At 40.7% G+C, this 243,876-nt stretch overlaps 2 protein-coding genes and 2 long non-coding RNA genes across 5 annotated transcripts; 2 read left to right on the top strand and 2 right to left on the bottom strand.

Annotated features, from left to right (window-relative positions):
• Nucleotides 1–47,453: 47,453 nt before the first annotated feature.
• On the bottom strand, nt 47,454–224,588 carry ZCCHC7 (zinc finger CCHC-type containing 7). Of its 2 annotated transcripts, none has more exons than XM_084778200.1 (9): nt 224,442–224,588; nt 219,297–219,918; nt 87,497–87,540; nt 86,006–86,131; nt 85,138–85,308; nt 71,518–71,553; nt 54,012–54,107; nt 50,575–50,692; nt 47,454–48,645 (listed from the first exon to the last, which is right to left on the bottom strand). In XM_084778200.1, exons 2-9 carry the CDS (start codon nt 219,892–219,894, stop codon nt 48,215–48,217), a joined length of 1,620 nt encoding a protein of 539 aa, XP_084634326.1. In that variant the 5' UTR covers nt 219,895–219,918; nt 224,442–224,588; the 3' UTR covers nt 47,454–48,214. The 2 variants fall into 2 exon arrangements, with proteins under 2 accessions (XP_084634326.1, XP_084634325.1); XM_084778199.1 differs by having other exon boundaries at nt 224,446–224,588.
• Nucleotides 55,839–61,433, top strand: LOC311595602. Its single transcript, XR_014778509.1, has 2 exons — nt 55,839–57,918; nt 58,832–61,433. It is a non-coding gene; the product is annotated as an uncharacterized lncRNA (long non-coding RNA).
• Nucleotides 187,759–202,466, top strand: LOC311595598. The gene is made up of 2 exons (XR_014778508.1): nt 187,759–188,161; nt 190,574–202,466. It is a non-coding gene; the product is annotated as an uncharacterized lncRNA (long non-coding RNA).
• Nucleotides 224,589–232,845: 8,257 nt separating the features above from the next.
• On the bottom strand, nt 232,846–233,464 carry LOC311593789 (activated RNA polymerase II transcriptional coactivator p15-like). Its single transcript, XM_084775210.1, has one exon. It carries the CDS (start codon nt 233,453–233,455, stop codon nt 233,072–233,074), a length of 384 nt encoding a protein of 127 aa, XP_084631336.1. The 5' UTR covers nt 233,456–233,464; the 3' UTR covers nt 232,846–233,071.
• Nucleotides 233,465–243,876: the final 10,412 nt, after the last annotated feature.

Below are 243,876 nucleotides of genomic sequence, written 5' to 3'. Positions count from 1 at the left end.
CAATTATTAAGCTTTGTGTGCCTCGGTTTCCTCATCTGTAAAATGGGGATTGTAGTGGTATTTGCCTCTTGGCTTGTTGAGAGATAAAGTGTGTACTGTGCTTGTAATAGAGACGCCGAAGTTGGCATGCTGATCATGTTTATAACCCAGCATTCAGGAGCTAGAGGCAGGATTGCAAGTTCAAGGCCAGCCCAGACTTCACAGCAAGCGATGCATTTTAGGATTAGCTCAGAGCCCCAGGCCTGCCCTTCAGCTTTGAAGGCCTCACTTTAGTCTGGGCGCTAATCAATGACTTCCTCTCAGGTCTGGGAGGGCCCCAAGGACAACACTGTAGACTCATCACCGATTTTATGGGGGCCCTTGAGGACTCCAGTAGATAATGCGTTGACAGGTAACAGCTGGACCATTTGGAGAATAATTAATTAATTAATTTGGAGCATGTAGCCTTAGCTGGCCTCCAACTCACTCTAGAGCAGAAGATGGCCTTGAACTTGCTGGAGTTACCAGCACCCAGAAGCACTTCCTGCTCCCATCTGGGTCCGGGCCAGAGCTTTACACTACCCCGCCTGTGCTAAGTAATACATTAATAAGTGTCTCCTCCACTGACCCTTATATGTGTTGCTACGCCACTTCAGGGAAAGGAAAGGTCCTGGAATTTGGCAAACACTGACATGAGGTGTTTTTGTGTCCCCAGGCCAGGCCTACCAGGGAGCCTGTGGCTATGCTCAGCTCTCTCCACACAACGAGGGCAGGCCAGGGCACAGGGCACACTGGGCAAGCATGTCACCAGGGGTCATGGGTCCCTCTCTCAAGGCAAAGCATCAGCTGACATTCAGAAGGTGCTATAGGTCAATAGGAGTGAGAACAGAACACAAAGCCAGCCAAGAGGCCTGGAGCTTGCCTGCTGCTTTGGAGGCCAAAGCCGATGAGCATCGGACATTGCTTATGGAGGCCTTAGCAAGCTCAGAGACCACGCCACACCCTTTCCATGGGGACTCCCTAGTGACACTGCTTCCCCAACCTACAGCCCGGAAGCGGAGGACAAGAGTGGGGAAAGCTGCTTAAAGTCACAACCAATGAGGCGGAGCTTGGATTCAAGCCCTCACCTTGGCTCTCAACCCCAGCTCTTCACCGCCCAGAAAGTGATGTAGGAGGAGGAAAGCAACTTTTGGCACTGGCCTGGGAGGACTTTTAGAGGGGCAGCACTGTGATTAGAATCCAGAGGTGGGCACCAGGAGAAGATGGGGAGACAGGCGCCTCGGGGTGAGGGTAGAGGAGGCTTCTGACCCTGAGGCTGAATGTGTGGAGGGAGGAAGCTTCACATTCCAAGGTCCAGGGTTCAGAAGCCTGGGGACACCTGGCCTCAGAGAAGGAAGGCACCCACCACTAAAGCACAGTGTGCAAAATTCAAAATTTTAAAAATTAAAAAAAATAAAATTCAAAATGCAAAAATTCAGAATGACAGTAAGAAAAGCTTAACGGCTGCCGCTTGTCAGCAGCAGGAGCAGGCTATCAGGCACCAGCAAATGTCTCAGCTGGCATCAGGAACATCGGACACATGGCCTTCTCAACCATGTTAGGTAGAACCTCTCACCTGAGACTGAGGAGGACCCCGCGAGCCTGAAGTGTGACCGGCATTCTAGCTAGTCACCATGAGCCTCATCCAGGAAGTTGTCACCGTGGAAGACCGTGTCTCTGTACTTGGACACCAGTTTGAACCCAATTTCTCCTGTCCATGACACCCAAGCTGCCTCAAATCGACATTCGAAATGGCCTGCCACCAAGACCTGCATCTTATATCCCTGTGCCTCGATTAGCTATGTACCTGAAGTTCCTAAGATTTCCCGTCTGGCCTTCTGTAGACTTTTCCTGGCATCTGCATCCGCTGTCTGCCTCCAGCTTCAGGCCAGCCAGTATGACTTCTGAAACCACTCCAACCCTTTCCTAGGCACCTGTAGCCTGCATATATAATATTGTGTGGCATGTAATGTGTTAATATTAGAAACGGGGCCACCTGGTGTGGTGCCCAATGTTTGGAATCTCAACTCAGGAGGCTGAGGTAGGATTGTCATGAGTTCGAGGCCAGCCTGGGCTACAGAGTGAGCTCCTGGCCAGCACAGACACACTGTGGGACCCTGCCTCTAAAAGGATAGGAGGGGAGGGGAAAAAAGTGAAAGATTAGAATTAAAGAATTTATAATCACCAATGGCTAGCTATCCAGCCAAGTGGGGGTTAATTGGCAACAGGAAGCCGATGGAATCAGCAAACCCTGACCCCCATGGGAAGACCACCATGTGCTCTAAGATACTAGAAATGCTCTGTTTCTATGTTCTATGTTGTGTCTATGGCTCAACACGGGACCTTTCCCAAAAGGCTAACAAGTTACTCAACAGCAGCAAAGGTTGTGTAAACACAAATGTATAAGATACAAGAAATGTATAAGATCCATGGTTCAAGGGCATGGAGTAAAAACGTCTCTCCCCTACTCTGTCCACCAATCTCTCCCTACCCGTGGCCGCTTCTCAGAGGCTGACACTATTCCTGATTTCTTCTACAACTTCTTTTTTCTTTCTTTCTTTCTTTTTAATTTAATTTAATTTTTTGAGACAAGGTTTCTCTGTGTAGCCTTGGCTGTCCTGGAACTCACTCTGTAGACCAGGCTGGTCTCGAACTCACAGTGATCCGCCTGCCTCTGCCTCTGCCTCTGGAATGCTGGGACACCACGCCTGGCTACAATTTCTTTTTTAAGTGTTTATGCTAGGTGGTGATAGACACACCTTTAATCCTAGCACTTTGTGAGTTCGAAGCCAGCCTGGTCTACAGAGTGAGTTCCATGACAGCCAGGGCTACACAGAGAAACCCTGTGTTGAAGAAACAAAATAAAGCAAAAGTGTCTAATGTGTGTATAAGAATATGCACATATTCAGGGCTAGTGAGCTGGGTCAGCAAGGTCTGAGAATCTGAGTTCAATTCCTGAGACAAGGTAAAGAGAGCTCGCTCCTGAACCTTGTCCTCTGACTTCTACATACATGTTAACAATGCACACGCACGTGCAGATACACACACACACACACACACACACACACACGGATATACATTTACTCATTCACCCGAATGACAAGTGCTTCTCCCTAAGCAGAAATGTCTTTGGAATTATTCCGTGGGGAGCATGGTGCTGCCTCCCCTCCCTTCCCCTTCCCTCCCTTCCCTTCCCTCCCTTCCCCTTCCCTCCCTTCCCTTCCCTCCCTTCCCTTCCCTCCCTTCCCTTCCCTCCCTTCCCTCCCCTCCCTTCCCCTTCCCTCCCTTCCCTTCCCTCCCTTCCCTTCCCTCCCTTCCCCTTCCCTCCCTTCCCTCCCCTCCCTTCCCCTTCCCTCCCTTCCCTTCCCTCCCTTCCCTTCCCTCCCTTCCCCTTCCCTCCCTTCCCTTCCCTCCCTTCCCCTTCCCTCCCTTCCCTTCCCTCCCTTCCCTCCCCTCCCTTCCCCTTCCCTCCCTTCCCTTCCCTCCCTTCCCTCCCCTCCCTTCCCCTTCCCTCCCTTCCCTTCCCTCCCTTCCCTTCCCTCCCTTCCCCTTCCCTCCCTTCCCTTCCCTCCCTTCCCTTCCCTCCCTTCCCTTCCCTCCCTTCCCCTCCCCTTCACTCCCCTCCCCCCAGGTTGGAGATTGAACCCAGAGTCATGCATGCTAGGCAAGTGCTCTGCCACTGAGTGATAACCCCAGCAACCTTTTAGCATTTTATTTTGAGACAGAGTCTTTTTTTTTTAATATTTTATTTATCTTATGTATATGAGTACCCTATCTACATGTATACCTGAATGCCAGAAGAGGACATTAGAGTGTTACTAATGTTAGTACATTAGACATTAGTTAGTACATTAGGACATTAGAGTGTTACTAATGTTAGTAATGTCAGTAATGACATTACTGGGATCTGATGCCCTCTTCTGGCCTGCAAATGTACATGCAGATAGAGCCCTCATGGAAAAAATAAATAACTCTTAGAAAAAGAAAAAGAAATAGAAAAAGGAAAAAAAAAAGGGTTGGGTGTGGTGGCACACTCTGTTAATCCCAGTACTTGGGAGGAATAGGTGGGTGGATCTTTGGGTTCGAACCAGCCTGGTCTACAGAGCAAGTTTCAGGGCAGCCAGGACTACACAGGGAAACCCAGTCTAGTAAAAACTAAACAAACAAAAACAAAACAAAAGAAAGAAAGAGAAAAGAAAAAACCCTCCATTTTATGTTAGGCATCCATCTTGGTACCCACTAGCCTCTGACTTTCGGTAACCATGACTCAGTGACCTGTAGGCTTTGACCTTTTCCCAACCTACTTTATTTGGGGTTCTTTAAATGCTTATACTTCCCTTCCAACCCACCTACCCTAGATAGGAGAGAAAGGAGGTTTATGGGAACAGGGGAAGTAGACCTTTTTGGACTCAGTTCTTGAGAGCAATTCCCCTGGCGTAGTTGTCAGGATTTCAGCAGACCAGCAATTCCACCAAAGTTGCTGCTGGAACCTGGAACAGCAGCCAGAACCCAGAGCCCAGAAGCGTTCTCTGGAACAGCCTCTATAGGAGTGTCTCGAAGTGGAGCCGTGAACAGCCAAACAATACCAAGACCCCAAAAGTCCCACTTCCTGTTTTGGGTATGTGTGTGTATGTATGTATGTATGTATGTATGTATGTATGTATACAGACACACACAAACACACACACACACACACACCTCAGAATTTCTACTAAGATGTGTTTTAGCTGGCAAAAACCAAGCCCCTCCTGCCCCCCCCTGCCCCCCCCCCCCCCGCATGATATGGTTCATCTTTTGGTGGATAAACATCACCTGTTCTCTCACAAATCTGTTCCCCATCCCACACTTGGGTTCTAAACAAAAACATGTTTATATCAACTACAGTGACCCCATCCAGAAATGTACAGCTGTGACCATCTACTTGTTATGATTTGAAGCATTTTGGCTTCTGAAACCTACATGTGCAGACATTCAAGTACTGTTTTGAGGCTGCATTGATTACCTAGTGGCGGTGGCAGCAGAACTGAGCAGCTCCTGCCTTGCTGGTGCTGATGCCCAAGCTCTTGTGGTTTTTTGCCTTTAAAAATCCTTCCCTCGCCCCGTTTCTCACAACAATCTCAGGTTTGTCTCAGACACTGTTATTCTGCTAGCAGTAATCAATGAATCACTTAATTATAATTTGATCCAGTCTATGGACTTTCCCCAGGGATCAAGAGTGCCATAACACTTTGAACTTATGTAACTGTGTCCGCATGATAAGTTCCTAGAAGCAGAATTGCTGGGTCAAACATGTACACTACACAAAAGAAAGAAAATACGAATACTATAAATTTTGATAGGTCCTGCCAAAATGCTTTTCATGAAAACTGTTCAATTTAATTTCCTAACAGCAATGTATAAAAGCACCCATTTGCTAGGGTACGATTTTTTTTAAATTGGAAAATAATTATTTGTTCTGAGGAACAGGCCAGCATGTCCTCAGAACTTCTGAAACTGCTTCCCAGCTGCCTTGGTGACCTTGAGCACATTGAACCCACCAGTCTTGCTCAGGGACCCGCACTCTCCCTCGGTGAGTGGGCAGTGCTTGGCTAGCATGCACAAGACTCAGATACACTTGTCAGCATCTCATAAGCCAGGCATGGTGGTGCTCACCTGTAATATCAACACTGTGGAGGGTCAGAACTTTAATGTCTTCAGTGACATAGCGAATTAAAGGCCAGCCTGGGCTACCTGATACCCTGTCTCTGAATAAATACACAATGGAAATTTACCACGATTAGAACGGACTTGTCTCCTGGGATCTGTGTCTAAATGTTTTGTTCTCTTTTTCAAAGCTCTCAGTTTGTCATAGGTGTTGGTACCACACCAGGAAAATGATTGTACATTTGTAATATATTGAAATTGTTCCAAGATTATTTATTGAGTCGTCTGTCCTCTGTAGACTAAATTCCAAAGTCTGATTGCATTCCCTCCAGATGTTTCCCCCGACTCTGTTCATCTGTCTGCTTACCCCACTAGCGTTTTTAGCCATAATACATTTTATTGTAAAAAAAAGTTTTGCTATGTAGCTCAGGCTGACTCAACTGCCTTAGCCTCTGATGTGTTAGAATTACAGGCAGGCACCATCATATCTAGCTTAAAATTTCATTTTATCATGAAATACAACAAGTTCCTATAGAGGAAATGTGAAAAGATGTAACTCCGCCCCCCCCCCCCCATACACACACCCTTCACAGTAAATCCCTGGATTTTCAGGAAGCAGCCACAGCCATGCCTCCTGTGGAAAACCCCATCTCAGGGCCCACAGACCTTGTAGATGCCTGAAGTTGGGGGCTCCTGTTCCCTTCACAGGGGCATGAGATTCTTGAGTGCAGGAGCCTTATCTTAGTCACCCCCGTTGGCAGGCAACATAGTATCAAGCTTGCAGAAAGGACCCCACAGATATTTGTTGGTAATCAGTGGGCAAAAAATCAGAGCAAAGGAACACGGCCCCCCGGCCACTGCCCAGCCAACGTTGAAGCTGGCCAAGGAATCAGTCTTCCAAGGCCTTGTGTGGCTGCTCACAGAGTTCTGAACACAGGCACAGAACAGGTGGCTGTTAGCTTTGGTAAGCGAAGCCACTTGCAGCCACGGGCTAGGCAATGGGGGGCAATAGCTCCATGGTCTTAACCAATGGGGTATGGGTGGGAAAGTCGGATTCCAAGGCGGCCTCAGGAATGGAAGCCCACCCCAACCCCACTTGTGCCTGTGATGGGCATCTAGAGGTCATGGGAGGTTATCTCCAGCAGGCCTACTCCGTCATATCACCTTTAAATGATGCAGCATCCAGAAGCCTCCTGTCCACTGTGAGGAAGTGCCCCTCCCTGTGGTGGGAGGGTCTATGGAAGGGTGCTGCTGGGGACTGCGACTGCTGGGATCCTTAGTCCTGCAGTCACAGAGAATGAATTGTGTTGACACTGAGCTCATTCTGGGAGAACAAGCCTGGCCAGCACTAGGCTCAGGAGACCCGAGTCTCGGGTCCAAGCCCGCTGGAAAAATTGAATCAGGGTTCACCTGAAAGAGGAAGTGGGGATTGAAAGTAGGGTACAGAGACGTGAGAAATAACGAATCAAGTCAGGAAATTTCTGATCAAGATTCCCTTTAAATGCAGACCAGTAAGACTTTATATAGTAAGGTCAATAGGATCTATTCTGATCCCTCTCTCACTAGCTCCCAAGGCAAGAAGAACACAATAGCCTGAATAGCTCCCTGTAAGAACTTCCTATTACTGAGTAGCTCTCTGAAAGGATTTCCTTAACCCTCCAGGTGTTTCTCAGTAGGGACTTCCCTACTTCTTTCAAAGGTAAATAGTCCAAGGGTGGCCTGGAACACAAAGACCGCCTCTGGATCAGCCACTGGAAGGTCACAGCATGCAGCCTAAGCACAGGATTTCTGACGTGGCAGAATATGGCATGGCTTCCCACATCCGAGTAACCCCTGGCTCCTGACTGTGGAGGTGAAAGGTCTATGGTCCTAGGAATGCCACAACAGGACTTACCACACAGCAGGCGGAAAGGTTGGGGGTGAGGGAGTGTTGCTCTGTGGACTTTGCGACTTGTGTCATTGCTAAGGCATCGTAAGAAGCCAGCTGCTCAAAGGATTGGGGCCACAGACTGGCTGGGTGACATCAGGCAAAGTCTGTTTAATTGGGGGAAATCACTGGAATGTCTTCGAGGGCAGTAGGCGCCAAGCTCCGGACCAGGTCTTCAGGTTGTGCGGGCAGCCTGTGGCACAGTGGGATTGGTTTACACTGCACCCTGCTGGCCAGGGGAGGAAATGCTTCCACTGCTTGTCCCTACCTTTGTTGGCCTCTGCCACCGCCTGGTGTTCAACCTCACTGTGCAACCCCTATCCTCGGTCTCTGTGACCTTGGTGCCGAGGGATTTGAACCTAGGTCAGCCTGGCTAAGGGTCTTGCTTGGTTCCTTGGCAACTTTTTCTGATCACCCAGTTTTGTCCCTAAACTCACCGCCACCTGCCGCTTTTGGAATCTGGAGGCCCACAGGCTTGAATTCACCTGATAACCCTCTTAGCCCCCCAACAGCTGTCCTGGAGTCCTGTGTCACCCCTTCCCCACTGTCCTCAGCTCTGTCTAGCTTTGTCCTACTGTAGAACCCCAAAGCTGTCCCTGCCACCAGGCTTCCTCCCTACACCTGCCCAGGACATACAAAGGCATAGACTGGTCAAGCTGGGGCCTCTTGCTTAAGGACATCTGGAGACCTAGCACCCAAGGGCTCAGCTCAGAGAGTATGGTCTGCTTTCCCAGCCCCAGGAGCAGCTGCAGAAAGAGACAAATTAAAGATGCCTCTCAATACTAGGCATGGATCTATAAATGCATGAAGAGATCGAATCTCAGGTTTAACATTGTGTACTACCCAATTGTTTATTCAACAGATGATTAACAAAACTAACATTACCCTAATGTGCCAACTGTTAACATTTACATAGATGCCAGTTATGCATACTGTGTGGGTTTGAACGAGAATGACCCCATAGCCTCATATATTTGGTGCCCAGTTAGTGGCCTTGTTTGGGAAGGACCAGGAGGTGTGGCCCAGTTGGGGGAGGCGTGTCATTGGGTGTGGGCTTTGAGGTTTCAAAAGCCCATGCCAGCCCCAGGCTTTCTTTCTTTCTTTCCTTCTCTCTGCCTGCAACTTGCAGATCAGATGTGAGTTCTCAGCTTCTTCTCCAGTATCGCGTCTCCCCGTTGCCATGTTCCCTACCATGATGGAAGTGGCCCCTGATTGAATGCTTCCTCTGACATATTGCCTTGGTCATGGAGTCTCCTCTTAGCAACACAGCAGTGGCCGACACAGGCAGGTGCTCGTTTATTCAGCAGATGGCTGACAAAGCTAATGCTGCCCCAGCATGCCACTGGAGCTAATACTCACTATCCGTACCGCTTTATCAGAAAGAGTCTATTTCTCCCAGGACCCACCTAAATTCATTCTGGCATCAAAACTTGAAGTAGAACTCAAAACGAGTTTTTGTTGTTGTGGTAGTGATGTTTTTTTGTTTTGTTTTTTTTTTAGACAGGTCTCATGTAGCCTAGACTGGTTTCAAACAGCCAACGATGGCCTGAACTCCTGATCCCCTAGCCTCTACCCATCAAGTACTTGGATTACAAGCCCGTACAACCAGATCTGGCTTACTTTTGGTTTTGCTTGTTTTATTTTTGAGACAGGTTTTATTTACCTGGCCCAGGCTGGCCTCAAAATCTTTTCTTAGAAAAAGATTTATTAATTTTGTGTACCTGCATGTATACCTGCACCCCAAAAAAGGGCATTAGATCACATTATAGATGGTTTTGAGCCATCATGTGGTTGCTGGGAATTGAACTCAGGACCTCTGGAAGAGCAGTCAGTGTTCTTAACCACTGAGCCATCTCTCCAACCCCTGGCCTCAAAATCTTGATCCTCCTACATCATCCTCATGAGCGCTAAGATCATTGGTAGGGACCATCATGCACAGCGAGAGTTAAGATTGTACCATACATTCGTTTTCGATTCCGACTCCTCCCCCTCCCCTCCCCTCCCCTCCCCTCCCCCTCCCCTCCCCCTTCCCCTCCCCTCTCCTCCCCCTTCCCCTTCTCATTCATATCATTTTGAGTCAGGGTTTTACTATGCTGCCGTGGCTTAGATGGGAACTCATTGTACATATCAAACTGGCCGTGCACTTGTGTTAATCTTCCTGCCTTTATCTCTGGAGACCTGGGATGACAGGCTTTGGCCATCTCCACACTTGGAGACACTAACCTTTCAACAATGCTCTCTCTAGACATAGACAAGATGGAGAGCGGCTTGAACTGGAGGCTGCTGACACACAGAACTCCGGGTTCCTTGGGGGGCTTAGGCCCCTGCTTCTTCATGGTGACGTGTGAAGGAGATGCCTTGTAGCACGGTCAGCCCACCTCCTCTTCAAGGAGCTGGACAGCAAATGCTCTCAGCTTTCAGGCCACACAGCCCTCAGTGCTGTGGCTACAGCATAAAGGCTGCCTCAGAGAAAGTAGATGAGGGTGTCTGTTTCCCAATAAAGCTTTATTTATAGCTGCTGAAATGTGAACATCATCTCTTTCTCATGTATCACAAACTGTTAGATTTTTTTTTTTCTGAGCACGATCCATTTTTAATATGGGAACCAGAGTTAGCCCACAGGTGTCATTTGTCCCCTAAAGCTTTGAGGTAGCTCTCCCCACTTAGGCATGCACAGTCATTAGGCCAGTGTCTTGTTAAAGGGCAGATTCTGGTTTTTTTTGTTTTTTGTTTTTTTTTTAAATGGTTTTTTGAGACAGGGTTTCTCTGTGTAGAAAGGGCAGATTCTGATTCAGGGCATTTGAGGAACGGGAATCTGCTTTCCCTATGGGTTCCGAGCAGTTGTGGCTCCAGATACCTTCTGAGTGACAAGGAGAGCAAGACTCATCAGCTCAGCCAGTCTCCGGAGGTGATCGGTCCCGACCTGCTGTGAAGTTCCAGTCAAGTGACATGGACACGCTGGGCATCTGCTTCATCTAATTTCTTACTCTCTTTGTGTCTCCCTCGGTTTGCCTCCGCCAACTAGAACATCAGCTCGTTGAGAGCAGGGGCTTACCTGCCCTGTTAGTTGGTCCTACCCTCAGCCTAGTACCAGGCTTCTGCCCAGCAAGTATTTGCTAAGACAACTGGTGTAGTTAGGGAACGCCATCGTTCTATCGCCACCTAGTGGACAGTTTTCCAAACTGCGGGATTGGGGAGGAAGATGCTCGTTGATTGGCCGGGCGGCAGGTGGCGGTGGCTGCGATGTGCCTTGATACCTGTTTTCTGCTCTCCTGGTACAAAGTTGCTTAGAGCAGAGACTTCCTGGAGGAAGTGAGCAGCAGGAGTAGGGGCGTGTGCTGAGAAGAAAGAGGATCAGGGACAGCTGAGGGGGTCTGGAAGAGGAGGTAGAAAATGACAAATAAGAGGGGGAGAGGCCCCAGGAAAGGCATCTTCCAGGCCAGTCACTTCGAAATCATGATGAGGTCATCTCACCCCACTAAGACCAGTGGAGCATATGATGCAATTCCTGTTTTACACATGAGGAAACTGAGGCACAGATGAATGAAGTGACGTGTTCTGGGTCTCAGAGCCTCTGAGAAGTGGATCTGCATGAAGCCCATCTTTGCAGATGACCCAGGGTGTGCCCTCTAGGTGTGTTTGGGGACCGTGGTTTGTTGGTGGGTACTGGGAAAGTGCAAGGCACCCTTAATGTTGACATGAGCACAGAAGCCCAGGGTTGGGAGCAGGGGACAGAGTGTCTGCCATGATGATGTCGAGCAAACAAACTGGGTCAGAGTGGCTTTCATCCTGCTAGAGCGAAAAGCCTGATCCCTGACCACAGAGGGTAGCAGAGAGCTTTGTTGGGACTCAGCAGTGTGCCAGGCCCCTGAGAATTGTGTTTGGGTTTCGGTTCCCAATGAGGCATGTCCCTGGGGGGCAGCATGACTGTATGGAGTGCAGGTGGGGTTGGGGGTCGGGCCTCCCCAAGAGGGAAGGGAGCCAACAGGCCCTGCCTCCAGGCTGTCCAGATGTTCCTCTTATCGGAGCAAGAGGAGAGGCTCCCCAGTCCAGCAGTAAAGCTGGGCAGCCCCCAACTGCAAACTTGTACAGCCTCGTATCCCACAGTGGAAGTCAAAGGCCTCCTTTTCCTTCTGGGGAGCAGAGGGCTCCGGCCTGAGTGACTGGAGGGAGGAGGGAGCCACACTCTCTCAGACAGTGCCAGAGCCTTGGCTGTGATATTCGTCCCCTGAGAGCATGAGGGTGAGCCTGGCTGGGGGGCGGGTATCATTTCTTGTTTGTTAGTAGTGCTGAGGGTCAAACCAGGAGCCTCTCACAAGCTACGGAAGCACTAACCACTGAACTCATTCCTAGCATTCACTTTTTGTCTTGAGATAGCCTGAGTCATTTGCCCAAGCTGGCCCTTGAACTTGCAACTCTCCCGCCTCTGCCTCCTGAGTGTCTGGGAGTGCATGCCTGTGCCACCAGGCATGGCTGGAGCCCCACTTTTGAGCTGAGAGACTGAGGCTCAAAGGGCCACAAGTCCTTCTGCCAGAAAGACACCAGCCCCCAAGTTTAAGCTGGATCTGAAATCCAAGTTAAAAAAAAAAACCCTAAAGCATTTGACCACAGCTCCACTATTGCTCCCCAGGCCATATGTGCAGCTGCCCATCCCTCTGCAGCCCCTGGGCATCATTGGAGCATCCACTTCTGCCCAGCGTCTCTGCTGGCCTCTGGTTTCCCCTAACAAAGTCTACACCATACACATCTGACCTCTCTCTCTGACCCCAAGAGTTCCTCCATGTCTCCACTGTGGAGTGTGCAAGCAATGGGTGGGCAAGCATAGGAGCAGAGTGGGGTGAGAGCTCTTTCTGAGAACATCATGTTCTGCCCAAGTGGGGTGGGCACTTGGAAATGCATGTTTTATTATAAGGGAATCCTTATAGTGGCGGTGGGCCATATGTTTGTGTGTGTCACAGGGTTTCGCTGTGTAGTCCCAGTTGTCCTGGAACTTGTTCTAGACCAGGCTGGCCTTGAACTTGTTGGAAGGACCCTGCTGTTTGAGGTTGCAGGACCTTCTGGTCCAGGTGGACACTCCCTCTCCCCAACAGGGCCTCTGCCTGACTCCATCTGGAGAGTGTCTTTTGACATAGATGCCCTAACTACATTTGATATATGGTCCTTGACACAGCTCCCCACCAGCTCTCCCCTCCCTGTGCCTGTAGGATAGTGAGCACTGTGTTCTTGCTCATATGACAGGAGCATGTTGCCAAAGCCAAACAAGCATCCTTAAAGTGCCTGGTTCCAACCAATTATGTGCACCTATCCTGGAAACCCTCCACCCACCCCCCAAGTGGTTCCTGGAGTGTCTGGTTTCCACTGCGCTCTTGGCCTTCCAAGCTTTGCACCTTGCCTTCTGTTCCTCCTGCCTTGGTGAATGGGAGGCCAATGCTTCCCACACACACACACAAGGAGGAGGAGAACCACAGAACTCACAGATGTTCCAGACAGAATAGCAGCCTGTATAGCCTCAGCTTCCTTTCATGGGGCCATGCAGTCTGACCCAGCTCCCCAGCAACTGCCAAGGTCCCACATGTGCATCAGAGAGCAGAGAGCACCATCAGTGTGCATCAGGGAGACCTCAAGAGGAGACTGGAGTGGCTGGATTCTTGGAGCTTCCTATGGGAGCAATGCTCATTCTGCTTGGTCTTCCTTGATCCAGTTCAGGGCATGGCTGGGCTGAGGGAATGCAGGAAGAGTTGGTTCTGAGAGCCAGGACCCAGCACATCATTTTCACACAGATGCTGCCTCTCTTTTCTCCGTGATCCAGTGGGACCAAGGCGGGGGGGGGGGGGGGGACTGGGGGAGAGCCAAGACCCAGAGCCAGGAGAGCCATTGCTTGCACAGGGCCAAAGCTCAGCTCCCATTCCTACAGCACATCCCAGGGAGTAAGGGTGGCAGAAAGTGCCCAGCAGTCATGGGCCAGGCCAGCACGAGGCGCTGTCTCCTAGATCCAGGCTTAGCATCAGTCAGGCCAAGAGCAGAGGCTCCCTTAGCCACCAGAGTCTCAGGATTGCTTTCCCTTAGCAAAGGGTCCCCATAGGAGAGCCTTCAGGTCAGAGAGGCACTTTTCCCTTCTGATGCCACACAGAAGTCCCATGCCACCTTTGCACTCCACAGTGCTGTAGAAGTGGCTTCTGCCAGCGTAGAAACCACAGCAGGAAGGCCACACATCTGCCCTCAGCTTTGCCTCTATACTTAATTTAGGCCAAGTGTCTAAACGTGGAGTCACCAGAATTGTGCAGGTCTTGTCTGACGCTGCCTCTACCCTAGATATGCCGTGCTTGGGACTCAGCTTTTCTCCCTGCTCCAGCGCAGGCCCAGGCTCCTCCATGGCTGTCTTGTGTTTAATTTTCTTTTAGGAGAACTCGAAGTAAAACCTCAAAGATCTCATTTCCACAGTCATCTGGGAAATCCAAAAGCTCTGGGGGAGGCTATTGAATCTGAGGCACCAGCCTGGAAGTAGAGCTTGTTCACCCAAAAATCCTCTTGGTTCTACATCTGTGCATACCCCAAGCCCTCTCTTCCGTGACCCACCTTCTCTCCCCTCCCCCACCCTCCAGAAGCCCTCTCTGCATTTCCCCCCTCCCCCACTGACGCCACTGTCACCTGCTACCTCTGTAGCAGCCTGCGGCCTGTTTCCCTGCTTCTGCTGTGGTCCATCCCTGCTCAGGATCTTCCCCACAGTTCCCTCAGAGCCTCACACTTGTTCCGGGAGGAAGTTCGTGTCCTTCAGGTGAAGGCCAGCATCACCACAGGGCCTCAGAAAGGCATGCCTCCAACTGCTCCCTCCAGCATCTGGACCCGGCCACACATCCCTGACATGTTCATCCACACGGGCTTCATAGATCCAGATCAGGAGGGAGTCCTTAGCATCCCTGCCTGGTTGCAGCCTTCCCACACCATCCAAGCCTGGTTTCTCTCACTCTGTCATTCCCTATTGCTCTCACCGCAACCTGACTGCACCCGTGTCTTCCTCTTCCCCTCCACCACTGACGAGGATGGAAATGAGGAGGGCCAGAGCTTGTCTCTGGTCTCCGTGGCAGGTCCCTAACATAGCCTGGTGCCCCATGGCAAGTGCTTGGTGAGTACTCATCAAAGGAGCCAATAAAAGGATCTCATCTGTCCTAGGTCAGGGTCCCAGTACACCCAGAGGGTGTACCGTGGGTGAGTACAGTGGCAGCTCTAGATTTTAAATGGAAATTCTGGCTATAGTCTGCTGTAGGCAGCAACTGACCTTGGATGGACCTAGTTTTCATTTGGGGCAAACACCTCCTCCAGGAAGCCCTGGAGGCTTCAAGCCTCCGGGGAAAGTGATCCCACCTCTCTTTAGCCTGAGACTTTCTTTCTTGTGCCAGTGACATCCCAGTGGGCCCCTGAGTCACAGCCAGAGAACACCTGGGGACTGTTAAGGTCAGCTTCATGAGGCTCATGGCCACCCCAAAATAAGTAGCGTCATCCCCATTTTACAGATGAGCAACTGTGGTTAAAGGCCTCCCCCAAACTCCACAGCTGGCACCACTGGTTGCTTCTCCTGAGCCTGAGGGCTAGCCAGGGCTCAGCGGCTGCTTGGAAGCTGAGTGAAAGAGAAAACCTGAGCTGCTGGGCTGAGCAGCCAGAAGATGCAGCTGCAGCTTATGCGTGCCCATCTGCAGCACTTGCAGCCCGCCCGCAGCGTGTGAAAGCCAGCCTGCAAGCACATGCCTCCATGTAGAACATGCCTACCTGCGGCCCCAGCCTTGGCTCCGCTGAGACCATGGGTGCTGCCTTGAAGCTGTGCAGGGACTTTAGTCATGTCCCCTCCCTGCAGCCTTGAGGGCACCTGCCCCTCCCTCTCCTGGAGTATGATGCTGAGCTGGAGGCTAAGGTGGTACCAGGTGGCTCTCCACTCTTGGTCCTCTCCATCCTCTTCTTTATCAGTTATAGGCCAGAAATGGCTGCATTAAGGTGTGTGCCTCAGTTTCTGGTCTCTTATGAGGGGTAATTAATTGTACCTGCCTGAAAGATTGAAGGAAAATGTCTGGCATAGCCTGACAAAAAGTAAATTCTCTCTCTCTCTCTCTCTCTCTCTCTCTCTCTCTCTCTCTCTCTCTCTCTCTCTCTCTCTCTCTCTCTGTGTGTGTGTGTGTGTGTGTGTGTGTGTGTGTACAACCTTCAGTCAGAGAACTCAGGGGGCTGGCAGAGGAGGATTATGAGGTGGAGGCCAGCCTGGGTTATACTGTGAGGTGGAGGCCAGCCTGGGTTATACTGTGAGGTGGAGGCCAGCCTAGGCTACGTAATGAGTTCTCACCTCAAACCAAAACAACAATAAAATCCCAGCAACAGATCTCGGAAAACACAAACACTGTCGATGGCAGTGTGCTTTATAGTCGAGGAGTCCACAGACACAGCCTGTCAATGGGAAGATGGTTAGTAATAATTACACTTGAATATGCGACAACCTTCAACTAATAAAGACCGCAACCCTGGTTCTTTGTCATGACTGGTGACGGTTTCGTTAGGTTTCACAGCAAAAGGAAACATCGGGACGGCACGACATGCCTCTGCAGCCAGAGAGAAGACTTTTGCCCACTTTCTGAGTCTCCAGCAGTCATTTGATATAGGGGGAAAGGGTCAATATTTATTTATTTATTTTTGTCTTTTGGTTTTTCAAGACAGGGTCTCTCTGTGTAGCCTTGGCTGTCCTGGACTTGCTTTTGTAGACCAGGCTGGCCTCAAACTCACAGCGATCCGCCTGCCTCTGCCTCCTGGAGTGCTGGGATTAAAGGTGTGCGCCACTATGTCCTGGCTAAGGGTCAATATTTATTCTCCCCTGTTCACGGTGGGGGGTCAAGGCAAAAGATTAAGCGAGGAGAAACCTCAGCAGAGGATCCCTCAGGGCTCCCGCTCTGGGCTGGCTAGCATGCCTGTCTTCTAACGTGGAACCCAGGACTGCCACTGAGGAGCAAGCCTTGGGCAGGGAGAACCCCAGCAAGGCCCCTGTTGTCCCTGCTCTCGACACCTCACCCAGGGCCTCTGGGTTGTCCCTTCTCAGTCCCCCTAGGGAGACGAGGAAGAACCCAGGCCCCAGCTGTGCTGACTCTGGGAAAAGCCCTGTGCATCCTTGACCACGAGGCTCTTTGGGAAAGCCCTGTGAACAAGCTAACACCTGGTGCACGTGTGAGCTGGCACTCTTTTAAACAAATATTCTCTTTTTTAGTTGTAATATAGAAATTTCCTACTACGCAAACTTAGCTAGAAATAATAAAACAAGCAATCCTGCTGCTATGACCAACGTTGGGAAATAACACTTTATAGGGCAGGGTCACCAGGTATGCCTGGGTCCTCTGCAGGAGCAAGAGATGCTCTTAGCCACCTAGCCACCTCTCTGGTCCCCTCAACTGCCTTTCTTACACAGTCCAGGCCCACCTGCCCAAAGGTGCAATCCCCATCCCGTTCTGGGCTGAGCCTTAGCAGGTTAACTAGCAGTCAAGAAAACACCCCATAGACATGTCTGTAGGCCAGTATGACAGAGACAACTCCTCAGGTGACCTCCTTCTTCTCAGATGTGCCAAATTGCCATCCAAATTAGCGTCACATGTTGCAAGTACCTTTACTGCTATAATTCTAGGTAGAATGTTGTCACCTTTTCATACCTTGATTATTTACTTACTGAGCACTCTAATTCTCTTTGGATGAGGGTACCCGCTTTAGCAGTTATACTTAGGGTTTTGTTTTCTTTTTAATCTCCCTTCTTCTTTTCCATCCCAACAGCATTACCCTAAGCGAATGCCTTCTTGTGTACATGGCAGCAAATTCCCAAGGCTGAATGCAGAACATGGCCAAATAGACTTAGCCAGAAGCTACCAACAGATTCTCTATGTCGTTCTGAGGATCTAGGCGTTCCAGTCCCCTCCCCCACCCTCTTGTTGCTGTCAGAGTTTTAAAAATATTCACTCATCCAACCTATAGGATGTTAGACAATTATTTAAGTCTGAATCTGCCAGGTTGGCTTTTGCCTATTGGCTTAGCCAAATAATTGGCTTGTAGATTTCTTTGTGTTTCCTAAACAGTGATGCCACCTGCAGATAACAGCGCGGGGGGGGGGGGGGGGGCCGGGGGCGGCAGGGGGATGATGGGTGGTGGTGGTGGTGGTGGTACAGTGATGCCACCTGCAGATAACAGCGCGCGGGGGGGGGGGGGGGGGGAGGGGGGGAGGGGGGTGATGGGTGGTGGTGGTGGTGGTACAGTGATGCCTCCTGCAGATAAACAGCGTGGTGGGGGGCGTGGGGGGCAGCCACGTGTGTGTTGGACGTAGCAGGTGACAATAGCCAATCTTCTCCTGCCACCCTTCATTTCCAGACGTTTCGGCTAGTCCTCTCCCAAACCCTCCACTCCTGGTGAAGAGACTCCCAAGGACACCAGGGAGAGGCTGACCTGCTGGAGTGATATGCCTCCTCTGGAAGAGGAAGCTGAAGATACCCCGAGAATGAGGAGCTACAGCAGAACTTCGAAGGAAGAGAAAATACAGACAAAGCGTGGCAGGCTGACCCGGGTGCTCTGACCTCCGAGTAACAGAAATTCCAGGAAGGCAGAAGGAAGAAAGAAATTAAAATTTTTTCATGTTTCTTAGAATTGAAACAATTAATACTGAGGCCATGGAAAGAAATAGAGTCACACAAAGATTTCAGGGCACTGGGGGCATAGACCATATGCTCCAAGTTTGCAGAGAAAATGGTCATTCAGACCCAGAATAAAGGATGAGAATGGATGATTTAATTGCACCAGAGCACAACGGAGAGATGTGTTCAAGGCTCTAAGAGAAAGTTTTGGTTAAATTCGTGATACAGATTAGGCCAATGATAGACGCAAGTCTGTTAAATCCTGGGAGAACAAAACGTTATTCCTTCCCAAGAGGAAAACCGTGGTCTCCTGAGAACTCATTTGACCAAAGATTTAGTGGAGGTCAGTTTCAAACTCAGAAACTATAAAAGCAAGAGCCCTTTGTTGGGGGCAGGGGCGGGTCTAGGAGTGGCACTTAGGAGACCACAGGGTTAGACAGTGCTGAATGAGTGTGGAAGCAGCTCAGATAAGCAGCAGCGGACCCAGGAAGTCCCATTAGTCACCGGGGAAGGAAGGCCATGGGTGCAAAGCTTATCCCAAGCTGGGCCTGTGCTGTGGGCTGGAACAGCGCTTTAGGGTGGTAGCCCACAGCGGCACCCACGCTGCCCTGGCCGGAGTGCAACAGCCTTCGTTGTCCAGCCTTCGCAAAGCCCATCATCAACTCCAGTATCACTACCAATCTGAGGGTTTGAAAGGTATCTTAGGGCTTTTTTTTTTTTTGGTACTTCTTTTTTGTTGTTTGTTTGTTTTTTGAGACAGGGTTTTTCTGTGTAGCATTGGCTGTCCTGGACTCACTTTGTAGACTAGGCTGGCCTCGAACTCACAGAGATTCGCCTGCCGCTGCTTCCCAGAGTGCTGGGATTAGAGGTGTGTGCCACCACACCTGGCTTAGGGCTTTTTTGGTCCATTGTTTGGTTTTGTTTTTCCAAGACAAGGCCTCATTATGCACCAGGTTAGCCTTGAACTCACTCTCCTGCGCCACAGCTTCCCTGGCTTCCTCGTTTCTTTGTCAACTGCTTAGCTTTGCAAAGTTAATGTACTTCGCGGTCCCTACCTTCTTGTTGCAGTCTTTGCCCACTTTTGTCCTGGTGAGTTCCTCTCTTTCACTCTTGAATGATAAAGGAGCCTTTAAATAGCAAGCCTACTCATTCTTCATCTGTCATACACCTCACGGACACTTTCTGTGGGGGCCCCTTTTCCTTTCAATGCTCTTTTTTAGTATAGGGGAGTTTTCTTCCTTTTTTTTTTTTTTTTTTTTTTTTTTTTAAATTATTTTTGGTTTTTCGAGGCTGTGTAGCCTTGGCTGTCCTCGACTTGCTTTTGTAGACCAGGCTGGTCTCGAACTCACAGCGATCTGCCTGCCTCTGCCTCCCGAGTGCTGGGATTAAAGGCATGCGCCACCACGCCTGGCACGCTTTCATTCTTCTGTAGTTCAGTCTCTCTGTATGCTTTGCTTTGAGTTCTTTTTTTTTTTTTCTCACCCCCCCCCCCCCCGCCCCCTAGAGAGGGTTTCTGTGTAGCTTTGGCTGTCCTGGACTCCTTTTGTAGACCAGGCTGGCTTCGAACTCATATTGATCCTCCTGCCTCTGCCTCCCGAGTGCTGTGATTAGAGGCGTGCGCCACTACACCCGGCTGATTTGAGTTCTTATCTGTGAGTCTTCACAGGCACCTCCCTGTGGCATTACCCAACAACACTTGGCATTTCCCGTCGCTGAGATTCCATGGCTCTTGGGCCACAGCTGTTGCCCTCCCACCCCTTATGATGGGCAGAAGGTATCAGAGACTCAAAAAAAAAAAAAAAAATCCTGAGGTCATCATAGGGTATACTTAAGAAGCACTGTGCTCTCACTTGTTTCTTTTTCTTCCTGGGTGAAAGGTCAGATGTCATTTCACAGCTTACATTGTTAGATGGGGCCGTGTGATTCACTCGACCATGGGTGTATGTGTGAAAGCACACAGGTCCTTCCTGGCCCCTCAGTTTTCCAGTGAGATCGCTCTCCTCCTGTCCAATGTGGAGGGGCTGCTTGGTATATGCTAGGTGTTGGCAGGAACAGAAGACAGAAGGTGCTTCCTCCTGGAGTGGCCAGATGGGAGGCAGCAACCACCTGAAGTCCTCACTGCTCTGTGCGTGTGAATAAGTAGCACACTTTTATCATGGCAACCCTTTGGGAGACTTCGCAGGATGTCTGCTCTTGACATGGCAGCTAGCGTCCTGGAAACCCAACAGAAGCCTTTGCAGTCCCTGGGACAGCTGCTCTGCATTCTGCAGACTGGAGCTTAAGTATTGCTTTGTTAGTACGATGTCAGTCCTCAGTTTCACAGATGCACTTTTCTCTTGTGCTTGTTCTAAAGTCAGATCTTGTATTGGAGTTATTTGAAGTAGGTAAAATTAATTGGGAAAACCTGAGCTTTCCGCTAAGCTCTGGGAAAGGTTAATGGTGCTGGGTGAGCTGACGAAGTCTGTCCTCAGACTGGCTGCCTGTGCCTCTTCATAGCAGGTGATTTAATGAGCTGCATTTTCTTTTTCAAATTGAGTTTTGTTATAGACTGAAGTGCATCTTCCCGGGTTCCTAGATGAAGCACTAACAGCTCAGGTGGATTGTGTGTGGGCATAGAGTCTTCAGGTAAACTGAGTCATAAGGGTGAGGCTGATCTTAAGTGGTCCTTAGGAAGAGAGCTACACCGGGGGCTTGGGATGTGGTTCAGTGGTAGAGCACTTGCCTAGCATGTGCAAAGCCCTGTGTTCTGTTAAGTGGGGGAGGAAGAGAGAGAGAAGAGGCGGGTTTGAGGGGGGCTGCCATGTGGGTGCTGGGAATTAAACCTGGATCCTCTGGAAGAGCAGCCAATGCTCTTAACCACTGAGCCATCTCTCCAGACATGGTGACATACAACTTTAATCCTAGCACTCAGAAGGCAGAGGCAGGGGGACCTCTGTGAGTTCCAGGCCAACTAGAGCTACACAGTGAGACCCTGTCTCAGGGAAAAAAAATAAATCAAAAAACCATGAAAAAGTTTTCCTGCAGATATCTCCAAGTATGGGGCCATTCTCTGTGTAAACAATCTGAAAGCTGCTTAACGTTATTTTTTTCCATGTGTCTATTTGCGGTAAATGTTTACCGTTCAATTTTAAATATCACGACGTAGAAAGCAAACGCTTTTAATTTCTTCCAAGATATCTGGAATTTTTCTACTTTTTTTTTTAGTCAGTCTATTAAATTTTTTGTTGTTGTTTTAGCCTTGGCTGTTCTGGACTCACTCTATAGATCAGGCTAGCCTCAAACTCACATAGATCCACCTGCCTCTGCCTCCTTGAGTGCTGGGATTGCAGGTGTGCGCCACCACTGCCTAGCTGTTGATTGTTTTTTGAAGCAGGATCTTTCTACCATGTAGCTCTGGCTGTCCTGGAACTCCCTATGTAGACCAGGCTGGCCTCGAACTCTCAGAGATCCACCTGCTTCAGCCTCCTGAGTGCTGGGATTAAATGCCTGCAACACTACACCTGGCTTCTATTAAGAGTTTCATTTGTTATCGCGGTGTGTGGGGACACGTGCACACTTGTGGCGGTAGAGCTCAGGGGCTCAGGCTTGTGCAGTGAGTACCTTTACCTGTAACACCATCTCCATGGCTACAGTCTATCTTGTAAATACTCTTATAGGGGATTTAATATTATTTTACTTATTTTGGTTTTTTGAGACAGAATTTGTCTGTGTAAACCTGGCTGTCCTGGAGCTTGCTCTGTAGACCAGGCTGGCCTCTAACTCAGATCTGTCTGCCTCTGCCTCTGCCTCCCGAGTGCTGGGATTAAAGGCGTACGCTGCCACTACCACCCAGTTGGGATTTATATATGTATGTATTTTCAGAAACAAGTTCTCACTATGTTGCCTTGAGCTCCTCACACCTTATCCTCTGTTGCAGCTGGGACTTCAGTTACCCAATCATTGTTAATTTAGGTCTTTAATAAAAAGTCTCAGCCGGGGGGTGGTTGCGCACGCCTGTAATCCCAGCACTTGGGAGGCAGAGGCAGGCGGATCGCTGTAAATTCAAGGCCAGCCTGGTCTACAAAGTTAGCCCAGGACAGCCAAGGTAACACAGAGAAACCTTGTCTCGAGAAAAAAAAGAAAAAAAAAAGTCCCCAGTCCGCGCCACCTTTCTTTGCATGCATAGCAATCCATTAAGGGCTCATCGCACATTTCTCTCCGCCTCCTGTAGCACGCACCTGTCCTTCAATACGCTGACAAAAAGGCTTCTGGGGTCCTTAGGCACAATCGGGCTCTTCCTGCGTCGATGCTCCCCATTTGCTTCCTGCAGCCACCGTACCAGTGGGAAGGGCTCGAAGTGGGGAGGAAGGAGGTCAGGGCCTGGCTTGTCTGAGGGCTGCCATTTTTCTTTTGGTGGAAGGCGCAGTATTTAACCCGGCTAAGCACAGATACTCTTATCTGTAAAATGGGATCTCGAGTGTACCTACCTCCAGGGTTGAGGTGAGAATTAAACGCAAGATTCTTGTCACTCATTTTACGTGACCTAAGTCCTAGCTGCCTCAGCTCCACGCGGTTCGGACTAGTAATTCTCAGACCGACTAGACCCCGTAAACACCCGAGACGGGCTGGTTGGCTGGCACTTCACGCCCAGTTGGTTTTCCAGCCTCTGAGAAGTCTGCCCGAGGCCCACTTGGCCCAGGGATCCCCTATGGAAGGCTGGTCTCTCTCACACTCTCATCTGATGCCTGGCTTGGCCTCTAGACCAAGGACTGGAAGGCCTAGAGGCAGCTGATTTTCAGGCATGCCTGCTCTGGAGCCGAAGCCCCTGGTTTGATCTCCAGCAAGACCTAAACCAGGCACGATGGGCCATGTCTTTATCCCAGCCCTTGGGAGATAGAGGTAGGTGAGATCAGTGGTTCAAACTCATCCTTGGCTACGTTGTGGATTTGAGGGCTGTTGCAGGATATTTGATCCCGAGGTTGTGAACTGTAAAAACCTGTTTCTCACTGTGCTATGGCTCAGTCTGTAATCTTAGAGTTTTCTGTTTACTGTAAACAAGCACTGGTAGTTTCGGCTCAGCCCTAGCACACATCTTTAATCCAAGAGCTTTGTTTAGTTTGTTGCAAGCAGGTGGTTGTGGTGTGGCGTGACCCGAGCACACACCTTTAATTCAAGAGCTTTCTGTAAAGAAGAAGAAATAAAATTAACCCTAGGTCAAAAGGCCAAGCAAGCAACCAGCTGACAGGGATTATACAGAAAGAAGGGACACTGAGTTGAGGGTGTTTAAGACATCATGGGCTGAATGGACAGGGCTTTTTCCTTCTGGGACATGAGCTGAGTAGGAAGGGCAGCTGGGTGCATTCTTTGCCTCTCTGAGCTCGCAGGTTTTCACCCCAGCATCTGGCTCCTGAGTATTTATTGGTAAAATTGAACGATTGGAATTTTGTTTAAAAAACAACAGAGGGGCTGGGTGTGGTGGCACACGCCTTTAATCTCAGCACTGGGGAGGCAGAGGCAGAAGGATTGCTGTGAGTTCGAGGCCAGCCTGGTCTACAAAGTGAGTCTAGGACAGCCAAGACTACACAGAGAAACCCGGTCTCAAAAATACAAAACCCAAAAACAAACAAACAAAACAAAACACAAAACAAAACAAACACAACAACAGAGAGCCAGAGAGATGGCTCAGTATGTCAGAGCACTTGCTGCTTTGGCAAAGGACTCAGGTTTAGTTCCCAGCACTCACATGGCTTCTCACAAACACCTGTAACTTCATTTCCAGGGGATCTGATGCCGTCTTCTGGCCTTCTTGGACACGAGGCATGTACGTGATACACAGACATACAGACATACATACAGACACACAACTAAAATGAAAATAAATAAGACTTAGCCAGAGCATGATGGTTCACACTTTTAATTCCAGCACTTGGGAGGTGAGTTCTAGGTCCCTCTGGGGTACATGGGGGAGTACCAGGCAAGCCAGGACTACAGGGTGAGATCCTGTGTCCCCCATCCCTCAAAACCTTTAAAATTATTAACCATAGAATTATGATTCATAACTTCTGAGAGTGCACTCACATAGTAGGAGGCAGTCTCCAGGAGATGTTTCCATTTAAAGCACTGTGCCCGCAATAGAAAGGAGAAACTGTGAGAGTTCATCAGCATAGGCATGGATAAATAAAATGTCGCATTTGCACGCAAGGGGTGCACAATTTGGTCTTAAAAGGGAGGGAAATTCTGGAAGGTTCTGCAACATGGACTGACTCTGAGGTCACTATGCTAATGAGATAAACCAGCCGTGAAGAGACAAATACAAACTCCAGTTATGTGAGGCCCCAGGGGGAGTAAAGTTCAGAAGCGTGGAAGATGGGACAGCAGTTCCTGGAGGAAGATGGTGTTAACCCCGAGAGGCGGAAGGGAGGAGCGGGTGGCCATACCAACCCAACAGAGGAAACGTAATCAATGCTGAAGCCAGTGCACTCGGGAACAGTTACATGGTCAGGGTTTGTTAAGTCTTTCCCCCACAACAACTAAGAAAAAAAAATGCTTCTTGGGTCTTCTTGTTGCCCAGGCTGGGGCATAAGCCACCACACCTTGGCCCATGGACACAGATGGCACAGAGGGCATAGAGGGACACCCTCTGAGCTTTTGGCTGCTCTTGCCACCCTGCCAGCACCCTGCCCACTGCCTTCGTTCCAGACCCCAGGTATTTCCAAGGACATAAAACTGACCACCCAGGTCTCCTCCCAGCTCCGAGGAGCTCAGCTGAGGATGAGAGTGGAAACAGGTACTTTTTTCAAAAGTAGAGAATTTAAAAATTCAATCGAAAAATCACACTCAGTATTCCAAGATTAAAAACACTCTTTAGAAACTGGCTTATTACAGGACAATGCTTCCTGCACCGTGCAGGAGGGAGGGGGGCCAGGTCAGCGGGGCTCTCGGATGGGGGCAAGCAGGTTGAAATGATTATAAAATATGTCAAATAAATGGTCCTTTTTCTCTTGCCAGGAGATAAGGAAAGGTAATTTGGTCTGTCAGTTGCGCACACAGAAGACGTCATGGTCAGCTGCATTAATACTGAATACTTTGTCCTGAGTCATAGAGCTAAAAGAAATTACAGCATCTCGCTGCTGTGAATTCTGGCATGAATCTCCGCAGGCCTTCCCCACCTGAATTCACAAAAGAGAGGAAGGGGGAAAGGCAGGGCCTGGAGTGGCTTCCCTTTGGGACTTCGCTGCCCTGTCACATCCAGTCTTCTCTCTGCTCCATCCTTCAGGGTCTGATTTTGGCTGGACACAATCCCAGCTGTCTCTCAGGAGTCCCTGGGACTGTCTGTGCCTCTGTCCTGGACTTCGCTGGGGCCTTTTCCTGCCTGTGATAGTTCTTCCTTTATATACACCTGTCAAACTCAACCTCTCCCAAGCTGCTTCTGCGGGTCACTGTGCTGCTTCCCTCCAGCCCCTACTGCACCACACACAGATTTCCAGCAGGTGCAGTGGGTGTGTCCTATCCCTGTGTTCCTCCCCTAAGACAGAGGTTTTGCCTGGATGAGAGCTTCCCCCAGGGCTCAGCACAGGGCCTGGCAGTGCAAGGGTTGTGTTGAAAAGGCCTCTGGAAATTGTTTTAAAAAAACAAAACAAAACAAACAAACAAAAAAACAGTCTACCACAGAGAACATGTGACGGTTTTCTGGAGGTGTGCTTTTTTAAAAAAATCTATTTTATTGGGTTTTTATACCTCCACCCGCCCTTCCAAACCCTTATTCCACCCCAACCCCTTCCAACCCCAAATGTAAACTATCCTCAGCTGGCACAATCATGCCCCTGCTGCTGTGGGCGATCTGAAACAGCTCCATATCCCACACCTGGGATTAAAACACAAACACACTCACATAAAGTAACTGGGTTTTTAAAGAAACCAAATTTCTTACTACAGTTTTCCGATTCAGTTTCTTTATAAATTTCAATTAAAAATTTATTTTGAGACAGAGTCTTTCTGTGGAACCTTGTCTTGCCCAGAACTCAGAGATTTATCTGCCTCTGCTCCCAAACGCTGGGGTTAAAGGTAGGGAACACCCCCCCTCCCCCTCCCCCCCATACACAGTTTTTGTTTTTGTTTTTTTCCCTGAGAGGGTTTCTCTGTGTAGCTTTGGCTGTCCTGGACTCAATTTGTAGACCAGGCTGGCATTGAACTCACAGAGATTGCCTGCCTCTGCTTCCCGAGTGCTGGGATTAAAGCTGTGGCCTCCACTGCCTGGTGGTCTATGGTAAATTTTAACAAAACACCAGGAGACTTAGAAAGCATAAGGAAGGAATGGTTGGCTCTGCCCTGAGACTCTGGGAAGGCTTCTGAGAGGAAGTGATGCCTGAGTGTGGCAGTCAACCGGAAAGGCTGTGGACCATGTAAGAGGGGCACCCCCATGTTACATGGTGCAGATCTGCACCAGTTCACGGGAGCCCCATTGAGTTGCAAGGGAGAGGTCAAAGTCAAAACTCCATGGAGCTTAAGCAATCAAGAAATCCCTTGGCTCCTGGAAGGCAGAAGTCTGGCAACCGGGCCTGGCTGGTGACAGGAGCACAGGCAGCCTGATAGAACTTCAGCGTCCATCTGAAGAGAACCAGGGCTGGAGGGCAGAGCCACGTGGAGGGAAGGAGTGCTCCCAGGAGAACATGGAAACAGCCTACACATCCACTCCAAAGACTAAAAAGAACCCTTCTAGGCAGAGCAAGCGGAAGTCTGTGACCTGGACTTTGCCCAAAACTCTAGTCTCAGACTCTTGGCAGAGCAGTACGCCGCTGTGAGCAGGACTGAGCTGGGCTGTCCGCTGTTCATTACCAGTCAGCGGAACGGTTGACCTCTGAACCCAGGAGAGGAAGAGAACTGTGGGAGTCCCGCCCACCTCTCCTTCCGGTGCTAGCACTCTGAAGGCTTTCAGAGTCCCAGTCTTGAGCTCTATACAAATAAGAGGTTGTGAGTAACTTGCTGCTCAGGCTTCTCCTGCTCCACCTCCAAACACAGGAATTAAATTTGTGTAGTGCATTTAAGAGACAACGAACATTGACCAAGGTCACAGGTACATGTTAGGATTACAAGACAAGACACAGAGACCAGCAGTCATCCACAGCCCTGTGATGGCTGCCTGTGCCTACATGCATAGAGCTGACATGGCCCCATTTATTTGTTTGTTTTTTTTAAGTATAATCAATTCTTTAAAAATTTCATACAATGGATTTTGAGTACATTTATTATATTTACCTCATTTCTCCCTCTCAATTCCCCCCAGATCCGTCCTCCATGCCCCTCCTAGCTTCACATACTTAAAAAAAAAACCCTCACAGATTCTGTTTGTGCTGTTCACACAGTCATGGGTGTGCAGCCATCCACTGGAGCTTGTTCCACTAACCAGGAGCCACACCATCAAAGAAAACTGAACCTCCCTCCCACACTAGCCACTAACAGTCAATAGTGGGAGGTGGAAGTCTGCATTAATTAGTTACTGTTCTATTGCTGTGATAAAACACCGCAACGCGACGAAGGCAACTTATAAAGAAAAAGGTTAAATTGGACTTACAGTCCCAGAGGGTCAGAGTCTGCCCACCATGATGACAGAGCAGCTGACAGCTCACATCTCAGGCCACAAGCAGGAGGCAGGGAGCACAGTGAGGATGACTCAGATTCTGCGCTGTGACACATCTCCTCCAACAGAGCCACCTACAGGGGGCCAAATATTCAAACAGGTGAACCTGTGGGGGCCATTCTCGGTCCAACCACAGCAGGCCTCCGGAGTCTTCCCCTCTGCATGCTGTAGTCTCGCCTGGCCTGCCAGCTCTGGGCAGGTCTTGTGGGTGGCTATTGGGAGCTGTTGCATGCAATGGTCCAGTCAGGCCTAGAAGGTACTGTCAGCTCTGGTGCTCCTCCACCCCCGGCCCTTACAGTCTTTCTTCTCACTCTTCTGAAATGGTCCCTGAGCCGTGGGGAGGCCCCATCCACAATGATGCAGTGCACTGGCACTCTTGGGTCAGCTGTCAGTTTCTGTGTTAACTATCATTCACTGCACAAAGAGACTCCCCTGCTGAGGTCAGAGAACCACACTGACTTATGAGTAGAGAATCAGGAACTTCGAGGCAGTTTGACACCATGGAACAGAACTTCTTCGAGGTGGGCCCCTGGATAGGCACACCCATTTTCTTATGTTTTAAAAACATATGTAAGAAGGCCGCCTGGCACCTCTGGCTTTTAGAGCTGAGCAACACAATCTGAGAAAGACAGAAAACAATGCCATTCAATCCTTTGGTTTCATAGATGGGGAAGCTGGGGCCCAGAGAAGACTCCGGATAATGACTGCAACTTCCAGGGCTACAAGGTGGCCTGAGAATCCAGCTCTTAGGGGCTCTGTAGGGGGGTCCTGCTTCTTTTTTTTTTTTCTTTTTCTTTTTTGTTTTTTTTTTGTTTTTCGAGACAGGGTTTCTCTGTGTAGCCTTGGCCATCCTGGACTCACTTTGTAGACCAGGCTGGCCTCGAACTCACAGCGATCTGCCTGCCTCAGCCTCCCGAGTGCTGGGATTAAAGGCGTGCGCCACCACACCTGGCCTGGGGGCGCTGCTTCTAAGGGGCTTTAGGGACACTTGGGCTCCTTCTCATTTGACCCCACCCCACCCCTTTTCTTGACCTCAAAGGTCAGGGCTACCCAAGATGTCCACTTCAATACTGTGAGAGACCAATTTTAAGCAAATTAAATGTGGTAATGTACATTTAGAAGTGATTTATGAATGTGGTACCTTTATGACAAACTCAATAGCCATGTGAGATCCAGGCTCCAACCAGCCATCCACAAGGTGGGAACTAGGTTGTGTTGAATCAGCCAGTTGGCCACAGGTGCACTGGTAACCCAGTCAGGACCGGCCGAATCTGGCCAGCCCAGTGGATCACACCTGCCTTACAGACTCCTGAGCAGTGATGCACCAAACTTCAAGTCAGAGTTTTCTTCACAGGAGCTGATGGATATGGAGGGGTTCTCTGAGGGAGGAGAGGGGAGCATTTTTAAAATGCAGACTAAAAAATTCCACTACAGAATATAGAGGCCGTCTCTCTGTGATAGACCACAGCTGCTCACTCTGAGGGGCCATGAGAAGTGGGAATGCCCCAACCAGCACAGGGGTGGGTAAGGGTTGAAGGGGATAATTTTACTTTTCAATTTCTCTCTTCTTCTCCTTCCCTCCACCTCTTTGCCCTCTCCATCCCCACCTCCCACCCCTCCTCTCCTCTTCTGTCTTTTCCTTGACCTCTCTTTGACTCTGTGGTGCAGACATTTGAACCAGGGCCTCACAAATAGTGGGCAAGCATTCTACCACTGAGTTACACCCACAACTTTCTCTCCCCCCCTTTCTAAATTTCCTGGGATACCATCACACGACTTTTATAAAAATGCCCTTTTATAACATAATGTGCCAGGAGCCCTGCTGGGTGTGACAACAGCCCATCATTTATTCATACTGCCTCCAGAACATGTCCCCATCTGTCTGAAGACTAAGCTATTGATAGAGGCAGGAAAGATCCACCATCACACATCGAAGGGCAAGCCTCCCTCTCACTCCCGCCACAGCACCGGGCATCAGTAAACACACTGGGTCTTCTCCTTCCCTGACTAAGGGGTGCAGGCCCCCCGCCCCTCTCCCACCTGCCCCATAGCATTCCATGCCTCCATCTCAGCTCGTTACCATCCCCCCAACTCTTCCTCTTCTGTGGGAAGAGGGTGAAGAGGACCTTCTTCTCAGAGCTTCTAGACCCACACGAGTCTCCTTCCGCGATAAAGTGCTACCTTCCCCCGTACTCATCTCTTTGTTGAGACTTTGAAGTCAGAGTCTGTCTTCACACAGAATGCATGTGGCTTTCCCTAGTCCTGCCTCAGGGATGGTAACAGAGCTAGGGATAATGCAAAGTTACATGGAGAGAAGATGGAAACTCGCTTCCAACCTCTTTGATAACGAGTGAGGATGGAGAGTGTGCTATGGGGTCTTAGTCCACTGTCTGTTGATGTAACAATGACCTGATAACTTGAGTAATGCGAAAAGTTTGTTTTGTTTTGTTTTGTTTTGCGTGAGGGTCTCATATAGTCCAGGATGGCCTCAGTGTTGAAATGTAGCCATGGCTGACCTTGGAAACCCAATCTTTTCTGCCTTTACTTCCTGAGTCCAGGCATTACAGGCGTGGGACACCACACGTTTGAAGAGAGCTTTGATTGGCTCGTGATTCTGGCTGGCAAGTCTGACAACATAATGCTGGTCCAGGTGAGGGACCACTAGGGCTGTACAGAAATGTGGCAAAGAAATGGGGTGGGAGATGGTAAAAGGGACCAAAAGTACGGGGTGGTCTTTCTTGTTTTATAGTAACCTGCTCTTCTCCAGTCATTCGAATCCTAATCCATTCTGAGGGCATTAATCCACTCACGGATTTGCAGTTTGCTCCTGCTAGGTTCCTTCTTAAAGATTCCAGCCCCTTGACATTGCCACACTGGGCTCTGAGCATCCGGCACATGAGTCCTTGGGGGATAGCTCACTTCTGTCCTGTAGCACGGTACAGAGTTGAAGGGGACACTCGCTCTGGCTGAGCCCCCTCTTGCAAGGCCAGGACAGGGAGTGCTTCTCTGGCCTGTGGCAGGTGGAGCCACAGTTGTGTGACAGTCCATAGCTCTGGGTCTAGATGGCTAATGCAGGCTCCTGATCCTACTCAACCTTGGTTGGTTCTCCAACACAGAGCACACAGCCCAGCAGCACCCTTGCGTAGGGCGTGCCCAGCGGCAGGTGCTGAAGGACCAACCTGCAGGACCATCTATCCCTGCATCCTGCCAGTGCTGCTGATGGGTGCCACCTGGTGTGGGAGGCTCTGGAAAAGTCCCTGGGGAAACCATGAGGAGAGGTGGTCAGAGGACTAGGGAAGCTGCAAGGAACTGTCACCATCCAATGTCACACTTGAAAGGCCACTTGACTGTGTTATTTTATTGGAGGTGTTGGTAATGAGCCCCTGTCTCCTCATGTGCCATCCGGCTGGAGTGGATTTAGTAGCAGAAGATGGCTCAGGACAATGAAGTTTGGAAATTGCAAAATGGCGAGGAGAGGAAGCAGTCCTGTTCCTTCTGGAACTTATTTTAAGCTGGATGTGGTGTTGCAAGGTAATTCAGATCACCTTTACAGGTTGTGCAGCATCCAGGTACCCCCACGGGCTTAGTCACAGCTGCCATTGCTCTGTGTGTCACCTAGCCTGTCCCCAAATTGCCCCCCCCCCACACAAAGTACCCACCGTGTCAGAAGCACAGAACCTTTACAACCATTCCTCAAGGTCAGTCTTCTAACTATCGGGGGAGGAGGCAGGGAAGAGCCCTCCAAAGGCCTGGTTAGCATTCTGGGAGGCTCTGCTCCCCAGCAGCCAGCTAGACTGGGGACCTAGACACTCTGTTTCTATTCTCACCCTTCTCTCCTGAGCCGAGGGACAACAGAGATGACCAGCAAACACTCAGCCCTAAATGCCAGCCACCCTTCGTGGCCTCTCAGACATTTAAACTGGGCGCAATCCTTTGGGAACTATAATTTTATTCATCTAATTTGAATACAGAAAACCATACTGGTGAGATATGGTAGCACCAATGGCGTCTTCTTTCTTTCTGCTATGTGCCCAGTCTGCCTGAGGGCACAGTGAGCCAGAGAGAAAGGGACGCTCCACCATCGGGTAAGAAAAAACACAGGTGGGTACAAGAGGCATGTGACGCCAATGGGTCAGAATATGGCCTCAATCTTACGTCATGTGACAGAGCTGAACTTACGTAGCCTCTCCTAGTGTCAGTTTTCTCATCCATAAGTGGCAAGAACTCTATGCACCCAGGCCTGTAGGACAGCCACACATCATGGACACCTGGAGCGGATACGCTCCTGTATCAAGCCTTTGAAGTATTGGACACAGACATTTAAAATAGCACTGGTTTAGATCACCTCATCCCCGATTCTTTTTCCTCCTCTTCCTCCTCCTCTCCTCTTTCCCTTTGCCTTTTTGAATTGTGGAATCAAGCACAGGGCCTGATGCATGCTAAGCAAGAGTTCTACCACGGAGCCATGCCCCAGACCCCAGACCTGTATTGTAAATTTTTTTTTTTTTAGATAGGGTTTAGTGTAGCTCAGGCTGGCCTTGGATTGTCTATGTACCTGAGGATGGCTTAGCATTTTTGAGCCCCCTTCCCATCTCCTGAGTGCTGGGATTACAGACAGGTGCCAACCATGCATGCTGGATGAACTCTACCCACCCAGGTCTGTGCTACAGTTTTACTTCCCACTTAGTAACATGGACAGTGAACATATTTCCACACAAGTAAACATTTATATATTAAAATCACATCACCTAACATGTGATTTATTGTGTAACTATTAAGCACTCTGCAACCCCTGTCCCTATCACACAGACAACGTAGGCTATAACAACACAGCCCACACATTATCAAGAGAACACTCTGCTCTCCTACTGTCTGCTGGGCCTCCTGAAGTTCCCTGGGGGAAGATGCCGGTGACTCAGGAGCCTGGTGGGATCTAAGGGGACCCATTGCTACCCATAGAGAGCTTTGAGCTCTGCGGTGGTCACCTGCCGCTAGACACGCTCTAGGCAAGGGCGCTTCTGGGCTGTGTGCTCTGTGTTGGAGAATCAATCAAGGCTAATGCAGGAGCCTGCATTCGGAGACTCTTCACAGTGTTTTCTGAGCAGGAAGCATGGATGTGCCAGCCTTCCAACTCAGGGGAAATGGAGCACTAGCAAGGACAGGCCGTGAGGTAGGGGCTGCAGGAGGTCAAAGGGCAAGTCAGAGGTCCCACCTAGCTTACTGGATCAAAGCCCACTCCGACCGCGGGCTCTGTCAGGGCATCCCTCCCATCTGCTGGCCTCGTCTTTTCATAGCCTCATTGTTTCTTGGATAGGATAAACTGATCTTTGGCCAAGATTTTTTTCTCTCCCCACAAAACAAGGCTGCTATCATTTAACTGAAAACAATTGTCCGGTGCAAGTAGAGAGTTCAATAAAGGAGTGAGCATTCGGGCAGTTTCCCTGCTGTAAGTCACAGTATTGTCAGTCAGTGAAAGCAGGGAGACTCAGAACTCCCTCTGCACAAGCCTGGGTAATTTGCAGACCTTTCTTCAGTTGCTCCACCCATGCCTGGGAGGGCTGGGTCACCTCATGGTCCAAAAGAAAGGGTATCCTAATGGGTCTGGCCTGGTTGGAGGCTCCTGGGGCCTCTGAGTGGCAGGGATGCCAATCAGCCCGTGGGCTGCATACACAGGCCCGGCGGCATTCTTAGGAGGGGAGGGGCCAGCTGCTGGCAGCAGTCTGATACGGAAGTTGCTTGTTCTCCCGCTGTGTTCTTTGTCCCAGGCGCTGGCACCTCCCGTCTTCCAGACCCTAACCAAATGTCTAGCTCTCTGATGCTCCACTGACAGACAGTTCCAGTTGCTCTCTGAGTGTCTCTCGGTGTGGCTGACTTCCATCCTTCCACCCTCACCGTGTCACCTAAGTCTTTGCAGAGCCAGCACAGCAGAGGCCAGCAGCAGAGAGTTCCAGCCCTGCAGCCTGGCTTCTGCTGCCTGTCAGGAGTGCTTGCCAGCCAGCCAGCGGGGCAGCTCTGACCCACGGGTCCCATCCCGCCAGGTCCCGAGGGCTCCTGAGCAGACGAAGCTCATGGTGATGGCAGGTGTGGGAATTAGAACGGGTTCTTAAGGTCAAGTCTCCCACTGGTCTCCATTGATCCTGTCACACACCATTGACCAAATTAAGTCACGAGTCTAACGGCAAAGCCTAGGGGTAAGAGGGACATCCCACCCAGGAAGGCCTGCAACTAGAGTGGGGATGTAAGGAAGGGGGTGACCTAGGCCTGGTATTGCCACCCACCACCCCCAGCTCTACTCTAGTCCTGACTCTCCCATCAGAGTCCCCACCACAATGCAGTTTCCCCTCTAAGGGATAAACCATGTCGTTAGACAGCTTAGGGCTCCCCACCTTCCTCACCTCAGTGGCTCTTTATGGGAGCACGGTCACTGTTGCTCACAGGAGATGCCGTCTGAAAAGTGAGTTGCTAGGTGATTTCATCATCAGAAACCTCAGGTTATTGTGGCATTGGGCTGTATTGTCTTAGGACACCACTGTCTTTACAAGGGGTGGGAGTGGGGGGCAGTGGGGGGCCAGTGGGAGGGGGATCTCACAAGGCAAGGCCACAGCAGGGTGCCTGGCCTGTAGGGGGGCAGGAAGGGGGGGCTGTTGTTTTCTTTCAGGTGCAGGTCCACCCGATGTAAACTTTCCTCTGCAAGGAACCAAATGTGCTTGACCAGCGGGAGGTGTGGGTGGGTCCACCGCTGCCTCTCAGCTCTCCTTGACTTCTGTTCCTGAGGCATTCTCCTGGAAGGCGTAGTCTCTGGGCCAGCTTCAGCATCTTGTCAGCTTAGGCCAAGTGTGTGATCCAGCTGCTCTGGAGCAGCTCATCCCGGCTCTCTTCTGAGGACATGAACTCAAGACAGCCAAGTATCTCTAAGAGATACCCCAGGGAAAAATGACAAAGACAGTGGGAAAAGGTAGTCACTAAAAATTAATAATAAATGCTATAGTAATTAAGGAGAGAGAGAGAGAGAAAGAGACAGACAGACAGACAGACAGAGACAGAGACACTCTTTCCATACAAGAGATAACTGGTTAAGCTAGTGACACATTTCAGCGTAATTGCAGTCATGAAATAAGAGGTTAGGAAAAGCTGGGTGTGGTATATCAGGAGGCTGAGACAGTAAGATAGCCATGAGTTGGAGGCTAGCCTGGGCTACACAGTAAGATCCTGCCTATCCTAATGTAGAGACTAACAACAGGAGAGAAAAGGCTTAGGATACAATGAGAAGTTTTAAAAAGACAGGAATTGAGCTGGAGAGAGAGAGAGAGAGAGAGAGAGAGAGAGAGAGAGAGAGAGAAGAGAGAGAGAGAGAGGGCGCTCAGCAGTTAAGAGCATGTACTGTTCTCACAGAGAGCAGAGTTCGATTCCCAGCACTCACATTGGGCAGCTCAAATCTGCTTTCAACTCCAGCTCCAAGAATATGTTATGCCTCTGTGGGCATTTGTACTCGTGTGCACAGATGCATATGAACACACACACACATGTACAGCTAAGGAAAAAATAAAAATACATCTTAAAAGTGGCAGAGTATAAAACTGCAAGTAGGTCTCCTGGAAGATGTAGGCAAGGATGCTGCGCATGTAGCCAAGCCCCAGGAGAAAGGGCGTGAAGACAGCCTCTGCGCTAGTGTCCCACCATAGACTCACAGCTACAGCACACCACTTCAGAACCTGTGCGCACTCATACTGGGCTTTCCCACCTTAGCAAACTCAGACCAAGCCAGGCGGGAACTACTGCTGTGACTGCTACTGCCTGTGTCTCGGCTTCTTTGCATGCCTGGCTCCCCCCTGCCCATTTCTAACAAATGCTCCCTTGCTTCCCTCTGTGCTCTGGCTGTGGCCCGTGCTGGGCACAGAAACCCAGAAAACTTCAGAAAATCCTACCAAAAAGCTTCCGTGTCATTCATGGCTGTAATCAAGCCAAACCATACTTCATATGAGAGCAACAACACACTTCTCAGAGACAGGCAAGAGGAAGGGGCTGGGGAAAAAGGGGGCCCAAGCAAGCGGACATTTGGCATCCACTTTCTAGCTTTCTTCTAGGACCCCACAAAGGCACGTGGCACAGACATCTGTTTCTTGTTCTTCTCTTTTCCTTTGTTCCCCACCCCAATGCTCCCCTCTCTCCCCTCCTCCTCCTTTTTTCCTGTTGGGGACTGACCCCAGTGCCTGTCCTTGTCATGGTCCGGCTCCGAGCTACTGACAAACCCCCAGCTCTGGGGTTTATATTTCCTTATGCACCTTTATACGCCTTCCTACAGTCTCTCTGCTACCCCCAGCCCCAAATCTATATAGTGACTGCAAACCACATTGTTTTATTTCCATTTTTACAAAAGTGGATCCTAATTTCGTTTTGCAACCCTGGCCCTCGCTGGTTTGGAACAGCGAGCAGCTGGGCCTGGCGATGGGATGCAAAGGCTCCCAGGGCTGTGGCTGTGAAATACCCGCTGGGCCCCTGCATCCAATCCATGCTTTAGAGTTCCACTATAGGACTGATGGTAGGGCAGGGCCCTGCATCTTGAGAGAGGGTCTATCTCTTTCCCATCTTCCTTCTGGATGCTTCTACAGGGCAGCCCAACACTTGTCTCCCTAACCCCTCAGCGTCTGGCCCTGATTTGCCTTGGAGAAATGGTTAAGGGGCTCTCTGTTCATATGGAAGCAAACAGTGGAGAGTGGCACTCACAGAGTCAATCCCTGAGCAGGTGACAGTGGGATTAGAACCTGACTGGTGTCGTTGTCCCCTCCTGTTCAGCCCAGAATGCAAAGGCAGGTCATTTGCACACTCACTTCCACTTTGACAGCTGCTCGTATAAAAATGAGAAGCTCCTATACATGGGAATTTACCTAATGCTAATCTGGATTATTGAAAATCCCACCCCAAAATACCCACTGAAACGCAGAAGGAAGTCCCGCCAACTCACAGGCTCATCTCTGTGATGTACTCTGTTGACACCCAGGCAGTGACTAGTCTAGGGCCTTCTGGTGAGGGCTGGGAGGTGGCAGAGCAGGGTTCCTTCTGAGGTCCTGATCCTGGCAGCTCCAGTGAGCCTGGCCTCCAGCGTCAGCCAAACCTGGGGAAACCTGCCCTTGTCTCTTAGGTCATGTGAATTTGGCTCCCCACCTTTGCTAGAGACTCTCTCCTCTTCTCTGGGCCTATGTGTTGTCCTCTCTGTAAACTGCAGGTGTGTGTGTGCTGGGGGGAGGCAAAGGAAAGATTTAAAACGGAGTGAGGATGTCATCTCTAAGAATCCTGCCCAGCCGGATCTCATTAAGAAATAAGGCAAACAGACAGGCAGTGGTGGTGCACACCTTTAATCCCAGCACTCAGGAGGCAGAGATGGGCAGATCTCTGAGTTAGAGACCAGACTGGTCTACAGAGATAGTTACAGGACAGCCAGGGCTACACAGAGGAGGGGGAGAGAGAAAGAGAGAGAGAGAGAGAGACAGAGACAGAGACAGAGAAGAGAGAGAGAGAAGAGAGAGAGAGAGAGACAGAGAGAGAGAGACAGAGAGACAGAGAGACAGAGAGACAGAGAGAGACAGAGAGAGAGAGAGACAGAGAAAGACAGAGACAGAGAGACAGAGAGACAGAGAGAGAGAGACAGAGAGAGACAGAGAGAGAGAGAGAGAGACAGAGAGAGACAGAGAGAGAGAGAGAGAGAGACAGACAGACAGACAGACAGACAGACAGAAAGACAGACAGACAGACAGGGGCAAACATAGATCTTTTTTCTCCTTACTTCATCCCAAATCTACCTTCTTAAGTCCCCAAGGCTGAAGGTCCCTGGGGCTCACCTTCTCCACCCCCTCACCTATACATGAGGCTCATAGTCTTGGAGCCCGTTTTGTGCCCCCACTTACCCATCTTTGTCCTCAAGTATAGTGACTTGGGACCTCAGCTTTGTCACTCGGACCTGTGCATATGATGTTTTATTGTTTTCTGTCACACAACAGGAAGCCTGCCCCAGGCCACCCGTGGTCAGCATGCTGGGATGGCTTCTGCAGCCATACAAGTTCCATCTGGAGTCGGGTAGCCCCCATCTCTGATCTGTTGCTTCTTCTCCCAGCATACCTCACACTGATTTCCATTAGGGCTGTCCACTCAGCGAGGCTCTGCTGGCCTGCTCCTGGGCACTGGGACAAGTACAGGTGAGATGCTTTCTCCTCGTTCACTCTGCCTTCATTTGTGAGCTGTCTCCCCAGGGAAAGCCTGCCCCATTCCATTCCCCCTGCTGGTGCCTCCTCACAACCTGTGCTAATTGCGGCCACGTACAGGTTGCAGTGACTGCCATCTGTGTGCATTTTATATCAACTTCCATCCCTTCTGCATTGCCTTTTTAAAAAATTATTAAAATTAACATATGATGAACAGAGTAATTTCCATATTTGCATATCCAATGTTCATGTTTAGGATACAGATAGGTGGGTTCAAGGCACACTGGAAAGCTAATGTGGTCTTCTCGTATATGTTGGGGAGTTACCTTCATGTAGGCAACGGAGAGGTTGGAGCCCAGGGGTTTTAGACAAATGGCCAGCATCTTGAGATGCAGCTACGAGATCTCTGGGTGCAGTCTTTGATCCCCAGATCCAGATGTAGAACATTTTCAGCACTCTAAAGTTCCCCACCACCTAGTTCCAGTCACGCTCTCTCCAAGGAAATTGCTGACATCATAGATTGGTTTTGGCTATTTTAGATCTGGCAGAAGGGTGCTCTGGTATGTCTGGTTCCCTTTTCTTGGCACATTGCACGTGGGCTCTCTCCATGAAGTTCCATTCTTCTGTGAGTGGTCCATTTGCCCATCATCTGGTTGAAGGGCATTCTCATTTCTGCATAGAGGGCAGATCATGTACAGCTTAGCTGATCTTGGTAACTTAATGGCTTCTTCTTGCTCTACTGAGTCAGTTAGTCTCATTTATTCCTCCATTCTCACAGGCAAGCACTCTCATACTTTCCATTACGAGAATATTCTATGAACAGAGCAGGTGATTCTTTAAGGGCTCCTAGCTAACCTTTAGAATAGAGTCCTAGAGGTGAAGATGCTAGGCCAGAGAGTCACCCTGGTACGACTTTCCACATACGGCAAATGGAACCTGCACTGCCATAGAAACATACCACAGGCTGGGTGGTTTCAACCACAGACGCCTGAAGTCATGGTGCCTGCTGGGGTGATCTAGCTAATACTTGCAGATGGTAAGCTCTTGGTTCCTCTTCATATGGAAATCCCTTTGCGTTCCCAGGGATCCTGTGTCCCTGGCCCCTGGTCTCATAAGGACACTACTCAGAATTGATTGAGGTCCTTCATAACTCTCTCCCCCCATTACAGCTTAATCTCCACTTTAAAGGCACAATCTTCAAGTACACCCCCCATTCAGGTACCAGGGCCTAGAACATCAACACAGCATCTCCAGGAACACAGTTCAACCCACGACAAGGCAATCCCTGAGAGCCCTAGCGTGTCACCTGCTGTCACCCTGTTTCGGCTTCTTCTAAGTCTAGACCATACTTTGTCAGAAAGACCTTTGTCTCTTACACTCACCCAAGCTCCTTTTCTGTGTTTCCATCCCATTGACATCCCAGGACTAACACAAGTCCTGACATTGTGGTACCTGAGACCCGGACTGATGATCGATCCTGATGACTTTGGTCCAGTGTTCTGGAGGCTCACAGTGGATCAGGCACCTCCGGCTGCGGATGTCTCTGGGCCTCACTTTTTGTAAGGAGTGAAGCAGGGGGTACAGGGGCCATGTAATTATCACCTTCCAAAGTCAATTACAGCTGCATATTCAAAAGCCTGTTTTTGACTTTCCTAAACAAGTGTATTTTAAGCATGGTGGTAATTTGGCTCTTTTGTTAAAATTAAGTCCTTAAAGTAAAAATTAAAAGACAAAATGGAAAAACCACTGGGCATAGAAAATCCACCCTGGGTTTAATAGGGCCTCTTAAGCTGAGGACTGAGTTAGGTGTGGGGAGCTTGCTGTACATTGTGGTCCCTGCCGCTTATCCTTGCTGCTTATGTGCTGTGTAAGCTTTCTCAAGAAGAGGATAAAGGCTCATTTTCATGAGAAGCCTGCCTCTGTGGTGGGGTGATTAGGAAACTATTGTTAAGTTCCGGCTTCTCCAAGTTTAACACCTCAACTCTCAGTGTTTGCAACAAAGCGTTAAAACCCCTCTATCCACGGGTGAGTTTCAGATGGTGCAGAATCTGGAGACAAAAGAGCAAGCCGTGGCTGGCTCTGCGCTGTGACAGAGTCCAAGAACAGGGACAAGTCTGTGGCGCTGGTGGCCTGGGAATGGCTTCTGATGTGCTCATGTCTGTGCAGGAGGGACAGATCTGGAATAAAGATTTCTGTGAGACCTCGAGGAAAGAGAGATGTTCATGTCTCATCCGGTCCTGAGGAAGCTTTTGGGAAGTGAACCTGCTTCCCAATTGTGCCACCATCCCCAGCAAGATGAAGTCCTGGTCCCCTGCCCAGGCCTCACTCAGTCTGGCCTCTTCCTGTCCGCTGAGCTCTCACTCGCTGCTCTACCCTGAAGCCTGCCTACACATGCTAAAGCTATCTGCATCTCTGTACACATTGGTTCATCTGCCCTGGGTGGCTGCGTCCGGCTCACTAGGAACCCTGATGGTCTTTCCTGTCTTAACAGAGGCACTGTTACCTGTTTCCAGGATGGCATGAGCACACCCTTGATGCATTACAGTTTGCATTCCTGTCTGCTGTTGGCATTTCTCTGTCATGGGTAGTGTGTCTGTCCTGGCAATGCCTGGTAGAGTGCTGGCTCTGAGGTAGGGACTTGACAAAAAAGCAGTATCTTATTGAGTTGAGGGTAGGAAATGGAGCATTGTGAAGAGACATTCTGTTATAGTCACTTGTTTATTCCCAAGGACATCGGAGACAAGAAGGGCAGAAGCGGGGTGATTTTGGTGACTCTTTTTAAAATTAATTTATTCATATTACATCTCGATTGTTAGCCCTTCCCTTGTTTCCTCCTATTCCTCCCTTCCTCCCACTTCTCCCCTCCCCTATGTCTGTGATTGAGGGAGACCTCCTCCCCCTATATATGCTCTTAGAGTATCGAGACTCTTCTTGGTAACTTGCTATCCTTCCTCTGAGTGCCGCCAGGCCTCCCCATCCAGGGGACATGGTCAGAAAAAAGAGATAAACGGTATATACTCACTTATATCAAGACACTAGTCCAAGGGATACGTCCCATGAAAAACTTTACTTACCAGGAAAGTGGGTCAGAGGAGAGGACATCCTATTGAGACTTTAGGCGAGAGTAGCATGGAAGAATGGGGGAATAGTAGGACCCACAGGGTCCTGGAAACCTACAAGAAGCACTTTATGACAGGCAGATCTGGGTCGGGGTCCTCCTCAAACTAAGGCACCAGCCAAGGAGAGTATAGGCAGTAAACTTCAAACCCCTACCAAGACCTAGCAGAAAAACAGGATTTTGGTGACTCTTTGGCTGTGTGCGATGTGTAAGTACAGTCCCTAGCTCCTGGGATGGCATCAGGGTGAGTTCCATGAAATAGAGGCCAGGATGTTGAGGCTGGGCTGGGTAAAAGAGGCAGTGCTGAATCAATGCAAGCCAACAGTTATAAAATAGCCCAAGGCCCAGGGTATGGAAGAGCACAGAGGCAGGAGGCCTAGCTGAGAGACAAGGATGGGGTCGGGAGTGGAAGTTTCCCATTTTCAGTTTCCTCCTCTCACAAATGGCCAACTTCACATCATGGTAGTTCTTTCTCCTTACTGCTACCCACGCTGGATTTCGCTTGGTGTCTTGTGGCCTGGTGTCACAGAGGTGTGTGACCTCTGGGCCCTGTGGTGTTGTTGCCTCTCCAGCCTCTAGGCCAGGCTTCCCAAGCTCAGCAAGGAGTCAGGGTGGGGGTGGGGGAAGCCACGGGGACAGGTGAACTCCAACAGAAGAGTAGGTTTGTGGAGGTGGAAACCAAGGCAGAGATGGCGTGGGAGGGGGCGGAGCCTGGAATGTTTTCTTTAACGGGATTGTTCCTAATAAGGGTTGCCTTGGCCAGTCTGCAGAAGGGGCTGCTGCGAATGTAACAGACTTCGGGATGGTAGAACTCTTGCAAGTACTGCTTGAGTATGTGAGGATTGCCGACCATGGAGGGAGAGCACTTTCCCTCCCACCTGCTGCGTAGCCCCAGTGCAGGCTGTGTGGGAACCTAAGCCTGGGTGGTTCTGTGTGCTGTGAGCATTCGCAGGTGCAGACAAAGGGCCGCCTATGATTTGCATGGGTTGGAGAACACATTTTCAGTTTCCTCCTCTCACAAATGGCACATTTCACTTTCACAGCCTTTCTTTCACCTTACTGTCAACACTGGATTCCTCTTGGTGCCTCCGCAGTATAATCCCTGTGTGATGTTTTTTGCTTCACTGGCTTCAAGGCCTGGCTTCAAAAGCTCAACATCCAACCATGGATGGTCCTGGCCCCCACAGCCCATTTCCCAGTCACATGAAAAAGCCCCACACTGAGAATCAAGGGCCTGGACACCAGGCCTGGACCTGCCTCTGACTCAGTGTGGGATAGGAGGCTGCATCTGAGTATTGGGTGGGATTCCCGTGTGTACTAACTGGTAATTGCGGCAAAGTCCTCTAAGCTATGGGATGTTGTGTTGTGGCAACTTCTTTGGCCTGGAGACCCCAAGAATTTGAGGTCTCGGAGGTATCCCATTTCCTTGGCCTGTGTTCCCTCTGGCTTGCCTCCCACCCCAGGTCTGGAATCTGATCCTATGCTCATTTGGTCCTTGGTTTTGTATGGTGACTCTGGGAGTTGTCACTCCAGGGGTGCTTGTGTTCCTCACTGAGAGAAAGAATGTAGCCCTGCTCAGGCCTGGGAACTGAGCCTTCTTTCCCTGTGCTTCCACACTACTGCCCAGTTTATGCTGTGTGGTGTTGTGTTGTGGTTACTACAAATGAGTGCCACCTTCCTGTCTGGAGGGATTGAGCTTCTGTGGCCCAATACTGAATCTTTTCCATACTCCCGACCTGTGGAAAATTTCAAAAACCACCTTCTGTTGGTGAGGTTCAGCTGACAGAGGCAGAAGGGAAGGGCTCCGAGCCTGATTTGAACACTCCAGACTCGACATGCCAACACAGAGAAGGGCACAGAGCAGCTTTATAATTGACCAGAATGTCACAATCCTGGTGTGGCTGAGAGTTCTCTCATCCTTGTTACGATGGTGGCGTTTACAGCCTGGCTTGCTGATGGGAAAGAGAGGACCAAGGAAAGACGGGACCCGGGTAGCACAGGCAGGCGAGATTTCAAGTCTGGATCTGCTGTGGGGATCCAGCGTGACCCAAGAAGTCAGGGTTAATTGAGGCGAGAAACCAGAAAACTCCCTGAGCAGTCAAGTGCAGGAGGGCTGTCATGCAAATCCCCAGGGGAGATGGTTAACTGGTTATAGACACAGAGGAGAAGTGGCTGTGACCTGTCCAGGATGCCTGTAGGTCCCCAAGTCTCTGAGGCTCCATTGGGTGGATGTGGAGAAAGAGACTGGGGTATGAAAGGAGGTTGAGGTAGAGGCAAGTTCTGGCATCTTCCTAGAAAGGTGAATCCAGAAAGGTGATGGCTCCTGGGAAGAGTGAGACGCCATGTGGACAGTTTCAGTTTTAGGAGGACCTGCTCCATGTGTCTCCCCGACCCTCTCTGGAGAGCATTGTGGTAATGGCAGAGGACTTTTGTAGAGGGTTTGGCTAAGCATGGGCAACACTTCTGGCACCCAGGGTTATGGGTATCCACAGAAGACCACAGGGAGGCTCCTGGGAAGCTGGATCTCTTCCACTGCTCCCGGACACCAAGAGGATGATGACTGCCATCTCCTGAGTGTTCATGTCATTGTGGCTAAGCTATGGCTGTTTAGCCAACGTACCGATCCTGAGGCTGCTGGACAGGTGTGTGATCTCAGATAAGCTGGGCTTCCCCTGAGGGTAGGAAACCAGCATAGCAGGTTATGACAGATCCACTAAAACAAGGGGCTTCTCTCACAAGCAGTGGGTTTGACTGGGAAGCAGTCTCCTGCATCCTCTCCTTCCCTCCCTCCCTCTCTTCCCATCCAAGGCCAGACTTCCACCACAGAGCTATAGGCTTGGCACTTAAAAAGGAGTTATAAGGTGTTCTGTGACGTTTTCCCTCTGGCGTTTTATTGGTACCTTCTGATTTCCTTACACAGCTTTCCTCCAGCCTTCTTCCTGAAAGGCTCATAGCAAACCATTTAGAAATACACCCCCCTCCTCGTTTTAGTCATTTCAGTAATGTCATACACAAAACAGGGTGTTGGTTGGCTTTATCGCTTCAGTCTAGGAACAGATGTTGCACCCTCTTTCTTACACGGAGAACCCTGTTCTTTGAAACACTGATGGACAAGCTGCCGGCCCTGATGGCATGCCTCCTACAATGTAACACCACTGTATCAAGTTCAGGGTAGTGCCTGGCCCTCAGCAGGGATTCTATGCAGATTTACAGAAATTAATCAGATTTGCAACTGTTGCAATCCAGAAGGAGCAAGCTAGAGTTCTTCAGTGATACACGTGTTACAGGGAGCCCACCACTAGAGAGGGTCGCTCAGAGTTTATAGGTACCTGAAGTCTTTATTCCAGCCAGCTGGACCTACACACAGGTATTAGGGATCCTAGTGTAGCCCAGGGTGAGGGGGTTTGTAAAGACAAAATCTCACATCCGTATCTCCACGGGCAGCTGCAAGGGGAGGTTTGCACAAGCAAGCAGTTTAACAGAAGCCAAGATAAGTTAGCTGGGTCATCTTGACCTTGGTTTTTTAGAACAGAGTTGGGTAATTTCCCACGGTATTCTCCATCAAGGAGATTAAATTCTAGCTAACCCTGAAATGGCCTCAGCAAGAAGATAAGATGGTACTGGATAGTGGCGTCTCATGCCTTTAATTCCAGCACTTGGGAGGCAGAAGCAGGCAGATCTCCGAATTCAAAGCCAGCCAAGGAGTGATTTCCAGGCCAGCCAAGGGAAACCCTGTCTTGAAAAACCAAACTCAAATAAAAACAACACCCGCCCCAAACAAAACAAAACAAAAAACAGATGGAGGAACCTCTGCACTATCACAGATGCTCAGGTGTTGGCTGAATGGTCCTTGGTTCCAGAGAAGTCAATATGGGTCATTCTATTTGGTGCCCAGGTTGTGGTGTAAATTTTAAGGTTTTTGTTTTTGTTTTTGGTGGGTTTTCTGATGCCTTGGCAGTTTTGAATTGCTGGTCTTCGCTTATTTGATTGCTTTTATCCATTTGTATGTGTAAGCAAGGGTCCAGTGAAACCACCAAAATAGACTGCTCCATGGGTAAAGGGAAAAAGTTTATTCAAACACCCAGGGCTATCTCTTGGGGTTCAGAGAAGATAGCAAAAATGGCTGGGAGAATCCTGCTAGTCTTAGGGGTTATGTTCAGGCTGGAGAAGGTGCAAAGCATTGGGCTTTGATCTGTTGGAGGCTTGAGTTAACAGGGAACTAGAGGTCTTTTCTGGAGGCTGGGAGTTGTAGGGACAGATAAGAAAATAATACCGGGTGTGGTGGCACATGCCTTTAATCCCAGCACTCAGGAGGGAGAGGCAGGTGGATTGCTGTGAGTTAGAGGCTAGCTTGGTCTACAAAGTGAGTCCAGGACAGCCAAGATGACTACACAGAGAAACCCGTCTTAAAAAAAAAAAAAAAAAAAGATGGGAGGGGGGCTGGAAAGATGGCTCAGAGGTTAAAAGCATTGTCTATTCTTCCAAAGGTCCTGAGTTCAATTCCCAGCAACCACATGGTGGCTCAAAACCATCTACAATGAGATCTGGTGCCCTCTTCTGGCCTGCAGGCACACATGTGGACAGAAAACAATAAAATAATAAATCTTAAAGGAAAAAAAAAAAGCAATGGCTTTTCCTGGTTAACAAAACCCACTTCACAAGGTTTCTGAAGAATGCTGAGTATTTATTGGGTGGGTCAGGGTTCACTGGCGATGGGCCCAGACTGTCATTTTATGGGATTGGGACCTAAACTGTACATGAATGACAGGCTGAAAACAAGATCTGTGGTAAGAGCCTGCTGCTGAGGCCTGGGGCCAGTGAGTGGTTCTCCAGTCCCTGGTGGATATCAGATTTGTGATCCCAGTTTCCTTATTGGTACCTTATTGGTAGCTGGAACTGGTAACTGGTTGTGCTGGCTAGTCTTATGTTAACTTGACACAAATTAGTTTTATCTGAAAGAAGGGAACCTCAGTAGAGAAAATGTCATCAATCCTGTAAGGCATTTCTTAATTAGCGATTGACGTGGAAGCCCACTGTGGATGATGCCATCCCTGGGCTGGAGGGTTGTATAAGGATGAAGGCCGAACGAGCCATGATGAGCAAAGCCAGTAAGGAGCACCCCTCTGTGGTCTCTGCATCAGCCCCTGCCTTCTGGTTCCCGCCCTGACTTCCTACAGTGATGAACAGTGCTGTGGAAGTGTAAGGCAACTAAACCCTTCTCTCTCCATCTTGCTTTTTCGTATTTCATCACAGCAATAGAAAGCTAAATAAGGCACTGGTATGGGTAACTGCAAAGATCTGACTTGCTTTATTACTACAGGGCTCATCAGAGCAGCCGTCTTCCACTCCCTTTTTGGAGCTGGGTCCTGGCTGGCTTAGAGCTCGGCGTCCTCCTGTCTTCTAAATGCTAGGATTATAGCTGTGCAGCACTGTGCCTGGCTTATGCCCGCGTTGGGGATTGAACCCAGGGCCTTGTGCATGCTAGGCAAGTACACTATCAACTGAATTACATCCCCATTCCTCCCCGCTTTTGCTTTTAAACAAGAACCACGGTGGTGTACGCCTGCGCTACTTTACCCTTGCAACTGAGGCAAAGCTCTCCTGAGCGCTGCAGCCACTGCCTATTGATCTCACCCTGGTGGGAAAAGGAGATCCTTCTGGCAGTGAGAACACCAGAGTTTCCTCACACACAGGTGTGGACCACCGCTTCTTCTGAGGATGGCTCTGCAGCCTTTTCCCCTGGTAAGCGACCTGCAGCTACTTGGCTTGGCTGGACTACTTTACTAGGTTTTCTTGAAAATGCCTGCTTGATCACTTTTAAGAGCCTTTTACTTTGGGTTGGAGGGATGGCTCAGTAGTTAAACTCTTAACTGCTATTTTTCCAGGAGACTGGAGTTTAATTCCCAGCACCCACATGGTGGCTCAAAACTGTAACTCCAGTTACAGAGCATCCAACACCCTCACACCAGTTTAATTCTGGCAGAGATGCTGTGTTTGGGCAACAAAGACATTGGAAAAGGTTTATAATTATTCAATTATATGCATGGGTGTGGATATGTGTGGGTACTGTCTGTGCACGAGAGTGTGGAAGCTGAAGTGTTGGATTCCCTGGAGCTGCCTCCTGGGCTGGGAACAAACCCTGGACTTCTGGAAGAGCAGTACTTGGAACTGCTGAACTCTCTCCACAGCTTTAGGCATTTTTGACTCCAGATTATGGTGGATTTTATGACTGAGGTGACCTGTCCAACCTAACCAAGTTCTCATTGTCTTTTATAACAAGAAACACATTTATTCATGGTTTCAGACATTTTATTTTTCTTATTCTAACATTAGGCTTTCACAAATATAAAAAAGGCTCACAAGTACAAAAGATTCTGAATAGCTTTGCAGCATTTAAAAGGATCCATGAAAACAAATTGAGTTGGTAATATTTATCTCTGTCTCTTGAACTATGGCTGTAAACCGGTACGAGCAGTGTTACTGTGATGGAGCCCCTCCCGTGTCTCAGGCACTCTGTCTTGCCTGCCCACACTGCATAGATTCTGTCTGAGTAGTCTGCCTCGGCCTCCTCCAGGCTGCAATGGTGACATCCTCATGTTCAGTCAGCCTCTGATGTTCAGTCCAGAGAAAGATTCTAATAGCCTTGGAAGCTAGCAAAGCTGGGTTTGGATTTTCATTGATTTTCCCAGTGTTTAAAAAAAATGCTAAAAAAGTGGTGGATTTTTTTTATTAGTAATAATTTCTCTTCCAAAAAGTCTTCAAACACAGTAGACAAGTCGTATCTGATGAGCTTGTAATTGTTTTCAAAGCATTTAAAAAGGCTTTCTCCAAAAGACAGTTTTCTACCTCAAGCAAAACTGCTATTGAAACCGAAGGCCAAGTTTACCTTTGTACCTAACGATAGCCTGCAACAAAGAACTGAGCTTTCTGTGGCCTCTGTACAGTAACCACAGGTATGGCTGGAATTCAGCAATTAAAAACAAACGCCCCTTTCGTTTAACAGATAGTAAAGCCCTGACAGAACGTTGTAATGAGAAGGCCAGGTCAGAAACCATCTCACAGCTTAGGTTTTTTCTTCCTTTGCTTGATAAGAAATAAGTTATCATTGCTGTCATCTTCCGTGCATTTCCTTTTCTTCGGCTTACTCCGCCCACTCTCTCTGAGACGCTTCTCTTCTCTCCGCCTGTGGTAATGGGATGAACGGTGAAGGGACTTGGAAGGCTTCTGGTTCTTGGCACTGCCAGAGGAGTGGGGTTGTGAGCCCCTTGGGAAGTCTTTATCCACGTCCCGGTGCTGGTGAGCCCACCTGCGCTTCCCACCTTCTCTACCCCCGGCCCCTTCTTTGTGTGTTTCTTTGTCTTCTCGAGGCCACCCACGGCTTTTCCTCAAGGCACGGCTGTTTCCCATGTCCTGGTGGTGCCTCTTATCTGCCTCTGCTACATGTGGTCTTTTGAACTGCCTTGGAAAATCTCCACGTTTCTGGATTTCTGGAAGACATAAAGGTATTTTGCCTATTTAGCCCAGGTAGGATCTTTCTTCTTAGAAGTAACTCAGTAGACAGAGGATAGACATTTAGACGTGTGCCCAGCACAGCATTCTAAGGAAGCCTTACAATTCCCACTGCTAAAAGTGGGGACACATCCTCAAACCCACTAGTATAAGGTTATTGATTATATGCAACACACGTCTCCAGTGTTACCCTGTGAGGACTAGAACAACAGGTATGGTCTCTAGCTCAGCCAGAGAAAAAGCCATGTCTGACCCATTCCCATTTCCAGGGAAGAGTCAGCCCGAGAGGACGAGGTGAAACAAAATGCAGGGATGGCCTCCAGACAGTCTCACGTGACACTTCAGTCTCCCTCTGAGGAGAATCCTGGCCTGCTTCCAGGAAGTGGGTGCCACATGGCCCAGGATGCTCTTCTGCAGAGAAGTGGCTGCTGGGCAGTGTTATCTGTGTGCGTGTGTGCTCCTGTGCGCACATTGCAGAAGTTTTAGTGCCAGACAATGCATCTTGTTAGGACTTGACATATTTATTAGGAACATCTGACAGAAGTGACTGTGACACAGTGAGTGGTAGTTGAGGCTAAAGTGAGGTGTGAAAATGAACACAACCATGGAATATTACAGAAGTGGCCATTAAAAGCTTAGCTTAGGGTGCTGGAGAGATGGCTCAGAGGTTAAGAGCACTGGCTGTTCATCTAAAGGTCCTGAGTTCAATTCCCAGCAACCACATGGTGGCTCACAACCACCTATTTGTTCTGCTGGGCAGGCATACATGCAGGCAGAACACTGTATACATAATAAATAAAAAAGTCTTTAAAAAAAAAGCTTAGCTTAATTATTTAAGCATAAAATAAGAATTTTATCTAAGGATCAGTGTGAGTTTCAAAGCAGATATGTGCTGGAGCTGTCAAAACCAGATAAAAAGAGAAACAAAACAAAACAAAACAAAACAAAACCCCTGATTTTCTCAGATTTTAATTTATAAATCCTCAGTGTAGAAAACTTATAAACAATGTAAATTAGAACTGGCATGGTGGCACACACCTTTAATCCCAGCACTCGGGAGGCAGAGGCAGGCGGATCTCTGTGAGGAAACCCTGTCATGAAAAACAAGAAAGCAAACCAAGGAAACCATGAAGAAGTCAGTCAGAGTGCAGTCACCCCTAATCTAGACTGGCATTCTCCTGCTTTCTTGGTGATCTCTCTAATGTAGTCACTATTTTCCTCCACTGTACTTCCTCTGTAACTGAGATCAATTTTATACTAAGCACATAAGCTATGCAGATGAGTAGTATCATCATTCTGAAAAGGACCTGAACTCAGGAGAGTCTTAAGCCAAAACTGGAAAAAACTAAAAAATGCTAAGAGTCAGAAATGAATTAGAAGAACAGCTTAAAAACACACAATTTTATCATGTAGCAGGGAAGGTAACTCGGGAATACTTCTTGATTATACCAAGGAAGAAAAGAGGCAGAGACAAGAGAGTTAAGCAAGACTTTGAAATTTTATGTACCTTTAAGATTTTTATTATTTTTAATTATGTGTAGGTGTGCATGTCTGCATGGAGGTATATGCACCTGTGGAGGTCACAGGTGTCAGATCCTATGGAGCTGGCGTTCCAGGCAGTCATGAGCAGCCGCGTGATGCTGCAACTTCAGCTCAGGTCTTCTGGAAGAGCAGCCAGTGCTCTTAACCACTGAGCTGAAGGGAAGCTCAGAGGTGGCAGTGGACCTGGAGCCCTGCCCACAGCGGTGAGCTGTAACAATAGCTGGTGAACTGTGGGGGAAGCCCTAGGAGTCGCCAGAAACCCAAGATCCATGAAAATTATTAGACATACAAAGGGGAAATAATTATTTTTCAAGTAGAAAAATATCAAAGCATAGACAGATATACCCAGAAGTTTAATGACAAACCTTTCACTTTTCGCTTTATTCTCTTATCTCTCTGCTGGATCTCGTATTTGTCATCATAGTAGTAGATGAATGGAGATGTTGGAAACGTCTGGTTAAACATCCGTCTTTCTGTACATTCCTGTAATTGTATTTGAAAGAATGACATCACGAGGTGGCACTGCTCATGGGCTACACGGGTCAGAGGAGAGCCCACAGCACGCAGACTGGCTGCTGGAGCAGCCCTTGCTAACCCTACAGCCCCCCTATGTGTCCCCGCTATCCTTCAGGCCTGGGTCTCCTCCCTTTTTGACTAAGGAACATCGTTCTCCCTGCCGAGCTCCTTCCGCAGTTTGAGTTAACAGCAGCATGGAGGGATGGGTGTCAACTCTATCTTGTCCTCTGCTGGAGTTTATTGGCATCATGTGAATTACTTGACCATGTCTATTTCTTCTAATAGCTTTCCCCTCAAATGTTCCTTCCAAACTTCAAACTGTTCTTTTCTCTGCACATATATGCTAGCTTACTTTAACTCATCATTCATTAGTTACAGGGGCAGCATTTTTTTTTTCCCCAAAGGCAGGGGTTCTCTGTATAGACCTGGCTGTCCTGGCACTCACTCTGTGGACCAGGGTGGCTGAGAACCCTGAGACCCACCTGTCTCTGCCTCTGAGTGCTGGGATTAAAGGTGTGCATTGTCACTGCTTGGCGCTCTCGCGCGCTCTCTCTTTCTCAACTAAAATGTTCTTATTTCTTCTGGCATATATTGTATATTGAGCATATTCTTTGCTCCTTCCTGTGCCATTTCCTTTACCTCCTGCTCTTCCAGTCTCTTGCCTCCTACAGTCCCCTTAGATTCTGGGCTGAAGATTCTTATGGTGAGGCAAGTGGTGGGCTGTATCTACTTGGAAAATGTTCCTGGGACACTCTGAGACGCCTCAGGGGAAACCACCTCTTTTCTTTGCTCCCTCAACCAAGCTGAGGTCAGTCCTTTCGCTCGTGTCTGCCATGACTCTTTCCCTGCTCTCTGTCCTTGGCTTTACCTATCCCATATACACTAGGCGATGACACCACCTGACGCAGCGTGAGAGGCTGACCTCTCTTTCCTCAGGACCATCTGAACTTCCTCCTATCATACTGCCTGAGAGTCATTCACCAAGGGTCAGAAGTTCTTAACTAAGTGAGCATTCATGAAAAATCAGAGTGCTTTTAAGAAGCAAGTGAAATTACCACATAGAATGTACCTGACTCATCATATAAATCAATAAAAATATCAAGTTATGGTTACACCAGAGTCCTAGAACTCTTGATACACTCAGTTAGTACCTATGCCCACAGACCCTTCTAATTCTTCCACACCTCTCACCTTTTCACATCCTCCTTGAACACTGTCTTTTTCACAGTGCCTACTGCTGCCCTTGCCTTTCAAGCTAGAATGAGTAGGGTTAGGGAAGGCAACATGAAGTGATTTAATAACAACATTTGAGGGCTGAATCTCTGAAACTGACAGGGTCTGGAGCTTGGACATCTTTCACCACTGGGGTAGCCTCCTATTTGGATACTGTTCTATCTAGACGGATGTAACTTCACAGAGCTATATTGTATCACAATGTTTTCCAAAGCTACATGTAAATTATATTTTGATTATCCACATCACTGGTCTCCTCCATTAACACAGATAATTGATAGCTGGCTATATAATTTATCTTCTGTTCTGGATTAGCCACACCAATGATCTTCTTCATTAGTGTTGGATAATCTAGAGTTCCTTCAACTATGGCTGCCAAATTTGTTTTACTGTAAATTGAAATTTGTCTAAGTCTAGATTTCAGGGATAAATTCCAAATGCTCTTGATATTCCCATCCACATTAACAGCAGTTCCTAGTAAGCAGGGAGCATCCAACTGTAACTGTTTTTCTTTAATTGAACAAACACAAATGCTAAAAGTATAGTCCTTTGCTTTAAAGAGATAAGCAAGCATATAAATTAAACACCTGTGTAATGTGTGTGGCAGCGGATTGCTAATATGAGTGTTTCCTAAAAGGTGTTGGTAACAAGAGGCACACACAGGGCAACAGAAGGCTTAGAGATGGTAATTTCCTAAAAGAACCTTCTCTAGTTAGGTTTTCAGGGTGAATTCTACAGAGGTGACCTCAGGTACCCTGCTGGGTCTTGCTACCTATACAGTAGAGACAGCATCTGAATGTCAAGTGTTGTATACTTCTTTGCTTTGGAGATAAAGCTGGGGGGGGGGGTGGAAGCTGGGGGAGGGCAGGGGAAGGGGGGATGACAAGATTTGTTAAATCATCTGGTTGTCAAGAACAGAGTAAAAATTACACTGAGAATCTGACCTTCATCCTAGCATTCTCTTCTACCCATTATCTCTCTGGTTCCTGCTGCCTGAACACGGAAGATAAACTCAGTGTTTCATAGGCTCTGTCTAGCACTCTTTCTTCTCCCAGCCTCCTTGTCTCTTTGCATTTGTAGACCTCCCAAGGCCTGCAGTAGAAAGGCACCCTAGCTGGAGTTAAGAGGTGGTATGCCCATTCTGCCACTTGCCCTCCTCTCTCTCTGCTTGGAGGGGTTCTGAGCCTTTATAGGTTTTTCTCCTTCTACCAAAGGATCTGGTTGATGTTTACCTTGGTTTCTAGGCTGTCAGAAGACTGTGTGGGGAGCCAGATGTGGTGGCGCACATCTTTAATCCCAGTACTTGGGATGCAGAGGCAGGTGGATCTTTTGAGTTCAAGTCCAGCCTGGTCTACAAAATGAGTCTAGGACAGCCAGGGCTCCACAGAGAAACCCCTGCACAAGGATTTCTACTCCCTGTGCCACTGTTTCTCCTCTTTGACTTTAAGGTTCCCACAATGTACGGGCTAGAGGCCTGTTTCTACTGGGTCTTAGCTCTGGGATGAGCTGCTATTGTTTTATGCTTACTGTGGCAACTGGCTAGAGTGTCTTCTGTTCACATAGCTGTCACACAGGCTGGTCCTTTCAGTTTGGACTGGCACAGTCTGGGCAGAAGGGGATGTAGGCAGGCACCTGAGAAGCAGGTGTGTGAGCCAACGCTGTGCAACATCTGTCTTTCCACCGAGTGCCATGCACGTTAATGATAATGATGTAAGTGACTGTGGTACCGGGAAGCTCAAGAACTAAGCAGAAAACCCGGGGAACAGTAACAGCCCATAAAAGGTAAGAGAACTCTTTCTGAGCTGCTGCTAACTCTGCCTGACTAACACTCCGAGCTACATTTAAGAATTATAGGGGAAAAAAACTATAGGAATACGCTTTGACAATTTTTCTTGGTAGGAATCAGAGGTAAATAAGTTGAAAATACATCAAGTCTTACCACTGAAGGTTATAAACAACTAAGTGTTTGGAGTTACATTCATTTTGGGCTCACCTTTCAGCAAGCACTCCCTGACAGCAAAACACATTGCCTCCCACTGCCACCCACACTTACATGTCCATAATGGCCTTTCTGCGCACAGTTGTAGCAGTACACTAACGCTGACTGTCCGGAAGGGGTCTTTGGCTTTTTAGGTGGTCCAGGTTTGGTCTGCAACATAAATATTGTGAGCGTTCAATACATGTTAGAGGAAAAGCGAAGATCCCATCCATTCTAAAAGCTCTTGGGCAAGACAACCCTGAGAAACACCACTTCTTGAGTTTAGTGCGGAGTGGGAGTGGGCTCCTCATGGAGGCCGGGACACAACAACACGTAAGGTGCAGACAAAGGCTCAGGAAAGCTACAGAGAAGGGGCGGGGGTGGGGGTCAAGGCTGAGGAGACACAGGCTGAAAGAACAGTTTCAACGAAGGGCTGACCTACACTGCCAAGCACAGCAGACACCAAGCAACACGAGGACAGAGGCACAGCCGTCACACATACGGCCATTCGTAGGGGCCTCACTATGAGAGTCTGGGAGGGCAGAGAGCAGGGTGAGGAGTGAGGGAATGCAGAGAGAACTACACAGCTAATTTATTAAATTCTACTTACTATATTTTATGGTTTTAAAGTATATACACTGTATACACAAAAAGAAATGCTAAGCAATTGAATATACACTGAAGCAAGGGAGCAAGTGTATATTATTATTCTGAGAAGCAGCAACAGGAAAGGGCGGGATAAAACAGGGCAGCGTGCAGAAGAAAGGGTTAGCTGGTGGGCCATGTAGGCTAGGTGAGGTGGGGAGTTCAGAGAAGGGACGAGCAAGCCCCTAGAAGGTGGTGGACTTAGTCAAGCAGAGAAAAAATGTTATCTTTTATTTTCTCCCTTTTCTACAGGTGCAAAGGAACAGATGGGCATGTACTCTGGTACATTTATTTCTCATGCTTACTGGGTTTTATAACAGAGTGGAAGTCTGCCTACTAACATTTTTACCTAATGTTGCAATCAGGTGGTTTGAGGTTGTAGGCATAGGAAAAGAGAGGAGTTCTTGATATAGAAAAAGTGTATAGATAATAAAAAAAATCTTTAAAAACCTTACTTTAGCTCTTATGTCTTAAAACAGAGAACTGGATTGAGAGCTACTCTTTTCAGCACTGACAGAGAGCTTGAGGGGAAAAAGCTGTATTTTGCTTAGTCTCAGAGACTTAAAGTGGGGAGGGTGTATAGAGCAGCTCACAGCACAGCAGGCAGGAAGCAGAGCAGTGATGGAAGAAGCCAGGGCAGGACAGAACTTCCAAGGACACATGTACCGTTTCTAGCTTTACTTGACTTTCTGCAGACATGCTCTACCTTCTGCAGTCCCACCACCTCCCAGCAGTCTATCCAAACTTTGGCTCTGTTAATGGATCACACCGCTTTAGGTCAGAGCCCCAAGGATCTACCCTCGGATGCACCCAGCTGTGCCTTCCTAAGTTCCTAGTTGCTATTAATCCAGTCAAGTTAGCAAGAGTCATCATCACATTTGAGGAAATTAAAACCCCAACAGTCTTCTGATGAAAATGATCATGGCACACAAAACAGCACTTACAACCTCAGCTACTACCAACTAGGATATAAGAAAACCACAGCTATGCTAAAAACTATTAAATAGATTTTAACAGGGATGCATGTACACAGGTAAGGGCCACTGCAGTGGTTTAAATGTTTCTTTAGGTGATATCAGGAAGTTATCAAATTACATGGAAATATTTTTCCTTATCTGAAAAAATGGCTGTTGTCTTGGTATGAAATAAACTATAGCTGTGAGTATACAGAAAGAAAACAGAATCAAAGAAATATGGTAACTTTCTGAGGAAGAAAATTTAAAAGTCATTCATGGTCTGGGCGTGGTGGCAACACACCTGTGATCCCAGTACTCAGGAGGGAGAGGCGGGAAGATCAGGAGTTCAAGGCCAGCTTCAGTTACACAGCAAGCTCCAAGCTACAGGAGGACCATCTCAAAACACCAGGAGGAGGAGAAGGAGGAAGAAGAAGAAAGTTAATGATTTATTATTATCTAAGATGAAGCTTATGAAACACATTGAACTTAGAAGTCAGGAAATTGTAGTAGGTAACTGGTAACTGTTAGAAGCAATTTTACTTGAGTGGCTGGGGCAGAAGTGAGATTGCTATGGGCTTATCCTAAGTATGAAGCCAGCGAAGGAACTTGGCTGTGAATGGAAGCGGACAGCAGAACAGAACAACAGTGCAAGGGTGGCTCCACCAGGGATGGCTGTCAGAGTCCTGGGCACATGGCGTGAGTGTATGCATACATTTTTAAGTAATGCATTAAAAATAACTGGAGAATCAGTGTCAGACACCGTCCTAAGGACTGGTATTTAAAAAGGCAGCAACACAAAAGTCCCTGCTTACATTTCCAGTGTAGGGGAGACAGATACACAACCCACTTCTCCACTCCTTCATCCTTCCCATACCTAGCTGTAACTGTATAAACAAAATATTGGAATAAGGCAGTGAATGAGTCACTGCTGGTGCCTCAGACAGGCTTGCCGACAGGGACCCTAATGCATGGGATTGTGCTGACTGACCAGCACTATTCTCTGCAAAGTGCTAAGGCAGGCAAGAACCTCCCATCTTAGAGGATTTAAAAAGAAATACCTGGCTGGGTGGTGGCAGCCCACATCTTTAATCCTAGCACTCGGGAGGCAGAGGCAGGAGAGGCAGGCGGATCGCTGTGAGTTTGAGGCCAGCCTGGTCTACAAAGCGAGTCCAGCACAGCCAAGGCTACGCAGAGAAACTCTTGTCTTGAAAAAGCAAACTAAACCAGACCAAAGAAAACCAAACCTGTACCCTGAAGTAGAGCAGGCAAAAGAGTGGAAGAGGAGGTTCTGGAAGGTGAGGAGGGGTGAGGTCACAGTGCAAATGCTCTGTATTTTCAGTGACATGGGAAGTCAGCAAAGAACTGGAAGCTACTGGTAGGCAGGTACTCAGCAGCCAGCTGGCAACCTGGCAGGGTGTGCAGCTGACGGTAAATGGAACAGCCAACCTTTATAGTAAGTGCCCTCTTTAGAAGGTACCCATCCATGCCCGCAAGTGTCTCTCTTGTGTATGCAGGTATGTATCACATTCTGTCAATGACTAGAGCAGATTGGCTCTATAGGGTTAAACTCCCTTCTCACCCCATCCGCACAATCTTAGTCTGGGTATTCACCTATCATATGGATGATTAGTAGAGCCTGATAATTGATCACAATGCCTCTTTCTTTGTAGCCTATTTTCAATACAAGGTGACCATTCTGGTTTGTGGCTCCAAACATACCACCTCCCAGTCTAAGCCCCTCCAACAGCTTCTCTTCTCATTCAGTAAGGACCAAGACGCTCACAGTGGGTCACGTTTTTCCTCCTGTGACCTTGCTGCCTGCCTTGGTGTGTCTCATCGCCTCACTGGCTTCTTCAGTGTTCTCTGAACACTCTACACAAGCTTGCTTTCATTGAGAGTTTAGCACCATACATTTTACATTGGGATAGCTGTTCTCCAAATACAAGGTGGTTACTATCCTAGGAAGGCCCCAGGTGGTGTTCCCTATACCCGTTCCCTTTGAGAAACAAAACAAAATCAACCCCCCAAAATATGCCCCATGAGACATACTGAAGAGCTTATCTTACCTATCCAACCAAAGCCTACCCACTAGGGAAGGGGGAAGCTGCTCACTGTTGCCCCCAGCTCCTGGACAGGGCCAGGCATATGATGAGAATTCAGTAAACATGATGACTGAGTGATGAAGTTATAGGTATACAGAAAGCACGACTCACAGAAAAATCTGGTAAATTTTAGGTATTGTTAATAACAATTCAGATACTTTGGGAAAATATTAATTTTTATAACCCCAAGGGCAAACCTATAAAATCATGCCATGAAATATAAAAAAACAGCCAGGCGTGATGACGCATGCCTTTAATCCCAGCACTGGGGAGGCAGAGGCAGGCGGATTACTGTGAGTTCGAGGCCAGCCTGGTCTACAGAGGAAGTCCAGGACAGCCAAGGCTACACAGAGAAACCCTGTCTTGAAATAAAACAAAAGACTCCTTTAAAAAATGTTAAAAAGCTTGCATAATTACTAATACAGTTTCCTTGGTGTTTTTCCTATTTCATGCTGAGCACCTGGCACATACTTGGAAACCCAGTATCCCAGGACCAGAGATGAAGAGATGCTTCTTAATCAAGACTTGAAAGTGTGTTTCACAGTGACAGTTGGGATTTTTACTTAGAGAATAATCTTGAATACAGCCTTAGTGCTCATTTATGCCTCTGGATGGAGCACAAACATTTGATGTTCATTCAACTGAATAATGTCACTATTTAAAAACTTCCATTATTACTAACAAAAATAGCAGCAGTATTTATATTATTATGAAAGTCTACACTGTTTCACAATAATTAATTAGTAAATGACTTGACAAACGCTATCTACATGCTCTCATTTTAATAAACTAGCATGTACTAGGACTTAATAGAAATGAAATCAGCTAGATCTTACTTAATTAGAGAGCTCCGTATTAGAATACAGTAGCAGAAACTCAATAACGATGTACACTGGACAAGTTTTTATACTAAGATTAAATAAAAATCTTTACACTATTTCAAGTGTTGGAAATACAAAACTTTGACCTAATACCTATGCCCTAGAACATGTCTTTTTTTTTTTTTTCCCTCCCACTTAGACAGGGTTTTACTTGGAAGCCACGGCCCTGGATCTCATTATACAGACCAGGCTAGCCTCAGCCTCACAGAGATCTGCCTGCCTCTGCCTTCTGAGAGCTGGGATAAAGGAGTGCACCACCACTCCTGGTGCATTATTTTTAATTAACAGCAAGAGTCTAATTTAAAGCAGAGTATGTCAGCTGGCAAGCTCTAGGTTTACGGTTCTGTCATTTGGGCCAGGATTGCTTACAAAGAGTTAGATGGTAGAGAGTGAAGTAAAAAATGTATCTAAAGACTTTGACCCACTGCATACCAAATGAACTATTTACGAAAGCAGGATTTTTTTTGTTACAGACATTTAAATAATCTATATTTGTAGAATGATATCTTGGAGATTACTTTACTATCAATATATAGAAGTAATAACCTGGTAGATAGCATTACCTATGAAAGGTCCATCTCATCTGCTATTCTTGCTGAAAGCTTTTCATGCACCAGTAAACTCAGTAAATATCAGAAGATAAAGCATAAGCCTACCACGCCATGGATTTACTCCTAATGTCTCCTCAAAGTGCAGCCTGATACAACCATTACAAATGATTTTCTTCTAATGTCACTTTACATAACCCTTTTTTCTGCATGAATAGTTAGTGTGGAATGAATGAATGAATGCCATTAAAACACTTAATCATTATCTGGGACACTGGCCTTACTCCCTTCACTAAGAATCTCCATGACAAAGGCCAAGAGATCAAAATGCTAGAGCTGCCTCAGTGTCCTATTTCTAACAGTAATTTTTTATGCAAATGAACCTGCTGGGCATCTCCCTCTGTGACCTTGGGCTGCCCTTATCTAAACTGACTTTGATCCAATGAGGGCTAACATCTTGTTGAAGCTCATTACTATATAGGATATGCAATCAATGTTACTAATTAGAGGGAATTTTCTACTCTTGTGACTGAAAAATAGACTTATTTTTACAATCATACATATGCTCAAAGACAAGACCATATGTTTTTATTTACCAAGCCAGTTTTCATATGAACATGTTTTAAAAAGCAGATTAAATGGCTAGGGTAAATATATTTATAACCAAATATAACAATGAGAAAAGTAGAGATTAGTTCAAATCTTTCTAAATATGTTGCAATTTCATGTACACTTCATAAATTGAGTTAATTTTTGCATTTGAGGACAACCTTCATTCCAAGTATTTACAAATAATTTTATTCTTTCAACAAACTAGTATTACAGCCCCTACCTTAATAGTGATGTATTTTAAAAACCTAACCTACAAAATTAAGTAGGCTTTCTCAAGAGAATGTTACGCCAGACTAAAGGGGCACTCGTTCTTATTCGGATTCCACTAGTTGAACGGATCCTTTGGCAACTATTTGACATTTGAGCAGAAGTTTGAATGTAAAACATGCCCATTTCCTGGTACTGAGGCTGAGTTTTAGTAGCTACCAATGAAGAGCAGAGACATCTTCTCCATGCTCTACCTAGCTTACAGTGAGCAGGCTTCCTCTTTCCTCAGACGCTCTTTAGAACATACACCCCAACAGCTGGATCATCAGTACCCAGATAAGGAAGAACATCATTGCTGCCATCATCATCTGAACAGAGAGGAATGGGAGTTGTAGAAACCAAGGTTGAATTTGTGATGAAGCAACAGCTGGGACCCCAAGTACCGGCGTGTGCAGGCTAACACTTCCTGCAGTTGGTGTCTCTGGAGGGTGGATTTGGGACCTCAATTCTAGGCTTGTGTCCATCATGGTTTTGAACAAGGCCTTCTCTTGGTCCATATTTTGATAAATATTTACAGTATTACTTTTCTTTGAGGAATACTGGGAGAAACTTTTGCCCCAAGCCAAGACAATGTTTCTTTTATGACGGTTTTAAGCTTTAACTTTTTTTTTTCTTACTGAGAAAAATAACTATTGTATTCTAGGGGACATTACTATTAATTTATCTATGTCCTAAAAAAGTACTGAAAGCACCATATATAATGATATACATTTTTATGTATCAAGACTGTCATATACCCAACAGACTCCCAATTCATTGGGTAATTCCTTAATTAGGCAGATTTTTGAAACATGTATTATGTACACAACAGACCGGAACGTCTCCTTTGGAGCATTTTCTAGTCTATCTGGTGATTACATCATTAAGCCACACTTGCTACGTAGAAAAACCCTTATGAAAATTCATGAAAAAAATGTACAGCATATCATTAGCATGCAGCAGGCATGTATGATTTTGATAGTTTTCTGCTTAAAAAAAAAACCTACATGAAGTAATTAGTTGAGGTCAGGAAAACATGAGAACGGTCCTAGACACTGGCAGAACGAAATTTACAAAAATTGCAGCTCTTATAGTTTAGCTGAGAGTAATTTGCTTTATTGGAAAAAGGATTCTGGAACAATGTTCATTCAAATTACAGCAGAGTAAGTGCTGCTTTACTGATCTGATATTTCCAGTACACATCTAACTTCCTCCCTACTTCTCCCTTGGACATACGTGAGATTTACAAAACCATGGGCTGAAAGGTTGCAAGTGTCCAGTGGTGAAGCCAGTAATTATTTAAGGCCTTGCACTACCAAACGCTTATGTATTTATGCCTTCACTTAATATAATGTTTAATTTCTCAGTAAGCAAAAAACTGTTGTGTATGTTGCTGGCATAAAATTTAATAGTGGAATTATATATTGATTACATTAAGAAAGCAATAGGCTGTACCTAAAAGACATATATTTAAAGACAAAAAAAAAAAGCAGACATTTCATAAGAAGGAAGTATTAAACTGACTGTGTTCCAATCTTTCTGTAAACAACACACTTCCCACTGAAAACCATAACAAAAACAAACCCAAAAGCTCAGAAGGGAACAATGAGCACGTGTGAGGCAGTAAGCAGCCCCGCGGTGCCCTCTCGGAACGCTCCCAGCCTTCCTGGCTTAAAAAGCACCCCAATTTTCTCTAAAGGCAGTAGCAGTTATTCACTGGGCCATGGCTAATTTTACATGGAATGCAAAAAATGTTAGTTTAAGTTTAATTTACCACCCTATTTAAATATTTCCAATGTAGCTCTCCTACTGCAGAGCTATTCCTCTGTCTATTTTAATTTTAAAGTAAGTTAGCATAGGGCTTCCTTCGTAATCCCCAGAGACTACCTACATAGTGACACAGACACACACATTTATGACGGCAACATAAATGCTCTTCTGAAGTAATGTGCAACATTAAGTGAAAATCGTTTCCTGGAAAGATATTATAGGTATCTATATTTTATTTGCCATCTTAAACATATCTGGGTCTTTATGGCCTTATTTTAAAAATGTATTTCCTTTTTATATTTCCTGGTGCAAATGGACTGCATAAATAAGCAATGTGCTATGAGGCTTCAGACCAGCCGATAAAACCTTTCAATTTTCATGCCAGCTTCTTCTTTTGTAATTCAAATCTGCCTGGAAACTGGCAGCTCTGAAAACTGAAACAAGCACTGCCACAAATACCTTGTAATGCTATCGACCTTGTCTGCCCATGCAGTGAGAAAGGGGGATGCGTATGTGTCTGCAGCCATCCAGATAACACAACTCATTTTTTTGGGGGGGAGGGCATGAGGTGGGGATAACAGAAGCCAGCCCCAGACTGCACCAAAAGCAGTCATTACCAGGCAAGCTGGAGAATAAGTCTCTTCAAAATACACAGTGCATTTAAAAACCATATATGAGGCTGAGCCACTGCTGTCATTACCAATTTTAATTTAGCTCCTTCAGTTTGCCAGCCAGATAAACTCTTTAGTGCAGTTTTTTAATCTATTTGCCACATTTATGTTTAAGATTATAGTAATATGGATAGGAGAAGGAATCACTTTTGGGGGAAATAAAGAAATAGATCCGCTTATCGGCACCCATCAGAAAGTTCATTAATCAGCTAGGCTTTGTGCCCTCTAAATTGAAAGGTTAAATAATCCTCTCAGGAATATTTCTCAGCCCCTCCGCCAATTGTCCAGAGAGGAGCTGCCATTCATAGCACATGGGATCAGTGACAGGGTATCTTACCACTGTTTGGACCCCAAACAATGACGGACAAATGGCCTGGTTTACAAAGAAACCTTTTAGTACACAGATGGAAGAGGACCACAAGCTCTGAGGTAGGGAAGGGCTGAGGAGGGCGTAGAGACAGGCTAAGAGGGACAGAAAAGAATACACACATGTGTGAATTCACAGATATTTTATCTGCAGGTTTACTGGGGTAGAGTGTAAGGTATGGACATGTTAAATATAGATCTCCGAACAATATGAAATGCTTACATAAACCTCCACTGATAACTGTAGATTAGAACCATGTATCTATTGCATTTAGTAGTTAATAGAATAACTGAAATAAATCCCAAGCTTTTAATTTTGACTATAACCCCACATGACTTCCCCTCCCACGCCGGCTTATTCTACTAGAACACGGTTACCCATCAGTCACAAAGACTGACTGGCTTCGAGGTATGAAGTAAATGGTCTTTGTTTTCTAAGAAGTTACATTTAAAATTATACTTTATGTGGGTGGGTGTTCTGCCCACACTTATGTCTGCGTACTATATGCTCGATGTCCACAGATGCCAAATGAGGGTGACGGATCTTCTGGAACTAGAGTTGCAGATAGCTCTGAGCCACCACATGGGTTCTGGGAATCACACCCAGGTCCTCTAGACCAGCCCGTGGTCTTAACTACTGACTCATCTCCTCAGCTTTGGACTTTTGATTTTATAATACATTCTGTCTTAGCTCTTGCTTGTCTTAAAATAAGGAACATGGACTAGGAATACTCTTCCGAGGGCCGATACCACACACATCAAGGCAGTGCCCAAGTCAATGTAGCCTTTTTTTCTGAACTCATACAGGAACACAGCGGAGCTCAACCAACTCTCACACTACTGTATTTTGTACTGTTCGCTGGGTCATTTCTAGCACTGGTCATATGCAGGCACAGAAAGTTAGTTTTACCTGAAGTGCAAAGCTCTGGTATATTATTTGGTTTCCTTTTCTGTATTAAAAAACCTCCTCTCTTCCTTGTATAAGCTACTATAATTGCTGTGAGCTGTTTGATTTCATATTATTTTCATTATAAAGATTTATAGAATTGTCCATAGGACACTGAAGTTACCAGATAAAATTTTATATATACTAGCTTAATGCATGTATCTTAAAGCGATGTCATTACTTATCCCCACCCACTTCTTGCTTCTTTGCTTCCTTTAATGCTGCAGATTAAGCCCAGTGCTAAACACGCATTGCATTTTTATATATTATATGTACTTTACCTTGTTGCTTTTACAGAAAAGGAAGTAACTTAAATCTTTTGTGATCTAACTTAAATGCTTTTGTGCTGATGTTAAGGTAAATCAAATTAAGAAAGTAATTTGTTTGCAGTACTTAGTTAAGAGTTACTCACCTAACCCGGGCGTGGTGGCGCACGCCTGTAATCTCAGCACTCATAAGGCTGAGGCAGGAGGATCTCGAGTTCCAGGCCAGCTTGGGCTATATAGCGATTCCAGGCCAGCCTGGGCTACATAGCAAGACCCTGTCTTGGGAAAAAAGAAAAGAAAGGAAGTTACTCACCTACATTTTTTTGAAACAAGTAAGACAAGTATAAATAATAAGAAAAGAAAAAGGGCTTTTAAGTATGTAATTTCAGAAACTGTAAGAGGGAAACATTGTTAGGGGGCTAAAGAGGATATTACATCTCCTCCCCTCGCAGAGACAGCGCAACAGTCTGAGTCTAGGCTGTAGACCCAGTGCTTTCCTACAGGCAGGCGCCCATGGCTTGCTCTGGCAGTGCTTACCTGGTTTAAGGTGTACTAAGGAGCTGTGAGGTATAGCACAGTTGCCATTTCACTGCACACTTACAAGGCCTGGGAGGCACCACCACCCATTTTCAGAGAGAGCTGTCTTAAACATTTTAACCATAACCACGTACAAATTACATGAAAGAATCAAACTCGAAACCAGAGCACAACCCTAAGTTGGCATTCTTTTCCTTATATTGTGATACAGAATGTTAACTCATTGATATGCCTGCTCTTCTGTCCAAATTTCATAGCATGTTTTTTAAATGAGTAGTACAACTGTAAAACAAAGGAAATGTTATAGATCCAACACATACAAAAACAGAGACTTTTATTTTATAAACAAAATTAACACACACCCCCAAACTTAGTTTTCCTGACTGCAAGTATCTGCACACAAGCATATTCATAAGAATTAGGTATTTAGCTGGGAATGATAGTTCATGCCTATAATCCTAGCTCTTTGGAGGCTGAAGTGAGAGATCAGTTCATAAAAGAAAGCAAACCAACGAAACCTCAAGTGGGTATTTATAAGCATAGGCAGGCTACAAAATTATAAAGATGGTTTTGTATTATATCTAGTAGATTCAGTTAAGTGATGTGTATATACACATATGTTTAAAAAATAAAGCTGGGCACAGTAGTTTATGTCTGTAATCCCAGCAGCAGGAGGCTGAGGCTGAGGCAGGAGGAGTCGCCTAAAGTCAGATTAATCTGAGCAATAAATCATAGATTCTTAGCCACTTACAAGGTAGTACTTTTGGAATCTTAAAGTCAACTTAACTTGTTTATTGCAGACACATGTGTGGTGACAGTCTGGCTCAGAGACATTGCTCATGGAGAGGCCTTTACGAGTCGTCATTCAAAGGACTGAGCTGACTCAAAGACTATGCTGACACTAACTAGTTAGTTAGTGCAACAACACTGGCTTTGTATGCCTTCTTTACATTTACTGCTGCACCGAAATATCCAGAAGAAGTCAGTTACTTGGAATGTACTTTAAGGAATGGCATAAATCGCCCACTTATCTAGCATATGAAAATAGCCACCCAAATATGCTAAAATTATACTAATTTTATATCTATGCTCTGATGTGTAGGTAACCTTACAAAATAGGAATTGCTTAACATTTCAAATGTGAAACTATAATTTAGAAAGTATACAGTGGTCAACTATAAACTTGAGAAAGTTTAGCTTAATTATCTCGCTTATTTACATCCACGCTCACTGTAAAGAGGCATTCTTTCAGAGTGTAGAGTTGCCAGTAAAAAGGAATACAATTTTCTCTGGGATGACATGACTCACATGTGTTTTACTAAGGAGACAAAAGAAAAAAAAAATCCAAAGTGTACCATATATTAAAATGTAAGTACCTATAAATGGAATTTAATTGCTAAATATTTAATTATTACAACTCTTCTCTACAATGACTAAATATAATTCATTTGTAAGTAAAAGTGAACATAATGTGGGGGAGAAAAGGATAATAAAATGTCTAAATGTAATTTTCTACCTTTCTGTTATTCTCAGAAAAAAGATTAGAAAATGAATGACCACAAGAATTTCTTTCAAATTCTAAGCAGAAATCAAACTAGAAGTTCATCTGGTGAATTCATAAATCCTGAGAATGCTGGGCATTCTCTCAGCCATTATTGGACAGGAGAAAAAGCACAGAGACCTTTCTTTCTTTCTTTTTCTTTTTTTAATCAAATGAAGAAAGACGTTACTAACTCTAGTAGATCTTCAGATTAAACTAATTTATTATTGAGCAGTATTACTATCTAAAAAATGAGCAAAAGCATGGAAGCTGCTGCTGAGGTGATTACAGACATTCAGAAAGTAGCACAGCACAGGTATTCTGAAGTCACACTTGTAACTGCTTCACCACATCAAATGCGTCTATCTACACCAGGATTATCACTGCCATGAAGTCTTGATAGTACTCAAATATATTTATGCAAGAACAAGCCTGTACAAAATGCCATATTGATTTCCTGTCCAAGCCAAATTACTTTTGAATTAAAATATTAAATATCTAGGATGTTGGGAAATGAAGGGATATTCCTTCAAAAGAAGAAAACGCTAATATTATATGCTTCAATAAATTAAGTAAGTTATATCCAAATTTAAATTATTTTATTATACCTTTCACTAAGAAAAATTAAGCATGTGTACATGACTTGAAGAAACAAAAGGAAAATAACATGCATTAATAATGTACAGTCCACACTTTTCCACTTTTCTTTATAGGAAGAGCTTTAGGAAATTGCTTTTTGGTGGTTTGGGAAATTGTATTTATTTTAAAATGAATCTCATTTATTAGGATTGGTAATTCCAGGTTTCACCCTCTTTGAAAGTACATTTCTTAATTGCTTTCAGTGATTATTAGTTCTTGTATGTCAGTGAAACACTATTTTTAAAAAAATCAGTTAATTTAACTCTTTAAATATAATTACTTTTAATATACTAAGTTAAAAATGGTAAGACTGAAGTAAAAAAAATCTTCATAATTTTGACATTAAGGGCAGGACTAATATTCAAAATATTAAACACTAAACTATTTTAGACAAAATTTCCATGTGAAAAATCATTCCAAATATATTTCCTATTATTACAGAAGTCATCAATGCTTATTTAAAACCATCTTATTGGTGCTAGGGGTGTACTTTAGTGGCAGAGCACATACTTAGCATATATAATGTCCGGGGTTTAGACCGAGTCCCCAAACCAGCCGAACAAATCCTGTTTTCCAGATGTCAAACATCTGGAAAATATCAAGAAATAAAGCAGCCCAATATACTTTAGAGTCCTCGAAGAAAAATATAGTCCTCAAGTACTACAAAGGAGACACCTTCTTAGTCACCAGTCCAGGGGCACATCAAATTTAGCAGTTTCAGTATTTAATGGGATTTTAAATAAGATTGGACCTTTGAAATTTATCAGATACAGTGTCAGAGTAGCAACATATCAACTAAAATCTCCGCCCAGCAGCACTAGAGAAAGATCCCCACAATTTACATGTGGATTCTTGGTTCTGTTGTTGGCAAAGTGGATTGCACTACCAAATGAATTTATAAGAGTTGGGTTTTTTTTGCTTTTTAATAGTGTGAACTATGCCTCATTCTAAAGATAATGCCAACCACACACACCTGGGACTGTTTCACTCACTAATAGGTGCAAACAAACACAGGGAAGATTAAGACTTCTCAGTTAAACAGTGTGTGGGCAGTGCTCTCATGGTTGGCAGGTCTGCTTGAGATTCTAAGAAGTTCTCAGAAAGTCACCCAAGACCCATACCACATACATAATTAATAGGAAGTTTCTTTTTAAAATAATGAATAGAAAATATTCTCTGATGAGGCTTTTAAAAACTTTTTGCTTTTTAAGTTTTTTTTTCCTTTTTCTTTCTTTTGTGAAGAAAAGCATGGTTTCTAGCATTAGCCAGCTAGACAATTGTATTCACCCCACCTTTATGCCTCAATCCCAAGATGAGGGTATTTGACTGGCTGCAGCTTCAGTACCTACATTCACTTCCTTAGTCTCTCCTCCTGGACCATGAAACACTAAGTTTAAAGTTAGCTTTCAGTCTGCTGATGTTTGGGGCACCATTCTATAGCATCCACCATAGAACTTTTTTAGATGGTAAAATTCTGATTTGATGTAAAATCCATACTGTGAGAACTCAAAAAATACACCTGTAGTTTGCTGTTTCCAGGCAAGAAGAGGATGTGCAATGGGGAAGCGAAATGGAGCAGTGCTGGCTGCAGTCTGTAAGGCACACTCTGCCACGCAGCACGCGCAGGGCCCTACTCTGGACTGCTAGTGAACTCTGACCAGAAGTCTTTTCTGGGTCAGAAAGGAAGGAAAGGAAACTTATTTCTCTTCTCTCCTCCATTGTCCAGTTAATAAATAGTTTCATTTTTGAAAGTGTAATCTAAGTGTTCCAAACATTAACATAACCCTTGTATAAATATTATAATTACTTCTTTATTCTGAAATTTTTAGTTAAAATAAGACGTAGAAAGGTTGTAGTGCATTTTAAATACATACAAAGAAATTCAAGCACAAAATTAGACATAAAAGATGCATTAGCCTTTTTGGTTCTTAATACATACAGTTCTCAAATTGCAATTTTCGGATTGCTTTTTAAGTAAGCAGGTTAAGAATGTCAATACATGTTAAACTATAGCTTCTACTAGGTAAATACTCTATTGGTTATAAAACTCTGTTGGTGCCATATTAGCCTACAGTTTTTACTATGACATAAGAAATGAAGCGATGGGAGAAGGGACTTTCTTGATAGGGAAAATAATTTACAAGAAGCTGTTTGAATGAAGAAAAAGAATATTTAAAGACAAGCTTTGCTGAAAATCTGAAAGCAGAAGTTCCAATGCAAAGAACAGGGTTATATGATTAAAATACTTTAAAACTTTAACTTTTTCTGAGGAAGTAAAAGTATTAGCTATTGGAGGAAATCATATCATTGTTAAACATTTTTTCCTCACCTTTGTCTCCAGATCAACAAAGGTATAAAAAGGTATGCTTTTTTTGAAGAAGTAAAAGTATTAAATATTATAGGAGGAAATTATGTATGTAATTGTTGAATAAATTTTTCCTTATGTATGTCTCTAGATCAACAAAGATGTCAAAAGGTCTGATTTTTTTTATTGGTCACTGAAATGCCTAAAGAGAAGCAGTAGCGCCCCATGCTGTGCTGGGTACGGGCCTTGCAATGATGGATTTTGCCTTTTATTAATGTACTGAAATAGAATTCGTTAAAAAGCTCTTGTATTTAGACATAATCTGTTAAAGACTTAATTTTACCTTTGATAAAATTACTGAAAAATAACTAACACTTCTCTTTTGAAATATTATTTAACAATATTTTAAGGAAGTTTCAAAATTCTACAAGTCTACTTTTAACTTCATCATCTTTCTTACATGCTCATAAAAGAGAGGCATCCTATACTGATTTTGTAGCTGCTAAAACATACTTGTTCTGGAAATGATCCTCCAGATCTTATCAGCTGGGAATCAGACAACAGCAAGTAAAAAGCACTCAAATGTCAACAGTTCCAAACCGGAGTTTTAAAATAAATTTAACCACTGAAGTAGTGGGGTTAGAAATAAGATGCCTTTTGGCTAGAAAAGAAAGGAATCCACCACAATGAACTGTAGACTGCTCTACAGCCTTAAGCAGGCTGGTTGAAATGAACACATAGCTGCAATTCAAACCTAGTTCCTTCTGTGGCCGTGGCTGTGACTGATGCCACATTCACATGTGAAGGCTACTCTGAGTCAATAGATGGCAGTCCATCGCCTAGTAAAAGGGTTGAAGATGGCTAAAATCAGCATGCAGTTTGCTTTCACTCAATATTTAATACTGCTTAATTACAGGCATTCAAATATTGTCCATATACTGATAAGGCAATTTAAATAATTGGAAAATGATTATATTTTAGACGGACTGATAAACTATTTACACATTTGTAAGTGTACTAGTGTTATAGTTATTCTTGCATAGAGATCTCCTGTTAATTAAGACTGGTAGTCGTGAATTACAATGGTCACTTCAACATTTTCTGAAAGAATCAACCAGGTTTCCAGATATGAGAATTTTCAAATTGAATTTGTTATTCTTACAGACTGGATATATTATATTCTAATAAAGGTGAATTTATTTTGTTTTTATTTTAAAAGATCTTTATTCTTTCTATAATTTGTTTCTGAAAAGCTAAAAAAAAATACTCAACAAGGCTTGAGTACTTCTGTTACATTTGAAGCTAATTTTTATTCTTCAATAATCATCATATAAAATTCTTCATATTAGTGGAAAAGCTAAAAGAACAAAGTCAAATCTACTATAATATTACTTAATAAAAAAGTTAGTAGTGCCGCACCATCACACAGAGATGCTGTGATCTTGAAAGACACAAGAACAATTCTATTCTCATCAGGGCTAGGCTCTAAGGGATTTACCATTATTACGTTACCAAAGAGTTGCTACAATACCACAGATAGAATCCATGGGTTGCATTCGTTACATGTATGTATAGGCTATATAGACATGAATATGACTTTCATTTACTATTAAGACTGAAACATTAAGTAACCCTCACTGTGGCCTGGACAGACAATGGGAGATGACTCTACTGGTTGGCTCACTTTATCTTTCTATAAGAGAAAAGCAGTGCAAAGACATGTTTTTTAAAAACTGCCTTTTCTATCTTCTGACCTGTCTTAGTATACACAAAATATTTTATATATGAAACTTCAACAACTATTAATTATATTATGCTATATAACTGTATAAGTAAAAGAAATGGTCTCTCAGTACAACTTAATACATTAAAATGACTAGTAAGACAATAGTGAATTACTGACATTATTTAAGTTGGGGAGTCAAAGACTTCATAACGTTGAGCATTAGTCAACTGGATTATATATCAATAGTTATTTTCTGCTTTTACTAAGACTAAAATCACAATAAATCAGAATTGAATAATATGAGTATTAGGCATGTACTTATGAAATTCAAACCCTTCAAAAGAGTTTAAGGATAGGAGAGTTGAACTGTCCTATATGAAAGGCACACTAACTTTTTTCTAGTTTCCTTTAACAATGTATAATATTTCAGTAAAAGCACAAAAATAATAATGGATGATATTGTGGGCTGTATGCTGCTGGACTGTGCTAACACAACATTCTAAAGACAGTGGGTATTCCACTGCTGTATAGTTTCCAGCCTACTTGCCCCCTTTAATTTAATGAATACAGTCTAAGCCTGAGGGTATCATGATATAATCACTCAGTGACGTGAGTAATATAAATTAGTTGAAATCTTTTAAAAACAGGAAAATAAAGGACAGGCGGCGGGTAGAAGAGGGTGGGCGTATTATGCTTTCTCAGTCCAGACTCTCCAGATGTTATTATCTTGCTGCAGAAGATGCTTGTCTATATTTTATGGTCAGCAGTTCAGAGAAGGGTAAATAGGCTGGGTCTTGGGGAAAATAAAAAGGTGTTTTTACTCACCGTTAGGTGATACTGCCTCCAGATTTCTGGGCAAGCCTGGAAAATAAAAATATTGATCAGCTGGGAGCATGAAACAAGGTGCTTTACAGCCTGTTGGTTTTGGCATAACCCAGCATCCACCGGTGTCGGTCACAGGAAAATAAGAAGCTTAACAGAAAGGGTCTGCATTTCAGCTTCAAAAACCTGGCTAGACAGTTTAATTGAATTTTACACTGCTTTAACACACTCCCTGCCATTGTCAGGAAGCCAGTAACAAAGTTTTCGTCTCCTTTTCCTCAGGTTAGAAGTTTGGGGAGTAAAGCATGATACAGAGCCATAACTCAGTTAAACTGGCAAGTCAAGAACAGTGGTCAAAATCTGTAAGACTAACCTATCTTTTAAAAGAGCATCCCGAACTTTAGTAGTGCAACAGAAGACAATTTAAGCGCACCAATTTTAAGAAACCTTGACTGTATTATGTACTTATTTATAATAGCTGCTGCTAACCTTTATCTAACCATTTGGTACTAACTTAAAAAAAAGAGAATAAAAAAAAAATAAAAAGAAGAAGAAAGAAAGAAAAAAGAAAAACAGAACAAAACAAAAATAAACCCCTAAGATCTATGGCCTTTCTCTTAAGCATGAAAAATTGGCATGTTCATATTCATAGAGAAATAATCTAAAACAATGAAACCTCAAAATTTCTCAAATCAGAATAGATAATAACAAAATACATGGCAACAGCAACAAACCCCAGTAAGAGACCCTTTTCCCGAGTCACACACCAATCTCTTTATGGCGAATTAGGACCTTGTTGAGGAAACAGTCTCTAACAGCACTGTTTAGCTCATCAGTGTGACCACCTTTGTAGAAAAGATGACAGCAACTGTGAACAGCAAAGTCTCATTGAAAATACCACACAAGTGATTAGACAAAAGACATATAACTCAGCTGAAAGAACTACATATTGCACACCTTAAGCCTATCTAACTCATGCAATTTTTCTATAGGAAAGTATGTAAATTAGAATGCCAGCGGTCAGCTTCCCAGTTTTAATGGCACAATCATAAAATACATAGTGCCAGTGACTTCTGGATGAATAACACTAACTGAAAGGAAACAAATTTTAGAAAATTAAAGGTAGAAGCAAAGACAACGTTAGTACCAAATAAATAATAGCTACAAAGTTGTTAGCTCCTAAGTTCTTAAGGCTGATAAATAAAAACATACTTATATACAAAACCTAATGTACGATACGTCTTTAAGTACTCATTTCCTACCTCCTGGCATAGCTTTTTGTTGTATACATATAATTTGAGTTGGATTATTATACATATAAGCAAGCAGTTATTTATACATTAGTTATGGATAGTTCTTGATTACCACAGTATCCTCAGAATAATACGGTTGAAAAATCACAATCACTGAGTTGTCACAGACTGGCAGACCGCCACTCTACCATGTGACCTTTTCTGGTGTAGTAGCAATTTAGTAATAAAAGAAAGAATTACTTGGTTTTTGAACAATCACCTGATTTCTCTGTACACGAAGATGATGACCGATACAGGAATTTAGTAGTAGTGAAAGACATGGAGCTTTTCTTTTATTAGATAGTGGGACTACAATTTAAAATATTATTTTTGGCTACTTTGTAAGTACTTTTATTTAACATTCCTTTGCACAGCTTCAGCTGACTATTTTATACGTAATACTATGTAAGGTTAGAAAAAGACTTCAACGTGGGGGTCAGCAGAGAACATGCCTGTTCATTTTAAATATAGAATATAACTGCAGTCATTAACCAATGTTTAAAATTCTACTTTAAAAAATCTGCTAAAGCTCTGGTGGCTCTTTTTATTTTAGTATTATTCTCACACAGTTATCTTAAGATTTCTTACCAAGCAGAATGGCAAATTATTCAGGTTTATATATTTATTGCATGGAAAATTTAGATGGAAATAATTTCTAAAGGAAGAAGCTAACTATTGTAACTGAAAACTTGGTCTAATTTATTTTAAAATATTTAAACTGAATGAGTAGTCAGCTGTGCAGCTCATCAGAATACAATTGCACTATTATTGCCCTGGTGCTCTCACCTTACTGGCACTGAGGTAGACAGACCCAAAGGGCATCTTCGAGTCACACAACTGAACACACAAAGCACACTTGTACATCTGTTTCTGCAATGTGGGACACTGTTTGCCAACTTTTGCTAAACTAGTTTTCCTATCTATTGTATTTTAGATAATAAACATACATGAATAACTGAGTGTTATTATTCATAAAATTCAAAGAAGAATCAACACAGTTTGCTGTGCCAGATGAATTGAGAGTTTATAGTGAGCATTTCGACCCATATTGAATTTTATCAGGTGCTAATTATTGTTTTATGAGAACAACGGCTTAGTGCATCTGTTGTTTAATTCCCACTTCCCTATTCTCAAATGCGTACATCAAAGAAAATAAAACACTCAATCTTAAACAGCCCCTGACAGCAGACCAAGACTCAAGTGCTCAACAGACAAGGCCCTTGCCACCAGCTCTCATATTTCCACAACAATGAACAAACACAAAAACAGCGCTAAGCGGCCTTTCCTCCTCCTCGGCTCCCCTTGGCCAGTTGTCTGCCTTGTACTAGAGAGAGCCCTTGAACGCAGCCCTGCTGGGAACACAGCACAGGAGAAAGGATTAGCCTTACTAACATGCTAGCATTTGCAAAAGGGAAGAAAAAACCCCCAGAACTGTATTTGGTGTATGAATAACCAAAATGTATGAGCTGACAAGAGACCAGGACAGGCCTGGGGCTCCCCGGGAGAAAATGTAGCTGTGATGAGTGACAGGGCTTTCAGGAAATATGTTCACAATCACAGACAGTGAAGGCCATGACCTAGATCGTTTAAGAGCTTGTCTTGTCAAATTATCAAAAGCTTCTTCCTCTCTGAATAAAGAGTGACATAAGTGAGTGTCAGAAAGCTGCAGGCTGACAAGCCAAGCATACAATAACAGAATGCACGTCACATACATGCTGAACACCGCCACTGCTAGCGGCAAATCTTAATGAGAGCGCGGCCAGCCCAGGAGACTTGGGTCCCTGCTGGCACAGCTACTCATCTCACAAAAATCCTTCAGCTCCAAGTCAGTTAGGCTCTGACACGACAACTACAATTACGAAACACAACTTTTTAACAGAATCCTCTGGTGCTTTGTCAAAGCCTCCGCTGTTACAAGCTGGCCCTTAAGTCACTGCAGCAAAACAAAAGATTTAATAAAACAAGCAATGTTCATCAATGGTGAATAACTTGAATAGAAAAATAAAGAAAACAATTTTGTTTAAAATTTGTTGACTAAGAAGTGATGGGAAGAAAAATTGGATTCAACTCTCTGTGTCCCTCCCATACACACTGATATTGTTTTAGGCACCTTCATTTCAAAGGATGACCCTGTGCCAAAGCCTGGTCAGCAGACTTCATATAAAAGACTCAAGTCATCCAACTGTCCAAATACTCAGCTAACCACTTTGTATGTATGTGACTCCTCGGACACAAAATGTATTTATGTGAGCTGGAATTTATCTTAGGAAAACAATTAAGAGACTACCCTAATATTTACCTTCAACTAAAATTCTACATAAAGACAGCTCTAAGGACTAACATTACAGAAATCTACAATGAACATTCAGGATGCTCTAAGATTGTTTACTTTATTTCTATTCTTCATAAAACCTGGCTATTCTTGGTAAAAAGAAGCTATAAAACACATAAACATAAGTATGTCTATAAATGGTAATGTATACAAAAATCTACATTTTTTTTCCAGCAATCAGTATGAAAATCCATTTGCTGATTGCTATTTCAAAGCTGCTTCCAAAATGAACCAGATTCCAGAAAACCATCTTTTTATCCAAGGTCAAATTTTAATCAGTCCCTATACTCAAAATCCTCCATAATTAGGAAAACTGACAAGTCATTTTTTTTTGCAGAAAATATTCATTTTCTTTTTTTATTCTCTTAAGTTAAGTACAGTTATAAGGGCATAAAGTTTGTTACATTATAGTTCAGTTTTTTTGGAAAATATAATTGTCCTTATTTTATAGAAAAATAATTAAAATCAACCACCAAAAAACCTCAATACACTCACACATATTCAGTTCTCCTAAGTGACATTTAAAACAAACAAACAAAAAAAGATTTTTGTATAAGGAATCATAGCTGTTTCTGGAGCTGCTCTGTGGTTCCAGATGACTGATGTAAGTTCATTTTACAAGTAGCGTCTACTCTTCTAGCACCTGCTACTTGTAGCTAAGGATAATGCAAAGTAAAACAATAGGAGAAAATGAAGACAATGAACAACAGGTAAGAATTAGACATGCGAGAACCACACAGACAGCTGGGTTCAAATCCTGGCCCTGCTACTTACTGTCCCGGGCAAATTATACATTGCTGTGTCTTAGCTTTCCTATTAATAAGACAGGCCTCCCAGGGCTCTCTCAGTGGCTGCTGTGATGCTTAAAGTTGGTCAAATTAATTCTTTAAACAATGCCTGCTAAATGGCAAGTGCTCCGCGGTTATTACTTATTACTACAGCCACACTATAGAAAGGAACTCTCTCTCCTTCTGTTGAAGCCCTATGGCTATGGACAAATGGACGTAAACAAGGCAGTGGAGACTATGGGACGGTGGTTAGCTCCCTGTGGTCAAGCTTACAGGAAAGCAAAGACTCACAGAAACAAATCCAAAAGGAAAGGATAAACTAGAAAATTTTCTTTAGATGTAGCTACTTATGGCTCTCTTCTTCAAAGTGGGAAAAAAAAATCAAACTGGTTAGCACTTAAGAGCAGTCCACTTAGCTTTACATTCCTATGAGGCCGACTTAATGATTTTAGTTGTGTAAAATCATAGAAAAGGATATTGGATCAAATAGCATCTTACCTTGTATCTTAGTGCTAACTTCTGACTACAAAACTTTTAAAATATTTTGGCCACTGATGAAAACCAAAAGTATTCCACCCTATTCTCAAAGTGACATGTACTTGCTTAGTTTACACAAACTTAGTTGATTTCTTTTCCCTACAATGTCAAAATAATGGTCACAGCAGATTTTTGTTTTGTTTTGTTTTGTTTTTGTTTTTTAAACCAGCATTTCCCTTTTAACAGTAAGCAGAGGTTTCCTTCTGCCCGTCACCCTGCAGCCTATCTTGCTGGTGTGCTGGTAAACAGACAATGCTGCGCACAGGTGGAGAGGCTCTCTTATTCTCTAGTATCGTCACTCTCTTTAACTTACTTGGAACGTCCATCTCTTCACTGACATTTTGAGAGGGTCTCACTATGTGTCCAGGCTGGCCTTGAAGTAGAAATCCTGCTCTTAGCTTCCTGAATGCTGTGATTACATGTGTATGCCACCACGGCCAGCCCTCCATTTCTTTTCTTTTACATTTATTTATTTTATGTGCATGAATGTTTGAGGGCATGCGTGTATATGCATTATGTTCATAGCAGGTGCCTGATGACCCCCTGGACCTGCAATTATAGGTGGTTGTGAGCCACCAATGTGAGTGCTGGGAATTGAATGCAGGTCTTCTGAAACAGTAAATACTCTCTCTCTTATTTTCATTATTTTATTTTTTTGAGCCAGTGTTTCTCTGTGTAGCCTTGGCTGACTTGGACTCGCTTTGTAGACCAGGCTGTCCTGGAACTCACAGCGATCTGCCTGCCTCTGCCTCCCGAGTGCTGGGATTACAGGCGTGCACCACTGCTCCCAGCTGAGGAAGTATCCTTAACCACGGCACTATCTCTCCATTCCCTCCATTTCTTTTTAAAACCTTTCACATTTATCTATCTTGTGTGTGTGTACATCCGTGTGTATGTGCATGTGGAGGTCAAAGGACAACTTGCTGGAGATGGTTTTCTCCTTCTATCACGCAGATTCTGGGAATCAAACTCAAGTCACAAAGCTTAGTGGCAAGGGTGTCCACCTGTTAAGCCATCGCTCTAGCCTATGGCCTCCATTTCTTAAATACTAACCTTCCTATACTTGAACAAGGACAAATTTAGGTTGATGGAATCCCTTAATTCTGTCATGAGCACTTTGATAGTTTCCAATGAACAGCAAGTTTCTAAGTGCTGACACTGACAGACATATTTTCATATATAAAATATAAAAACAGTGTCTCAAATGACAAATACCTACTGAAGCAAATTATTTCCTTCCTTAACTACATTAAGCTACTTCTATTCATTGTCATGCTTTATCAGTTCCAGTGATAGAAGCATCACGGAATTCTTGTTCGGAAATTTCCTTTTCTCTCAAGATTCTCATAGCATCCAGGGTATGTCAGATATACTTTGGGTCCTGAGTGGTGCTATCCAACGCTGTCACAAATATCAGTTGGTAAAGTGCTTGTTGGGTAAACATGAGGCCCTGAGTTTGGATCCTTAGCGCTCCTGTAAAAAGCAGGGTGTGGTGACATGCTCCTGTAATTCTAGTGTTGGGGAAGCAGAGGCAGGAGCATCTTTGGAACTTGCTGGCCAGCCAATCTGGCCAAACCATGGAGCTCTAGCTTCAGTCAGAGAGCCTGTCTCAAAAAATAAGGGGAAGAAGTAGTTGAAGAAGACACTTGACATTGACCTGTGGCCTACACACACCCACATACCATTATTATGAAAGTATTGAACATTCACTGTAAATATGGAAAATAGGCAACCAAAAGTAACTTTACTATAGTTGTAACACTGGAGAACTACTGCAAATATATAATAATATTTTTCTATACAGAAGCAATAAATGACTGAAAAGTAATTTGGTAAAAGAAAATCTGGTACAGTTCCAATACTATCTGTAAATCTAAATTTGAAGAATATGCACATATTGAAATATTCAAATTCTTATAATAGAGAGCAAAGAAGCCCAGAATAAGTGGTAAGGAAAACACTTTATGTATGGGTTAGAACACTCAATATAGTAGATTTAACTGTCCCCATGATCATCAATAGATTAAACACAATAATCGAAATCCAGTCAGTATTTATCACAGGTAAACAAGCTAACCTTGTAATTATTTGGAAAGAGAAAAGAAATAACAAAGTTTTAAGAAACCATACTCATGGCTAGGCGTGGTGGCACATAACTTTAATCCCAGCACTCGGAAGGCAGAGGCAGGCAGAGCGCTGTGAGTTCGAGGCCAGCCTGGTCTACAAAATGAGTCTAGGATAGCCAAGGCTACACAGGGAAACCCTGTCTCAAACAAACAAAAACCCCAAACAAACAAACAAACAAACAAAAAACCATACTTACTATCTGGACTTAAGGCTGATTGTGGGGCCACAGAAATCAAGAGTTGGATGTCAGTATTAGGGCAAATGTATAGATAAGTACCATGGAATGAAGTCCAGGAATTAATCCACATAAGTGTAGTTATAATGACAAAGCAAAGGATGGACTTCAGTGACAACAACGCACTCACAGTTATGTAAATGGACCAGCAGCCAGTATATAAGCATAAAACTGTAAGATGTTTGGGAGAATACACAGGATGAAATTTTTATGTCCTACAGGTGGGAAAGGAGTTCTTAGAAATGGTACTAAAAACAGAAGCCATAAAAGACTAGCAAGTTATATTTCAAATTTACAAACAAGCTGTTGAATGGAAAAGATACTTCAGAATCATACAGGCAATAAGAGTTATATCTGAAACAATAATGAGAAAATAAGTCCCACAATTAAAAATAGGAAGGGATCTAGACACCTCATCAAAGACAACACAAGTATAAAAATGAGCACACAATATTCCACAGCATTCATCACTACACAGATACAAACTAAAACCATGATATTACGCATCATTAGAATGGCTAAAAAACAGTACTAAAACCTGGTTACTGGCTATAATATTCCCAAATTATTTATGACATATACTGTTTGTAAATAATAGGATAGTGCACATTATACCTTGACTATATAAGTAATTAAAAAGTTAATATAAGTCATTATAAGATAGGAAATAAAGAACAACAGAAATAAAAAGGCATCTCTGCTCCCTGATATGTAAGTAGAGTAACACTACCACCACCACCACAGTCTGGGTAAGTGGCTCACCACTGAGCGATATCAGCAATCCTAACTGGCGTTTTGCCCTAGGAGATGGGATCTCACTAAGTTGCCTAGGCTGGCCTTGAACTTGGTGAGCTTTCTGCTGCAGCCAGTCTCCTGAGTAGAAGGAATTACAAACTGTGACATCAGGTCCGGCTTAAACTGAAGTCTTCCAGAAATAATTATCCTTTTCTTTTTTAAGCAAATGAAAGAATATGATAAAACGTAGAGGGGAAACTAATTACATCTTTCAGCCTGTCTCTATTCCCAGTGTGCAGAAGAAAATTAAGATTAATAACCTGGTATGTACTCTTTCATCCTATTTAATAGGAACAAATACATATAAACAAAGCATATACAGAAATTACACAGAACTGAGTCCGTTTTTAAATTCAAACAAAAGTATTCTACAAATATTTTAAGTTTTCAAGAGAAATCATGTACATATTCAAGTGTGTCCAGCCTGTGGTCTACATGCCCCATGTGGCCAAATACAGCTATGAATGTGGCTTAATACAGACCGTAAACTTCCTAAAAATTGAGGTTGTTTGTTTTTGTTTTCTTGTAGTTCTGGATTGTGGCTCTGTAGGTGACAATGGTTCTGGAGCATGAGCTCTACAGATGATAATGCTATTGGAGAATGGGGTGTGGATCTAGGTGACAACGGTGTGTTGCAATGACATAAGGTTGGACACAACTGCATGCTTAAATGAATTAATTAGTAGCTAACTATATGGTTTGAAGCAGATTTTCAGAACCCAGCCCAAATCTCTCTGGAATCAATGACGTTTAGGAGAGTTGACCTTAATTTGAAGTATTTAGTTATATTTGTAGCCTTACAGGGCATTAATGAGGATTTGACATCATTAATTTCACAACTGACTCGTATCAGAATTTGTCCTTATTAGAGATCTAAGAATTAAATTCAAGTGTATGTAAACGTTTACAACTGAATTTTAAAAGGGGGTGAGGTGTACAATATGTCTGACAGTGAGATTTCAGGTATCAATCTTTGTCACAGCTATAGTAAGAGTAAGTCCATTTCTAAGAATCACATAATTATCAATGAGACTGAAGACGCTTAGGAGGGCAATCTCCCTTCTGGAGAAAGAACCGTCTCTGTCTTCTACTAGCATATTCTCAGTTTCAGCAGAGAAACCCTACAGTTAAGCTGCTAGGCTCACTACCAAGGCCAAGTGCTAGCAGCGAGGCAAAGACTGTAAGACAGCTTTAGAGGTCAGGGAATTCTTCAGGTCAGAGATGTTGAGACAGGAAATTGTTTAACACAATTTCAAAACAAGGCTGAATTCTCCTTCAACCTTCAAAGGTGTTAAGGTACATAGCTTCAATTTAAAATGTACAACATGTATGTGCAATCACAAAAGGTTCAAGTACTCATTTGTTAATTAACTGGCTTGGGAACAGTTCCAATGAATGATTAATTCTTAGCTTGGGGTTTATTCTCTTAGCAATGAACACATAAGCAATTTTCACTAAAATGATCATGAGGACAGAAATACGGTGAGGAGATGGCTTAGTGGGTAGAAATGCCAGCTGCGCAAGCCTAAAGACCCAAGTTCAGTTCCTGAGCCTATAAAAAAAGTTAGATGCAACGAGGTGCGTCCGCAATCTGAGCACTGCTGTGCTAGTCAGTTTTTTGTCAACTTGACATATGTTCAGGTCATCTGGGAAAAGGGGATCTCAACTGAGAAACAGGGTTTCTTTTCTCTGTGTAGCCTCAGCTGTCCTGGATTCACTTTGTAGGCCACACTGGCCTTGAATTCACAGAGATCCACCTGCCTCTTTTGGGATCGTGGGCGTGTGCCACAGTGCCTGGCCAAGGTAAATGTTTTTTAAAAATAACACAAACCTAGAGTTGGTTACTGAAAATCCTGGGAAAGACAGCAGGGGACTGCCTTTGCCTTAGAAATGTCACTTTAGTTTGGGTATGCTGTCGGTATATTGGCTTCTGAAAGTCTATCGAAATGATTTTAAATAATATTAGGAAAATTACTAGGTTTACCTCATTAGCGTTAACGCTGAGAATGTGCCAGCAAGTATGCTTATGTGCAAGGTTTGACAACTCTCTGACTCATTTAACTGGAAGTTAGGTGCATAGGATCTGTCATATACAACTCATTTATTAATTCAATATTCAAAATCCTATTGAGCTCCAATGATACAGCACTGTTCTAGAAACTACAGTTACTATGACAAATGCTCTGAAAATAGACATGCAGCTTACGTTCAAAGTAGAGGACAAAAGAGTGAATTCAATGTGTGATGTGCTATGGAGAAAAACAGAAGGTGTCGAGATGTGCTGTTTTAACCAGGGTGGACAAAAGAAGGTATTTGAGGAGATGTATCAAGATGAGGAAGTAAGTTCTTGTGGGTAACAGTGGAAAGGTAACAGAGGATGAGAGAAAGTTTATTTGGTTTTTCAAGGAAATCATCTAAATTAAGTAAGCTTACAGGGATTACTACAGGAAACCGACAGTCAAGAAGTCAGAGCAGACATAGCCCATGTGTAGACTGTGTAACCCTGAGCTTTGACTCTGAGAGAGATACAAAGTCATACAATTTTGGATTGATGTAACTTAGGACAGGTTTAAAAAGGACTACTCCAAGATAGGCTTGGTGGCACATGTGTAGAATCCCAGCACTTAGCAGGCAGAACCCTATACTGGTGTACACAGCCAGCTGCCAATCTTGTGAGACCCTATCACAAAAATACAAACAAAAACCAAGCAAACAAAGTGGTTACTCTAGCTGCCTACTGAAAACAGAGAGAAGGGCAAGGTGAGAACCATTTACAATAGCCCCGAGTTGATATTCATAGACTGTGCCAACAAGGATGATGAGAGTGGTTAAGACACTAGATTATGTTGTGAACTGTTCTTTCACATCGGCGCTGAAACAATTGAGATCGTGACCTAACACTGTAGCCTTTCAAGCTTGGAACAGACAGAGCAAGGGAAATAAAGTTCAGAATGGCTAAAGTTTCTCAAATACAATTTTATATCTCTTTGAGTCTATAGTGAGATTCTATCTAAAAGCAAAAGGCCAAAAAAAAAAAAAAAAAAAAGCTGTTAAAACCAGGTATAGAATGGACATTAGTTATCTCAGCATTCAAGAGGCTGTGGAAGGAGGATTGGGAGTTCAAGGCCAGCTGAAATATGCAGCAGGACTCTGACTTACAAGTTATGGGGAAGGACATAGTCTTTGCCAGTTTCAGGATGGGAAATCTCTTCACACTCCGTATTCTTGTCATTTGGAGGGCAATAGCCAACGCTGCAGGCTAACTTAAGTCCTGGACCGTATCTCTATCCTTCACATTGTAAACTGGAATTTCAGTCAAATGGTTTTTGCACTGTTGGTAACTAATGAGGTATTGTGAATATAGCAAGAGTTTGAACATGACTCAGTTTTTTAATTATGAATTTTCTTTGCACATATGTATCTGGTTCTGGCAAAACAGACATCCAAGGATGGGCATGAGAAGACAAATTTAAACTTTGTTGCTCTATTTAAAAATTAAAAACTCTTTTCTCAGTGTGCATGTGTGAGTACATGTGGTGGTACGGAGTCAGAGGACAACCTGTGAGAGTCTGCTCTCTTTCTCTACCACCTGGGTTCTGCGGATCTGACTTATATATTAGATTTAGTGTGCAAATGCTTTTATCCACCGACCCATCTTGTTGGCCCCCACTTGATTTTTTAACTTATAAAATGTTAAAAGTATCAATAGTTGACAAGGTTCTAGAAATTTTCTGTGAAAGGATAGAAATGTATAGTAGTGGGTGAGAAGATGGTACTGGTGGGGCTGGAGAGATGGCTCAGTGGTTAAAAGCGCTGCCTGCCCTTCCAAAGGTCCTGAGTTCAATTCCCAGCAACCACATGGTGGCTCGTAACCATCTGTAATGTGATATGGCGCCCTCTTCTGGCTTGCAGGAGTACATGCAAGCAGAGCACTGTATACATAATAATAAATAAATCTTAAAAAAAAAAAGATGGTACTGGCAAGGTAGGTGGAAGACAGCATCACTAAAGGCATGAGTGTGAATGGAAGGCTTCTACAGAGAGGGGAGGGGAAGGCTCGCAAAGAGTCCCAGCAAATGAGGAAGATATGGATACTGTCAGCTCAGAAGTACATGTGGGGTAGGGATAAGGTACAGTGGTTAAGAGTAGCTTGACAAACATCCATGAGTTGGCCTGGCCTTCTGACACAAGCCTGGAACCTCAGTACTGAAAAGACAATGAGGCCTGACCCAAAACAATGGTCAGCACCCAGGTAAGAGTGTGAACAATGTCTTAGCAGTGGTTAACTATTACATACAAATAAGCACCTGCTTCTCTGTGGAAATGTGTGCAACTAAGAGCTAGAACGACAGACCCTAGCGATATATTCATTGGAGTAAGGAGTAAACTGACTAATGAGGCTACACACTTTCTATCAAAGCCGAGCCATCAGCCTTTCTGGGCTCTGAAATTGTGACTAGACCAGTCCTTTCACCCCACATATATTTACAACAGGAGGTGAGTAAGATCTAATGCATCATTTTGACTATGTCGTAAATAACAGAAATGTTTTTTAAATTATATATACTTTCTTAATATTAAAATGTGTGAGGGAGCAGGGCATAAAAAAAAAGTTGTAGCTGGGCAGTGGTGGCGCATGCCTTTAATCCCAGCACTTGGGAGGCAGAGGCAGGTGAATTGCTGTGAGTTCGAGGACAGCCTGGTCTATAAAGCGAGTCTAGGACAGCCAGGACTACACAGAGAAATCCTGTCTCGAAAAACAAAAACAAAAACAACAAACAAACAAAAAGTTGGTTTTTTTTTAAGACAAAGTTTTGCTGGTCTTGAGAACGTCCTGCCTAGGACTCCTAGGTGCTGGAATAAGAGGCCACACTATAATGCCTGAGCTACTTTTTAAATATGTAAGAAGACCTGATAAAACAAGCATTTTTAAAGTCCTGGGAGGCATGTATTTCTTGTCTCAGACTATTTACTTTACCACTAGTAAATATCAGCAACAAGAATATAAGAGCAGATTTCACATGTGCATCTGTATAAAACATGTAAGTGTATATCCATTTTCATCTAATGGATTCGTACATGAATTCATATGTAAGTGTTACATATTATTATATATCTCTTTAAAACCGTCAGTAAGCATGGGCTTAAAGCATTTGCTGATGTTTCCTCCTGATACTCTCTTCAGTACGATTACACCTGAGATTCCGAACACTGCTTTGCTTGCCAAGTGCTAGTGGAATAGGACAGTTGTAGTTAGGGAAGAACAAAGGCTCTTTCAGAGCTAGCGGTGTGGCGCACACCTTCAGCCTCGGCACGTGGGTGGCAGAGACAGGTGTATCCCTGAGTTCAAGGCCAGCCTGGTTTACAGAGTGAGTTACAGGCCAGCCAAGGCTACACAGAAAAAAAAAAAGTGTCTCAATACCCCAGCCCCACCACAAACAAACACTCTTTCAAGTAGGTTGGCTGATGGTAATAAACTGGTACACTTGATGAATTAGTCACATTAAAAATACTCACGTCAGCATAGTGGCCTGTCATATCACATCGGTCACATCGCTTTCTCCAGGAAGATCTTTCAAGACATCTGTGGGTAGAAGACCTGGGCAAGGAGCAGTCTAAGCAGAAGCGGGCTGGACAGCCGTACTGGAGGTGTCCTCTCTCCGAGCAGAGGCAGCAGGGCCGGACTTTCTACGTGGCAGACAAACACAATCTCTCTTTAACAAAATGGACCAGGCTCAAATGGTAGAACCTTGGTATTTCTTTCCTATATAAAAAGTTGTTTCTAATTTGAAACTCAGTGAAGGTCCAACCCTGAGCAGAATTTCAAACCCAGATAAGTGTCTGGACTTGGAGCCTGAACACAACTACCAGCATGTTGCCGCCATGAAGCCTTAAGTCTGGGACTGTGGCCAGCGGGCTGTACGCAGCACAGCACACCCACAGAGGCACCGCCAGGGAGTACAACTGTCTAGGAAAACAGCACGAGGATATCTAGAAACCAAGTCACAGAAGGAAGACAGCCACATACCACAATGTCTAAGAACTCCAGCTCTGTTTGTTCCAAACAGATGTGCTTGCTTTGCCACTATTACACACATAAAAACAATTATAAATCTCTACCAGTGAGAATTATCCCACAATGAAATACGCTGTCTAAAGAGGAGAAAGTTTCAGAAGGAAAGGAAATCATTTCACTCAGTCTTTTCAACTTATGCACAGGAAATTCCAAGGACAGAATATGAAGTGATTTGCACAGCTACACGCCTCATAATGGAACCCCGGGTTTCTAGACACTACACCCATGGCTCTCTACCCTGTGCCAGGGTCGCTGAGCTTCCTGCACTCCAACAGACTTTAACAAGAAAAGAAGCATAATGTGTCTTACCTGTGGTAAGGGGCAGTTTTTTGACAAGTGACCGCGTTTATCACAATTTCTACATGTGACATTTTTGTTGACTGAATAGTACCGGTTGGTCCATCTTCCAAAAGATCTGTTATTGTCTATCTTGGCCTGAGGGTAGGGGAAAAAAATCAAGAATTAAAATGATTTCAGTCAGTTTAAGGAAACCTACCTATTCTCCCTCTTAAAACTATTTAGTAAGAAGGGATTAAATTTTAAGTCAGTCCCGTTACTTTGGTATGACAAAAGAATGAACAGACACCTATCTACTTTCAGCCTAACCCTGGAAGCAGACCCCATCCCCACGCCGAAGGGCACACACGGCTCCACTTCCTCTGCACCTGCCTACGCGACTCCCTCTCACTTGTTGCTCCCCACTAAGGGTTCAGGTCTGCATTTAGAGGTTGCTAACTTCTACATCTAAATATATTCCATTTATTTATGGATGAGAGGCTTGCTTCAAGTTTTAGCTAGGGAATGGTATTTTTAGGATTTTGTGCTTTAAAACATTATAAAGCCATATAACTACCAAATAAATCCTTCTTTTGAAAGCACAGAGCTGCCTCTATTGCTATAAACCTAATTAGAATTTCTAAGAGTGTGAGATACTCCTCCTCCACCACAGTGCTTGTACTTTCTGTTTCCTAGTGACCCAATTCTAGCTGTCTCTTATTCTAGTCAAATTCTACTATCTACGGTAGAACATGAGCAAAGCACAACATAAGAAATACCTAAAGAGGAATATGCAAATCCCAACCATGCGCTTATCTTGTTTGGCAGAATTCCATCTTTAAAGCCAGACATGGTAGCTCATGCCTATATGCCCAACACTTGGGAGGCCGGGGCAGGAGGATCGCGAGTTCGAGGCCAGCCTAGGCTATGTAGGAGACCCTGTCTCAAAAAAAGAAGAACATATACAGACATAAATAAATAAAATAAATTCCATTTTTGAACAAGCTTCATTTTTACCTGTTATTTTCTTGAACTGATGGCAAGTTAACTTCAATCTAGTGATATCTTAAAACTTGACTGTCAAGTTGAAAACAACTTATTTATTTATTTATTATTTTTAAGTATTTGCCACAATAAGGCTAATAATTGACACAAGCACCTGCCACATTCTAAATATAGACTGACCATTTCCTTACACTGAAGAAGCAGTTATTTCCGGTGCTGACCTTAGTAGTGCTAGGCCAGGGGGCCTACAGGAATCGTCAAAGGAGAGAAGAAACAGAAACGGGAGGGCATTAAGTGAGTACAGCTGCCCATCAGCTGACAACAATCAAAGCTGATTACATTTCTGAAAAGTTAAATCATATACATATTAAAACCAAACTCTCTCTCTTCTAAGCTATGGCACCGTGTCTTAAAAACACTTTTACCTTTCCAAAAATTACTGCAGTAAAAATAAATAGAAATACATTAATCAAAGGACAATATTAATTACTATTCAGAATTTGTAAAAATTGATTTTACCTCGATGTCTTTGTCACTGATGAACCAGTTTATATCATCTTCTCCTAGAAAACAAAACAAATGTTACTCACTTTTAGTGCCTTAAGCCACACACAGATAGACAGTGTTCTTTAACTTGTTAGTACTCAAACTGGACCTGAAAAGTATAATTGAGAAATGCTAAATATCTTAAGTTCTTATGCAAGTTAAAAATGTTAAACTTCAGACTTTCTATTTATTTAAAATTATGTGTCTGTGCATATGTGTATGTGCCCATGGAGGCCAGAGAGGCTGTCAGATCCCCGCGGACCTGGAGGTACAGGCGGCTGTCAGTCTCTCCATGTGGGTCCTGGGACATGAACTCTGGCCCTCTGCAAGGGCAGCAAGGGCTCTTAAGTGCTGAGCTTTCTCTCCAGCCCTAAAATTTTTATTATTTTTGTGGTAATAGGGACTGAACTGAAGGCTTTGTGCACACCACACAAAGCACTAATACAACTGGAGATAGGTGTGAACCTTTAAATCAAGTTTTTTTGTGTGTGCGGCCTGCACGCACCTGCATATCTGTGGGGATATCTCCATCTTATTCCTTAGAGACATTGAACCTGGAGCCTGCATTTTTTAACCAGGCTGGCATCAAACACTACCTCTGCTTACCACAATCCTGAGAGTACAGGTACGTGTGCTCCCATGCCCCACTTTATATATGGGTGCTTTGGATTTGAACTCAGGTCTTAAAGCCAGTGCACCAAGTGCTCTCACTCACCTGAGCCATTTATTCAACAATTTACTTAAAAGCACTCATATTGTGTGGCTGTCAACAAATAGTTAACCACTCACTCGGCGCCTCATATTTTGCCTGTGAAATGTGTATAAAAGCATTTATAGTATTTGTCCTGCCTACCTAAAATCTTCTGGAAGAATCAAAACAAGGTTTGTGAAAAGTGCTTTGTATATCAAGCTCTATACAAATACAAAATATAAGCAAAAGGGCCCAAACACCCAACAGCAGATGTAGAAAGAAATGTATCTCACTTTCCATACCTGACAAAGCAGAGCTTTACTTGGAGGTGTTGCAATGATCCCATCCCCCCTTTTTTTCCTAGACCCCAGTCACTGGGACATTCCAAAATCTGTTTGTAACAAGCCTCAGAATCTTGTCTTTTGACTCTCTAGACTTTTTTTTAATGTGTGAAGTTGGAATATAAATTCTGCCCACTATGTCTACTCTTCAACAAGTTACTCAGTAGTGAGTCCTCATGAACAGATTTCACCTTGTCTTCACTTACTCTGTCCAGTGGTGGGAAACTCATTTACTCTAAGTTGACAGAAGGAAAAGTCTTCATCTCAACATCAGCATTAACAATGTCTACTAGTTTTTCTAGGTGACTTTCACTATAACATCGGACTCATTTAAAAACATTATACTTATTTGTACGAATGTCTATGTGCATGAGGTCAGAGGCCAATCTGAGGGAACTGGTTCTCTCTACCATCACATGGATTCCAGGGACCACACCTGAGTCAATTTGCAGGCGAGCGCCGCCCCTGCTGTTACTCCATCTTGCTGGCCTCCACTATAACATTTAAAAACACTGGACCTTGAAAATGGGCTCACTTTGTAGGTTAGGAACTTTGCACTACACTTACAAAATCAAAAATAGTGACGTGAGTAAAACAAGAGGCCAAATATCCAGAAACTTCTGGGTGGGTGATGCATGCAGGAGGCAGAGGAAGTAGGAGTGCTGGAAGCTCAAGGCTGCTGGGCCTACACAGTGATTACACAGCCCACGGGTGCACTTACGCTAGCCACAGACACATAGCAAAACCCTGCCTCAAAACAAAAACAAACCCCCAAACCCCAAATATCCATAAACCACAAAGTATTAATCTAAAAATACAACTGTAAGACTGGAGGACTAACAATATTTTTCTGTGTCAGCTATTTTCTTTTCTTTGCATTGCTCTTTTACAAACCTGCAAACACCTCCTGTTCCTTTGGTCCCTCGCTGGACAAGAAGGAAGGGACCTATGACTAATGCAGAAGCTAAGGTGGTGTCAACAAAGGACTAAAGCAACTTATGATTTCCTCCTCTGTCCAACCTTACTACTTTCACCTATCTCAAAAACACAAATCAAGCCTGACTCGCTTCTCTGAAAAGAATTTTGAAGAGACATGAAGTAATCTACATTTTTTCAGGCCAACCAGGGGTAAGTGTCTAGAAACATATTTTAAAATAAAATACCGGCACTAAGAAAATCATGAGGCTGCTTTACAAAAAGGCCAAGCCACAGGAAAGCAGAGGTGCTGTGCTGCTGCTGATTTTCTTTGTGGAGCCTGAAGGCTGCACACATGTACTGAGTGAGGATATTTTAAATAGCAGTGGCTGTATTCCTTCATCTCACCATATTATTATTATTCTTTCATGTAAAAGATGCAGGTAAGTAACATGTGGGCTGTGATTTTAAGAGCTTCCCTGTATATCTCAGTGACGGTAATCATTAAAATTTGAGGATCCCTTATAATCACTTTAGTTACAAAACTCATTTAATTTTTTTCCCTTTTTTCAGATGTGTCTGCATGCAAGCTTATGCAGAGGCTAGCGGCTGACATCTTGTGTTTTTTTTTCAATAGCTCTCTATGTTACTTTTTTGAGACTGTTTCTCAGTGAACTGAGGGTTCACCAATTTGGCTACAGTAATTCACCATGACTCTGGGATCTGCCTGTCTTCCCCTTCTCGTGCAGGGGTTACAGGTGTGCACTGCACCCAGGTTCTTTGCATGGATGCTAAGTCCTAATGTTTGTGCAGCAAGCACTTTGCCGACTAAACCATTCAACTCCACCAACTCATTTAATTTTGTTCGTAAGTGGTGCAATGCAGGCTGGGCACAGCGGGGTACGCCATTTATCCCAACACCTGGGAAGCAGAAGCAGGAAGATGTTTGTGAGTTTCAGGCCAAGGCTACACTGTCAGCCTGTCTCAACCAAACAAAAACTAACAAAAAATATAATGCAGGAGTACATGCACACACCCTTGACTTTCTCTTCAAGACTGTTTTGGCTAGTCTAGGCCCTTTGATTGTGGGTATAAATTTTAGAGTAAACATGTCACTTTCTGTAAAATGTCTTCTGGGATTTTGATTAGTATTGTGTCAAATCCACAGAGCAGATTATTATAATAACAAATCTCCATATAAATGAATATACCTCTCAATTTACTTTGGCTTCAGTTTTCATGGAATGGCTTTTCAAGTTTTGATTATACATTTATAATATGTGACTGACTTTTATACACTCATACTATATTACATTGTGTAAATCTGTTGCAGTTACTTAGTTTTTGAAGCTTGTGTTGTATGCTTCTGCCAATTTTCCATATACATGTTCAATATACCTGTAAGTAAAGATAGTTTTACTTCCTCCTTTCTTAACATCTTCTTCATTTGCACACACACATGCATACACCTTATGGGGAGGTCAGAGGGCAGCTGGTAACAGTGGATCCTCTCCCTCCATTATGTGGCCCCGGGATGTGACTCAGCTTGTGGGCTGGGCTTGGCAGCGAGTGCCTCACCCTCTGGAACGCCCTGTTTGTCCTTGCTCTCTCACTGTTGATTTACATGTTTTTATTTCTCTCTCTTATGTCACTGCTTCTTAGAGGATCTCCTACACAATAATGTTAAATGTAGGTGGTGACAACAAATCTTTGCCCAGTTCCCAATCTTAGGAAATAAAATACTTTTTCTTTTACAATTGAGAGTACTGTTTCAAATGTCAAGCTGCTCCTTTATTTAGGAATTAACTGAGCTAATATATATGTAGTACCTCTAAAAATAAATACTATATATAAGTAAGAATTTTATAATTGCATTCATGAAGAAATGTAGCTTGGCTGTGGACTGATCCTCAGAGGCTCATGTTTTAAGCACAGTAAAACCCAGCTAATGGCACTATTCTGGGGGGCTATATGACCTTAGGGGGACAGGGCACAAGTGGGTCACTGTGGGTGGGCCTCTGAAGGTCACAGTTGGATCTCAGTTCAGTTAGGTCACATGAAGAGCCTGCTCTGCCACCACTGCATTGAGAGGGACTGAAACACAAAACCATGAGCCAAAATAAATATTTATTTGTCTCAGTTGTTTCTATTAGATACTTAGTGATACAAAAGTACCTAATACAGGGATATTGGTTTAGTTTCCTTACAACATCTTTGTATGGTTTTGATAGTGGTATACGACTGGACTCATAAGAATTGAGGAAAAATGTATCCTTCCTTAAATGTGTGATAGGTTTCACCAGGTATCTGGGTTAGGCTTTCTTTGTAGGTCAGGAATTTTACTTGTAGGAAAGTCTTTAAAAATGAATTCTATAGTAGATATGGATCCTTCCATATTTCTTTTTCTTCTTGGGCCAATTTTAGTAATTTGTGACTTTTAAATAATTTTCACTTATTTTTTTCTTGGATTTATCTAAGTTGTACTTTAGTCCATCCAACAAAAACTTTCATCTACATATTGTTTAACAGTCTCATTTGCTTCTTTTTATGGTAATGTTTACTAAATTTGTTCTTCGACAGTTTTGTACATGTATGTAGTACCTTCGGATCACTGCCCTCCACTCCCTTCATCCCCTGTCCTTCCTGACAAGTCTCCTGTCATGAGTCCATTGCCCACATTTGTATCTTTTTTATTTGTGACTGAGTTTAAGAAGGACCACGTGTGTGTGACCAGGGACCCACTGGAGCCTGGCAGCCTAGATGCACTAGGCCACCAGGTGGCCCTAGATCTCATCAGGCTGACAACCGAGATTAATTACCACAGTTGGCTTCCAACTTGTGATTCTCCTGTCTCAGCCTCCCAGTGATGGGGTCACAGGCATGTACCATGATACTGAGGAACTAATTTTTTTAAAAAGAAAAAAAGCCTGTCAGGCAGTGGTGGTGCATGACTACTTTAATCCCAGCACTTGGGCGGCGGATCTCTGTGAGGGCAGCCAGGGCTACCCAGAGAAACACTGTCTCATGCCCCACACAACAACAACAACAACAACAACAACAAAGAGACAAAATAGGCCATTTAGAAAAAAGTACTGACTTCTACCAACAAGTAATTAATTTATGACAACATCTCTCAGTCTTTCCCATGTGAACTAGCTTGTAAAACTAAGTTTGTAAATCCCTCCATAACTATAAATTCATATACTATACAGAGTGAGCTAACAAGGAATGGGGAAAAGAATGCCAATGATCAGCAGAAACCTGCAATCCTCAAGGAATAAAAATCTGAAACTTTCCCAATATTTATTTTCATTTGCATTATAAGGCCAAATTTGACTGACCCGAAACAGTATTTTTTATTTCCATCACTGAGAACATAATGAAATTGTTAAGGAAACAAAAAGAAACCAGGGGATAAAGGTCAAGTGCATGCCTATTAGATAACATGCGGTTAGATTCTTGCCGTTATAAAAGTAGCAGCTTACGGGTGGCCACCCACTCTCCCTTTCAGTGCTCCCGTACGTCTCATCTTCCCCACCCCTGTGCCTGCTCACTAGCCACCCTGACTTCCAGCACTGCTCCCCTCTCACTTCTATACCACAGTTCTGAATATCTTTATGTCTAAAGCCCTCAAAGTCAATGTGAACAGAGCAATATTCAATCCATTTCTTGCTCTTCTTTGGTAACTCACTTTTCTGGCTCTTGTCTTCCTTTGTGGTTTCTTCCCCTCATCAGTATCTGTCTGCTCTTGTGTTTGCTTTCTTTCTCCAGCGTATGCCAGCGTACCCATAATGGAAATGAGCAAACCTGTCCTTCCAAGCAAGGTCATTTCTTTAGTTCCTTACTCTGTCCAAATCTCTATGGGAGATCTGAAATGGAAATGGCACTTCACAGGTAACTCATATTCACAACACTGCAAGTTCTTCCCTCCTCACTTTAGAGCTCAATGGCAGAGTGCTCGCCAAACACAGGCCTGGGATTAATCCTCTGCAACCAAGGAACAACCAGACACACAAAACAAAAGGCTCCCTAGTTGTCCTTTCCCCCTGATATCATCCACCTTGACAACTCGTGCCAGTGTGTTTTCCAAGCCAGAAACCCTCAAATCAGAAACCCTCAAATCTTCATTGTTACTTAGTTTGAGTACTCACCAGATCCTATAAATTGTTTATCCCATATAGCCTTAATGCTGTTACTTTAGCTCTGGGCCACTTAATTTCTGACATAGATTATAGAATAACCAACTCATTCATTATCACAAATTCCATGCCATTCTACTGTTATTGGAATAAAACAGAAACAACACATTCTATCTAGAGGGTCCCTTGCTGCCAATAGGACAAATACTGAAAGACAGTATGACACAACACTGGCCATGATTTAGTCTTTATTTTTTGGCCTCACTGTTTTAGCTACACTCAGTAATTTCTCTAATGTCCTACTATGCCCTGCAGGTAAGCCTTCAGGTGTATTCTCCAGAGCCTCTGAGGACACACCCTGCCCCTTCTCATTTACCTCTTCAAACCTAGAGAGGCTCAACCACAGCTCTGCACCACTCAGGACTTGAACTGCGGCATTTCTCTTTGTAGCTTCCTAACACCAAAGCTTCCTAACACCAAACCTGTCTGGTTGTCAGGGGGTCTGACACCTCCTTAATAAAGCAATTAAAGGGGCTGGTGAGACACCTCGGGGTTGAGTACCTACCGCTCTCGCACCCACACCAGGTAGTTCACAACGCCTGTAACTCTAGCTCCTGGGGATCTGATAGCCTCCTGGACTCCTGTGGCCCCTCCATTCACAATGGGCACACACCCATACATGTAACTAAAGTAAAAATAAATCTTGAAAATCAACCAATAAGTAAACTAAGTAACATTTCTATCTCCATTGTTTTCCCTTTAGTAAAGTCTTTTTTCCCCTCAATGATAGTGCAAAATCACATTACCTGCATCTTTTAGGCTACTAGGCACTTAAAGCCCTGAGTTAAGGGTTATAATAATAATTTATTCCTTCCTATGTCAAATCTTTCCATGGACTGAGACTATAATTTATTTTATCCATGTATACAGTGATCACAGTATCTTGCATAGTTAAAATTAGAAAAAGAAATCACATTTAGAGCCAAGCGTGGTAGTGCACGCCTTTAATCCCAGCACCCGGGAAGTAGAGGCAGGTGGACCGCTGTGAGTTGGAGGCCAGCCTAGTCTACAAAGTGAGTTCAGTGAGTTCAGGACAATCAAGGCTACACAGAAAAACCGTCTTGAAAAATCAAGGGGGGAGTGGGGGAAGAAGAAGAAAAGAAAAAAGAATAGAATTTTTAGAGTAAAAACCTTAAGAACTAAAAAGAACCTTAAAAAAAAATCACCATTACTGAATAACAACACTGATAGGCCCAGAATACACATAAAATGTAAGATAATCACACGTTTATAGATAGTTGTGCCTGTACTTAAAAAGTAGATTAAAGACCACAAAGACAAAGCTGTCATGTACTTGTCATATCCTTTCCTGAAGCTAGCTCTACCAAACCAAATCCCCTCTGGGAATCTTCTCATTTTTAATACATGGCGGAAACAACCGCAAGTGAACTTGTGATTCCCAACTTTCAGCAGCAGCATCTGTTACTTCAACGGAAACTTCTGAGAAACACTCAATGCCACATTAAAACCCCTGAGGGTTCAGCCATTTTATTGACTTGCATTCTCAAACTGTGCACTTGTGTGTGTTTTCTCTTGCCTTTTTCCTCATCTTTATAGTTTTTCATTTTAATATCAGGCAGAAAATCAATTTAATCATAATTTTGTGCTTAAATAAAACAAATTATAACACAAGAATTTTTTTTCCCAAGACAGGGTTTCTCTGTATAGCCCTGGCTATCCTGGACTCACTTTGTAGACCAGGCTGGCCTTTAACTCACATCAATCCACCTGCCTCTGCCTCCCAAATGCTGGGATTAAAGGTGTGCGCCACCATGCCCGGCTTAACACAAGATTTTAAAAAAGAAAATGTTCATCTTATTTTCAATCATATTAAATTTACCAGAAACAGCTCATATTTAAAATTATATGTAAAAGATAAATGAGGATTTGACTTTTCTTTTTTTAGATATAGAGGAAGAAGAAGAAAGAGGAAATAAGTGCAGGTGCTTTGCTCGGGGCTACAAAGAGCTCTTACATTTTTCAGTCATATAAAAGTCCATTGCCAGAGGGAAAGGACACAGGACAGTTATCAAATATCCTCTAATCCCTAAGCCTCAAGATTTCATTAGTGAGCTATCAGGTTAAGAGATTCTTACTTAGAAATTCAAGCTGGGCATGGTGACTCAGGCCTGTAATCTTAGCACTTGGGAGGTAGAGGCAGGAAGATCATGAGTTCAAAGTCATCCTCAACTATGTAGAAGTTTGAAACCAACAGGGGTTATCTGAGACCCTGTCTAAACAAACAAACAAACAAAATTAATTGTAAGTAAAAAAAATAGAGTGAACAAAATGACAAACAGATAACAATACACTGGGATACTGAAGTCCTTTTCTTCTTTTAAAGATATCATAAAATATTTCTCCTACTAGCAAAAGGTTAGATAAACACCTGATTTCTATTTTCATACCCCTGCTGGCCCCCTCAAAGTTATCAGTAAAAACACAAGCACAAATAACCCAGAGGCTACTTTTTAAAAAGCTTTGAAGCTGTACAAAATGTGTTAGCCCTCTTCTGGAATGGGGGCTAGCAACCTGAAAGCTATATTTTGAGTTGTTTTATTTTTTAAAATAGAAAACTGTCTCCTTCTCATTCCTTTTTTCTTCAGTGTCTGGTTCTGTGCTCACCCTCTCCTTGGCAGAACAAGTCACCACCCTGATAATTTGTTTCTATTATCATTGTCGGGGTCAGATTTGCTTTGAATCTCTCTCTAGATGTTAGAGCAAATATGCATAGGTTGACATTTATGATTTCTCTTTTTTCTTTTTGTGGTGTTGGGGAAATAGAATCCAGTGTGTTAAGCATGTTGATACAAGTCATTATAAGCATAACAAATCCAAAGTGAAGCATCTTTACAACTTTACTTTAAAAGGGTTCAAGTACCTTGGGTCTTAAGTATATTTCTTTCCTTGTGTGTCTGTAGGGCAGTTACATGTTTTGTCTTCCTTATATTCTTCAGAAGTTACTCATTCCCTAAGATTGAAGGCTGTTCTATTGGCATTCCTTCAATCTCACTTACATACAAATAGATTTTTCTCTAAATGATTTCAATTTTTTAAATCAAAGTAATGCATGCATTTTATAAAAAAAAAAAATCCTAACAATAAATACTAAAACAAAACAACAGCAATGAACTTGATACTATACTGACTCTTCAACTAAAGAATTATCTAAAAAATTTTTTTTCGAGACAGGGTTTCTCTGTGTAGCCTTAGCTGTCCTTGAACTTGCTCTGTAGACCAGGCTGGCCTTGACATCAGAACTCAGAGACCCGCCTGCCTCTGCCTCCCGAGTGCTGGGGTTACAGGTGTGCGCCACCGCCTGGCCATCTCAGTTCTTAGCATTCATTTACTGTGATCTCAATGAGAGGCGAGTGGAATGATGAAACAAAAACTTGACTCAACTGGAAAAAGAACTGAAGGAGAGAATTCATGAACAGAAAGACAGGCAGCTGTGTGAGGAGGATGATCACCGGTTCTAAATATTGGTACCTTGTCAAGCTTAAAGCTTGCATCTTCTACTGTGGCACCAAGTCTGTGGGGGAATTTAGATACTACTGGAACAACCAGCTACAATCAGTGGCTCACATTTCAATTTAAATCCAGGAGGAATATGTCTGATTAAGTTGTTCTTAAACTTCAAACACAAATATTTGTTAATGTGCCTATAATAACTATTAATTACAGAAGCTGAAATTGCCAGAAAACAAAAGGCATGAGGCTAAAATTATTTAAAACTGTGTTCAAAGGAGAACTTAAATTTTTTATAGTAACATACAACACCTCAAAGAAACTATGCACTAGACCTAAAGAGCACATCTTTCCAATCCCCACTAACAGACTCTCCCCAGGTATAAAGTCAAGATTGAGACAGGACACAGTACATAAAACCCCAAGATGCTGACATTCACCTCTACAAGGTCATCTCATTTTCAAGCACTAGTCAAGTATTAATGTGGATACAGCTCTACTTTTAATAAGGATTACATTTGATACAGATAGGAACTGTATGTGAGGAGCAATGCCAGTTTTCTACCGAGACAACCCTGACTGAGGCAGTATGAGAACAGCGCCTCACATGTGCAGCTGTGGTCCTCAGGCTGAGTCTGCATGGGCAGAGGCAGGCTCCATCTTACTCTCTTACAGCTCTGATCATTTGCTTAGCGTCCAGTATAAAGCAGGGGTTCTACAAATACTACTTAATAAATTCTGAAGAACCAAGTGATTCTTAAAAAGTCATTTTTATTAAAGTTTTTCTTTTTACATATTTTATTTATTAATTCTGTATGTGTTCGGGCACACACATGCGGGTGCAGGTCAGAGGACAACTTATAGGCGCTGGGTCTGCCCTTCTCTGGGGTCTGGGGACACGCCAGCAGATGCTTTTACTTACAAGAGCTGGGTCTGCCCTTCTCTGGGGTCTGGGGACATGCCAGCAGATGCTTTTACTTGCTGAGCCATGTAGCTGGCTCTATGTTGATCTTTACAGATTATTATTAGTATCAGGGTATGGGTTACTCTTGTACTTATACGAATACCACTGACAACAGTGTGGTCACTTTATAACTTGCTAAAATATCAGAGTAAATACAATTTTGATTTTGAATAGCACTCAAAAAGAATACGGTGGCCCTTTACGGAGTACATAGAATAGTTAGAGAAATCTATTACCCACCAGCCTTTCCTTATTGTGTTGCAGCCTACTGGCAGGAAGACCAAGATGTAAAAGACCAAGTACAAAAAGAGAAAAGAAAAAGTAGGAAAACAAAGTAAGAGAAACTATTTTAAATATCTCAGAATCAAAGATGGGCAAGAATACCATGCAAGGAAGCACTAGGAATGAATTGAGACTCAGGCTCTTTAGAACACATTAAATGACTGCATGCTAAATATTTTTTCTCTCAAGATTTCAACTTCCAATTTGTGAGCATAAAATCTAGCTACAAATCTAAGACGAATCCCTTCAAACCGACGTCCTCAAAGTCCCCAGACAAAAGCCAATCACCCCAGAGCCAGATCATTTTCTCTACTAATTTCCTCATCTTTCAAAATCTCTATAGGTTCCCATTCACACTACAGAGAGTATATAGAAGAAAATTTTGATAACGGAACTTTCATATTACAAAGGAAAAAATTTAAATTCTATTTTAATTTTGTACATAGATATACATGTGAAATATTTGTCATATATTCAGTTCATGCCCCCCAGGGAATACACACTAACGTCCACTTCAGAAAAGACAATGTCTATTTATAATCCATGTGCTATGCACTATTGAGGCCTACTAGGCAGGTTTAAAGCTGTTTTTTTCAACAATGCTCACAAGTCCTGAGGTTAAATACACATGAATTAAGGATGTTTAATCCAACTTAAGATACCATCTTTTCATATTTAAAGCAGTTTCCATTAAACAGGAAACATACAAAATACATGAGCTATCCCTGAAAATAAAGCTTCTGTAGGCTAATATAAACACTAACAAAATCACTTAAGACTCATAGGGTGTTTACTCTCATTTCTTATATGTACACTTATATATTGTTTAAAACAGGCTATTTAATGGAGCAGAAAGCTGTACAAATGAAAAATCTCCCTACCTGTCATACATTTAGAAATATTTAACAAAAAACCCATGCTAAGCTATAACTAGGGCTAAGTACATGAAATATAACAGTACAGTTTTTGGTGTGTATAAATACAACACTAGTATGCATACACACAGAGAAACAAACAGTTAAACAGCTTCTACCTGTTTTGTGTACTCCCTTTCAGATATTGTCCCCTAGAGCTTTGGCCTCTGTTGCTGTCTAACTTGAATTCACAAAACTCAATGGCTCATGGTTTTCAAAGCTTAGGGCAACGTTAGCAGAACAAAGTCGCTTTCTCTCTCTCTCTCTCCTCTTCTTTTTGGTGGGTACAAGTATGGGGACCACAGGAACAGTTAAATTCATGGCATGGCTGGTCTACCACACAGTCGGGGGAATTCTTTAAATAGAGCCTGTCACTCTCTTGGCCCATCAATGGGATTTCCTCCCCGAACTGCTGATTCGTTCAGGTACACAAGAGAGGAAATTTCAGTTAACCTTTGTTTCACCCCAGGGAAAAATCTGTCTGAAAGTATAAAATGAATAGATTAAAAAAAAAAAAAATAAGCTGCTCAGCCCCACGGCTGCTCTCTTAGTGCTCACTGCAGCTTAAGTTAAACAGCAAAAAGGGATGGAGGAGTGTTGCATTCCCAGTGGAAATGCATAATACAGGGCATCCAGTAGGTCAGATTTTATTTTGATGACTAAACCAAACCAACTGTCCTTTCTGTTAAATAAACCTGAAATCCTCCTTCTGACAATCTTATGAGTCAGATTTTTCTTGTGTCACCGAATCACTAAACTGCTGTAACCTAAGTGTCTCTAACCAAACTGCATTTTCAATCTTCTCTTTAAAAAAATTAGACTCTTAGGAATATTTGCAAACAAAACTTGTTTAATTTAAGCAGTAACAGGGTGCCAGATGAGAGAAAGAATGAACTCAATGAGAATCCCGCTGCACTGTCCTCCATTATGCTTTTCAGGAGGAGGGACACACTGTGAACCATTAACGCAGGAGGAGCTTTTGGAGAGGCTGGAGGTGGCTCTGCAGATGTGGGAAATCACGGGGTGAAGGGTGAACACAGAGAACATGTAAGTTAAACTCTTTTCCCACGAGACTAAGATAATTTAGATTACATACCATTAAAAACATGAATATATATTTTGAGACATGATGGGTGAATACACATTGGATACCTATTTCTACCAAATTATTCCTGAGCCCAGTGAGGCAGAAAAGTTATTGTGTTGCCAATACCTTTTTATACATTTAACTTATTATAATTATAATATATTGACTGTAAACTATTGGAGCAGCTCTCTAAATAAAAAACAAGACCAATTTAACCTCAACGACCAATGCCATGTTTCATAAAAATAAAAACAAAAAAGATTCAAGGCATTTTAGCTTATTTTTCTTACCAGTATATGAACATTTTCTATTTTTAATCAACACACTATACATCGATAGAATAACATGAAACTTTTATGTCCAACCACACTGTAAATGGTTGAATCAGAGTAATCAGTTTCTTTACATTAAGAATCTCACCTCCTTCCCAGTTATTTGATATTGTACTTATGAGAGAAAACCCCACAAAATTTTCCATTCTGTGCTATGTTTATTTCACTTAACACAATGTCCTGAAATTCTACCCATGTTGCTGCAAATGACCAGATTTCAATCTTGGTGGCCAAATAATATTGTATAGTGCATGTAGGACATGTTTTCTTTATCCACCCATCTGTCGATGCACATCTTGGCTGGCTACTTCTGTCACTCTGAATAAACACTGCTAGAATAAACATTGGAGTACAGGTACCAGTCTGACACACAAATTTTTTTGGATATATATGTTTATGTGCATACATATAGCCTATATTACACCCAAGTAGTAAAACTGTCAGATTTCATGTTAGTCTTAAAAAATATGAATAAAAGAATTACAAAATTAACTACTATAATTATCTGTGATTTACAGCTCATTTCCCTTCCCATCTGAGATTGTGCATCAACACAGACTTTTCTATTACCTCTCTTCCATGCCCAACTATGTAACCAAGAAAGACAGAGTAGAGTGTGGCTCTATGGAAGCTATATAAATTACAATTGGAGAAACTACATCATTACACAACACAGACTAATGTGCAGCCAGGACACACGAAAGCACACAGCACAGCAAGGCAGCATTATTATATGGGTGAGACTGCACAGAAGGGAAAACATGGTGTCAGAGTTCACAATGGCACACACATAGTTATCTAAGGCAAAGTGTTACATTTCCTTGGTTAAAATACCACCATATTTTAAAAGCATTCTTTTTTTTTTTTAAAGGTACTGAGTTATATATGGCTCTTCAGCTTTTCTTCAAGATCTACACTGGATTTTCCTGCTTTAAGACCTCAAAAAAGTTATACTGAGTACATACTGGTGATTCTCAATTTTTAATAGTTAAGTGTGATAAGTGAATTTACTATATTAAGAGAGTTTTATAGCATCTGTTCAGAAAAGATCATATACTATCTTCTCTCTTCTAGTTACACAAAACCATTTTTTCAGTGCCTTTTCAACTGAGAAGAGTCCTATTCAGCATGCTTCTCCTTTTTTTAAAAAAAGATTTATTTATTTATTATGTATACACTATTCTGCCCAAATGTACGCCTGTACACCAGAAGAAGGGACCAGATCTCATTATAGATGGCTGTGGGCCACCATGTGGTTGCTGGGAATTGAACTCAGGACCTTCAGGAAGAACAGACAGTGCTCTTAACCTCTGAGCCATCTCTCCAGCCCCCATGCTTCTCCTTCTAAGGTCGTTTATACCAAGCAAGTTTTGCTTTCAGATTTTTATTTTCTATTTATTTTATTTTTATTTTCTTCTACAGTAGCTACATGTTTCTCTTTCATTTCTGCCAACTCTAGGCGATGCAGCTCCAACTTTCAATTGTAGCAGAGAAGCACTAATGGCTCCCCTGGTTCTTCAACCAACACGCTGGTAGCGTCAGCACCCCGGCTTCCCCAAGGCCTCCTCTGGAGCTGCTCATACTTGGAGTTAGTGGCACTTTAATGGGCCACAGTTACAGTAGCAGCAGTACAGCTGGTGATGGAGACACTGACTGGTGGGCAAATCTAATTTTCTGAGGAACCTCTAAGGCCTCCATAATGGCTATATACTGATTTACAACGCCACCAGCACTATGTAAAAGTCTCCTTTCTCTACATCCTCACCACCATTTGTAATGCTCTAGGTCTTCTTGTTAGATGTAAGGATCTTCTAGATAAGATGTCAAAAGTGAAGGCAACAGATGTTGCTTACATTTGTATACTTACTAATAATGTACAAATGAGACTATCACAAACTAGGAAGCGTCTGCTTAGCAAAAGAGAAAATATAGGAGTAAAGAGACAAACAGCCAAACAGGAAGTGAAATTATCCATCTGGATTAATATCCAGAATACATAATGATCCAGAATACATAATGATCCCAAACAACTCAACAGCAAGACAATAAATAACATGACTTTTAAAATTGCCAAGTGACTTAGATGGATATGGAAAAAAGGTCAGTATCACTAATAATTAGGGCTATAAATCAAATCAAAATGATCAAGAAATGTCAGCCCATCCCAGTTAGAATAGCTATTATAAAAAAGGCAAGTATTCTTTTTTCCTTCTTTTTGTAAGTGTTGGAGATTGAACCAGAGTTGTGTGCATACTAGATAAGTGTTCTACCATGGGTCATATCTTTAGCCTAGCTTAAAAACAGAAAGAAAAAAAAACTTTTAAATAAACTTTCTTTTAGGAGCAAAATGAAAACCAGTATTTTCTACCATCAAGGTTCAGATGTACTATCTACGTCCATAATGTCTAGCAAGTGAGACAGAACAGGAAGCTGGAAACAGAGTGGATACAGGAATGGAAAGTAATCCCTCGGGCCCACGCCCACTTTGCTTCATTTTTTGCTGGATGAGTCAGGAAATTCCACATAACCAGTACACTGTAAACACTCTATAAAGCGTGCTACAGAAAGACAAACACCCCCCCCCCTTTGTGTGTAAGACATCCCAAGCTAGAGTGCTAAAACAGCTAATGTGGGCCTGCAAGATGGCTCAGTGAGAAAGGTGCTTGCCACTAGGACTGACCTTGGGGCCTGCATGATGGAAGGAGTATGTCAGGCGTTCCATGTCAGGCATGCTACCCTCCATATCATGTATTCATACATGTGAGGATGGGTATGCAACACACATATATATTCAGAAAGTCAAACAGGCAGGATTCCATTCCAAGATGAAATGTGTATGACATCTGAGCTTACAGGTGACTCTTCTCTATAAACCTGAAAAATGGCACTCACAAATTACAGAAGGACAGTCTCTTTAAAAGAAATAAGCCAGTTCATTTTTTACTTAAATTATTAAACTTTACTAGTCTTTGAACTTGGTTATAATTATATTCTTCAAGCAATGCAACTTCAAAAGCCACAAGATCAACCACAATATGAGGTGTGATGAGGGTGCCTGAGTCTCTCCAGAAGCCCAGCCACTCCCTTCGGTGTGTACTTTTACTTAATAAGTGGCAACTTTGCTTCATTCTGACTTATCACTAGCCTTATCTGAGGTGAACTCTCTGGAAAGAGCTCCTCAGGTTACACACCTGGCAGCTGTGTCTCCTACTGTCAATGAAAGCCATACAGAACCACCTCCAGAACTGTTCTTGCAAAATTGGAATCCCATACTTAATAGTATTTAATAAATGGAAAACTTGGAAAGTTTATGCTCTTTTCTACTGATTAGGCCTAAAGGTTCTGATAGTAGAGATGATGTTCGCAATATCTCTTTTTACTTTAAGAGGGAAGTAAAGTGTTTACGGCATAGCAAGCCAACCAGATTAAGGGAAATGGGGTGGAGACCTGCAGGTTGTAACAAATTAAATACGCACCAGTTGAAACTAGTGCTCATAGCATGTCCTTCTCTTAGCACTTGCTCAGCCTCAAAAGACTTCTCAACACTGGGTGTGAAGCTCAGTGTCAGAGTGTTTGTGTAGCATGTGTAGGGTCCTTTGATTGGTCTTCAGCACCACACAATAAAAAAGAAAGACCATTTTTGTATTGTGAAATAGCATGCCAAACAGTGAAAATTAGGCATGCTATTAAAAATCAGATTAAGCACAATTATTTGTGGTGAAGAATATATTTATAGATGCCTAGAAAGTATTTCCTAAAAATCTGCTTTTTGCATAAGTTAGATATTATATACAAAGGGGTCCCAATTGTATGAATTTTTTCTAAGATTTATTTATTTATTATTATTATGTATTCAGTGTTCTGCTTGCATGTACACCTGCAGGCCAGAAGAGGGCATCAGATCTCATTATAGATAATTATGAGCCATCATGTAGTTGTTGGGAATTGAACTCAGGACCTCCAGAGGAGCAGCAAGTGGGCTCCGTATGAAGTTTTAAAAGAATTGATCTAGTTATTTTTCTTAGAAACACAAAAGTCACATGTTTTATTCCTAACAGGATTTATCACGGGAATTGTTCTAAAGTGAACAAACCTGTGTGGGTTTGATCCCCATCGCCATAAAAACAAAAACATATAAAACAACTACAACAGTACTGAACCCCCCCCATACAACATGATATAAAAAAAACAAACCACACACAATAAAAAGTTAGGACTGATATGAACTCCCAGAAGTGAACAAATATTTCATACTAAGACTGACTAAGATATGTAAGCAATAACATCCAGGTAGTCCAGATGATCAAAATAAAACAAGTAATGTAAACCAAAGGTAAGTTTCAAACTACATTTCCAGGACAAGATGGGAGCGGAGACAGATGAAATCACACAAATGATGGAGGATAACGGCAGAAAGAAAGTAAAAGATGCCAGCCATGGTGGCGCACACCTTTAATCCCAGCTCTCAGGGAGGCAGAGGTAGGGGGATCGCTGTGAATTCAAGACCAGCCTGGTCTACAAAGCCAGTCCAAGACAGCCAAGGCTACACAGAGAAACCCTGTCTGCGTGTGTGCGTGCGTGCGTGTGTGTGTCAAATAGAACTTTTAAAGAAATGGCCTAATCGGGTGCTGCATATGTCTTTAATCCCAGCACTAGAGAGGCAGAGCTAGAGGCTTGCTCTGAGTTTGGAGCTAGCCTGATCTGCATAGTCAGTTCCAGGACAGCCAGGACTATACACAGACCCTATCTCAGAGAAACCAAAAATGGAAAAAAACAAAAACAAAAAAACAAGACAGTATAGTTCCTAAAATAGTCAGCACTAGTGTTTTCCAAAGAAATTGTAAAGTAATGAAATGCCACTGCAATTGACTGTGTTCAGGTGATGCTTCATTAGCACTTAGTGAGATGCAGCAGCCAAAGTCTCAGTTCATTATCTTTATATAAAAGTTGAGTGAAGGAAACTGGTGTAGAAGTAACTGTCTTTCTTATTTTATGCATGCTTGTCTTACTCCATATTTAAAAGGAATGAATTGCAAGCATTTAGTTTGTATTCTCTTTTAAGTTGAATCTTCTTTGAAGTCATCATTTTATATTTATGATTTTATCTAAGAATTTGACATAAACATATGTGTTCTTTGCGAATATTTCTAAGTAGCACCACAGCTTCTTTTACTTTTTGGGGTAGGGTGGGGTGAAGGTGCGGGTGGGGCTTTTGGTTTTTGGAGACATGGTTTCTCTGTGTAGCCTTGGCTGTCCTAGATTCACTTTGTAGACCAGGCTGGTCTTGAACTCACAGAGATCCGCCTTTCCCACATTCTGGGATTAAAGACATGAGCCATCATGCCCGTCTTACAGTTTTATTTCTATGTGGAGATTTAACATTCATTTTGTTGTATACTTATTTTACATCCTTGAACAAAGTCATAATATTGGCTTTGACATCCTTGCCCGCTCATTCCTAGTTTGGTCATCGCAGAGTGTTTACTAAATGTCTCTTAAGATGCATTGCACTTTCCAGTTTCTATGTATGTTTGATAATTCTGAATTGTGGCCGAGATATGAACAAGGCTTTGTAGAGACTATGAATTCTGTTTTGTTCCTCTGAAGAGTGTTGGTGTTTTTCTCAAGAATCAAACATCTGACAAACATTTACAGGCAGAATTTGAGACTTTTATATAGTTTTCCCTTCACTTTTAAGCAACCAGTTCTCTGATTTCTCAAATCAGTAAAACTGAGACTTGACGTTGGTCCTAGTCACCATCATGCTTCATCAATTAGTGACTGGTCTCATGCAAAAAGCTGTATAAAACCAGGAAAGTTATCTAATGCAGTTTTTTTTTTAATTGCAAGTGTTTCTTTACTGACTTTCTGTCAGTTTTTGATTGATTTGTTTCTAGTACTTTCAGATATATAAGTATGAAAGTACTCTTTTTAGTTATACACACACATAGAAACAGTTATAATTTATGACTTAAATATTTATATCTATCTATATATTTAAATAGGTAAGTTATAATACTGTCACCACTGTGGGAGGGTTAGTCCTTTCTATTATTATCAGAACTTTGGGATCAAAATATGCATGGTGCTAGGATCTTTTACAAACCTTTTACTCCTTTTGCTTAGCTTCGCTGAGGTAGGACTGAATCTATGGGTTTCAGTGTTTTGGTGCTAGGACACTTATACATAATAAATTTTGTACAATTATTGTCAAATGAATGAATAATAAAGCAGAAGAAAATGAAAATCAATCAATAATCACCAGAAAGTTCCAAAGAGCTAGAGCAGTTACTTTGGGCTACAGTGATTAGCAATTTAAGAAACCTTGCTTCCTTCCTGGAGGCAAAGAACTCTGCCCTGAGCTCAGAATCTGATGCATTATGTACAGGGTTCTGAACTGCTCTAAATGATCCCTTCTCATGTCCTGGATAAGATACTCTAGTCATGATTTTTATTGTTCGAGGATCCTATACTGACTATGAATTCTTTTCATCAGAGAAAAATTTTACACTTTAGTTTTCTGGGCAAATTAATTATGGTTTACTATTTTAGGCCACCTTCTAAATTCCTAGGATAATTATATGAGATTCTAATTTCGAAAACATTCATTTGCAAATAGCTCATGAATACTACCCAATTTCCCAAAAGGCAGGATGAAAATGAGCACCCTAAATGATGGGGGAGGCAATTAACATCTATTGAGGGGCAGCTAGGTGAATGGCTCTATGTAAGTGCTTTATCTTACCTAATCTTCTCAATTACTCTATGACATGGATATTATTACCATCTTCTTACAGATAAGTAAAGTTCAAAAGATGGCCAAGGTCACACAGTAGGTTACGTGTGGAGCATGAATCAAATATTTAAACTTTTCTCAAAAACTGAAATCAGCACACTTGCCACCTTGTATTACAATTTACATTTACTAGCATATATTTAAGTGTATAAAATAATAGATTTCACTGACATTTTCATGTATGTTTACACTGTACCTTGAATATAGTTATCATCTCTCACACATTAACTTCTGTTGTCCCGCTTCCCCTGATACCCTTCACCGTCCCAAATAGCCCATCTATTCTCACAATTTTGAATATACTGAAATTAAGTAGTTGTAACCTGTTTTCATCAAAGAAAACAAACAAATGCCATTAAGAAAGAAAAAGCAAGGTGCAGAATGAGAGATTTCTGTCTAATATATAAAAGACTCATGCTGAGAACATATAAGCCTTCCCTACAAGCTAGTAAGATAAATATAAAACTACTAAGTCCTAATCCTTTAATAAAGAAGATATTGATGCAACTTACAACAATATAAAGGGTATTAGACTTCATTTGTTAGCTGGCAAATGAATATTAAAGCCTCAGTAAAACACTACTTCCTTTCTACCGAATACAACTACGAATACCACACTCATACCAATGTTGGCACTGATGCAGGCAATGGGAACTCTAGCACATTGTTATGTTACAAACTGGCACAAACACTTTGGAAAAAGCATTGCCATAATGCATTGAAATGGAGGATAGGAATAAAAAACAATTAATTCTCCTCCTCAGTGTGCACCTAAAAGAAGCATAAAACACTCATGTTAATAGAAGTATCACTAGCAAAGTCAAAATGCCAGGAAAAAAGTTAAATTTGTACAGTCATAGAATGAAAGATCCTACATCAACAAAAGCAGGCAAACAGACTATGCAATATTTTATATCGAAATCCACACAGCTTCAAAACTATCTGTTCCATTTTGATTCTATTAATGATAAATATTTACCTTGGGGTGGGTAAAGTGCTTGCCACTAAAGTATGTGCATCAGAGTTCAGACTCCTAGCACCATATAAGAAGCTAACCAGGTGTGCTGGCCATCTGCAATCAGAGCATGCAGGAGGCACTGGTGTGGAGTCTCTGAGGTTAAGTTATCTAGCTAGACTAGCTAGAATTAGCAGGTTCTAAATCCTTGGAGCTATTCTGCCTTAATAAAGTAGAAAGAGATTGTGGTGGACACCTGATGTCAGCTTTGGGCCTTTATCCTCATGTACACATGTGCATACCCACCACACACATACAAAGTCATGCATGATGACACTATTAAGAAATTAGTCATGCTTGGTAGTTTATATGAAGTCACATTAATACAAATATATGAAGTTGACAGCTGTCCTACTATATAACACTATGTTGATTCACAGGAAATATATACTAGAACAGCTAAAAGATTACAGATATTGCCATGGAGAGAGGGCTCAGTAGGACTACGCACTTTTGGGAAACCTGATTACTTAAGGTCAGATCCTCAGAGTATATAAAAAAAAGGATGCAGTAGCCTAAGTGTCTGCAATCCCAGCATGCCCCTGGGGAGATAGAAGATGGAGACACAACAATCTTCTGAAGCATGCAGGGCTAGCTAGTCTTGCTTACAAGGAGGCCCTATATCAAACAAGGTGGAAAGGTGAGGACCTACCAAAAAGGTTGTTCTCTGAATTCCTCTACAGACTGTGTTGTTTTCTTCTTCCTTTCCTCCTCCTCTGCCTCTTCTCCTCGCTCCTCCCCCCGCCCCAAACACAGAATAGTACTAGGCTCAGTGGTAATGTGCTTATCTACCATGTACAAAGTACTGGGTTTGATTCCTCTGCACCACATGAGTTAGGTATGCTTGTGCACTCCTGTCACTCTAACACTTGTGAGGTAGAGACAAGAGGATCAGAAGTTCAATATTATTCTTTGCTATACAGAGTTCACCTCAAAAAAAAAAAAAAGATAAAAAGAAACTACAGCTACTACTATGAGCTTTGATGAGTCTTCTAGATGGATGCAGACTGAAGAAAACTTCAGAAGAACGCTTACAAGGTAGTACCAATTTATATAATGTTTGAAAACATGCAAAACAATATTATACATAATTAAATAATAGTAAGGAAAAGAATACATGGGAGTAAAGATAAATATATTTTTGAGATGTTAAAAGAGAAGGAAGGAAGTGATTTTCATAAATGTTGGAGCAATACAGACATACACTGGCCTGGCAAAGGAGAGAGAAGAAAATCTGTGGTACGGAAAGATGTGTTTCCAGGGTACTTTAAGGCCCAATTTTTTGGCTTCAAACAGGTGTTCATAATTTTCCTTACAAATCTATGTATATTTCAAGTGATTTTTGAACATTCACGGTAATGACACTAATATAAAAGATGAACATAGAAGTTACACAATTTACAAAGTAAGACTAAGTGACTAAGAGAGGATTATAAAGTCAATTTACTGGCTTTAGGAAGAGTATAAATCCTATTTACTAGTCTCTTACACCAGACTCAGCAGATCCTTATGAAAGCCAAGGGGATAAATCATGGGAATAAATCTTGAAAATTTGGCTCTCTATTCCCAGAACTTCTGATACAAAGGCCCATTTTCCCCTTGTATGTTTCCTATACAAAGCCTATGCTTACTCTATTCAATATTTTGGACATTTTCAAACATACAAAAGTTGAGAAAAGGGCAAAGAGAAGTCCTACAGATCTAGCCTTAACATTTATTGACCCACTGACAAATCTTATCACAAGCATTATTCCTATCAACTTCCCCTAGAAATCATCTGTAAAACATTCAACATGTTAGCTCAAAAAGTCAAAACTCTTTTCCATGTAAGTAACCATGTCATCTAAATTATGCTTTTAAAATTAATCACAACAATCAATGGTACATTTCTGTTTTGAAATGTCTATAATTAACTTGCAAATATTTAGTTTATACGGTTATAAACGTTCCATTGTAGTAAACTAGTGTTTATGTCTCTACATTTATGGATTTCCTCTGTCCATACTTCCTCCTCTCAAACTACTTCCCCTTGTTTCTTGAAACAGTTTGTTAAGGAGATAAGGCAGTATCTGTAGTTTGCCACATTCTGGATTTAGATAATCATATCTGAACAGTGCTTAAATTTGAATTTCTTAGAAACAGTACTGCTACTTCCTGATAACTAAACATTCAAATATATGAGCCTATGGGGACCATTCTAATTCAAACCACCACAGTAGGTTCTAAGAAATTGACTGGTCAAGAGGCTTGACTACATTTAGATGTGATGTTTTAAGACCTATTCCTAGGTAAACACGTACTCTTCGAAGAACCACGCTGTGTGGCTACCTGTTCTGGTCAAGCTAGCAGCCACTGATAATTCTTTTCAATTGTTATTTTATTAGAAGTTATAAAATGTTGGTGCTCAAACTACCCTTTGTTCCTTTTGTAGCTTTAACCCTTCTTGGAAGCAGAACCTCCTGATTGAAGGCAGCTAATACCTCCTTGCTCCCTCCACGTGCCACTGTCATTGAAGATACCTTGAAAGTCAAGCCATGAAGCATTGTCTCTGCTTCTTCAGAACCAAGTAGAGTTTAAGCCAGTTCACTTCCAATGGAAATACCTTTAGTGCTATTTCCTCAGAAAGGAGGTGGGGAGAGAAAATGTCTTACATTTTTAAGGATGTAAAAACTCTTTAGAGGCTTCCTTCAGGGCTGAAATCTTATAAGCGTGCCCAAAGAATTCTAATAAAGATGTCAAGAATTTGACTATTCTGGTAATACAAAACAAATACATGTTGGGATTATTTCAAGGTCTGTCTTAGCCACTGCTCTATTGCTGTGAAGAGACAACATGACCAAGGCAATGCTTATAAAAGACAGCGTTTAACTGGGGCTGGCTTATAGTTTCAGGGGTTTAGTCCATTGTCATCCTGTGGGAAGCATGGAGGCATGAATGCTGGCAGACATGGTGCTGGAGAGGGAGCTGAGAGCTCTGTGTCTGCATCCAGAGGCAGCAGGAAGAGACACTCTGGGCCTGGCTGGAGCTTTTGAAACCCCATGGCCGACCCCCCAGTGAAATACTTCCTCAAACAAGGCCAAGTCTGTTTCAACTAGGCTATGCCTATTCCTTCTTTCTTTTTTTTTTTTAAATTAATTTATTCTTGTTACATCTCAATGGTTATCCCATCCCTATATCCTCCCATTCTTCCCTCCCTCCCATTTTCCCCTTACTCCCCTCCCCTATGACTGTGACTGAGGGGGACCTCCTCCCCCTGGATATGCTCATAGGGTATCAAGTCTCTTCTTGGTAGCCTGCTATCCTTCCTCTGAGTGCCACCAGGCCTCCCCCTCCAAGGGACATGGTCAAATGTGAGGCACCAGAGTATGTGAGAAAGTCATATCCCACTCTCCACTCAACTGTGGAGAGTGTTCTGACCATTGGCTAGATCTGGGTAGGGGTTGCCTAATCCTTCTTAAGTACTGCCACTTCCTGATGACTACACATTCAAATACGTGAGCCTATGGGGACCATTCTATTCAAACCACCACAAGGCCCAATCTTTAGTTTTTAATAATAGCAATGCACAAAAGAAGCCCATGTAATCCTAAATATGAATTGATAATTTGGAAATTTCTTGAAGCTGGGCTAGGACAATGGATCAATGGATAAAGTGCTTGCTGCACAAGCAAGAGGATCTGAGGTCCTCTAGAATTCATGTTTAAACAACACCAACACCAACACCAACAAAAAGCCTTGGTATGGCAGCAGGTGTCTGTAACCCTTGCACTTGGAGAGGAGAAAGGAGGATTGTGGGGCATCATTGGCCATCCAGTCAAGCCGAAATGGCTATTCCAGAATCACTGCGAGACTTTGTTTCAAAACATACACACAACATAGAAAAGCGACTGAGGAAGATATCCTAATATTAACTTCTGTACTATAACTGTGCATGCATGGACGAGTGCATCCTCATACACATATGCATAAACACACACACACACACACACACACACACACACACACACACACACACACACCTACTAGCACCAAAGTTAATGTATTTTATTGCTCAGCTCAATGTATCTAAAATGCCATTTAGTGTGTAATCAAGATAAAAGTTATTAATGACCTCACTTTCTTTCTACCCTGCCTTTAGAGTACAGCACATACCAATGCAGCCTAGACACAGTCCATGTGCCCAATTAGCACAAGTGGTGAATGTCTATCATATTAAGTGACATACTATGAAAATCTAAATGAGACAGCGGGTGTTTATGAGGAAAAACCCCTCTTAGCCTGACCACTCCTACAAACCCAAGTAACTCGGCTCCTCAAACTCAACATCTCACAGTAAACCTCATCTTTTTAAATCTAGTCCCCTTTCCATTTTCCTTAGTGTATGACATCTTTATATGGGCACTGTATAATAAGAAATCCTGGAAATATTGTGATCTTCTTCCTCATTGATTACATAAAGTTTTTACTAAGTCCTATTGATTTTATTTTCAAATGTAGCAATGAATTCATTTCTCTGCTCTCTACTACACATCAACCTCACAATTGGTCTTTCTTAATCTACCACAGCCCCTGTGACAATTCTCAATACTACATATTTAATGAAAATGCAAATATAACCATGGAGCTACCATTACACATCCTAATAACTTACTCCTGCTCTAAAAAAAAAAAAAATCTTATCATGGCCTTTAGTGTTCTGACCTTGCCCCTATAGCCTCATCTTACTCATGTGTGCACTCACAGACCACTTTCAAGCTGTACTGGCCTTCTGTTGGGAAAGCATACAAGCCATTGGCCTGCCTGTCAAGGAGACCTTACACATGCTGTTTTTCGGTTTAAGACACCCTTTACCTTACCATCTTAATTAGTTAATTCTCACCATTTGGATTTAAACTTAAATATTACTCATGAAAATTCCCTTTCTTTACTGAATGTCAGAAGCCACAATAGTTGATTGTGCTTGGGACAAGAGATCAGCTGTAGAAACGCCACAAATTCTGTTGATTTTTAAAACAATGCAATTAGTACTGGCCTCAAGAGGATATTCAAGGCTTTTAAAACTTAAGATTCTATTTATTTGAAAATGAACAGCCAAAAGGTCTGCAACCTCTGCATGTCTTCTTGGTCAGGCACAGAAACAGAGAATGAGTGAAATGTCATTACAACACTATAGCACTTTGTTTTTTTTAAAAAGCATGTTTTTAAAGAAAGCACGTTAGGTTTGAAGGGCTTCAAACACACATATGCACACTTACTGTGTTCTGTTCTAAGTATCATAGGGAACGAAAAACCTACAACTGTTTTTGCTTTGTGAAACTTTTAAGTCGGGGAATAAACTGAAAGTCAGGGAATAAAATGATACAAGATAAGATAAAAACCAGGGAAAAAATGGAATAAATGACACTACACAGGGTTCAAAGAAGACCTGGGTCAGTGTCATCAGAGAGGATACCTGTAACTTCAAGATCATGGAATCTGATGAATAGAAATAACAAAACTGAGAAGGCAGGAATCTATCTAGTAAAAAGAATGTTAAATTCAAAGGAGAGAACAGAGGAATAGGGTTTGTTTGAGAGTGGTGTACATCACTTTGGCTTGTAAGCTAAGATGATTCATCTCAACTTAATGATTGTGGTATTTCTAAGGAGCAAAATAAGTCACCAAATTCATCATAGTGTGACCATCACACCAAGCAACGTTGATGATAACAACCCAGTGAGCCAGATCCCAAAGCCTATAAATGGACAAATTAAGTATAGAGACCTCATGCGCTGTATTCTCACAACTACTCCATCTCTCAATGTTTTCTGACCAATACACAGAGACAATAATCAGATGCTTTCTCCCAAGAATTCAGTATGCATGAGGAAAGTTGTGTACTGTAGGGATGGATGCAGTTCAGTGGTAGAGGACCTGTCTAGTATGTATGAGGTCTTGGATTTGTTTCTTAGCACCATGAAAGACAGAGGGTCTGGGGTGGGGGTTGTTTTAAGGTAGCTTACAAATAACATCTGGACGACATTTTGAAAATGCTGTCAAGTGCAACATCACACTGAGGGTCATAGAGCCTACTACAAATTGTTTTATCCTAATATATTTCGTCCCTCTGCCGATGATTGTTTTCAAAGCCACCCAATTCAGAAACCTAATGTGTTAATAGTTATAGCCTTCACAGACTGTCTCAAACGGTTCTCTCTTTAACCACTTGGGCCATAATACCACTTCCTAAATATGACAATGAAAAGTTTACATGAAAACATCTGTATTTGGTAGGCCTCTTAGTTAACTACACAAATACACTGGGTTATTAACCTTTTGCAGGGTGGTGACGGTGTTAACGTGCTCTTCTGTTTCTTTGCTCTATACCAGGATGTTAGAAGTATAGTTCCTAGCTCAAGAGGCAAGCCACATGAAAGTCTTTACTTAACAGGAGATTGGGATAGTTGTGAGGGCATCCTATTGGGACTCTAGATGAGAGAAGCATGGGAGAATGGGGAAATAGAAGGATCCAGAGGGTCCTAGCCTAGAAACCTACAAGAAGAACATCATGATGAGTGGATCTGGGCCCAGGGGTTCTGCTCAAACTACTGCACCAACCAAGGACAATACTTGCAGTAAACATCGAACCCCTTCTCAGATCTAGCCAATGGACAAGACATTCTCCACAGTTGTGTAGAGAGCAGGGGCTGACTTGGACGTGAACTCTGATGCCCCATATTTGACCACTTCCCCATGGTGGGGAGGCCTGGTGGCACTCAAAGAAAGAATAAGCAGGCTACCAAGATGAGACTTGATAGCCTATGACCATATAGTGGGGGAGGAGGTCCCCCTCGGTCATAGACCTAGGGGAGGGGAATAGCGTGAAAGTGGGAGGGAGGGAGGAATGGGAGGATAGAAGGATGGGATAACAATTGAGATGCAATATGAATAAATTAATTAAAGTTATTAAAAAAAAAACAAGTATAGTCCCTTTCCTTCCAAAGTATGACCTTAAAATGTAGAGCTAAAATTATGACAAATGTCTGAAGAAAACATAGGAATTCAATGTGTAGGGATTTGGAGATAAGAGAAAATAGTAAAATATAGAGACTAAGTTATAGAGGAATTTAAATTCAGAACATGGCTGCTCTGGCAAGAGATCACATTCAAAGACCTTCTAGGTCTGTGTGATCCAGCTGGAATACAAATGCCTTTAATCCAGGCAACAGAGGCAAGCAGAGTTCAAGGCCTGGTATAGAGCAAACTTCAACTAAAGAAAAGCTTAGGTCCAAGGTTGGTGGTACATGCCTTTAATCCCAAACAATGAAGGTAAAGTTAGTTTGTAGAGGGAAGCACCTGTGTTTGAAAGTGGTATTTGATTCAGTGGCAGAAAAAGTGATGAATCAGAAAGATCTGACAGACTAGGATACACCCAAGTCTCACAAGAGAGAGAGGAAATGGAAGCTACCTAAGGGGTAATGCAGAGAGAAAGGAGGCAGTTTTACTGAGATAGCAAGATACAGGTTGAAAGAAACAAAGAAAGAACAAAGGAGAAGATGGAACAAGCCAGAGAACGAGAAGGAATCAGAAGATTAGAAAAGGTTGTTGGAGTTAGTTTGAGGCCAAGAGAGCAATTCAGGGGCCAAGAGAGAAGCCAGATTGAATAAGTCAGCCTGGAGAGGAGTTTGAGTAAGAACAACTGAGTTGAACCAGCCAGCCAAGTAAGGGTGAGCTTATTAAGCACTACTTCTCAGAGGCTGAAAACATTGGCTGGAGGCTTCCAGGACTAGGCCTATGATAGCAGACAGAGGCAATAACCTTCTGAGACAACTGAAGCAGACAAATAAAAGTTCCTTTTACACTGAATATCACTTTGTGCCTGAGAGTGAGTACATAGCACAGACAGGCAAAACAGGACAGATCACTATGGGGCGCCATCTCTGGGGTAAGTAGGCTATACTTAATTTTACAGATGATGGAACAGTCTTTAAGAAGTCAGTTGTACAGCAGTGTGAAAGGAACTGAAACACTAGATGACAAGGTAACCTGATTATGATTCTAATTAGTCTAGATAAAAAGGCAAGGGCTAACAGTGGGGAAAGACAAAGATGCAGGGTCTTCATCCTTTTTAGAGAAACATATGCAGAACTTGACAATATCATTTCAGTCAAAACAACTTAAAATCAGAAATGTGTACATAAGAACATGGCTGGAAATCAATGATGGTTTGGAGCTGACTGGGCTGGGAATGCTGGGTCCAGTAGGGAAGGGACACTTTTCATGACCTTTAACTAGGCCTCCGATTTACAATTCTAAAAGTAAAATGTTTTAGACCTATTAGGTATGACTCAAACAGGTACATCGACCTACGTTTATTTTATTTTTTTACCTGAAGGCATGAGGACAAGTGTAAAAGAATTCACCCCCACAGAGGGGGGGGGCGGAGGTGGGGGGGGAGGGGGAGGAGAGTCATGTGATTCTTGCTCCTGCCTGCTGAAAGACTCCTGTCTCAAGAGTATTATCTAAGAAAAGGTTCGTAATTGCTAAACGGATAGCTGCAGTTCCTTACCAGGAGGAAGAACATCTGTTTTCCTCCTGATGGGATACAGGTTTCCTAGGCTACCAAATTTATCCTTTCCCCTCCACTGCCACATACATACACAAAGGCAGAAATACACTCTCAAATGAAGGAAAACACAGATCAAAGTATAATGTAACACCCCAACATTAGAAGAGCCTGGTCTTATGCCTCAAATATGTGGCTTTAAGCATGTCTTTTCAAGGGAAATTTCTTCCTCCGAAGAAGGTCCAAGCTTACCTGCCACAGGGAGGATTAGAGGAAACATTGCACATATGCAGGGTTCCTAACTAAGAGAGAGTAAGCTCAAATTCTGGCCACTCTTGAGTTCTTGGCGCTACTCCTGTATGTATGAAGAGATGCATCTAGAAATGTCAGACAAGAAAAATGGTGAAATAAGGACTGATGTATTAAATACAGACTTTTCTATTCTTATCAGGAACAAGGCAGGGAAGCAAGATTTAATGAGAAAAACAGAAATATTTAAATTATGCTATAGTCTGCACACATACACAACAGAAAATGCAGAAGGATGCATGAAAGTTATACAATTCCCTGTCTTCCATCAATATTGATAAGTTAAAAATATCCATCAAGATATGTTTGACACAGCAACATAATTATGTTATTTTGAGAAGAAAAGTTAGGCTTTCGATTAAGTCTTACTTAACATTGGTTACAAGAATTAAGAGCATCTAATTTGCAAGTAATGCCATTTTATGATGGTATCTGATAGACAATTTAAAATATTTGATAGCTTAAAATGGTTTTAGCAATATTTTTATATAATCTTCACAAGTATCCTGTATGATAATGAGCATTATTTCTATTTTTTAGGAAAATGGAATTTTTCTTCATTATTTCTATATAACTAGGAAGTGGCTCAGGAGGGACTCAAGTTAGGTATTAAAATACCTATTATTTTCCTCACCAATGGCAGAGATCTTATTATTCCTAAGCTTTTATAAGTGTTGGGAATGCATTCAATTAAGAAATCCTCAGCTTCGTTTATCTAGTCTGGTCTTGGCTATCAATAAACTCTAAGACAAAAACAGACTGATTGGGAGGGTGAAGGGGCACCTGCCCAGTCCCTACTGCCAAGAGTTCCTTTTCACAATTTTAAAGTTTTCTAAGTTTAATAGTTATACTTTCAGCCAGGTGTGGTAGCACACGCCTTTAATCTCAGCACTTGGGAGGCAGAGGCAGGCAGATCACTGTGTGTTCGAAGCCAGCCTGGTCTACAAAGTGAGTCCAGGACAGCCAAATATACACAGAGAAACCCTGTCTTGGGGGAAAAAAGGTTACACTTTCAATATCTTGCTTCACAAAGAATTTTCAAGTACTGATGATGGTTTTTAAATTTCTAAGAACAAAGCCAATTGACTGTGTCTTCTGTTTTAAGTTGAAAATGAGAAAAATTCTATGCAACTCACAGGGGAGAAAAAAAAAATCCAAATATCCTAATTAGTCTCTGCATTCAGTCTTCAAGTGTAACTTGCGAAGTAGGGACAGTGAGACAGCTTAGCAGATGAAGGTGTTTGCAGTCTGAAACTGGATCCCAAGGACATACATGGTGGAAAGGGAGAACTGACTCCCACAAGCTGTCCTCTGACTTCCATGTGCATGCACGTGTGTAGACACACATGCTTAATCATTTTCCCCCCAAGTACAAAACTTCCTGAAAGACAAAATACCCAAGTTTTCTAATCTTTGTGTCAACAGTTGGACTGTAATGGATGAGACAGGCTGAGTTATTAAAATGTGTATGAACTTCAGAGATAAATAAATAACAATTCATAAGAGAAATATTAACTGATGGCAAACTATGACTTTTACTGAAAAGATACAACAAAACTATTAGGTCTTATTTTACTTTTCTTACTTTTTTTTTTTTTAAAATCTAAGGATTTCTAATAAGTTAAAAAAAAAAGAAAAGAAAAGAAAAGAAAAGGATAATCTGCTATTTTCAATGAGAAAAATTTCAAAGTGGATTATTATCAGTACTGGTTTTGTTAAATGCAGTAACTGATATTAATCTCATAGGTCCATAAAGCCAGAGTATGAAATAAGTTGAGGGGGGTTGGAGAGATGGCTCAGAGGTTAAGAGCACTGACTATTCTGCTGTTCTTCCAGAGGTCCTGAGTTCAATTCCCAGCAACCACAGAGTGGCTCACAAGCATCTATAATGTGATCTAATGCCCTCTTCTGACCTTCGAGCACTGTATACATAATAAATTTAAACAAACAAACAAACAAACAAACAAAAACAAAAGAAAGAAAGAAAGTTAAGAGTAGGCTGGTAAGAAATAAGACATTAATGATCTAGAATAAAAAATTCATATGAACTGGCTTTAACCACCAGTCAACTTATACATCAGAAAACAAACTTTTATGCCTATCTTTTAAGAAAACATGTAAGAATTTGTTAAGAAAATAAGTAAGAATATCTTCCAAGAAAAGAACACCATAGGGAATCTACCTACAAGGTCTTTGGAAAACACTTCCTCTAGAGACACAGCCGACATACTAAGGAACGACCCTTAAGGAGCTGGCAGAGAAAGAGCCACACAGTACAGTTAAAGGCTGAAGCAATGGGCGATATTCTCATTGGACATCTCAAGAAATGATGATAAGGACACGCCCAAGAGAACAGATGGCCCAGCATCTTTTCTGTCAACATCTTTTAAAAGAGGTTACAAGACACCAAAACAGCACTTTATACTAGAATCATAAAATGGTATAATGTTGGTATCTAGGACAATTAACAACACATCTACCAACTTGGCCATATGTCTGACTTCCGTCAGACCCACTGGGAGTTCTACATGGCATGGATGGCCAGGAGAGGGAGCTCACCACTACAGCTGCAAGAGAGCTCTTAAAAATATGACTCTTTCTTTGCCATCAAGGGGATATTCTACTTATATTGAATTAATGAGGAAAATATTGTCATTAAAAAATTTAAGCCTCAGACAAAATAATAACAACACAAAACATTACAACAGCCAGCCAATGAGAAATATTTCTGCTATGTAAACTGAAACCCATAAAATGATACTGAAGTTCCTGTTCTCCTCTGACAAATGTAAATATACATAAGCAGAATTATAGTTATTATGGCCAATAACATACATTTACTATCTTTTCTTACTATAGTACTCTTTTTGAAAACAAATTCTTATAGTTTCAGTAAATGTTCACTTATCTAAACTCTTTACCAAAATTAATTCAACATATAAAATGAATATGATCAAGTATAGTCTGTGTATCAGTGGGTTTGTGGGGTGTGGGCCACAACCTCCTTTTATGAATGCATTCCAAAACTCAGTAATTTTTTTTGGATTTCACTTATGATCAGTGCAGGTTCTGTTTATAACTTATGTTGTTACCGTAACTTTAACATTCCATTGTCAAAACAACAATCGAATAGAGCAGCTATGCCCTTGGCCAAACTAGTAGTTAATTTGCTAACTTTTCTTTTTGAGACAGGGTCTTGTGTAGTTCAGGCTAGCCTGGGATTTGTAGTTTTCCTAGTTCTACCTTAGAAGCTGAGGTTACAACTGTGCACCACTATACTTGGCTTGCCATTTGTCTGTAATTCTCATAACAGCTTTGGTTCTTATAACAAAGCAACCAGGAGCAGCTATTTCATTGTAAGTCTCTCAATATTTATCTTCTTCAGTATACAATGTAATTAATGCTTACAATAAATACAATTACAAGAAAATATGTTAAAAATAAAACCAATAATGATTAAATATAGTTAAAAGGTTATTATTTAAGTATATAGAATCTAATTACTGCTTTAATATATAATTTCATTTTCTTCTGAGTTTTAAATTTGAGGTTCAAGGCAGTTAATTCCAGTCCTTTTTCATGGTTCAAACAAAATGAAGTGTAAACAATACATTAGGATAAAATGATGAGGATATTTCAGTCAGCCCCCAGGCCCAGGAAACTCAAGACCTCACCAGGCCACCCTGAGGACGGGGCAGACCATCACCTGGCACATTAGTCACCAGGGATGCATATTCTCTGTGCAAGGGTAACAGGAGAAGGGAAGAACGAAAGTAGTAAGTAGCTGCAACCCTACTTCAGTGATATCATTTTATAATACTGAACATGGTTTCCAGGAAGCAGAACAGCGGCCAAGTGTCACCTGGTCTTCTTTGCCTTTGTATTCCCCACTGCTTCAAATTCTATCCATTTTAACAAGGAAAAACAGAAATTATTTCTAAAAAAAAAAAAAAAAAAAAATCTTTTGAGACTTGAAAAAAAGAAAAGAATGAACAGGAGACATATATATCTCTGACAAAGGCACAAGATTAAGGGATGGGGGGAAGTATTAGCAATGAATAAAACTTTGGTTCCTAGCATTGAGGACCAGTATGAATATAGTCAAACAGCCACAGAGCAGCGCCAAACAATAATATATTAATCCACAATCAAACCCCTCTTTTTAACCAAAAAAAAAAAAAAAAAAAAAAAAAAAAAAAATAGGGATAATACAACTCACGTCATTTTAAAGATAAGTAACAACATATAAGAAAATGAGGCAAGATTATTTTAAGTAATTTGAACTTCTATCAAAGGCTAGCCTCTTAGAATCTCAGTTTGACCCCAGCATTACAGTGCTAGGGGTGTCGTGTCCATAAAGCTCTCTAAGGGCAGGCAGTTTAGCAGCCCGTGTGCTTTATTCTCACGGATAAACAGGCGAGGCTAGCTCACTGAGCATGCAACTTGAGCATTATACAGGGCTTCCTTCCTGCAGGGTTATTTTGCTTGACAGAATTCTTTGTTGCTGCCATTTTGAGTTATTGATAATTTTTTCTCTGAACTTGGCCTTTCTACAGGAAGAACAGAATAGTGGAATGTGAGCACAGGAATAGGTCAGATGAGGCCTCTGAATATGAATCAAGTAACTAGCCTGGCTCAAGTGTGCACATCTGGGGTAACAGAGGACATTATAGGTCCTCAGGAAGTAGAGGTAACCCTGGAGCAGTGCTGTGATGACACTGGCCCCAGTAGTGGCATGTCATTGAAGATATTCAATGAGAAGGCAGCTTTCCCGGGAGCCCAGGCATAAACCTATCAAGACAGGAAGTGCTAGCACTCAGGCAACAGGCTATTGCAAAGTGTAAGAACATAAAAGGACACAGTATGCTGGGGACTCACCAAAATTCAGGAAAACACGATCTCTGCTCATTTGTTTTTAGGTTGCACATTACAAAGTAAATACAGTGAAGAAACAGAAATGCAAGAGAATAGTATTTGATAGAATACTTTCTGTATTGAGCTTCAGATGAACTAATTATCAAGACAATTTTTAAATTACTTTCTATTTAAATTGAAAATAGCGTAAGAGAATAAAGCAAGAAATTTTTTGAATTATATATAAATCAAGAAATCATTTGACTTCATGCATGGCTTCCAGGTTATGGTGGAGGAAGCACTAAGTACTCCTGTACAATCAAAAATCACCACCGAGGCTTAGGAGCTGGCTCAGCTGGTAAGAGCACTCACTGGCTGCTCTTGCAGAGGACCCAGGTTTGGTTCCTAGCACCCACATGGTGACTCACAGCCACTCATTTCTCCAGGTCCACAACATTTTCCATAGATATTAGGCACACACATGCAAGTAAAACACTCATATACAAAGTTTAAAAAAAATCTAAAAGATACACTGAAATGATCAAATATTATTTGTAAACTGGGTTTACTAAAAGTGACCAACATTATATTACTTAAAATAAAGTTGCCTAAGGCATAAAGTTTGATGATGTCAGAAATAGATTTGCAGAAAGAAAGTAATAGAAAATTCACAATTCATCAAAAACCACAATTATAAAGTATTTGCTATATTATTTAAAGTGATGAGACCTTCAAGTCTTGCATTTTTAAACAAGGGTCCAGCATTTTCGTTTTGCTAAACTGTATCCCTCAAGTTGTAATAACCAGCCCCAACCAGGGGAACTAAATCCAATAGTTTCTTCTCAATGGCTGCCTCATGTCTTGTCTATTAAACACCTATATCTTAACGATTCTGTCCTTGGCTATACCTCTGGCCACCTTTGGCTATCTGAACTTCCATGGTGAGATTTTTACGATATCTATAAAACCCATAACCCAGATTTTGAATGTCTCTTTTCTTAAGCACTTATATTTCTTTTCTCTCCAACCTATACTATCCCCAAATGAGCTCAGAATAATCTTGAATTAAAGATTGATATTCAGTCAGCCACTAAATGGCTTTTTGTTGTTGTCTTTGTTTTTTGAGACAAGGTTTCTCTGTGTAGACTTGGCTGTCCTGGACTTGCTTTGTAGGCCAGGCTGGCCTCGAATTCACAGAGATCTGCCTGCCTTCACCTCCCTGAATGCTAGGATTACAAGTTGCCGCCACCATTGCCCAGGCAGTCACTAAATCTTATCCAATGTGTAAGTATCCTAAACAAGTTCCTTGAAACCTTCTATTGAACAGGGCACGCTAGTTCACACACAGAATCATAATTTCAGGGTTAAAACAAACTTCTCAAAGACATGGAAAGGAATTCTGATCATATATCCTCCATTATACTAATATCTGGTCTTTTGTATCCTTTAAACTGCAATAATTTTCACTAGAAAATAAACTACAGTCCTCCAATACTTAAGATTTTAGGACCAGCTACCATCTTATTGCAAATGAGATTGTAATCTTTAAACACACTGTCTTCGGACACTCCTGTGCTCTCTGCTTCATAACCATGTTAAGAGATCTTACTGCTTTGCTAATCTAGCAACTTTCTGTTCATACTCAACTTCCAACTCTACACATACCGCCTCAGGCAACTTCATTATTGTCAAAGAATTGTCCTGTATTACTCAGGTATCTATAGAACTTATGTATGTTCTGATAACATACTCTACATTCTGTGTAGTTCTATAAAGAACTACATGCATGTATCTCCTCTCAATATATTAGAAATAAATTTTATAAAAATGAGGAAGGAAAAACAGAAACAGTGAAATCAGATGTAGGTGACAGAAGCAAATGCTATACAGACTGTGTAATCACTATAATAAAAAATGGGAAATCAGCTGGTGGTTAATCTCAGAACTCAGGAGGCAGAAAAGGTGAATCTCTGTGAGTTTTAGGTTATCTTGGTCTAGAAAAAAAGGTTCCTTAAAAAAAAATTGACAGAATGACACCTGGCACTAGTTAATACATAAGATAAATTGGGGGTTGGGGGGGAGGGGAAGGAGAGAGAATCTCCCAAAAGATTCATTTAGGATAAATGCTGAAATGTCTGGCCACACTAGGAAGAGATTTAAGCAATGAAAAATAAAATTTAAAGTATATAGAAAGCAGATTAAATCTCCCATCAAAACAAAAACAGACAAAAAAATATCAAGACAAAATCTTGGGAGTAGGAGAAAGTTGAAATATTATAGGAGAGAAGAATTCATGATTTAGCTATCCTACATCACGTGCACGGCCATAACTACAGCAACACTTACTACCGCTTAGGCTAAAGTAACAATAACAGAGTAACCATGGTGAGCACCAGAAGAACGACCTAGAACAGATACCCCACGGGGGGGGGGGGGCAGGTGCGGGGGGACATGAAAGAAACAGTAGGAATAAGCAGTGATGATAAAACGCTTTTCATAGGCTTTCAAGTGCACATAAATCTAACATGATAAACTTAAAGACTCTATTGATAACCTTTATTCTCACAGTAAAGATATACCTTGTAAACTGATAATGATAATGTCAGGTGGCTAAATTCTAGTACTGGGAAAACAGACACAGGAGATAGCAAGTTCAAGGTCAACCAGGGCCACAGGACACTATCTTGATAAAACAAAACAGCTACACCACTCAGAATGGAAGCTGGAAAAGAGATTCTGTAGAGATCATGTGCATCTCTTTTAGCAATGGATGCCAGTAACTGCAGTGTTTCCAGGTTCTACTGACTATGAGCAGTCGGCATCCATGCAGGTGGTGCTCAACATCTCAGCACTGGCAGACAGAATAAACAGTAAGCGCCGAACACAACCTCAGATTTCCATCTACTCTCTGGTAGGAGCCAAGGAGCCAAGCTCCACCGACTAGCCTAGTCGGCTATGTGTCTGCCATAAGTTGTATGCCCTTTAGACTCAAAGTCCTAGTCTATCTTCTTACTTCTGTAGAAAATAAGTAGTCTCTTGTTGATAATGTTAGACAAGATGGAACTCAGAGCCTCAGCTCAGAGTCTCATCCCCCCGGCCACTTCTGTTTCACTTATTAGTCTCTCTCTCACAGGTGTCCATTCCTCATTAAGAACCTTTGAGGGTTGACGAAAATAGTATTTTTCAGGCCCAAAGAGACGGATCAGTCAGTAAAGGGCTTGCTGCTTATAGAAGCACAAGGCTCTGAGTCTGATCCCCCAGAACACAGATAAAAGGCCAGGTGCTAGAGAGGTGGAGCCAGGATTCATGCCTGCCAGTCAGTCTTGCCAAAGTGAACAAGAGAGCTCCACTTTCACTAGGAGACTCTGGGAGCAAATAAATGAAGATAGCTGGCCTGTGATATCCACACGCCCATGTGCTTACATATCAAAATATATTTTTAAAAGTTTCTTCTTTAACATGAAGATAAACTGATGCCAATTCTTTGAAAAAGATGCCTATGAATCTTGTTCTTTGATACTATCCCAAACTTAAGATACAGTAGTTTTCTAAAGATTTATGGTGATATAAAATTTAAAACTGTACACTTTGGATTTTTCACTTGTGAAAGCGAAAGGAAAAAATCCTAACAAAACAAGATAAAGCTTTTCAAATGTTGTCAGGGAGCCCCTACAAAGCAGGACACAGGTACAGTTCCAGCTGCTGCACAGAGAGGTAAACTGGTTAGCTTTTGTAGCAGGTAAAGAAAACAGAAGAATCGGTTGTAGACAGCCAACTCAAGAATCACTCTCACATCTTGTGGGCATCCCTACTCTAAAAGAATCTATACTCATTTACCCGCTGAAACAGATGAGCAGAACCCCAACTGCAGGTCCTTGCAGAATCGATGTCGGTAAGGCTCGTGACAAAACTACCCTCCTTGCCTGTTTAATCTGATTCAGAGCTCTGTGAACCTGCCTCAAACTCCAAGTCTTTTTTACTTTCCCAAAAACCTTCTCAGTGGGGATTAACATATTCATGCATAACTTTGTATCTTTATTTGAAAAAATCTGGTTCACTGCCTATATTTTATACTTTGATGTTATCATAGAGAATATTTTTAAAAGTGTTATGAAGTATTGAGATTTAATACATTTCTTCTTTAATTTGCTATTTGAGACAGGGTCACATGTAGCCCAGGAAACTATATAGTTAAGGCTGGTCTTCAATACTTGATACCCTTGCCTTGACCTTCTGAGTCTAACACTACACCAGATTTCAAATAAAAAAAAAAAAAGCTTCATCAAAAAAGGGCCTTTGGGGGGGAACTATGTGGAGAAATAATGAGCATAATGACTATTTCTAGTAAGGTCTGATGCAGTGGTCTTGATTTGGGCAAAAGAAAGACGCAGCAGGTTTAACAGCCTCTGCTTTTGCCAAGTCAGTAAGAAGGCTAATAACTTTTAGTATCATAGTGAAAAGAGATTTGAACTTCAAGAAACAGACTCAAGACTACCAAAAGCTCTCAGGCTACGGATCAATACTTCAGGCTGCTGGTTAGTCTAAGAAGACATAAAGCTGGTCCATACTTGCCATGTGCTTTTTAAAAATTGGAAAGAAATACAAAGACCTCAAACCTATAATAGTTTCTTTAAAAATTGGTGATTTATTAACCTGAAAGGAATGTTATACAGGTGTTTGGAAATTCTGCAGTAAATCTAGCTAGTTAGTCAGGTATCTGACTATAGTATCATGTAAATGAAGACAACTGCTTCTTTAAGAAAATGATATGCCTTATTAGAAAATCACCTCTGGGGAGCCAGAGAGATGGCTCAGTTGTTAAGAGTACACACTGGGGCTGGAGAGACGGCTCAGAGGTTAAGAGCACTGGCTGTTCTTTCAAAGGCCACAAGTGGCTCCCAGCAACCACATGGTGGCTCACAACCATCTAAATGAGATCTGATGCCTTCTTCTGGCCTGCGGGCAGAATACTGTATAAATAAATCTTTGGGGAAAAAAAAGAGTACACACTGTTCTTGCAGAGGACCTACATTAGGCAGCTCATCTGTATCTCCAGCTCCAGGGAGCCTGACACACCCTTCACGACTACTTCTACTTCCTCCTCCTCCTCCTCCTCTTCCTCCTCCTTCTCCTCTTCTCCTTCTTCTTCTTCTTCTTCTTCTTCTTCTTCTTCTTCTTCTTCTTTTCTCTCTCTCTCTCTCTCTCTCTCTCTCTCTCTCTCTCTCTTTCTGTTTTTAAAAAAGTCACCTGTGAGGCTAAAGAGATGCTTCAGTGGTTAAGAGTGTGGTTATTCTTCCTGATGACACAGGTTCTCTTCCCCGCTCCCACATGCTGATGCACAATCTCTCTAACACTAGTTCCCAGGAATCTGATGCTTACCTATGGTCTCCCTGGGTATGAGGCATTCATGTAGTGCACAAACATATATGTAGGCTATAATGAAATTTAACTTGAAAAAAAAAATCACTGCTAAAGATGATCTCAACCGGCCAATATCTGTTGGAAGAAAATATATATTACATGAAGGAAAAGAAGGGTAAGAAAATAGTGATATTCATGAATTTAGAGACTGACAAAGACCTTAAGAATATGGCTGACAACCAGATAATAAGACCCTATAGCTGAAGATACCAACCACATACTTTTGATGCAGGATACAGAGAAATCAAGCGGAACTAACTGGGAAACTTCCTCTCTGCTGGCTATGCACCTGTGTTACAAGGTGCTGTGCAGGCCGCTAAGGGAGAAAAGACCTAAGTGGCCTTAGTGCTGGACTGTGAATGTCCCAATACCAACTGGCCTAGCAGTATTTGCATACTGGCATAGTAGTGGCATGAGTTATGGAAATAACCAACTGCTTTCTGACTGGATTGAGGTCTGCGCCACAGGAAGAAATTGATGCCTGGTACTATCAACTTGATCAAAAGCTCATGGTAGGGGAGTTCATAGGCCCTAGAAGAAAATCTAGTATTGTCAAACAGGCTATGCTTTTGACCACTAATTAGTAGCCTAACATTCCCTAAAGAAAGCAAGCCTGAGATGACCACCAGTTAGAAGCCAGGCGGCTTGGACAGAGTGTTAGCCTAGGATAACCACAAGTCCAGCCAGGAGCAAGCCGGAAACTGGAAAGGCACTGCAGCAAAACAATTATTTTCTACTATGGTTTCAAGCTGTTTCTACCATGTATGTGTTCAGTCAACTACATGCCATGAGCATAAAAATAAAGAAAAAGGCAAGCTGAGCATAGTGGTGAACACCTTTCATCCCAGTGCCTGAGAGGCAGAAAGAGACAGATCCCTTTGAGTTCATGGCCAGCCCGTTCTACACTGTGAGTTCCAGGACAGCCATAGCTACATAGTAAGCACCTGTCTTGACAACAACAACAACAACAACAACAACAACAACAACACCACCACCACAACTACAATGCAAAAGACACTGACAATCCAAAAGATGAAGAGCCATAAACTACAGTATTAATCTCTTTGATTCACCAAGGCTCACTAGAACTCCTTTGACACTGCTACCTCTATTTATACATCTTATATTTCCCTCACAAATCTTTTAAGAAGCCATACTTTAACTCTCTTTGAGAAAGAAACTATGATAAAGATAGTCTAACCTAGCTACTGTTACCTTGTTTTCTAGGAAATAAGGAGAAATTGCCATCTCTGTCCATTTTTACTAACATAAAAAAATTTTCCCCCCAATGAAGAGCTTTATCACTGTGTCAGCAGACCTCCTCAGAATCCTTTATAACTGTGGTCATCTAGAAGCTTGTGCTAAACATCACCAAATTCTCTCTCTTTCTCTCTCTCTAATGATTTTACTTTATGCCAATGGTTATGAGTCACCTAAAATATAAAAATTCACCTAATGTTTTAATGTGGAGAAAAAGCTAAGTTGCTCATTTTAATATGGCTCCCCTCCCCCGTGGAAGTATGAAATTAACCTAGGATCTAATTAAATGGGGCTAAGAATTTGGCTCCAGATGTAACACCAATTTTAAAATGCTACCTCTAGTACAACATAATTCCATTGTAGATTTTCACAACACCAACTGGTGGTATGGTGCAGTATCCTGCTGTCTTCACCCAATGTCTTACTTCCCAGGAGGTAAGTAACAGGTATACGTTAAAGTCAGCTCTAGCTAGCAAAACCTAACTATGTTGGGCTGACTGCCAATCTAACTTAAAGCTAGTATTTGTAAGCCTATTGCTACTTTACCTAAAATTTTAGTTATATTGCAAATTTCATATTTATACTATCTTAAATTCTCTTTGCTTTTTCTCCTAGTGACTGTAGGAGACTGCTCAGCTTACATTTTATATGTGACTATGAATGATTTTTTGAAATATAGAAGAGAAAGGCTAAACTTAGAGAATTCCAAAATTATCTATTAAAATCATATTGAGTATATTAAGAGTATTAACTGTTATGCTCCTAAGTTGGACTCACATGGCATGTGCATTTTTACTTTTGCTCTGGGTAAAAACTAAAGACAGATTTCTTTTTTTTTTTTTTTTTAAAGACAGATTTCTTAAAGGTTTGGAATTTCTTGGCCCAACCTTTCACTGTTATTCAATATTTTCAGATAATTACCACTATAGTCTTTTATAATTTATAATTACAGGAAAATATCAAGCTATTCAATTTGGGATACATTGGTGTTGCTTCAGAGCACTTTCAGAAAATCATCATTAAGCTCTTCAAATATATCTCATTTTCATAAACCTAAATTTTATCAAAATTTGGTGTACCTTACGAAATGTACATAAATATATTATTAGCTATTTTCTCTCAAAGCAAGTTTTAAATTATTAATTGTAAATACATCTAATTTTTATGTGCAAGAACGTAGAGCAAGAACAAAAGGAAGAAAACAGGACAAACATTAAATTAAAAACACTAATATAAGCTAATACTGCTTACATATGAACATCAAGATGCCAAGGGACCCAGTACAATCCTCAGTCTAGCATTCTCAATGGCACAGCCTAGTGATCACACGATACTGGTGATACTCTGCAGTTACCCCTGGCAACCTTTCTCAACTGTAACGATGCTACCCTACAATAGGTTTCACTGGGCAGCTTTCTCTTCACTTAGCTGAATGCTCTGGGACCATCTGCGTCGGCAAGCATAAAAGGCCAGCCTGCCTGTGGGCCCGTCACTCTGAACACCACCTCTCTGACCCTGATTAAATACAACTTTCAATCCTTTTTGTCCTCCCTGTTGACTTCTCCTATTAAGGGAGCCCTTTGACAAAGAAAGCGGAAGAGTGGACTAACTGCCCCCAAGAAAGGTGATGTCTGATACTGCTCAACACAAGGATTAGCAAGCCAATACATAACAAAAGCAAGTTTGGGGGGAGGGGAGAAGTAAAGAAAAAAATGGTTTTAGCGAGAGCTTTGACTAATTCAGTAGGTACACAATTCAACAAATAGCCATACAAGAGGCCGCCTTTGAGAGAAATAACTATAGCAGAACAACAATTTGGAGAGATACTTTTCAGTATCTTGACATAAGGCCATGACATTAACAAAAACACACCAGATAGCTATTTTTTAGTTAATTTTAAAATTAAAAAATAAACTTATAGTTGAAGACATACGGTGGTGTAAAAATTAGAAGCAACGAAAATAGAAAGCAATCATAATTGTAAACTACTCATTAGAATATAAGACAAGTGATATAAAAATAAATTTTTTGCATACTTAACTATTAAAATAAATCTGGAAAAATACCAACACTACAAAGAGTCATTTTTATAACTTATCATGACATAATCATTTATAAAAAGTTTAATTTTAAAAGAAAAGTTTACAGGCTCAATTGCTTCTGATATGAAGAACTTATTCTAGCATGTGTACGCAGGCAGCTGTGAACACGTGCCACAGTTCAAGACGGTCAGAGCCTTCCATCAGGGCAAGTGGTGAGAGCCACCACCCTCAATAACGCACCACTTGTCAAGTAACTCAGTGTCCTACTCCCATTTCAGGCTAATTAATAAATGAAGGATTTGGTTGGTTACAAAACAAGCCAATAACATAATTTAATAACATAACCTGAAACATTAAACGAGAATATCCTAAAGCGCAAACAATAACTAGCTCCTACATCCAACCAGAATCTACTCGTGTCTATTTAAAATCTAACTCATAAGACACGAAGTATAGCTCAGTGGTAGACCATGTACAAAGTCCTGGAACTGAGCCAGTAGCTGGAAACAGGATCTAGGGCTGGAGACGTGGCTCATGTGTTGCTCTTGCAGGGAACCCTGGTTTGACTCACAGCACACACCTGGCAGTTTACAACTACATGTAACTCCAGTCTCAGGGAATTCTTTTCTTTTCTTTTTGTTTTGTTTTTTTGAGACAGGGTTTCTCTGTGTCGCCTCGGCTGTCCTGGACTCTCTTTCTAGACCAGGCTAGCCTCGAACTTACAGAGATCCACCTGCCTTTGCCTCCAGAGTGCTGGGATTAAAGGTGTGTGCCACCACGCTCGGCTCTCCCAGGAAATTCTAATGCCCTCTTCTGACCTCTACGGACACCAAATACGCACGTGGTTCATTTACATACATGTAAGCTAAACATTTACACACAAAATAAATCTAAAAAAAAGAAAAATCAAACTTTTTCAGTAAAATTTTAATGTCTTTTATTCAAAGAATGGCTAATAAGCCTAGGAAACCAGGTGGACAACGAAAGAGGAGGCTCCTAGGATGCAGAGGAATTTCAGTATTAAACATGGGGAAATACTGGTTAAGCCAGACAGAAAGGACACACATATAAAGAAACTATTATCAGCTACTAATAAGAAGCAAATTAGATTCTTTCACAGAACTGAACTTTTGAAACAATAAGCAAATAACTTTAAAAGGAAGAAATCTGGCTAGTAGAAGACACACAACTTGGCAAATACAGAAGACATGTATGCTTGATTACATGTTTGCTTGGGTTGTACAGAAAGATCAGAGATGTGCTCTAAAGCGACATCAAATAAAAACTACAAGACTAACATTTCTGTCTCAGACGTCCTCTGCGTATCTTAAAACTTACATACAAACCATCACACAATCAGTAGGACCGTAGCCATCTACTCTTACCTTAGGGAAATGTGCAGGGATAGCTCTCTTCTCCAATAACCTACCTTCTTACAAAAAAATGTCAGGGAAGTTTTACGTTGGCATCTATGCCAAATTAGAACTACTGAGACAGCAACAAAAACTCACCACCCTCTTTCCTCATCACCATTACTTAGTTCTTTCTTAACACAAGCTTTCCATGTGCCATACGACAGGCCTTAGAAACAAAGATGAAAGCATGGCTCTCGTTGGAGATAATAGAGGGAGCACAGACCATAAACATAAAAAGGCAAAACCAAACATGAGTTCAGTGAAGTGAAAGCAATGGAAGAAGGAAGTCTTTCACAGAACTTGAAAGTAGTACAACATTGATGTAACCAGGGAGAAGAACCAGGGAGGTAATGTGAGCTGGGAGGTGATGGAGTGGTGCAGCTGGACCATAAGAAAGCATCACAGAGCCGTCAGGTCAGGGCCAAAGCTTGCAGGAGTACAGGGGAAACCACCGGGTCAGTTCAGAGGAGAGGAAACTACAATCAGGCACTACTTGACACATTAACTTAGCCAAAGACAGAAAAGTAGTATAAATCCAGGCTAAATCCTCACAAAACTTTCTCAAATACTTTTAATACAATTTTCCTTCGGAAATTCTAGCCTAAACATTCAGATTTACTCCAGCTGAAAACTAAAATGACTCCATATGTATTAGCTACAGAACCTAAAGTTGCTTGAACTCAAATGACTAACATAACAACTTTGTCAAATCTGACATTTTATTTTTAAAAAGAAAAAGAAAGCAAAAAGGAAAAGAAAGTACAAAATAAAAAGCTTCCCCCCCCCCCCAGCTTCTGTCTCTCCTAACACCCAGTTAAAATAAAGAAGTGTGGAGAACTGGAACTTTGATGGAAGGCAGTGGGAGAGTGGAAGGTAAGGCAGACCACAGATAAGCCAAAGAAAGCAAGTACAAAGAAGCAACTAAAACAACAAAGTTAACAGAAGACACTTGCGTCAAGGATGTTGTGACTGCTCTAAGGTTATCACTAGTTTGAGTAAAGGGGAAAGCTTTACACAGAATAACCAGTGAAGCTGGATTTGAAGGTTGGCCGAGTTCCTGCAGACTGAAATAAGACAAAAAATTACAAGTAGGTGTGTATGAGCAACAGCAGAATTTTGTTTGCCAAGTATTTGATGTGCAGTTGTAATTGCGCATTGATTACAACAGGCTTTTACTAGGGTTATGATGTTCCTGTTGACTGTAACATGATGTCTAGATGGAGTCACACAAAGGCACCTCACAGATCCAGGATCAGCTTCCTTCCTTTGATGGAATATTCTCTTCAAGAAGCTCTAAACACTTAAGAGTGATTCTCTCAACCAGAAATCCCTGGCTCCTGATCACTGTTATTGGGTAGGAAATCTGGATTATGTGTAGAAACATTTGGCTTAATCTCCCAATAATACAGAAATCCCAGAAGAAGGAGAAGGAGAAGGAGAAGGAGAAGGAGAAGGAGAAGGAGAAGGAGGAGGAGGAGGAGGAGAAGGAGAAGGAGGAGGAGGAGGAGGAGGAGAAGAAGAAGAAGAAGAAGAAGAAGGAGAAAAAGGAAGAAGAAGGAAGAAGAAGAAGAAGAAGAAGAAGAAGAAGAAGAAGAAGAAGAAGAAGAAGAAGAAGTCATCCATAACATTATCTGAGTTTGAAAATTCAAATTATTATAACTTGTACACAAGATTGTACATGCAGAAACTGGGTCATATAACAGGAAAAACATGAAATCTGAATTAAGTGTCTTCACTTTCCAAATTTACTCCATCAAACTTGAAAATCGATTGATACTTATCCTGACTATCTCCTCTGAGACTCTGGAGCTTATGTGCTAAGTGAAAGTACCTAATCTTAAAGCACTACACAAATACATTTTAATATCATTTCTATTGGCTCACATAAAGGCAACAGTGAAAACAAACTCTAAGAGACATGTACCTAGAGAGGAAAGGAAACAACACCAAGACAAACTATAAGTAGTCTTTAGGGTTGTGACTTACTTTCATGTCAAGAGACAAGGGAAAGCTAAACCATCGTGTGCTTCTAACCTCCCTTGTATAAGAACTGGGACTGTGGTTTTAAAACACTAACACTCTTAATAACTGCTATTTTAGAGATGATTCTTAGAAAAGGAATGACTTGTGGGTATTGACTACTGTGCCTACAACAGAATCAGCCCTAATTTGGGTGGGGAGGAGCTCGGAGGAAGTGCACCTGTTTAGCACATGTGAAGAGCAGGGCTTGCTCATGAGCACTTCAAGTGACCAGGACAGGGCTAATGTGCACATAAGGATTCTTCACTGCAGGCCACACAGCCTTCAGTCAAGTTTGGACTTTCTGTTCAAAGTCTTCCCACGAGTTATTTCTCACTACCCTGATCTATCACCACAGCTTCAATCTAAAACTCATGAGCAAGCAAAGCTTCAGGATAGGTAGCTGACGATATTGCCAGTCTTCTTGGTAGAAGACAGCAGTCACAACGCCTACTTGGTGGGAAGAACTAAGAACTCACAGAATCTAAGAGAATTTGAGGAAAAATGGTGGTCACCAGGAGATAAGGTTATAGTGGTTGGAAAATACTTTTGTTAGATTACGACGATTAAGTTCAAAAGATAAATACAAGTGACTGCAGTTAATAACAACAAATAGTACTTTTCAAATTGGCTACATCTTGTATGTTCTCCACAAAAAGTATGTGTTAAGTGAAACACGTTTATTAGCATGCTTTTGCCAACCTATTATATATACATGTTGCAAAATAAATAATCCTTGAGCCAGGCATGGCAGCACATGCCTGTCACCCCAGCACATGGGGGGGGGGGGCATTGAGGCCACCCTGGTCTACAAAGCAAGTCCAGAACAGCCAAGGCTACACAGAGAAATCCTGTCTCAGAAAAGAAAACATACATAATAAGTATACTGTCTCAAAATAAAATTAATATAAAACACTGAAACATATATATATGTAATTATAGTGCCTTATAAAGTTCTTTTTTGCTGTGTAACTCAGGCTAGCTGGATCTCTTATGTGTTGCCCAGGCTGTCCTCAAACACAATGGCTATTTTCCTATAGCAGCCTTCCAAATGTTAAGATTATAGGGGTGAGCCATTATTCCTAAATCACAAGCAGATGAATCAGATGAAATTTTACCATTAACAAATATCAGTATGGCAAAAGGTTCACTGAACAAGTTATTTCTCTTTTCCAAGTAATGGCCTGATTCACTATACTAATGTTTTAATGCCATAGCCATGTGTGTATGAAATATACTATCTTCTGATTTCTTAATATTCCATGTTTGTATAATTTAGTAAGTGGTTTGCAATACAACCACATCTATCTCACGTAGCTAAACAAACATAATACACTGAGTCACAAGGATTCACATGTTGATGTGGGTTTCCGTGACTTCAGTTACAGCACTGTAGCCACACTCCTCAGTCCTTGCACCTGGCCGCACCTTCCTCTTGGCTTCATCCTATGCTTACACATCCCACTGCTATCTAAGAATCACCTCTCAGTCCACAGGCACAGCAAATTAAATGTTAAACACTGACATTTCCCCTCTCCCACGTTTGAGCTTTCTCTGACACTGACCACCGAGAAGAAAGCTGCCATCAAGATTCACCTGTTCTGACACGCCACCATCTTCTCGTGCAGACAGACAGACAGACAGACAGACACACACACACACACACACACACACACACACACAAACACACACACACACACACACACACCCCTTCCCTATGGGGCTACAAAATAGTCCTGGGAACAATAGGCATACCTAAAATGCTTACTTTAAGGTAAGTCCTTATTGATGAGTATACAAGACTAGAAGCAGAGCCATAACGTACAGGACTGAACACCATGAGAGGTGTTCCTTTCCACACAACGCTACAGCAATCTGTTAATACCAACAAAAACGTAGTGTATTCTCTTTGTGAATTAACTAATGAGAAGCTAGAATAAGCTGTCATACTCTAGGGAAAGACAGCAGGGCTTCAGGAGCCTGCCTGGACGGGTCATTAGCAGGGCTTCAGGAGCCTGCCTGGATGGGTCCTTTCTGCTGTTATTCCAACCAGCCACGTCTGTAGAGAAAGCACACAAACCACTGTAGCAGAGCCATGCTGTGCGTGCTCACATATCCTAAGTGTGTGGCTGGAAGTGCAGTTTCACCATGAACACGTAGATCTTGACAGTGCTGCCTTCTGTGCTGCTTATAATTTACTAATAAAGTACAAACGGTGGCTTTCAAAACAGAATAAAGGCCAATGCCAAGTTGATCTCCCTTCTAAACCAGGTTCTTCTCAAAGGACATGTGATATTTAGAGGGGAAAAGCCACCTGCACTAAAGAGTTTCCAAAGCACTTGTAGCTAGTAGTGCACAATGCTGAAACCGTTTCTCAGTATCAGAGTCCTCAGACCACCATTGCTCATTTATAACAAAGGCCATGAATTTCCCAAGAAAGGCCTTAAAATTATTTTCATAATATGCATACATTTTATAAGGTATACTTATAACATCAAGATAAAACACACATATAATTAAATGCATTACTTATCACTTAAAATGTATTACTCATCAATTCCTTAAACAAACGAACATTTTATATTGTCGAACTTTGCTAAGAAATAACTCTAAATTTCCAGTCTCAATTCTTCTCTCTTTGCTTTGGCTCAAACATTTACATTTAACCATAGTAGTCTGAGCATGTGGGATCTCTGGGTGTGCTCTCTTCCTGCTGCCTCCTTCATCCTAATTTATAAGCGGGAGGGTCAAACTTGTCGCTGAGTCTGGCCTTCCTTAATGTAGAGTAGCACTCGGTCTTGCTGATACGATGAATTAATTTATGGAGTTCAAATGTAATTTCATGCTTTTGTTTAAGCATATGTAAATCTTTTAATTTCAAAGCAATTCTTAATAGATAAAATTAGTATGTAAATGTAAACTGTAAATATAAAATACATAATTTGAAATAACTGGAGGCAGCAGGCTCTAGCCTTCCACTAATATCTCTGTGCAATTAGAACATGTTTTTAATAAGAGCTTTACTGTGTCACCCTGTCGTCTTGGCTTTATTGTATTAATACAAGGAAATGTGCTATCAGGAGGAAATGCAAAGGCACTGTCTATATAGAATACAAAATGTGATATAAGTACCCGGTAGCACAAAGCAGTAACAATGCAAATTTAGTATGGGAAATACAGTATCTGAGATAACATAAGTCAATGTTGCCATGTATGCTCCTTTGAGAGCATATCCCAAGCACTATGGAAAAAAAGGACATGCCCCGTACACACAGCACAGAAATCAAATAACTGACACACAATGGATCCAAGCATAACCCTCTGGTCAAAGCCAGACATCACATATACATTTCTATCTACCACAGAAGCTGAAAGAAAATTCAGTTTGCTTAGAGCATAATTTGGCAGAAATCTAAGCTAAGACTTTGACCTTTGTTTGGGAATTTGAGTTAGGCTGTATGTTGATCGTGCTCACACCTATTTTTGGAAAGCTAATTTAAACAAATAAGTGACGATACTTTCCACATGTGGCAGCCAAGTAGGAAGGACAGGATGAGCAGCTCTGAGCCTGCCTTCCAGTAAGCACACGCTCATTATCATATTTTTAGCTGTATCTTGCTTGCTGTGTGCTAGAGAAAAACAAAAGAAAGACTGAGACAATATCGGAATTAGTAAGATAATCCAGTGTCTACTTTAATCAAACAGTGCAATGTTTCAAAAACTAGCACTATGCTATTTTAAACACTCCTAAACTGATGAGACACAGGCTTAAGGGACAAGCCCACTGATATCAGCCATCTTCATTAGCTTGTCAGCATCTTATTTTAAATGCTAGAGTTAAATACTTTTTAGCAGTAGTCAATTTGGAAGATATAAAATTCTTGTTATTTGGGTTTGGGGTAGGAAGGCTGCTAAGAAAATCAGTGAAACCTCCAGAATGAGAAGCCTGGCAGTTTTAGTATCTCACTGGACACCCAGGAAAGCAATACTGTAGAAAGCAGGCTACCGTTTATGATAGTTGTATTTTCTGGGTTATCTAGAGAAAAACAGGTTCATCCATGCAAAATGGACTGTTTTAGAAGATACTGCTGCTAAAATGAAAGACTTTTCAAAAGGAAAAAGTGATTATTCCAGATGAAATGAGAAGCTCCAATGTCAACCTTACTTCCTGAATCAGCAAAAATCAAAGCTTTACTCAGAATAGGAAATTGGAGATTTTCTTTTAATTTACATATCTTTTTTTTGCTGAGTATGTTTTAGCTGAAATATGAGAGAACTTCTAGGAGACAGCACTTCTCGTTTCCAACCATGCTTTTGCTGTGGCATTATAAAATACTTCTACTGGGAACTAAGAGTACATCAATTATGCTAGCTTTAATGTGGAAGAGTCACGAGTTTAAGTTAGAAATAGCTTCGCATTTGTGGCACTCGTTATACACTCATTACCCAGCTAATTCCAACCCACAGGCCAGCTGCAGCATCAAAGTTTTGACTATCACTGGAACATATCTGAGCAGCTTACTATTTGACACATCATAAACCAAATTCCTAATTGAGCATTAAAATAAAAACAAGGAAAACAGTTTTGACTCCTTTATCTTATCACCACACATACACACTGTTATATGTCTGAATCCCTTGATAAACAAAGCAAAGGGCCAAGTGTGCTGAGGTAAACTTTGGAAACTATTCTGCTAAATGAACTGTTTTTTAAATGTGAAAATTCATCTAATACATTATACTGTATGTCTGTAATAAAAGCCTTATTAAAAATCTGTGAGTATATCTAAATTGTACTATTTACAACTATCTATACAATAGAAAAAATATAAATTTCCTTTGAATCAACATTTGATTTTATTATTAGAATGATTTTAATCCCAGTTGGGTGATAATCCTAGCTGGGTGACATTTTGTCTTCACAATAATATGCAAAAGTGCTATCTGCTGGCTAGAAGAACAAATTCTGTCTGTCTCATCTTAGCCTATACAGAATGTCTGTAGTAATACTTAAACAGTACATAAAACTTATAAGATATATAGTTGTCTCAAAAACTGCTTAACATTTATAAACCAAAACAGAAAAATGCATTGAATTATTTTACTGCAGTAACAGTAGGAAGAGCAGCACTAGTGTTCACACCCGACCATGGGAACGCTGGCAGACCCCTCGTCTGTTACCTTTACATAATAGATCACAGAAACACTGACAGACTCAGATGTATAACGTAAGATCTTTAGGTCCAAACCCCTCAACAGCAATTTATCTTCCAATGATGCATAAGCAGGTTTTCATGTAGCTCACCATGGTGATAATTACCTTGTAATATATGATTTACCCTATAGACGCCTGACTACTTCCTGAAGCTCCCACCCCAGGTGCTGGCCGCACTGAGCTGTGCTGGAGCTTTTCAGTGGCAGAGGTGGCCTTGCTTACCTTAATGTTTCCTGACCATGTTTGAATGCATCTAATACAAAACTGAAATTAAAAGGAAGAAAAAAAAAGTATGTTTTGTTTTAAAGGTCTTGGTTTCAAAGACATACAAATCAATCTCGGTGTAAACAGAGCTGATGCACAACACGGAAAAAGGCAGGCTGTTCCCAGACAGACACACGGCTATCTGATACACAAAACTAACTTTCCCAATGAGAGGTTTGAACAACCCAAATTTTTCAAACTGTTCTATAATGAAAAAACTTTTCAACAGGGCAGAGGCTACAGGATGGTGAATAACAACACTTACAGTGCAGTGGCTTAACCTTACTAGCTGGCTGTTTTCTATGCCAGAACCCCAGGCTTAAAGCCCTTCCTTCCCGCCTTTGTTCAGCTCTTTTGCCAGCAACCAAGGGCTTTCTTTTGGTTCAGCCTACTAAAAAGTCAAAGGACTACAACATGAGGGTCACCAAGGTCTACAAGGTAGGTGAGCCAGCCAACAAAGCAACATCAGAGGGGAAAGCAATAAGGCATTACAATAAGAATATAATTCCAACAAAAAGAAAGGTCCATACAAAATACTGGTAATTATGAGAAACAGTAAACAGAGGTGATGCCAAGAACGGCTGTTTTTATTTTGGTTAAATGTATCAGTGATGCTCCTCAATATGAAATTAAACAATGTCCACTATTTATCTTCAAATCCAAGTGAAGCTTGTTCTATAACTATAAGGAAACAACAGCCAACTCACTAGGACGCAGTATACCTAAATCTACGGGATGACAGCAAACTTTAATATATTTCTTTTAATCCATATAGAACACTGCTGCTCTTATTCACTGTGTTGCTTCTAAACTTTAAAGTGAAGTTTAACTACAACTATAATAAGAAGCTGGAGCCATGTGGCTAAAGCAATCCACATGGAAAATAAGCATACAAATCTGTTTCCTTTTGAAATCCATGAAGGAAAATAAAAATAATTTCATAATTATTTATAAAATATAGCTTTTCTTGGTTTTATTTTCTCTGCTACCATGTCTTATCACTGATATAACTGTGGACAAAGAAATGCTAGATATTAATACAGTTTTATATACTTGTAAATCTTTACTGCAGGCATAACAGTAATCGCTGCCATTCCATTCACTCCCAGCCAGTCCTACAGTGGGTAAGCTGAAACACAGAGAGAAAGAGTGGTTGTCCAGCTGAAAAATAGGGCCAGAATAATGCAAAGAGTATAAAATTTGATTTTAACAAAACCAAAATTTACTTTCAGTAAAGGCAGTTTGAAGTCAGGTGGACATCAATCAGGCAGGCTGGAAAAATCTGACTCTCAGGCAGTTTTCTGGTAACATAAAAATCTATTAGTTCAGTAAGATTTCTTCTATCACCTCAATGAATATCTAAACACAATGGAAACAAAGAATCAAATAATTAAAATATAATTTTGTTAAAGAGAAAAATATTTAGGAAAACAGCACAAATTTTACATATTGCAGCAGGTATATTATCCCAGGAGGCAAGATCACTTTATAGAAACATGCAACAGATGTAAGTGATAAGAAATTCAGAAACAGTCCAAACTAATACAATTTCCTATTGTATTTTGGTGGGAGGGGACAGGAGGAGTGCTGTGATAGTACTATAAAAAGCCATTAACAAGTCGGGCTAGGACCAGTGCTGACCTGTCAGGACAGATGCCAGAAACAAGAAATCTCTCCTTTCTTCTGGAGTGTTAATCTCAATACAAAAGACCATGGCAATAAATCAAGATTGATAATTCCGTTTTCTGATCATCAGGGAAATCAGAAAACAGAACAGGACTTCGAAAAGTACACAGGAGACTTTCCCATATCTACAGTAAATATAATCTCTGATCCCTAGGTTTAGAAGGAAAGTGAGATAAAAATGTCTAAGACTTTTTCCCCACCAAGAACTTACATGTGGGAGACACTGGTTACTACTGCTTTTCCTTATAATGACTGATCTACTTAACTGACCAGGAAGTTAAAACATAGCAGTCGTAACTCACGGCCACTGAGGCCACGGAAGCCAGCCTGATTTCCTGAAGTGAAACTGCCCTCTCCTGAATGATCCTTTTATATCAGACATACATGTAACAGCTTCTAAAGGGTTAAAGCCCTTTGACGGCAGGAACTGTACTTCACTTTTCATTGTGTCTGCCATGACGGCTAGATGATATATTTATATATATAAATTACATGTATTTAAACTAAGTACCTTAATCCCCCAAAAAGTAATACTTACTTGACATTTTGTAAAAATACAAAATAAATACTGAGCAGAGCTCCTGAGGGTGAGAAGTCTGTGACATGGTCAAAGAGGTGGAACATATAAAGAAAAAGAAAAAGCAATTCTAAAGAACTGTGTGTGATACAGTGTCGGGGAAAGAAGCAGACAGAATCCCCAACATGTGAACAGGTTCAACTGCACATTCATGAAAATCTAAACTGTACCAAAGCAATAGCAGAGGGATTCCAGCTAGGCCTTGTGCACTGGGTGAAATGAATAAGGCTAAGTGGTACATACATGGTCAGAGAACTATTTTCACGTAAAAACCACAACTAGGTTACTTTAGTGGAATACTGTCAATCATAAGAGGAAAGCAGGGGCTATGTTCATTTTGAAGAGAAAAGGGTCTGTTGGGCCATTTCTTTGGTTTTCTTGTTCTGCCCGCCCAAACTCCACATTGGGGGCTCAGGACTGAAAATGCAGCTGTACTGCTTGACTAGTATGGCTCTTATTAGAAATGCCTTTGGTTAGAGGACTTTCTTCAACAGCTAGAATGGGAGGAGCTGAAATAACAGCTATAAAATAGTCCCTAGAGGCGACTTGTGGGAGATAGGCAACCCTCTTGAAGAAGTTCAAATTGAAAGCGTTTGAGTGAAAGCATGTCTATGAAACAACCTCAAAGGCAAGAGATTATGAGACTCAGGAGATGAAGGATGTTTCTGAAGCAAAAATGTAACAACTGGAGTGGAACTGATAAATGATTTTTCAACTTAGCCTTTCATCCTTCCAAGGTAGATAAATTGAGTAGCCTGCAATGTGCTGGGCATGGGTCTTCCAGATGAGGCTTACTGTATGCTTTGTGTGGACATTTAAAATCCCAGAGCACTTCAGATAAATAAAAAGTAGGGAGATACTATGTGAGGCTTGGTAAATGTTTTAAAAATATAACTTGGCACTTCTTAGCTTGCAGAGTTATTTCATAAACTGAGACAAAATGTGGGGGGAAATCACTTTTAAATAATCTTGAATTCTAGCTCTCTACATAAGAGATCATTTAAACTTATTTTTTTAAATACAGGCAAAACAGCACAACAGGCATTCAACACATTGTTGGAAGAATGGTCAAAATGGCATAGCTTTCATATAGTTACTCTAGAGAAACTCTGGAGAGAAACAAAGATCTGGCTTCCCACAGCTTATGTGTGCTGGTGCCTATGTATATGGACCAGAGGTCAGCCTTGGAAATGGTTCCTCAGGTATCATCCAATTTGCCTTTTGAGAGGGTCTCTCACTGGCCCACGGTCTACCAAACTGGCCAGGCTGGCGGGCCCATGCCCCAGGGACTGGCCTGCTGCTCCCTCTCCTGCACGAAGACTGTAAGCAACAGAGCTGGATTGTAAACACATGCTGCCCCACTGGGTGCTTTCCATGAGTTCTGGGGACTGAACTCAGGCCTTCATGCATGCAAGGCAAGCACTGCTGACTGAATGATCTCTCCAGTATCTCTGCCATCCGCAAGCTATACACATTACTCAAGCATACTCTGGTTTTAGATGTAGCCTACAATGTATATGTAATTTCACACAGAAGCTACATTTACTAAGTTTGGCTTATGTTTCACTACTGTCCTTCTCAGTATTCTCTCCATTTCTTCTGGCAAAACAACATTGTCTTACTGAGAAACTACCCCATATAGTTTGGACACTGAGTGATGATCACTCACCTGGACCTCAGTCTACTGCACCTCTTAGTGGGGTAGCCACATGTCCAACCTCAAACCGTACACTCTGTACCAGTTAGGAGTAACACAAGCTGGGCTGAAGACAGAACTCGGCAAGGTACTGTTCTAGCATACTGGCCCCGGTTACAGGCCCAGGACTGGGGTGCTTTGACAAGGCCTCTGAGACAAAAGCCACTAAGGCTCATGTAAGATCTGAAGTGGCAGAGTTCATTTTATTCTAGCTATAGCTAGCCTAAGAAAGAATCAGCCAGCAGAGAACAAGTAGAACTAAGAAATGAGGGATAACTAAGGTTCTAGAATGATCCAGTCATGCTGAAGTCATACCAATACCTGAATTTCCTAATTATATATAAACAATGAATCATCACCCTATTCTTCCTCCATTTTTCTCTTGATCTTGCCGGTCTCTGGCATCCCTTTATGTGCCATCCTCTACCATTCCCAACAACTCCCGTTTCTACTGCAGTACTAATGATGACAGAGCAAGAACTGAGTGGCGGGGATGTCTGTTACCTTTCTTGTCACCTAACTTTGGCACCAAATAAAGGATGTGTACTAGGACCTGGAGACCAGAGTCTCAAAGTCCTACAGTAGATCATAATTGCTAAGTCCACATATAGTAGTGATTTCACACTTGGTGAGAAGAGAGAACGTTCCTTCATCAAGAAGTTCAGCCACAGCAAGGACCAACTTGTATAAGCCTATTACAATACAAAAGCCAGAAGCCAAAAACAAGGAAAGGAAAAAAAGAAATTATGAATGGTAGCATACACCCCAGATTACTGCTTAAAATCTGCTAAGGAAAAAAAACAGCATTTGGAATATCTTAATTCCTATCCTTAGAAGTCAGAGTGAAGTAGTGTAAGTCAAATAGAAACATAAACAAACAAACAAAAAAATAAAAAAATAAAAAAGACTGCCTCTACCCTCCATAAACAAAGAAATCCAGTGCACACAGTGGGAATTTCATTGCCTAACTTAGTAAGTAAGGAAGTCTTTAAGAAATGGATTCTAAAAAGTTTAATCTTAAAATAATTTGCATACAGATATGCTTTAATATCAGAGATAGCTTTATTTTGAAGCTAGTACTGTTCTCAGGAGAATTCATCTATAGCAACCCAAGTTCATTTGGAAATGGAATGGGAAATTAAATATTATTTTAAACCACTAAACTAGTATCACCAAATTCATGATACTGTACTGTGAGAAACGGCAATGGGTAACTTTAAATGGGAAGCACAAACCACAAGCTTTTCACATTTTTATAGTTTAGCCAGCTATTTTTCTTAAGAATTAAAGCAACAAAAAGGTATGTTTATACATGCACCAAAAGAGAAGATGGCAAGAGATGAAATGGAAGATTTTAACTATCCATTTAAAAAAGTCTCTTAGGCCTGTCATCTCAGCACTTGGGAGACTAAGTCAAAAGGAAGGGAAGTCTGAGGCCAACTTGGGGACCATCTTAAAAGAAAGAAGAGATCCAGGGAGGGGAGAGAAAAGCAAAGTCTCTGAGCTTAGGAAAATGTCCGTGGAAGTGGAGATATAGATATAGACCACTTGGCCTAGCATGCACAGCGCTCTGGGTTTAGCATCACTTTGGGGGGCGGGGGAGGTGAGAGAGGGCCAAGAATATACAACCTCACTCATACACCAGAATTTAAAATTCCGTGGGACTTTCACATCAACAGTTTCCCCCTAGACAGGCAGGAGGCAAGACTTTCAGTTATCCAGATGATTCTCATGGGGATCCAAGATTGGAAGATACAGAATACTGAAGAGTGCACAGTGTCCTGCATTTTAGCAAGACACCTACTTTGACTTTGACTCTGCATTAGTGATTCATAGACAAGTGTTCCATGTTAACTTTCACTGTACATAGTATTTTATACAGATGTGATTAACAGATTAAAACAAACAAACAACAACAACAAACAAACAAAACATGTTCTCCTTTAAAGAGTTTATCTATAGAAAACAGGCACTGGCTGGTGAGATGGCTCAGCAGGTAATGCACTTGCTGCACAAGCCTAGAGACCCGAATTTGATCCCAGGGTCCCAGATAAAGCTGAAGAAGAGAATGCATTCCACAAAGTTGTCCAAATCACATGTGTACATGTGTGCACATGCAAGCACACATAATTTACAAACAAAAAGTACAGATATTAGTGGAAACTGTATTAAGAGAAATACACATGTGTAACAAAATAACCACAAACACAATAAAACTTTGTTTTCAGAAATGAGACTACCAGAAACAAAAGAAACAACGCCAGAAATATATGATGGGACAGCAGGAAGGGAAGACAAACAGTGAAGAGACCTAAGTAACTTGTGGACTCACTGCAGAGCCCCAGATCTGAACACCATCTTTCACTGATTCACTCTGGCTCAACAAGCATTTGCTGAGGTAAGACAAAGCACTAGTCCTTAAAGCTTCTCCAGGATTCTGACCTAATGTTTGGAGTTGGCGAGATGTCCACCCAGTTAAATAGAGCTATTTAAACTCAGGGTCTTCAGCTGTAAACAGGGAATACTTGACTATCACATCAAGAAGTTCTAGAATTAGGATATAGAAATGAGCTCAGACAACTTCTCAACCATGAATCATGTATTTTATAAGATGTAAGAATTTTTATTTTCCAGCCAGGAAAGGGCTCAGTGAATAAAAAGTGCTTCTTACCAAGCTTGGTGACCTGAGTTTGATCCCAAGAACCAACATAGTAGTAGTAGTAGTAGAAGAAGAAGAAAAGAAGAAGGAGGAGGAGGAGGAGGAGGAGAAGGAGAAGAAGAAGGAGGAGGAGGAGGAGGAGGAGGAGGAGGAGGAGGAGGAGAAGAAGAAGAAGAAGAAGAAGAAGAATCAACTCCTGCAAATCATCTTCTGGCCTCCACACACAAGCCGTGTCATGCATGCACCTGCCCCCCAAAAAGCCTCACACACAAATAATTAAAATACTTTAAACTTTGATTTCCATTAATCAACTTCATGTTAAATTAAAAATATATGATTTTCAGTAATATAAACTAATACAAATAGATATATAAAACTCAACAATCTGAATATCAAAAAATATAAAAAGCAAAAAGGGAAACTAGATTTTTATAATAGCAATAAAACCAAAATACATCTAGAAATAATATGCCAGATAACTTTAGTAAAGAGTTAAAATGCACTTACAAATGGACATGGAAGAATAAATAAAGATGTCATTTTTCAACCCAACCTAAATGATGTTTGGGTTTTTTGGTACTGAGACTGAATGAGGGTCCTTGTACATATCAGGGCAAGTGGCTTCAATTTTATTTAATTTTCCTAGTGACTAATAACTTATTTTTTCATGAATATTTATGCAATCTGAATATCTTCTATGGTAAATATCTATATGCCCTTTATCCAATTTTCCCTAGATTATTATCTTCTTGAGTTTTGAAGTTCATTGTATACTTTGGACACAGGTCCTTTATAAATACTTTTTCCAGGTTTGTGGGTTGCACTTCGTTTCTTAGATATTTCTGAAGAATAAATAGTTAACATTTTCTGCTTCTAGTTTGTGCTTCTTAGGTCTTGTTTTTCTAATATTTGATTCATCCAAGGTTATCTATTTGTGTTTAGATCTTTCATTTATTCTCAGATTTAGCCCTATGAAATGTTACAAGTCAACTGCAGATGTCACGTGATGGAAGACACCAGTTTATTTTCAGCATTATGGTTAATTGCTTTAGTAAAAATGTGTTAGAAAACCTGTCCTTTCCTGATTGAAAACCAATCCAGTGTCCGTGTCTGGAATATCACACTATCTTCATCATGTTCCTAGATTCTTTTGTATTTCAAAATACATTATCAACTCTGATAATGGCATTCAAGTAACAAAAACACAGGACACCTGCTTACTTTTTCACTGGTACAGGTCAATCTACAAAGAACTGATTTCTTAAAAACAATAAATAGACTATACATGGCTTTTCATTTTAGGTTCCCTAATTTTTCTCTGTGGTTTAGTCCTCAGTGTAAAGGTCTTACCTATCTTTGGTGATGATTACTCTTTACATATTTCAGGTTTTTGGCAAATGGCATTAAAATTTTACTTTACCTACCCATTGCTAACAAGCAGAAACAATTATTTTTTATATGCCCAATTCTACAAAATTGTGTGTGTGCGTGTGCCCTCAGAGGCCAGAAGAGGGTATTGGATCCCATGGAATTGTTGGGCAGTTGATAAGCTGTCTGATGTAGGTGCTAGGAACTGAACTTGGGTCCTCTGGAGGTGTGACAAGGCGGTCTTAATTACTAGGCCATCTCTCCAGTCCACTGCAATTTTTAACATAAATTCCATATGATTTCAAAGTAGATTATGCCAACTATAATTAAAGAGCATCCTAATTTCCTTTCCAGTCTACACGCCTTTCAGTTCTTACACACAGGTAATAGGACTTGTAGTATACCACAGACTAGAACCACCGAGAACAGCAGCTGTGTCTTGTTCCCAGATTTAGAGTAAAACCTGTGGATTACAGCACACACTGCCTGCCATACTTGGAAACAGATTTATAGAAAAAATGCATTATAGAGGTAAAACACACTCTTTCTTTTCACTTTTGTGAGTATTCTTCTTGAGGACTAGAAAGATCACTCTAGAAGCAAATCTGTCCAATATTAAGACAAATAATTAAACTATTTCCATAGTAAGAATATCTGAAGCCAGGCATGGTGGCGCACGCTTTTAATCCCAGCACTCGGGAGGCAGAGGCAGGTGGATCACTGTGAGTTCGAGGCCAGCCTCGTCTACAAAGTGAGTCTAGGACAGCCAAGGCTACACAGAGAGAGTCTGTCTTAAAAAACCAAAAAGAAAAAAAGAAAGAAAAAAAAGAAAAGAAAAGAATATCTGACTATAAAACATAGACCTCATAATTCTCATTAGATTCTTAATTGTATTAAGAATTTCTCAGAATTCTTAATAGTTTCCAAGAGTTAAAAGAGAGAAACCTGGCATGAGACAGTGTTGGATACTCCAAACAAATGGCAATGAATTAACAGCAACATTAAAAGTGAGATGGGGCTGGACTTACCACTCAGCACAAAGCACCTAACATAGCATTTGCAAAGCCCTGGGTTTGATTATTAGCATTTGGGTGGATGGTAGTAGTTGTGTTAAGATAGATTTGACACTTATGTGCATTTTATAGCATTTTCCTCTATTTAATAAATTATGTAACTTCAGAGAAAATAACTTTAAATTGTCTTCTCAGAAATTAAAATCATCTCTAGACTTCAGAATCAAAATTATTTAAGAACGTGTTAAAAATAAAGAGGCTTTCATAGTAGCTAACATACTACCAAATTACAGTAAAATATAGTTACAAAGAATTCAGTCCTCAACTTGTCTATGAAGTATCTTAGCAGAATGATGCTATTGTCCTTATGAGATAAACCATATATTTTCTAACTATTTGGGGCAAATAAAATTGCAAAGAAATATAATGATTAAAATGATATAATGCAACTTCTATACAATGTAAGAAACATACTTATTTCCAAGGTATAATGGCCATAATAAGCACCTTTTTTTGTTTGTTTGTTTGTTTGCTGCTTTTTGTTTTTTGAGACAAGGTTTCTTTGTGTAGTCTTGGCTGTCCTGGACTCACTTTATAGACCAGGCTGGCCTCAAACTCACAGCAATCTGTCTGCCTCTGCCTCCTGAGTACTGGGATTAAAGGTGTGACCCACCATGCCCAGCTAATAAGCACTTTTAAGTGGTCCAGAAATATGGTCAATACATAGGCAAACCATACTATCTAAAAGATAAGAGTGAAAGTATACAATAGTTCATATGACTCTATAGTTAGTACCAGAGCATAAGATGACAGCGTAGATGTAAGGCACAGTCTGAAGAAATACACCTGCATCAATATGTTGTTTCTTCTGTGAGAGTGCAGGAAAAGATTACTGCTAATCTTCTAACTGTGAATAATATTTATTGAATAGTTCTTAAATCAATCTAAAAAAAAAACCAATCTCAAATACGAACACAAGAATGACACCTTTTTATGTAACAAAATTAAAATGTTTAAAATTGTACACTTATCAACATACAATAAAATCAGATTACAAAATATATTCAGTAAAGGTACCAAGCATTTAGTATTCATTTTTATTTGAATCTTAATTGAGTAAGTCCAACTATGGTTCTTCTATGTAGGTATCAATTAAAAGAGGTAACATAATTTCAAAACACCGTTTCAAATAGTTTGGCTTTATTCAGAGAAATAAAGAAGAAGGTGTTAGAATGAGGTTAAGTGCTTCTTTTGTCAGTAACCGATGTTGTTCCCCCTTGCCTCATAAACAAGCTGCTGCTTCTTGAATACAGCAGACCTTCAATTTAAATTTATGGAAAGACTAAGCAGAAGAGCCTGCACTCACAATTTTAATAACCTATTAAGTTGCGACTTCAGATTCATTTTATAACCATGCTCCTCCGGGAGCTAAGCTATCTGGATAAAGATAAAATTTTTTTCCTTTAAAGATAAATAGCATCATTAATCTGCAACATTTCTTTTCTATTATCTTTCGAAATGAGGAGTTATTTTGTTCTGATCTTGAGGTAATTAGCCTTCATTCACTAGCCTGAAAATGTCTGTGTTCTGAAAATTAAAAATGTGTCATTAAGTGGAATTTACCATAATGTCATTTATCTTTATATAGTTCATCAGTGACAGCAATGGGCCTGGGAATCCATCAGCTTTTACCAAGGAAGCATTAAAACAAATTGAAAAACAGAATAATCCCAGGCACTCTTTAACACAGTCAAAGCCATTTGGGTAATTAAATAGTGGTATTTAAAGTTTTAATTTAGATTTTCCCCTCTGTTCATCAGTAGTCAAATGAGATGTTCATATTCATAACTGTTTGTAATAAAGGTTTTGTAAAGCAAGCAGAATATCAATGTTATTAAAATTTAATATAACCTACAAAATAAAGTTCTTATTCTCCTGACCCTAATTTCTGAGATTACAAAAGAAATTTCTTTTCTTCAACTACTTTAGGTGTGAAATTAGCTTCACAAAGGCTAATCATTCAACCCTCATAGAAATGCGAGAAAACCTGTATGCTTAGAAATTAAACTTTATTACTGTCAATGTTGGAAAAGAATTATCTTCCATGACTTAAATCTGTTTGTCACTAGCTACTTCTTCCAACAATTAATGCAGAATTATCAGACATAATAATAAAAATTCTGTAACAGCATGAGAGATTAAAATTAAGACTCTTGGTGATAGGAGAGTCCAAAACCATTCATTCTGTTAAACCTAATTCAATTCCTTTATTATTGACCAGGAAAACATCACATTACTAAAAGACAGATTTTTAAAAAAAAATCATACTCTCTTATTTAAGGCAGTGATATAATGAATGAATTTTTAAAATATAATATAATATAATCAATCTATTGGGAAGGCTAACATCTCATAACAATGTTTCAAAAGTATAAGACCTTCAAATTGCATAGCTCATTTAAAAGCCCATACCAACATTTTCCTGAACATCTGGAAACAATATCATCTCTAAAAATGGTTTCTTAATGTAAGCACAATCCAACAACAGAAAGATCAGCTCAATGCAGCACTGCTCACTAATACATAATTCATATTCTGAACTTTTATAGCATACTCAAATATGTTAATGAGTGTTACAATATGATTTTACATTAAACTACTGGATAATTGAAGTTTAGCACTTTGCCACTTAGATATGTAAATTTGAGTTTCAAATGTAAGGAAAACAAATGATATTTTATAAAATATCTGTAATAAAAAGTAATCTTCTTGGTTGATGAATTCCAAAACACACAATACACACACACACACACACACACACACACACACACAGGTGCGTGTGTATGTGTGTGTTCACAACTAAGCAAGTATCATACCAAATGTTGGTTAAGGACCAAAAAAACTTTTAAGTGAAAATGCTTTTCACCTCCAGTTCCCTCCTGGCTTTTCAATGCTGTTGATCTATTCTGCAGTGACTTGGGGAAATGTAAATCTGAAGACAGTCTTATTGAATGAATGTAAGATTATATCACACATGCCTTTAAAAGAATGTGCACATTAATAGACCAGAACACTGGAGAACTGAAAAGTTTAAAAACAATTCAAGTATACAATAAGAAACAACAGATCCCAGGAGGTGGAGCCCTGGCATATTTATACAACTAGTCAGCAACAGCACATCTAGGACTAGAATCTGGCATAGTTGATAGCCTGGTTTGTGGACTAGTGACTCTAACATTTACTTGGTATTTAAAGATGCATGACTATCGGATAAATAGACTATCAACAATAAAATGCACATTTTAAAACTGAGAAACTTCCCTTCAGATAGCATTAGGAGCTTTTTTATCAATAAGGTAATTCATTGTTTTTGTCTGTTTTACCTTTTATTTGTTTTGAAATTATAAATGTTTCTTAAAATAATCTCTTTACCTACATAAGTTGTAAGCATTTCTTTCTACATTCAACAGACCTGAAGGGATTTTGTTAAATTTTGTTTTGCTTGAAATAGCTGTTTGCCTCTGTTAAGCGCACACACATACAAAAATCCCACCAATCAACCCAAGATGAGCAATAATCATGTTTATCTTCAAAATTGTGCGGAATTGTGGTATAAAGTTATCACACAGTTTGAAATATTTGTCAAATGCAAATTCCAGAAAAAGATCAAGTGCAAACACAACTTGTGATCATCCTCATTACTCCTTCTTAACACTAAATACAACTGAACAATTTCATTGTTGGAAAAAACATAATTTAGATGTAATATTGCTTAAAATAGTTTTAAAAAGTTGAAACCAATGAAGTACATTATACAATAGTTTAATGAGTACTAGCACTTCCATTAAAAGGAAAAGTCAAAAGATGGGGATACAGCTCAGTGGTGCAGTTGCTGCCTAACACCTGGTGTCACTCCTCACTCTATCCCACCCAAACTCTTCCCATACACGGAACAAAGGGGAAAAGAGAACCATACTGGCCAAGAAATATCTTAGAGTAAAAGGGAGAAAATGTGCTTCAGAGAGGTAAGTAAAAACAAACTACCCTGTATATATTTTATTACATGAAATATGTATTTTTCAAATGCTCATTATACATGTATGGGAAAGTGTACTGAAAATATACAGTAGTATTAAGTGTTAACTTAAGTATCAGTTCTGTCAACAATGTGTTTGGGTAATAAAGAAAATGGTGGAAAAGGAAATACTGAAACTTTTTGTCTCTCTGAGACAGGTCTTACCATGCAGCCTAAGCTGACCTTGAACTCTACTGGTATTGAATTTGTGAGCCTCCTGCTTCTGCCTTCAGTGCTGGGACTGTAGGCATACGCTCAACTCAAAGCATTGTTTTAGTTAATATTTAGTAGGAAGCTTTCTGCCAGTAAGGTAACAAGTCTATGCTAGCCAATGGTGACTTTGAAATCTGAACTGAGCTGTCTTTAAATTTATACAAAAGCTTTCAAGTTCAACTGTTGGCAGAACTATTCACTAAAACTTATTTTTATTTCCTCTTAGTCCAGGCTAGACTCAGACTCAGATTCAGGGAAACTAGTCTGTTTCTACCTCCCAAGTGCTGAGATTAAAAGTGTGAGCAACAAACTAGACGTTTTCAAGAAAATGTTCTTTTCAAAAATGCTTTTAATGGGAATGATTAGGGAAACTAAATTTGTATCACAACACAGAAATGTTAAAATATTTGTAAATAAATGTTCTTTGGGTTAAAAAGAAGAGTCACACTTATCTTTACAAAGTTTACATTTTAAAAATCTTGGGACTACAGACATCCAGAATATATGCAGAAAAAAAATTGTTGTATGAGTATCTTGTGCAAGGTATGATATTAGTGGCTACTCAGTAGAAGCTAGCAGAGACTACACCACCTCAGCTTTAACAACCAAAGCCAACTCCAAACATAAAAAACAAAAAAACAAAAGGCCAATGGCCTGGAGAGGGTAAATCACTACTGCTTCAGCCAGACTTCCTGAGAAATGATTTGAATACTTTACATATTAGTGTTTACCCTTTAGTCTGCTAAGCATCATTTACATGAGTTCATGTTCCACAGTGGAAAATGCCAAACAAAACTGACATCCTACTTCTAAAACATGAAAAACTGAACCTTGAAACATTTCCAGGGCTGGTTAGATAGCACAGTGGGTGTCACTACACCCCAGGTGATGGGAAGAGAGAACTGACTCTTGAAAGTTCCTCACTTCGTTTTACACACACACACACACACACACACACACACACACACTGATAAAAATTAAAAATAGAGAAATAAAAGAACTGTCATATCTACTATGTAATTAAAACAACTCTAATATCAGACTAAATATTTTTAGAGATCTAAGTATTTTAGCACTAAAAGAAAAATAATGTTTCCTTAAAATGTACTTTAATTATTATAATTTTCAATAATTGTTAAGAAATTTATGGTACACCATTTGTCCAGGAGCTAAGAAGGAAAAAAGAATCAATTCTTAGGATAAACATAACTTTTTTGTAAAATCTGAAATAACAAAACTCAAAAAAAAAAAAAAACATAACCTACTTTGGGTGTCATATACAGCTTGCTTTATTTTTAAATAACACCACGCTCAAATAAAGCAGTAAACATTTACATGTATGTTAATATATACTATCCTACTGAACATCAACTCTTTAGATCACAGTCATATAAACAATGCTGGCCTAAGCTGTCACACCACTAAAAGTAATAGACAGTCTAGTATATTAATGAGGGTTGGAGACGGCAGCACTCTCGTGGCAGAGAGGATCTGTTGAGGGAAGGAAAGGCACAGAGTATTAATGTGAGGTTCTAGGGATGTGTGAGTAGACAGGCATGGGAGAGAAAGAGACAGATGACAGTGAGAGATACATGGACTTATCATATAGCCAGGCAAATGGAATGACTTTCAAATATTCTTTCAGTTACAGAACCTTATTGAACGCAATATAAATGTACAAGAGATTAGAATCTAAAGGCTCTGGCTGGAGAAAGGAAAGAACTCCAGACTACCTGACCCTCTCTTTCCCAAGACAGGCCTGGAGAGGCTGGGAAGAACACAGCCTGTTCTGTGAAGCGAAGTCTGTGTTAGGGACAGGATATAAGAATTACCTCAGCCGGGCGTGGTGGCGCACGCCTTTAATCCCAGCACTCGGGAGGCAGAGGCAGGTGGATCACTGTGAGTTCGAGGCCAGCCTGGTCTACAAAGCGAGTCCAGGACAGCCAAGGCTACACAGAGAAACCCTGTCTCAAAAAACCAAAAAAAAAAAAAAAAAAAAAAAAAAAAAAAAAAAAAAAAAGAATTACCTCATGTGCTGGCCACAGTCTTATATTTACTAAAACACTGCAACTGTTAAAACAGGAGAAAAATCAATAAGATGTAAAAAAGATATGAATGAAATAATCTTGCTAGATTTTAGCCACTAGCCTTCAAAGTTCTCAGTGTTTGCTGTCTTTATTTACTGTATAAAAAAACTTGTAAGACTAAACCCACACATACAGGATATGAGCAGACACTCCCACAGTGCCCATACCACCCTTAACACACCACATCTCAGAATTATACAGAAAGGATGTCTTTTAATACCATAAATACTAGATACTCATCAATACAGTACTTTTGCTAGATAAAGCACAGGTTCTCACATGAATCTCCTAAAGCCGCATCACTGCAAAGCAGACTGTTAAGTGTCACTCTCAACCAGTAGTCACACCACTTGTCAGTTTGACAAGTACTCTTCCAGTCTTCACGGCTAAAGTACACATATGTAGTATCCTTCCTGACAAAAAAATGTGGCCAAGGAGACGAGAGCCCATCACCATAGGGAATACAACAGAGCTGTGAGGAACACTGGAAACGGCCACCACAGTAACTCGGAAAGCTGTGCACCCTCCTCACTTCCCAATACTTACCATGAAGAGCTAATCCTACAGTAGAGTCAAACAGGCAAACAGGGGGAAGAAACTTTGTCCATGGTGTGTGTGTGTGTGTGTGTGTGTGTGTGTGTGTGTGTGTGTGTGTGTGTGAGAGAGAGAGAGAGAGAGAGAGAGAGAGAGAGAGAGAGAGAGAAAGAGAGAGAGAGACAGACAGACAGAGACAGAGACATTTAGCTCAGAAAAGCCTTTGACTTTGTGTATTAGTATATGCCTAGGCAATTAGACCACCAAGATGCCCACTCCAGTACTTCCTGTCCTGAAGAACCCAACTTAACCACTTCCACATGTCTTGACCACACTAATGTTGGTGTATGTTCAGGTTTTCCCCTTAGCACTGTAACTACTTCTTGTCATTACTGCATTTATCCAAACATTTATTCAAAAGATGCAACTGAAAGCTGGGCATGGTGATGTAACCCTGTAATCTCCGCACTCAGGAGGCTGAACTAATAAAAATATCGCCATCTGGGGACCAACCCGAACTTCATAGGGAGAACCACCCAGGCCAAACAAGGGTAAATAGTAAGACCCTGTCACAGACAAACGCATAATTTCAGAACTCATGATCCTCTTTCAATCTCTCGAAGTGCTGAATTATAGTGTGTATCAGGCCCACATTGTGATCTGTATTTTTAAAAACATTTAGCTAATTTCTGGGGAGAAAGCAGAATAACCTAGAAGACTATTGCAAAGTCCAGACCATATAACAATGGGCTTAGTTAAGATGTTAGCGTTTGGAGAGATAAGAACAGACCAGACTCTAAACACATTTCAAAGGCTTTGCGATAACAGCATTGGCTACTAGTGTAATGTAGACCTACTAGAAAATAGTTCAGGATGACTCAGCAAACAGTGCAACTGCTACGCATGCACTCATGTTTTCCTAGTGCTCAGTCTCACTCTACGCTCCTGCATCCATTCCTCCTCCGCACTTCTTTCCTAAGTAGGGCATCACAGCTAAGGCTGAGAAAGGACTAGGAAACAAACCAAGTATGTATATGTATGTTTTAGGAGCTAAATCAGAAAACACATCAAAACTCCCATTTCAAAATCTGATGTGGCCAGGCGGTGGTGGCGCGCTCCTTTAATGCCAGCCCTCAGGAGGCAGAGGCGGCAGATCTCTATGAGTCCGAGGCCAGCCTGGTCCACAGAGTGAGTTCCAGGCCAGCCAGGGCTACACAGAGAAACCTTGTCTAGAAAAACCAAAAATCAAATAAATCAAAAACCAAAAACCAAATCTGATATGAACAACACAGACATAGAACATGGCAGGAGAGCCAGGGCCTAAGAGTTTACATAGCAAAACTTAAAACTATTCACTAGCTCTGATTATAGAAAGAGAATAATAATCAAAACATGGTTAAAATAAAGCTTTATTCCAGGTGTGGTTGCCACATTCATTTACTGTAAGCAAAATGGGGCTATTTCTTATAACTAACATTTTAGAGACTCTAAATGAAAAAAGATATTCCACTCCTTGAAAAATTTAACAGTAAGATTTAAAAAAAAAATCTGAAGGGTATAGTCTATTCAAGTTAATCAACTTCTGGGAAATCTATACTATTACTTTTCTTTTAAAAAAAAGTTTTAGGAGTAAAACTGGGTCCCAAAGTCATCTAAAATGTAGTAAAATAAAAGCAAGTGTGAATGAAGCCCACACATTTTCCATACACTGGGGAGGCAGGGAGAGTCATTCACTACGTAGCCCAGGCTAGCCTTGACCTCTCGTTTCTTCAGCCTCATCTGTCTAAGGCTCTGAGATAGATACCACTCCACCCAACCCTACGACACATTCCTAAATGAATTCAGTTATGGAATTTTTCTTCATGTAACAAACTAGAAAATGCAAATAAGAAAGGAAAGGAAGAGAACTAAGATCATAAAAAAGACGAAAACTAACTTTCAACAACAACAAGAAGCCTTAAATAGCAGAAAAAAATTTAAAAGTCAGAAAAAGTCACTTTAGACACTAAACTCAAAAAGACCTTACTTACTTGAAGACACTGTCAAATATAACGATTCTGAGCTTTATGCATAACAGTAACGTTTTGTTACTAATACATAGACAACTGTGCTAAATATCAATTTAAAAGAGAAGGTATATGCTGTTACTTTTGTAAAATACAGAATAATTTCTTATGTAGCATTTACTATGCCCTATGAATAGTTCTAAGGAGCTCATATACAGTAATTCATTACTCTCCATAAATCTTTCAATAGCCCCATTTTAAAAATTTAGAATTGGGACTGAGTAAGTTTAAATATAGCCAACAGTTAGTTTTGAAAAACTTTTTATTAATCAACCAACCAGAGCCCTCAATAGCAGACATATGACAGAAGCAAAATGTTACCTATGTTCAAGAGAATGCACAATCTATGGAAAGTGACTCCTAACAGATTTTGTGTGATTAGTAACAAGGACTAAACCATAACAATGCTCAAGGTAAACAAAAACACGCTTCTAGATTTTTGGGTTTTAGTTCAGCATATAAGAAACTTGTAAGTGACCATTCTGGCAAGCATGGTAGTGAAAGCCTTTGATCCCACTACTCAGTAGGCAGGGGAAGGTGGGTCTCCATAAGCTCGGGATCAGCCTGGTCTACACAGTGAGACACAGTCTCAAACAGACAAACAAAAGCCACCAAAAAGAGAAGGAAGTCCTACGGCAAAGTATCATCCCCAAAATTAAGGGGACAGGCACACAGAATCAAACTTAGAGAAGGAAAATGATGTGAATTGAAATCTCCAAAGAACTGATGCCTGGGTAAGAAAACCAAGCTATAACCAACAAGTGGCTAGAAACAGAGGGCCCCAGCCATAGGAAGACCTCCAGGCCTTTTTGCGTTTTATTTCTGGGATACCCACTATGTCCTCATATAACTATCAGAGGAAAAACTGCTTCAAGCAGCCAGCAGGGAGGGGGCCAAGAAAGTTTTGAAAGCAGGCAAAGCAACTGTTTTAAACAAAAATTTCCCTTAAGGAAACATTGAGCAGCACTTGACCTAGAGTTTTGCCAGTGTTTCCCTATCTGGGGGAAGCAGTGCCCGTTTCAGCACCTGCTAACCGTTCAGTCTCGGCACAGGGCAAGATCTAAAAGCAACAAGGAAACTCACAGCCAGGTACAGGCTCACCTGAAGGCTAAAAGTTATAAACCCAAGAGTGTTTCTCCTACTCTCGCACAGTAGTAATGATATTATTAAAGGCTAATTTATTACAGTACCTTTTGTCTGTTATACAATTTATACCACTCAACAACAAAATTAGCAGGTATCAGTAAAAAACAAAGTTTAAAGAGCCTGAACAAGCATCAAACCCACTGCTATAGAGCACTGCTGTTAGAAATATCACACTAGAAATTTGTAAAATTCTGCTTACTATTCTAATTGGAAAAGCAGACATTTTGTGCAAGAGCAGATAGGCAGGGATGGACACTCTATAGAGAAGGGATCAGAAAAGCTACAAATGAAAAACATTTTAAAAGCAAATGTGTTTGATTACTTACTAGTAAAACACTCGTCACTGAGAATTTATAACTATTATAATAGAAACATACAAAACTAAAAAGAAACGCAGAACGGAAACCTAAAAGAAAATCTGAGAAATGTAGGCAATTACAAAAACTTTTAATAAATGAATAATGGGATTCAGGAAAGAGACATGTGGAGCATCTGTGAGAATTTCCTTCCTACTGGCCCAGACACCAACACATTGTGCTCCGAGGCTCAGAGATACGCAGGGACGCCATAGTACAGCAGAAAAACCCATTCTCATGCATGTGCCTAACAACAAAGAAGCAACACATACAATTTCAAGACGTAGATTAATCTAAAAACAAAACTACAAAGAAATACTCGGGGTCAGGAGAACAGTGCCAGCAGAGTAGCAAAGCAAATACCCGAAGATACCATCCAAGAAGAAAGAGACAGAGGAGACTGGGTTCATGAATTTAGAGGGTGTAGTGGCATTTAAAAACAGTGTAGGATGTCACCATATTCTAATTACTAGTAAGTATGAAAATCAAATTATCTTTCCTTCCATGACGGAAGGCTGTAACTAAACATGATGGTCAATTGCCTAGAATCATCTACTCAATCACCTCTATGGGACTATAGGAGAATCTTTTGCTTGTAATCAAATGACTATGGTTTAAAACTGAGCTTAAAGCTTAAAGCAACTAGTCCCATCACACCCATAACCAGGAGGCAGAGTGATGAATGCACCCTGCTGCTTTAGCTCTTCTTCTCTTCCAGTCCAGAATCCCAAGCAAGGAGTGGACCCATGGTGGCAGCTTTTCTCACCTCCCTGAGCATGATCAAGTTTCTCATAGGCATCCCACAGGGCCTTCTCTTACGTGAGTCTAAATAGTCTAGTCTGTAAAGCTGGCAACTCTAACCATCACAGGTGAGTATTGAGCACTGAACTCATAATGCTCATGACTGTGATTTTATAAGAGCTTAAATAGTGCTAAAAATATCATCAATCCAGGCACACATTTAAGAGCTTTCTTTGCAAACCACTATTGGTATACAAATACATCGACATTTGATTAAGTGCATTTAGTCCAAACTAATACAGTTCTCAATGAAAATGTTTACATCACACTATCACTAATAATGGCTATTCTGAGTAATTAAGTGCTTTATCTCTTTTTTAACATTAGTCCTGTGCTAATACTACTGTTAATGTTACTTTACAAATGAGAAAACTAAGCTTGGGTGTGTTAAGTAATTTGTCATAGTTAAACAACAAAACCTAAGGTCTGTTTTTCTGGAAAACCTACTGAGTTGAGGACACACTCCCTAGAAAGAAAAAGTTATCTGTTGACCAAAATCTTTTTTTAGTTAAGTGATATTAGTCTTAATTTAAAGTTGGGAAACTAAAGGTCAATGAGGTTACACAGAGCCCAGGGTCACAGAGTCCAAAGCCAGAAGACATGGCTTTTTGGGGCTCATTTGAACCCAAACTTGTGACTTGTTCACAGTCTTATCATCTCTCTATCTCAGTTTCATCTATGATTTTTCAGGAGCTCAATACAAGCGAGGGCTCTAGAAAAAGAGCTACTTTTGTATCACTGTTTTTGCAAAAAGAAGTAATTTTCCTGAAAAAGCCACTTGGTCAATTAAACTAAAAAATCTTATTTGTGCTAAAACGTAGATCTAGATGGTCCTTAATCCAGAGAGTTTATAGACATAATGCAGTATACGCATATAGTATTAAAATGTGCATCTCTTCCATAAGCATAAAGTTCATTACATTTTTCACTGTTTTAGTTGTCAAGGCTAAGATCTAGTGTGATGTTTAAGATGGGCATCATCTCATTCCTAGGGGAAGGCGCTACACCCACTTTACTATCTCCTAGTTTATGTGTACCTGGCTTTCTTATTTCAAACTATCTCAAGTCCTTCTGTGGAAGTACTGTGAAATAAACAAGGAAGTCTAATTTGTATTAACAAACTGAATCCATAAAATACAAACTTTTTTCTATAGCATACTCAGCTAATTTCACCTACACATAGCATACCAAAGACAATCTGAGTTGACTGAATGATCAAATGATACTTTATTTTAAAAGTACTGTGACAACTGGGACTCTAGGAGAAACATTTGAATTAATCTTTATTTGTATTCATTATTTTCCCCATATACTATACAATTCTTAAAACCAACAGTGGACTTACATTTAGAATACCGAAGTTGAGAATGTAAAACAGAAACACAGCATATGGCTAGAAGTGGTTTTGCAAAAGCCAGTGCAATACAAATAACACAAGTCTTACCCAGAAGCTTTGTTTCTCTGAGACCTTTAGGGGGAGGTGGTGGAGAACACCAGACCAACAGAAGTGGTGTCTCAGAAGCACTACCACTAATTACTCTGTGCTTTTCACATCCTGTGCAGGTAATTTGCTGGGGCCTCTGCAATGATACCAGCCAAGTCTCTAAGTGCTGTATGTTGATTCAGACACATTCAACTTCTAAAGTAATCCAGGGACACTTGATTCTCTAGTCACTATCCATCATCACCTTTTCTCTACAATAAAAATGGAAGATTTTCATTTGTTTTATTTTACTGACAATACAACACATATGTAGTGATTCAAGTGGGGTCTGTTCTTCAAATGTAAGCATCAAGAATGTTATAATGCTGGCAATAAGGGGAGGAAAGAATGAGAAAATGGAAGGGCCCACGCCCATGCTATCTGTAACCCTGTTTCTCTTTGATCCTGCTCATTTTAGGTCAAGCCAGAGAATGGCTAGGGAGGCACTGCAGCATAAAAACAACACGGTACAAAGAAAACGGTAGAATTCATCCCTTTAAACATGAATAAGCCAAAGTCCTGAAAACAACAGATCAATATCTTTGGGTCTTTTTTTTTTTTTAAGATATTAAGCTAAACCTCCATCTCCTTCAACTAAAAACTTTATGAATTCAATGTGAAAAATCATAAAATAGGATCTTGTGCATGGCTCCACTGTAACTTGCCACTTCTCCACTGTCCTTTACACCCAAAGCAAAATTCCTACTCACAATCTAAGATGAATTCAAACAATGTCTAGATGAGACTGAATAGCAGCAGGCCATCTGCATTTCTGAATGAATTAGTTAAACCACATGGATTTCTTTTTTCTTTTTTCTGGGATAGGTGGGAGATGTGGGAGGGTTTGAGGACAGGTCTCAAACATGCTGTTACTCAGGCTTGCCTGGGACTCACCATGTAACCCAGGCTCACTTTAACCCCGACCTCTCCAGCCTCAGCCTCCCCGTGTGTAGGGACTTCAGCTAAGACCTAACTTAGCCGCGTGCATTTCGAATGGATGTGAATTAGATGCTTAAGTAGAGACGCCTCCCAAACAACACACACTTTGCCTACTTTTTCAATCATACTTCCAACTCACTTTCCAGAAAGCATAATCTACGCACAACTATAATGTCCTCCAGATTTTTCAAAAACTATTTGAGAGTATAATTCCATCACCTTTTTGTCTCCCTTTCTTCCCTCCAAACACTACCATACACCACCCCCTCCTTGCTTTCCTTCAAATTTAGGGCGTCTCCTTTCATTAATTGCTGCTACTGTGTACATACATGTATACATGCTCTTAAATACATAAATATAACACGGTCAGTCTACAATGCTACTCCTACGGCCATTTGGTATTAGATAGCCAATTGGTGCGCTTTTCCCTGAAGAAGACTATTTCTCCTGCTTTCAGCATTCTTTAGTTGCCTGGAGTTCTTCTTCTAAGGTAGATACCAAGCTTGCCCCATCCATGTTAACATGTCTATTACTGCCGTGTTTGTTCAGCTTATGCTTGGCTGTAGCTTCTGACATCCCAGGAGGCACAGTCTCTCAGCAGCTTTCCTGGTCCCCAGCCTTCGGCTCAGGGGCTGTGCTGGAGAAGGCTTCAGTTGGGACTGGAATCCGCAACTCTGCATCTGGTTTTGGTTCTCTGCAGGGTCTCAGCTGTGGCAAGGAGCAGTCTCCTTGATGCGGGATGAGGACAACACTTACGTCACTACACCCTGGAGCAGAACGTGCAGGATTGCCTCCAGTTTTTTATTTGACTTTGTTTTTCTTTTTGTACTGACTGTTTCTACCTCACCACTCAAGTAAATACCACAGGACTCGGTGCCACACCTTCTTCATCTTTACAGACTAAATAATACACACATATTAAAACAATGGAAGGTAATGGAAGGAAGCGCATGGAGTACTGTATGAAAATAAGAAAAATGGGCTGGAGAGATGGCTCAGCGGTTAAGAGCACTGTCTGTTCGTCTGGAAGTCCTGAGTTCAATTCCCAGTAACCACATGGTGGCTCACAACCATCTATATTGAGACCTAATGCCCTCTTCTGACATGCAGGTAAAAACAAAGTTTAAAAAAAGAAAAATTAGCTGATGTTAATAATACTCAAAGATTTATTACCATCAAGGTACAGGAGAAGATGAATGAAAGGAGAAATATGGAGTCCGTTCACGTCATAGATACTATGGAAGCAAAATATCAAACAGGCCTAGACACAGGGCAGGGCTTGTACATGTGTCTCCAACATGGCACACAATGAAGGGCGGGAAAGGAGACAAGAGAGAGTAACAAAGGAGAAGTAGTGATGTACAGTGAAACAGAAAAAAGTGATAACAGCACATGTAAAGCTCCCTGCTCCTCCCAGGAGCACAAGGTGGCACGTGCATGTGGGGGTGGGGGCAAATTAGAAGAAAACAGAAAATGGAGAAAAAGAAAAGTAACACTGGGGAGCAAGAATAAGAGAACATAAAAGTGAATCAAAAAATAAAAATATTTTTACAAGCACGGTGAACAGAGTTAAGCGCTGAAATGAAGAACACCAAAGAGGAAAGGAATCAGCCACGGCCAGCAGTGTCTTTTTGTTCTGCTTTTTAAAAATGGACAGCCATGTGACAAGAGGCTGTGATAAAGAACAGCAACATCTGGAGCATGTTTTCATTGGCTTTTGAATACACTATACAGGAACCAGAGCCCAGCTACCCTCCCTCCAAAGTATGTGGGTGACAGAGTGAAGCAAACAGGACAGAAAAAGGAAGCCACAGAAAAGGAGGTCACTGGGGAGCAGGAGGGGACTCAGGTGGTAAGCACTTGATGTCAGGCTACACGACTACACAGAAAACAACAGAACTGGACACAGCTTGAAAAAGAAAAAACACAAGCACCAGGGTAAATTGTCACTTAGCTTAATGTAAACACCTAGCTATGGAACCCAGGTCTCTGGACCATCTCCTTCCCCCATCATCAATCCCACCTACTCCACGCTTGGGTTTCTTTGTTTTCAAAATACAATCTGTTCTCAAACCCACAATCTTCTGCTTCATCCTCCAGAGTGAAGAGATTCCTGCTACACACAACCACACCCAGCTTGCAGCCCTTTTATTCATTAATTTTAGAGAAAGGGTCTGGTTATTTAGCTTGACCTGGACTTGAACTTGCTATGTATCTAAATCTGGTCTTGAATTTAAAACCCTCCCACCTCCTGAATGCTGAGATGGCACAATGCCTGGCAAGTCCATAATCTGCAAAAATTATTCTGGCTATAAAGTTCTGTAACTAGGTTTTCTTAAAAAGTGAAAGGGGCTAAGAGGACAGCTCAGGAGGTTAAAGGTGCTTGCTGCCAAGCCTTGTGGACTGCCTCTGATCCCAGGCCTACATGTGGAATGACAGAGCCTATTCCCACAGGTTCTCCTCTGACCTCCACATGAGTGCACACGCACACACAAGCAAGATAAATACCAGGAAATAGAATTTGGAAACAAAATGAAATGACACTGACTGAGGAGTTCATAGATGTGATACTTAAGCTGGGTCAAGTGGAATCTAAAGCTGCCTCTTTCAGAAATAAGCCAACAAAATAAAAAGAGAAACAGTATAAAAATATTAGTGGGCCCCAGAGATTCTACAGTTAGTGGGAAGTTCAATATGGCTGGAGAAAACGGGACTTAAAGGAAAGAACCAAAAGACTTGAGACATAGCCTTGGGCTTTATTATGAAAGACTATAATTTTCCATTTGGTGGCAAATTTTGTAAAGGAGAACCCCTTCTTTACTACTTATTTACATAGGGTCACGTCACCAAGTAGTGGTGACTTACTAATTATTCATGCTGACAGTGTCAATGTGCCCTGATTATAGGTTAAATGTGATACTGCCTAAAGCAGTCTATAATCCCATTTCAGAACATGTGGCTACTACGTCAGAAAGACAATCATGCATGGCCCTCACTGACTTGGGACTTTTTTGAATAAACATTAAATCTGAACTTATTAAATTAAATACTGAAATTGGTGTGTTGATTTTCCAAACAAAAAGGGTTACCAAGTCAGATATAAAGGACACAATATTCATTAAGAGGATGGATTGCTTAAAATTATTAGTTTAAAGCAAATTATATTAACAGTAAATTCTTCTGGGTATTGCACCTTTATTGACAAATTTGCATCTCTGAATTCATGTTATTGGAGGCAGTAGCATTTTAAAAAAGAATTCATTGTGCATTTCCTGCCAACTATATGCCATCACTCAACACAAGCGCCATCAAGTGCTTTAAATAATACTTTCAATAATGTGAATTCTGTTCTTTGCTGTAACTTCCTGTGTCTCTGACATATTCAAGAAGTGAAACTCATGCATAGCATGTTTATATTATTCTCTCCTTAGTGAAAGCTCACAGACAATGTCAGGTCTGGAGAGATAAGAGCTGCTTCAGGACATGAATTCTCATGAGGATTAGGCAGCCACCATCTGGGGCTCCAGAGTTTATCTGCAGCAGCTGCCTCCAAAGTATCACATCAGAAATGGGGGGGGGGGCAGTCTAATTCTAAAGCGTTTAACAAGTTGCTTCAGCCTGGCTTTGATTGTTCTGGATTGCTTTTTCTTTCTTATAAAGAAGAATAAAACACTAACGTGGTAACCACTCCCTCCTAAAACACAACCAGTTTAAAACAGTGTGATTTATTCAAATAATAAGGACATGGGCTCTCAAATGTTACTAATATTTAGTATAAACACTTAATATGCCACCAAGGTGTAACAATAAAATTTTAATAATTAATACTTTTAATAGCTATCCAATAATGGCCTAAAATTGTTTTAGATGATTAACGATTTGGTTTTGGGACTATCCTAGATATTTGGTAAAATTCTTTTTTTAATGTTTTCAAGAAATGTTAAAATAATCATACTATGAAACAGAAAGCTTTTAATTAATACTTATATGAAAGAACAAGGGACCTGAAGTATGAAACCTGCTGAAGAAGAAAGTGAACTTTTAAATTCTCAATTTTAAATACATCCTACTAAAGCAGATTGAACTGTCATATTTGACTTTATAGTGCCAAAAATAACAAAACAAAAAGTTAGATACTTTTTTAAAAAATTAAATGAACATATATTTTATAAAGTACAAGTCTCAAAACCACTACATTAATAAATTTTGCCTGGCTCTTTAAATTAGGCCCCCTTTAATTTCAAGTGTTCACTTGTCTGGTATAGAGCCTTAAACAATATTTGTTCATTTGAAAAACACTTTGTAAAAGACTCATTGTGAAAACTAAGTAGACAACATTAATACTATCAGAAAGCTTGCAAAGTGGTTGTACTTAAAGGTAAACTTTTACTATGATATAATAACTAATACTTCATTTTTTCATTATTTAATTGAAATATACAACACACCTAATTCTGCCGTGGACAGGGTGGACCAGATAAACAAAAGGTAGAGATTTTTGGGTGTGCCAAAAATTAAAAAGTTTACATTTTCTTCCAGAACCAAAATGCTACATATGTGTATAAATTTCTCATACAACATTCTTTCTCTTAAGGCACTTTCATAATTCCTCCATTGAAACAAAACACAGATAATTTGATCTCAACTTATCTACTAAACTGGATCTTCTTCCAACCTCCCTTTCACTTTCACTAGTAGAATGAATTTTAAAAGTAAAAGAAAAAATTTCCCCTTCACAACTCTGTTACTCCTTTCTTGGTCAACATTCTTAAATCATATTATCAAGTCCTAAGGATTTTTACTTCAAAATTATTTGGGTAATATTTACTTTAAATCCCATAACTAGCAATCTACTATAAATTACCTCTCAGACTTTGGACTACAGTAAAATGTGTGCAGTGTTTCTAGCAGCTAATACACAGTAAACATGTTAAGTGACTGCATTAATTACTTCCTCAAACCATTAATTATTTCCTCAAACCCATTTACTCAAACTGTTCTGTTTTTCTTACTTAAGATGCCATTCATTCTCTCCACATAGTCAAATACTTTAAAAATATTTTATTTATTTATTTTATGCATATGAGTTCTCTATTTGCATGTACAGCTGCATGCCAGAAGAGGGCATTAGATCTCATTATAGATGGTTGTGAGCCACCGTGTGGTTGCTAAGAATTGAACTCTGGACCTTTGGAAGAGCAGACAGTGAGTGCTCCTAACCACTGTGCCATCTCTCCAACTCAGTCAAATACTTTTGATAACAGATTTTTTTTCAGAATTCAAACTTGCTTCCTCCCCATGCAACAAAACATATACAGCAATATAAACATTTTTCTCTTCACTGAATACTAATTTAAAGACATAAGACATGGGCTTATATTATCATGTCACAATATTATTTTATCATGGTATTTCTAAAGCAAATAGGAAAAGAATAAGACAAAGCCTCCTATTTTGCTTTTTCTTCCCTCAAGTGCTCACAATCACTCATAACAAATATTTGCATAAATTTTTCAGTTAAATCTTTTAGGCATCTGGTAGGCACTTGGTACACTTACTAGAGCCTCGTCTTCGCAGAAGATAGCAGAATACAAGAACTGTTTCAGTCCTCCTGGAATCCAGAGCTGGCAGTGATACAACACACAGATGCCATCTGGATATAACTGTGTCTAACTAATAACTCCTTGTAGTAAATATTCTCTTATAAATGCTATTTTTTTTTCTCCTTAATTCCTCGTTTGTTACCCAAGCCACGGGCTTATGGGATTTACATTCTTAAAACCAATTCCAGTATAATTTCACATAAAGCTTTCCATAAGTTAACCAGACAACACCCAAATAAATCTTTTCTTTGAGAAATGCTCCATGACATGTGCTGTCTGGGCAACCCCAAGTGCCACTCCCTCTGTCCCTCTCTAAACCTATACTATCACTTACCTCGCAGATGTACTTTCTCCGGATGGTATAAATAATTAAACTCCCTACACTAAATCTTGCTTCATTCTGTAGTTTCTTAACCAACAGGGCCTCTGATTCTTGCTTCCGAGTTGCAAGGTTCCACTATAAACTTCCCACCCATTTACTGAATAGGCTCTCTGAACTATTTCCTGAATCACAGTGGAATAAGGTACTCCACTCTGGACTCTACCATCCAGTCTTCTAGTGACAGCATCGCCCAACAGAGCAAGAATAATCCTTATTATATCCAAATGTTCTTATGGAGCAAGTGATAAACATGAACAGAGCAGCAGCTACCTCAGTGTTTCAGAGCCTGTCCTCTATATACACAGAGCTGCAGTAAACCCTAATGTCCAAGAACAAACTCAATCAAGTACTCAACTGTGTGCTATAGACGAAGATGTGGCAGAGACCTTCACGAAACAATACTGATGTCTGAGTTTGAGCCAGAGAATAATGAAAAACAGTAACAAGTCTTGCATTTTGAATAGGAGAAAATCAAGTCACAAGTCATTCTGGGATTTTTTTTTAAAAAAGATGAGATTCAAATTGACTTAGACAAACTTGAAAAGATTAGGGGGAAAAAAATCAATTCCTATGAGTATAAAAAAGCCCAATCCATAGAAGTAGTTTAGTAAAACTCATGAATATTATTGATGTTTATGTATGGTACTTCTGCCCTATGGAGCTACAAAATTCACATGAAACCACCAGTCTTAAGAATGTATTGGATCCACGTCCCCCTCCCCCTAACCCTCACCTAATCCCCACCCACACCCCACACCCCCTATCCCCACCCCCGGGTTTCTCTGTGTAGCCTTGGCTGTCCTGGACTTGCTTTGTAGACCAGGCTGGCCTTGAACTAACAGTGATTCAACTGCCTCTGCTGCCGAGTGCTGGAACTCCAAGCATGCGCCACTGCACCTGGCTTGGACTGGACTGACTATCACAGTCATCTGCTTGTTCTGTCTATACTATTGTTTCCATCAATTAACACTAAAATGTATTCTTACCTATTTATTGAGATGGGGTCTCAAACGTCAATCCTTCACCTCAGCTTCCTACGTGCTGGGACTAATTAGAAGTGGGATATACCATGCCTGGTCTAAGATTTACTCTTGAACTGCCATAAATAAATGTATGTCCTCCAGAAAAGTAGAGATCCAGTATGACAGGGCTAGAAAATATCTACTACTGAAGGGTGGTAAGTTATTAGATGAATCTATGATTACCCTCCAGGAACCATTTTATCCAAAGAGCAAGGCTTGTTCTGCCCCACATTTACTAGAAACCCAGAGCATATACCTATCAAGGAAAACAACAGGAACTTTTATTTTTAAAGAGGCATTAGAGGTCAGTAGAAAACAACAAAAACAGGCTAAAGAGATAGAGATACATGTGTTAGAGAGTGATTTGTCACTGTAATATACAGACTTTAAAAATAAGTCTGAAGGCTGGGGAGATGGCGCCGTTGATAAAGAATCTGTTCTATAATCACAAGGCTTGGTATGGTGGTAGGAGTGAGGTGGCAGATGCATAAGGCTCGCTGGTCAGCTAATCTAGACAAATAGTGATAAACAACACTAGATAAACAACAACAACAACAACGACAGCCGTGAAGCAAGATGGTGACAGAGGAAGATACTTAACATACACACACACACACACACACACACACACACACACACACACACACACACACACGGAAAAAAAGAGGAACTGTTTAAATATACCTTGGATTACTTCACTAACTCTCAGACAGCACAATAAGTATATTAAGTAAAGTCTAATGTTTATATTGATCTAGGGAAATAGAGATAAAAATTCTCAAATATTTAGAAATATGTCTGATGTTGAGAGCAACAAATAGTTTGAAGTATAGGCAGGCTGTCAAAAGGTTGAGACAGGATAGAAAGAAACACTCTGTACAAGGGAAAAAACAGGAACAGAACTCTAGAAAGCGAGAACAACCTGGGAAGTTAAGTCCTCTGAGCGCCTAGGAAGAAACGCTAATGTCTGGAGCGCCTGTTTGAGAAACAGGGAAGTCAGCAGTGTTCATGACGAAGAGACTTAACAATGACTGAAACATCAATCAAACAAGCACTAAGAGCTATGTGAGGGATTTCACTACACATCACAGAAAGATCCTAATAATCCCTGTAGTCAGGAATCCAAAATCTGGCAACTAATACGCATAATTACCTAATATCATAAAGTTTTATACAATGGCATTATGTATTGTGTTAAAAAATCAATACAAAAATGATTATTTTGTGGAGGAACCAGCAAAGTTCTTACACAGGAAATTATTTTGAAACATGCCTAGAAAGTTAAGTACAGTTTCTTCAAGTAGAAACAAAAGGGGATCAAGGAAGTAATGAAGACCTGATTGGAGATTTCTAATGAGATTGGAGGGTATGAAAGAAACATTACACAAACAATAAATTCTAAATTCTAAAAGAGAGAAAATAAGAGTCAGCAGTTCTGATCTCAAGTACATGCTAAGAACATGTATATGACAAAAAGTGCAGACAGATGTTCAAATCAATGTTATTCCCAATAGCCGAAAAGTGAAATTATCTCAAATATCTATCAACTGATTGACAAAACTGTGATATATGCATAAAAATGACTATAATCCAGTCCTTAGAAGGGCATTAAGTTCTAACAGTTTCTGTAATGCTGATCACTCTGAAAAGCAATGCGGTGAGAGCCGCAAATTACAAGAAGCACGTGTTGAGTGACTTTATGCTGTGAAATGTTCTCACGGAATCTACAGGGAAAGCGGCTGAGGAACCAGAGCCTTTACTGTCCCTTTACTGTCCCTTTACTGTCCCTTTACTGTCCTATGTCTCCATCCATCTCAGTCATTCTGCGCGAGGCATACGGTGAAGATCCAACGCCAATTTACTCATTGATTCTTCATATCAAGTTGTATATAAAGCAACAGAAAATCCAAAAAGCTTAAATAAGTTATGATAAGGAAGCATGGAGCTTGCTTGTTTTTGTTTTTTTAAGTTATTTTTCTTCAGGTTGTAGATTTTGACAGAATATAGTGCAGGTGCACATAGACAACTTATTTTACCAGAGAAAATATCTTCTGTCTGACACTTTTAACAATTTAAACTACTGCTTTCCATTAAACACATGATAAGTATTATTTTAAAGTAAAAACAAGACTTTCTAAAATACCCTTTTCCAGCCTGTTACATGTTAAGATGCCGCAGAATTTCTATTTGAGGAAAATAACTTCTGTTGGTAAGAGTAATTTTACTATAACTATGAAAAACATTAAAGTTACAATCCTCCTGTGAGACATTCCAATCATAGCACACATTAAGGCATTTTCTCCGACAATGATCTTTTCAAAAATTGGGATAATCTAAGATAATACAACAGTAAACTGGAAAAAAAAACTATTTTACATTCAATGAAATCAAGTCAATGGGTCATTATTCAAAAGCATATGTTCATCAACAAAAATAAACTTTCATTTCTAAAAGTTTCTATTAGAGTCTAAAATCCTAAAATAGCCCCTAAGTTGCACCACAATTCAGCTACTAAGAAAACGCTAAGTAATGCTTCCCATGACTAAATGGATTAATTCTTTAGCCCAAACACAATTACTGTTCTCCACACTGTTCCATTGAACATCTAAATAAGCATCCCAAAGCTCATTTTATTCAAAGAAAAGATCCAGACCAAAGAATAATCCCAAATGTATGAAGTTTACATTTTGTGCAGTTTTTTCTTAAAGGAAAAAAATCTATAAGTGGTAATCAGGAAAAGGAATGAGTCATTCCAGCCAGGTGTTGGGGATGACATCTATTGACTCAAAGATATCTTTGTTGAAGGAGTGTCCTGTAGATTCCAGAAGATGTCTTTTTCTGAAAACAATTTTCTTGACTTAGACTTTGAATCTAGACTTTTCCAAAGCTGGCACATACACTAGTATTAAAAACAGTAATTCTTCAAGAAGCACCCCATTACAGAGAAAGGTTTCCTCTGAATGTTTTCCCCTTGCTGCAGAATTCCAATCTCAGCATGTACAAAGAGTGCCACTCTCTGATCCAGTTTGTGAAACTTTGCTCTCCAGTATAAATCACACCTGCTCTAAAGAAGAGCTGCAATGAAGTCAGGCAAATGAGAATAAGGAAATGTACTGTGCGAGAATTACCTCTGTGACTCAAGGGGTAAAAATCAAAGAAAACCAAGCTATCATTTGCTGATTTCCTATCAGAATCTGCTAAAAATGACAAGTTATCAGCCCGTGAAGCAGGCTGCTGCCGTAACGCTTGCTATCACTAAGATGCCTGAGTTCAATAACAAGAGGCTAAATGGTCTGAACCTCACTGTTAGCAATTGCAGGTATAACCGGATTAATTTAAATGGTTATTAATGCCCTTTGGAATTATAATTAGCCAGGAGAACAGCTGACACAGACAGCCTTTGGGGAAGGGTGGGGCTGTTCTCTCAGAATTCAAACTCATATATAATAACACCCTACATAATTCTATCCACCCATCTGGGAGCAGTTCAGAGGGTGCTGGAGAAGGATAGTAAAGGCCCTGAATAAGGAATAGAAAAAGGGGGAGAGAGGAGAGAGAAATTTGATTTTGATTCCCATATTTTTTTCCTCTTTATTTTGAGACAGGGTCTCACTCCACTGCCCCAACAGCCTTTGAACTCATAGTAATCCTCCTGCCTCAGCCTCTCAAATACTGGCATCACAGATGTGCGCCACCATGATCAGCTTCAATATATTTGCAAAACTGTACCGGCAACTTAAAAAAGGAGAAAGATTTAAAAAAAAAAAAAAACAGACAGAGAGCACAAGCATGCAAGAAACCCAATAAAAAAGATTTGCTAGAAATAACCAAGGCATTTAAACTAGAAAAAAACAAATAAACAAAAAAGATATTTAGACTAGAATCTTACTTAGGACAAATCAGAAAGACAAAAGTTCCTTTTCACTTAGGAGAAGATTTCAGAGCTCCAGCTTGAGGTGAGCTGAAACAATCATGCTCTCTTCTCTGTCTTTCCCACCAAGATATAACTTGGATAGCATACATGAAGCAGCTCATTAAGGCAGATCCGAACTGCCATCAAATTGCTAGCAAGTTTACCAAATTCTCCTTTGTTGTCCCCTGACGTAGACTTTATACAGCCAAAGTTATGGAAGTGCACACTGAGTGAAAACAGAGAGAAAGCTCCAGAAACAGGTGTCTAGTTCTAGCTTGTTGACTAGGAAAGCATTTCCTAATACTCAGAGTGGAAGAATTCCACATTTTTCTCTAGATAGTATCCTATGGTTTATTTATTTTATGTATGAGTATTGTATCTGCACATGCACCTGCAGGCCAGAAGAGGCATTAGATCACATTATAGGTGGTTGTGAGCCACCATGTGATTTCTGGAAATTGAATTCAGGACCTCTCTAAGACCAGAGAGTGCTCAGAGCCATCTCTCCAGCCCTAGTATCTCTCTCTCAGTGATAGTGGAGGCAATGACAGTGGGGCCCACACATGTATAAGACTGGAGTGAGGAAACTGTCCTCTACTGGGATGCCCTAAACTGTTAATTTTTTTTTTCTCTATCTTCCTGCTACTTAGCATCCAAAGTTTTAGCTCAGTGGCTGGAAGATCAAATTGGGGAAGTCTAGGCAACCAAAATATACCAAAGAGATAATAAAAAGGGAGCATGGGAAACTGGCCCCATAATATTTTTTATACATCCCTGGGGTCACTTCAACCACCGCTCCAAGCTGTGCATGAATTCATACACAGAGCTGATGTGAAAGTAATATACCACATGCTTATGAAATGCAAGCACTACCCAGTTGCCAGGCAGACCAATACATGGCACACACGTGTAACAAACCTGAGTGAGACTAAGGACTACATAAAAGAAAGTGGCATTAAATTGTAACCCACAGAAGACGGTTACAAGTTATTACCTGAACCCAACCACAGATTATCTCCCAAGAGCAGAGTATCTCAATAATCACCATACAACCAAGACACAGTCTCATAATCTAACAATTTATTCATAATATAATAAAGAATAATTTGACACTTGAAGAATAAAACAAAGACCAAAACTCAATTATGAGGAAAGACAATCTATGCCAAAAACAGTGTGTCAAATTTACTTGTCAATGACCTTAAAGCCATTATTATGAAAATGTTCCAAAAAAGTAAATCCTCAGTGTGAACACAAAGATGAAAAGTTTTCCTTCCTTTTTGGCAACTCTTAGGTAACAGAAGATGACCACAAATCTTGACCCTGCCATCTTCCAAGGGTTGTGAGTGCAGGCATGCACCACAACAACCAAACACAGCTGGAAATTTTCATTAAATCAGCAAACAGCTGGGTGTGGTGGCGCACGCCTTTAATCCCAGCACTCAGGAGGCAGAGGCAGGCGGATCTCTGTGTGTTCAAGGCCAGCCTGGTCTACAAAGTGAGTCCAGAACCCCCAAGGTTACACAGAGAAATTCTGTCTCAAAAAAACAAAACAAAACAAAAACAAAAACAAGCAAACAAAAAACATGAAGAACCAAAAGGAAATTTGTGACACTAAGAAAATGCAGTATCAAATGAAATCTTCTCTGGATAGGATCAGTAGCTAAAAGAATACTGAAGAATTTAGCAGCTGCTTGAAGATAGTGGCTGAGAAACTATGCAGTCCCTAAATTAACCAATCTAAAGGAGAAGAAAGGGAGAAGAGCCAAACCTCAGGCTTTATGGAACAACAACAGAATATGAAAGGACAAAGAAAAACTAGAAGGCAAAAACCTCAAAGTTTAGAATCTAAAGTTTCAGTTGCATTATTTATACCAAGCACAAGTGGAATAGCACAATTCCTTGTCAGACCCCTCAAAGATGTGCTGCAGCCTTTTAAGTACTTAGAGTACAATCCTATATTCAGGAAAAGAGAAGTCACTTGCTGCTCCAAAAGAATTACTAAAAGACATTTTCTGATCTAAGAAGTTATATGAAGCCTGAAGAAAACTGGAAATCAGCAATGGAGGAAACACAACAGAAACTCAGTAAGTTCTCCTTTCACGTCATTGAACTGTTTTCACTTGTAGAAAGAAAGCAACAGCTCAAATGGGATATGCATTGTGGATAAACAGAGAGACACAGATACATCCTAAAACAGAAGGATGACATGACAGACTGCCTAAAACTGCTACACACAACTTGCGTCTGTTTGCTTGTCTGGGGAGGGGTGTGCCACAGCACACATCTGGAAGTCAAAAGACAATCTGGGGAGTCAAATCTCTCCTACTATGTAGGACCCAGTGACTGAGCATCGGTCAGATTAGGTACCACTTCTCCTTTGCCCCTAAGCCACCCTGCTGGCCTTCAATTTTTTTTTCTTTTTCCAACTTAAAAAAGAAAATCTAAAAACCAGATACCCACAGATCTTTAAAAGTCAAGTTATCTTGCTTATTTCTTTCCTAAATTTACCCTTCTCCTTAAATGGAAACCAAGATATAAAGCAGTTTGTAAGGCTCTAATAGTTCCCGGTACTGTTAGTACAACTGAAAAGATGTATTCATATCCTTTAAATTTTTCAGTTTAAACTATACAAATCAAACAGAAAAGAAATGAAAGTGATGAGCTAAAGACAGGCTGAAAAAAACCTGGGCAATGATTTAAAGACCCAAATATATTACCTATTTCATGGCATTACATAACAATATACTTGTTTGCACAAAGAAAACCCACTGAGGAAGGTTGACTGTGCCACTGTTTTGGCAGCCCTTATTTTAGAATGGCAAGCTATTCTTGACCAGGAAATATAAATAAACACACCTGCCTTTAATGACTCATTACTTCTTTAAAGTGCCAAATTGGAAACAGATTGTCCCATTTTAGGTTATTGGGAACATGCAAATTCAGACACACACACACACACACACACACACACACACACACACACACACAGTGTATGTGAGTGCATATGTGTCAGAATCATCCCTCATGTATTAATTAAAACCTAACACAAGAAATAAGTCATTTTATCCTTAATTTATCTTGTTAGCTCTTCAACATTTATTTGTAGCCCATAAAAGAAAAATCTATCTTCAAATTTCTTAACACTCTAGCAGTATAAATTTTGTTTCTTCTTAACTAAAGTACCTGATCTTCAATAATATTAATACATTGTTAAAATGTAGGAAAACCTGAGTTATTGCCAACTGTTCTTGATGTGTTTGTAACACCCTAAAGATTAAACAGTATCATGTCATAAATCCTATTACAGAATATAATCTCTAAATTACATTCAAGGGGATAAAAATATACAGCACATTAATGAACTTTGCATTTTCATAACACCCTTTATACTGAAAGTATAAATCTATCTAGTTACTTGGGATAAAAGTTTATGGAAATCCAACTCTAACAGATATTGAGTAAAATATATCCTGTTCGACCTTGGAATTAGTTACTCTGAAAATGATCTGCCTTCCAAGTGGATTAACCTTTTCCATCTCTCCTGCCCCAAATTCCAAAACTTAAAAAAATATCATACTCAAGAGGTGAGGAAAAAGAAAAGAAAGCCTTTGAACCCAAGTAACCTTAGATTCTGAGTTTTAAAAAAAAAGGTTTAAATCATTTTAAAATATGAAAAAAGTGAATCCAAATGCTGTCAGCAGTTTTTAAAGTTATCTTGTAAGCAAGGCATGATAGCACAACCATCATCCCAGCATTGAGAAAGAAAAGGCACAAGCACAGCACTGGGTACATAGCTGGTTGTCATCAACCTAGAACATGATAGCCTTCCTCAAATAAACAAACACTATAGTGTATTGAACTGAATGGCATTTTAGAACACAAAACTCTTAGTCTTATCCAGGGTTAGATTAGGAGGAGTTTCACGGTGAGAATCAATAAAGTAGTAGTATTTAAGAAGTAGAGCTCTCAATAATACATTTTTGTTAAAGATACTGCTATGTGTGTCACAGTTTCAGGAAACAGTCATATTACAATGTTACTTATAACATATTATAAATAACAATCAAAGTACCTAATGTACATTTACAATTGGATACTGTATTTTCTTCTTTATAAGTTTCCTTTCCTTATGAACTCTCATCTTTCTACTTTCAAGTATGTTTGTGAAGAAACTGGATTTTTTCCTTACATTAATAGATTTTGCTGATTGCTTCCTTTATGCTTACATCATTCCATAGCATTCTGAAAAATAAAATCACAACTCTACTACAAGCATAATTCAGTAAAAACAGTCAAGCCGTACTGCCACTCTATAGTTATAGTGAAAAGGCAAGAGATCAAAGGGTGCTTCAAATTGCAAAACTATCAGAGATTTAGGGAACTAGAGCAAGAAACAGTGAAGGCAACATACATAGAACCTTTTAAATGTCTGGGGCCTGAAAGAAGACCTCTTGAGTTCAAGTCCCAAGTCTCCTACTTGCTGGGTGGGCATATTAACTCTTCACACTTCCTCAGGATAACAGATAAGAGCAGCCATTTGCTAGACCAGGTACAAAGTCTGCTATCAATACTGTCATTCTTACCTGGTAAGCTGACAGAAATTACTATTAGTTTGGGCCTCATAAAATTACTACTTTTATAGGCTAATACTTTAAAATTTGGAGATGTTTCTATGGCTCAAATTAATGAAATAATATCAAAAAGCAAGTTTCTCAGAATGTACATGACACTCAAACCTAAAGCTGCTACTGGCTGGGAGAAAGGCTCAGCGGCTGAAGGAGTTTGCCACCACATCTGATAACCTTGTCAGATCCGTGTTGAGAAGCCACAAAGAAGAGATATCAATCTCTACATGTAGGCTTTTAACCTCCACACATGACCTTGGTACTTAAATACCCACACTTACAAATGCACACGCAAAATTAATAAATAAATTAAATAGCTAGAGCTAAGCTGGGAATACACTCACACAGCAGCCCTAGAACACAACTGGAAGTAAATGATTTCTGTAGCAGGTTTTAAAAAAACTACACACTTCAAACAATAAAATGGTCAATCCATTAAGACTGACCTCTACAACAGCCAATACTTGTCACTGGATTGATTCTGAAAGCTAAAGGAATATTATATATTCAAGTAGATGTTGTTTTCCTCTGAGTCACAAAATGACTGTTACCACAATTTCTAAAAGGCACATACTGTATTCTTTATTTACTAAATTCTAAAAATGACTGATTTTGGTCATGTGAACATTTTACAATACTAATGCTGGTTTATTAACTTAATTCAAAGTCTGCTAAGTTTTTAGTCAATATAAATTGTTGACTAAATACAGAGAATGTGTTTTCATTTTTCAAAAATATTTACCTTGATTTTATTAATACATTTACTTTTCTAAATATTCACAAAGGGTAAGTTTCTCCAACTTAACAACTTATTTACAGTCTACCTTAGAATCTGTAACCTCCCTACCAGCACCATTTCAAGATAGCCTGATTTTCCTCAAGGCTATCTTACGTACATCTTTAAAAATTACTAAAAGAAAATTGTGTTCTTTAAAAGAGATATAAAGATAAGATGTGTAAAAACTTCAGCAAAATTGTTAATAATAGATATAGTTGTCTGTGTGGAGAAAAGCTAAGATCCTGCTTTAAGACTGCAATCTTATCACTACCCCTCCCAGAAGAAGACGCCTTACTTAAAAGAAAGAATGAACAATGACACTCTTCTAGTGATGATTTCCCGATCAATCAGCAGCTTTATATTTCTTCATCAGCTTCTTTTCAATTGATAGAATTTATCAACCATGATGTGAAATGCACAATTCAACAGGTTTTGAAGTCTTGAGTTGTAGAGCCATGAGCACTCACTGTAAAGCATCATCCATGTGCCCTTTGCTCATCACAGTCTCTCTCCATTCTCACTGCCTGCTCATCCCTGGCAACCATAAATCTCTCTGTATCTATGAATATCCCTATTTGAGATATTTTATGGGAATAAAATCATAGAATTATAGTCCTTGTGAGTCTGATTTCTTTCACTTGGAATGTTAACAACATTTATTTATATTGTAGCATACATCCATATTTCATTTTTTATGGCTTAATATTCTACTGCAAGGATCTACATAATTTGTTTATCCTTTCATTAATTAATGGCCTCTGGGTTACTTCTAAGTCTTGCTATTATGACTAACACCCACTATTCAAATTCTTCACATTATGTGACAATGTTTCAAAATGATAGAAAAGTCACAGGACTAGCAGAAGTCTATGAAGATCTAAAAGTAAAACTAAGCAATACAAATTCCAGATAGTACATATTGAGTGCTCCTTAAACACTCGAGAAAAGGGTCTCTGATTTAATTTTTCCAGATTTTTAAATATGTTCATATATAGTAAGTATTTATACTATAATGTTACATATTATATATGCATATATATAGTATCTATATACATATATAAAATATCTTGGGGATAGGACTAAAGTCTGAAAAATAAATTTACTTGTGTCTCCTTCACTCTTGTATGTTATACACACACCTTGAAAACAGTCTTAGAAAATCTGTGATGTGTATGCATTTAGACTATGAAGTCTAGAATTTTCTACAGTGGTAACATGTTGCATTAAGGTTTCAGATTTGGATATTTTGGGATTCTCGGGTTAGATATATTTGACACCTGCAGCAGCATTTTCTCTTGCTATAAACTCTGCTCTCGGAGTTCCTCATTCTACATAAAGATCATCTGGAGAGAGAGAAAAGAAAAACTTCCCACCTACTCTCTGTAAGCCATGTATAAACATGAAGGGCGAGACTGAGACTACAAAAAAACGTTGAAACATATGACATGATTTCCTTTTCTTTCTTTTCTTTTTTTTTTTTGGTTTTTCGAGACAGGGTTTCTCTGCGTAGCCTTGGCTGTCCTGGAACTTTCTTTGTAGACCAGGCTGGCATCAAACACACAAAAGAGCTGCCTGCCTCTGCCTCCCAAGTGCTGGAATTAAAGGCGTGCGCCACCACGCCCAGCTTCCTTTTCCTTTTTTGACATAGGACGTCACTATGTTGTCCAGGCTGGCCTCAAATATGAGATTCTCCTGTCTCAGCCTCCAAGAAGTATTCCAAATTTCTAATATTTATCTTTAAAAAATAAAGTCCTTTGCATCTCAAACATAACCTAAGTATTTAAATCTGAATTAATTTGCTATACTCATAAATCTGTAAGAAGAAAAGAACATAACTATATATATGCTCTCCTAAAGCACTAGGACAAATCTAGGATTTCATACCTAAGAACTAATGCCCAATATTTGTATTTTGCAGATAAAGAGCCATCCAAGATGTCCAAATCAACATTGATGAAATTAAACATCCTATATATCTTAAAGCAAAAATTAAGTTAAAAGTTAATTCATTTTGATTAGTGATTAAAATTAATTTGCTACAAAAGCAAATCTCAAATGCTTACCCGAAAAATATAGTTTTGATTTGTTATGTATGTGGCCAAATCCCTAAATGTTACCACTGAAACAAAATCCTGCAATTTACCTATTATTTGCTTTGAGTAAAAACAATAAATGTTAGCAAAATATTACTAGTATTTACTTAAATGACATGTCAAAATATTCTACAAAAATACAGCATTTAAATGACTTTCACTAATATGTTCAATTTTATGCTTTTACATATTATTCATAAATAAAATTTTAAAAATAATAATTTAAAGACATTTTGAGACAATTGTTCGAGATTGGCATAGTTTATGCCAATTTTTGAATAATACATATTGTTTTATAGCATGTATCAAATATATTAAAACCCACTAATTGTAGCCCTCTCTTAACTAGCATCAGAATGTTTGGCATCTATGCTTTTCAAGTACAGCTTTCCATTCGAGGCAGAAACATAAACAGTAAGCAACGCTTACCTCAGAAAATATTTGAGAAAATTTTGTATTTTAAAATCTCTCAATAAATTCCTAAAAGAAAGTTACAGTTTTAAAGAAATCAATATCCTGCAAATATTTTTGTTATAGCATTACAAATACATTTAAAATACCAAATCTAGTGTTACAGTTGTGGGATATCAAATATACTCAGTGCCTAATTTTTAATTCAAAGTCAATAAATATTTATTGAGTGGCCTAGTACATGCCTAACACTGTGCTAAGCACTATGGGTTTAAAAAAAAAAAAAAACACCATTCTGGTTTTCCCTCTTCTTTGTCAGTGTGGCCAACACAAATAATCATTTGATGAAAGACGCCAGCAGGGGAACAGTGCCCTCATTTACTACACACTTCAATTTATACTCATGGCTTCCAAACTCAGAATTCAAATAAATATCAACTATGAAAAGGAATTTACAAGAATCTGTTTTTCTGTAGGGCACTCATCACTGAGGGGTAAAAATTTTCTCATATGCATCATGAAGGCAGATCCTTTTTCCATGTTGTTGGCAAAACTGTCAATCATCTTGATGAGCAGCAAATAAATGAATGCCCAATGATGGGATTCTGTATTATCCTTAAAAAAGAAATCCATCAACTAAACATCAACAGGTAAATGTTTATACTCGACAGCCATCAATTTCAACTATCCATGCAAAGAGACAGGTGAGCTGGACTGGTAAACCTCGAAATTAGAGCGGTATTAATCGTCTGCTTCCAGCCAATATAAACAGATGTTATTTTTAAACAGGCAAAATCATCTCTTCCACTAAAATTTATTTGCAGCAGATAATGTTCTGTTACATTTTTAATCAAGCAGATGAAGTTACATTTAAATTGAAAATCTGCTTCACTCAACTAATCAGGCAAGTAAAATTCAGAGATGATTGAACGGCCTTACACAGTGCACTACTGCGGCAGGTAAACTGGGAAATTCACCTGTCACACCACACAGTTTATTGTTCAGTCACTGCGTCTGCAACTTAGAAGCAAAGCATTAAGACAAAAAGGGAAAGGCATGTTAAACAGACTTATAAATCAATCATATTTTATGAAAACATTATTAACGCTGCCAGCAAAAAATAAACAAAAAAAGTGTTTTTGTTTTTGTTTTTTTAAGAAAAAAGGGGAAATGCCACACCACCTCTCAGAGATAAAATGAGGCCTTAAAAGGGCTGTGCTTATCTGCCTTGTGTAAATAGCATGCCTGGTTGTTTTGAAGATCATGATAAAACTGAGACCAAGAAAAGCAGCAAATATATGGGCAAAGAGCAAAGAAGTAATGACTGCATAATACCAGAGAATAAAAAAGACAGAAAGCAAAGGAGAACAAAACCTCTTAAAGAGAACAAAATAAACATTATAGACACACACACACACGCACGCACGGACACACACACACACACACACACACGGACACACACAGATGTACAAGATGAAATGACCATTACTGATCATTATAGATCATTGATTTTACACACTGGACACATCTAAACATGTCAGTTCACCGTATTTATAAAATATCCATTCCTTTCCAGTCCTTTGAAGTTTCCTAAGTGAGTGGTAACATTTCTAAAATGCCTTTAAAAGTCTTTTTCACAAATATAAAAAAAATGGATTTTTTAAAAAATTTCATTGCGTAGTTTCTATACCTTGAACTGCATAGCCCTGTTGGTAAGACTAATGATAAATAATTCCAATACCATGTACTAATAATAACCCTGTTATATCTTTTACATTCCAGTTTCACTAACCAGGTGCTGTGCCTTTTCTGTCTCTCCTTTCTACTTCCTCTTTCCTAGCTTAATTCAGTTTCGCATTCTCAGTTTTCTTTTTATTTATTTATTTAGGGTTGGGTACAGTGGGATACCTAGAAAAGTTTTAATGGAATTTTCTCTAAACTATACGCAAATTCTATTATTATATGACTCTTAATATAGATTGAATATACCTTTATTTTCTATTAAGAATGGTGTATCAAAATCTTATCAAAGGATTAATGAATAAGACTAGGTAAAAAAAAAAAATGATGCATTCATCACCACAGTGTCTTAACCGCCAAGGCATCATTTCAGCAAATTATTGTTTAGGGTTCTGTCTTGGTTCACTTTGTGTCACTATAACAAAATATCTTAAACTGGGTAATTTCTAAAGAAATTTATTTCTGACAGCTCTGGAGGCTGGGGAAGGCCAGGTGAGAAGCCACAGCCCACACCTAGTGAGGATCTTCTCAGCGAATCATAACAGGACAGAAGGCACCACACTGCATGACAGGACAAGTATGCAAGTCAGTGATCTCACAATCAAGGCCCTACACTTACTGCCTTGTGTGACCTAAGCTGTCTAGCAAAGGTCTCCACTTCCAAGTCCTATAACGTGATTTTTAAATTTTTCTTAGGAAATTGAAATTCTAATGCATTAACTTTTAGGGAGCACACTCATGCCATAACAAACGACAACAGTTTTAGCTTTCGATAACACGTAAAGAAAGTGCACCAATCCTAGTTTCCCTATTGCTTTCATCCTACTTAGTATGTCATGTTTGTAATGATTAAACCAATACGGAAACCTTATTATTAACCAAACTCCATCTTTATCTTTAGTTGTTACTAACAGTTTTTTTTCCTGTCTAAGGATCATTTATAAAAACATTATATTCAGCTGTCATATTTCTTTAATATTTCTCTAGCCTGTGAGTCTATCTAAAACGTTGTGATGATCCATCAACTTCAGGAATGTGACCTAGGTGTTTTAAACAAGGTTCCACCATTGGAGTCCATTTGACGTTTTTCTCAGGTAGGAACAATACGGGTTGAGGAAGAAGACTACAGTGGTATCATTCTCCACATGCTGAGTACAGGCACTATCAACACACCTTCGTGCTGTTACCTAGTGTCCACAGCACTATTATTATGTTCTAACTTAACCTTAGCCTTCACAAAAACTACACTTACACTTTGCTTTTAAATGGCTATTTCAGTTTGAATCCCTCATCTGTACGTACATGTTTGGCGTGTGTATATGCACGTAGAGTTGACATCAGGTGTCTTCATCAGTCAGTCTCCACTTGATTTAACAAGTGAGGCAAGGCTCTCACTGCTCCCCAGTCACTAATTTACCTAGTCTAGATAACCAGCTTGCTCTGGGGAGCCAGGCCCTGCTGGCGGAGTGGTGGATTACAGAGAGCTTCCAGATGTGTCCTGATGCTTTATCTACTAACCAGCCCTTATCCCCTTTTGTTTTTTACTGAGACAAGTTCTTACTGTATAGTACAAAGCTGTCCTAGAATTTGGGACCTTCCTGCTTCAGCCTTGAAAGTGATGAGATTACACAAGTGTACACCTCCACGCATGCCATATTTTTTTTTCTACTAAACTTCAAAGAATTTTTAATAATATATCTCTACCCTTCATTGTTTAAGGCAACACATTTAACTGCTAGTCTCTGTCAGTGAGACTGAAAGGGGCAAAAAGAATCAAGGAACAATTCTGCACCATTTCCTGTACTGCACAAAGGAGTCTTCTGCAGCAGTTTTTCTGTCTTTAGTTGGCTAAGTTTAAAGGTAGAGGGTCCAGGACTTTGGCTAACTACTAAATGTTTACAAGAGCTTTAAAAACACTGTTGAATTGTAGTCAGAATTCCTAAGGTAAGACTTGAGTACTAACAGGGTTCTGATTTTTTTTTTTTAAGTTGGTAAGTTATCCTAACATAGACAGCATAAAGAAGCTCAGCTCTACACTGACTGCTACAGACGTAACTCACAACTATATGTTTGTGGTCTGAGGGTCTCATTTCTTGCTGAGCTCTTCCCCTCACTGTTCAGGTTTAAATGAACCCTATATATGATAGAGATAGATAGATAGATAGATAGATAGATAGATAGATAGATAGACAGACAGACAGACAGACAGACAGACAGACAGATAGACATAGACAGATAGACAGACCAACCAAGTGGCTGACCGACCGACTGACCAAGTTGAAGAAAATGAAGGACTGGACAGTGACTGAATGTACTTTAAAACCCAGGCAGATGACCTCTCAGGTTAATTTAATAAAAGTATGTTTAACCCACAAAACCAAAGAAATACTGTGTCTGACTGCTGGGGACATAGACCAGTTGCCAACACCACAGAAGAAGAGAAAGGAAGAGGTAGATCAAAGAGGGACAGAAAGAAGGCTGCTCCATCTGAATCTCATGAATTGGCACACACAACTTCAAAAGATACATACTGTATTCTTTATTTACTACATTCTCAAAATGCCTAAATTTGGTCACATCAACATTATACAAAACTAATCTGGCTTATTAGTTAAACACAAAATCTGCTAAGTTTTTAGTCTCTATAATTTGTTGACTAACTACAGAGAATGTACTTTCATTTTCATAAATATTTACCTTGATTTTATTCATATGGTACAATTTTATTTATATAAGATTCAAAGTTACAGAAATGCAGATTAATGGTTGGTTACAAAGAGTCACAGAAGACAAAGGAAGTTCGTCAGCATTACGGCCTCTCATGCTGACAGAACTGTTCTTATCTTGACCTTATCAGGATTGATATTCAGTAACATAACTTTGTAAGATGCTACAACATAAGGAAACTTGAGGAAAAGGTACACAGTAGTTCAATATTATTATTGAAAACTGTCTTTTGTGGTGGTGACTAGTGAGTATCTAGAAATCTGAAAAGGCTGTATTTTTGATGTGTCTGGGAGGTTTCCAGAGAGAGTTAATACTGAATCTGAGGGAACAAGATAGGATAAGAGAGGCCCCTTCCCTGGGTACAGGCAATACCCAACACGCTAGAAAGACCAGAGGAAACAAACACAGAAGTCAGACTGGGATCTGACCCCAGAGTGGAACACATTCATTTTTTTGCTATGGATATCAAAACCATAAATTTTCTGGCTTTTGGGCTCCTTCAAATACCTGAAATTTTGAAAGCAAACTGAGGCACACTGACTCTACAGTCTGTGAGCTTACTAAAGGATGAAGTCACGTACCTGAATCCAGGTCTCTATCCTGTAGACTAATTGTGCAACTCCTCAACTGGCATAAAAACATGAGCCAATTCCCTAAATCAATCGTCTCCTTTCTTCCTCCCACCTCTGTGCCGGCTTTCCTCTTCTCCCTCAGGAAGATCTGACCAACAAAGCATCTATAATTATCTCAAAGTATACTTTTAACTAAAAATTATACCCTGAGTTCAGCAGTATATTTGCCTGGCATATATGAGGTCCTGGGTTCAGTTCCCAGTGTTACCAAAAAAAAAAAAAAAAAGCAAAAGGAACATTTGTTATGCTTATTTATTTATTTATTTATTATTCATATAGTATTAGATTTTCTCTAATTAGTTATTTTAGCAAAGATATGAGAATGGCTAGTATACAAAACCAAAAAATTTAAAACTATAATCACAACGCTATCAAAAATACAAAACAAAACATTTAGGCATAAATTTGATAGTAGAATTTAGACTCTAAAATTTAAAGAACACTGAGAAATTGAAGTATGGGGATATGTCAATGTTCATTAGCTGAATACTAAATAGTTTAACCACGTCAATTCTTTAAAGATTTTATTTGAAGTGTGTGTGTGCGTGTGTATGTGCGTGTGCGTCTTTGCATGCACAGAAAAGCAGGTGGCCTCAGGGGCTAGAAGAGGATGCTGGAGGCCCTGTAACTGGAGTTACAAGTGGCTGTATGCAAGAAACTAAACTCAGGTGCTCTGTACAAGCAACAAGCGCTTTTATTTTATTTATTTATTTATTACCATTTTTTTTATTAATTTGTTCATATTATATCTTGATTGTTAGCCTGTTTCCTCCCATTCTTCCCTCCCTCCCACTTCCCCCTTTTCCCCTCCCCTATGTCTGTGATTGAGGGAGACCTCCACCCCCTATATATGCTCTTAGAATATCGAGTCTCTTCTTGGTAACTTGCTATGCTTCCTCTGAGTGCCGCCAGGCCTCCCCATCCAGGGGACGTGGTCAGAAAAGGGGCACCAGAGTTCGTGTAAGAGTCAGATCTCACTCTCCACTCAATGGTAGAGAATATCATGTTCGTCGGCTAGGTCTTGGTAGGGGTTTGAAGTTTACTGCCTATTTCTCTTTGGCTGGTGCCTTAGTTTGAGGAGGACCCCAGGACCCAGATCTGCCTGTCATAAAGTTCTTCTTGTAGGTTTCCAGGACCCTTTGGGTCCTACTATTTCCCCATTCTTCCATGCTACTCTCACCTAAAGTCTCAATAGGATGTCCTCTCCTCTGACTCACTTTCTTGGTAAGTAAAGCTTTTCATGGGACGTATCCCTTGGACTAGTGTTTTGATATAAGTGAGTATATACCGTTTGTCTCTTTTTGCTTCTGGGTGAACTCACTCATTATGATAATTTCTAGGTCAATCCATTTGTCCACAAATTTCGGGAATTCCTTGTTTTTAATAGCTGAGTAGTACTCCATAGTGTAAATGTACCACAGTTTCTTAGTCCATTCTTCTACTGAGGGACACTTAGGCTGTTTCCATGTTCTGGCTATTATGTATAAAGCAGCTATGAACATGGTTGAGCATATGTCCCTGTTGTGTGTTAGGGCATTTTCTGGGTATATTCCAAGGAGTGGGATAGCTGGGTCTTGAGGAAGCCCTATAATCTTCCAACAGTTCAAATCATCCCACCCACTCTACCCTACCCCTACCTCCGAGACAGAGTTTCTTTGTGCGGTCTCGGCTGGCCTCGAACTCACAGAGATCTGCCTGCCTCTGCCTCCTGAGTGCTGGGATTTAAGGAGTGCACCACCACACCCAGCTAACATTTCAAATCTTAACTGCCAAATTTTCAGCACAATTTCTTAATAAAACCCCGAACAGTTTTTAGAAGAAATTTTACATAGTTTAAAATTTTACACAGAAATGCAAAGGGCTTAAAACCACCACAAAACCTTTGCAAACTAAAGTTGTTGGACTAACAGGTTCTCATTTGATGCTTATCATGAAGTTACAGAATTAAGAAAGGCAAACTGGTGAACGTAACACAGATTCCATAAATAGACTCTCATATGCAGTGGTCTTTGCTGTTAGTAGGATTGAACCTAGGGCCTTCCTTAAACATGGCCTGTGCAAAGCATGGTACACACAAGAGGCAAGACAGAGAGGATCACAAGTTTTAGGTCAGAGTGGGCTTCAAAGGGCTGTTTGAGAGATCTAAAAAAAAAAAAAAAAAAAAAAAAAAAAAAAAAAAAAGAAGAAGAAGAAGGGCTAGGGATGTAGCTCTGTAACAGAATGCTTGTCTACCATGTACAAGTTCAATTCCCAGCACCATGAATACAAAATAGAAAAGAGATACTTGGCTTTTCACATGAGTGCTGAGATTCCAAATTTCAAGTCCTCATACTTGCATATAAGTACTTAGCTGAGCTATCTCTTCAGTCTGCTATATTAAAAAAATTTGACTAATTCTTATTTTAAAATTAGTCTACCCTTGAAGAAATCAACTGTTTCAAATGAGGAAGGTTGTGGGGCAGCAAGAGACAGCACTTACAAAGAGGCATAAAGAGTCATAGGGGAGGGAAGTAAGGGGAAAATGGGAGGGAGGGAGGGAGGAATGGGAGGATACAAGGGATGGGATAACCATTGAGATGTAACAAGAATAAATTAATAAAATTTTAAAAAATTTTTAAAAAGAGGCATAAAGAGACTTTTGGAAGGCTTTTTTTTTTTAAACTAGGAATCAATGGACCCCAGGGCCTCAGGAATGCCATGAAAAAGTTCTAACTATGTGTACTTTTCTGGGAGCTTTAATTATGCTCATTATACTTTATGGTAATGACCTTCTATGACTACAAGCTATTACAAATTTACCAGATTACCTAAATTTGTATACCATGCCAACTATAAGCCCAGCATGGTGGTGCACTCCTTTAATCCCAGCACTCGGGAGGCAGAGGCAGGCAGATCTCTGAGTTCGAGGCCAGCCTGGTCTACAAAGCAAGTCCAGGACAGCCAAGGCTACACAGAGAAACCCTGTCTCAAAAATCAAATAAACAAACAAAACCCACAAACCAAACCAAACCAAGAAGTTGTTTACAGCTGCCGCTATGCTAACGGCCGTTCACATTGAGAGAGAGCCAGCTTCTGAAGTGATCTCTACAACTTTGCAAAGTGTCTCAGTATGCTCACTCAGAGGATATTAAAGAGGAGATACTTGGATTGCTTTCAAGTTGTGGGTTCAACAGCTACCTGCTGTAACTGAAGAATCATCCAAAACATTGTCTTGAATGGTCACAGTCAGAACTTCTGGTTCTTAAAGATCTAAATATAGCCATGACCTGAGCTCCAAATACACTATAAACCAGCTCTCATGAAAAAAGAACCGAACTGAATGAACGCCGGTCTGTCAAAGGATTGAAATATTCTGTCTAGGAAATCAGAACGCTGCCCTTGAAGCTATCACTTCCAATCAATTTGCACCAACACAACACTGTGAGATTTGTTCAAATGCATGTGCCTAGGCCTCATCTGTATAGATGGTATAAAGCTTATCTTTCTTGTCAATTGATAGATTAAAAAATAAATAGGCTATTAGTGAGACACACCATTGGGTGTCTCTGTAAAGCTGTTCCCCTGTTCCCAGAGAGAATTAACCGAACAAAGAATGACTTGAAATGTGGGTACCACCAAACCCTGAGGAAAGGGGGGAAATGGAAAAAGCCAGCCGAGCACTGGCATTTTGCATCTGTTTCCTGACTCCCCCCACACCCCAGACATGAGCAAGCAGCCTCCCACTCTTACTCCCACTCTCAAGGTTGCCATACATGACGGACTGCACCTCCAATATGAGCTGAAATTAATCCTTTACCCTTAAGTAGCTTCACATCCAGGATTTGGTCACAAAAAGGATAAAACAATGCATTATAATTTACCAAGACAGAAGCAGAAGCTGGAAACATTGTTAAAGGTGACTTAAAATCAGATTGAGGAGTTCTAGGTTAAAGAATGTTTCAATGCTGTATAGATGGAGCATTTTTAAAGCATAATTACTATAGTGGCAACAGGATCATTCAAGTGGGACGTATGGCACTACTAAGGGTCAAAGAAGTAGTCGAGTTTGCATATCACACAGCCTCGAGGGCCTAGGTCAAAGTCGGGGAGTCTGATTGGCCTTGATGACACAGCCTGTGTGCTCTAAGCTGAGGAGGTTACCAAGGTACTCAAGTGCTGCTACTTCCCACTGCGTTCTCTAACTTCACTGCACTCTGTACTTGCCAGAGAGACCCTATAGACCCTACAGAGACCTGTTCATGGTGCATTTCCGGTTACAATAAAATTCTCTCTTCTACTATCTCAGCAGACTTTAGAATAAATATTTCTACACAGATTCTAGAAACCAAAGATGTCTCAGCTTATTGTAGCTTCAAAAGGAGAGAGCAGTAGTCACAGAAGCAGGAGGGCAATGATTTCCGCAAGACTTGTGGAGCTGCTGGAACAGAAGTCCAAACAAAACTTCCATGAATCACCCAGCACCAACTGTGCAACCCACTTCTACCCTAGCAAGACACGCCAGTCATCTTCCCATTGCTATGACAAAACACCTGACATAAGCAATTTAAAGGAGAAAAGACTTATTTTGGTGCCTGACTGCAGAGGCTTCTTTCAGCCCATGGCTCCTTGGATCTGTTGGTTCGGGGCTATGGTGAGACAACCACAGCAGAAGGCATGTGTGGAGGGAGGCAGCAGAAACAAGAAACGCCCTTCAAAACCATGCCTTAACTCTCAACTCCGGTCCCACCATCAGCACTTCCCACTGCTTCCTAATAATGCTATCAATGGATTCTGAAGCCTCATTATCCAATCACTTCTCAAAAACCTATCAGCTGGTAACCAAGCTTTTAACATAGAAGCCTTTAGGGGACATTTACTATCCAATCATTAACACAGATCACGAGCTTCTCAGAATGCCCCTCATGTTAGCTGCTAGTACAAAACAGCATTTTAAAATACTTAAAATAAAACTATCAGTTCTTGCTGGTTTCTTGTTACTTGATACATAAATGCTTTAAATGTTTTGTATGTCACGTGAGCATATAAAATATGCTTAAACATTCTAGAGATAGATTAAAATATTTTTCATAGCCAGTAGCACTGAGTCATTGCAGGTGAATCCTGAATTTAGACTTTATCCTAAACTTTTATTAAAATTCTGTTCCTCTGGACATAATGGCAATTGAAAATCTGTTTCAAAAAGATTATACCAATCAAGGAGAAAGAGAAAAATATACCTGTTAAAGTATGAATAAATGTGAACAGCATGCAAATTGCCTTTTATCTCTAAACTTTATTTCTAGCTGTTCCCCAAAGAGCCAATGATTTAATACCTTGTGTGGTTTTGTGCCATCAGGCAGAGTAACCCAATTCTTTTAATTCCTAGAATTGGCTGCTGTTCCAAGACTAGAGAGATTGTACTAGAAATGGCTATGGCAGACAATAATACAATTAATACACTGCAGAAAGAAATGTAAGATTAATTTACCAAATTTAATATACTGTATTACTCCCTGCATGCCAGGTGTACACTACTATTGGGTACTCTATATTCCTTCATCTTTCACATATTATATACAGACTTGTTCCTCTATTCTTTTATGAATGGATCTTTGGGAGAATTTTAAAACGAAAGTATGATCATAATGATTTTATAATTTACATGTCTTTTAAATAAACATTTTAATCAATTAATCCAGAAACAGAAAGCATTTGTTTACATATCGGGTAAGTACATGCATTTGTTAAGTTCAGTACTGTGAGGCAGAGGGTACAACAGTTTTCCATTCTCTGTCCTTGACTATCAACACATTATCAAAGCTGGTTTGAGGTTCTGTTTCTCCCACTTCTGCCTCACTCCTAAGGTCTATTCAGCCTGCAAGTTCTTGATTAACTTGGTGTTAAGTACTTACCACCATATAGCTTTCTTCTGACACTAACAAAAACTCCAGAACATAGAAAGAGAAAACTGTATATATGGACCAAATTTATTCCCAGATCATTTTGGTTGGTTTCTGTCTAGGGACACTGTATACTCCCAAAATGTCACAATACTCACAAATCTTTACTTAATTCACTATCTTAAATGATCAATGCCCTCGCCTAGTTTTAAACAACTTACTGAAGATCATTGGCAACAATCCACCCTCAACTCACCCACTGCATCCTAACTGAACCGGCAGAAGAACATGTTTACCATATGTATGCTATGCATTGCACAAAGAACAGGGAAGTGAAGCATGCGCTCTCCCCTCTCCCTCTCCTCCTCTCCCCCGCCCCCTGAAAAAAATATCTTTTTCTTTGGACGTGAGGTGGGATTGGTAGACCATTTGCTACTTTTCAGATTCTTTGAGGAAATTTCCATACTGTTTCCTATAATGGCCGCACTGGCATGTACACAGATTTCCCTTTTTTCCACATCTTTGTCAACCCTTGGTGTCATTTATCTTTTTAATAAAAGCCATCTGAATAGGCATGAGGTACCATCTTGTGTTGTTTGATCTGCAGTTTCCTATTAGTGATATTGAGTACCTTCGTGTATTTTTTAGACAACTATGTTTTATTGAGAAAAAAAGTCTAATAGTTTGCCCATTTTCAATTGGGTTATTTATGTTATTATTTTAGGGCCACCTAGGACATTTAGGAACTCTATCACATATATGGTTTGCAAAAATATTTTTCCTCACTACATAGGTAATTTTTCATTGCTGAACAAAAATTTTATATAGCTCCACTTTGCTTTTTTCCTCTGTCCTTTACATGTGATACCTAAAGAATTTCCTGCTAAGGCCACGCACTTATAAGAGCTTTTATCCTATTTCTTCTAAGATTTCTACCTTCATATCTTACATTTCGAGTTGGTTTTATGTGTAATTGAATTTCTTTCTTTTATAGGTGAATGTCCAGCTTCCCCAACACATTTATTAAAGAGGCAACCCTTTTTCAATTGTATAATCTTGACCCCTTTGTCAAAAGCTAATTAATCTTTTATGGATAGATTTACTGCTGGGCTCTCTGTTCCAAAATCCTTGTGTATGCTTTTGCCCTCGCTCCATTCTGTTCTGCTCACTCTAGTTTTAAAATATACTTTAAAATCAAATAATATCATGATTCTACTTTTGCTCCTTCTCCAGATTGCTTTGACTAGCTGGAGTCTTTGGTAGTTTTCTACAAATTTCAGAAGTGTTTCCATTTCTATGAAGAAAAAAAAGTTGTTGGATTTGACAGGTATTTCAATGATTATGATTAGATTATATAATATTTACACACACACACACACACACACACACACACACACACACACAATTTTTTTCTCTCTCCTTCAATTTCTTTTTCATGGATGTTTTAGTTTCCATGAAAAGTTACTACACTTGGAGGCAGCAACATCTTGCTACCAAACCAGATTCTCAGGTGTTTGAGTCTCAGAACTCACATGGTAGGAGAAAACCAACTCCCACAAACTGCCCATATGTGTGTTTTGACACACATCTGCACACACATACATATTCACAAATAAATGTTATCTTCTTGGCTAAATTTTCATTAAGTATTTTACTCTTCTTGATAATAGTATACATGGATTTTTCCTTAGCTTCTTTTTCACAAAGTTCACTATTAGGGTATGGAACTAAAACTGAGTTTGTACACTGTTCTGTACCCCTGTCTCTTATCTGACCTCACTTATTCTAAGAGTTAGTGTAGTCTTACAGAATTTTTATATGTAAATATTACATGAAAATGATTTTTTCCCCCAATTTTGGTATCACTTTCTTTTTCCCGTTACCTAATTGCTGACTAGGAACTCCCAGTGCAATGTGAAACAACATGATGAGCCCCGTGTCCCAGACGTGACCTACCGGAAGGCTTTCCACTTTCACCACTGACTACAATGTTTAGCTGTACAACCGGTACATACCTCTGTTATATTGAGATATATTTCCTCTGTCACGACGCCTCCAGTAGAGTCTGTGTGACAAATACTACACAAACCCGGGCTACAACCCCTACTCAAGGGACAGCCTCCTGGATGGGTCTGATGTTCCTGTCAAGAGTAACTAACTGCAGTTTTTCTTGTCACTCATCTGTTTTGGAATATCCTGTCTTTGGTTTTGTTCTTCTGACCTACTATTATATCAAGAACTTTTCAAATGTAACTGTGTTGCTAGGAGACGCCTTAACTTGAGACTGCAGCCAAGGGTCATTCAGAGTTTTACCATCAAGTTCCATTCCACTTGTTAATAAAAACATGGCTAAGGATTAATCATAGTGTATTATTATGACTTACAAATAAAGTGTTTAAGAAAGCTCCAGATAGTGACAGAAGAGCTAAGAAAACAAACTGTCTTGACTCACAGACGTTTGGCACAATGAAACACTGACCTCTGATAGAGAGAGCAGATGCCCTGATACCAATCTAATGACTTATGAATGATTGCTCAAGATTGATGACAACATTATTACTCTGAATCCTGTATTTTGATTTGTATTTTTTAAAAAATATAACCACAAAAAAACACCTCAGTTTTTAAAATATATAAAAAACCTGGCTTACTAGTCTACAAAATACACTCAATTCTGGGTTTGTCTCTGCCACTCGCCTATCTCTGCCCACTGATGCTTAAAGAACCCCGTTCCCAAGGACCTATACCTGACTGAGACAGTCTGTGGCATTCTTCTACACCAAATTTGTTCAGTTTTTAACCACAAAAGAATGTGGTGTTATCTCAAATGTTTTTTTCTGCATTAAATAGGATTTTAAGTCAGACATGGTAGGATATATGTGTTACCTCAGCACTTAGGAGAATCCTGAGTCCAAAGTAAATATGTAATACTTAATAGTCCTTGTCCTCAAAAATAAAACAGTAAGAGGGTGTGATTTCTATCCTTTACTATATTAATGTAGTACATCTCATTAAGTTATCTGCATATGCTGAATTGTCCTTACATTCCCAGGAGAAATTCCTTGATTAAAAGTATGGTAATTATAATGTGGCACTAGATTTAGTTTACCTATGTTTTGTGAGGATTTCTGCATTTATGTTCATCACAAATTTAATCATTTTTTTTTCTTATACTGTCCCTGGTGTCAGCTTAACAACTGCCTCATGAAGTAAGCTTGGAAGTCTTGCCTCCTCTTCAGTTATTTTAGAGGAATCTTGAAAACTGTGTTTCTTTCCACTTCAACTGTCTTATTCTATTCCCTGTCTTAAATATCCCCTTCCTCCTTCCTAGCCTCACTTCCATAAAGTTCACACCTTCTCTCTCAAGTAAGTCCTCTATCTTCTTCCTTAATGAAACCCCTTGGCTTCCACTCAACGCTCTTCTCTAAACACAAAGCTTCTCTAGAATCCCGTTTCATACTTTCAAACCAAAAGAAAATAAAAAGAAGGTACAATCCACTTTCTTTTCTTTTCTTTTGGGGGGTGGTGGTGGTGGCGGCACTTTCTTTATATGGTTCAGCAGGTTAAGATAAACAGAGAAGGTGGGAATTATGAAGTATAATAATTCATGCATAATTCCTAAAAGATTATTTAATCTTTTATAGATACTTTGAAGTCTTTTTTTGTTTTGCTCTTGTTTTTGTTTTTTCAAGACAGGCTCTCTCTGTGTAGCCTTGGCTGTCCTGGACTCACTTTGTAGACCAGGCTGGCCTCAAACTTACAGAGATCCGCCTGCCTCTGCCTCCCGAGTGCTGGGATTATAGGTGTGCGCCACTGCGCTGGGCTTAGGAGTCTTTCTTTAGAGCTCCTTGGGATGGGAATTCTCTAGTTTCTTCTTACATAATGACCAGCACTATCATCTTTTTCTGACTTAAGCCCAAATTCTCAGGACAAATCAAAGAACTACTGGTCTCAACTCTTCACTTAAAGGGGGAGAAACACTGTGGATTTTTATTTTGCATCAGATACACAATGACTGAGACACAGTGATGCACGGAGCTACAGCAAGGACTGAGAAGCAGGCTCCAGGGAAGGAGACAGACCCTGAGCCAACGAAGTTCTCATATAGTCTCAGAGTCAAAGACAAACAAATTCTTAAATTATTTAATACATGAAAATAACTTTATAATTTTTCATGAATCTACACAACTAAGAAAAAAGCAAAAACTACCCTTTTCAAAGCCAGCTTTAATTATTTTTTTAATTCTAAGTAAAATTAAGTGTAGGAAGATCATTTGATAGAACTGGAGAGATGGCTCAGCAGACAAGAACACTTGGCTATTCTTCTAGAGGACCCAGGTTCAATTCTCAGCATGCTCATAACAGTCCAGGGGCCCCCAACACCCTTTCATAGACACAACAATGGGGACACACACGCACGCACACACACACACACACACACACACACACACACAAACACACACACACACACACACACAAAACCATTAAAAAAAGAAAAATAATTTTACATAGAGAACCTCCGGAAAGCAGATATAAAGTGAACCAGTCATCTGTTTCCTGGGGACAGGGCAGTGCTGGAAACTGAACCCAGGACTTCATATGTATGCCAGGCAAGTACTTTACCACTAAGCTATAAGTCCATAGCCCTTCTAGATATTTCTGACTTTAACTGAAAAAAGTAAAGGACTAGATAAGTCACATTCATATAAATTTCAGTACTACAGGGATTCACAGGAAAGAAAATACCTGCTCAGATAGGCTATTATGGCTTACAAAACAGTAAAAAGAAGCACTGTATAAACACTGTAATCTCAAAAGCTACACAAAATACTACAGAGATGGCAAATGTTATTCATTAAATACAAGTGATTAAGAAGAAATCGAAAGGAAGAAATTTTGAATGACTATTTTGGAATAATTTCTCTTTCAGTCCTCGACCCCACTTGAAAAAAAAAGTAATGCAATGACTTTTAGATGCTATTACAATGTTTGAGAGAAAAAAGCAAGCTTTTCTGTTCTTATTTTAAGAAATAACTGTTTCTGGAACACATTTATTATTTGCCCTCTTTTGTGATACAATCTGATTTACCTGCATAACACATCAAGGGCAATTACTGTCACCACAGAAAAGAACAATAGGTTAAAACAGGATCCTCAGAGTAGAAGTAGAATTACAATTTAAATGAAATTTCAGATTTAATATATTCAAACAGTTTAAGTTAAATTCGAGGAAAAATCAAACTTTCAAATGTAGCTGGTTAAGACCGACTGTTTATTGGCCTTCTTACACATCTAGAGTTCGGTTTACCTCCTTAAGTTGAACTGTACAAATTCAACATTTCCATCAGCGACCATGGCACAATCCTCGGGCGTACAGGTGCCTAGTGCTCTAGCCTACTCCCTTCCCTTCCTCTCCACCCCCCTTTGGCACTTATTAAAAACTGAAAAGGAGCCCAACTGAGAACGCTCGGCCACACACTGGGCATCACAGTGTCCTGGTGATGCTCCTCCTCTGAGAGCATTCATTTCTAAAACCTTAATGACACTCTGTCACATTCTCTGAAAAGACTGCCATTAAAAGCTGTGTTCATTACAGCCAGTGACTTCCTAAAACTGCCTGCAGTCAGGCACTGGTGTCTTTGGGACTTCCTTCAGTGTCCAAGTCTTTCAGCAGCTTCTCCTGCTTCAGGATTTCCACATATAGGAAATTACAAGATGCTTGCAAATGCTCAGAGCTAAAACAGTACAAACAAACGAAAAAACAAAAACAAAAGAAAACAGTACTGCATTTCTTGCTCCCGCTAGGCATTTAAAGTATCCATCAGTCAAAACAATTAAAAATGTTTTATAAGATGGCAAGCTGACACAAGAAATATTATGAGCCTCAAATAGTAACAAAATCTACTATATGCAAAATACTGTAAGGACCTCAGAAAAGAAATGCACTAAAATTATTCTAAGTATAATATAAGCAAATGTCATCCTAACTTCTCCCAGAGCAAAATGTTCCCCATGAGAAACAGTAGTTCCAAGGAATTCCTCCATTCTAAAAGCTTGGGCAGATTTCAGAATACATATAAAATCAAAAGCCACCAAATTCTTTGGTCAGTTTTGTTTGACTGGGGATGGGGTGGGGGGTGGAAGGTATTTTTTTCTAAAAATATTTTTTTTAGAGGAAAGGAAGGAAAAACTTATTTTCAATACTTTTTCTCTCCTAAACTACATAATGTTTGAGATAGTCAGTATAAATATTCTTAAATTTACTATACTTAAAGCATACAATATGGAACTAAAATGTCCTTATAAAGATTAAATTATAAAGGGTCTTTGCTTAGAAGTCCCTGGATTTATGAGATATCCTATACATATTTTACACGATAACAGAGGTTCAATTAACTTATTTAAACAGTAACTCGCTGCAAAACTTCTGACAGAAAGTAAAACTGGAAATCCAAAGGCAACCAATTACACAAAGCCTTGACTACTCTCTAGAATCCTAGAAAGGAGATGGTTATAAAATATATAACTAAGCCTATTGTACCCTCTTGGGCCACCTACTTTTATGCCATCAATCTGACTGTTGTTCAAAGAGTACAGATAAATTTTTAACTTAAGCTTTGTTTATCAAGTTTAAGAAACATATGGATCCTCTTAAGAAAAATAGTTCTCTTAAACATCAATCCAATCCCAAACTGAGAATGAGAAACAGCAGCTTAAGAAACTAATGTCTCAATCCACAATAACCCTTTGTACCACAAAGTGTTCCCTTCATAGCAAGTACAAAACCTTTCAATCCCAAAATAAGAAAACAAATCTTAAAATTTTTAACAAATTCTGTAACCGTCTTCTCTAGCCTCTGAGGAACCTAGTCTGTGGCGCATGTGTTCTGTTAGAAATGATCGTCCGCTGTCCCCTGTGCCTGCTAGCCAATTACATGACATTCTTTCCTTCCCACACCTCTAACCCTCAGGAAAACAATGTCTTCCCTCTGTTGCGCCTCTAGATGTTTCTTTTGCAACTCTTGTCTCCTACTACACTACAAGATCTATGAAGTGCGGATCTATACTTGATTCATCTTTATATTCACCAGGATGTCTTACAGAGAAACATAGTAGGCCTTCATTATTCACTGGTTAAATGAATGAAAGGATGTGAATCTTATTTCTTGGTTATTATTTGCTGTCTCAGTTTATTTGTCTTTGTTCCTAATCAGTAAAAGATAACCAAAAAGTTTACAGACCCTATAACTGAATTCTTAAACAATTAAAACAAGAAAAGTAAATATAAAATTTGCCAGCCCAATATGAAGAAACAATTAGAGTTAAAGATAGCAGAGAAAAAAACCCAAATGTCATTAAATGGAGCTTTATAAATTTAAGTGGAGCAAAACTTCCTTTTTAATCAACCTCCAAGATTATAATAGATTATAGAAATAAGAAAATTCTACTAAAAATTAGATGATTAATTCTAGTGATTTTTGTTCAAGTGGCCAATTGGCCTAGCTGAACCATTAAGAATATCACAGTATATGGGTAGCTATCTTGTGCCTGGTACCTTTCAAACAATGTACTAAAAGAATTTAAATATAACTTATCAAATACAAACTTTGTTATGGAAAAAAGACACAAATATTTGGTCTTCATTAAAAAGCTATTAAAAGCTTCATTAAAAAGTCCTATAAACTAAAACATTGGTGGTGTCTTACAAACGATCAGAAGCACAGTATGAGCTATAATGTTTACTCCTAATAAAACTGGCATGCCTTTAATCAAGGAAAGTCATTTGCATTACAGGAAACAAAAGCCCCAAGCAGTAGAGACTGTATATAAAAGTTAGTCTGTGGATTCAAATACTAACCCTGTTTTTATTCTATTCATTTATACACTCTCATTTATCTTTTTAGGTTTATGTTTTTTCCTTTGTTGTAATTTATATAACAAATAATAAGCTTAGATCTCTATATCATCCAATATTAAACATTTCAAACTATTTTTGCTACATTTGGTTAAATAGAAAAGACATATAAAAGCAATTTTTATTTAGCAAGGCATTCAAAATAGAAGAGGCATTATATAAAAGCAATTTTTACTTAGCAAGGAACTCACCAATTACACTAATATGCCTATTATTTCAAGAACTTCATTATAAATCAAATAATAGTCTTTAATGGTCTTAAAATGAAACTGGATAACTTTAAGTTCTTAAGCTTCCACTGAACTTTTTAAAAGTAGCCTGATTTGAAATGTTTAAGTAGCATAATATATATCAAAAAAAGTGAAATAACTAAGGACAGTTATTCACCAAGTGCCACATCAACTGCTTATAATAGTTACTACTGCATGAGGGACCCTAAAGGAGCAGAGCCCTAACAAAGTTATCTTTACTACAGCTCATCCTTTGATCATATATTTTTTCATTTTCTTAATTAGCATACAAAATTAATGAATTTTCTTATGCAATGTCATACATATTTAATTTTGGTTAATACCCAACTCCTGAGCCAGCCCTGTGTTGCCTTCATCCCCAAGTAGTTCCCTTCCCATATCACAGGTGATCTGATACCCTCCCCACACTCCTCCCTTGAGGTCTATTTTCCCCCTTTCATGAGCACTTTTCTGTCTTCCTGGCATCTACCCATGCTCATTCCCACATAAAGACACACATATAAAATTAGAAGCTAGGGTCTCTAAGAGAGAGCATGTGGTATTTGACATTCTGAGCCTGGACTCCCTCATTCAATATACTATTTTCCAGTTCCATCACCTTTTGTATTCCTTGTTGAATGCTAACCCTGCAACTACTCTCTACCAAGTACTGAAAAGTTCTATCTAAAAGGTAGAACAATAAGAATACTAATTTCAGCTGGGGCGTGGCGATGCACGCCTATAATCCCAGCACTCAAGGAGGTAGAAGTAGGTGGATCTCTGTGAGTTCGAGGCCAGCCTGGTCTACAAAGCGAGTCCTAGACAGCTAAGGCTACACAGAGAAACCCTGTCTCAAAAAAACAAAAGAATATTAATTTCAAATTAATTTCCATTAACGCAGAGGTGAATCTGATTTCCAATTTAATATCTATTCTACTTCTTTCCACCTCCTTTAAAGTTAAATACAAAGCAGTAACCTGAGGCACTTGTTCACGCTGCCATGCCATCACACTACTGATTTATCACTTATTTTCTGAAGATCTTAACAAAATGTTGGTGAAACAATGTTTTATCTCAAAAGAAGCTACTTGCTTTCTCATGAGATGAATGACAAATCACAAGAAGTGACTGTTATTTACTTTCTGTTGCTAGAAAATCTTCAGTCAACTTTATACAGCTACCATACACTTTTTTCAATGCTTCCGTTTGGAGATTTGCATTTTTCAATTACAAATAAAGAGAAAAGTAAGAAAAATAGCATATGTAGATTTTTTAGAAATGCCTTTCTCAAAAAATTAAATATGCAAATCCTACATTAAAAGGCCAGCCAATGTGGGTAGAGGAGCAACTGTATTTTAAAAACCAGCATATTTCATAGTTAGCTGTAACATAAAATCTTGACTATTCAATTCCACAGTAATCTTGGTATCAAAAAGTTAGGCACTATAGCAAAAGTCTTCAACATAATTGTATAATCTAATATGACACATCACACAACTCAACAACGCAGTTGAAATAGTAATCACATTTACCGAAATTGCTATTGTCATTTATAATATTTAAACGGCATAAAGCATTCATACAATTAAGGTGAATGGATATGAAAATGTGTGTTGTATACTTCAAGTACAAAACCCAAATTCAATCAACCAATCAATCTGTCTATTTATCTATTTAACTATGTATGAACTAGCAAACAACTTATCTTTTAACTTGGGTTGTATTACTTGCTTTTAGATGAAATCACCATCACCGATCCAACTTTTATCAGCTGGGTGTGGTGGCGCCTTTAATCCCAGCACTTGGGAGGCAGAGGCAAGAGGATCGCTGTGAGTTCAAGGTCAACCTAGTCCACAGAGCTATTCCAGGACTGCCAAGGCTACACAGAGAGACCCTGTCTCAAAAAACCAAAAAAAAAAAAAAAAAAAACCCAAAGAAAAAGAAGAGGAGGAGGGGAGGAGGAAGAGGAAGAGGAGGAGGACAAGGAAGAAGAGGAAGAAGAAGAAATTTTATCCAAAATTTCACTAAAATAACTTGATATGCTAAGTGAGGAATTACTTAATGAAGCATTAATTTTAGTAAGAATTTTTACTTCAAAATTTTAAATGCAATCAACAATGTAATAAGCAACTAAAAGTTGGGAATGTTTCTTTTTTCTAAGCTCACAAAAACCTGCATTTTTATTCATTCATAACAGCATAAAGAACCAGCCTTAGATTCTTTCCTTTAAATTACAGTTCGCTAATACTTGGTAATTATCTTTACTCTAGAATTCTTAGGTTCTGCTTTAATAGTTCAAATGTAGAAACTAAGATTTTTACACTTTAGAACTTCTTCACATACCTTTTACCTGATAAACAAATTACATATTCACAAAAAATAAAATCCTAAGAAATATGCATACAAAATATAAAGTAGGCTTCTAAAAAACATGAAATACTATTTGATATATATTCTGAAGACCACAAAAAAATACCAAAAAAAGGAGGAAATTTTAGACACTTTAACTTCCCCATTTTCATGTCAGTTTTCAGTATAGTACATTTTTAAATCAAGAGTTAAATCTCTGGAAAGTTAACTGTTTATTAAAACTCTCAATGAACAGCAAAGCACTGCTAGAAAACTTTTCTTTAGTCCATCCAGCCCTTTAAATAATCAAACAATAAAGCAAATATTACAAGAACAAGGCTGACAAAAAATCATAATGAACCTCTCAGATGAGAAACTAATTGGTACTAAGTACACAATGGCTTACATTTAATCCTGTTAATAACAACACAAAAAAAGAAATAAAAGACTCACTTTTCAGTCATCTCTCTGGACCACTGGGCTAAAATAACAGCATGACTAAATCTGACATTGACCCCGTGGCCCTGCTAGGAGTTAAAAGAATTCCTTTGAGCCTTCTGAGGCCTGTTTTCAACTGGGCTCAGGCACACACACTTGTTAGCCTTCTGTACAGTAACAGGTCAAATTAGAAATGGCCATATACACTGTAACATATAGCAGGGCTTACTCTGCACCTGCCCAAGGAAGAATGCTAAGGTAGTTATATCTGGCTCATAAAATATCCTGATGAATGAAATATAATTACAGCTATGAGACTTTATCCACATTATTGAAAATGAAACTTTAAAAACCAAAATCAGAATACATCCAAAGTAACAAAAAAGACTAAAAGACATACAAGAGCAATCACTAAACTATAAAAAAGATAAATTTCATTTATACTTTTTTTCTAGATTAATCACTCTTTTAGCACCTGATTAAATGAGAATACACTTTTTGAATTTTCACAACCTTCCTGACATGAATCTTCAAAGACCTTGTAGAGCCAAGATACAAATTTGCTTGAAAGCAGTTTTTCCTTCTCCATCCTTTTCTGAAACATTTCCATGCCAACAGAGAAACCAACAATGCACTTTCCTCTCTAACTAATAATAGAATAATCAAGAACACAATCTGCTTTATTTAACAAGGCTTTCTTGCTAATTACATATAATTAGCAATATTAATATTGCTAAATTTTCAGGAGATATATACATATATCTCCTAGAAAATGCCATGACTGTATTACTATTTCAGAAAGTGTAATTAATAAAAAATTTAGAAGGCAACTGCTAGCATCCATCCTATTTGTTTCTCTAATTCCTGCAATTTAAAACAAAAAGTTCCAATTTATATCAATAGTTAAAATTAAAGTTCAAAATTTTCTAAATGCTGAAAACCAAATATTCTTACAATTCTAAGAAATAAATTATGCATCGTGGCATACTTGAATTATAAGCAGTTTCTAAAGCAAAATATAAAATTAATTTTTATGATTCCATTTCTATATCATTATAGACCTTATATAATTTTAGATATTCATATTAATAAGCATTAGTAAATACAATCCCTTATTAGACAACAATAGTAAGTTTCAAGACATTTTTTATTAATTTTTAAAAACACATGGCTTTAAAATAAAGACCAGAGGAAAAGTTATAATACTTATCACTATCAAACCTTGTCAAATATGTTCAACCCTTTTTTGTATTTTAAAATAAGAGTTTCAGCACTCTATCTCTTAAAAATCTGTAATGGTATATAGTATTTCCACTTGTCAGATGGAATCACTTGGGGCAGATGTTTCTTTTCCCCCCAATTTCTATCCTGTTCCCATCTCCTACTTTTCTCTCATTTCATAGAATACCATTTTTCAAGAAATACCAATACTCAGCTGGAACACAGAAACACAGTAACAGGACGTATTCCACAAACAGCTCCAATTTAAATTCTAACTCAGGACAGAAACTGAACAGAAAATTCCAAAGCTAATCAGTCTCCAAAAACTTATTAATTAATGAATTTTATTCTTGTTAGCTTACCATCACAGCATTTTCTCTGGTCTCAAAAAAAAAATGTAAATAAAAGTATTTCCATGGTACTCTAATAATTACTACACATGTTTAGCTACTCAGCTTTAAAAGAACATTCTACCAATTGCCAAAAGGAAAAAAGAGAAGAAGAAAAAAAAGAAAGAAAGAAAGAAAGAAAGAAAGAAAAAGAAATACCACAAAACAAGAATTGCAAATAAAGACTGGAAAAGGCATCAAGCAATCATGACCTTTTAAAACAAAGGTCGTGTGACAAGTGCCTGTGAGGTTTCAGCAGCAGCGTTAAGCACTCCCAGCTTCTGACCATGGTAGATTTCCAGCCTGGCTCTGCAGTGTTGTGCTAGTGCGCTCACACACAGGAAGGTCTACACTTGCTATGAAAATGTGTTTTTAAAGCTGTCCACTTTTATAGTTATATTACTTTTCATATTATAGAATATGCCATGATTTGGTGTACTATTTGAAGTTGCTGTATTTTGCAACTATTAGATAGAAATACCAAAAGTCAACTAGTAAGTATTTTTTAAAATACTGTTCAGAATTCTGTGAATAATTTTATAGGTTAATAATGATTATGAATATATAATCAAAGAGTAGAAATTCAAATTGCTATTTATTTAGAATAGTCAACAACTAATTGGATATCAGGATTTTTTTTCCTTGCTTTGAAATTAACTTAATAGAAATTGTTTCTTCAGAACTCATTTCATACAAATCAAAATAATAGCAAAAAATCAAAATATTGTATTGAGAAATGATAAATATAAAACAGCAAAATAACACATAAAATGCCATTTCTTTGTAGTCATAAATTCTATAATTAAAGACACTAAAATTATCAAAAATTTAAAAAGGAACACCATGAATAGATACAAAAGGAATGGCCATTTCCCCATTACCAGAGCACCCATATCCAGAAAAATTACTAGATATCTATTGCCATAATGTATAAGCCTTTCATTAAAAATTCCAAAATGATAAATCACCACCACAACCCTTCCCCTCTTTCTATTTACCAACAGAAAGTCTTCTTCAGGCCATCACCTGAAAGTACATCACAACCTTTTCCTGTGCTAAATTAGGAATTATAACCTTTAAATGGCTAAGGATCTTTTATTGAATGTTAGAGTAACTGTAGTATGCCACGTTCATGAAACAACTGTAAAAGAGAAATATTTTAGTCACGTCTATTTTTAAAACCTTCATGTATCAAAAAATTTTTGTAGAGCTGTTGGGACTAGATTCCCTGCTTTTTATTTACAACAATAATTACTTTATATTTAAACTGCCACAACACGCTTTTCCAAGAACTTAGCATTTGGCAACATAAAACTGTTATTTTATAAAACAAAAGGATTCACATTTGAGGAGAAATAAGCATATTCTATATTTTTTAAAAGAAAAAATTATGAAAAGATCTCAAGGTAAAAATGCTATATTCTTGATCAAGTAATGTACATTCAAATGTCTATTAATGCCATAAACAACATATTTTCAATATAAAATAAATAACATATGCAATTACAATTGATTGAGTGTATTTTTATTAAACAATATTTAAATTGAAATTTCAGAATAGTACTCCTCACTGACAATTAGTATTTTTACTATTAAAGCATTCTAACAGTAAAATGAGTATGAATAGACATTTTCATGATTATAACTTTCCATCAATTTCATGAATAAAGCTAACATATATTTTAAGCTTCTCAATAGTTAGGAAATTAAATTGCAACTGTTATTAAGAAAACAAAACCAAGAACAAAATTAGTTTTCTCTGCCAGTCCCCATGGGTCTAAGTACCACACAATAATTCTTCCCAATCTGCAAAACAAAACAACATAGAAAAAGATGGACCGAGGAAAAAAAAACATAACAAAGAAACAAGTTTGGGATTTAAAAAAAAAAAATTCTCTGTCCTCTTAGCAATCAACAAAATAAGAAGAAAGAAAAAGTAGAAAAGTCACTCAGAATATATGACCAAATAAGCATGAGCACTCTTGCAGAAAACCAAGTCTGCAACCCAAAGCCATGGGAAATTTAAATGAGCAAACGGCCACAATAGGCAGAGAAATCTGCACAGATAGACTGCTGGGCTGCAGGTACCACACTGAAGATCTTTTTGAGATTCCTAAACAAACTTCATTGGTTTAATCAATTTTTAAAGAATAACTACCAAGACTCAAAAGAAGATTACCTCCCCCCCACCTTTTTTTTTTTTTGCTAAAATACCCACATTCATGTAATATATGTAAAGCAAAAGAAAGAATTCTTGTTGCTTAATGTTGCTTTAAAAACTTGCACATAAACCTATGATCATCAAGGTTTCAATAATCAGAGAAATAAAAATACGTAATAGAATAAAGACTCTTTGCTGCTCCTGTTAAGCTAGCATTAGGTAGCGCCACAAGCCCACAGCAAGCATAGCTCCTCCACTCACAGAGAACCAGAATGCAAAGTCAGTTTAGCTAACCAATACCTTTTGAAAATAAGATGGTTTGTGGTTCAACCATTACATTTCTTTTGTCAAACCCGACAATAATGATGATTTTTCCAAATGCAAATCAGAAAATTTTAAGTACAAATATAAGCAGAATAGTTACAAATATCTCACAAGCTACCACCTGGTGAATTTTTACCAAGAACTTAAAAAATTCAGAAACATTTAAAAGGAATATTATGAACCTCTTCAACTATATGACATCAGGCTTAAATGATTAGTAGGCAATAAAAACAGAACAATATTTAAATTATATTTATTTACCACAAAATATGTGTCCTATCTAAAACAAATGAGCAGGAGTACACAGAATGATCCTGACCATTTGGAACTGAGGCAATCTTTCAAGTCCTAGTGTAACAAAAAATTTTATTGACAATGACATTTTTCCTTAAAGGTATAAACTACATTGTTTCTAAAAGTGACTGGCAAAATTTCATTATGCTTAAAGCAGACAATGTAATACACAAAAACAGCTAGAGCAGGGCGCAGACTAACTTCCAGGTTAGTGTAGTTCTGTAACTCTTCAAAAACTACCTTTCTTTAGTTAAGTTTATCTGCCATAATCCTAAATCCCTCATTTGGTTTTTTAAAGTACAATTTAAATGGCTTTAGCAAACTTATTTATCAGCCATTACCCAACTTTTGTAGTCTTTAGAATTCCTCATTAACTAGAAACATGGAGAGTATCCAAAAGTTCTCTAGAGGTAGGGCTTTCTGCCTAGAGTGGATAATTCTGTTACAAGTGCTATTTAGTTACAAAGTAAAACCAAATGCGCCCTATTTACTGAAATGAAAACACTTCCCTTAATAAACAGCGCTTGAGCTTCTTGAATGCTCCTCTCACCTGGGGGCGGATGAGTAGCTTAAAGCAAAGGATGGAGCAAATTATTTCACCAGCACAGTGCCACTGTCTTCTTTTAAGAAGCAAAAGACAGAAATAACAACAGTGAACTAACTATCAGAACTGGCAAAAGCTGAAATTCTAAGATTAAGAATTTGTCCGAGAAATCAAAGTTATACATTTAACATACTAAGAATCACTTAGATAATTTGTTTCATCCATTCCTTGAATCCAATCGGGTTCTACAAAGAAAAATTTTATCTCAAAATTATACCAGAGACAATGTGACCGGATCAAGACTCAAATGAAAAAGTAAATCAAAGGCATATCTTTATGTGCTCTGTATAACTTAAAAGAAAATGTGCCCTTAACACACGGTGGATGCTCAACTAAAATGTTTATCTCTTTTTCTTAGCAAAAGTGTCAACAACCAGGTAAGTAATTGAAAAAGCCCAAATCTAATCACAGTATTTTACTATATAATCAAACAAAGAGAATTTCCTAATACCAAGAAACTTCCATCAACGCTTCATTATTAACCACAATGGGAGTATTTAAGAAAGTAACAAATTACTTGAAGTTGAACATAAATTTAGCAAAGTCCTAAAAATAAAATCTATAAAGGAATTATCTGAATGGCCTTTATGCTCATGGAAAAAAAAGAATTAAATATCTTCCTGTATTCTGAAAAAGGTTTCATAATCTAAACATGTGCCATTCGTATAAAATTTATATTCTGTCCATGAAAATATCCTATCAGTTAGTAACCTTATAGAAGTGATCTTTATATACACTAGACTGCTTTTATAGCAAGAACCTATCTGAAAATTAATCTGAACACTTCACCTAAACACATCAGGACTTGAGTTCCTATGACAAGAATGAAAATGTTGCCCCTCAGTTTTATGCTTTTTCATTCAAAGCAACAAGCAAACCTACAGATAAATTAACATTTTAGATAGCAACTGTACTAAATCTATTAGTTCAATAAATATATATCAAGGTAGTTTTCCACATAACAATTTCTACTAAATTTAGTATATCTATGAAAACTGAGTCCAGTTACTAAATGTTTTCCAAAAGCAAAATTTAATTCTCTTCCTTGGTATTTAATGTATTTTTTTTAAAATAGCAGTAAGTGAATTTAGAGTGAAAGTCATGAACTGACTTTGAAAAAATGCATACCAAAGCTGCTGGTCTAAAGTGAAATCACAGTAAAATTAGTGACACACAATATCAGCATTCCAAAATGTTATGAAAATCCAACCCAAAGCTGCCTTGGATTTCATGGGTTTCCAATAAGATTTGTAGTCTGCTGAACAATAGCCATAAGAGGCTTTTAAACTTCACCCCATTCACAAGCAAAGTTGAATCTGAACATTTTTATTTCTTCTCTTCCTATGACAACTTCACCATGGAAGACTGAATAATACAACTCAAGCCATTATGCTAATTAGAAATTAAATAAAAAAAGATGCCCTTACAACAGTTAAGTGGAAGGTGACATGTACAACTAGAGACAGAGCTCAAAGCAGCGTCAGGAATTGTGTAGTCCACGCTTACAAAGGCAGAACACACTAGGGAGGGTCACTGCTCCTGGTCACTGGAGCTCTAGCATGTGGCTACTTTTTAATTGTAAGACAGATATTAAACTATACATCCATGAGAAATATGTCAAATGGCAACTCATTTTTATATAATTTTATAACCAAATTAAGCCTAGGATGTCATAAAAACTGTACTTACTGAAATTAAGTTGATGAATGAAGAAAAGGAGGAAAATACTACCTTAAAAACCTAAAAAAGTAAAGCTTAATTTATTAATGATCCCAAACAAAACAATTTAGTTTCTTTCCTATTTTCCAACTATTAAAGAAGACAACAACCTGTAAAAAGCCAAAATTATATATATTTTTAATGTTCTACTTTCAAAAGCTCTGCATAAAGGGGCTGGAGAGAGAGCTCTGTGGTTAAGAGAACTGGCTACTCCTCAGCGGGCTCAGGTTTGGTTCCCAGCACCCACAGGAGACTTACTATCCTCTACAACACCAGTTCCAGATCTGATGCTCTGATCTGGTCTCTGGGAGCACCAGGTATGCGCATGGTGCCCAGACATACATACAGGCAAAATGCCTATACACACAAAATAATCATTTAAAGAAATTCTGGCCAGGCGTGGCAGCACACGCCTTTAATCCCAGCACTCGGGAGGCAGAGGCAGGTGGATCTCTGTGAGTTCAAGGCTAGCCTGGTCTACAAAGTGAGTCCAGGAGCAGCCAGGACTGTTACACAGAGAAACCCTGTCTCGGAAAAAAGAAAGAAAGAAAGAAAGAAAGAAATTCTAAGGGGCTGGAGAGATGGCTCAGCGGTTAAAAACACTTGCTGCTCTTATAGAGGACCTGAGTTCAATTCCCAGCAACCACATGGCGGGTAACAACCATCTATATAAAATGACCATAATGCCCTTTTCTGGTGTGAAGACAGTGTAATCACACATAAAACAAATAAATAAATCTTTTTAAAAAAATTTTAAAGACCTGTATCAGATAGCTCTTAAATAGGTGGTCATGTTCCTTAACTACTTATAGTACCTGATCTAACTACAATTTACAGTACACAGTCCAACTAATTTGTCTTCCAGAAAACTAAATAAAATATCCAACTATACTTTCTTTTTTGTTTTTTTCAAGAAAGGTTTTCTCTTTGTAGCCCTGGCTGCCCTGGACCTTACTCTGTAAACCAGTCTGGTCTTGAACTCAGAGATCCACTCGCTGGGATTAAAGGTGTGGGCCCTCACCATCTGAGTCCAACTATATTTTCACAGGAAAAGAAATGGGAGAAACAGAGACAAGAATCAGGCAGCAACAGAGAAACTCCTAACCAAGAAATCTTCCACAGCATTCAGAACACAAACGTCTGCTCTCGTTCCAGTTAAGATGGCTGTGTGAAAAGACATGCTATTAAGGTATGTCTAGCCATATATAAGCATGAATGGCACCATACAGTCATATTTCTTTCTTGCATGTTACTTGAACTTTTCAATTGAGTCTTGTACTTTGCCTACAAAGTAAAAGTTCTTGCTTATTTTTGTTTTGTTTTGCTTTGTTTCTTTTGAGACAGGGTCTCTATATGTAGCCACAACTGGCTATATATACCAGTCTGGCCTTGAACTCACAGCTACCTCTTGAGTGCTAGGGTAAAAGGTATGAAGCATCACACCCAGCCTGTGCACTGGATTATGGCAAGGTTTCAGTGTGGAGCCCAATCTGGTCTTCAACTTGAGATCCTGCCTTAGCCTTCTGGTCTACACATGAGGAACCACACCAAAACAGCAAGCTTTCTCAGTTGGATGTACCTACCACTCTCTCTCCCCTCTATGTGGGTATGTTCACGTACATGTGCACATATATGTGTGCACATGTGTGGAGGCCGGAGATCACCCTTGGGTGTTGTTCTTCAGATACTGTGTGTGCTGTTTTTTTCAGACAGGGTCTCTTGTTGGGACCCAGTTCTTGTCAATCATGCTAAGGCATCTCTGCCTCCCAGGGCTGGAATTACAAGTACATGCCATTATACCGGGCTTTTGGCTCAGGGGCTGAGGACCACAATTATGCCTGCATGGCAAGCACTTTACTGACCGAGCTTTTTTACTTTAATACGTGTAGCATCTGTATGCCTGGTGCCCAGGGATGTCAGGCGAGGACTTTGAATACCCTACAACTTGAGCTACAGATACAAACCAATACGTAGATTCTGGACTTGGACAAGGGCAAAAGTGCTCTTAACTACCAAGCCATCTCTATAGCACCCAACAGTGCTTTATATTCATATAGGATGATTATGTGTGGCACCGGAAAACACCTCTTGTACTTGCAAAAATGTATTCTAATACAGCATCAGTGAGTTTTCTAGATTATCAAGCATTTTAAGGCTTCTAAAGGAAGAGACTACATGACAACTCTTAAATCCTGATACCTTCCTAAGTAAGTGATAAATTACGACTGCCTCATAAGCTAGTAGATTAGAAAATGTCCCCAAATCAAATAAACTTTATTTAAGGAATATATGGAGACATATTACATACATAGTCATACTAGAGACAATTTGTTTATCTCAAGTCATAGCTAGTCAACTGTGGACTTTGACATCTAATAACTGAGAAGTTATAACCTGTACTTCATCCAGTAAACTTTAAAGTGATTCCTGAAGGGTGAACAGGCATCAGACAGGCAAGGCAGAGATGGATTCAAGAACAAAAACTGTGGATGTCAAGGCCCAAATCAAATCAAATAATTGAAATGTTTGAGAACTGAGAAGAGGACATGAAGGTAAGAGAGAGATGCTAGGAAAATATGAGGTAGGAAAGTGAGGCTGGTGGTCCTCAATGACTCAGATACTTGGGACACATGTGTGAGATGATCAAGGAATAAAAAAAAAGGCAAGATACAAAAACCTTACATTTAAATAGGTGCCAGGCGTGGTGGCACACGTCTGTAATCCCAGCACTCAGGAGGCAGAGGCAGGTGGATCACTGAGAGTTCCAGGCCAGCCTGGTCTACAAAGTGAGTCCAGGACAGCCAAGGCTACAGAGAGAGACCCTGTCTCGGGAAAAAAGAAAAGAAAAAGAATATAAATAAATAAATAGGTGTCCATTCAACTTATTGTTTTCAGTTTCAACTCTTGGTTGAGAGTCTAGAAAGTCTCAGGAACTCAGCTAGGGCTCTGCATGAGTTCTTCACCTTCTGAAATTCCACCTAAACTTATAAGCGGGGGCGTGCGTACACACACACACACACACACACACACAGACACAGACACAGACACACACACACAGAGAGAGAGAGAGAGAGAGAGAGAGAGAGAGAGAGAGAGAGGTGTCAAAATTCTTATTTTTCCTAAGTTTTCAAAGACGTAAGTGTAGCTCAATTTCAAAACCCATGATTTCACATTAACCAAGGCATGACTTCATTTCAACTTCAAATAGCTATGGAAAGAAACTTTAAATTCACTTAAGACTTACTTGTTTCTGTATCCACAATGTGGGCCAAACTGGATATGCTAAGCATTAACACAGATCTTCTAGACCATTACATTCTCAAAATAGAAATTAATATGGCTTCAACTTAAAAATGCCATACTCTTCATTCTTCAAAGGGCATATTTTTTTCTAAATCCTGAGCCTATTTAATTTTTGCTCAATCTGTAGCATTTAAAATGCTTGTTTTGAAATGAGAAAGAGGCATTAATAGCAAAAACAGAACTAAAGCATGCATCTTCAATTGTAATTGCACTATTATTCATTTGCTTAAAATTCATTTTAATATTGTAAGAAGTTTATCATTCATTAACTTTTTGAAGTTATTCTTTACCAAAATTCAGAAAACACCACACGTCTATAATGATCAGCATGGCTCAGCATAAAATACAGTCTTATAAATGATCTTTACACAGTAATGGAAATTTAGTTCTATTGCATACTATTAAAAGAAAAAAGGTAGAATAGTGTGATAATGTATCCTATTTAACAAAGAGAAAGAGAGAGCACAAAACATAAACATGGTTTTTTGCTTTTATTTTAGCATAAAAAGAAAGCCTTTGTTTTGCTTTGTTTTTTTCTTAACCTGTGTCCATAGGGTAAGAGCAGGAACAGGGTGGAGGCTTTAAGATAGGCTTATCCGACTGAATAGGCTTTACCTTGTTTTGTTGATTTGAATTTAGAAACTAAAAAATTTTATATAAGACAAAAGTAAACTTGAAAAAGATAATCTTCACCAGTATAATTCCTAACTGCACTCTAAATAGTTATTGTTATACCCACAAATAAATATAGTTCCTACCCCTCATCAAGGAAATATCTCTTTGCAACAGAAAGAGACCATTACAGATAACCACAACAATCACAAGTGCAGAGCTGTGGAGTCCCAACGGCCTCATCTACAACACAGCTCCTGTACCTAGGGCTCCGAAGTCACTGGAAGGGAAGGTGGGAAAACTGTAAAAGCCAGAGGATTACAGAATTTACTGTGAGACTGTCTTCTAGAAATGTCCGAAGCTATACTCTTGACGTCTCACCAACAAGACTGCCTACACATGAGCTCAACCATGAGAACAATAGAGATGCTGAAGTGGAGGGTCAAGTGGGAGAGTGACCAGGGAGCCTCAGCCTTAACAAGGAACTACAGGCAACTAAAGGGTGCTGGAGTGGGAGGAAAAGCCTTTGGAAAGAGGACACCAACTGGTTGTCCAATGGTCACCCTGACAACATACATACGTGCAAGTAACAGTGTATGAACTAAGCAGATTGTATTTATATATTTAGGGATACAAACGCGCACACACACACACATACACGTATAACAACAACACACATATATATCAGCAATTAAGGGAAAAAAGGGCATGAATTTGAAAGAAAGCAAGTGGTGTGTAATATGGGAAGGTTTGGAGAGGGAAAGGTAATGCAGTTATAGTATAATCTCAATAAATTTTAAAATGCATTTTAAAAAAATAAGTCTGAAAATAAATGCATCAAAAGCAAAATGAACAGATGGACCTATGTACCAAAGTAATAAGGTAAGTAAAAGGGAAACAAGCCATAAGAAATAGGAAAAACAGTAAGATATACTACACAAAACAAAATACACATATAGGAAATTCTAGAGGGAAAGCAATCCAATTCCTGTAACTACATTACAAAGAATTAAAAGAGAAAGCAGAGGAGATAAAGGGTAACCTGTAAATTAAAGGACATTTAAATCAGCAACCAATGGCAACATACAGATCAGGTATGATTCAAATTGACTCCAAGGGGAAAAACTAGGAGACACTCTGTGACTGTGACTAGGTCTCTGATGATAAAACAGTTATTGGCAAGTTGTTTGGGAGTGATAATAATTACATTTTTAAAAGATGAATTTTCCTTTCAGAAAGTTTTACAATGTGAAACATACACTGTATGTATGAATGAAATAGCATTATGCCTATGATCTGCTTCAAAATAATGGTAGAAGCGTAGAATTATAGATTAAAAAAAAGATCAGTTCCAAGTTCTAGGATCCATGTCAACTATGAATCATTGTTGAAGCTGGTTTATAGAACACTGGAAACCATTACAATATTCTATCTTTAATAAAAACCTATAGAGCAGAATTAACCATTATTGCTACAGCTATAACATCCTTTTTCTAGCCAAGAAAAATAATTCCTAAAGCACTTATTGTCCCTATCATGTAGTTGTCTTATGCAAACAATGGTTGACATCACAATCCCAATGAAGACATGCTTGTTTCTTTTGGTATATCTTCTCTCCCAACAGCAGACATGCTTGTCTAGCACAGAAGTCCTCCTATATCCACGGGTTGGTCTCCAAAGTATGTTACACATAGTCAACTACAATCTAAAAAAACATTAAATAGAAAACTGCAGAAATAACTAATGCATTAATTTAAAACCATATGCCATTCTGAGTAGCTTGGCCACAATCCTGGTCTACTGGTTTGCAAGAATCTTCCCTCTGTCCAACATATCCATGCTGCATACGTTACCAGTCTCCTAGCCCCTCAACAGCCCTCCCAGTTCTCAGGTAAGCCATCACGATATCACAAAGTACGTACTAAATATCACTAATTGTATTTAACAGCTGCCCCAAAGTTCAAAAATGGTGATGCTGGCAACATGCCAAAGAGAAAATTTTATAGTCTTTCCTTTGAATAAAAAGGAAACTTAACTTAACTTAATGATAGAAAAGTACATATAAATATATATGTACATACATATATATTGAGATTGCTAAAAATCTATAGCACGCATGAATCCTCTGTGAAGTTATATCTAGAGGGGAAAATGCAAAATATATATGCATGTCATAATCTTTCATACTTACTAGTTCAAATTCACTAATTGTACTCATTTATAAAATACAAAATTTCAGTAAGGTCTACTATTAGAATTTGGAAAGACTTAATTCCAGCCTGCTGAAACTTCTACAAAATTACTCAGCTTCTTCCTATATTTGTCTCTTCAATGAAAAAATCTGTCTCTCTGGTTGAAAATAAGTGCATTTCTGTGTTTCCATGCCAATCTGTACTTTAATCATTCCTTTTTTCACAAGGTTCTCAGACTGGACAGTTAGTGCTATTAGCACCATCTTTCCTTCTCATGCCCCAGCCTTAAACCATTTTAATGAATGAGAGCCGGAGAGGCAGCTTTGTATTGGGTCCCAGGACCAACAAGACACAAGCAGAGAACTAACTTTCTTGTAAATTGTTCTTTGCCTCCACAAGTATGCCATGGCGTTCACATGCCCAAACTTATGCACTCACACGCACGCGCGCGCACACACACACACACACACATGTGCATATATATATATATAAATAAAAAACTAAAAATGTAATTTTTAATAATAAAAATTTACAAATAAACAAATCTCTTCACTTATACTTTTTGTAACCACACCTGCCTTTATTAACCCCCTTATGGAAACCTTCTCTCCAACTGGGTTCCCTCATCACGCAAAAGAGAAAGGCAGCCCTGGTCCCACATTTCTCTCTCAGGGGCACCCTTTCCCATTTTAAGTTCTTTCACAAAGTCAGTGCCTCGTTTATGTTTTCACAAATTACTCATACACTGCCATTAGCTTTACCGTCTCTGCAAATCCTTAAACCAGCAGAGATCCGTTACAAAATAAGGGTAAACTTTCTCTTCAGTATGTTAAATCTAAAACCAAGGCACCAAATGGAAATACTCAGCAAAAATATCAGAAACCTGACAAGAAACTAATTAAAGAGAAGACCATTGGGTTTCTGTCACTTTAAACTACCAAGTATTATTTAAAAAAAAAAAAAGTATCCTTCAAAGTGACTAATAATATAAACCAGAAGGTTATCTTATTTTAATTTTGACTAAACACTACTTTTAAGCAATCTTTATTATTTTGTTGCTGGTGTGTTAGTTTAATGAATTCCAATCTCTGAGCTCTAAACTCCTGGGGAGTTAAACAATTAATTACAGCTTGGGTACCCAGTCATCTAAAGACCATCTCCCACATATGTGCATTAACCAACGACAGTGTTGTGATGAGTAAGGTAGAGTCTTCTAAGACGGCATTAGCAGCTGCTTACTAATACACAATTTCTCAATTACCAGATACTGAAAATAAAACCATCGCCACCGTGGGACCCATCAGCTGAAGGGACAGCGAGCTTCCTCACAGCACTCAGCCTTCCACACTGCCAGTCCCCATATCTCTCTTCTCAGTTCACTTGAAATTTCCCAAGAAAATCATGCACAGCTTATATTGTTGCCGCATGCACTTCAACCCATCAATATATGTAAGATTTGGCGGTTAACTTTTAAGACTAATTTAATAACATATGTAGCCAATCTCATCTTACAAAATATCCCTGGGCTAGCAAACAGGTTTAGTCTCTACGTGTCTTCCCTTTTGCCTAGAAACATTATGATTTCTCCCTTATTCACACAGGCTTCATTTGATTCTGCTGTAAAACAACAATAACTACTACTACCACCACCATTATTATTATTATTGCTATCAAATTCTGAGGCTCATCAAACTACAGCCTGTACTAACTAGCTACCTGTTTTCTAATAAGATCTTATTGGAATAGCCACCCCCATATCTTCTTTTTTTTTTTTAATTTTTAATTTGTTCACTTTACATTCCCGATTGTAGCCCCTCCCTCGTTGCCTCCCTACCCCCCACTCCGCCCCGATAGCCATGCCCTCCTCCCCCTATCGCTTGCTCTGTAACCACAGCTGACTGGGAACTCCTGGCCCTCCTGCTTCCACTTCCAAACCCTGGGGCTCCAAGTGCACGTCAGCACAACTTTATACGGTGTTGGAGATGAAGCCCCGGCCTTCACACATGATAGGTAGGTACTCTACAAAATGAGTACATCCTCAGCTCCATTTCTTTAGGTATTATGCAAGGCAACTTTGCAACAAAAGGTCGAATAGTTATAATTTTTATAGCCTCGAAGCCTAAAACACTGGCCTACCTAATTCCTTTTTAAAAAAAAAAATTTTTTTTTTTTTGAATCAGGCTGTGGTGGCACATACCTTTAATCCTGGCACTCAGGAGGCAGGGTGAAGTGGATCTCTGAGTTCAAGGTCAGCCTGGTCTACAGAGTGAATTCCAGGACAGCCAGGGCTGCAGAGAAACTCTGCCTCAAAAAAACAACCCGCTCTCCCTGCCCCCTCCCAAAACGCTTGTCCCTCCTTGGAGATCCAAGCATGATCAGCATTTAATGTCATCATTTCCTCAGAAAACAGCAGGGAGGCACGGAAGGCTCTGAAACACCATGAGTCACAGAACACCTCAAGACGACTAGTGTGCAGGGCAGGGTGAGAGAAGACCAGTTAGGAAAACAACTGTAAAGACTTGGCATTAGGCAGAAAGGAAGGAAAACCAAGAGAACTGTTAGGACTACCCAGTGATACCCATGTGACAGAGGGAGCAAAACTTAACGCCAAAAGCTTTATCTTCAAGAGCGTGGCACTTGACATTTGCATTTTCTCCTACAATCTACTGTAGAATTTTAACCTGTCGTTTCGCCTGTCTTACTGGATCTGGAGTTCCTGAAATATCAATCCTGTGTCTTCTGCCTTTAGTGCACTAGGCATCCCACATACTTGTTCCCTGGCTAACTCCTGGATAGGCAAACCACGTAAGGAGGCAGTTCCAACAGAGAAGGCCAAGTAAGAGCACAAGGCTACGCAGCTGGAATACTCACCTGTGCCAACAACAAACAGAGAAAAGAACTATGATCTCGGTCCAGAATGACCTGAACCAAGCATGAAGAAATGCTACGAGCGTGCTTATAGCAGAAGCAGTTTCTCTGATACTTTGATGTACTCTTTATCATAGTCAGAAAAAGTACCACCAGGGTAGCCTCTGATAGGAGAGTCTCATGAGAAACAAGACCAAACAATGAGAAATGAAATGACCAGACCTTACTGGCCTTCTTCCTAGGAAGAGCAGTGCTCCTCTAATAAAGATGTTTATTTCAAGTAGTCAATATGATACTAACCTTCAGCACTGGTGTTTTCACATCCCACAAGGTTGAGAAGGATGTCACTGTCTTTATCATCTTCCTCACATCCCAGGAGCATCCAGCTTTCCACATTTTCATTCTCTGAAACGGCACTTTCTTCCTCCTCACTTGAACTGACCTCTATGACCATGACCTCTCGGACCACACTTGAGGCCTCCTCAGGGCCAGGCGCCTCACTATCCTTCTTGCATTTCTTAGCCGCTTTATTGGAATGAGGAGAAGCAGGACTTTGGGTCTTTTCTTGTGCTTGGACTTCACTATTTTTTCTTTTACATCTATAAATACTATCCTCATCAGACACTGTGATGACCTCTGATGTATCTGATAGCTGGATGACCTCACTATCTGAAAGGATGATTAAGTTCTTCTGGTTTGGTGGACTAGTCACTGTGTCAGAATTCTCACAGTTCTCCTCACACTGTTCCTCAGTGTCGGCATGATGTGTATTCTGGGCATAATGAACTTGGCTATAGAGCTGAAATTCCACCTCACTATCAACACTGAGTTCACTAGACGAATCTTCACGATAAAGATCATCTTCATATGCTTCTATGGTCTCATAGCCACCAAACATTATGGAAAGTCAGTTGCCTTAATGCTGTAAAAAAGAAAATAATAAAAGAATGTATTTTATAAACTATAATCTTGTTCAGTAAGTGCCTATCACCCCAGAGATGATTTTGATGGCTATCATATTTCCCAACATATTAAAATCTTTTTCCTTAATATCACTTTTCAATGAATTTATAAATCCTGTTTCTGCCCACCAAAACAGTGGTTCTCAACCTTCTTAATGCTGTGCCCTTTAATACAGTTCCTCATGCTGCATTATGAAATTATTTTGTTGCTACGTCATAACTGCACTTTTGCTACTCTTGTGAATTACAATGTAAATATCTGACATATGGGCTTTCTGATATGCAAGTTATTCAACTCCCAAAGGATTCATGACCCACAGGTTGGGAATCATTGAACTAGAAGGACATTCAGACCTCTCAAATAAGAATTACTGCCAGCAGACTGAACTGCATCAGTGCAACTATCCTAAAGGCATACTAGAAAAGAACAGTCTGAGATCCACTGGGAGACAGTGAACACTTGTTCTCTAAACTGCTAAGACTCCTAAAAAGTATCTTTCCTTATTCCATCCATATTTTTCTTCTCCTTTTTTTTTTCTTTAGGGTCTTGTTTATATATAGAGACAGGCTAACTTTGAACTCAAAGTGATCCTTCTGCCTCAAACACCTGAGTGCTGGGATTAAAGTATGCCAAGTTGCCAAGCTCTCTTTTATTATTTATTTATTTATTTGTTTTGGTTTTCAAGACAGGGTTTCTCTGTATAGCCCTAGCTGTCCTGTCCTGGACTCGTTTTGTAGACCAGGCTGGCCTCAAACTCACAGTGATCCGCCTGCCTCTGTCTCTCGAGTGCTGGGATTAAAGGCGTGCACCGCCACACCCGGAATCCTTGCATCTTTCAACCCAGCTTTAACAGTACTTCTCACCAGAGGCTTCCAAAGTACTTTATAAAACACTCACCACATTCCTAATTATTTATTCAATGTAAATGTCCCAGAAGTACAAATCACAATCCCAGAAGGACAGGTACCTTGTGCACTTAGTTAAACAATAGATCACAATAGCCAAGCAGAGCAGCTACTATTTGGAGATGTTTATAAATGTTTGAAAACATGAATTCTATCATTAAGCCTTTGTTCTGTAGGCCCCCCCACCCCAAAAAGTCCAACACATGTCAAGAATATAAAAATTGTGATAGGATAATTTCTCAGTTGTCTTTAATTGTTCCAAAGCATTAACTAAAAATCTAGACAGTAGATGTTTCAATTATCTACCAATGGAGTGCTGATCAAAATAATAGCTCTGGGGAAAGTAAAGCATGCTTGCCTAAACACCAGGAGGAAGGAACAATGCCAACTTATTCTTCCTTCCACTTTTAGCTCCACAGAGCCAGTTAAGGAAGAGTGGTTGTTTTAGAGGTTTGAGTCTCTGCCCGAACATGAAGGTGCTATGTCTGCTTTGCTAAGAGAACCAGCAGCCCCAAGAATCTAAGAGCCAAAACTGCACCACACTCAAGCCAGAGTCTGAGTGTTGTTTTCCAGAAATAAAGGAATGACTTTTGGTGTAACACCATCACTACTACCAGAGGAAGCAGGAGGTCAAGGAGTTCTCAGGTTAGTCAGAGCTGGAAGACCCTATTTACACATACACACATACATACACACACACACACACACACACACACACACACACACACACACCACACCACACCAAAAACAAACAAAAAACCAGAACAGAACAAAATTAATATCCTTTTTCTCTCAAAGGATACAGTACCCTCGTCCCCTCCCCACCTCTCGTTCAGGTTGCTGTGCCGTTATTGTCATACGCGTTGAATGTGGCTGTCTGAATAACAATGCTTGTGACATGTATCGGTTTATATTGAAATGCTAGCCTCAGAGGAATTCAAATGAAAGATGAATTCTTTCCTTTTTTATTTAATAGGCAAATTAATTTTAAAAGAAGTCAAAGGAATTATGCTTCCTTCAAAAATCCTCAGTGGATCCATCCTGAGGATCCAGTGTGGACTTAAGATAAAACCCAATTCCAGGCAGCACAGAAAAAAAAAAATTAAAGAGCTAAATTACAGAGTTACAAATTTGTCCTACTCCTGGAGCCATCCCAAAGGAAAGGGATTAAGAGCAGAACCATAGGCCCACCTGTGACTGTATGCCAAAAATAAACTACAGAGCCATAATAAAAACTGACTTCTTTGCGTCTAAGGATTTATCTCTTCCCATGAAATGTAGAAAAATGAATTTAACAATTTAGCCCCTATGGCTGTTAAGAGGATTTTGTGCCTTCTGTACTTGAAAATTGTGTTCTGGCATAACACGCCTCTTCTATTTATGTGGTTCATGAATGCTGTGGGTAAGGCTTGCCTCAAGTTGTTTTGGTTTGTTACAACTTTGATTATAAATAAATTCACTTAATTTTTAAAAAATATACTCAGAGATGAGTGTGAAGTACATATGCATATGTACACACACACACACACACACACACACACACACACACTTCCCTTGACACTTTCATTTACTTTCCAAAGGGAAAAAACCTGGAACAGACATTTTAGCTAGAAGGAGACAAAGACATTTAAATTTAGTATTTAAAAATCTCCTTCCTAAACCGGTACTCAGAAAACTTTATCAAAGCCCTGTGTGGTGGGACACACAGTAATGCTAGCATTTGGGAAATGGGAGCAGAAAGATCAGGAGCTCAAGGCAAGTCTTGGCTACTTAGTAAATTCCAAGTCAGCCTGGGCTACAAAAGATCCTGAGTCAAGCCTTCTGTACCCCATGCCCCAAAGTAAATAAGCAAAAGACTTTATCAAAGCACTGAGATGACAGGAGACTGGTCATATTTTAAAATCTAAAATTACCAGAAATGGGAATGAAGCTCATCTAAAGAAATAACACTAAACCACTCACTGTTAAAAGAAAGGAGGGGGTGGGGGGACGGGACACAGGAGCATTCAGTCACTGAATTTCAAAGGTTACTTAAGTCTTCAGAATTTACCAAGACTTTAAGGCCAGTATTTCTCCTTAGAATATTACCTACTGGTCACTCAGGACATTTTGCTCTTCACTTCCTTCCACAGTATCTCTAGCTTAGATCTGCCTTCCGGCTGCCATGGGTCATCTCAGGAAGACTTAAGCCTAGAATTTGGTTTTATTCATTTTGTGTGCTGGGTACTGCATCCAGCGTCGCGGGCATGCTAAACTGGTGGCCCACCCCATGGCTGGATTTTTAAATCTGCAGTTGTCAGTGGATAAACTGATTAATACATAGTTTATTCTCAACTTAGGTTCATGACTTACAAGAATCTTAGTGTGCGACTCACGATGGGCAGGAGAAACAAAATCAAAATCAAACTTACAAGAGTTAAATTGTCTGCCCATTTTTGAACTGTTATAGCCATTTCCAATGAAAAGAGGTTAAGAATCCAGATCAACACATCAAAAAGAAAGAACCACCGTGTCTCCATGGAAGAAGAGTATGCTAAATTTACTCAGGCTAACTTCCAACTACCCTTGGGACGCTATCTGGAAACAATGTCTTTCCCTATTAGCGGTTGTTCTTTTCCCACGCACTCTTAACCTTGTAGTTACACAATTTTCATTTCCAGTTCTTCCTCAGTTCATCCCTCATCCTCCGACTAGGTGACAACTTGACTGTACCCAAAGCGGAACACTATCTTAAATATTCACGGCTTAATTTAAGGGCCAAATATTCAAAACGAAGTCAAGCACTTTTGAAGGAAGCCTAGTCATTAAAATTAAGGGTGACTTTATACTTGTGATTAACAGGTACAGAGAAAAATTATCCAATGGGCTTAAAGGCCCTGAACTGTTCCTTCCTTCAATCCTGAAATCGCGAGAAACTCAAGGTATTTTGGGACGTCAGCAGCTAATCGTTGAGGGCTGGAACTCAGGCCTGCCAACTCCCAGGCACGCTTTTCCCACTGTAAAGGCGGCGGCTCTTGCCTAAAGTTGATTACAACTGTCTGCTGTTAGAATGTGGGAGGTTAAGGCTATCTTAAGAAAGATCTTCTGGGTCTAATGGCTTTATATAAGGAATGGGGCACAGTTGCCAGATTCTTTGTGTCCACTCCTGCAGCGGCTCCTTGACAGCACAAGCTTAAGGTGGCCCCGGACTGGACGCGCTCTCGAAGGCCAGGTTTCCCTCTGCTAAGGGAGGCGTCCACGTTTACGGACTGACCCGCCATCCCGGGACTGGTGAACCGTGGGAGGAAAGCAGATAGAAAAGTGGCCGTCCGGTCCATCGCCGCCCCAGCCCTTCCCAAGCCCAGGACTCGGGCCGCGGGGTCAGAGACCCGCCAAACCCTCAGCCCGGCCGCTGAGCCGCGTGGGGCAGCACGGAGCGGGGAGGCCATTCCCTGCGCTGCGCCGCACTGCGCCACGAAGGAGCGGGAGGCGACGGCCAGGGAGGGACACGCATTTAGTTCCACGGCCCCGCGGGAGAGGCGGAGGCGGGGCAGGGGTCCCCCGGACAAGGACCGCTTGGGGTCCGTCACACACATACTCACTGCCGCGGCTGCGACCAGGAAGCACCAACCAGGAACCGAAACACGTAGAGGAACGGGGAGGGGCGAGGACAAATGAGGTAAGAAAGCGGCGTCCGCGCGGACTCCAGAGAGGAGAAGGCACTTCCGGGGAAAACACAGCTCTTGGGAGCTGTCCTTCCGCCCAAAGTGCGAGTCGTCCAAGCGCATGCGTAACACCTATTAACCTTTTGCTGTCTCCGCCTATAAACTTTGAGTTTGGTTTTGTTTCGTTTCCATCATCCTTTCTTTCGAGAAATATCTCGGCTGAAAAATTACGATGAATATTTTATATTATTGAGTTACACAAAAGACATGTTACTTGCCGGGCAAAAGTTAGTGTGAGCTCATTTTTTCAGGAGCAGAAAAGAAAACTACAACTCCCATGATACTTTGGGCGGGTGGATAAGGGCGGTCTCTTTTCTCGCTCAGGGTGACATCCTCCTAGTAGCACACGTGGTGGAGAGCGGATCTGAAACCTTTTAGGGTGGATTTGCGATTTAGTCCAGGACTTGGGGTAGGTAGGTGGTTTCAGAGGGACCCTAGGAATGCCTGCTTGGGAAAAGGCTTCTTTTGCTAGTGTCTGGCTTTTCTCTCTGCCCTCCCTCCCTCTTCTCCCCCCTGCCACCCCCCCCCCCCAGTGTAAAGTGCATGCTGGGGTGCTTATGTGAAGGATAGATAAACATGGGGGAGGAGAAAAGACTTGTGAGAGAGCAGGTGATATTTATCCCCTTAGAAGTCGAACCACCATGTTGGGGAGATTGGTTATTAACCAGATAAAAAACATCCTTGAACTAATTCTGAGAAGAGGTATAAAAATGAGCCAAAAACAAGAGGCGGGGGCTTTTGGAGACTTGGGATAGTTTTGGCTGTTCACCGCACAACTTCGAGACCCTCCAAGAGAGAAGAACCACTCGAGGGAGGTTCCGGGTTCTGGTTACTCCAGGTTCCACCAGAAGAAATCCTGCTGGCAACACCAGGAGAATTGTTCCGCAGAACTGATATCCTTACGGTTTCATTATTGTATTCTTTAATCTCCTTTTCCTGTTGTTTGGGTTAGTCGAGTTATAAGTGAGGTACTCTCAGTTAATACGTTCGCAATAAAATATATTTGCTAAGAAAATTGAGCCTACACGTCTGCGTTTATGAACCTTGAAGAGCTGCCCTACTGAAAGGCAGTCAGTCCTGTGCCTTCTGGTACTAAGAAGATGGTATTCGCCAGCTTCTGCCCTGGTTCCCCTGGTCACACCTTTAAAAAAAAAAAAAAGAAAGAAAGAAAAGGAAAGAAAAGAAAAAAGTTTAATTATGGGGTTAGAGATGTAGCTCAGTTGGTAAATTTCTTGCCCTGCAGGAGACCCTGAGTTCCTTTCCTCAGTTTCACTACATAAAATGGGTCCTTCTAGCACCTGAGAGGCAGGAAAATGAGGAATTCTAGTTCATCCTTGGCCGCAAGAGCATGCAAAAACAGCCTGGGCTACTTAAGACCTTGCCATGGTCAAAACAAAACAAAAACAGTGAATTCAATATGCAACTTTACAAATAACCAATTAGTTAAGTACTGGCAACATCCTTGATACATAGTTAACCTAGCTGTCCGCCAGGTGTGGTGACATGCCTTTAATCCCAGCCCTCAGGGAGATAAAAGCAGGGTCCAACACTGTCTATGCTTTCCTTTTAAAGTCTTAATTTTTGTCAAGTTCCATAAATAATCCTTTTAGTCTATTTTTTACCATCTATTTCATATTTCAGCAACCATTGAGGTTGTGTTGTTTATTGTTAGTTTGTGAGATAGGGTCTCACTCCAAAGCCCAGTCTAGCCTTGAATTCAAGTGCTGGGATGGTGCATCAGAACACAGTTCTGATTCCTATTATTTGTGTTTGATTGTTTCAGACAGTATCTCTTGAAAAACAAAAACAGAGGAGACAGAATCTCTTATTATGTAGTCCTGGCAGTTCTGGAACTGTGTAGACCAGGCAGGCTGTGAACTCAGAGATCTGCCTACCTCTGCCCTCTGAGTGCTGGGACTAAAGGTTTGTGCCACCGTGCTCAGTGGTTATTTTTATTACTAGAGTTAACCTCAAGTTACAAAAACAACAAACAGGAAACAGGCTCAGATTCAACAACTTGCTAAATGCCAGAAGTATAGTAAATACTGCTTAAATCTGGACTATCATCCTGATGGAACTAAAAAGCATTAATAAATCACCTCTTGATGTTCTGTTTATTTCCAGAGAAGATTAAGGAAAGTGTGAATGGAGGGAGTTAGGAGCTGTGAGCTGTACCATCCAGGTAGGGGATAAAGAGAGAGATGCCTCGGTTTTCCACCCCTCTGGTCTTTCTTGCCCATGTTGTCAACAACCTGACCAATGATGGACTGAAACTGTGAGCCAAAATAAATAAGCTCCTTTTAAAAAATTGTTTTTAATTGTTTTTCTTGAGACTAATGTCATCCCTGTCTCTCCTCTTATTGTTTCTCATGCAGCCAATCATGAACATGGAGGGCTGAGAGATGGCTTAGTGGGTAAAGGCACTTCCTTCTGAGCCTAGCCACCTGAGTTTGATCCCTGCAACTCAGTGGTAGAAGGAGACATCTGATGCCCAGGGTATCCTCTGATTCCTATGTGCGTGGTGTGGCATGTGCATGTGTGTACACATACACACAAATCCATATCAGTACAAAGCATGTGTTATGCCCAGATTGCTAGATCGCCAAAGACCACCGGGAGTCTGAAGCCGTAGGCAAAAGCAAGGGGCCTTTATTTCTGCAGAAGTCCAGCAAGCAGGGATCATGATTTAGACAAAATGGTGACCCCCGAAGTGAGCTCACAGGCTATTTTTAAAGGCATTCAGGGGAATTCCAAGGGAGGGTTTGTTGACCTTTAGCACGATTGGAGCATTCAAACTGAAAAAGCTCAGGCCGACTGAAAAGCTGCAGTCTACCTTAGACAGCGGTCATAAGACAAGATTTCTAGACTGGCAGTAAACTAACCTCGAGAAAGGTTATCTTCCTTAGGCCAAGTGGCTAGGCTGTCCCTGATTGGCTGCTAGTTATCTGTGGTATTCCCAGTAACCACTGAGCTCTTTTCTAAGGAATGGAGGCTCAGGCCTGCTCCAAACTAACAAGAAACTGAAGCCAGTCATGGAGTCGGCCAGACTTATTTAACCAGGCCTCCTCACATGGAGTTTGTTGGACAACCTGTTTACTAACATGCTAAACCCCTCTGCCTGTGAAGTACCCCTGTCCATCTATTGTTCTCTTAGTCTGTTTTGTTAAAGTCCCAAGTCTTCGAGAAACCTTATTCATACATACAGGACAGATTTTCTCCCCCTGTGGATTTCCTACACATTGCATAAACCTCCATCAGGGTATAACATTATACTGGTCTCATAATTCTATCCCAGCTGGGCTGTGAAACTTTCTGACGTCCTGGTATTAACTTTGTGTTTATTAGCTGATACAACGCCTGAAACAGCAAAATATTAAAGTTTTTTAATTAAAATGCAAAATTTTGATAGCTTTGCTTAAAGGTTAAGGATTGTTCAAACATGAAAAGTCTTAGGAGGGGAGAACAGGGATTGGAAAGATGGCGTAGCAGGTGAGTGCTTGTGAGGATTTACACTTAATTCCCAGCAGCCACGTGGCAGTTCTGTAACAGCTGCCTGTATTTCAGCTCCACGTGATTTGATGCCCTCTTCTGACTTCTGTAGACACCTCCATACACATAGCAGACACTCACACAAACATGAGAGAGAGAAGGAGAGAGAGCACAAAGAAGTCTTTTAAAGAAATGAGGATAAGCCAGGCGTGGTGGGCACGCCTTTAATCCCAGCACTTGGGAGGCAGAGGCTGATGGATCAATGTGAGTTCAAGGCCAGCCTGGTCCACAAAGTGAGTCCAGGACAGCCAAGGCTACACAGAGAGACCCTGTCTCGAAAAACCAAAAAAAAAAAAAAAAAAAAAAAAAGAAGAAGAAGAAGAAGAAGAAGAAGAAGAAGAAGAAAAGAACACACATTAGAGAAATAGTCAGGTCCCTGGAGCTCATTGGCCAACAAGCCCAACTGAACTGATAACTCAGGTTGAGTGAGACGAGGTCTCAAATACAGAAGTAGAGAAGAATGAGGAAAATAGCCACTATCAGCCTCTTCCTTCTTGTGTGTGTGTGTATGTGTGTGTGTATGTGTGTACACAGAACAAGTGCATATGCCACATACACATGAGGAAAAGGCAGAAATTTTATACTGATGGAATGTATCTAAAGATTATTTCTTTTAAGTTTTTCCTAAGGTAAGTTTTTTGGGTTTTTCTGGTTGGTTGGTTTTTGGTTTTTGTTTGTTTGTTTTTGTTTTTGTTTTTGTTTTTTGAGACAGGGTTTCTATGTCTGGTCCCATACTCAGTTTGTAGACCAGGCTGGCCTTCAACACACAGAGATCCACCTGCCCCTTCTAAGTGCTGTGATTAAAAGTGTGCACCAACTGTACAAATAGCATGTGTGTACTATTGTACAGTGCCTGAGAAGGCCAGAAGAGGACATTGGCTCCCCTGAGCCTGGAGTTGCAAGGTGCTTGTGAGCTGTCATGTGGGGCTAGGAATCAAACTTGGGCTTGATGCTGAAAGAGCAGCTAATGCTCTTACCCGCTGAGCCACTGCTTTAATTGCAGAACGCCACTCTTCTACTTTTCATTTTTGGTTTCTCTGTGTTACCTTGGCTGTCCTGGATTCCCTTTGTAGACCAGGGTGGCCTTGAACTCACAGAGATCTGCCTGCCTCTGCCTCCCGAGTGCTGGGATTACAGGCGTGCACCACCACGCCCGGCCATACGATCAGGTACTCATTTCATCTGTTGATCTGCTCCACACATTAGGGCAAAATACAAAGTTAGAAAGTAGGGCCCCAAACATTCCAAGGCAACTTGTAAAGCCGGTTTTTTTGTAGGTTTCAACAAGAGAAATAAAGATCACCCAAAAGGCCAAGAGAGCACAGTTGCAAGCAAAGGAACCAGCAAAGTGCACAGCCTTAGCCTTGGGGAATAATACCTTCCTCCCAGCAAATAACGTCCGCCAGGAACCCTAGGCAGAAGAAAGACTCTAAAGACGCAATGCTTGCCACAACTGTGAGAAACCAGGGCACTGGGAAAAGACTCCCTTCCGTGGAATTCTAACTAGCAGGACTTTTCCACCCCTGCAAAGAGAAAGCGCTGCTGGGATGATTGCTCAACCCACAAAGGGAGAGCTCCGTGCAAGATGGCTGCCCTTAAAACAAGGAAGCCTGAGACTTCCTAGCTAAAGCTCTAGGAGAGACTGAAGAGAACCAACCTAGACACCACAGACAACGCTGACAGATACAAATATTAATTTTGTTTTCAATACTGGGCCTTTGTTCTCTGCCTTCTGCAACAATCCAGGGCCCTTTACCAAATGAACCTGTGTAGAAACCAGTCACAGTGCCCCAAAGCAGAAGGAGTTGTTGTTTGGCTTTTTGAGACAGGGTTTCTCTGTTCTAGCCCCAGCTGTCCTGGACGCGCTTTGTAGACCAGGTTAGCCTCACAGAGATCCACCTGCCCCTGTCTCCCAAGTACTGGGACTAAAGGTGTGTGCCACCATGCCCAGCCAAAGGGGTTATTGTCATCAGCCCCAGCTGTAGGAATGGCCCCACGCATAGCTTAATGACAAGGCGTAGTTTACTCACCTAAAGATCCAGCTGGACTCTATGTGTAAGAAGAGGACACTCACAAACTGTAACAGCTTGTGGAAATCCTCTAAGGCTGTGTAGTTGCCTCTGATACTCTTTCCCAGAATTAAACAAGAGCCCAACTTGTACAGTAGAGAAAAACAAGCCCCCATTAAGAATGTAGACTGACTAGAAATGGCTGGTGGACTCCAGGGAACATAGGATTCTGTAACCCTGGGCAGATCAGCGCCCAACAAGAGACCGATATTCTAGTCACTTGTGTGTTTGTGAATAAAGGATCTGTAAATGGTTAATCTCGGTCATCCTCTTGATGGAGTTTCGCCATCACCTTGGAAGCCCCTCTGGGGTGTTTTGAGAAAGGTTTGACTTAGTTGGGAAGATCCACCATAAGTGTTGGCAGTGTGACTCCATGGGCCGGGCCTGGACTGAGTAATGAAGAAGTGAGTTGAACAGCATCAGCTTTCATCTCTCTCTGTTTCCTTTTTGCACTACCATGCCTTCCCCACCTAGGTGGACGACACCCCCTCAAACGGAGCCGAAAGTAGCCCTTCCTCCCTTAAGCCACTCTCTGTAAGGAATTTGGTCACAGCAATGAGAAAAGTAACTAATGCAAGACCATAAAATCCAAACTCAAAAAAAAAAGGAAAGAAAGAAAGAAAAGAAAAAAGGTGACCAATCTCTGCCTTGTGTGCAGAATAACCCAGGAAGAAGCCCTAAGCCACCACCTCTCCTCAGCTTTACAAAGCATAAGCGACAGCATGTAAAGAATAAGTATTGAAGCTTCTCTTGAGAATTATATTCTGAATATACCATCTATTTCAGGAAGAAAGCACTTATATCCTCCCCAGGGCTTTGATAACCCTCACATCAGATGGCAACTGAACGTGATAAGGGACCAGGCAAAGCAAAAAATCTTCAGCTGTCAGGGAAAGATGGAAGAGCTACTGTAGAAAGCTACTGTAGAGGATGTGCAACAGGGAATGTATTCTTCATCCTTACCCTCCTCAGTGCAGAGATAGGCAAACCTTTCCTCCCCTATCCACTGCTTTAGTAGGTCCTAGCACTAAATATTTAAGCCTCTTTAAAATGTCCTCTTAAATATAGACAGTGATCCTCCATTGAAAAGTCTACGCTTTGGATGTGTGCCTTATTTTTTTCTTTTTCTTTCTTTCTTTCTTTTTTTTCCTTATTTTTTTCTTGGAGCATTTCTTTCTACTAACCCTTAAACTTAAGTTTATATTTAAAATTTTCCTTTTAATAAACCTAACTCTGCTTTTTTTTTTTTAATGATTTATTTGAGCTGGCAAGATGGCTTAACGGGTAAAAATGCATGAGATGAGAACCTAAGGTTACTTCATTTGTTACTGAATTAATTAATTTAGTGTTTTTGGCTGAGTTGGAGATGAAACCAGGGCAGAGCCTTTACCCCTAAGCTATCAGCCGGCTCCTCACCCCCCACCAAACACCACAGCTGCTTCTTCTTTTCTCTTCTTCTTCTTCTTCTTCTTCTTCTTCTTCTTCTTCTTCTTCTTCTTCTTCTTCTTCTGTTTTTTCTTTTCTTTTCTTTTGAGACATGGTTTCTGTGTATAGCCTTGGCTCTCCTGGCCTTGAACTCACAGAGATCCAGCTGCCTCTTCCTTTGTAAGTGAGTGCTGGGATTACAGGTATGAGCTACTAAGCTTGGCTCTGTTTTTTGTTTTTGTTGTTGTTGGTTTTTCTTTTTCTTTTCTTTTCTTTTTTTTTTTAAGACAGGTTTTTGCTAAGTAACCCAAGTAGGTCTTGAACTAATGGTTTTTTTGCCTCGGCCTCCAGGTAGCTAGAGCTACAGGCTAACACCATTGAGCCAGGATTCACCTTCCCTTCCTTTTTAAAATTTTCATTTTATTGAATTAGAAATAAAGTGTGTGTGTGTGTGTGTGTGTGTGTGTGTGTGTGTGTGTGTGTGTGTGTGTAGAATATGGTTGCATGAGTGCATGAGTACAGGTGCCTACAGAGGCCAGAAAGGGGCATCAAATTCTCTGGAACTGGTGTTATAGGCAGATGTGAGTTGCCAGTGCTGGGAACAAAACTCAATGTCTTTTCTATTTCTGTAATAAACAGTATGACCAAGGCAACTTATAAAAGAAAACATTTAATTTGGGGTTTATGATTTCAGAGGTTTAGAGCCTATGATGGCGGAATGAAGGTATGGCAGCAGAAACAGTTGAGAGCTCACATCTTGATGTGGAAGAAAGAGAGAGAGAGAGAGAGAGAGAGAGAGAGAGAGAGAGAGAGAGAGACTTTTGAAACCTCAAAGCCTGCCTCTAGAGACACGCCTCCAACAAGGCCACACCTCCTAATCCTTTTCAAACAGTTCCACCAACTGGGGTCCAAGTATTCAAACATAGGAACCTATGGGGCCATTCAGTTCAAACCACAACATTCCTCCCAGCATCTCTCTGCCTCCTACTTGCAGGTCAAGATAGAAGTTCTCAGCTGTTCCTGCTGCCATGATTTTGCTCTACCTTCATGGACTTTAAACCTCTGAAGTCATAAACCCCAAATGAAATACTTTCTTTTATAAGTCCCCTTGGTCACGGTGTCTTGTCACAGATGTTCTGCAAAAGTAGCAAGCAGTCTTACCTGGTTTATCATATAACAAGCAGCTGACTGTCTTTCAGCTGCTTTAAAATGTTTTTTTTTAAAGATTGTAATGATCTGACTTTATTTTACACTAGGTAGGGAGCACAAAGCAATCCTCTTTAATAAAGTTAATACTTAGAACATTTTAATAATGCACATTTTAAAAAAAGTAATCATCTTACAAATTGTTCTGCAATCCAATATACAACAGCTTGGAAAACAACATATAGAAAACAAAAGCCAATGTAAAAAGACAGATTAAAACAACTAGAACAGTACAGGTTTGAGATGGCTCAGATTTACAGCTTTCTTACCGCATCATCTATGTCAGACATCTCTCCCTTCCGCTGGCTCCACTGCTCCGGGTTTAAGGAAATGCCTTTTCCCCATGCTCTCCTTTCACCTTCTGAGTCCACCCAACTTTCTCTAGTATCAATTAGAATTTTTCCTTTGAAGTCCCGAACACTGATGTATCTTATCTCCTCAGTCTGAGACATGTTGTCATCGCTGCGGCTGCCACTCTGCTTGGAAGGTGCCGGAGCTCTACAAGTCTCGTGAAGATTTTGCTTCTTCACAGATTTTTCTGGAACAACTTGCTTTTTCCTCTTTAACTTTTCTTCAACTTTGCTGTCAGAATCACTGCCTGAAGAGCTTGAAGAAATAAGTTCCTTTGATTTAGGCATTGCTTGGCTCCTGCCTGCTAGGTTGCTCGCTCGCTCTGGACTATAAAATGGCTCTTTAACAGGGCTATTTACTGTACATCCTGAGTATGGAGACTCAGGTTTTTAGAGGTCGAGTAACTTGTTCTGTGTCACACACCTTGAAAGTGGTGAGGCTCTGGAATTTTCGCTACTGTAAAGTGCGTTTCCGGTATCTCCATCAATACCTAGCCTAAGACCAGGCACGTGGTGAGTTCATGGCTAACACGTGTGGAATCACTGAGTTCTATATGTAGTAGTTGTGAAATGAAGGCCCAGTGTAAGCAGTGTTGTGGGGAAGCAGAGGAGCGCATAGCTGGCTACCTAGGCAGAGTGGAGAAGCTTCCCAGAGGGGAGCAATGGGATAAGCCCTGAGCAAATAAGTGGTCAGTCAGAACAAGAACATCCATCATTTCAACAGCAAAGATCGTTGGTTGGTAACTCACAGGACACAAAAATCCGACAGGTTACAGAGCATTACGATAACAGGTAGTTCGCAATTGGAGAAGTGAAATTATATCCTATGTAGTGCATGGAAATACAAACTGAAAATACGTTCTAGGAAAAGCTAGTTGCTTTTTCTTTGTTTGTTTGTTCGTTGTTTTTTGTTTGTTTCTATGTAGCATTGGCTGGCGAAGAAACAAGAAGTAAAGGAAAATTGACAAGTGCAAGACGAGCCTTTGCAGAGACGCAGCTGATGGGTGCTCTGCCTGTCCAGACTGTAGTGTAACATGGGAGCGAAGGGGTTATAAGCGCCTGACGCAAGGTGGACACGCTTGCTCGCCATCTAATCGGGAAAGTTGAGATATTATGCCTTCTCTCTACCTGCTCTCAAGCCCTGTGAGAAATGACTAGAGTGCTGGCCATGGCGCTGATATGTCATTGTCAGTTTCATCTAGTGAGCCTGGAGAACCATCAAAAACCCCGGTGTCATGAATGGGAAGGCCATCTAATCCATCACAGCCCCTCTCCATTTTGCAAAAGGGGAACTAAGATCCAAACTGCAGAAGAGATTTGCAAATTCCCAGCTAGAGTTAGTGCTCCAGCTGGCTTCCGTGCTCCTGCAAATTCCCAGCTAGATTTAGTGCTCCTGCTGGCTTCCGTGCTCCAGCTGGCTTCCAGCTAGAGTTAGTGCTCCTGCTGGCTTCTGGCTAGAGTTAGTGCTCCAGCTGGCTTCCGGCTAGAGTTAGTGCTCCTGCTGGCTTCCGGCTAGAGTTAGTGCTCCTGCTGGCTTCCGGCTAGAGTTAGTGCTCCTGCTGGCTTCCGTGCTCCAGCTGTCTTCCAGCTAGAGTTAGTGCTTCAGCTGTCTTCCAGCTTGCAACCCACCAGCTTCCACTGCAGCACAATCTCACAGATACAGGGAAAGCAAAGTCTAGCGAGCTAACGGCAGAGCGTTCCTCTTTAAAGCTTGGGTATTTGTACACTTTTAAAGTAAGCGTACGTGCTAATATGACTGCTACACCAGCTGTCACTTAAAACCAATACACTGCAGCTGGTGACTGATAATCAACTTAGGCTCTTAGGTCTGAAGCAGTAATCAAGGCGATGCTCAGGAATTCTCAGTGACATTGGTACCCATCTGGAGTTGCTGAAAACTTTAACGCACGTTTTTATTATTCATGATTCTGCAGTTCTTCAAATTGCAAGGTGATGGAGAGAGCACGCAATTTTCAACCAGACTATGAAATCTTCCTTGAAAATTTGGACATTCATATAGATAGATGGCTTTTAATTTTTCTTGGGGACTGAAATGTAAAAAATGCATATATCATAAATTAAGCTATATATATGATAATGTTTTCATTACAACAGAACCCTGTGGATAAGGAACTAGCATGCCATGGACTCCATTCCCATTTGTTATTATTCCTAGCTGGCACCAGACCCCTCAAAACCTGGGAAGGACTCAGTAATGAACATCAACTCCCGAAACTGTTGCCATCTGATGTATGCAAGACACAGCTTGCTTATGGCGCCTAAGGTGCTGGGTTCAAAGGTCAACACCCCCTCCCCAAAATAAGATTCCTTAGAACAAGTAATCTCGGAGCACGTCATCAGTAGTATGTTGCAAGGCTGCATATTCCATACGTGGTCTCTTATTTTAAATGCTCATGCACCCCATATCCATAGAGTTCAATGAGTGAAGTGATACATTTGCCCAAACAGAAACACCTTATTAGCTTATTTCTTCTACCCACCCTGGACGCCAGAATCATGCCTGCAAATCTCTTTTTTTTTTTAATGGTGTGTGTGTGTGTGTGTGTGTGTGTGTGTGTGTGTGTGTCATAGCATGTATATGGTGGTCAGAGAATGACTTTCAGGAGTCAGTTCTCTTCTACCATGTAAGGTTGTGGGGGTCAAACACAGGTCATCAGGCTTGGTGGCAAGTGCCTTCACTCACTGAACAATCTTGCCAGCCCCCATGCCTACAGTTTCGAGTCCAGACATGTCTTTGGGACAGTGCTAGAATAGCTTGTTTCATTCACAAATAACAACAGTGAGAGGGAGAGACTAAAGTCAGACTTGAAGTTTCTAATTAAGTTTAATTCTAATGAGCCTATACAGTAACCCAGTTAACTTAAAAACAATGTTATGCCCTTCGGATTTCGTTACCACCCACTGTTTCTTACTAATGTAGAGAAACCATTTGCAGGGTAGGACTTTAAAAAGATTGTTCTGATATGTGCAATAGCCACTTTTGCCTGCATTCTGAGACTGATAATGCTGCCTGATGAGTGTGTAGTTGTCCCTCTAATCCTTAGGGGATACATCCCAACCTCCCAAAAGATGCTGGGCATCACACATAGTACCAAGTTATATATATATATCATACTGTTTTTTATGCATATTTAGCTCTAGTAAAATATAATCTGTAAATTTGGCATGGTAGTAACTAATAAAAAGGGAAAATTATGACAGAGGACTCTGATAACCATCTTTAAAACTTATGCACGGCCCATTTCCTGCAGCTTGCCATTTAATTTCTGAGACTAAGTTTGACTATACTCAGCTGAAACTGCGGGAAGAGAGCTGCAGATAGCGCGTGCGGCTGTGTGTAAGCCTTATGTCACACTGTTTACTAGAGAAGGTTCTGCCTCCCTGTCCACAGCACCGCAAACCTCACACTTTACAGTTTTCAGCAACTGGACATGTGTGGCTCTCGTGAACTCTGGTCTTGCTTTGATGTCAGTCTGGTCTGCTAAAACCCTAGAGCCAGCAGCATTTTCTTCCCAGTGTTCAATGCCTCTCTCCCGAGAATGGCTTCTAGCCCTGCGTGTTGTGCTATCCAGCTCAGGGCTTATTTTCCATCTGTCATCTGGGCTTGTATTCAGCTGTGGGGGAACTGGGAGGGAGGTTTGGTCCAGCTTGGGTTTTTGCAACAGACAAAGATTCTACTTATCTGAATATTATTCAAAGAAAGCTGCAGGCTGCTTAGGTGGCACTAACATCAGTTCTGCTCTGGTAGCATCATCAAGGGCTTCTGTTTCCTGTTCCAAAGACCCTCTGAACAAAACTTGCCAGGGAAGACTTGTGGGTGTGTCCAGGAAAGCAGGAGGCAGGTATTGCTAGCAACTGCACTGAGCAATAAAGGGTAAAAGGCACAAACCTATGGGAACAGCCACAAGGAGCACTGTGAGGGCAAGCATCAACAGTGCAGTCACAACTGAGCATGGCTAAGCAGGGTCCCAGGAGCTAGTGATCAGTGATAAATACACAAACACGGTGTGTGGAAGTAATGGTCAGAATTACAGCATCATTTGGTGTGTGATACAGATAGAATTTTAATTCAGAAGGGGAACAATGAGATAGTCGGTCTACAGACCAAGTTCCAGGACAGCCAAGGCTACCTGGAGAAATCTGTCTCAAAAAACTGAAAGAGGGAGAGAAATACCTCCATAAGATGGAGTTGTAGCCCACCCTGTAGAGCGTTTTCTTAATGGTTTATGGGGGAGGGCCCTGGCCTGGTGGTCTGGGATTCTATAAGAAAACATGCTGAGCAAGTTATGAACAAGCAAGCCAGTAGCAGCTCCTCAATGACCTCTACATCAGCTCCTGGCCCTCGGGCTCTGCCCAGTGTGAGCTGCTGCCCTCACTGCTCTTGACGATGAACTGTCATATGGAACTGCAAGTGAGTAAACCCTTCCCCCAAGTTGCTCTTGGTCACGGTGTTTCATTGCAATAGTGAACCTAACTTAGACGTACGGTATTTAAATCATCTCTTCAGTGTTGTTTGTTGTGCGCCACCATGCCCAGCTTATCACTTCAGTCTTATAGTTAGTGAACATACCACTTTTCATCCTTTTACTTTTTATCTGTATTTATATAAAAGCCACGACTTATAGATAGAAGATCATTTCTGAAAAGGATTTAAAAAAACAAAACAAAACAAAAACGACTGAGAGGAAAGCCCAAGCACACATACAGTGATCCTCCTTATAGTGTATAATTCAGCAACACGCAGTGCTTTTCACAGTGTTGTTAACCACTGCACCTCTGGTTTTCAGCTTCACCCCCCCTCCCACCCCCAGCACCCCCCCACCCCCCACCCCACCACCGCCTCTCTGCCAACCTCTCCCTCCCCTCCCCCAGGACATTCCATATTTTACTTAGCATTATTATCTCCAGTTCCATTTGTGTTGCTGCAAAAGACAGAATTTTGTCCCTTTTGTGCCAAATACAATTCTCTTGTGTGTATATACATCATATATTCTTCATCCACTATAGAGATTCAACAGGAAGCAACAATAGCCACTTGGTCATAGCCCATCAGATGACCCCAGCTCTCCTCCTAAACCCGGCAAGAGAAAGCAAGCCTCTAGCACAGCCAGAGAACATTTTGTGATGTTGACTGACACCCAGACTGTCTCTTAGAGACTCTCTGAGCTGGCCTAGGTGCAGAGGCCAGAGAGACGGCTCAGCAGCAGAGCACATAGTTCTTGTAGAGGATCCAGGGTCAGTTTCCAGCACCCAGTGTCAGCTCACAACTCTTGGCATGCAAGTCAACACTCTTACATATAAAATAAAAACTAATAAAGCTTTTTTAAAAAAAGAAAGAAAGAAAGAAAGAAAGAAAGAAAGAAAGGGACAGAAAACCAAGATACATTCTGATTAGCTGCAGAGCAGCTATGTCCAACAACATATTCAGGAATTCTCTCATCTGTTTTTTGTTTGTTTGTTTGTTTGTTTGTTTTTTTTTTGAGGCAGGGTCTCACGTAGCCCAGGCTATCCTCAAACTTGCTATGTAGCCAAGGATGATGCTGAACTCATGGCCTTCTTGCCTCTACCTCCTGGTGCTGAGATTACATGCACGTACCACCATTCCTAATTTTTCTATGGTGTTGGGGACAAACCCTAGACTTTGAGCATCTGAGGCAAATGCTCCAACTGAAGTACATCCTCAGCCCAGATTCTCCTGCCTTTTTCTTTCTTTTCTTATTTATTTATTTGTTTATTTATTTGGGGGGGCGGGGGAGGTGTTTTGAGACACCTTGGATGTACTGACTCTGCTTTGTAGACTAGGCTGGCCTCGAACTCACAGTGATCTGCCTGCCTCTGCCTCCCGAGTGCTGGAATTACAGGTGTGTATGAACCACTGTGCCCTGCAAATTCTCCTGTCTTGCTGTCCCCCAAGGTAGGCTTTCTGTCTCTACTAAATCTGCACTCTGTGCAGTACCGGATTTGTTCAGTCTTTTCTTTAGTCTGTTGGCATTTTCTGCCTTTGGCAGCTAGTTCTCCTGTACCTGATTCGTCTGAACTACTCCTCCATTTATTGGAATTATTTGCCATTGTGATTCCACCTCCTGGGAATTATATGGAACTTCTAATTTTATTTATTTATTTTTGAAGTAAGGTCTTGATCAGTAGCCCAGGTTAGCCTGGACCTTGCAGTTTAGTCCAGGGTGGCCTTAAATTTGTAATCCTCCTGCCTCAGCCTCTCTTGAGATTACAAGTGTGGGGCTGGAGAGATGGCTCAGAGGTTAAGAGCACTGGTTGCTATTCCAGAGGTCTTGAGTTCGATTCCCAGCAACCACGTGGTGACTTATAACCTTCTATAATGAATTACAAATGTACAGCACTACTCTTAATTTTTTGAGGAATCTCTGTACTGTTTTCTACAATAACTATTTTAATTTACATTCCCATCTGCTATATGTAAGAATTGAGTATTCGTGTATACACACAGATGTCCTGGTACATGTGTGGAGGTCAGGAGATAACCTGTGAGTTACAATTCTCTCCTTCTACCATGAGACTTCTACAGACTGAATTCAGGCGCATCAGGCTTGGCAGCAAGTATCCTTGCCTTCAGGGCCATCTCACTGGTCATCCGCTGTATTCTTTTAGGATTCCATTTTGGTTTGGTTTGGTTTGGTTTTTCAAGATGAAGTTTTTCTGTGTAGACCTGGATGTCCCGGAACTTTCTCTGTAGACCAGGCTGACCTTGAACTCAGAGCCTCTGCTTGCCAAGTGCTAGGATCAAAGGTGTGCACTCCCACATCTAGCCCTTAAGGTTTTTTTTTTCTTTTTAACTATTTTGATGTGTATGGGTGTTTTTCCTGCATATATGTGTACCACCTGCGTGCTTGATGCCCGCAGAAGCTGGAAGAGGGCATCAGATCCACTGTTGCTGGAGTTGTGGTTGTGAGCCATCATATGGGTGCTAGGAGCTGAATGTAGGCTCTTTGGGAAAGCAGCCAGTGCTCTTAACGGCTAAGTCCTTTCTCCAGCCCTGTATTCACCTTTTCTTTTTTCTTTTTCTTTCTTTCTTTTTTCTTTCTTTCTTTTTTTGTTTTTTTTAGACATAGTCTCTCAATGAAGACAGAGCTCACTAATCCTGCTCGGCTGGCTGTCTAGTAAGCCTAGGGATCCCTCTCTCTCCGCCTCCCCACTCCTCAGGTTACAGTTGTGCACTGCTCTGTGTGCCTCTTCTGTGTGTTAAGGATCAAACTCAGGACTTCATGATTGTGCAGCCGTTGCTAGTCCCACCGAGCCATCTCCCAGTCCCAAAGGCTCTTCTTTCTTTCTTTCTTTCTTTCTTTCTTTCTTTCTTTCTGTCTGTGATCTGTGCCAGCATCTGTCATATCTTGTTTTTTTAATTGTCATTCTTACTGGGACCAAACACTACATTTTGAAGAAACTGTTCTTTCTGCATTGCCATTGCTGAAAATTAATTAATCCGGTTGTATGGATTTACTTCTGTACATTTCAGTTCTGTTCTGTTGAATATATTTTATTTTTCTATCCTATGACAGCACCATGCTGTTTTGAGTACTATAGCTCTGTAGCAAGTTTTATCAGGAAATAGGAGTCCATCGACTTTGAACTTCTTTTTAAATATTGCTTTGGCTTTTTGGAGCCCTATTTAATTTGACAGGAATTTGAAGATTCATTTTGAATTTGAGTTCCATTCTGTAGAGTTCACTGGAATTTACTTTAGATAAGTTTTTTTGAAATATGAAATATCTATCCACATAGTTAGATCCTCTTTAATTTCTCTCAGCAGTTTTTTAGTTTTTAGTATATACAATTTTCTTATCTTTTATTCCTAGTGGTTCAGGGTACAAATTAGTATTACAGAGCATGCTTAGCAAATGCAAAACCCTGAGTCTCTTCCTCCCTCCCTCCATCTCTCTCTCTCTCTCTCTCTCTCTCTCTCTCTCTCTCTCTGTGTGTGTGTCTGTCTGTCTGTTTGTCTGTCTGTCTGTGTGTGTGTGTATGAGAGAGAGAAACATTTCCATTGGGATCTCTCTCTCTCTCTCTCTCTCTCTCTCTCTCTCTATATATATATATATATATATATATATATATATATATATATATATATATATACATACATACATACATACACACACACATACACACATACACAACCATGTCACCTGCAATGGTTTATCTTTTCCTTGGAAATTTGGGTGACAGTTTTTTCTTTGTTGTTTTTTTGTTTTGTTTTGTTTTTTCTTTTTCTTGCCAAATTGCTCTGGCTAGGACTTCCAGTAAAATGTTAAACTGTGGGCAGAAAAGCAGCCACCCTTGCTTTGTTCCTGGGGGGAAAGCGCTCAGTCTTTCACTATTGAGTATGATGTTAGCCATGGGTTTCTCATGAATGCTCTTTGTCATGCTAACAAAATTCCTTTGATGCCTAGTTTGCTGAAAAAATATTTTTTTATCATGAAAGGATAATGCAATGAATTTTGTTAAATGCCTTCCTAGGTCTATTGAAATGACACTGTGGCTTTCCTCCTCGTTCTATTAATATTATGTATTACATCAATTGGTTTTCCCATGTTGAACCAGTCTTGCCTTCCTAGCATAAATCCCATTAGTCATGGTGTATAATCCTTTTAGTTTGCTGTGGGATTTGGTTTTCTAGTATTTTGTTCAGGATTTTCCTGTCTATATTCATAAGGAATATTGGTCTGTCATCTTCTTTTCATTCAGTGTATTAGTTTTTGGCCTTAGTATTAAGGAATGCTCATAAAATATGTCTTCAATTTGTTGGCAAGACTTTGAGTAGGATTGGTGTTAATTCTTCTTCAAGTTTTGGTAGAATCCACCAGTGAAGGCATCTGGTCTCGGAGTCTCATTTATTGGAAGATTAGTCTTTTAAATTAGTGATTTGGTGTATTCAATTGTTATAGACTTTTAATAGTTTCCTTTTTTTCTTGTGTCAGTCTTGGTAATTTTGTTTCTAAGAATGTATCCATTTTATCTATGTTATCTGTCCTTGTGCAATAAACTGTCTATAGGACTTTATTTATAATCCTTTAACTGCATACACTCAATGGTAATTTCTCCATGTTCATTTCAGATTTTAGTTATTTACTTCTTCTTCTTGGTCTGCTTCAATTTTTGTCAATATCCTTGAATGTGCAAGGTTGGAAAATACATTTAGCACAAATAGTAACAAAAAGAGAGCTGAGTGGCTGCATTAATACCAGACAAAATCAGCTTAAAATAAAACTTGCTACTACAAATAAGGAAATCATACATTGTAAAGGAGCCAAGTGATGAAGATGGTACAACAATTGTATCCACCAAACAGTGGACCTCTCCAAAACATGGGGCAAACATTGACAGGTTTAATAAAAAACTTTCTACAATTTGGCTTAGCTGTGGGCATCCAAATATTTGGTTGGCTATACTGAATATATCTACAATGATATTTTGGGGAGAGATTAATTTTGAGCTGGGAGAAGAGGCAAACAGACTGTACTCCTTAGTGTGGATAGCCCTCATACAATAGGCAATGTGAGCACAGCAATTCTGTAAACAGCGTGCAACTTTCCTCCATCCTGCCAATCTTTCTTTGAATTTATGAATCTAAACATTTATGTTTAAAATGATTACTGACAACAAAGAATCTCCTTCTACCACCTTGATGTTCATTTTCTCGATTTGTTACCTTTCCTATTTTCCTATTGCCTCCAATGATTTTTACAGAGTACCATTTTGATTCCTGTTTAATTTGTGACATGCATGCAGAGGCCCTAAGTTGCTACAATGCATCTTCCTTGATTGTACTGCACATCTTACATTGAGGCTAAGACTCTTGCTGAACCAGAGCTTCTCTTACAGCTGGTCTAGCTAGTCGGCTTCCTCTGGGCATTGTCTCTGACCCCCCCATGCCCTCATACCCACTCTCTGTCTGTGCTCACAAGCAGGCTGCCCTGCCCACCCAGTTTTCACATGGTTCTGCAGATCAGATCCTCATACTAATTCAACAAGTACTTCACCTGCTGAGCCAGCCCCTCTTTGCATATTTTAAAAATTTGTTTTCTCATTGATTATTACTATAGCAAGGGTTATAGTGAACATGCCAAGCTCATATCATTTTAGTTTTAATTAATATTAACTTAGCCACATGCCTTAACTCTACACCATTTACCTCTGTTCTGCCCCATTTGAGTTGGTATAGCCACAAATTATACCTTTATACACTGTGCATGGCTATAATTTTACCTATTATAATTATTAATGATATAATTATTGGTTATAAGGGCCGGTGAAGTAGCTCATTTGGTAGCATGCTTGCCTAGCATGTAAATAGCCCTGGGTTTAGTTCCCAGAACCCACAACATAAAAGCCAGGTGGGTGGTGACTTGCCTTTATTCAGCACAGGGATGCAGAGGCAGGAGGGTCGGATTTCATCATCACCTTCTGCTACATAGTGAGTCTAGGCTCACCTGGATACATGAGACCCTGAATCCCAAGTAATAATAGCAACTATTAATCATAGTTATAAGGACTGTACACAATTGTCTGTTAAGTCATAAAAGAAACAAAAAGAGAAATTACAAATCAAAAATAAAATAACAGTAAGTTTTTGATTTAGTTATTTACTTACATTTACCAGAAATATTTCCTTCTCCGTGTGTGTGTGTGTGTGTGTGTGTGTGTGTGTGTGT

This window comes from Acomys minous (assembly GCF_964271855.1).
Source record: "Acomys minous genome assembly, chromosome: 1".
Taxonomy (NCBI): Eukaryota; Metazoa; Chordata; class Mammalia; order Rodentia; family Muridae; genus Acomys; species Acomys minous.
The sequence above is the reverse complement of the archived record's forward strand: the minus strand, read 5'-3'. Positions and strand labels throughout refer to the sequence as shown.

What these genes read in the sequence shown, in the direction of transcription:
- ZCCHC7 (XM_084778200.1), bottom strand. Translation starts at nt 219,894, where the DNA reads ATGTTTGGTGGCTATGAGACCATAGAAGCATATGAAGATGATCTTTAT. An exon ending in TCAGTGACAAAGACATCGAG is followed by an intron (nt 86,132 to 87,496) that starts GTAAAATCAATT and finishes CCCTACCCTCAG; the next exon opens with GCCAAGATAGACAATAACAG. An exon ending in TGACAGGCCACTATGCTGAC is followed by an intron (nt 71,554 to 85,137) that starts GTGAGTATTTTT and finishes TTTATTTTCCAG; the next exon opens with GCTTGCCCAGAAATCTGGAG.
- LOC311593789 (XM_084775210.1), bottom strand. Translation starts at nt 233,455, where the DNA reads ATGCCTAAATCAAAGGAACTTATTTCTTCAAGCTCTTCAGGCAGTGAT.